This window comes from Erythrolamprus reginae, chromosome 2 (assembly GCF_031021105.1).
Source record: "Erythrolamprus reginae isolate rEryReg1 chromosome 2, rEryReg1.hap1, whole genome shotgun sequence".
NCBI lineage: Eukaryota > Metazoa > Chordata > Lepidosauria > Squamata > Dipsadidae > Erythrolamprus > Erythrolamprus reginae.
In genome coordinates, this window is record NC_091951.1 from 324,143,178 (window position 1) to 324,406,228 (window position 263,051).

At 40.7% G+C, this 263,051-nt stretch overlaps 5 protein-coding genes across 7 annotated transcripts; 4 read left to right on the forward strand and 1 right to left on the reverse strand.

The window, feature by feature from the left end:
• The first annotated feature begins 11,909 nt into the window (after positions 1-11,909).
• PLPP1 (phospholipid phosphatase 1) lies at positions 11,910-105,755 on the forward strand. 2 transcript variants are annotated; one of them, XM_070743347.1, is made up of 6 exons: positions 11,910-12,330; positions 56,486-56,637; positions 68,941-69,221; positions 91,045-91,102; positions 102,254-102,430; positions 103,079-105,755. In XM_070743347.1, the coding sequence occupies exons 1-6, from the start codon at positions 12,273-12,275 to the stop codon at positions 103,202-103,204; spliced, it is 852 nt and encodes a 283-aa protein (XP_070599448.1). In that variant the 5' UTR covers positions 11,910-12,272; the 3' UTR covers positions 103,205-105,755. The 2 variants fall into 2 exon arrangements, with proteins under 2 accessions (XP_070599448.1, XP_070599447.1); XM_070743346.1 differs by lacking the exon at positions 56,486-56,637 and adding an exon at positions 44,485-44,639 and having other exon boundaries at positions 12,024-12,330.
• On the reverse strand, positions 103,424-167,287 carry MTREX (Mtr4 exosome RNA helicase). Of its 2 annotated transcripts, none has more exons than XM_070743343.1 (27): positions 167,056-167,287; positions 162,827-162,964; positions 161,031-161,097; positions 158,243-158,305; positions 155,015-155,127; positions 153,922-154,096; positions 151,531-151,621; positions 151,318-151,442; positions 150,626-150,724; positions 148,834-148,936; positions 148,570-148,701; positions 147,107-147,186; positions 146,475-146,585; positions 144,351-144,452; positions 142,192-142,317; positions 132,102-132,252; positions 129,897-130,069; positions 128,579-128,647; positions 124,468-124,596; positions 122,559-122,669; positions 119,676-119,864; positions 114,462-114,625; positions 111,133-111,238; positions 110,230-110,286; positions 107,893-108,055; positions 104,254-104,358; positions 103,424-103,652 (listed from the first exon to the last, which is right to left on the reverse strand). In XM_070743343.1, exons 1-27 carry the CDS (start codon positions 167,151-167,153, stop codon positions 103,600-103,602), a joined length of 3,093 nt encoding a protein of 1,030 aa, XP_070599444.1. In that variant the 5' UTR covers positions 167,154-167,287; the 3' UTR covers positions 103,424-103,599. The 2 variants fall into 2 exon arrangements, with proteins under 2 accessions (XP_070599444.1, XP_070599445.1); XM_070743344.1 differs by having other exon boundaries at positions 167,080-167,189.
• A 782-nt stretch (positions 167,288-168,069) lies between these two features.
• DHX29 (DExH-box helicase 29) lies at positions 168,070-208,168 on the forward strand. Its single transcript, XM_070743342.1, has 27 exons — positions 168,070-168,349; positions 172,994-173,061; positions 174,245-174,358; positions 175,361-175,490; positions 177,586-177,725; positions 181,045-181,167; positions 182,077-182,203; positions 182,786-182,947; positions 185,127-185,292; positions 187,204-187,327; positions 189,578-190,183; positions 191,018-191,161; positions 191,247-191,423; positions 192,079-192,219; positions 193,105-193,249; positions 193,461-193,581; positions 195,067-195,151; positions 197,316-197,404; positions 198,251-198,379; positions 198,755-198,830; positions 199,892-200,116; positions 201,854-201,990; positions 203,596-203,689; positions 204,140-204,427; positions 206,104-206,235; positions 206,973-207,069; positions 207,687-208,168. The coding sequence occupies exons 1-27, from the start codon at positions 168,148-168,150 to the stop codon at positions 207,740-207,742; spliced, it is 4,098 nt and encodes a 1,365-aa protein (XP_070599443.1). The 5' UTR covers positions 168,070-168,147; the 3' UTR covers positions 207,743-208,168.
• Positions 208,169-216,382: 8,214 nt separating this feature from the next.
• On the forward strand, positions 216,383-221,384 carry CCNO (cyclin O). Its single transcript, XM_070736373.1, has 3 exons — positions 216,383-216,760; positions 219,270-219,455; positions 220,479-221,384. The coding sequence occupies exons 1-3, from the start codon at positions 216,422-216,424 to the stop codon at positions 220,956-220,958; spliced, it is 1,005 nt and encodes a 334-aa protein (XP_070592474.1). The 5' UTR covers positions 216,383-216,421; the 3' UTR covers positions 220,959-221,384.
• Positions 221,385-225,334: 3,950 nt separating this feature from the next.
• MCIDAS (multiciliate differentiation and DNA synthesis associated cell cycle protein) lies at positions 225,335-245,815 on the forward strand. Its single transcript, XM_070736374.1, has 7 exons — positions 225,335-225,596; positions 226,491-226,569; positions 227,113-227,198; positions 233,313-233,385; positions 236,198-236,394; positions 239,299-239,409; positions 243,231-245,815. Exons 1-7 carry the CDS (start codon positions 225,477-225,479, stop codon positions 243,651-243,653), a joined length of 1,089 nt encoding a protein of 362 aa, XP_070592475.1. The 5' UTR covers positions 225,335-225,476; the 3' UTR covers positions 243,654-245,815.
• The last annotated feature ends 17,236 nt before the right edge of the window (positions 245,816-263,051 follow it).

Below are 263,051 nucleotides of genomic sequence, written 5' to 3' on the forward strand. Positions count from 1 at the left end.
AGGGAAATAGAGTACTAAATGTGTCTGGCTTAAATTTTTTGGTTAGGGCCTATATTACAAGCATCCTGAAAAATCAGGCTAGGGCTTATTTTCCAGTTAGGTCTTATAATTGGGGAAAACAAGGTATCTGCCAACACCTGACTACTGCTCTCCAGATTAATTGAAACTCCTGCCTAGGATTTCTTAGTCAATAATATATATGTTTAAAAATGGTCTGCAATGTATCTTACATGAAGTAGCTGCTGTGAAGGTTGATATAGTTTTGTTTAGGTTTCATATAAGAGAAAAAGAGGATGATTAAGGTGGATGGAACTGAGTTACAATGACAATTCTGCAGAATTGGAAGACCTGAAGATCAGGTTAGAATAAACCCTCTACTTGCAACAGAATACCTTATTCCACCAAACTTGAAATTTTGGGCTTAGATAGCTTAGAGCAGTGATGGCGAACCTTTTTGGGTTCACATGCCAAAAGGGTGTGTATGGGTGTGCTAGCATGCGTGCACCTGCCCACAACCCTTTCCTCCCCCTGACGCATGCGTACCAGGGGTAGGCAGCAGGCAGGACAGGGTGGAACACAATTCCACCAGCGGAAATGAAGATGTATGCGCAGGTCCAGCTGATCGGCAGCTGTCACTTCTTGGATTACTGGTCTCGGCTCAGCTCTCCTTTTTTTCCCTGCTGCTGCTGTCTGCTCTCCTTGCTTTTTTCCTCTTTCCTCCTTCCTGGCGTCGGACGATCTTCCCTCTCTCCTGCCCAGCTCCCCTCCAGCCTCACGCAGCCACATCCTGCCTGAGGGGCAAGCAGGAAGTGTGGGTGGAAGTGGCGCTGCCATCATTTATGCTTTTGGCAGCACCCATTCGCCTAGCTACCCAGCCTGAGGAGGGGGAGCGACCCAGGAAAGAGAGTGCGGGAAACGCGAAGCAAATTGTCACCCCAACGAGCGACACTGGTAAGATTGTGAGTTGAGGACTTAACAGTTCACTTGAACGATGATGATCGTTCAAGCCACTCCCACTTGGTCACATGGCCGGCAAGACACTCCTACTCAGTCACATGACCATTAAGCTACACCCATAAAATAAGCCACACCCACAGTATGGCAGTAAAATTTTTGGCTGCCCATTACTGATGCGTATCCCTCCTATGCTGCCCCCACACCAGCGCCCAATTTCCTCCTCATCGTTGTGCATGCACACAGGCTTCATTGAAGCCTAGAATGTGAAAAAAACGGCCAAGTGGGCAAACCGGAAGATCAGAAAAACAGACTTCTAGTTTGCCTGTTGTGCTATGTTTTGCACTCCGGAGGATTCAGGGAAGCTTCCTGAAGCCCGAGAGTGCAAAAAACAGCAGATTGGGCAAACTGGAAGTACATTTTCCAAACTTCCGATTTGTCCGTTCAGTGGTTTTTTTGCACTTTGGGATTTCAGGGAAGCTTATAAGTGTCCAAAGGGTGGAAAAGGCCTTTCCCAAGGCTCAAAATCAGCTGGCCAGGGTGCACACATGCCCTGGAGCTGACATAGGGAAATGTCTTGCGTGCCCTCCCATGTGGTTCCATGTGCCACCTGTGGCACGCGTGCCATAGGTTTGCCATCAAGGGCTTAGAGCTATGTCATCTTCGATCTGACCTAAATGTAGTTTAATGAATACTTCAGCTTCAACCCCAACACGAGTACACAATAGATTTGAACTAAATGTAAATCGCTTGAAACTCGAATGCAGAAAATACGACTTCAGCAACAGTGTGGTCAATGCCTGGAATGCCCTACCTGACTCTGTGGTTTCTCCCCCAAGCCCCAAAAACCTGAACAGTAGACTGTCAACTGTCGACCTCGCCCCATTCCTAAGAAGTCTGTAAGGGGTGTGGATAACAGCACCATTGTGTCCACCATTCCTGTTTATACATATACGTGCTATCTTGCACATGTTTGACCAACAAACATTTTTTTAAAGAAAGTAGGTTTGAAGGAAAGTGAGCCATACAGAATTACTGAATGACTTAAATGACTAAAAGACTCAAAACTGAGTTTACTTTAGTTCTAGTCCCAGACCTTACCATTAGATCTAAATACAGAATTATATCTACTCAGTCTTTCTGAAAGTTATTCTTAATACTAAGTTTCTTTTAAGTAATATGTACTCTCCTGAAAACTTAAATCATTAAACTCTGATCCTATCATTTGATAACTATTTTACCCAATTCATCCTGAAGATTGGGAAATATTGAGAAAAAAATACCCAATGACTGGTTTTCTTGCTATACAGATTAATGACAACAAAGCACACAGCTTTCATGTGTAAGACATGCTGTGGTAATAACTCTACAGTTGATCTATGGGCAAATGACTGCAAATCTTGCCCAACAATTATTGTTTTTGGTTTTTTATCATGAGCTTGAACCACACATTGTAGAAGGAAAAATAAAAGAGATTGAATGATTATTCTATGTGAAAGAGACTCCTGTGGACATTTTAAAAGAATTCACTTTTCAATATAAACTCATTGATTGCATTCCTTCATCCATATCTTGTTCTGCCGGCGTGTTTCAACCGCTCGTAATTGCAAGGTAATTAGTCCAGGAAGACACACACCACACGATAAAAGGAAAACCCAAAAGTTTTTATAAACAGAAAAACAGAAACAGCTCCCTTTTTAAATGTCAAAGGGATTTTCTGGTGCACACAAGGCACAGGTTAAATGCAATCCAATTGTTCACCCAATAACTGGGAAATTGAGTCCAATTCTAAAGTCCAGAGAGTCCACACACAATCTTGAACAGCACAAAAACCATGATCTTGACGAAACAATGAATCAGTTAAACTGCCATGTGGCTAAAACATCACGCTGCACTTTTATCTGTAGCACTCATTATAGCAGCCCCACCCAACCACAGGTGGCCTCATTTTCTCTTGTAATAATCCTTCAGTTGTTGTCTCCTATGCATCATTCTACACATGTGTGGATGTGTCATTAATTCTTCTTCAGAATCCAGGGATGATACAGATGACTGATCTCCTCCTGGGCTGTCTGCCAAACTCCCCTCTTCCCTGTCACTCACACTTCCTTGGTCAGAGGAGGCTTTGTCAGCAGATTCCATTGGGAGCAAAACAGGCCTGCGGCATGTGGATGTTTCCCCCACATCCACCTGCACATTCCTTGGGGCAGGAGCTGGACCAGAGCTAACCACAACAATATCTGTACAGAAATGTAACTGTGAGAATGGTTTTTGTGGTTGTTCACAATTGTGCAACTTAACAGACACATAGCGGAAACATCTAATAAAATTCTACTTTCCTGTCACATATACCTGTAGTACCTTCTGTAGGGTTGTTTGAAGTAGACTTCTTCACTTCTAAAAGAGCAACTATTCTTTTTTTTAAATGTTATTTTAAGCAGCCATTGTTTGATGGATTTTCTTTTATTTTTATGCCTAGAATGCACTACCTGACTCTGTGGTTTCTTCCCCAAACCCCAAAAACTGTAACTTTAGACTGTCTACAGTTGATCTCATCCCTTTCCTAAGAGGTCTATAAAGGGCATGCATAAATACACCATTGTGCCTACCGTCCCTTGTCTTACTGTCCTATTGTCCGAATTTACTTATACCTACTTTGTTTTTGTTTATGTTCATCCCAATACCTATCTTGTACATGTTTTGACAAAATAAATAAAAATAATTTTTTTAATAATGTGGTCACTAAGAGTCATCACAGACTTGATGGCACTTTACCTACCTACATACCTGCCTCCTTTTATTATTTTTAATCAATAGTTAACCAAAATAAGAGGGGAAAGGGAGGGAGATTAAAAGCAGGGATATCATTATCACCTATTGTGTTCAAATCACACACCCAATATTAATGTATACGAATCAAATTCTAATATTCCTTTTGCAGGCACAAGACATTTACCAGTATGCTATGTTATGTTCATACAGATCCTCTTATCTCTTCTGATTATCTTGATTGCCTTGGGACAATTCATTTCCGTTTTGATGAATCAATTTGGTTCTAAAGTCATTGCATTTTCAGGAAACTGGTCTTCTCCAATCTTCCCTTCAGGCTTGGTTTCTGCGCATAATAGAGTTGTGCATTTCCTAACTCATACTTCTTATTAAGAGTTGCAGTTTCTATTTTAAGGCCTTCAATCAGTATTGACAAGACTCAAAATACATTCACCCTTAACCTCCGTATGAAATCTCTAAAGAAGAGAAAAGTGACAGCCTCTATGAGATCTCTTGAACTAGTCACAATCATTAGCGGTGATAGGAATATCACTGAAAATTCAAAATATTTTAAGTGTAAAACACATAATTTCAAAAATTAGTGGATCTGTCTACTGCAACATTATGTACATGTACGTTGAAGCTAATTAATCTCTGGAACCTATACCACATCTCAGACATCAGCACCCTTGAAAATGTCCAAAGATATTTCACCAGAACAGCCCTTCACTCCTCCACTCAAAACAGAACATCCTACGAAAATAGACTAACAATACTGGGCCTAGAAAGCCTAGAACTAGGGCGCCTAACACACGATTTGAGTATTGCCCGCAAGATCATATGCTGCAACGTCCTACCGGTCAATGACTACTTCAGCTTCAACCGCAACAACACAAGAGCACGCAACAGATTCAAACTTAATACGCACCGCTCCAAACTTGACAGTAAAAAATATGATTTCAACAATCGAGTTATCGAAGCGTGGAACTCATTACCGGACTCAATTGTGTCAACCCCTAACCCCCAACATTTCTCCCTTAGACTCTCCACGATTGACCTCTCCAGATTCCTAAGAGGCCAGTAAGGGGCGTACATAAGTGCACTGGTGTGCCTTTCGTCCCCTGTCCAATTGTCTTTCCTTTCTCTCACTTATCATATATATTTTCTTTCTTTCATATATCCTCTCCTCTAAGTTCACTTTTACCCTTATATATTACTACATGTCTATTTTTCTTCCTATGTATTTGTGTATTGGACAAATGAATAAATAAATAAAATAAATAAAATAGTAATTTTCTGTTTTGTAGCTTGATGATATTTTGTGTTGTCATCAATTTTGTGGATAGTTAAATTAATGATAATTTTGTGGACATTTCTTGTATTTTACACAGAGATTAATCTTGATTTTCAAGAAGAATGCAAATACAGTAACCCTTTCCAGAGCCTTTAGATATAATAAATGTAGAATACATCTTAGTAGTACGGTAAACACATCATGAAAATCCACAGCAAGTCCTGACATTTTTTCCCCCATACATCATTTATGGCAAAGTAGCAGGCAGAGCCCAGCTGTAATCCTTCAAGGAACCTGATTAAATACAGAAAAAAGTTTAGCTCTAAGTTAAATATACATTCGACTTGGCTGTATCCTTTACACAAGATTAAATCTACTGCATGGAAATGATGTCTACATCAAAATTTAATGTTAGGAACAGTAACCCCTGGCAACGTAAACGAGATGAAATGCAGGAAAAAAGGGGTCCCCTGGGATATGCATCACATTGTATTGCTTTCTGATGTCCATTTGCACTGCAGTAACTGCAGATGATTGCCAGGTTTTAAGAAATATAGTTTCATTAGGCTATATTTAAGATTCAAATCCTCTGTGATTCTCAGCCATAGAAAATGACTTTCTATGACAGAGACAGTCACTTTCTGTCAGCCCCACTACCACCAGAAGTTTGTTGTTACTGGGATAAAATGAAAGAATCTTCTCATAAGAGCCTCACACTGAGGTAGAGGAAATTCAGGATACAAATAAAGACATGAAAATCATTCTTAAAAACACATTGGCAATATAATACCCTTTAAATTTTGGTCTTTTTAAAGAACAAATGAAAGCGGATATATCTGTCCCAGGGTAATGTTGCAGGATCCAATCTAAGTCGGTCACCAAGACCAAAAATACTTCAAGAGCGCACAACACTGTGAAGCTCAGTTTTGGCTTGTGAAAAATTAATTGGAAAACTTGATTTAATGCTGCAAAAGGTCAGTTATTCCTGTTCCTGTAATCCATTCTCTCCCTCAGTTAATATTAGTTCAATTTTTTCCTGGGAAAAATGTGCTATAAACTCTAAAATAGTTTTAATTTTTAATTACAGTTTTAACAAATTCTACCACCATTGATCCCACCTAATATCTTGTTATCATCCCAAACCCTGTAAGTTAAATTTACTTATCTCCTTTTAAGCCAGTATAGTTTTTATCACCTAGTAAATGTAATCAGCAACTCAATTTATTTCTAAATATACTGTAATACAATCATTTAGAATGCTATCTTAAAATTGGACAGTATATTACATGATAAATAACCGCAATGTTTTATTGTTTTAACAGTTGCTTGATTCTATATCTATTGTGCTCGTAGCCTTAAGTATATAATAAAGCTTCTACTATTTGTAATTGTTTAATCACAGATTCTGACTGGACTAATTAAGAAAATCATTGAGACAGCAGTCCCCAACCTCTGGGCTGTGTCCCACTAGTGGGCTGTGAGGGGATTGTAACCAGGCCGTGGAAATAACTGGCGAGTACATCAGTGTGTGGATCCTCACTTGCACAAGCAGTGGAAAAGCACGCGAGTGCTCCATTTTGTTTGTTTATTTGTTTAGATTTCTAGACTGCCCTTTGTAATAACTCTCAAAAATAGATTGAATCAAAAGCAAGGTTTATTTCTCTGACAGGAACAAGGAAGCTTCACTCAGTCAATTAGCAATTGTGTATTGAGAGCACCATACCATGACAGTTCTCAGTATTTATACAAACTAGCCCCAGCAACAGGCAGCTTTTACACTGATACATTTTTAGCGCCAAAAGAGGCCAACCAATCAACATACAATAAACAAATCTGAACTTTTGACTTTTACCCTGTAACTGGGTAGGTAACTGGGCAGCATATCTAACACCCTTCTCCAGCGAACTCAGAGCAGCATACAAGATAAAATCAATTACAAAATACAAAATGTAAGAAACCCAAACATAAAATCTTAGGGGGGCGCTAAGGGGGGCACTAAGAGGCAGGGGTGGTGGCAGGAGGGCGCTAAGAGGCGCCATAGGGGCGGCAGGTGGTTTGCTGCTCCTATCCCTGTGTCACCGTCCATGTCCACCCAATCGCCCACTCGCCGCTTTTCCTGCCATTCTTTAGCCAGCGAGGGCTGGACGGGCCGCAAGATGGGCGTCTTACTGGATTTTAACAGCTCTGTATGTCTGTCGGCTGGTCTCTTTAGGGAAACCCCCCCCCCCTAAATCTAAAACTCCAAGCAATTAAAATCATTCAACCCAGTTCATCCAATTGGTATGAGTGGCAAGTGCGCCTGCATGGTAACCACTCATGCGGAACTATCTTCTCTCTCACCGCCGCTGGTACACAAAACCAGAAATGTTGGGAAACTCAAGAAGACAGTTATCAGAAATATATTTTCACCTTACAGGCTTGACACACTTGTACTCTATATCAGTATTTCCCAACCTTGGCCACTTGAAGATATCTGGACTTCAACTCCCAGAATTCCCCAGCCAGCATTTGCTGGCTGGGGAATTCTGGGAGTTGAAGTCCAAATAGCTTCAAGTGGCCAAGGTTGGGAAACACTGCTCTATATTGATTTAAAGCTTTTTCCAGATGAACCTATCAGCTTTTCTTTTTAGATTTTAGCAGATTAAGGGACCAAACTTTCCGAGATAACCCAAAAAAGAGATCTTGGGGTTTTGGTGGACAGCTCAGTGAAGATGTCAACCCAGTGTGCAGCAGCAGTAAAAAAAGCAAATTCCATGCTTGGCATTATTAGGAAGGGAATTGAAAATAGGTTGGCAAGTGATGTATTGCCTCAATGCAAATCGATGGTGAGATCACACTTGGAGTATTGTGTACAGGTCTGGTCATCGCACCTCAAGAAGGATATAATGGAACTGGAAAAGGTGCAAAAAATGGCAACAAGAATGATCAAGCAAATGGAGCACCTCCCTTATGAAACCAGGTTGCAACGCCTTGGTCTCTTTGGTTTTGAAAGATGGCATTTAAGAGGTGACTTGATCGAAGTGTATAAAATCATGCATGGGATAGAAAAGGTGGATAGAGAAAAATTATTTTCTCTATCACACAACACTAGGATGAGGGGGCATTTCCTAAAGCTCATAGGTAAGGAAGTGAGGACAAATAAAGGAAAATATTTCTTCACCCAGAGGGTCATTGGTTTATGGAATTCACTTCCAGAAGCGGTCGTGACAATTGTCAGCCTGGATAGCTTTAAGGCAGGATTAGACAAATTCACGGATGTTCAAGTGTCGCCTCTACGTTGGTTGAGACAGGCAGGATTCCCTTGAGTACCATTTGTTGGGGGCCAAGATCCCCATGTACAATTGGTGGGCCACTGTGTGACACAGAATGCTGGACTTGATGGGCTTCGGCCCGATTCTGCATGGCACTTCTCATGTTCTTAAGGTGACACTTGGTAAGCTTTTGATTTGTCATGGGTTCTTCAATTTGGGCTTTTCAATTTAATTTTCCTTTGTACCACAGATTAGTTGCTTACTTGCAATTAAAATCCCAAGTGCTTAGTCCCTTTGAAATGGGTAGATTAATAGGCCAATCCCGATGACGTATTTTTCATGTTTCACTGTTACTTCAAAATACTGTATATCTGATGCACTGAGCCGCCCCGAGTCTTGTGAGCCACCCCGAGTCTACGGAGAGGGGTGGCATACAAATCTAATAAATAAATAAATGAATAAATAAATAAATGTTTCTGGAGTGACTGACAAAATGGCTGATGGATCAAAATGAGTGGATGGATTTTTATACGGTTCTGGGGTTTAGTGATTGGGATTATTATTATTATTATTATTATTATTATTATTATTATTATTATTAATATTTGTACGCTGCCCTTCTCCGAAGACTCAATTCGGGATGCTGCAAGGGGTTGTGCAATTTATTTATTTATTTATTGGATTTGTATGCCGCCCCTCTCCGTAGACGCAATGTAGTGAGCCTTGTGTCTTTTACTATTTCAATGGTAATAGGTTAATCCTATTGGGTCCTAAAGTTTGTTTGTTTTATATACTTTAATCTACGAAACATTAAGCACCCCATTTATTTGTCAAGTACACATAGGTCAATGTTTCCCAACCTTGGCAACTTGAAGATATTTGGACTTCAACTCCCAGAATTCCCCAGCCAGTGAACTCTGGGAGTTGAAGTCCAAATATCTTCAAGTTGCCATGGTTGGGAAACACTGGCATAGGTAATATGGATATAAACACAGTTTATATAGATAAGATGGGTACTGATAGGAGGAAACAGGGACAGTAGGCACGCTGGTGCGCTTATGCACGCCCCTAACTGACCTCTTATATACTATATATGACCTTTATATAATTCAGGTTGCCGGTGTGCGTGCATGCACGTCCCCATGAGATTTTGCTTCTGCGCATGCACATGTGTGAGATTTTGTGAGGGGATGCGCATGTGTGTGAGATTTTGGTGGGTTTTTTGCTTCTGTACATGCACGGAAGCAAAAAATTTGCTGAATTCTCTCTTTTGCACGCATCCCCTCTCAAGATGCGCTGAAGCAAAACCTGGCTGTGATGCATGCACACGCACGCCGGCGATCCAAAGCTGCGCACAAAGCGCACCGGTAGCAGTAGTAAATAGCAACCCCTGCCTATATATATGAACTTTATATACTATACAATCAAATAAAAACTTATTACAAAAAAACACTCCGGCCTAGATTTCTTTAAGTAAGTTTGCAAGGGTGCCTAATATTTAACGAAAGCATCTGGGAATACTAATTGCTTTCCACTCCAGAAACTTGACAATTTTGAAGACTTGTGGGCTTCAACTTCTAGAATTCTTCAGCCAGCTACTCTCAAAGTTTGGGGACCAAGCTACTCTGAACTACAGAAAAACAATTGCTGCCAACCTGCCTTCCATTGAGGACCTGTATACAGTGATCCCTCTATTATCGCGAGGGTTCCGTTCCAAGACCCCTCGCGATAATCGATTTTTCGCGATGTAGGGTTGAGGAAGTAAAAACACCATCTGCGCATGTGCGCCCTTTTTTCTATGGCTGCGCATGCGTAGATGGTGGAGTTTGCGTTCCCCGCTGCCCACGCAAAGGGGAAACCCCGATTCGGCTCCTCGCTGCTGCTGCGCTACCGAGCAGATCAGCTGCTGGGCGGCCGAAGGAACCTTCCCTGGGTCTTCCCCCTCTTGCTGGCGGGCGGGCGAGCGGTGGGCATCAGCGAGGAGCCGGGGTTTCCCCTTTGCGTGGGCGGCCGGGAAGACCCAGGTTGGGGGTTCGGGGGGGTGCTGGGAAGCCCCCCAGGCCGGCTGCGACCTTTTAAAACAGCCGCGCCGCTTCCCAGCTGAGTCCTGAAGCCAAACCCGGAAGTGATTTTTTAAAAAAATTAATATTTTTTTAAAAATCGCGATATAGCGTTTCGCGAAGATCGAGATAGCGAAACTCGAGGGATCACTGTACTTCACGAGTCAAAAAGAGGGCGGGGAAAATATTTATTGACCCCTCGCATCCTGGACATAAACTGTTTCAACTCCTACCCTCAAAATGTCACTACAGAGCACTACACACCAAGACAACTAGACACGAGAGCAGTCTTTTTCCCGAATGCCATCGCTCTACTAAACAAATACAGTGTTACCTCTATTTAAGAACGCCTCTACTTAAGAACTTTTCTAGATAAGAACCAGGTGTTCAAGATTTTTCTGCCTCTTCTTAAGAACTATTTTCTACTTAAGAACCCGAGCCCGGAAAAAATTCCCAGGAAATTTGAGAACGGCACAAAGGCCCGGCCAGTTTCCTACCATTCCCCCTTTAATCCCGGCCATCTCGGGCTTTTCTGGGCTGCCAGAGGAGCCTTTTGGTGGCACTCCCCCTTTCCCCTGCCTGGGTTTCTCTCTGGTGCAGTGTATGGGAGGCAGCCTCGCACAGGGTGTATGGGAGGCGCATGCTCCTCCTTGCCGCCTCAGAGTCTCTCTTTTTTAAAGCCTTAAAGTTTTAGATTGTTTTGATTCCCCTCACCTTCTCCCTTCTCCTCCTCCCACCCAAATTCCGAGCTTTTATTTCTTTCCTAATGGGTTTGCACGCATTATTTGCTTTTACATTGATTCCTATGGGAAAAATTGCTTCTACTTACAAATTTTTCTACGTAAGAACCTGGTCACAGAACGAATTAAGTTCTTAAATAGAGGTACCACTGTAATTATTATTATTATATTTGTATGTCGCCCCTCTCCGTAGACTCAGAGATCCTCCACACTGTCAAACTATTTACTAAATCTGCACTACTATTACTACTAGTTTTTTCTCATCATTCCTATCACTTCCTCCCACTTAGGACTGACTGTAACTTGTTGCTTACATCCTAAGATTTTTATTAATATTGTTTCTTCATTGCTTATTTGACCCCTGTGACAATCACTAAGTGTTGTACCTCATGATTCTTAACAAATGTGTATTTTCTTTTATGTACACTGAGAGCATATGCACCAAAGATAAATTTCTTGTGTCCAATCACACCTGGCCAATAAAGGATCTCCGGAGAGGGGCAGCATACAAGTCTAATAAAAAATAATAATAATAATAATAATAATAATAATAATAATAATAATAATAATAATTCTATTCTAAAGTAAACCCCGGTGGCTCTTTATTTATTTATGTATTTATTTTGCAACCGCCCGCCGTAAGCGGGAGCGAAGAAATGAATGAAGGCGACCCGGCACGGCCGGAGGGGGGGCGTGGCCTGGATTCCACTCCGCGCTTGGAATTTCGTCGGGAAAAGCGATTGGCCTTCCGAGGCTCAGAAAAACAGGAAGTAGGCGGAGCCCATAGTTATGACGTACCTGAGGGAGGGGGCGTCTTACCTCAATTCGACAATGCGGCGACGAGAGGAGGCGAAGTTTATGGGCACGCGGCAGGCGCGCGCCAAAGGGGGCGGGGCCTGCTCCTTCTACCCCCACCTCCTTCGTCCTCCTTCGTTCCTAGTTTCGGGCCCTCCCCCTCCTTAAAGGGCGGCCCATCCTCCCGCAAAGCCGCATTAGCGGCGGCGCTTCGGGTGTCAGGCAGCGCCATTGGGCGGAGAAGCTGCGCGCTAAGGGTTGCCCCGGTTTTTTTTGTCCCCCCCCCCTCCGCTGCCCGCCTGGGCTGGCCCCGTGGCTGGAGGCGGTTGAGCTGGGGCTCCTATCCCGTTTCTTCCCCCATACCGAGTCTCTCGCTTGAGGGCGGCGACGCCACCAGCTCAGCCTGGAGATGTTTGACAAGACGCGGCTGCCTTACTTGGTGCTGGACGTGGTCTGTTTGGTCTTAGGTATGCCTCGGGGGTTCCGCAGCGTGAGGGGAATCCGGGGGGGGGGGGAGGGGAGGCGCCTGGGCACCTCAGAGAAGCGATGCGCCACCGCTGCGCACTTCTCGGGTTTGCCCACCCAACGCGCCCCTGTTGTGGCTGCGGGGAGCTTGAGGCAATTCCTCCGCTTCTGCTCCTACGCTTACCTCAGGGGATCCGTGAGGGAAATATGTTACGTGTTTGGGCGAAAACCATAAAATGGGGAGACCTTCTGAATAAATCTCTGGGGCGGGAGTTAATTGGATCATTCTTTGTCAAGTGGACCAGGTGTCCCCACTTGACCACCTTCAATTGCAATGAAACTTTGCACATATATTTCTCACGGTGTAAAACTGAGGCGTGCAAAATTTTAGACCTAAAATTTTGCACGCCTCAGTTTTATACCATATATACTATATGTGCAAAGTTTCATTGAAATTGAAGGTGCTTGAGTGGGGACACCTGGTCCTTATGGTATAAAACTGAGGTGTGCAAAATTTTAGGTCTAAGATTTTGCCCACCACAGTTTTATATCATAAGGTATAAGTTTTGTTGAAATTGAAGGTGGTCAAGTGGGGAAGATTCTGAAAATTGATCCACTTGACAAAGAATTACCCTTATTTATCACCCATGTTCTTCTATATGCCTCTACTTTCATATATGCAGCGAATGTGTACCTAGGCTAGTTTATTTCTCCTGCATGTTGACAGGCTAATCCTTTTGCCTTGCAGCTCTGGCTTCCCTGAAAAAAGGGTTTGGAATAGGGTTAATAAATGCAGCATTTTTTTTTTGTTTTCATTTTTTAGGTTTGTCTGCTCTTGCTGTTGCAGCTGCTTTCTTTGCGTTATCTGTTCATCTGCTTGCTTGCTACCTTGCTCACTGGCTAGCTTCGAATCAACGCCCTATCTCTCACCTAGATAAAACTTGGTCACTGGAATTCTGCTTAAAATCAGGGGTTTTATTCGAGATGGCTAATATAATGAATAGCTTGAATGAGTGATGTACAGAGAAAGTTGGGGTATTGTTATTTTTTATGTCTTTTTTATTATTGTTGTATTTATGACTGCTGTTAGCCGCTCTGAGTCCATTTTGGAATGAGCGGCATATAAATACAATCAATAAAATAAATAATACATAAACCACAATCACCTGGATGGGCTGCTAGATGGAAAAAAACCCTACAGCTGCATTTTGTGTTGGCTTCTTCAACGTGGGTGCCCTCCAGGTGTGTTGGGATCCACATCAAGCATCTGGTGAAGTCAATTGCATTTTGGGAATAGCAGACAGGGGAACATTGATGTACATTTTAGCAAACTGAGTTTAGAAAGAAAGCAGTTTATTTCCTCTCATCTGAACATACTTTTATGTAAAAAGATAAATAATTGACAAAGTTGTACACTGATATCCTACAATACAGCCTGTAATGGATTTTTTAATGGGTGACTTTATAGCTGCTCTTGGGGTTAGGATACGTACTGTACTAGTATTTATTTGCTGATAGCAGTTATTTTTCATTTTTGTAATATGAAGAATGATCAAAATGTAATTAAAATGTATATTTGGCAAAGGATAAGCTTAACTGTGTCTAGCCTTAAACTTTGCTACTGCTATTTCAAATCTATTAAATAGAAGATAATTGAATCATTTTGCTATAAAATAACTGAAAATTTACTTCTCTGAAAGGATGAGAAAACCTCATGCCATATAAGTATAATAAAGAATGAATGTTTCTATGAAATCTATTTCAAAATAAGATAAGGTAACGTCCTCACCCACTCTGTAATAGGTAATAATTCACTGGGTGATAATGGTTAATAATTATCTTTAATTAGATAATTAAAGAACAATTTTATCAGGAAACATTCTTCTTCAAAGTTAATTCTGTATAAACTAACTGAGGTTCAGAGGTTGTGTATCATCAGATTCATATATCTAAAATATATCTTTAGTCTGATGTATTTTAAAGATTTCAGCAAGATCTTGTATGTTGGGTGTATTAATACTATTGTTATGCTATAACAATATAATATATAAATTCAATAAATAAATATATTTAACCCAAGATGGAATATTTCAGATATAAACCACTGTTTGTGCAGTATACACTTTAATAAATTATATGATCTAACTTGATGAGATAACAGACATGGTTTCCTGTTGCAGTCAAAGCTACAAATATATTTTGAAATCTCAAACACTAAGCATTTTATTATTACCTAAGCAACAATGAAGCTAAAAGGAATGCATAAAGTTCTGATTTAATGATGTCCAAATAATTTCTAGTGATCAGCATCCCAGCACTGATCTTTTTCGGATGAGCATACTGAATAACATTACAGAATTAGTTATGTAATGGCTCAGGAACAAGGCCCCCTCCGCCCCGCCCCCAGCATTTTAAAAGTCTTTTCTGTCTTCCCATTTGAAAAATTTTGGAAAGAATAAAAACTTCCAGTGAAATATTTTTTACTTTGGGGTAATGGATGCAGGTAAAATAAGATGGTCTTAACTGTTCCTTACTTCTCCAATGTTTTGTTTAATTTGCAGTAAAATGTAATAGGATCAGAGGTGGGATTTAGCAGGTTTTGATCAATTCTGGAGAACTGGTAGCAAAAATTTTGAGTAGTTTGGAGAACCAGTAAATACCACCTCTAACTGCCCCTGCCCCTATCTATTCTTTGCCTCCCGAGTCCCAGCTATCAGTAGGAAATGGGGATTTTGCAGTAACCTTCCCCTGGAGTGGGGAGGGAGTGTAGATTTTGCAGTATCATTCCCCTGCTACACCCACCAAGCCACACAACACCCAGCAAGCCATGCCCACAGAACCGGTAGTAAAAAAAAATTGAATCCCACAACTGATACAAGATAACATTTATGTAATGTGTCAGAGCACTAGGACCAGCACACTAGAGAACAAGTTGTCCTGTACTGTCTGATTCTAGATATTAGAGCAACATGCATGGTCATTTGTACCAAAGGAGGAATAATTCATATATCATTTCCTTATGTGTATTGTTGCTTATCTAATAGAACTTCTGACTAAGGTTCATTGCTTCCGTTGTAGATATCTAACTAAATTATATCTTTACATTGTATGAATATGCCAAATCTGATAAGTGTGTGAATGAACCAAGTTAATTTTGATGGGGGCGAAGGATTCAAGCAAGGTTAAGTGGCAGGGGGTTCTTTCAGATATGTGATTTTGCAGGTTTTACCTCTGGTTTGGAATGGTTTTGTACTGGGACGCTGTGAAGTCTGGGATTTTCCAGGATTCTCATACCTGTTTGAAAGCAGACGGCAGCTTGCAGATTTGTGCACTGATTGTATCCATTCTTGGAGACACTTGGAGACACTTTGTATAGTCAGATACATCTTGGTTACCGTGTAGGTATAACATTGAAATGTGCGGTACATGAGGCTCCCTTGAGGATCAATCAGAATGTGCACTTGATCAAAAATTCAAATTCTTGAAGAGTGATGGACATACCTTACTAGAATAGAATAGGATATGATAGAATAGAATAGAAAAGAATAGAATAGAATTTTATTGGCCAAGTATTTATTAGATTTGTATGCCGCCCATCTCCGAGGACTCTCAGTGTATGCTCTCAGTGTACATAAAAGAAAAGATGTGTTCGTCAATAATCATAAGGCACAACACTTTATGATAGTCTGGAAACAAATAAACAATCCAATCATATTATACCCATGTATCAGGCCTGCTGTGGTAGCTGCAGTGGTTACCAGTAAGCTTCCAGATGCAGTTCAACAGTCTGATTATTATCTTTTAAAGTTTTAGAAGTTCTAGTTATCAGAGCTACCTATTTCCTGTAGGATCTGTCCATCCTGTTTGATACAGAGAAGGCTTGTTTCAGTGATGTCATCTAACTTAACGTAGGAGGCACTCCTCTTCTGGGAGTACACCTGCCCTTTAGAACAGCATCTCCTGGTTATGACAAGATTTAATAATCCTCCTCCTCCTCCAAGCTTTGGTTCAGTGAAAGATAAAGCCCTTTGAAGTTGAGGGATGGAGAGAGCATTCTTTTTATTTATTTCCTCTGGACAACTGTCTTTCCCAAAATGAGACATTTCTTTTTAATTGAGAAGCTACCAAGAGTCATTCTGGAGTTGGGCAACCTAAAACATTGATACATAGAACATTCTTTTATGTTCATAAAAGAGCAAAAATAAACAGAGCTATAAGAAAGACAAACATTGAATACATTTTAAAATTTCCCTCAAATTTTGATTAACCCCCTTACCCAGACCTACAGTTCATTTCACCATGGCTTCAAAATGTCTAGACATTTTCTGTCTCAGTATTGAAAGTTTCATAGCTTACGATATGGATTGCGGAAATAATAAATTGAGGGTTTAAAATGAGATGTTCAGGATTATTGTGCATTGAATATAATTTCTTTAGTTTTAATATCTTCAAAAACTATGTCATCCTCTTGACAGATTTTGCTGACTAAATAATTTGATCTGAGTTTTTGAGAAGAAAACATAAACGTTGATTAAACATGTAAAGCCTAATGCTAGGAAAGACCGAGGGCAAAAGAAGGTGGAGGACAGAGAATGAAGTGGTTGGATGGAGTCACTGGAGCAGTCAGCATAGAGTTTAAATGGACTCCCAGGGATAGTAGAGGACAGGAAGGCCTGGAGGAATGTTGTCCATGAGGTCGCAATGGGTCAGACATGGCTTCACAACTAACAACAACAAACATTTAGAGTCATAGTTCCTATATGTAGAACTACAGAACTTCAACTGCAGAAAGGGAATGTGAGATTAGATGGATGGATGAATGGATAGAATTAAATAAGAAAATTATAGCATTTATAATTAAAGTTATATCTCTTTTGAGCTTCTGGGTAAGCTTCAGAAATGATAAATTACATCTGTAGTGCAGTGTAAAGTGTCTCATTTACTAAGACTCTTAAATCAACAATCTTTTTCAGTCTCAGATGGAAAAAAGTCATGCTTGCTTTAATGAAAAGCTGATGCAAGATCTGAAGCAACTTCCAGATTTTTTGAAGCACATATACCCCCAAAGTATATCCCTTTTCATTGTTCCAAGTAATTTTCTTCCTAGTGGATAGAGCTGATAGAGCAATTCAAGTATTAGATTTTCATTTGGCTTTATTCGTATTTAATTCCAAAGCTGTGAGTAATTTAAATTCAATAGCTGTTCAGATTTTTGACCACTTCCTGTAACTTTAATACAAAAAATAATGCTAATCTAGAATTGAATCAGTATGGCTCTTGTTATAAAGTGATTAAAATAGTACACTTGGGACAAATAATAATTTGTATACAGTACTCAAATATATAAATAATGGTGATTCAGATTGTGAAAAGATTTAGGGAAAGGGAATTGGAAAGCAGCATATCAAAATGTGTCTTCTGTGTGGTTTCTGCTATTAGGTTCAGTGGGGTTTATTTCATACAAGATCAAATAAGTTACAAATGCAAAAATTAATTGAGATTGTCATGATTCATTTTCTTTCATGGCTATTGGAAAAATATGAGGTTACCATCTTGATGAACAGATACTTCAGGAAAGCCAATGTTTTTCAACTTCAGCAACATTAGATGGGTGGATTTCAATTCACAGAATTCTGCAAGTTGAATTCTCCATATATTAATGTTGCTGAGGTTGGGAAAAATTGGATTAGATGAAAATGCTGGGACTCTTTTTTATTTTTCAAGTCACTGCTTTGATCCTATGACTTCTCTTTGATGTAATGCAGAACTGAGAACTGACATTTCTCTGTGTTTGTAAATGAATAATACAGTATCCCATTCCTCATTGAGCAAATAGACAACATCATTTGTGTTAACTTATGAATCATTAGCTTCTGGGACCTTATCATATAAAATTACAAGGGTAAGGAACATGTCAAATTTTTAAAGGCTTCAAAGGTATAGCCTTGTGATCAGACAAGGATAACAAAAAGAAATATGGTAGATAGAGATCAGTTTAGTGGATGTCAGCTGCAACAGACAAAATCATCATATATTGTATGGTTCTTTCCATGTGAAAATTTATTTGTCATGTATATATGTGTAGAATATGCAAAGTACACATGGAAAAAATCCCAACCCTGCATGTATAAAATTATTTAAATACACATCTGTGAGATGCCATTTGTTGTTTTATGAGTGTGTTTGGATCTGATGTATATTCTGCTTTCCCCCCATTAGTCCATTACATTGAGGATTTATTGCATTATGATAAGATCAAGGAAAGTAATTATTTCTTTTTTCTCTTCCTTGGTCAGACAAACTCACTTAGATATTGTGTTTAATTCTTCACACCACAGTTTAAAAAAAGATGTTGATAACCTGGAGCAAGTCCAGAGAAGGACTACCAAAATGTTGAAAATACTAGAAACTAAACCTACAAGGAAAAGTTGAAAGACCTAGGAATATTTAGCTTGCAGAAGAGAAAGTTGAGAAAGGACGTACCGGTAATAGTTATTTCAGACTTATTCTCACTTGCTCTAGAAGATAAGACCAAAAATAAAGGGACTAAACAAAAGTAATACAAATTAGGCATTAGGAAGAATTATTTAAAGAAAGAGCTGTCAGTCAATTTCCCTTTCTCTGGATAGTCCTCTAGTAGTGTAATGAATCCTGCAATGTGCAGAGAGTTGGCCTTTTAGGACATTCTAATAATATGTATTTGATTTACTGCCTAGTGTTGCATAATATTTTGTAAAGTTCACAAAGCTGGCCATACACTGGCATTGAAGACAGTTGTCATTTGTCATTTGCCTTCCAGTGCTAAGAAAAGCTGCAGGTACTGAGGCTTAGAGTCTTTGGCTGAAAAAGAAAATCATAGTCATGTTGCCAGCATGTCTATGATTTTCGCTGTCTGCTTTCTCACTCTTGTAGTTAAGATTTCAGTGCCTTCCATTATTTTCCTAGGTTTTCTTCTTAGCTGAGTCATATCATCAAAACAAGAAAAAGGCTGTCAACATGCATTTAGGGAAGTGTTCCATTGAATTAAGACATGGGGTGAGGTATCATCAATATGCCGATGATACCCAGCTTTACATCTCCACCCCATGCCCAGTCAACGAAGCGGTGGAAGTGATGTGCCGGTGCCTGGTGCCTGGAGGCTGTTGGGACCTGGATGGGTGTCAACAGACTCAAGCTCAACCTGGATAAGACGGAGTGGCTGTGGGTTCTGCCTCCCAAGGACAACCCCATCTGTCCGTCCATCACCCTGGGGGGGGAATCATTGACCCCCTCAGAGAGGGTCCGCAACTTGGGCGTCCTCCTCGATCCACAGCTCACATTAGAAAACCATCTCTCAGCTGTGGCAAGGGGGGCGTTTGCCCAGGTTCGCCTGGTGCACCAGTTGCGGCCCTATTTGGACCGGGACTCATTGCTCACAGTCACTCATGCCCTCATCACCTCGAGGTTCGACTACTGTAATGCTCTCTACATGGGGCTACCTTTGAAAAGTGTTCGGAAACTTCAGATCGTGCAGAATGCAGCTGTGAGAGCAGTCATGGGCTTACCTAGGTATGCCCATGTTTCACCATCACTCCGCAGTCAGCATTGGCTGCCGATCAATTTCCGGTCACAATTCAAAGTGTTGGTTATGACCTTTAAAGCCCTTCATGGCATCGGACCAGAATACCTCCGAGACCGCCTCCTGCCGCACGAATCCCAGCGACCGATTAGGTCCCACAGAGTGGGCCTTCTCCGGCTCCCGTCAACTAAACAGTGTCGGTTGGCGGGCCCCAGGGGAAGAGCCTTCTCTGTGGCGGCACCGGCTCTCTGGAACCAACTCCCCCCGGAGATTAGAACTGCCCCTACTCTTCCTGCCTTCCGTAAACTCCTTAAAACCCACCGGTGCCGTCAGGCATGGGGGAATTGAGACATCTCCCCCTGGGCATGTTTAATTTGTGCATGGTATGCTTGTGTGTGTGTCTGTTAGTATATGGGGTTTTCTTTTAAATTTTAAATGTTTTAAATTTACTCGGATTATTTATGATTTGTTTTTCTCTGTTGTGAGCCGCCCCGAGTCCTCGGAGAGGGGCGGCATACAAATCTAAATAATAAATAAATAAAATAAATAAATAAATAAGAGAACTTTCTTATTAATTGATTAGTATACCTTGTTTATGACAGGCAACAAGGAAGTATCTTTACTTTGATCGTATTTATCGGCTCCTTTTACAATCTTATGCATATATTTTCCAAAAGGAATCACGAGACCTATCCCATTTATAATTAAACAAAAAGAGCTACATTGCAAATTATGGCTTCCTAGTTGGCATTGCATTACAGTGATCCCCCGGTTATTGCGTCCCCGACCATTGCGAACAGGGTAATTTGCGATTTTTCAACCCGGAAGTCAAAATACCATCTACGCATGCGTGCCCTTTTTTTCTATGGGCACGCATGCGTAGATGGCAACCGGGAGATCAGCTGCTGGGCGGCTTCCCTGGGTCTTCCCCCTCTTGCTGGCATCAGCGAGGAGTTTCCCCACCGCCCACGCAAACTCTTTGCTGCCGCTCGCCCGCCCTTCGCCTGCCCACGCCGTTCGCTCCCCCTCTTGCTGGCGGGAGGGCGAGAAGCCCTCCCCAGCACCCGCTCGCCCGCCCTTCGCCGCTCGCCCGCCCTTCGCCCTGGCCGCTTCTTCCCAGCGGAGAAATTCCAGCCCCCACCTGGTCCCGCCCGATCCTCCTCCCTGAGGCAGCTCGCCCTCCCATGGCCGCTTCCTCCACACTCCATCGCAAGCCCTCGCCACCGCAGCCAACGCGCGCTGCGATCTTCAAGCCCGGCTCCTTTCGGCCCAGCATCCCGGGCCAAGCAGCTGCCTTCCGTGACTGAGCCTGGCTGGCCCGGAAGATTGTAGCGCGCGTTGGCTGCAGCGGCGAGCGAAGCCAAGCCGGCAGCAATGTCGCCGCCGCTGCAGCCAACGCGCGCTACGATCTTCCGGGCCAGCCAGGCTCAGTGACGGAACGCAGCCGCTTGGCCGGGATGCTGGGCCGAGAGGAGCCGGGCTTGATCCGCTGAGCCTGGCTGGCCCGGAAGATCGTAGCGCGCGTTGGCTGCAGCGGCGGCGACATTGCTGCCGGCTTGGCTTCGCTCGCTGCTGCAGCCAACGCGCGCTACGATCTTCCGGGCCAGCCAGGCTCAGCGGATCAAGCCCGGCTCCTCTCGGCCCAGCATCCCGGGCCAAGCGGCTGCCTTCCGTGACTGAGCCTGGCTGGCCCGGAAGATCGTAGCACGCGTTGGCTGCAGCGGCGGCGACATTGCTGCCGACTTGGCTTCGCTCGCCGCTGCAGCCAACGCGTGCTACGATCTTCCGGGCCAGCCAGGCTCAGCGGATCAAGCCCGGCTCCTCTCGGCCCAGCATCCCGGGCCAAGCGGCTGCGTTCCGTCACTGAGCCTGGCTGGCCTGGAAGATCGTAGCGCGCGTTGGTTGCAGCGGCGGCGACATTGCTGCCGGCTTGGCTTCGCTCGCTCGCCGCTGAGGAGCCGAAGATTGGGGGGCGGCGCGGCTCTTTTAAAACATCGCCGCCGACATGGGGGGCTTGCTAGCACCCCCCCAAACCCGGGTTGGGGGTTCGGGGGGGTGCTAGCGAGCCCCCCATGTCGGCGGCGATGTTTTAAAAGAGCCGCGCCGCCCCCCAATCTTCGGCTCCTCGCTAGCGCTGCGGAAGTTTAAAACACCATCTGCACATGCGCAGATGGTGTTTTTACTTCCGCAGCGCTACTTCGCGAAAACCCGCTCGTTGCGGGGGGTCCTGGAACGGAACCCTCGCAACGAGCGGGGGATCACTGTATTTCTCACTGTTTCGCCGTGCACATCTGTAATACAGTGATCCCTCGATTTGCGCGTTCTCGATTAGCGCGAAACGCTGCAACGCGGTTTTTCAAAAAATATTAATTAAAAAATAAGTCCGCGTTTTTTTCCCTACACCACGGTTTTTCCCGCCCGATGACGTCATACTGATTGCTGATTGGCCAAAATCTCGACCAATCGTTGCAAACGCAAAAAAAGGCTTTGCAACTGTTGGAACTTGCCATTGCCATTGCCGCCAGCGCTGCCCTGTGGGTAGCGGCGAGGAGCCCGGAAAAATCACCATTGCATTGCCAGCAACTTGCGTCGCTCCACCTTCTGCGCATGTGCGGCCATGGAACAAAGGGCGCGCATGCGCAGATGGTGTTTTTACTTCCGCATCCAGTATAACGCGGAAATCGGTTAGCGCGGGAGGTCTTGGAACGTAACCCCCGCGCTAACCGAGGGATCACTGTATTCCTGCCAAGAATAATGATGGGCTCTTCCTTTGTTAGTGGAAATTCTTATCTACCTTACGTAAAGATTATTATAGCCATACTTTTCCTTTGTTGCAAAGAAATAATTAAAGCTTTGGACAAGAAGCAGGAAAGCCTGAGTTCTACTTCTACCTTAGGCAGAAAAGTCAATTATGTGACTTTGGGTCAGCCACTCCCTCCAAGTCCTAGGAAAATGATGCTGGCAAATAGCAATAGCACTTAGACTCTTTATTCTTACTCTTTCCAGGGCTTTCCAGCCCTCTCTAAGTGGTTTACAGAGTCAGCATGTTGTCCCCAACAATCTGAGTCTTCACTTTATCCATCTCAGAAGGATGCAAAGTTGAATCAACCTTGAGCCTGGTGGGATTTGAACTACCAAAGTCAGCAGAAGTAGCCTGCAGTATGCACTCTAACCTCTGTGCCACTAAGGCTCTTATGAGTTCTGAAACTGCGTAGTCTTGTCTGTGTAATTGCCAGGAATTAAGTCTAATTTGAAGGCATTGTCTCTTTGCTAAATTCCCAGATATAGTAGTCCTTGACTCATGCCCAAAATTGAGCCCAAAATTTTCATTGCTTAGCAAGGCATCTGTTAAGTGAATCACACCACATTTTATGACTTTTTTTTGACACGGCTTTTAAGTGAAACACTGCAGTTAAATGAATCACATTGACTTTGCTTGTCAGAAGCTCCCTAGGAAAGTTGGAAACAACAATCCCAGGACCTCAGGACTCAGCAACCATTGTGAATTGACCATTTGTCAAGTAACTAAACTGATTGAGCTAGGAAAACCTCTCTTTGAGCACAAAGCCTGTCTTCTTCAGAGACTTGTCATGCTCGGGACTTGCATTTATTTTTTGCAGCAAATTTCTTGTCTACACAAGTACAAAAGATTAAATTAACTAATTTAGTAACAGTGCTAAATGGTTAATATATAACGTATTTATTTATTTATTAAATTTGTATGCCGCCCCTCTCCGTAGACTCGGGGTAGCACACAGCAATAGTAAACACAATGTAAAATACAAATCTAATATTTAAAAAACTAAAAAAACCATAATTAAAAAATAGTATACAGACAGATCTTATCAAGCTGTGATTGCTAACTAAGCAGAAGAGTGTTTAATTATCTTTTACTATGGACAAACAGAAGAGAGAGAGCTGATTAAATAATATTTACATCAAGCAGGACAGAGAGTTGAGTAAATAAGTAGGATGCTCAGTCAATATTAATCAAGACAGGAATCCCACATTCTTTGGCAAAGATTGATAACAACCTACAACTATCCTTGAAGAGTATTTGAAAGCTACAGCTTATACACCCACAATTTTGGGATGTACATGTAACACCTTTGCTGTGTGAGCTGCATTGGATGCCAGTTTGCTTCTGGGTCCAATTCAAGATGTTACATTTAAAATCCTACATAGCATGGGGCCAGGTGTGGAACAGTCTTACCTGCATCATATCAGCTCATCCCTTATGGTCAAACAGGAAAGGTATGTTATGGATCTTGTGAGTTAAAGAATTTGACTGGGAGAGTCCAGGAAGAGAATCTTCTCTGTCATTGCCCTTGGCCTATGGAATATCCTTACCCAAAAATGAGGTGAGCCTGGCCTTTCAAAAGAGTGTGAAGGCCTAGCTATTCCAACTCAGGGGAGGCTTAAAGAAGGGTATGCAATCCTGGAGTTGGTTAGTACCTTGAAAGCTTTTCTGTTATCTTAATTTTATAGTTGTTTTATCTGTGTTTTTACTTTGCTCCCATTTTACTGAACTTTATACTTCGTTCTTATATGGCTTTTATGCTTTTATTTGTAATTTACCTAGAGTCATTTTGAGAGTGAAATAAACAGTATCTAAATTTGGTAAATAAAATAAATAATGGCAACTCACTTAATTTAGATTATCAAATTACTAGGTGCTAGTTATTCTCATTATGTATGGTTTCAGGATTTAGTTTTCTGAAGAGGATAAACAAATATACTCTTACAACCTGTTCTAAAAATAATAGCTAATCAGTAATAGCTTGGATCTACAGCATTTCAAAGCTCATTGCATATCTAGAGAGATCTAGATAATGTAATTTTCAATAACAGAATTGAACTTGCCAAATAAGAATTCATTCATTTGTTGTCCTGCTTATATCCTAGATTTTATCTCTGCTTCTAATGTTAAACTTCTATATTTTATCCAATTCTTTTTTATGATTCTTTCAGGGATGTTTTTCCTTTTAAACATAGATTAAAAAGTTGAACATCTTCATGACAATGCCAGATACATATTTTGTTTGAGATTTTTATAAGCCCACATACAGCATTGTGATTGTATGTAAATCCATTTACATTAATAGCTGTTGCTATGGAGTAAAAACGTTGGGGGTAGGATTCAACATTACAATGCCAGTTTTATAGCTTTGGAAAAGTTGTAAAACGTTATAGCACAATTATATTACTGCATTTTAAGATAACTATTAGTTAACAAAAGTTGTACCAAGAAAAGCTAAATCTTCTAATTTTTAATTGGTTAGCATGGTTAGTGTACAAACCACTTAATTTTTCTGCAGGAACAGAGTGGATGCCCCAAAACTCCATCTCAAAAGGAGATGCAAGCGCCCCATTAAAGTTTTGATACTTTCTTACACAGAAGGACAAGGTTGCAATTTCATTCATTGGTTTGTGCACATGCCATTTGTGCACACAGTTGCATGTGCTGTAGAATATTTGTAACATGTTTAACCCAATCTCTAAATTGCTCATTTAAATACTTAAGAGGTCATGTTTTTATTACGGTAACATCAAATTTTTGTTTATCTCTGGACCCTTGCCTGAATTTATGCCCATAGTTGTAAGCTAAATGTTATGTTACTTCTTAGCAGCCAGTACCTGTGAAATTTTTCTTAGAATTGTTTTCAGACCCATTCTTTGCCTCCTCTCTGTGGTCTGTGCCTTTCATAGTTTCTAGCAAGCTTCAGAGGTGATTTTTGTATGTGGTTTAGCTTCAGCCAACAAGCTTTCATTTATCTGATCTTAAATTATTGCCTTGCCGATTCTTTGTAAAAAGCTTCTATTTCATTGGTAATAATATTTATGAAGCAGAATAATAGGATAACAGAGTTGGAAGAAACCTTGGAGCTCTTCTAGTTCGACCTCCCCATGCTCAGGCAGGAAACCCTGGGCTATTTCAGACAAATAGTTTTCCATGTCTTTTTAAAAACTTCCAGTGTTGGAGCATTCATAACTTCTGGAGGCATGTTGTTCCACTGATTAATTGTTCTCGCTGTCAGGAAATTTCTCCTTAGTTCTAGGTTGCTTCTCTCCTTGATTAATTTCCATCCATTGGTTTTTGTCCTGCCTTCAAGTGCTTTGGAGAATAGGTTGGCTCTCTCTTCTTTGTGGCAACACCTTAGATGTTGGAAGACTGTTATTATGTCACTTCCCCTAGTCCTTTTCATTAAACTTAGACATACATACTAATTCCAGCAATTGTTACGTTTTAGCCTCCAGTTCCCTAATTATCTTTGTTGCTCTTCTCTGTACTCTTTCTAGAGTCTCAACATCTCTTTTACATTGTGACAATCAAAAGTGGATGCAGTATTCCAAGAGTGGCCTTACCAAGGCCTTATATGTATTGACAATTCACTTGATTTTGATTCTATCTCTCTGTTACTGCAACCTAGAACTATGTTGGCTTTTTGGCAGCTGCAGCACACTGTTGGCTCATATTTAAGTGATTGTCCACTAGGACTCAAGATCCTTCTCACAGTTGCCACTATTGAGTCAGGTACCACCTATTCTATTCCTGTGCATTTGGTTTTTGTGGTCTAAATGTAGAACCTTACTTTTTTACCATTGAATTTAATTTTGTTACATAGGGCCCAGTGTTCAAGTCTGACAAAAACCTTCTGTATCTTAAGCTTATCTTCTGGAATGTTGGCTATCCTTGCCAGCTTGGTATCATCTGTGGATTTAAAACAACTTAAAGCATAATTGTACCTGATATTCTTTTATGAGTCAGTATTAATGTACATAGCCTCCACTGACCATGCCTCCATGGGACCAATATTAAAATACCAAGCCTTCAACTGTGTGTTGCAAAATGTTTTTTAATTGTTTTTTTGTTTAACAATAAAAGGAGAGACCTTCTGTATGCTGATAATGAATTTCTGAATTACTATCAATTATGAAAATATATTTTGGATGGTTCTCAGTTTATAATATTTTTAATAGACAATCGAAGAATATCATTAAGATCAGTAATATGCCAGAGGTTCAAAATAACACTTGGAATTCCTCACATAAATAAATCAATTCCTAAAAGTCTTTTTTAAAATAATAAATATATTTTCTATCAATCTGAGACTAATTCAACAACACTCATTTTCATGTTAAATTAACTCCTGCGGTAATACTTTTGAGATTAGTTGACAACTTCTTTATACTTTAAATACATAAAATGATGGAACATTGACAATTTACAATATAATATGGATTTGTTCCATTATTGTTCTCTTCAATACCCATACATTTGTTAATGTGATTTTGGGAAGAATAATATGGTTTAAAGATGTGAATATGATTTTTAATTATAAATTATAATTATACAGTATTTCTTTAGCCAAAAAGAAATGAAAATCACTCCCTTCCCAAATTCCCAAAGAGATTTGAAAATACAATCAGCTCCATTTTTGACATTTGCTTTTGTTTGTTACTTGCCATCGGGTGTGTCTCTGTGTGTATAAGAATGAAACTACCCTCCATATTTTAAAAAGTATTTTCAGGATATATTGTTACTGCTTGTTATTGAAGATCTTGCTACCTTTGGATTTATCACTGTCTAAATACTTATTAAAATATATAATGTTTACTGCTTAAACCATGCACTAAAGTTTGGTTCATTCCACAATCTAATGCATAGTTTGAAACATTGAGCTGATAAATTCAGAGTTTTCAGTCTTGCAAGTATAGAAAATCAAGTCTGCCAAAGGAATGGATGATTCATGTAATATCCAAAGGGGCTGTTTGGTATTGGTTTCATTGGGTGCTTCACATACTGCAAAATGTTTAGGCAATGTATTCTTCCCTGGGAATTAAAGCAAGCAGTAATGCTCTTATAAAACTTGCATTTACTTGGCTGAGCTTACTTCCCACACAGAGTCATATGTGGAGGAATAACACTATCTATTTTCCACCATTAGTCAGTTGTTATGTACAAAGTTCAAAATAATTCATTCCTTTTTTTCTTTTACAAAGCAAGCTTAGTATAAATACATTTTTGAGTCAAAATTAAAACATCTCAAAATAGCAGAAATTGTAAAAAAAGGTTTCATTCATTCCTTCATTTATTGAATGTATAGGCCACCCTTTTCTTACCAGACTCAGGGTAGCTATACAATTTTCGCAATTGCATATTTATTTATTGATTGATTGATTGGATTTTTATGCTGCTCATCTCCGAGGACTCGAGGCGGGTCACAACATATAATATACAGTATATAAAATCTTGAATCCAATTAATTAATTAAGAATCTACCCCCCCCCCAAAAAAAATTAAAAGCAATTCTTCCATTCACACAACATTCTCTCAACGCATTTATTGGCCAGGGGGCAAAGATCTAATGGCTCCAGGCCTGGAGACATAAATGAGTCTTCAGACTCTTACGGAAGGCAAGGAGGGTGGGGGCAGTGTGAATCTCTGGGGGGAGCTTATTCTAGAGGGCCGGCCCCGCCACAGAGAAGGCTCTCCCCCTAGGCCCTGCCAAACAACCTGGAGAAGGCCAACACTGTGGGACCTGACCGGTTGCTGGGATTCATGCAGCAGAAGGCATTGCATTGGAATATACAATTTTTGTTGCACCTGATAAAATAAAGTTTACTTTTGGAACTTTTTCAAATGGGCCTGCCCTATTGAATATTTTTTTTAGCTTAGCATAGTGGTAGTAAACCTTTTTCAGTTCGGGTGCCAAAAGGGTCCACAAACACATGATAGAATGTGTGTGTGTGTCCAAACCCATAATGCAATGTCCTGTGCACGCTCACAACCCCCATTTGCTGCCTCCCCTGCACATGTGCACAGGTCTTACTGAAGCCTTCTGACTTCCAGTTGGCCCGTTGGCCCGTTGCTTTTTGTTTTCCGAAGGGATCAGGAAAGCCTCTTAAAGCCTGGGGATGGCAAAAAATGGCCCAATGGGCCAATTGTAAGTTTGGAAAAGAAAGGAAGTGGAGCTGCCCTACTGTTTACCTTCAGATATAGGTAAAGTTTAACCAGGCCTCACACATTTCAGCCCATTTCTTCTGCAGCCAGGAAGGCTTTCCTGAATGCCTCTGTAGGCAATAACAGAGCTCCAGATCAATCTGGTAGTCTGTTATTCAGGAAAGGCCTTTAGGGAAGGCCTCTGCAGCTGATAACAGAGCTACACAGGTCTTCAGGAAAGTCTTCCCAGCTGCAGAAGTAATGGGCCAAGATGTGAGAGGCCTGGTTCCAAATGTCCAAAGCTGAAGAAGTTCCCGAAGACCTCTGATAACAAAAAGGAAGCTGAGGGTGAGCACACAAGTGAACTTCCGGTTGGGCCGTTTTTACTGTAGGGAGAGCAAAAATGGCCGAAAAGGCAGAAAATCAGCTGGCAAGCACACACAGGTGTGCTGGAGCTGACATAGGGCAATGCCTCACGTGCCCTCAGATAGGTCTCTGCGTGCCACCTGTGGCACATTTACCATAGGTTTGCCACCACTGGCCTAGCATATTATGTTTGTAATGATATAGGGTCAATCCATATTTTAAAATCTGTTGAACTTCTCATCTGAGACTTTGTATGAATTCATTTGTTAAAGAAAGTCATTTTCCACCTGAGAAATTATACCTAGATTTTATCAGCATTGCTAGATCCAATCTGGGTCTGTTTTGTCTTCAGACCTTTTGGATTCGTGCTGGAGGCCATCTTCAGGGAACTACTCTTTTTGAAGATTATGTCTTCAATTATGTCAATTCACAACCATAATAAGTCCCAAACAGTGTTAATTAGTACGACAAAAGTCTGCCACAGTGTTTCGGAAGAAGGCTGATAAGCACCAACATTTATCTCTCTTGACACACTGCCACAGACCTAATTTGCAAGACCAAACAGAACACAGAGTCAGTTACACCGACCAGAATTGAACCAAATTGCTTCCTGCAACGAGCACATCTGTTTGCTCCACTTTTATGTCCTATGAGAGGGGTCTATCATCTCCAAGCCTTACGCCCAGGTAGCCCTTTTCTTCCTTAACTGTTCTTGCCTTCTGGCAGCTCTGTCCATGCGCATGTTGGAAACAGGCTCCCCCTGTTCCTCAGCCTCGCTGATGTCAGCCTCTGGAGGCTCTGGAGTCAGCACAGACCTTCCAGATGGCCTGGGCTGGATCTCTGCCTCTGACACCGAGCCTTCTCCAGACTCCAGGATTGGCCCATGTTCCTCCCCAGCCCCTTTTCCGCTGGCAAACCACAACAATATATTCACCTGATTGCTCTATTGTAAACTGTAATATAGAATGTCAGTTTGTAAAAACAATTTGATTTGTGGATTTACTCTTGTGATTTACTCCTAACCTTGGCAACTTTAAGACACATGGATTTCAACTCCCAGAATTCCTTAGCCAAGAGGAATTCTAGTAATTGAAATCCATGTGAAAAATCCTGCAGTAGATGAATAATTGAGAAGTGGCGCACTCTAAATTGCCTTTTGAACACACTCTGCTGCTTTGATAGACACCCCCCCCCTTTATTTTGAATTATTTTTATGCTGATATGGAATTCTATGGTTCTTTCTCTCCCACTGCAGCCTCTTTTATTGCTTATGATTTGTTTTTGGTTCATCACATAACACTTGAAAGCAGCAGCTGTGAAATGACCAAGCTACACAAACACAGATCAAGTTCCTGTTCAGTAAATGTACTTAGTGTTGGCATTGAGTAGGAAGGGTCAATCTCCATTTTAGCTAATAAAATAGTGTTAGCAATTAGATTTGGCCTATGGTGTTTGAGAATTGCTGCCAAGCTGGATAGATGAAGCTGAGCTAGATTCATCCGTAGTTGATACTTTCTAATGCAGGAAGTTTTATTTTAGCCATTGTAAGGATATCATTTGATACATTTTAAATGGAGCTGAATCAAGTTGGCATCTTATCGGCAAAGATATTCATTGGTGTTTGCAGATCTGTTTTCTTCTTTTATAGAATAGCTGGCAAATTGCCCTTTCTAGTATATAATTTCCTAGCAATATATTTGAGTGCTGATACAGGAATTATACAGCCACCTCGGACAGTTTGTTATTATTTAATTGTTAAGCCTTATGTTGCTTTGACTTCAAAGATAAAAGCTGCTCATTGTCTATATGACTGGTTTATATTATGTTTGACTCGGTAAATCATTTACACACTTGGGAAGTTCAGAGAATATTTGAGATCATAATTTTAAGAAAGGGGAAGTACGTTCCCCTCCTACAATATCCATAGGACTATGCAGTACTTTGGATTCAAAAGCTAATAAATTCATGTTGTAGCATGAATCTGACTCCTACCTACAACACCTTATACTGTACTAGTCATGCTATTTCCGTGGATTATGTATTGCCAGGAAAAAACACAACTGCTTTAACATATTGCTACATGTTCTGAAACAACTTTTAGAGATGTCTATGGAGATTCTTAGTCATCCATGTCATGATTTGTCCCCAAGGCGCTGTTTTCAAGAGGCACCTGGACTTTCTGGATTTTCTTTGAAGACGTTTTACTTCTCATCCAAGAAAGCTTCTTCAGCTCTGACTGGATATTTTAATTTTGTTACAATCCAAGAGATCTGATTTAAATGTCTGTTGTTCTCCGTACTGAAGGAGTGGGTCCAGCAGTCACATGGGTTGCTCCTGTCCAATCCGTTGGAACTGAGCCTAGTATTAAAAAAGACTGCTGGATCCGCCCCTTCCCCAGAATTCGCTCAGTTCGCATATCCTGCGGTTGTATTGTGATAGCTCGTTCAACATTCTAACACCTTCCCTTCGATCTTTTCCTTCAAAAAGTAGTAAGATTTATTGTCTTTATTGATTTACTTGCACTAATTGCGCCAGCCGTTTAAAAGAAAAAAAGAAAAAAAGCGGCTAGGCTTTTTTCCTTGGGAGAAGTTGCGGTTTCGTTTTCCCCCGGCGGTTTTGCCGGTTACGATTCCTGCGGCCGCTTGTGGATTCTTCTAATCCTTTGGCCTGGAGGTCCTGGTGCAAGTATTTACCAATTGAATTATTGATTATTATTGTATACAAAAATATTTAAGGGCTTAAGAAACACCTCCTGCGGAGTGAGACGCCTTCTAGTCTCCTGGACTTAGTCGATCGCTTCCCCTTTAAGAAATTTTACGCAGCGATCTTTTTCGGCGCGAGGGCCTTCGCGCCCTTTTTAAATCTAGGCCTCTCGTGTTGGCCCCCTGCCAGCCGTGTAGGCCTCAGTCCACCGCGTGGATCCCGGAGCGGGCCTTGGGGGTCCCAGGCTAAATTCTCCACCGGCTAAGCCTCCAACCAGAGTGCCTTGGTTTACTTAATTACAAAGTTTAGGGAGGCTGGCCCCGCTGGATTTGGGGGCACGAACTCTGGGTTTGCCCAGATTGTCCTCACGTCTCAGCAGCTTCGAGGCCTCGAAGCAGGATCCATTCCTCTTGGGAAGTCCTTGAAATCTTCTCCTTATAATTCAGTTATTGGCTCAGCCTTGTCTTCTGTTAATTGTCAGACTATGGCTACTTTTCCCAAGAGAGGCACTACCAAAGGTCCCAAAGAGGTTAGGCCTACTGGTAATTCTACTGAAGTTCCCCAGGCCTCTTCCTCCTCTTCCTCAGGCACCCATTCCTTAGCCAAGCCCTCCAGGGCTGAGAAGAGAAGGGACCCAGCCCTACAAAATATACATGATAAATCAGCCAAACTTTTAAGGTGCAGGCCCAAGTGCATATCAATCCAACCCCCCCGGAGGCCTCTAACCTGCCTCTTTCCGGGGTTCCTGTGCTATCCCTGGATGAGCCAAACCTAAATCCACCCCAACCTAACCTATGGGGTTTAGGTCCAGAGGAGCCAGATTTTACCGAGGATTCCTCCCAGCCAGAACCTGCTCAGGCCCTCAGGGATCCTCCGGCCTTTCCGGCTGATATTTCTTCCTTGCCACCGGAGTTTTCAGTCTATCTTGACTATTCTGACTAATACCATTGACGCTAAACTCTCATCTTTCAATGTGCCTTCTCTGTCTCATCCCTCTCCACGCTCCTCCCGTCCCGTGAGTTCTTCTCCTTCCTACAGAGCCCCACCCATGGAGGTCTCTGACTCCTCTCAGGAAGAGGATGAGGACGTGGATGCAGAAGAGGATGATGACCCATTTCAGCGTCTGTCGGAAGATGAGGAATCTCAGATTAAGATTCCAGCCCCAACTGCTATCTTTCCTTCGCAGCCTTTCAAATCTCTCCTGCTTAAAGCTAGAGTTCCACGGGGCTAGCCGGGCAAGAAAAACAGGCTACTTCTTCCTCAGATCCTCCGGAGGATAATCTTCCTTATTTCATGAAAGAACAGGAAGACAATGAGGTAATTCCTATGCCCAAGTTGTTAAGGATGCCTTGCTTAAACAGTGGGACCACCCAACTGCTGGCTTTACTCCCACTCCCAAGGTCAAGAAGCTCTACAAGCTCTCCTCCGTCTATGAGGAACTCCTAACATGTCACAAGCCAGATGAACCAGTGAAGACTCTCCACTCGACTGCCGCCATGCCTGGCGAAGCAGAGGAGGTCCTCCGGCCAGAGGACAAACGACTTGAGCAATGCTCAAAAGGAGTCTTCTTGCAGACTCATGGGCCTTTAAGAGTGCTGCAGCGGCATCCTTCTTTTCCAGAGCTATGCTCTTGTGGCTTCGTCAGCTCCAACCACACCTGCCTCCAGATGACTTACGGGGCCAACAGGATTTCAACAAAATCTTCGCAGCTGCCCAATATGTAGCAGATGCTACCCTCCAATCTTCCAGATTTGCAGCCAGGTCAGTAGCAGCCTCCACAACGGCCAGAAGACTTCTATGGCTCCGCCCTTAGCAGGCGGGAGTAAGACAGAAGTGGCAGTTAGCCATGGGTCCGCTGAAACGTGACCTCCTCTTCGGAGACCTTCTGGACCCTCTCCTTACAGAGACCACAGACAAGAAAAAGGTCTTGGGACCTACCACCAAGAAGGCCCCTAAACAGTAGCCCTTTCGGCGCACAGGGCGTCTACAGGATCAGGGCTTCGCATTTCAAGGAGTCCAGGTCAGTATTCCCCTCGGTTTCGATCCCAATCTAGAACCACCAGGGGCAGAGGTTCCCGTTATCAGAGAGGATCCTCCTCTACCAGGGCTTCCAAAAGAGCCAGATGGTAAGTTTTCCTCCTTTCCCATAGGCGGTCGCCTAGCCTGGTTCTCTTCCGCCTGGCACCGTTCTTGTAAGGACCCCTGGGTCATTGACTCTGTGGAAAGGAGCCTAAAGTTAGAGTTCATTTCACCTCCCTCTAACCGTTTTTATTTCTTGTCCTTCTCCCAGTTCCCCTCCATCTCGTATCCGAATGGAGGAGGCTATTTCTCATTTGTTGACTATTAGAGCTATTCAACCGGTCCCCTCTCTCCAGAGAGGTTTAGGCTTTCTCCCATCCTCTTCAGGGTCCCTAAGACCTCTGGAGGCTGGAGAGCCATCTTAAATTTTAAAAAAATGGAACCGGTTCATAAAATATAGGATTTTCAAAATGCATTCCTTATCTTCCATTTTTAGCAGCTCTACATCGGGGAGACTTTATGGTGTCTCTGGATCTCACGGAGGCCTCCCTCCATATCCCCATTGTCAAGGTCCATAGGAAATTTCTGCGCTTTGCCTTTCAAGGCAGGCATTTTCAGTGTAGGGCCATGCCATTTGGGCTCTACTCAGCTCCCAGAGTCTTCTCTAAACTCTTGGGATCCTTGGCGGCTCATATCCGAGCTTCTCCCATTCATATTTTATGTTATTTAGATGACATTTTAATTCATGGAAATTCCAGAACTGGGTGGCGGCAGACCTCTCTTTTACCATGTCGGTTCTACAGAATCATGGTTTCTCCATAATTCTTGAAGGGAGCCACCTTGATCCATCCACTTCCATTCTGCATCTGGGAACTATCATTAATCCTGAGTTATCCCAGGTTTTCCTCTCCACTGAGAGAAAACGCAGCTTTTTGGATCTCATTGCTCGCATCCTGCCCCAGCAATCTACCTCCTTTGCCACCCTATCTTCCCTTTGGGTAAAATGGTGTCATCTATTGGTATTGTCCCCTGGGCCTGTCTTCACGCCAGGGAACTACAGTGGCTTCTATTACCTCCCAGAGATCGGGCCACAGCTACTCGAATCGTCGCCATTCCACCGACGGTTCGCAGGTCCCTCAAGTGGTGGACTTCTCCAGCCCTAGACAAGGGATCTCCCTTCCAGTGTCCCGACCAGTTGTAGTCACCACAGATGCCAGCCTCTCGGGCTGGGGAGTCCACGCCCAGGGTCTTTTAGCTCAGGGCACATGGTCACTGGAGGAGGCTTCCAGGCCCGTCAATTGATTAGAATTAAGAGCCGTGTCTCTAGCTCTAAAACAATTCCAATCTCACACCTCCAACCAGCATGTGCTGATTTTCACCGACAATATAGCCACCAAAAGCCATATTTGCAGACGGGGAGGCACAAGAGCCTAGGCCTCAGGAGGGAGGCCCTGAAGTTAGGCCTTTGGGCAGAGAAGAATCTCCAGTCGCTTCTAGCCGACCACATCTCGGGGAGCCTCAACGTCCAAGCGGACTGGCTCTCGCGAGCGACCATAGATCCAGGCGAGTGGAATCTCCATCAGTCACTGTTCCACCAAATCTGCCTCAGGTTCGGCCATCCAGTGTTGGATCTATTGGCGACCAAAGCCAATGCCCAGCTCCCTCACTTCATCTCCAGGTTCCCGTCTCCGGGAGCAGAGGCAATCACTGCTCTCAGGAGTCCTTGGCCTCCAGGTCTATTGTATGCCTTCCCTCCAATTCCAATTCTGCCAGACGTGATCAACAAAATTCTCCTGGAGAAGGCCCGAGTAATTCTGATTGCCCCTCACTGGCCTCGCAGGCCCTGGTTCGCGGACCTCCAACAATGTCCGTCCAGGACCCCTGGCGACTCCCCGTTTCGGAGGATATGTTGCGACAGGGGGCCTCCTTCCATCCAGACCCAGAGTGGTTCCACCTCACCGCCTGGTTATTATCCGGAGGGACTTAGACCTGCGAGGGTATGACCCGGACACAGTGGAAATCATCCTGAAGTCTGGAAGAGGGTCTACCAACCGGATCTACGACCATACTTGGTCCAAATTCCATCAGTGGTGCTTGCAGGAGGGCTTATCTCCCCTGTGTCTTCCCATCCACAGGATAATCACCTTCCTCATGAAAGGCTCCCACCAAGGCCTCTCTACCAGCACCATCCGCCGACACCTGGCCGCCATCTCTTCCGTCTTGGCGGGGCCTCGCAGGCAGCCCCTCCGCTCCCTTCCAGAAATCCAAGAATTTCTAAGAGGAGTGGCCAACCTCAGGCCTTCTAAAATCCACAGATATCTCACCTGGGTCTTGCCACGGGTTCTCCACTCTCTTACTCAGGCACCTTACGAACCCCTGAACTCTGCGTCCCTCAGGTACCTATCCTTCAAGGTAGCATTCCTGGTGGCGATTACATCCGCCCGACGCATATCTGAGTTGACAGCCTTTTCTATCAGACAGGACCTCTGGCAGTTTCATCAGGACAAGGTGGTTCTGCGACTGGACCCCACCTTTCTACCAAAGGTCAGTTCCATGTCCCACAGATCTCAGGTTATCATATTACCTTCCTTCTGCCTCCAACGAGAGCATCCCCTGGCAACTAGATGGCACACTCTGGATCTCACTAGAGCGCTAAAGGTTTATATCCAACGCACAAGACCCATCCGGAGGTCTGAAGCACTCTTCATAGCCTACCATCCCAGATCCTTGGGATCCAGAGTGTCTTCTACAGTAATAGGTCGTTGGATCAGAGGGACCATCTCTAAGGCCTACGAGACAGCTTCCCTTTCCATTCCAAGGAATATTACAGCGCATCCCACCAGAAGTGCTGCCACATCTGCCGCTTGGGCGACTCAGGCTCCGTTGGAAGAAGTCTGCAAAGCAGCCACTTGGGCCTCGCCAAATTCCTTCATCAACGATTCGTACGCATCAGCGGACGCTGCCTTCGGCAGAAGAGTACTCCAATCCGTTATCTCTCACGATAGCAAGGTACTCCCACCCTAGGGACCTATCTCTTGGGTATGTCCCATGTGACTGCTGGACCCACTCCTTCAGTACGGAGAATAGGCGTTGATTGCTTACCTGAACGCCTCTTCTCGTACGGTGAGTGGGTACAGCAGTCACTTCCCTCCCTTTGTGTGGTCTTCTTTTCCTTCTATTCTATTTTCTTATAACACATGAGAGTTGAACATTAAAGAGCTTCACTACTGAGCCTAGTCTATGGATTCGCGAATTCTGGGGAAGGGGCGGATCCAGCAGTCTTTTTTAATACTAGGCTCAGTTCCAACGGATTGGACAGGAGCAACCCATGTGACTGCTGTACCCACTCACCGTACGAGAAGAGGCGTTCAGGTAAGCAATCAACGCCTATTTCCTTTTATCTTAAAGAATATGTTTAAATGCAGATGCCCTGATTTCAGTACCAGACATATTTCTTGGGACTGTTCCCTCGTCTTTCATTAATTATCTAAGTTGATGAAATTTCCATACTACTTTATGGAACTTTGAACAAAAGGATTTTGTTATATTTTTTCCTGCCTGTATCTTCATGGTATAATGTCATTTTTCTTGCATGACTTTGGCTTTGTTTACCATCAACATACTGTATTTCAGAAAGCAAAGCTCTTTCATTTCTAATTACAACAGAAAAGGAAACTCTATTACTAGTATTTGAAGGTTATACAGGAAAATATTATTTAATGCAGCCTAACTGAATGTGGTGTGCTGCAGATGTGTTCTTTGAGGATTATGGCATTTCGAATCCAACACATACTGAAGAGCCCAGGAAAGATGACTGATTGATTGGGGCTGTTTGGTGCTTACCTGGAAAACAGGAAAACCAGGGAATTATCAGGGAATTCATGAAAAAAACCAGAATAAATCAAGGAAAAAACCCAAACTATTAAAATGCTTAAAAGTCAGGGAAAATCCATGTTAAAATCAACGCCCCGAGTTTTTGGAGAGGGGTGACATACAAATCTAAATAATAATAATAATAATAATAACAATAATAATAATAATAATAAATAAATAAATAAATATAAAAAACAACGGATTGCGCTGCCTGGCAGAGTCAAGCAAAAATGAGCATAACTGTGGCAACAACTTGCTTCTTCAGCTACCGATATTTCTCTATGGCTTAGACGTTTGGTACGACATCATCTATGACTGTGCCTTAACTAGGTTGCAAGTTACAGGGAAATATTGGGGAATTTCAAAATGCTTTCCCCCTGGATACCCTGTGCTTAATTGACTATAATATTATACTCTGTTCTGATGGAAATTCATATAAACTATATGCAAATCCTTCTAAACGTCAGTGTTGTTAGTTGAATCCAAGAGTACTTCTCAAGGACCAACCTTTCCATTATCCAAATGTCTGATTCCACAATTGAAACAAAGCACAGGAGCAACTCACTGTTATACTCAGTAGGTATGCAAAGAGGCTAAGGCAATGGTTTTCATCCTTGGTGACTTTAAGATGTGTGGAATTCAACTGTCGGGGGTATTCTGGAACTCATCTTTAAAGTTACCAAGGTTGAAAAATAGTGGGCTAAGGGAAAGGACATGTCTGCAAGTAAATCCACAGTGTTGACTTGAGGGCCAATAGCCAATCAGCATTTATTTCCTAACCTAGTCAATAGATGAGCTCAGTGGTGTCTCACCCATTAGTATTTTTTTTACTGGCCAATGAAAAATGCTTTCTACTTTCTCCTTTATTTCACCTCCCCCTGCCCATCTCTGTAACCACAATAAAAAGTTACACTACCAACATTTTTTAATATACAGTAAGCAACTGTCAAGCTTTTTATGCTTGTTTGTGTTTGGGTCCTACCTTGTTGTGATGCTTTTTGTTGCCATACCGGCAAAATGGGAGATGAGGTGACTCTCCCAAGTGGCAGCCCAGGCTACACCATTATAACAGTAGAGTGAAACAGCAATTATTTGGCTGGGACCATCACTGCTTCAAATGGGAAATTCTTTTGAAGAACGGTTTTACATTACCACTTAGGAAAACTATGGACTGATGTCATGGTAAGGTTAGAACACAGCCACAGATCAAGCTTCCCCATCATTTGTGGGGAAGCTTGATCTGCAAGCTGATCTGCCTCCATATTTGCAAATGACTCCGTGTTTCCTTGAGAGTACTGTGCTTGGCTGGATGTTTTAAGCGATGTAGCCTTTTAGTCTTGGTAACACCTGTAGGTGTTATCTGAATGACAGCCACAATTATAATATGGATCATGCAGTGAATATCTGTGTTGGTTCGCTACACATGGAAGATATTATTGAGCAACATTTTAGGCTAACCAGCACATAGAGCTATTTTTGCAGTGTATGATATTCATTGCAGTGTTTAAAAATCTTACTCTTGACGTGAAATATTTTCCTAATATAAACAAGTGTATGAAAAAATGTGAACTGAAGTGACTTTTTTTGCCAAGGGAGGCACATTTTTCATCTCTCTGGATATGAACATGTTGGCACACATGTTCCTGTGGATTTCAGCATTTTAATCTGAGGATTTCCTCTGAGCGTCTCCTCCCTTGTACTTCCTTCCTTGAACTTCAGAATGTATCTACAAATTGAAGCAGTTTGCTCTTTGGTTAAATAGTTGAAGCTGTGATCACTAGGAGTTGTTGCCTAACCTACTAAATCATGTTTATCTCAGAATGAAACTTCATCTAATTGCCTTTCTGTTGAATATTATCCATGTGTCCCAAATAATTTCCTCCTCCTGTGCCTCAGTTGTGCATTGGCCTTTCCTACCTTCCCAAGAATTGTGCCATAATAATAATTTTGCCTTAAAAAAACATTATATGAGATAAGGAATATTGGAGGAAAACTGAAGAGAATTTAATGTAAGATTTCTAGATGGCTGGCAAAGTCATCTGGATCTCTGCAAAGTTATATCAACAAAATGTTGACTGCTTTGTTTTTAGAAAGTTGAACTGGAAACATCACCCAGTTAGGGAATGTTTCATTTCCCACTAATAAATAATGGCTCTGCAGCGGTGAAATGCTCCCGGTTCGCTTGTGCCTGTCAATCATTGGAGAACTGGTCGCGAAAGGAGTGTTACTCTCCTCCCACCCGCCAGGCACTGCCATTTGGGTTCTTTTACTCTCTGCTCATGCACAGAACGCTTTCTGCATGTGCAGAGGGTAAAAGAACCCAAATGGTGGCATCCGGCGGATGGGTGGAGAGACCTCCCATTCCCTTCACGACTGGTTCTCTGACAACCAACAGGGAGGAGCAAGCATTTCACCCCCATGACTCTGTAAAGTTTTGGTCAGACAACAGTTCTAATCCTTCTGGTTTAGTATCTTTGCAGAGAATAAATCTAGATTTATTTATTTAGATTTGTATGCCGCCCCTCTCCGCAGACGTTCTGCCTTAAGTTTGTTTAACAGAATGAGCCATCTAGTCCAGCATTTGTGACTGTGATGTTATCCAGCATTGGTTTGCAATCCCCATCAACTCTAGACATCATGGATTTTCCCCACCATTGTTATCTGATGCAGTAGTCCATAGATTTTCAAATGAGGTTTTTCTTCATCTGGCTGGTGATCTCTGTTGCAGATTTCAAGGGTTAAATTCTGAATCACAGACTTATTGAGTGATTATATAAATAAATAATGCCAACGTGACATACAATCATTTTTGGCCTACATTACTAAGAAATATGGTCTTACTAGAGTTTCCAAACCATCCCACATTTCTGTTATAACTTTATATAAATCTAAAGAGTAATACACTGCTCAAAAAAAATAAAGGGAACACTTATACAACACAATATAACTCCAAGTAAATCAAATTTCTGTGAAATCAAACTATCCACTTAGGAAGCAACACTGATTGACAATCAATTTCACATGCTGTTGTATACATTCAACTTTGTACAGATCAAAGTATTCAATGAGAATATTTCATTAATTCAGATCTATGATGTGTTATTTGAGTGTTCCTTTTATTATTTTTTTGAGTAGTACATTAAAAAAAAAGATGTCTAGAGTATTTTGACATTCAAAGAAAGTATTTTAATAAACAACAATTTAAACATGAATTCCCTTGACAAATCCTTTCCAAGTAATCTTGTAACTGTTGGATGGCTTTGCCAAATGATCTTCATTTCTGGAATCTCATGTGGCCTTTTTGAAAAAATATTAAAACTATTTCAAATTTGTCCTTCCTAGTCTCCCCCCCCCCCCCCCGCCCCAGTATGCATTACTAACATATCCAAATTATAATGATTTGTAGGACTACCGGTAAGTAATCTTCAGTTAGCTGGATATGAAGCTTCCATTTCTAACTGCTGTTTTCTTAAACAGCTCTTTATGTATAATAGAATGAATCTTTTTGTATACATTGAATATTTTAAAACCCGGCTCTTGCTAGAGTGGCACAAAGGAAATGTTGATGTTGGGAGACAGTGAGGAAAATGGTTTTGAAACATTTTATGACCTGGCAGTGGCAGCTGCAGCAAGAAATGAGTTCATTATTCAAGAACTTTGACTTAGCTGGTAGTTTAGGAATATAGCCATATTTAAATGTAGGGTGTCTCTAAACTGGATGGCTTGGTAAGGTTAATGTATGAGAGAATGAGCCAGATTCAGAATATATTTTTTCCCCTCAAGGAAAACTTTTACTAGATATTAAGGGATTGGATTTGTCTCCTCTCCTATCCTGCAAAGGATGGCTTTATCCCCAATTGGACCATTCTATGTTTGCATTGGAGTTTTAAAATCTAGTAAAGAAAACCAGTGTCCAGCCAGCCATTACAATGGTGGCTAGAGTGGTGGGTTTCTACCGGTGCGCTAGGGTGTGCCGTTCCAGTAGCGACCTGATTGTGCAATTTGAATGTGGCCGCTCCAATGCTGTCTTCACCGGTCTGATGCGCAGCACCATCTTTTAATTCTTGGCCTTTTTTTGCTTCCTGTGCATGTGTGAAATTTTGCCGAAATCACACACACGCAACCGTCTCCTTTTGAGATTTTGGTGCTCTTTTGCTTCCTGTGCATGCAGGAAGTGTGAGGGGGTGCGCATGCAAGTGCCTGAATTGTCAGGATTCATGCACAGCGCATCATAAGCTGGTAAGAGGAACCTGCCCTTTGGGTGGCTAGGATACCAGTTGAAGACAAGAAGGGGTTGGAAGCTGCTCTCAGCACTGGCATAGCCAAGTTGTTCCTTCTCTTTGATAAATCTGTGTTAGCTGTGTGAATAGCCCCATTAGATGCATGAAACACCTGGAAATTTTGGTGACAGGTAGGCTTTGTGTATCTCATTTGAATGATTTCAGCATGACTTCCAATATTTGCATAACCACCTCAAAGATTGAGTAAGTGAAGAAGTACCCGCATACCAGGTTGATTCAAATAGGATTAGATAAACTAATCACTGAAGTACTATAACATAAATATGTTATATAAAGATAATTATAGCAAATACTGACATCATGAAATAAATCTTAATAATTTAAGTGGTGTGTATAAACCAGAGGTGGACCTGGTGGTGACTTATATTTCCATGCTCTGTACTTCTCCATTCAAGGGGCATTTATAGGATTGCTGTAGAAATTGTTTTTCTTCGCCTGAGGTTGAGGGATAGTGGAAATCTAGGAGTCTTCAACTTTGCTGTGTAAGGAAAAGAAATAAACCTATTTATAAAAATCATAATTCCATATTATTTTAAAATGTTTCTCTAATGTTTGGATTAATTGATAGTGTGCGTAATACTGTCCATGTCCAGCAAACATTCCATACATCCTTCTTTCTGAAAGCTGAACAGATCAAGCTTTGAAAATCTTTCCATCATAGAAATAGATAAAATGTTCTCTATAATCATTCCCTTTTTCTTTCTTTTTTGTTTTTCTATCCAAATTTCAGACTTTTCTATTCTGATTGCTTCTATTTCACTTCATTGACAAAATAAACCTATCAACTAAATACAGTCATACCTCGTCTTACGAACCTAATTGGTTCCAGGGGGAGGTTCGTAAGATGAAACATTGTTTCCCATAGGAAACAATGTAAAGTCAATTAATCCGTGCAACCAAAAAAACCCCCCGCAAAAAAAACCGCTGCCGCCTGGCTGTCACCTTTTAAAACAGCCTGGGGGCTTCTCAGCGACCTCCCGAACGCCGAAGCCAAACCCGAACTTCCGGGTTCGGCATTCGGAGACTGCTGGGAAGCCACGCGGCTGTTTTAAAAGGTGATAGCCGGGCTGGGGGGCTTCCCAGCAACCTCCTGAACCCCAAACCCAGAAGTTCGGCAAAAGTTCAGGGTTTGGGAGGTTGCTGGGAAGCCCCCCAGCCCGGCTGCGACCTCTTAAAACAGCCGGGCGGCTTCCCAGCAGCTTCCCGAAGCCGAATGCCAAACCCGAACTTCCGTGTTCGGCGTTCGGAGACTGCTGGGAAGCCGCGCGGCTGTTTTAAAAGGTCGCAGCCGGGCTGGGGGGCTTCCCTACAGCCTCCCGAACCCTGAACCCGGAAGTTCGGCAAAAGTTTGGGGTTCGGGAGGCTGCTGGGAAATCCCCCAGCCCGGCTGCGACCTTTTAAAACAGCCGGGCGGCTTCCCAGCAGCTTCCCGAAGCCGAACGCCAAACCTGAACTTCCGCGTTCGGCATTCGGCGACTGCTGGGAAGCCGCCCGGCTGTTTTAAAAGGTCGCAGCTGGGCTGGGGGGCTTCCCTACAGCCTCCCGAACCCTGAACCCGGAAGTTCGGCAAAAGTTTGGGGTTCGGGAGGCTGCTGGGAAATCCCCCAGCCCGGCTGCGACCTTTTAAAACAGCCGGGCGGCTTCCCAGCAGCTTCCCGAAGCCGAACGCCAAACCTGAACTTCCGCGTTCAGCATTCGGCGACTGCTGGGAAGCCGCCCGGCTGTTTTAAAAGGTCGCAGCCGGGCTGGGGGGCTTCCCAGCAGCCTCCCGAACCAAACCCGGGGTTCAGAAAAATTTTGCCTCTTCTTACGAACTTTTTTTGAGTTACGAACTGGCGTTCGGGAGGCTGCTGGGAAGCCCCGCCGCCCGGCTGTCACCTTTTAAAACAGCCGGGGGGCTTCCCAGCAGCCTCCCGAACGCCGGTTCGTAACTCGAAAAAAGTTCGTAAGAAGAGGCAAAATTTTTCTGAACCCCGGGTTCGTATCACGAGGGGTTCGTATCTTGAGGTACCACTGTAATGTAATTTGTAAGTTTATGTCATTTACATAAGATTCCTTTATGTAAATGACATTTTTCAATGTTTAAGCATTATTAATTCAACCTGCACTAGTGATTAAAGGACAAATTTTCTTCAACCAAACAACTGCTAGATATGTTGAGGCTGGAACCCCTGAAGTTTTAAGCCTAGCTTTAGAGGAGGTCAGAGTATTGAACGATGGACAAATTAATAGGATGCTTTGTGGCGTGGGAGTCTATGACACTGCATGATGCTAAACTGGCTGGAAGAAAACTCTTAACTTTTGCATGTAGCTGGGTAGTTTCCAATGCACTTGATGAAAAATATATAACAACATATATCTACATTTAACTTTATGTATTTTCCCCCAACAGCTGGTTTACCTCTTGCTGTTCTAAACTTGGCAAAAGTAAAGCCGTATCAGAGGGGCTTTTTCTGTAATGATGACAGCATCAGCTACCCGTTCCATGACAGTACCATCACATCTACTGTCCTCTACACAGTGGGGTTCACTGTGCCCATTTGCTCTGTAAGTAGCAAAATACATAGGCAGCTGTTTGGGGAAAGTATTAAGTATGTGTAGAGAACTCACCATTTCATAAAAGCTTTGAACATAAAGATTTTGGAATACAGTGATACCTCGTCTTATGAACTTAATTGGTTCCAGGAGGAGGTTCGTAAGGTGAAAAGTTTGTAACCTGAAACAATGTTTCCCATAGGAAACAATGTAAAACCGATTAATGCATGCAAGCAAAAAAAATATCGCAAAAACGGCACTCTGCTGGGCGCTGCCGCCCGGCTGTCACCTTTTGAAACAATCAGGCACTTCTTGGCGTTCTCCTGAACGCCGAACCTGAAAAGTGCGGCAAAAGTTCGGGTTCAGGAGAACACCGAGAAGCGCCACCGCCTGTCTCTCACCTCCCAAAACAGCGGGGGGGGGGGGGGGCTTCTCAGCGTTCTCCCAAATGCCGAACCTGGAAGTTTGGCAAAAGTTTGGGTTCAGCGTTTGGGTTCAGGATAATGCCGAAAAGCGCCGCCGTCCGGCTGTCACCTTAGCAGAAGAGCCGTGGAGCTGTCGGCTAGTTGGGAGGCTCAAACGGAGGTGGGGAATCCCAATAGGGAATTCCAGGGGCGGAGCTTTGACGTAACGAAGACGTCCTTCCTGGAGTCCACGTTTCAGCCGGCCAGGAAGGACGTCTCTGTGATGTCAAAGCTCCGCCCCTGGAATTTCCTATTGGGATTCCCCACTTCTCTTTGAGCCTCCCGATTGGCCGACAGCTCCACGGCTCTTCTGTGAAGGTGACAGCCAGGCGGCGGCGCTTCTCAGCGTTCTCCCGAACCCGAATGCCGCACCCAAACTTTTGCCGAACTTCCGGGTTTGGCATTCAGGAGAACGCCGAGAAACCTCCCGGCTGTTTTGGAAGGTGACAGCCGGGCGGCGGCGCTTCTTGGTGGTCTCCCGAACCCGAACCCAAACTTTTGCCGAACTTCCAGGTTCGGCATTCGCAGTGGCGGGTTCATAAGGCAAAAAAAGTTTGTAAGAAGAGGTAAAAAGATTCCGAACCCCGGGTTCGTATCTTGAAAAGTTCATATGACGAGGGGTTCGTATCACGAGGTACAACTGTAGTTGACTAATTATCATAATAGCTGAAAATCATTAAACTCTGTAAAATGTACTGAGGCTCCTGCTTATTACTCCAAATCAGTTTGACTCTTTCCGATTCTTTTGAAATGACAAGGTGATAAATTTGGATTTCTGTTGGTTGGGAAATCTGTTGGTTGGAAAATAAATAGCTAAAGAATTGAAACCTAAATGAGCAGAAGGCAATGCAGGAGATGCAAAGAAAACGGAAAAAGAAATAATGACAATGAAAACTAGTTTGTAGAATTTGTTTTCCCATTGTAGTTTGTCACAATGGGAAAACATCTGAAATCAAATGGCAATCCTAGCCTCACTTGTCAGGGAATACCATATAAGTCGTGGAACAAGATCAATTGTGCTAATCAGCAGATTGCAACCGAGCTGCCGTTTCCTTATTCAATGACACAGTAGGGTAATGATGGTGAACCATTTTTGGTTCGTGTGCCAAAAGGGTGTGTGTGTGTGAGTGTGTTAGCATGTGTGCCCATGCCCATACCCCTCCCCCCTTCATGTGCACCCTCCCTGCGCTGCCCCCCCACTCATGCGCACAGGCCTTGCTGAAGCCTGGTACATGAAAAAAATACCCAAACAGGCAAACCAGAAGTTCAGGAAAATGCACTTCCAGTTTGCCATTGTGCTGTTTTTTGCACTCCGGAAGGTTCAGGGAAGCTTCCTGCAACTCCGGAATGCAAAAAACAGCACAGTGGGCAAAACGGAAGTGTGTTTTCCAAACTTCTGGTTTGCCTATTGTGCTGTTTTTTGCACTCTGGAGCTTCAGGAAGGTCCCCTGAACTCTCTGGAGTGAAAAAAAAAAACAGCACAAAGGCAAAACGGAACTGTGTTTTCCTGAACTTCTGGTTTGTCTGTTGGGCGATTTTTTTGCCTCTGGGGCTTCAGGAAAGTTTCCCTGAAGTGTCCGGAGGGAGCAATGGCCTTTCCCAAGGCCGAAAATCAGCTGGCAAGCACGCACATGCGTGTTAGAGCTGACAAAAGACAAAGTTTCGCATTCCCTCCGATATGGCTCTGCGTGCCACGTGTGTTCTGTCTTTTGATAACATCTAAGCACCCAGAAACAGAGAGTTTATGGATATTTGGTACCCATGATTTGTTTTTTACTCATGATAAAACAGTGAGTGATGCAGAATTTGTTTTAATTAGAGTGGTATTATGTATACATGAACTCTTTTTCCAGGTGTATTTTTAATACATAACCCAGCCAATTTTAAGCAAAAATAGATACTAGAGGGAATACCTGGGTGTTTTCTTTTACTATTTATTATCTTTATTAGGTTTGACAAAGTTTTGTTTAGAACTACAGTGAAGTTGTTGTCATTAAACAAATGGTTGTAAGTCAAGGGCAACCGATATGCAGAAATATTTTTCATAGGAGACCTCATAAGACTTCTCATAGATAAAATCTGAACTAGTATAGTTCCAAAATAGTTTTACAATATTATCTCAGCTAATCAGTATGAACTCATATATATTAGGATAAAATGATGTATTCTGATAGCTCATTAAGATCGCCTGCTAAGCCCACAGGAATATTCTTATTTCTTTTTATACTCTCCAAATTCATGTCATCTGTATTCTGTTCAGTTATTAAACTAATACTAATGACTAGTAAAAAAAGTAACATAAGACTATAATAAAAAGGAGATCTGCACAATGTATTTGAGATTGAGTAATTGAGTTGAAACAAGAACTTGAAGTTTCTTTGCAAATAACAACTTGAAGCTTGTTTCTGAATGGTATATGCTATTAGTTTATGCTATTGGTGGTTTGTCTAAATCCCAAAGCTCACACAATGTTTTAGGCTTCATAAAATGGCTCTATTTCTCAAACTTTCCCATCGTCAATCAGCATTTTTCAGGGCAGTGTTGGATCGCTTATTCTCTTCATATACTCTTGTTCAGCATTCTCTGATTTGTATTGCAAGTTTAGTTACCGCATACCACATATGAGCTGATGCTTTCAGATGTATTCATCTGACCATAATCTGCATGACATAATGTTGGCGTTTCTTTCCAACTGCTTAAGCAGGATTTCATATTGGATAGGGTCCTAGCTTCTTAAACAGAACATGGATAATTCAGGGATTATTGTGTTTCATTCTGATCATTTCATCCCTTCTCTTCCTGTTTGTCATTTTGCGTTTCAAGGCTACTAATTATAGGACCTCTTACGCCTTTCTTCTTTGACAAAAACCAACATTTAGACCCTTAATTCTGCCTAAAGATGCTGATTCATAAATCAGATAAATGTATGATTCTAAATTTTGATTAGATAAAACATAGTTAAGGAAAAATGTACATCTGGTAACTTAAAGTATAGTGTGATTTCTCTAGAATGGTTAATAGAATGTTTTTTGATTGAGCTGGTTCAAATTCTTGGGTTAATTTTGTGAAGATAAATTCCAGTAAGTTGCAGACTCATATGTTCATGTTTTTTATTGGGATCATCAGGCAAGTAAAAATTGCATGGAATTTTTAGTTAAGGATTGTTAATTTAATGGTCTAAATACTAAACTAGTAGTTTATTTATCATATTTTTTGGAGTATAAGACGCACCTTAATTTTGCCATACACCATTTCTGACAGATGGCAGTCCAGTCTCTTCTTGAAAGCTTCCAGTGATGAAGCTCCCACAACTTCTGAAAGCAAGCTGTTCCATTGGTTGATTGTTCTCACTGTCAAAAAATGTCTAGGTTGAATTTCTCCTTAATCAGTTTCCATTCATCATTCCTTGAGTGGCCTCCAGATACTTTGGAAAATAGGTTGACTCCCTGCTCTCCGTGACAGCCCTTCTGATATTGGCACACTGCTACCATGACTTCCCTGGTCCTTCTCTTCACTAGACTAGCCATGCTAATTTCCTATAACTGTTTTTCATATGTTTTAGCCTCCAGTCCCCTTAATATTTGTTGCTCTTCTCTGCACTCTTTTTAGAGTCTCAACATCTTCTTTATAGTGTGGTGACCAAAACTTAATACAGTAATCTATCTGTTAATGCAATTTAGGATTGCATTGGCTTTTTTGGCTGCTGCTGCACACTGCTGGCTCATATTTAATTGGTTGTCCACTAAGACTTCAAGATCCCTGTCACAGTTAAGCCTGATTTCTCCCATTCTGTATGTGTACTTTTGTTTTTTCTTGTCTAAGAGTAAGAGTTTACTTTTTTCTGCATTGAATTTCGGAGAAGGGCGGCATACAAATCTAATAATTATTAATTATTATTATTATTATTTATTTTGTTAGTTGGGGCCCAGTGTTCAGGTCTGTCAAGATCCATCTGGATCTTGAGCCTATCATCTAAGGCAGTGTTGGCGAAGCTTTTTGGCACCGAGTACCGAAATGGGAGCACACACATATATGTGGAGGGCACTAGAAATTGGAAGAGCAATTCCTTGGCACACATGTGCCTGCCAGGAAACTGAACGTCTGGTTTCAAGTGTGCACATGCAAGCCATTCATCTGGTTTGCTGGTATCTGGTCTGTATGCATGCGCGAAGATCAGCTGGTTGGTGAAAATATTGAAGAGTATTGGGCCTAAGTTGGAACCTTGTACCCCACTGCAATGTATTTTTTCGGAGTTTAAGATGCCCTTTACTTTTCAGGGAGGAAAAACTCTACCTACCAGGTATTAATCTGGCTAGTGTCCTTAGCCTGTTCAGCTTCATTTTATCCCCTGGTTAGGGCTGAAATAACTTTTTTCAGGGAGAGTAGGAATGAAAACAAGTCTGAAAAGTCTTAGGGCAGAAAAAACTGCTTCGGTGTGAGTAGGAATAAAAATAAATGCTGCAAGCCAGGGAGATCAGAGTATAAGATGCATCCAATTTTTCAGGCTCTTTTAGGGAGGAGAAAAGTGCATTTTATACACAGAAAAATATGGTATTTCGCACATGCAGAGATGGTATCGTTAAGGATTACTTGTTGAGAATGGTTTGTCAACCAGTTACAAATACATCTGATGGTGATGCTATCTCTCCCATTTTTTAATAGCTTACCAAGAAACATTGTCTATTTGCAAATTCAATTACTCTTATATAGAAATATTACTTTTGCCTAGTCATAATCACCCTAAAAAGATTTATGATATATTACTGTTAAAGGTACATTTATTTCAAAATGTTCAAAATGTGTTCAACCCCTCTTATTTCCAGATAGGAATACTTCAGTAATAAGCTACCGTACCATTCAAACAATAGTAGTCTTTTTATATGTAAGCATCCTACCTATGGGCAGATATGCTATAGCACAAGTATAGTTTGTACTGGTTCTTGGTAACAACATTATATAAAAGCTTATATTAATTGTAAATTTATATAAATATTTTAAACACAGCTTACTAGTATGCCTGAATGATGAAAAAATATTGATTTCAATTTATTGACACTTTTCCTGTTAATTCAAAAGTTGATACTTTTATTGGAATTCAACCCTGTGCCATATGGGAGTTTTGATATTTCCCGCAATTGTCATTGCCAGGACCTTGGAATAAAAAGCATTGCAAATCAATACAAGCATGGAATCTGTGATAGCAGATTTGTTTTTTCCATTCGAACTTTAAAAAAATCTTTAGAGTTTTGATTTTCAATGGAGGGATTTCAAAGGTACTTGAAAAATAATTTACATAATAACCCCCCCCCTCCAATTATCACTTATTATTTAAATTCTGCACATCAAAGTTCTTATCCATAAACAAGTCATAACTAAAGATTTTGGCAATAGTTACACAGTTACATAGGACAGGGGTCCCCAACTGCCGGTCCACAGACCAGTACCATGGGGCATGTTTCCTTTCCTGTCTTTCTTCCCTCGTCGAAAGTGGTCTATTTCCTCCTCGCGAAGCCCTCACTCTGCCTGCAACTCGTGCAGTTCTTTTTTTGCTAGGCTCCCCCACCCTATTCCCAGGGGCCTGGGTGGGAGCGAAGCCAGGGGTGTGCGTGTGACCATGAAGCCCCCACCACAAGCTCCGGTAATTTTCTTTTGGAAGGATTCCTTGCTGCAAGAAAATTGCCAAACCTGGCAGTGGTGGGCGCTCCAAGCAGGCAGCGATCGCAAAGGAAGGCGACTGTGTCCATGGAGGCACCTCCCCACCCTCTGGGATTCCTTGCTGCAATCCCAGCTGGAGCGGGCGGTGGCGGGCGGTGTCCTCTGAAATTGCCGGAAGAAAGCAAGCAAGCAAGCAAAAGTTTTCTCCCTCAGGTGGACCGCCTCGACCCGAGTCAAACGGCGGTCCTGAGTGAACGGGAGGGGAAAGAGACAGGAAACCGCCCCTCCTACCCTTCCTCCCTCTGTCACCTTGGCTCCCCTGCAAAATTAAAAAGGGGGGGGGAGGAAAGAGAGGCAATGGAACATAAGCTACACCCCCATGCCTAATCCTGTCCCCAACCACACCCCTTTCCGCCCCCACCGGGCCATAGAAAAATTGTCTTGCTGAAACTGGTCCCTGGTGGAAAAAAGTTGGGGACCACTGACATAGAAGACAATATACTGCCTTTAAACTAGCCTCTGTTCTAGTATTACTGATGATTACTGTAGGGGTATCTTTATCATAAACATAATCTTGTTGCAACATGATTAAATCTACATTTCCTGAGAACGCAGTTTCATATTGTCTGAGACCGCCTATTTCTAATCAACATGTTCTGTACAAGAGTTATTTAAGACTTTGAATTTTCTAACAGTTATCTCAGGGGTGTTCAGTATGATGCAGAGGAAAAGATAATCTGTCTCAACGCCAGGTTGTCTTGTCAAACTTTTTTATTCTGTTTTTTTCTTCTCAAATTATTAAGTATCCCTCCCTCCCTCCTTCCCATTTAGAGTCAATAAGTGAACAATCTAGAAGTTTCTCTTGTGTTCAATTAAATAGCATGAAGTCTATCTTTAGCATGTATTTTAGAAAGAACATTATGCAGAACTGAGGATAAAAATATGCAAAGGATAGGCACTACATTAATGAGCTCATTTGGCTGCTGAACTTTTGAACCTCATATGACACAAAAGGAATCATACTGCGTCTATTCACTGAAAGTTTGAACAGTTAAAAGCATCCATTTAATGTTGATGAATACAAAAAATCTAATTGTGTGTTAGCAGCCTGTCAAACCTGCTTTCTTGTTAGTTTCTTTATGCAAAGTAAACTCAATTTCATTAGATAATTTTTTTACTTTTGAAATGCAGAACTGTGTTCGTATGTAAATAAAAATAAATATTGTTATTAATAGTATTTAAGAGAAACGGAACTGAACTGAGCAATTCAATTATGTATCTTTTAAAATGTTCTTAAAAGTGTAGATTTTAGCCTCTGGATTCTATTGACTATAGCCATGATGGCAAACCTATGGCATGTGTGCCACAGATGGCAGAAGGAGCCATATCTGCCAGTACGCGAGCCATTGCTCTACCTCAGCTGCAGCGCGCATGTGTGCATCGGCCAGCTGATTTTTGGCTCACACAGAGGCTCCGGGAGGGCATTTCTGACCTCCTAAGGGCCTCTGGGGAAGTGTGGAAGGCGGTTTTCGCCCTCCCCAGCCTCCAGGGAAGCCCTTGGAGCCTGAGGAGGATGAAAAACAGGTCTACCAGGCCACCAGAAGTTGGGGAGCGAGTGGGTGTCGTGCATGCATGCTCAGGGGGTGGGACAGCATGGGGGGGGTCATACATGCATGTGCAGGGGGTGGGGCACGTGAGGGGGCATTGAATTATGAGTCATTATCATTGGACTATAGTTATTGGAGATATAGTATTAGAAATTATGAACTTGTCTCATTTTAATATTAACTGTAGCAAAACTTTCTCTATTGGTACAATTTAGACAGCAGCTTTAGAGGACTTGCTGTTATTTGGACTGGTACAGGAAAATAATTAATATTTCAGAACATGTAAAAATGCTACTTCTTTGCCCGGTAATAGGAGTGTTTGTGTACATGGTTTCATCTATTCACTTTGTCTTCCAAGAAATGCTCCATTAAACTCCCTGCCAGACAAGAATAGTATGTTTCTGTCCCTCTCTCTCTCTGTATCTCTCTGCTTCTCACCGCCCTCTCTCTGTCTCCCTCCCTCTCTCCTTTCTCTCTCCCTCTCTCGCTCTCATGCACACACCACACACACACACACACACACACACACACACAGAGGCAAGAGCAGAACACTTCCTTTACAGGATTACTCCCTCTGCATTCCCCCCACAATATAAAGTGAATTTAAGTCTTTTTGGAAGGTGTTTTTGTGCTACATCTGTGAGAAAGTAATTGTTGGATTAAAATGGATCTTGAACAGCAGTACTACTCTTGTATTCTGGAAGATTATGCATTTTTTGAGAAGAGAAGGCCTGTGTCAAGGTTCCAGGTAGCATCCAAGCTAAATCAGAGTCCAAGTCAAAGTGTACTCCTCAAAGTTCTAGTTTATTGCTGGAGCCATTCTGGCATCTACCACTGGGAAGCCTGAATCTGAATTTCCCACCCAGTTGAAAGTTCACATCCCGTGTCCCCCACCCCACAAACTTGTCATGTTGCCCACTCAGATTGTGCCAGCATGGCAAGTCCTCCTTCCTCTTCGGCCCAGGTGGATAGGCATAAGATGGCCTTGAACCACTTGAAAAAATGCTTTATGGACTCATCTGTTCCCTCATGAAAATCACTCCTCCCAAGTTCCCATAAACATCAGGCCTTCTATAGATAGTGTGGCAAGCCGTTAAGTTATCACCAACTTCTGCACCGGCTTGACAACCTGCTTAAAGGTGCTATGTTTGTAATTGTGGGTATTCCCAAGCATCTTTGAAGCCTGAATTTGATATGCTCTGAAAGCCATTCAGAATTTCCTCTTAATATTGCTAGGCTACAGTTCCTTCATTTTTTTTTTTTTAGTCTGTAATTGTACAAAGTTATCCTTTGGTTAAATGTGTTAATATACTTAACTTACTATTCTTTTCCTACCAAGCATCATAGGACATAAGTAATTCTGTGATAGAGTTCAATGTGGGTGGGTTGTGTACAGATGCTAAACAAATAACCTTCGCCTTTAAATGGAAAAAAATTAACCACTGAGACAGTTACACAGTTTAGTAATAAGTTTTTATTAAGGTCGCAAAAGGTTGCAAAAGTTTTTTGAATGTTACTGCTTTAGTTAGGAATAGTGTGGTGTGGTAACATTAAAGTTTCCCAAACAAGTTAGGACTTGATTGCTTGCTATATTATTACCTGTGTTTAGGGGTAAATGATCCTAAGATGGTAGCAAAAATCCAAAAGGATATAAAGTGGGTAGGAAAAGCTAATGTGGGGTTGGGGACCTAACAAAATCATAAAGATTCAGTATATACTGCTCAAAAAAAATAAAGGTTACACCCCCAAATAACACATGCTAGATCTGAATGAATGAAATCTTTTCATTGAATATTTCGTTTGCACAACTATTCCATTTGCACAACAGCATGTGAAATTGATTGTCAATCAGTGTTGCTTCCTAAGTGGACAGTTTGATTTCACAGAAGTTTGATTTACTTGGAGTTGTTTAAGTGTTCCCTTTATTTTTTGACCAGTTGTAAGATGGTGAATGAATTTAAGATACTGGGAAAACCACGAATTTAATAAGAATGCTTAACGCTATTTAACTATAGATCTCACTTGTTTATTTTTGTTCAGAGTGGTTGATGGAAAGAACTAAGGAAAGATGTGGAAACGGATGGGTTGCAAGTGAGAACTAATAGTAAATAGAAAATTTATCACAGATTACAATTATATTTCTTCCTTTTCATCATAATTTATATTTCTTAAGTTAATTCCACTGTATGTAACATGTGATCATGCTTTGCCTGTTGCTTTAATAGGAAAGTAAACACAATCTGAGGTTAGTTAGGGGAAAGATCAGAAGCAACGTGAGAAAATATTATTTTACTGAAAGAGTAGGTAGGTGCTTGGAACAAGCTTCCATCAGATGTGGTTGGAAAATCCACAATAACTGAATTTAAACATGCCTGGGATAAACACATATCCATCCTAAGATAAAATACAGGAAATAGTATAAGGGCAGACTAGACGGACCATAAGGTCTTTTTCTGCCGTCAATCTTCTATGTTTCTATGCTCCACCTTCCCAGTTTGTAGCAAACCAAAGTGTTTGCATTTTATTAAACAATGAGTGAAATTTGGGTAATATATAAATGCTTCTGGGGGGTAATGATATTTAAAATTCAACATTTAACATTAACAGTTTTATTGAATTAAAATATTTTATTGTATTGTGGGGACATAATGCTTCTATTTTTTTGAGTCGAAGGTTGTGTGTCTTTGGAATTCTGTGATAGTTGCACGGAAACAAGTCTAATCCAACTTAATTATGGAACTTTCCAGTTATATTTAAACCTAAACACTATTAGGACATGGTTTATTCTAGTATACGGAATTAGTTTTATAGATGATACTTTTTTAGATCTGGTGAGAAGAAACCTTTAAATGGTTGGTAGTAGATTGTGGTGGTGTGTATTCAGAGTGCAATAATTCAGGTTCGTGCTGTTTATTAGTACAGTATTTAGATTCTGTGGCATTTATAGACAAGCATACTTTCACTTAACTTTTATATATGTTTTTCTATATGAAATCAGGAATGTGAAGTTAAAAAATCTCCAAGGAATGAAATGAAAAACTACTTCCTTGTTGCTATAAAGAAACCATCATGGATATTAGCAAGAATTGAGTTTAACTAAAGGGAATTCACTTTTTTAAAGCAAGTAAAGCTTGGTTTTGAACTGGATTCCTTAACATTTTCCTGCTAGATTGAACATAGATAATATTTAGATACTACATTCTTGGTTCTAGAATTCACTTAATTTCTTCTACAGTGAAGACAAGGTGAAGTTTCTGCAGCACACTGCATTACATATTGTAATCTTGGATCAACCTTTTCTAATCTGCCCAAATGTGTTACATTACAGCCCCCGCCAACCTGTATTTTCTTGCCTGCTAAATTGAGAGCATATTATGTCTTTGGGTAAAACAGGACTGAGCCCTATTCCTGGCAGATGCCTTTATTTTTCTCTTGATGTGTCAGCTACTTCTTCAATAGCCACCAGATTCATTTAAGCCAGTGCCAATTAAATATGGTACATACACTCATTCAAGCTCAGATTTTCAAATTCTACTGTTTTTATAATTACATATTTCTGTCTTGTATGTTAATTACAATAAAATTAATGTTCATGTTAGATGAATATATGGAGAAAATGTTTAAGAAAGAAGCAAACCATAATATTCTATGCATTTTACAATATAATCAGTGACCAAGTTTTCCATGTTCTTCTGCTTGATTCTTCTTATGTCCTGCTTTGATATCTTTGGTGTATTTACTAATCGCATTTTCAAATTGCAAGTACCTGTCTCTGAAAAAAACTTTGACTTAGAGAAGATCCTAAATATCTTATTTATTAATAACTTATCAATAAGAAATGAATGGGTGGAGAATCTAAGAATGCAGCTTTTGCTATAATTTAATGTAGGTTTCAAATTACAGTAGTATTTGTATGGGGTGAAGAGGAAGTCAAATAAGTTCAATTTATTCCCTACACTAGATTTTATTGTACTATAAGCTTCAAGGTATACTTCATACAAGTACTATATGTATAGGAAATAATCCAACTTGTTGCATCCATGACTTTGCTCCCGATTCTGGATAGAAAGGCTTGGGGAAAAAGATTTCCAAAAGATCCTGTATAACACAATTATCTTATTCTTTTTGCTAGCTGCCTTGCCTTTTGCAATTCTGACTGCGAGGGGTGCTCCCTTCAAACGAGGACTGTTCTGTAATGATGAATCCATCCAGTACCCTTACAAGGATGACACCATTTCATATCAGTTGTTAGCGGGGATAATTATTCCTCTCGATATAATTGTTGTAAGTTTTATCCCTCATTTTCCTCCATTAGACTATGTCATATCTTGCATTTTTGGGGTAAATATGGTATCTAAGATGGTACTTTCTGGCAGGTAGATCGATATCACTGATTTAAGTCTTTCATTTGAACAAGAAGAAATTGTTTTGGATGGAGGGTGGGTGTTTTTTTTTAATGTTAACAGAATTTTTCTATATTTTTTAAAACCTCAAATGCAATGTTTCCTAAAGTTTTTATTAACTTGCTTGCATGCTGTATAAGTCTCATTTTATGGGAAGGAAGTAGAGGAGATAATACTAGATTTAAATTGTTCAGTTTGAAAAATATGTACAGGGAAGCAAACAGTAAAACTATAGCTGAAAATCATCAGTCCCATATATTGCATACTCTACCGCTGAAATTATAAAGGCATTCTCCAGATCAGTGTCCTTTTGTAAATGTCTTTATCCTCTTTGACATGTTTTGATCTGGATAATCATTTACTCTGGAATTTCCACAGAAAGAGAAAACCAAGTCTAATATCATGTTCCAGACTGTAGTAAAAGTAAATCTGGATAACTTCACACATGTTCTTCTTTTTTCTGTTTGAGACATGTTTTTCCAATCTGGCCAATTATCTTTTTAAAAAAATCTGGTTGGCAAATGGCTAGATGGAATTTTTCTCTACTAATAGTATCAGCATATCTGAGAAGAGTCTCCCCCTCCCCTTTTCTCCTCTCCTTTTCCCCCCTCCCCTCCCCGAATAAATATAGTGCACTTAAAATATTTAAACTCTGTAAATATTGTTTTCCTCTCCAATATTTCTAAAGTAAACATGATCTCCATCCTACACCCATCATGCAGTTGGAACTGGGAGAAGTATGAAGCATTTTGACTCATGATCACCTTGTCCATGATCTTGTGGATTTTTAAAAGCTAGTGTTCATTCCTGGTAAATTTCCTGTAAGGCAAAAATCCAAAGTCAAGTCCCACAGGAAATCCTTGAGGAATTATTTTATATACTTAATCTGTAAACAAGAGATTGCAATCCTTCCCAACTGTATCCTCCCTATTTCTTGATTCTCTTTGTGGACTATATTATCCACAAAGAAGAATAATGAGAGGAAGACTTTGTTTGGGTGTGAAGCTGAGAGGAAATTCAAACAAGGTCAGCATCTTTAGCACAAGCAGAAAGAAAGAGAGAATAAACATTTGGTCCCATCTACTCTGCTAAAGATCACTTCACTTTGTCTCTGAATTACCACCTACTGGAAAACCTCAGGCTATCTACCCATTCCTGTGTCATGTAGCTGTGACTTTTTGTGATCTTATGATCTATTCTTTAAGTTTCTTTTTAGCTCTCCCCCATCTTTTTCCTTTTAGTTATAAGGTCGGAAGCAAAAAAATGACTTTAAAGATTGGTGAGTCATGCTGGAAGATATTCTTCCTGAAAAATGCTTCAAATGAAAAGTTTCTGTGACAGTTATCTTGGTCTGCATATCACCTTGCTCAGGGCCTTGTGTTCAGGAATACTGCATAGTATTTATTCTTAATTTATCATTACAGCTTGGGTCATTCTTAAGTGGATCCAAATAAAAATACAATGACTGAATCTTTCAAAGTGCTTCTTTTTATTTTATTGGCTGACAGTCCTGGGGATAAGCTAAATATTCTTTTCTCTCTCCACCTACCCAACCTTCCTTTGTTATGAACAAACGTCCAGCAGACGTGGTTGGTAAATCCACAGTAACTGAATTTAAACATGCCTGGGATAAACATACATCCATCCTAAGATAAAATATAGGAAATAGTAAAAGGGCAGACTAGATGGACCATGAGGTCTTTTTCTGCCGTCAATATTCTATGTTTCTATGTAAAATATACCAATTACTTTTTTTTCCAAAAGAAAGAAAACTGCTTAAAATGCCCATTACAAGGTTGGTGCTTTTATGTCATTTGAACATTTGTGAAAAATTCATTGGTTCCAGCTGCCAAAAGCTGTAAGCTACATGGGATCTCCTATAGGAATCTAGATGATGAATGATTGTGGTATTTAATATTTTTATGTTTGCGTTTTATTTTAAATTAGTTTTTTAAGCAATTTGGAACAGCTGCTACTTAATCACTTGAGCTATAGGAGGCTGCCAACTTGTTTAATTTAATGGGAGTTTCTCCTTCTCCCTCTCTCTCCCTCTCTCCCCTCTATCCCTCCCATCGAGGAGTGGGCTACTGCCCAGATGGGGTGGGGGAGGCAGTGGGGTAGTGAAAATGGAGCTCCACCCCAGAGCACCCAATTTGCACTGAAAGATGTTGAAAGAAAATGCAGGGCGTCCTGCATAACCCACGTCCACAGTATGGTAGTAAAAAATTTGGTAGCCCTTCACTGCTCCCACCTCTCTGCTAGGGTTCCCATTATAGACAGAAATAAAATAATGATCTATAGAGAGAGAATGTTGTTGGAGTTCCATCTGTCACCATTCCTGTACAGTGGAACCCCGACATACGAGCAGCTCTACTTACGAGCTACTCGAGATACGAGCTGGGAGAGTAGAGAAATTTTTGTTCGACTCACGAGCTTCCATTCGGGATACGAGCCGAGAAGAGCCGGCCTGGCTTGCTTTGCTTCCGAGCTGATGCAGAGCCGAATAAAGCGTCACGCCCCTCTGACGCTTTCGGCGGCTTCCGAAGCGATGCTGGGCTCTTTTGCCGCCAAAAGCGTCAGGGGGGCGTGACGCTTTATTTCTCCGAAGCAAAGCAAGCCAGGCCGGCTCTTCTCAGTACAATATCCAGCTCTTGGTGAGTCCTTGGCTTCTGCTGGGGGTGCAGAAGCGGGCGGGGGGGGGGGGGGCGGCAAAAAAAAACGCCCGGACAAGCACTTGCTGCGAGGCGGGCGGGGGGGGGGCAAAAAAAACACCCGGACAAGCACTTGCTGCGAGAGGCGGGCGGGGGGGGGGGCGGCAAAAAAAAACGCCCGGACAAGCACTTGCTGCGAGGCGGGCGGGGGGGGGGGGCAAAAAAACCGCCCGGACAAGCACTTGCTGCGAGAGGCGGGCGGGGGGGGGGGGCGGCAAAAAAACCGGGGCACTTTCGCTGCGAGTGGCGGGAAAAAATAAGCAAGAAAAAATAAGCGGCTTTTCCGCTGCCTCCTAAAGCGGGGAAGTTCGCCAGGAGGCAGCAGAAAAGCCGCGCGTGTCTTTTAAAACATCGGAGCCAGCATGGGGAGGCTCTCAATCAACCCCCGAGTCCGGGTTTGGGGCTCGGAGGCTGATTAAAAGCCTCCCCGTGCCGGCTCTGATGTTTTAAAACACACGCGCGGCTTTTCCGCTGCCTCCTACAGCGGGGGCGTGTGTTTTAAAACATCGGAGCCGGCATGGGGAGGCTCTCAATCAACCCCCGAGTCCGGGTTTGGGGCTCGGAGGCTGATTAAAAGCCTCCCCGTGCCGGCTCTGATGTTTTAAAACACACGCGCGGCTTTTCCGCTGCCTCCTACAGCGGGGGCGTGTGTTTTAAAACATCAGAGCCGGCACGGGGAGGCTTTTAATCAGCCTCCGAGCCCCAAACCCGGACTCGGGGGTTGATTGAGAGCCTCCCCATGCCGGCTCCGATGTTTTAAAACACATGCCCCCGCTTTAGGAGGCAGCGGAAAAGCCGCGCGTGTGTTTTAAAACATCGGAGCCGGCACGGGGAGGCTTTTAATCAGCCTCCGAGCCCCGAACCCGGACTCGGGGGTTGATTGAGAGCCTCCCCATGCCGGCTCCGATGTTTTAAAACACATGCCCCCGCTGTAGGAGGCAGCGGAAAAGCCGCGCGTGTGTTTTAAAACATCAGAGCCGGCACGGGGAGGCTTTTAATCAGCCTCCGAGCCCCAAACCCGGACTCGGGGGTTGATTGAGAGCCTCCCCATGCCGGCTCCGATGTTTTAAAACACATGCCCCCGCTTTAGGAGGCAGCGGAAAAGCCGCGCGTGTGTTTTAAAACATCGGAGCCGGCACGGGGAGGCTTTTAATCAGCCTCCGAGCCCCGAACCCGGACTCGGGGGTTGATTGAGAGCCTCCCCATGCCGGCTCCGATGTTTTAAAACACATGCCCCCGCTGTAGGAGGCAGCGGAAAAGCCGCGCGTGTGTTTTAAAACATCAGAGCCGGCACGGGGAGGCTTTTAATCAGCCTCCGAGCCCCAAACCCGGACTCGGGGGTTGATTGAGAGCCTCCCCATGCCGGCTCCGATGTTTTAAAACACACGCCCCCGCTTTAGGAGGCAGCGGAAAAGCCGCGCGTGTGTTTTAAAACATCGGAGCCGGCACGGGGAGGCTTTTAATCAGCCTCCGAGCCCCGAACCCGGACTCGGGGGTTGATTGAGAGCCTCCCCATGCCGGCTCCGATGTTTTAAAACACATGCCCCCGCTTTAGGAGGCAGCGGAAAAGCCGCGCGTGTGTTTTAAAACATCGGAGCCGGCACGGGGAGGCTTTTAATCAGCCTCCGAGCCCCGAACCCGGACTCGGGGGTTGATTGAGAGCCTCCCCATGCCGGCTCCGATGTTTTAAAAGACACGCGCGGCTTTTCTGCTGCCTCCTGGCGAACTTCCCCGCTTCAGCCGACGTCTTTTCCCCTCAGCCCTCGGGCTTGCACGCATTAATCGCTTTTACATTGTTTCCTATGGGAAACAATGTTTCGACATACGAGCTGTTCGACGTGCGAGCATCCTTCCGGAACCAATTAAACTCGTAAGTCGGGGTTCCACTGTATTTGCTAAATGAATCAATTGGACCTCATAGTTATATTTGAATTTTATTTTTTAATACATTTTGGTAGATTAGGGGTGTCAAACTTAAGGCCCAGGGGCCAGATCTGGCTCATGAGGTGCTTAGATCTAGCCTTTGTGTGTTTTCACTGGCAGAATGCACGGGCCATCAAAGGCACTCCTAACATGAGTGACATTGAACTGGTCACACCCACCCTTGCCCCCAAGGTCAACTACGACCCTGATGTAGCCCTCAGTGAAATCGAGTTTGATACCCCTGAGATAGATGATTGTGGATCTCTAATATTATGTTGCACATTTATTACAGTTTAGCTTATTTCTAGTAAGTTTTTTCCTCCACTGAAAAAAATGATTGTACAATAGTTAAGACATCAAAGCAGCCCTTTTTCTTAATGACAGTGTGGATAAATGTCTTGCATGCCCATTTCGTTATCCCAGATGTGTACATATTGAAAGAGAGACAGCATTTATTACTGCATTTTTAAGAAGTGAGAAAAGTGGCTGTTGATGATTTAAAGCATGATGTGTGATGCACTCGCTACACCCATCCCCAGTTTAACGAAAGGGAAAAAAGTTGTGATATGTCACATGACGATAACATGACACCACGAGTTTGACACCCCTTAATTTAAAGAAACATGGTTTACATTTTTGCAGCAGAAATGCAGCTTAAGTGAATGGATTAATCTTTCCTTCTGATTTCTATTCTTTTCCTGTCTTGAATTTAACTAAAAATAGCTTGATCTCAGTAGTTCCTATAACACAATTCTTGCTGTTTTATTAGTGACTATTTTAAAAGTGGTTTCAAAGAGTCTTCTCACGGTTCATGACCACATTCACTAGAAAAGGCTTTTGATGGATTTTCATCTGATTTTCTGTATTCTTATTTTGTTGAATACCAAGTTTCTAAAAAACAACAACTAATCTTCTTGACTAGTAATGTTGCGCTCTCAAAGACTCATTCAAATTATATAAGCAGAGAAAAGATAGTTTTATGAAAAAGTTCAAGCATCCCTGATTACATTTTATGTTTCAGCAAATCCCTGAGTAAACAGAAACTGACACACAGTACAAATTCAAATGTGACATCCTTCCTCAAATTTAAATGCATACTTACTATTTATGTGCAATTGTTTAGAGATTCCAAATAAGAAAAAATGAATATGATAGATATGGAAAACTGGACACCCTTTCTGTCAGTACTTTACTGTGTCTCTTTTGGCAGAAATAATCGTTTCTAAATTATTCCGATTTTGCATTTTATTTTTTTTCTCCAATCTTCCCTAGTTTAAAAGTATTTTAACAGGTCCTTGCATGCATTCCTTGTTTGGGAGCTCGTATAGATTTTGAATATTATTCAAGATGGAGGAATATGAAGATTTTCCTAAACTTTGGTATTTTTTCCTCTCTTTTAAGTATTTTATGGATGATAGTAAGGTATGTTCCAAATCCTTGCCTTCTTGAAATATCCAACCTCTTTTCCTCCAGGAAAAATTGATTTTTGCCAAAGGAGGTGGTAAAAATCAAAGGAATGTCAGATTAGATCAGATTATTGTACATAAGCACTATTTTCTTATTTTGAATAGGTAATGACTGTTTATAAAAAATAGCCTGCATTCAGATTTATAGAAAGATCTCACATTTACCTTTGTTCGATATACACATTTTGTCAAATTCTGTTTACTTACAGATTCATTTAAATATATAATTTTATTAAGCATTCCTCAAATTTAATGTAGAATTGTATAATAGAAAAAAACCCCTTAAACTGTATTAAAATAATTCAAAACAGTGAAATGTACTATGTTAGTCCAAGACTGTTCAGAAATTGCTATAGCAATTGAATAAGAAAGTTAATAAATAAATGAAATAATACAGACATTTCGTTGTGTTTAGCTTTATATGTATGTTGGGTAGAAAATAAATCAGAATTAGGTAATTTAATTGTCATCTGCAGAGCCTCAAGAATAACCCCAAAAAAATGTTGTTTTATTTTTATTAAAAAACACCCAGACCTGTGTGGAATGTGAAGCATATAAATGGAGAAATCATTCTGACCTCCCACTCCCACTCCCAGTATGCATTTTTTAACACAGATGTCTTCAGTCTGGATTTTTTCCAGTCTTATTAACTAATCTATATATTTAGTACATACTGTATTCTACTTAATGAAAAATATAACTCAATGCCTGGAACTGGCTTTTTGACTGTTCCCCCTCTGAAAATCAGATGCATTTTATATTCTTTTGTGAACAATAAATTGCAGCATTTAAGTGAAAAGCCTTTAAATGTTGATTTCATGAAGATAGAAAAAGCAAGTTCAGGTATTTTCCAAGATGAAATGAAAGTAGGCAAACTGTATTTGGGCTGATAAAATGATAACAAGAAAAGTATTTATTAAGTATTTTGGAATTCAGATATGTATGTTCTCAGTAATCAGATTGAATAACTGGGCTGACAAACTCCTACTGCCATATGGAGTGAAATCAGTGATAAAATTCATTTCCCCCCCTACCGGTTCTGTGGATGTGCCTTGGTGGGGTCATGTGACTGAGTGGATGTGGCCAACTTGACTCATGGCAAGGTGGGGCAGCACCATCTGACCAAGTGATGTCCACCAAGCCATGCTCACAGAACCGACAAAAACGTTTGGCCAAGACTTCTAGCGTTCAACCTGGCTACTTCTCATGTTTGCTCTAAGAGTGTGAGCCCAAGAAGGAGGCAAGAAGCATCCATGTTGAATGCTGCAGGAGAGAGAAGCTGAACGTTTCTCCCTCCCTTCACAGGGGAGCTGCTCAAAAGGCAGTTCCTATGACTGCCTGTTCCTTTATGTCCCCTACCTCCCCCTGCATTGAAGTACCTTTAAGACTGCAACCAATAGTGGTCATTTTCAGCTGTCTTCCGTGCAGTTGTGCAAAGGTAGGTGAGTGAGGCCGAAGGTGAGCAGTCAGCAGCAGCTCCAGAGCAAGGCCAGAGCTGGGGGATGGCACATTCCCCAACTTGGCTGAGGCAGACAGCGAATGGGCAGTGGCTCCAGGACAAGGCCAGAGCAAGGCAATGGCACATTACCCGGCTGAGGCAGGTGACGAGCGGAAGCTTTGCGGAATGGTGCGTCCCTGGGCCCGAGCCCCCAACCCAAGGCAAAGGGTAAGCAAGTGCCATGCATTACTTACCTTTGGTGAGCTGAACTGAGTGGGTGAAGCAACTGGCGAGGTGATTAGCTGGGCAACATGGCGAAGGCAACATATATGGGATGGGGTGAGCGGCAAGTGGCTGGAGAGGGTGAGCGGCCAGAACGGTCAAGCTGTGACTAGGCGGGCATGAACGGGACCAACCAGGGGTGGTTTTTACCGGTTTGGCGAACCAATTCAAATTGCCCCTACCAGTTCGCCCAAACTGGTTGAACATCACCCCTGAGTGAAATGTCCATAAAATTATTTGGTATTATACCCAATTACCAAGTATGATCAACAAACCTAGGCTATCTCTGTTTATGACATCCCTCAGTTCAGATATGGTATGTCTTATTGAACAAATTATACATTGTTACCTGAGATGATGACATTTCTAGTTCTTGCGGGCTCATAACCTTATTTTCAGCATTATGTTCTCAGAAATCAAGTAGATTATAGGGAATCACTAAGGAATGGGTTATAAAGGAAGCTAAGTCTACTCACTCTTTAGGACCTTTAAAAGCAATATTTTTTAGTGAGACATAAAGATTGCAGCACAGATATAATAAGATTACTATTATTAATTCAGTGAATAGCCACATTGTTAAATTTTTGACAAGCTGTAACCCAGTGGTTCTCAACCTTTCTAATGCCATGACTCCTTAATACAGTTCTTCATGTTGTGACCCCCAACCATAAGTATAGCGTCAATTCTCCCAACAGAGCTTTAAGCTGATTGGCAGGAAGGTCAGCGGGCACACCCACTATATATGCCTGGTTAATTGGATTGTAAAAATATGTTCCAAGGCGCCATAATAGAAGCTTTAGTTTAGTTATTTATTTATTAGATTTATATGCCGCCCCTCTCCGAGGACTCCAAGTTCTTAACACCATGGGAAATTTGTCTTTTCTATTGTCCTTGGTGACCCCTGTGAAATGGTTGTTCAAGCCCCCAAAGGGGCCCCGACCCCCAGGTTGACAACCACTGCTGTAAACAGAACTCTTGATGGGACATAATAGAAATCATGTCTTGTGATGACATACAAAGGCACATTTACCCTTATGAGGATTTTCGTAGCTGAATATGCTGTCTTGTAGAAATAAATGATTTTGTTCCACTCTGGCATCAAGATAAATAATTTTGTTCCACTATCTCAACATGTAGGGAAAATAGAGAAACAATCATAATGTTTTTCCTTCCAATCAATATTTTTTCTATATTCCTATGTTCTGGACCTGGGCTGATCAGGCTGAGTGTTCCAATAATAAGAGCTTTACAGGCTGGTAATATTCAAAATAACATTTCTTTTATTCCTTCCACTTTGGATCTTGTCACTACAGCTCCGGCACGGAGAAATGGATTCAACTCTTACAGACTAAATTATGAAGTTATAAGTCTTTCTAATTAACAAGCTGTCTACTTCAAAACAACTTATCTCTGATCAGGTTCACACTGTTCAAAAGCACTTTTTTATGCAATAGAAACACTCACTTATTCGGAGAGATGACATAAATCACCATATTGGTTTTCTATCACTTTGAAGAAACTGTTCTTAATTTCTGTTGAATTCTGGAAGTAATGTAATTAATTAATTAATTTACACACTCTGAAATCGCATATTAAACACCCCCCCCCCCCCAATTTTGTCCTTTCTTTTCTACAACCTTCTGAATTTTGGATTTAACCAAGGGCTGTCTTCTAAGCTTCCAGTATCAGAAGAAACATGACTCTTCACACTTTCGTCGGATGGCTGTTTCACTTTCCTCGCTAGCTTCCCCCACATCTCTTAAATCAGGGTAATTGACAGCTTCTACGTCATCTCCGTCTTCTGAATCTGAGAATTCTAAAGGCTGACAGGGAACGCACACAACACTAATGAACAAAAGCATGACATTCTGACTCATTTAGCTTCTGGACTTCTATCAAACTTTCTAGAAACTGGAAAATAACTTCTAGGACTCCTGATACAAGATACTTCTTGGTGTCTCATCCGTAAAAGGGTTACTGTATATTGCTTTTGTAATTTCTGTGAAAGACTTTTGAGTAACAGGAAAAATGAGAGAACTTTAAGGGACACCATATCATAAGACACTTGACGATGACAAATAATCACCCATTACTACCACTGATACTGGTTTGTAGACATTTCTGAAGTTCAGTTGATATCTCCAGTCACCTTTATCACACATTCAAAGAGATATATAAAATTCACTCATATTTAAGAACCATGTAACTCATCTTGCTGTTTTCTTCTGTTTAAAAGTATGTACCAAAGAGATGAGCGAATCACATAAGAATTCAAAACTAATTCAAAATGTTTAGTCCTGTATACCAGTTGACATAGCTGCCAGCAATTAACTAAACAAGCTGCTTGGATTGAACCATTGAGTTAAATGCTGTTAACTGGATGGCTCTGAGGAGTTTCTGTGGTCACAAAATGATCGTCTGACAATAGTGCTAATTAAATCCCTGCCCTGAAACTGACAAGGTAATCAAACTTTGTGCAACAAGTGTGACATATATTAAACTATAAATAATATTTCAGGAGAACTTCATGGAACTTTACATAATAGACAAGATATTAAACTTGTCCATTCTGTAAAACTCCATGACGATGTATATATTATATTTGTGCGTGTATGTGTGTATAGAAATCTAATGAAACTTCTTGAGAAGATGTTCCCAAGATGGTTTACCACCTACTCTAACCCCGAGAATAATAAAGGAAATTGACTACTCTATGCTGGTTTTTCTTTTGTTAGCTATTGCTGATGTTGCTGCCTTCATATGTGAGCCTAAGACAGTTGTTCCCATTCTCTATAGAGCTTTTGAAAACTCCAGCTTTTGTGTAATTCATCAGATATTGATATTTCCAAGATTACCACTTACTAAGCCATTATAAGTCACTATACAGGAGGAATTTAAAGCTGTAGCATCATATACAAAGTCAGAATTATTAAATGATCCTTAAAGTAAACCACTTTCAAGAACAAAACTCCCTCAGGGCAACTTATGAGAAATACATGGATGATAAAAGTTTGGTAATAAAAGCATAATAGAATATTGATAAAACTGATACACATTCATAGTTAGAACTTGCAACATTATACAGTGATACCTCATCTTATAAACGCCTCATCATACAAACTTTTCGAGATACAAACCCGGGGTTTAAGATTTTTTTGCCTCTTCTTACAAACTACTTTCACCTTACAAACCCACCACCGCCGATGGGATGCCCCATCTCTGGACTTCCGTTGTCAGCAAAGCGCCCATTTTTGAACTGCTGGGATTCCCCTGAGGCTCCCCTCCATGGGAAACCCCACCTCCGGACTTCTGTGTTTTTGTGATGCTGCAGGGGAATCCCAGCAGGGGAATCCAGCAGCTCAAAAACAGGCGCTACGCTGGCAACGGAATCCCCCTGCTGGGATTCCCCTGCAGCATCGCAAAAATGCAGAAGTCCAGAGGTGGGGTTTCCCATGGAGGGGAGCCTCAGGGGAATCCCAGCAGTGCAAAAACGGGTGCTTCGGCTGGCAAAAGGGGTGAATTTTGGGCTTGCACGCATTAATCGTTTTTTCATTGATTCCTATGGGAAACATTGTTTCGTCTTACAAACTTTTCACCTTAAGAACCTCGTCCCGGAACCAATTAAGTTTGTAAGACAAGGTATCACTGTATTAGAATAAGATGGTTATAATTAACAATCCACTTATTATTATAACTTCAGTTATATAGATAAGGACAAATGCTTCCAGCCAAGTTGAATACCAACACTATAAAATGTTATTTTCCATAATTCTAAATTTCCACCTTTGGCGCCTTTGTTTTTGTTTTAGGAAACCATTATATTCAGAAGGAAGTGTGTCCGGTTTAAAAGATTCCATCTAGCTGAAACCTGGGAGGTTCCCATGTTTAAAAGTTGGCCTTTAACATTTCTGGCAAGAACATACTGGTCTAGCCCTTTCACTTGGTTCCTGAATTTCCAGAACAATCATGTTTTTGGCAAAGAAACCATTTCTTTTGAGTAAAAGGTTAAGAATGGGTGGAAATTTGATGAAAAGTTAAAAGTGTTACTTGCGTATGGTGCCATTGCTAGATTTTCCAGGAAGCAGTGTTTTGTGTGGTGGTAAGGATAGAGGGAAAGGTTTCTAATTCATGTTATCTGTTCATAAAAACCAAGAGAGGAACCAAAAAAGAGAGGAAAAATTATATTTCCTTTACTTTGTTTTTGATTACTCTTTGAACCAGTCACCTAAATGTTCTATTTTTATAGAACCTTTATAGGCTTAATTGTTACCTAGTTAAATGGAAGCCCGTGTTCAGACTTGAGTATGTAGCATGATCTTACTTGTGTTGCAATTTTTAAAACATTCTTTTCTTTTTTATTCCAGATAATCATAGGAGAGGCCCTTTCAGTATATCACAATTGTTTGCACTCTAATTCATTTGTGAGAAATAACTACGTTGCTGCTATTTACAAGGCTCTGGGGACATTCTTTTTTGGTGCAGCTGTTAGCCAATCTTTGACAGACATTGCCAAGTATTCAATAGGTAGATTGAGACCTCACTTTCTGGACATATGTAAACCAGATTGGCGTCGTATCAACTGCAGCGCTGGTTACATTGAAAACTTCAAATGCCTTGGAGACAAAGTAAAGGTTAACGAAGGAAGGTAAGTCTGTTAACATAAAACATGTTCTGTATGAAAATACTTCTTTTTTGATAAAAGTGGGAATTTAATGATTTTCTGAATAGGTTTCACGATGTCTCATCATTTTTTCTTACACTAGCACACAGAGAATATTGTGCATTTTGATCTCATTAGCAGCAACAACAAAAACCATTCCAGATTTTATTCCATTAACTAGTACTGTACAAAATTATTGATTGGTTGATTGGTTGATTGGACTTATATTCCACCCCTCTCCGTGGACTTGAGGCGGCTTACAACATTTTGATAAAAAATATACAATATATAAAACAATTAACAGAATAGTTAATTTAAAAATTATCTTAAAAACTAAATATTTAAAATCGAACAGTCACATGGATACTATCACATCCAACACATTCACTGGGCAAAGGCTGGGGTCTAGTGACCGCAAGCCTGAGGACATAGGTGCATTTTCAGATTCTTACAAAAGGCAAGGAGGGTGGGGGGAGTTGATTCCAGAGGGCCGGAGCCCCCATAGAGAAGGCTCTTCTCCTAGGACCCGCCAAACAACATTGTCTAGTTGACAGGACCTGGAGAAGGCTGACTCTATGGAACCTAACTGAACACTGGGATTCGTAAGGCAAAAGGCGGTCCCGTAGGTAATTCGCATATGTGAATTATTGCTGCCAGTACAATAAGATTCTAGTTATAAAGCAACTGATGCCATGAAAAAAGAAAAGTGATCTTTTTCTGCCGTCAATCTTCTATGTTTCTACATTTGCATTGGTAATTTGATAGGTATTATCACTTGGGTCTTTGATGCTTAGGCTTTATGCAGAGCTATATAGATGTGTAACTTAAGGATTAATGTGTTACTGCACATTTCACATTCTTGAAGTTGTTTTTCTGTACAAAATCATTCCTTTTATTTCCTGCTATTCAAGCTTGAAGGTTGTTGGTATGTAGCTGGAGTTGCACCACCCAGACATGGGAGGAAAGGGATTTGAATTTTTATGGGAATGCCAGGGCTTACAAAAATACAATGAAAAATGAAAGAAACCCACCCAAAAGATCCTTGCAGTTCTTGCAGTTAGGTTGGCAATGTGCCATGGCTTAGATTCTAGCCAGAATTCCATTAAAATCTCAAATTTGTGCTTTTTTTGAATATCACAACCCATTTCCAAAATCTGGTAGCAGGAGGGAGGGAGGGGGGAAGAAAGGAAGGAAATTTATTTATTTATTTATTTATTATTATTATTTATTATTTATTGGATTTGTATGCCGCCCCTCTCCGTAGACTCGGGGCGGCTAACAACAGTAATAAAAAACATCATGCAAATCCAATACTAAAAACAACTAAAATACCCTTATTATAAAACTAAACATCCATATAACAAACATACCATACATAAATTATAATGGCTTAGGGGGAAAGAATGTCTCAATTCCCCCATGCCTGACGACAGAGGTGGGTTTTAAGGAGCTTACGAAAGGCAAGGAGGATGGGGGCAATTCTAATCTCTGGGGGGAGTTGATTCCAGAGGGTCGGGGCCGCCACAGAGAAGGCTTTTCCCCTGAGCCCCGCCAAGCGACATTGTTTTGTTGACGGGACCCGGAGAAGGCCCACTCTGTGGGACCTAACCGGTCGCTGGGATTCGTGCAGCAGAAGGCGGTCTCGTAGATATTTATTTATTTATTTATTTATTTATTTATTTACTTACTTACTTACTTACTTACTTACTTACTTACTTACTTACTTACTTACTTACTTACTTACTTACTTACTTATTTGACTTCTAAGCCGCCCAATCCCAAAGGACTCAGGGCGGCTTACAACATAATAACAATACAAAAAGGTACAGCAATAAAAAAGAAGTTGAATATAAGCTTTAAAAACCTAACCCCAATAAAACCCATTTATATAAAAACCAATCAAATATTATGCATGCAAACCATTCATAAAATAAAATTTGGCCATGAAAGATGGATATTTCATGGCCCCCTGGCCTGCCGGCAAAGCCAGGTCTTTGTTCTTTCTCCCTTGTTTATTTTTACTTTTCAGAAAATGTAAACTCTTTCCACTGAGTTAAATCAAGATTTCTGTATGAACTAGGAAACATTAAATTATTCTAATTAAGAAATTTGCTTTTCTCTTCAGTACATTAAAAAGAAAATGATAGTTCATGTCCTTTATTCCAAAAAAGAAGTAAAATTCAGGAATCATTTTATTAAAAATGTGCTGTGAATCATTGGAGTTTCTCTTGGAGATGAAAAAAAAAATTAGATTTTCACTTTATTTAAATAAGTGATTTGGGAGGCAACAATACAGAAAAAACTGACAGCCTCTTTGGAGGGCTTCTCTTGCATGGTATACATTGACTAAAAGCCAAAAGCAACATCCATCTTTCCAAGAGGGAACTCCTCCCATGATGGATGTTTAAATCTGGGATATCCGCCCAGTTTCGGAGGCAAATTTCTAACCCCACTGAAATTAAAAAAAAAATAACGCTAAGGATATTTACAAAATTGGGGGCTGAGGGTATCTGGATCTTTTTCAGCATACAAGTGACTGTAAGTCTTCCAACTCTGGTTTTTTAACTGAAAAAATGCCCAACAGCCAGAACCTTTATTCAGAGGCTTCTCTTACTACAGGTCATGAGTGCATATAAGAAAGAGAACCAGTTTGCTGTAGTGGTTTAGTGCTGAACTTGAAACTGACTGAATAAGTAAAAAAACAGAAGATTCTTTGCCACTACCAAAAGTGCAATCCTTTTCTCCATCATAGGTTATTTTTTTTAAGAAAAAAAGAAATCCCCGAAGTTTTCTTGGCAAGATAGGTTTGCCATTGCCTCCTTCCCAAGGCTGAAAGAGAACGACTGGCCCCAAATCACCCAACTGCTCCTTCCATAAGGCAGGACTAGAATCCTACCTTAAGGAAGGATTTTCTGGCCTGATTTATCCTCTCGCTTTCCAGACTGAATCTACAAGATTAAACATAGAGCCTGACTTTTGACTTTAAATGAGCACTTTGAAAAAGTTGACCAGAAATTCTGTAAGTGATTTTTTAAATATAAATGTTTTAAATTTCTTTTCAAAATGCATCCCAGGGTGTTTCACAAAGTGATTAAAGCACCTACTTGAGTATTGTAGTGATGTGGCATTCTATGCACTGTGTGACTATGAACAGTGGCACCTGGCAATACAGGTTATGGGACTAAACTGCAATGATTATATTGTCTTCCGTGGATATTGCCTATCTGGACTTCAGCGAAGCCTTTGGTACGGTTCCACGTAAAGAGCTAATTGATAGGTTTGTGAAGATTGGACTTAATTTCTGGATAGTTCAGTGAATTTGCAGCTGGCTAAAGCGTAGACATCAGAGAGTTGTTAATGGCAAGTATTCTGAGCAGAGACTGGTTACAAGCGGTGTGCCACAAGGGTCTGTTCTGGGTCCTATTCAGTGACATAGGGGAAGATTTGGTAGGGAAGGTTTGCCTATTTGCTGATGACTCTAAAGTGTGCAATAGGGTTGATATTCCTGGAGGCGTCTGTGATATGGCAAATGATTTAGCTTTACTAGATAAATGGTCAAAGCAATGGAAACTGCAGTTTAATGTTTCCAAATGTAAAATGCACTTGGGGAAAAGGAATCCTCAATCTGAGTATTGTATTGGCAGTTCTGTGCTAACAAAAACTTCAGAAAAGAAGGATTTATAGGTAGTGATTTCCGACCGTCTCAAAATGGGTGAGCAGTGTGGTCGGGCGGTAGGAAAAGCAAGTAGGATGCTTGGCTGCATAGCTAGAGGTATAACAAGCAGGAAGAGGGAGATTGTGATCCCGCTATATAGACCGCTGGTGAGACCACATTTGGAATACAGTGATCCTTCGATTTTCGCGATCTCGATCTTCGCGAAACGCTATATCGCGATTTTTCAGAAAATATTAATTAAAAAATACTCCACGGTTTTTTTGCTATTTTTTCCCACCCGATGACGTCACTCTCTTCCTTCCTTTCTCATCTTTCTTTCTCTCTCTCTTTCTCTATCTTGCTTCTTCTCTCACACTCTCTTCCTCCCTCTCTCATCTCTTTCTTTCCTTCTCTCTCTTTCTCTATCTCTCCCCCTCTTGCTCTCGAGCGGCGAGCGAGCGGCCGGGCGAAGGGCGGGCGAGCGGTGAGCGAGCTGACATTCTTCATCAGCGGGGGCAGAATTGCACAAGCGTTTTGTTGAGGGAAATTGCCTCAATTTTAAACGCGAGGCTGCAAAAGAGGGAAGCCTCCGGCGCGCCGTTTCCTAAACCGCGCACGCACGGAGGCGCCGGAACACCCGGGTGGCTCCGAAGCCGAGGCGCCCGGGAAGCCTCCCATCAACCCAGAGGGCCCAAGAAACCCGGCCCGCTTAGGCCGCTCAGCGGAGAGGCCAGCGCAGCCTAGGCGCTGCAGGGAGCCGCCTCCACCTCCGCTACTACTACTACTCCCGCCGCCGTCCCCTCCCAGCCAGGCAACACGAAGCAGCAATGCGGCTCCCCAGGCTCGGTCCCTCTGGCACTCGCCGGGGGACGCCTGAGGGGGCTCCCTGAGGAAAGCGTGAAGAGAGAGAGAGAGAGGTGGGCGCGCTTTCAGCTGCCACCCCCTTAAAATCTCTTCTGCACGGAACGACCCTCCTCTGAGAGGAGGAGGCGCAACTCTTTCCCTGCCAGCGACACCCCCGTTTCCCCGAGGCGGCTCCCCTCTTCTTTCTCCCACCCCCTTCGAGCCAAACAGCCGAGACGCCCCCTTCTTCTAGTTTAAAGAGAAAGCAGAAGACATTATTAAAGCCCAATTTTGGATCAATTCTTCGCTGCCCCTTCCCATTCTTCCTTCCCCTGCTCTAGGGAACCGCACGCCCCTCATTCAAGGAGCAGCAGACAACCAGACAGACGCCTGTCTCCCTCCCCTTTCGGGTGCCTGTCTGCCTCCCTTTTCGGGTGCCTGTCTGCCTCCCTTTTCGGGTGCGGAGCCCCTCAAGTTGCCTCACGGGGAGGCGGCGGGAGAAGGAGAACTCCGGCTAAGCCAGGCTGTCTCTCTCTCTCTCTCTCCCCCGTTTCGGTCTTCCCGGCATCAGTGCCTTCGCCTTCCTCCCCCGACAGCGCCGTGCGCAAGCTCGGGTTATCCGACAGCCGGGAGCGTCCCTCTTGCTACCCACCTCTGAAATAAAAGTGAGCGAGCGGCCGGGCGAACGGCGGGTGGGTGGGTGCCTACGGGGAACGTGGTGGATCGGGCGGGCGGGCGGTAGCAGCGAGGGCGCCGGAGGCGCTGGGGGAGCGGGGGCAGCCAAAAATGGTGTTTTTACTTCCGCGCCACTACATCGCGAAAAATCGATTATCGCGAGGGGTCTTGGAACGTAACCCTCGCGATACTCGAGGGATCACTGTACTGTGTTCAGTTCTGGAGACCTCACCTACAAAAAGATATTGACAAAATTGAACGGATCCAAAGATAGGCTACAAAAATGGTGGAAGGTCTTAAGGTCAGGAAAGACTTAATGAACTCAATCTATATAGTCTGGAGGACAGAAGGAAAAGGGAAATATGGAAGGAAAATATGATGGAAACATTTAAATATGTTAAAGGGTTAAATAAGGTTCAGGAGGGAAATGTTTTTAATAGGAAAGTGAACACAAGAACAAGGGGGCACAATCTGAGGTTACTTGTGGGAAAGATCATAAGCAACATGAGAAAATATTATTTTACTAAAATATTTTTCTACTATAATTAAAGATTACGGTATTGTCTAAACTATAATAAAGTTTTCATGAGGGAAAAGGAGCCTCCCTCAACAATAAGGGTGGACAGCTTGGAAATGTTGAGGACTGTAAACCAAGGCATCTAGAGGTTGCCAGAAGTAAGGAATTCTCAGTTAATTTCAGGGAGGAGAAACTGAAATACTTGCCCATGGGGCTTAGTAAAATTAAAGTTTGATATACACCTCTACTTACTAATTTAATTCGTTCTGTGACCAGGTTCTTAAGTAGAAAAGTTTGTAAGAAGAAGCATTTTTTCCCATAGGAATCAATGTAAAAGCAAATACAATAATGCATACGATTGGGAAAACCACAGGGAGGGTGGAGGCCCTGTTTCCTCCCAGGAGATTCCTGGAAAGGCGTCACGGAGGCTTCTCCCCACCTTTTCCGGCACTATCTCCTCCCAGGAGATTCCTAGAGAGGCCCCACGGAGGCTTCTGCCTGCCTTTTCTGGTTACAGTTTTGGAGGCTCGGGTTTGTAAGTGGAAAATGGTTCTTGAGAAGAGGCAAAAAAACCACCCGGTTCTTATCTAGAAAAGTTTGTAAGTAGAGCCATTTGTAGTTAGCAGTACCACTGTATTGTACTTCAGTTATTACCTGATTTTGAACCTTCTGTACTACTTGAAATATCTATTTTCTGTATTCTTGTTTGTCTCTCTCCTATGAACTAATAAACTGGCTTGCATTCAGAAGGATTTCTGCCATACAGCTGAATTAAATCTAGGGACTGCTGCACCTTGGAAGTTTCATTACAAGTGGTGTCTTCTGGATGAGTATGTGTGTGGAAGTGCCTAGCAAAATTAACTTCATTGAAAATAAAACAGGGCACAAAATGGGAGCCCCTGGTTTGTCTGGTGAAAAGGTGTTCGGGCTGCTGCCTCTTTTATTAGCACATATGATAAGGTGATCATGCTTGATATCATGGGAAGAGGTGGCTTGGCATTCTCCAGCTGTCTAAGATTACAAATGATATAACCTGGCATTGGTTATGCTAGTTGAGGTTATAGGGGCTAATAGAAGCTACAGACCAATTTAAGATCAAAGATACGATTTCCATACAGAAAAGTAAAAGCACTGTAGAACACAGAAATATTATTTACTTTTTCCCTGCTGTCGTCAGTAACTTTATAAGTTCAGTAAGTTGCCAAGGTTAATGCCTCCCTGTTTTTAAAATTGTTTTTTTATATATCTATAAGTAAATGTGAGGGTCAGTTTGGTCTGGGAGGTTTTTGTTTGTGTCTTTAAAGTATATACTAATATGGGCTGCCTTACTACAATGAGCTTAAAATTCTGTTTTAATGAAAGAGAAGTTCTGAGAACCATATATAAATAAGCATTCTAATTTTAAATGGCCTTTGTTCAGTTTAAGAAAGGACACATGGTATTTTAAGTGAAAAGAACAAAAACAGTAACAAGGAACAAAATGTAAGTTATTTTGAAGTTATATTCTTTACAGTAAAGTTTTCTGGGTGTGCATGCATTCAGATCCTTAGATAGTAAGCGTAAAAGTATGTTATTAAAAAAAAAACAAATTAACATTTGAATTGCTGCACCTAAAATTGTTGAAGTTATTTTCTTAGAATGAAGGGGGAAAGTCCTCCTCATCTTCAGTGCTTTGGTAATCAGAATTGGGAGTTTTGGAAATTATAATCCAAGATTTCTAGATTAGACCAATGCTTCTTAAAGTATGCTCCTAAGACCATGAGAACACCCCCTCCCCAAAACCCTCACAAGCACCCACAAAATCAAAATGATTTCCTTGCTGAAAAAATACAATATTAAATATAATATTAAAATCCAATCAAACAATCGTGGCAACCAACGAATGTAACAAGTTTAATTTGTAATATGGTAAATATAGATAAATATAAACCAAACAAATAAACAGCTCTTTTGAAGTTCTCCATAATTTTTTTAAGTGGGAGAGTCTTGAAGAAAAAAGTTTAAAAAACACTTGTCTAGAGAATTGTGGAATCTCCCAGAAAAGATTGAGAAGGTATCTGGCATGAGAAAAAAAATTACTTGCCTGATGTTGAAGGAACATGTTCAAATTAAAGCATCAGATTCTTAATCAACTAAGAACTTTTTAAAGGCTGAAATTACCATCAAAATGTGCTTCTGGTATGGGTAATCCTTGACTTATAACTGCAGTTGAGCCCCAAATTTCTGTTGCTAAGCTCATTTGTTAAGTGAATTTTGCCCTATTTTACAGCCTGCCTTCCCTCAGTTCCTAAGTAAATCACTGCAGTTGTTAAGATAGTAGCATGGTTCCTTAGTGAATTTAGCTTCTCCATTGAGTTTGTTTATTAGAAGGCCGTTAAAGGTGATCACATGACCCTGGGACACCACAACTGTTATAAATATGAGCCTGTTTCCAAGCATCTGAATTTTAATCACATGGCCCTGGGGATGTTGCAACAGTCGTAAGTGTGAAAAGGGTCATAAGTCACTTTTTTCAGTGCCATTGTAACTTTGGTCACTAACTAGGGTACCCCATTAATTTGCCTTCTATTGAAAATATTCTTATCTTGTGGTAACTTGTGATCCGGTATGTACAGTTTGATTTGTCATGTTTGAAATGACTGGCTGACCAACTGCACTCAATGTGTAGTCCTTAATGGAACTGCATCTACATGGAGGGAAGTATGTAGTGGGGTATGCTCCTTATACCCAGTGCTCTTCAATAGCCGCCCCGAGTCTTCGGAGAGGGGCGGCATACAAATCGAATAAATAATAATAATAATAAATAATAATATCTTCTTTAAAGATTTAGACAAAGGGATAGAAAGGGGGAAATTTGCAGATGACACCAAGCTGGCAGGACTAGCCAATAGTCCAGAAGAAAGGCTGTATCTAACAAAATAAAATTCAATAGTGAGAAAAGTAAAGTTCTATATTGACCTGGGCAAAGGGCGGCCCGCCCTCTGTCTGTGACCGGCCTGCCCACTATCTGTGATCGGTCCGCGGAGGTCAGGGTCCGCTCCAGTGCGAGGATGAAAGAGCTCACCGTGTCTGCCAGGACTCCTCCGGTTCCTGCTTTCTACCGAGCACAGAAACCACGCAAACACTGTAGCGCTTTGACTGTGGTGCACCGTGTTGCCGTAAAGCAAACAATTAGGGGTCTGTAGAGTGGGTCTGGATGTTAAAGTCAAGCCAGGGTCTGAGTCTTTACAGTATTGGGTAGAACTGAGTTAATTATATTAGTCCGGCCCTCTAAAACCATCCCAATTTCTCATCCGGCCCCATGGCAAAATTAATTGCCCACCCCTGCAATAGATGGTTCTTGGCTCAATAGTAGTAACTGCATGATCAGGTACAGTGAAAAACAAATCTGGATAGCAGATTGTGGCTTGAAGGTGTTCCCTTGATTTTACCTGATGATAGAGTCAGAAATTCTAAAAAACAATGAATGTGGATAAGACAGAGAAGGACAATTAAGTTATTTAACTTAATACTTAAATACTGATTTTTGCCCTTGTCCAAGAAAATAATATATTAATAATGCTTGTTATAGTTTGTTTATTATCAAATTATCCTAGAGAGTTGTTGACAAGTGTTTCATAACTTGGGCAGAGGTTGGTTTTCCACGAAGCAAGGCAATTTTACATCCAAAATTCAATTTCCTGGTGCTGCGTGGGAAAGCTAGAGTTATTTGAGAATTTGAGAATTAAGAATTCCAAACTTCTTACAAAGGCTGAGCAATTCCGTTGCTTTGGCAGAGCAACAGTGGTCTTCTTGCTGTCTACAGCAAGATTCAAGTTTATTCATGAACTACAGTAATTGTGATACGGATACTGCAAGCAGAAAACAGCTGCTCTTTTGTGAAGGAAAGGGTGCAGCTTTCTACTTGATATCATACTTATCTTTTGCACCTTGGAATTGTTGTTTTGTCAGCAGAAATGCAAGTACTGCCCTGTTGTGCCTTGTTATTACAGTGGGATAAATGCTTTTGTGTGGTGGCTCCAAGCGAAGTGTTAGCGAAAGATGTTTAGGCAGAAAAGTATTATACAATAATGCAAATGTTCCTGGAGTTAAGCTGCACCCAAGAGGACTTCCCTAATCTTTAGGAATCTATATTGGGCAAAATATAGCATCATCTGAAACTGGATTGATGTTGCATAGGATTTAATATATCAGTAACAGTATCCTCTAAATAGAGATTAATTTGCAGCATTCCCTGTATTCTGTTGGGCATCTATAGGGAATGGGAACTACAGAGTTTGCATTAGACTGAAGAAAAGCTCAGAAATTGGCTTTCACAATCTCCATTCAGTATTACATCTTGTGTCAGTGTGGTGCTTTATTTATAGGATGGGAGCATTCTAGGGAGCATCACAGTAGAGTATTTTAGGGAATTTTAACACAATCACTGAACTAACCCTGATGGAAATATGCAAGAATTGTTAGTATCAAAGGATACTAAAACATATTTTACACCCTGAGAAATGAGATAATGTTCAGAAGTGTTCAGGCTCCTACAAATATCCTGATTCATTGAAATATAAGAAGGAGTAGTGGTACAGCACAATCAAACTTGCAAGGTTATGCTATTATAGTCAGTTTCAATAAAAGTAGATTTAGTTTTCATGTGCAGCTTTAAAAGATGTGTGTATGAAAAAAAGGTAGATAACTTCATTTTTTTCTATAGTGGATCACTTGTGTCTTGAGTTTTATATTAGCTATCCAAACTAGCAATGTCTTTCAATGGACACAAGACTTTTTGCCACATTCAAGATACATAAATTTATTATATGCTATTGTCTCTCTTTCAATTCAAATACAGTGGTACCTCAAGATACGAACCCCTCGTCTTACGAACAACTCGAGATACGAACCTGGGGTTCAGAAAAAATTTGCCTCTTCTTACGAACTTTTTTCGTGTTACGAACGCCAAACCCGAACTTCCGGGTTCGGCGTTCGGGAGGCTGCTGGGAAGCCCCCCGGCTGTTTTAAAAGGTTACAGCCGGGCTGGGGGGCTTCCCAGCAGCCTCCCGAAGCCGAACGCCAAACCCGAACTTCCGGGTTCGGCGTTCGGAGGCTGCTGGGAAGCCCTGCCGCCCGGCTGTCACCTTTTAAAACAGCCGCGCGGCTTCCCAGCAGCCTCCGAATGCCGAACGCGGAAGTTCGGGTTATGGCGTTCGGCTTCAGGAGGCTGCTGGGAAGCCGCCCGGCTGTTTTAAAAGGTGACAGCCGGGCTGGGGGGCTTCCCAGCAGCCTCCTGAACCCCGAACTTTTGCCGAACTTCCGGGTTCAGGGTTCGGGAGGCTGCTGGGAAGCCCCCCAGCCCAGCTGTCACCTTTTAAAACAGCTGCGCGGCTTCTCAGCAGCCTCCGAACGCCGAACGCGGAAGTTCGGGTTTGGCGTTCGGCTTCGGGAGGCTGCTGGGAAGCCGCCCGGCTGTTTTAAAAGGTCACAGCCGGGCTGGGGGGCTTCCCAGCAGCCTCCCGAACCCCAAACATTTGCCGAACCTCCAGGTTCGGGGTTCAGGAGGCTTCTGGGAAGCCCCCCAGCCCGGCTGTCACCTTTTAAAACAGCTGCGCGGCTTCCCAGCAGCCTCCGAACGCCGAACGCGGAAGTTCGGGTTTGGCGTTCGGCTTAAGGAGGCTGCTGGGAAGCCGCCCGGCTGTTTTAAAAGGTGACAGCCGGGCGGGGGGGCTTCCCAGCAGCCTCCCGAACCCCGAACTTTTGCTGAACTTCCGGGTTCGGGGTTCGGGAGGCTGCTGGGAAGCCCCCCAGCCCGGCTGTCACCTTTTAAAACAGCTGCGCGGCTTCTCAGCAGCCTCCGAACGCCAAATGCGGAAGTTCGGGTTTGGCGTTCAGCTTCGGGAGGCTGCTGGGAAGCCGCCCGGCTGTTTTAAAAGGTCACAGCCGGGCTGGGGGGCTTCCCAGCAGCCTCCGAACACCGAACGCGGAAGTTCGGGTTTGGCGTTTGGCTTCGGGAGGCTGCTGGGAAGCCGCCCGGCTGTTTTAAAAGGTGACAGCTGGGCTGGGGGGCTTCCCAGCAGCCTCCCGAACCCCAAACATTTGCCGAACCTCCAGGTTCGGGGTTCGGGAGGCTTCTGGGAAGCCCCCCAGCCCGGCTGTCACCTTTTAAAACAGCCGCGCGGCTTCCCAGCAGCCTCCGAACGCCGAACGCGGAAGTTCGGGTTTGGCGTTCGGCTTCGTGAGGCTGCTGGGAAGCCGCCCGGCTGCTTTTAAAGGTCACAGCCGGGCTGGGGGGCTTCCCAACAGCCTCACGAACCCCAAATGTTTGCCGAACTTCCGGGTTCGGGGTTCGGGAGGCTGCTGGGAAGCCCCCCAGCCCGGCTGTCACCTTTTAAAACAGCCGCGCGGCTTCCCAGCAGCCTCCGAACGCCGAATGCGGAAGTTCGGGTTTGGCGTTCGGTGTTCGGGAGGTTGCTGATAAGCTCCCAGGCTGTTTTAAAAGGTGACAGCCGGGCGGCAGCGTTTTTTTGCGGGGGGGGGGGTGTTGGTTGCACGGATTAATTGACTTTACATTGTTTCCTATGGGAAACAATGTTTCGTCTTACGAACCTTTCGTCTTACGAACCTCCCCCTGGAACCAATTAGGTTCGTAAGACGAGGTATGATTGTATCACTTTTGAAAGCCAACTATGTCCATCAATTACCATTTTCATACTGATTATGGTACTTAAAAGATTCCTTCAAATCAAGAAAGAAGAAGAATATCAATTCGCTCTCAGAATATTCATTTTGTGAGAATGTTTCTTTATTTTTTAAATTTTTTTCCTCCTGTGTTGGCTTTAGCAGTAGTCAGAGGGATGTTTTTTAGCAGAAATTATTGTTCTTTTGGCTCACAATTTCAGAATTTGTACTGCCAAGCTTGCCACATCACAGAAAATGCTATGTGATTTGATTTATTTGACACTTTTTTTCCATAGAGCAGTGCAAAAATCATTTGGGACATGCTATTGTCCCAGCTCTTGCACTCACCTTTTGCCATTTCAGTCCACTTTATAGCTTAACACCTCTTATTAAATATTTTTTTCTTGTTTGCTTGTGGTGCTATAAAACAGAAGTTGAAACCCAATCTGCTGAAATAGTTTTATCATTGAAAGGGATATTAAAGGTAGGGGAATAGGAAACAGTCCTTTAAGTTAGCTCACTTTTCATGTTACAAAGCTATAAAGATTTATATCTAACAAATCTTGGAAGGAGAAGTGTAAATTCAGAGAAATGTAACATGGGGAGAAGACAAAAGGAAAGAAATATTTTTCTTAGATGAATGCATGGACTTTGAGTAAGGGGGAAAAAAACACTTCATATGAAAGGAGGACTAGGACAATGGGGTTTAAGTGTAAAGTTGGCAAAAGAAGAGATCCTAGGATCTATTCATAGACAAGACAGCAACGTGAGAGAGGAAAGGAGAAAAGGTTTTAAAAATTAGCTGCTTCTCTTTAATTCCATGCACAGTATTAACTCCAAAGCTGTAATTTTCATAGTTAGAAATCAGTGTATGCATGATAAAATGTAAGCGATTCATTGTCCTTCCATCCAGCTCAGTCTTTTTGCATTGTCTGATTGCCTGCTGTACCCTGTTCCACCGATGCAGGTCCTAGCTCTGTGACCGAGTTTCAGCACTGGAGCATATGTCTTAATGCAGGGTGTACCCAGTAAAACTGGGAGTCAACATCTCTGCATGGCAGGAGAAGTTTCAGTTCCTCCTAAACAAAATTGAGTTTACAAGCAAAATGATTTACAACCAGTTGCAGCATGACCATGATTTGTAACAGTTTTTGTTGGTTTCTGTCTGTCGTAACTATTGTAAAATGTTTGCTGTCTTGGTGCCTTGATTTACAATCACAAAGACTTAGAACTGAAATTCCATGCTCCTCTGTGGTGGTAAGGTGAGGATCATCTGTACCGTTTTAGTCTTTTAAACAAAAGCAAAAGCCTTACAGAATCTTAATGGTTAAAAAAAAATTATTGCTGTAAAGCAGAAGTCTTCAAACTTGTGGACTTTAAGACTTGTGGACTTCAATTCCCAGAATTCTCCAACCACACAGCTGTGTTGGCTGGAGAATTCTGGAAATTGAAGTCCACAAGTCTTAAAGTCCACAGGTTTGAAGACTCCCGTTGTAAAGATACCATTATACTATTCATGATATTAAAGGAACATAGAACATACAGTGGGGAAAAGAAGTACAGTATTTAGTCAGACACCAATTGTGCAAGTTCTCCCACTTAAGAAGATGAGAGAGGCCTGTAATTGACATCATAGGTAGACCTCAACCATGAGAGACAACATGAGGAAATACATCCAGAAAATTTCATTACTGGCTTAAGCAGGGGGACACGTCTGGCACCAGTCCCTGGTGATGGTGTGTGTTACTGATGGTAGCCTTTTTTACGTTAGTCCCAGCTCTCTGCAGGTCATTCACTAGGTTCCCCCGTGTGGTTCTGAGATTTTTGCTCACTGTTCTTGTGATCATTTTGACCCCACGGGATGAGATATTGCGTGTAGTACCAGATCAAGGGAGATTATCAGTGGTCTTGTATGTCTTCCATTTTCTAATTATTGCTCCCAGAGTTGATTTCTTCATTGAAATCAACTCTGGGAGCTGCTTGCCTATTGCAGATTCAGTTTTCCCAGCCTGATGCAGGGCTACAATTTTGTTTCTGGTGTCCTTCAACAGCTCTTTGGTCTTCACCATAGTGGAGTTTGGAGTGTGACGGTTAGAGGTTCTGGACAGGTGTCTTTTATACTGATAACAAATTCAAACAGGTGCCATTACTACAGGTTAATGGTTAATGGTTATACAGTACAATCTTGTCTTAAAAGCCTCCACAACTTGCGAAAGCAAGCCATTCCACTGGTTGTTTTCACTGATTAAAACCTGAGGAAAACACACCCTTCAGATATAATGGATTCCCAGTTTTGTTAGTATTGGCACACTACATATAATTTGTGGACAACTGTAACAGTTTATTTCATATTCGTTTTGGATGACATCATTTGTTTTAATTATTTAACTAAAGGCAGAATAAATAGTTTCTAGAATAACGTCTATTTGTACAAACATGCATTTACAACTACATAGAATGAATATGTAAAAATATATGTATATATGTATATATGTTTGTGCATGTGTGTGTATGTATATATGTGTGTGTGTGCAACATATTTTTTGCTGATAATGAAAAGAAAAAACAAAAAACAAAACAGACATACACACACATTACACACATTATACACACACACACAGTAGTCTCCCTTTTCATTATCAGCAAAAATGTTACACACACACACAAACACACTGTATATGTGTGTGTGTGTGTATATATATATATATATGTCACATGTTTTTTTTTGCTGAATTTGAAAATTAAGGGGGACTAGGATAGCACTATTTCGGCCTTGTTCTGGCCTCATCAGCTAGCCATACCCTTACTGGGATTTGATAATATATGATAGATAGATGATAGATATAGATATATAAATACAGTGGTACCTCTACTTACGAACTTAATTCGTTCTATGACCAGGTTCTTAAATTAGAAAGGTTTGTAAGAAGAAGCAATTTTTCCCATAGGAATCAATGTAAAAGCAAATAATGTGTGTAATTGGGGAAACCACAGGGAAGGTGGTGGCTCTGTTTCCTCCCAGGAGATTCCTAAAGAGGCCACGGATGCTTCTCCCCACCTTTTCCGGCCCTGTTTCCTTCCAGGAGATTCCTAGAGAGGCTCCACGGAGGCTTCTCCCTGCCTTCCGGTTACAGTTTCGGAGGTTCGGGTTTGTAAGTGGAAAATGGTTCTTGAGAAGAGGCAAAAAAATCTTGGACACCCAGTTCTTATCTAGAAAAGTTTGTAAGTAGAGGTGTTTGTAGGTAGAGATACCACTCTATATAGATATACAACTGTTTGCTGCCAGAATCATGTTGAAATGGGCAACTACACAAACATAAATAAATAAATAAATCTTATGTAGAGGATATTTTTTGAAGATTAGTCATGTCTTTCAGCGTAACCATATCCTTATTTGTATTCAGGTTTTTAATTTTCTTTAAACTGCAAGCTAAGCCTTTCTTTGAATATGTCAATATTGATATTAAAATGACATTTAAATCCACCTTTCTGAAAACATTTTAAAACCCACCTTATTTGACTTATTTCTCCAGATGTCAAATGTGTAATTAAAGGGACCAAGTCCTTATTTTAACTACTGTTAGTATCAAACGCCTTCTTTTAATATTGCATGGCATAGTAGCTTAAAAATACAGTATTTTAATTTACCTAAAAGGACAGCCTAATAAAACAAAGACATTTCAAAACCGAAGCAGTAACGTTTTGCCTCCAAACCTCTTCTGGTCTGCAAAACTCCACCATCCATTTTATTTTGTTTATTTTAGATTCTTTTAATTAAGAAAAAAATAGGAATCTTGTGTATTGTAATGTATCAGCTTCAAGCATAATTTTAATTTTCATGGATGCTTCTTTAAGTGCTTGCTAGGATGTCAATTTCCAATGCATTTGCAATCTAAAAGTTGGGAACTGTGTGTTAATGATTTCCTACAATGAAGCCCTATAGTGTTGAATCTTTATATGTATAAGAAGGTGAGAAATAAAGCCAGCTTAAACTTTTTTCTGGGATTCAACCATTTCTCCATTTTGGCCACAGCACTGACATGAAGGTGGAGTTTGATAGATGACATCAAGTGTTTTTGCCTTTGTAAAGACGAATGGTTCTGTATTTGTGCTTGTACATCTTAGTTACATAGATAAACTACATTAATCTATGAAGTGTACTACCTGGTAGGTGAAACTTGTAGTTCTTGAGATCAATGACCAGCTTTAATTATTAAATTCCAAAGGAGATGAATGTATAGCTGTGGATGATAGGCACTCGTTCCATACACCCTTAAGAAGTACAGTCAGTACTAGAACCATGCATATATAGAATACACGGAATTTAGAATTAAATGTGTTGAACAACCTGATAAGCTAAAGTAAAAGTATCTATTTATAGATTATTTAATACCAGCCACCATCTTTAGTTTGCAGATGGTCAGTGGTTGAGCTTGTAGTCATGATTGAAAGCAATTTTCTTGTTCATACATGGTTATAATTGACCGTGCAAGATACTATGGAAACTTTTGGTCTATATGAACTTGGATTTCAAAACTGGCTAGGAGCCCTTTAGTATATGAGGGACCCAAATACTTTTTGAATTTGTGAAATGGCTTCTGTCATTTTACGGACCTGATTTACAATGTATTGTGCGCATGGGGATTTTGGAGAGTTATATATTGATATACTACAGGTGGAGTATGCATAGATTGGGTAGGATACAGTTTCATTGCCTATAATCAAAGCAGATTCTGTCTTTCTCATCAAACAAACTGTGTCAAGGGCTTTCTTACTGAGGTAATACTCTTTGTATTGTGGAAACCATTTCAAATCCCAGAGCACAGATTCAGTTTCACTTGTCTAAAACCTTGAAATTAGATATTCAGAAGTTTTAAAATTAGCTGTCTTTTCAGGGATGAATAGAAAGCAGGTCCTCATATTCTCAACTACATGATCAAGAGCCAAAGACTCCATAGCAGGGATTGATTAATTGATTTGACTTCTGTGCATTTGGTGTAAGTGAGATGGCACTTGGCAATCAGACATAAAAATGGAGTATACAGTACTCATCCATCGCATGACCTTTAACAGAAGCATGTGTCCAAAAACATCTCCAGAGATAGCTGTGTCAGTGCTTTAGCTGGATACGTGTGTGTTGGTTTTGACAATGAAGACAAATGAGTACCGGTATATAGCTGCTCATACTTTGCAGACGTTTCAGATTAATAAAGGACTGCCCTGCAACTTAAAAAGGCTTGGTGCAATGATTTCTGCAGAAGCAATGGTTTGTTTCAGCCTACCTGAAAGAGTTGGAAATGGCACAAATGGAATCCAGTTTTTAAAATCCCGTTTGATGCTTATAGCAGGAAAAATGTAGCTGGTTATTCAGGCTGCCCGACCCTTGAAGAGGCTTCTAAAAGAAAAAAGAGTTGCCCTCTTTCCTTCCTTCTACCACGGAGTGTGCAGATCAAAATCTGAAAGGGCTTGGAGAGAGCATTAACATCTTTTGGCTCCTAAATCTTTTGCCATCTTGCCTCCCTTTAGACTAGTCTTAATGTATGCCTCTTCCCATTGTACATATGCATGCTTATACTTTTCAGAGGTCTGATATTGTTCTATGTGCAATCTTTGTTTTATTGATCACATGTACTATTCTAATTTTCTGAGATGAGGGATTTGGGCTTTTCATGAGTTATACCCAATAATCATCACAATTATGACAAATCAGGGCTTGAACTTTCTTGCCTTACATATAATGAGTCTCTCATATATTACGTTTCACTTTTTAAGTTGTATTACTGAAATAAATGAAATTTTGCACGATATTCTAATTTTTAGAGTTTCAGGTGTATTCTCTTGTGACTTAAACACCCCAGCTCAGGTCCCTCGTCCTTTTTAAGAGGCTTCATTCTATTCAGGGTGGCTCCTTGAGTTAACTTTTAGTGAGGTGAAATATGATTTTGTAATATGAGCTAAAATGGTTAACATAATTTGGTTGCATTCATGGTCACAATACAAACTGATTTCTAATGCTAAACATGCCATTTTCAGTATCCAAATTATTATACTGATGGCTTTGTGAAAGATACCTTCTTCAGATAATAATGAATTTTGGGCAAATCCATAGAAGAATTGTTCAAAGCATGTTTAAGAAAACATTACAAATCTAATTTCTCAGTACAGTATGTTGATAAAGGTAGTCCTCGACTTACAACCACAATTGAGCCCAAAATTTATGTTGCTAGGTGAGAAATTTGTTAAGTGAGATTTGCTGCATTTTATGAGTGTCTTTGCCACATTTGTTAAGTGAATCATTGCAGTTGTTAAATTAGTAACCTGGTTGTTAAGTGAATCTGGTTTCCCCATTGACTTTGCTTGTCAGAAGGTTGCATAAAATCACATAACCCAGGAACACGGCAAGTGTCATAAATGTGAGTCAGTTGTAAAGCATCCACATGGAAATCACAGGACCACAGGATGCTGCAAAGAAACGGTCATAATTCACTTTTTTCAATATTGTTGTAACTTCACAGTTCACTAAGTGAACTGTTGTAAATCAAGGACCACCTGCAGTGTTTTTCCATGAGACGTATGGTATGTATGTTTTGTGATGGAAAACCCCCCATCTCTTTCTAGATTGTTTCTCTTTTGATGAACCTAGAAAGAGCTCTGGTGCCAGATATCTTTAGTAGCTCCTTCATATTTTTAAATAACTTATTCTGGAAAGAAGTGTTAACATTAGTCTTAAGGGCCAGGGTGAGAAGTCCAAATAAAATGTATACTCTAGGTTTATATTATCTGACTTGTTGAAATAAACCTTTCTAAGAGAAAAGTATGCAAGGGGGCTTGTTATGTAACGATAACTTCCCGAAAGCTCTTGAGACCTGATGTATGATCTGCTATTGGGATGATTTAAATAATTTAACAACATGGCGAGAGAGGAAGATGAAATATAACTACATAAGAGATGGACACTTTCTCATTGTGGTTTGCTTATTTACCATTTAGGGCTGGAGGGACAAAGACTGAAGGACGTTTGTCTTCAGAAACGCTGCTAGAGTTTGGAAAATAAATGGCTGGCAGGAGGGACAAAATGTCCTGCTCTGAGGCTGCCTTTGGAAGAAAGAGTTGTAGATGAACATTTAGCAGTATCTCTATTGTGTCTCTACTTAAAATATTAAAATTATGGGCAGGCAGTGACTGAGAGAAGAAAAACAAAGGCAGCTGGGGAACTGATAAGCTATAAAGGACAGGTATTTCCAGCTGGAATTAGAGTACCATTAATAACTTTCTCTGAAGTTCTCTAGGAGAGACATGATCTTGACGGTAATCTGCGTCTGGAAACATGAAAGTATAGCTAATACAGTGATCCCCTGCTCGTTGCGAGGGTTCCGTTCCAGGAGCCCCCGCAACGAGCGGGTTTTCGCGAAGTAGCGATGCGGAAGTAAAAACACCTTCTGCGCATGTGCAGATTGTGTTTTTATTCCCACAGCGCTAGCGAGGAGCCGAAGATTGGGGGCGGCACGGCTGTTTGCCGCCGGCATGGAGGGCTTCCTAGCAGCCCCCCAAACCGGGGTTGGAGGTCCGGGGGGCGCTGGCTCTCGCCGCTTTCGAGCTGAATCCGGGAGCGAATTCGCTCCTGGATTCAGCTCGAAAGCGGCGAGAACGAATGGCAAGGAACGCCTTTTCTACGCCGTTCATTCTCGCCGATTTTGAGCTGAATCCAGGGGCGAATTCGCTCCTGGATGCGGCTCGAAAGCGGCGAGAACGAATGGCAAGGAACGTCTTTTCTACGCCTTTCATTCTCGCCGATTTTGAGCTGAATCCAGGGGCGAATTCGCTCCTGGATGCGGCTCGAAAGCGGCGAGAACGAATGGCAAGGAACGCCTTTTCTACGCCGTTCATTCTCGCCGATTTTGAGCTGAATCCAGGGGCGAATTCGCTCCTGGATGCGGCTCGAAAGCGGCGAGAACGAATGGCAAGGAACGCCTTTTCTACGCCTTTCATTCTCGCCGATTTTGAGCTGAATCCAGGGGCGAATTCGCTCCTGGATGCGGCTCGAAAGCGGCGAGAACGAATGGCAAGGAACGCCTTTTCTACGCCTTTCATTCTCGCCGATTTTGAGCTGAATCCAGGGGCGAATTCGCTCCTGGATGCGGCTCGAAAGCGGCGAGAACGAATGGCAAGGAACGCCTTTTCTACGCCTTTCATTCTCGCCGATTTTGAGCTGAATCCAGGGGCGAATTCGCTCCTGGATGCGGCTCGAAAGCGGCGAGAACGAATGGCAAGGAACGCCTTTTCTACGCCTTTCATTCTCGCCGATTTTGAGCTGAATCCAGGAGTGAATTCGCTCCTGGATTCGGCTCGAAAGCGGCGAGAATGAACGGCGTGGGCGGGCGAAGGGCGGGCGGCAGCGAGGAGTTTGCGTGGGCGGTGGGGAAACTCCTCGCTGACGCCAGCAAGAGGGGGAAGACTCAGGGAAGCCGCCCAGCAGCTGATCTCCCGGTTGCCATCTACGCATGCGTGCCCACGGGCACGCATGCGTAGATGGTATTTTGACTTCCGGGTTGAAAAATAGCGAAGTACCCTGTTCGCAATGGTTGGGGACGCAATAAACGGGGGATCACTGTATACTATGGTGCATTCTGATGTTGAAAGGTCAGGCTATATTGGCTGTGTCTTTTGGCAACGCTGCATCCAAGAATAGAAGACTAATTGTAATAGTCTGAAATCCTTGGCATGAATGTGCTTAGACACAGTGTTTGCTCTTCTCTCACTCTCATCCTTTCCATCCATATATGGAGATGATATGGTCTAGTCCTGCGAGGTTATGATCACCCCTTGCATCAAGGCTAGGAATTAAAACTTGTGAGGACCCAAAAAGTCAACTGAGCACCCCAAGCTATAAAATCCAAAACTGAGCAATCCTACATCTCCGAAGCTGTTCACATTTTATGTTTTAATCATGCTGCATCGCTTATGTTGTGGAGTAATACTCTCATAATCTTTTGAGCAGACAAGCTGAATTTCAAAGCAGAGCAGAATCAAATGGATAAATGCTAAAAGCATTGATCAATATATAGATGAACTTTTTAATTTATTAATTCAAGTGAACTCTGGCTAAAAACTCATTATGAATACAAATTACAAATTGTATATAAACTGTAAAAGCACTGTTATTGCTCTTCTTGTTTCTGTTTGGATCTGTTTATATCTTTGACTTTTCTTCCATGGATTCGGTGTAGCATTTTTTCTTCATAATTTTCCAGTAAGGAAAGTATGAGAAATAGTAACTTGTCCAAGATTATTCCATGTATTTTACCAAATTTTGCATCTCAAATGTGAAAAAAAAAAATTATGTTTGTTCTTCATTTCTCCCCTCCCCCTTTTAAAGGAACAGAGTTTTGTATGCTGAAAAAAACAAAAAACAAATACACAATCACTTATTTGGATTTATTATTCTTATTTTTCAGACTGTCATTTTACTCTGGACATTCATCGTTCTCCATGTATTGCATGCTGTTTCTAGCAGTAAGTATACATATTTTTAGCAGCTGGTTATGATGTTTAAAAAGTTTGAGGTGGAAATATTTGCTGCCTCAGCAGAATTTCTTTTGGGCTGTTTATGCAAGGTACGCATTAAATAAAAGTGATATGGGGGTGGAATAGGAGTGTTTGGAATGCTGGTCAATACCTACCAGCAGACTTCCATTGAATGAACAGGCTGTTTTCAGGACAGATGAACAAGTAATCAGATTGGGGGGTAAATGTAGTTAGCATTCTGCCTTTTGTATATTTGGTCTTAAATAGACCTGGTAAATTAATTTGACCATTATGCTGGTAAGGTATCAATAGCAAAGGGAACATAGCCAAACTCAACAAAACTAAGGACTCATTAAAGTTGAATCTTGCCTAAGAAAAAAGTGCAAAGCACAGCAACTGGCAATACTTAAAACGATGCTGAGATGCACATCTTCACCCTAGAGCAGGGGTAGGGAACGTTGGCTCTTCTGTGACTTGTGGACTTCAACTCCCAGAATTCCTGAGCTAGCATGATTGGCTCAGGAATTCTGGGAGTTGAAGTCCACAAGTCATATAAGAGCCAACGTTCCCTACCCCTGCCCTAGAGGAAGTTGACCTTCTGATGGCAGTACAAGAGCCTAGTTGCAGTATTTTTGATGTGGAAGACATCCCTCTTTCTTTACCATTACAACACAGTTAAACCAATTCTAAAAGACAATTTGTGAAACCCCAATTGCCATTTGTCTGAATCCCAATTACTGTATTTATTTATTTATTTATTAGATTTGTATGCCGCCCCTCTCCGTATACTCGGGACGGCTCACAACAATAACAAGAACAATGTAAAAACAAATCTAATAATTTAAAAAACACTAAAAACCCCATTATTAAAAGCAAACACACACACAAACATTCCATGTATAAACTGTATAGGCCCGAGGGAGATGTGTCAGTTCCCCCATGCCTGACGGCAGAGATGGGTCTTAAGAACTTTACGAAAGGCAAGGAGGGTGGGGGCAGTTCTAATCTCCGGGGGGAGCTGGTTCCAGAGGGTCGGGGCCGACACACAGAAGGCTCTTCTCCTGGGTCCCGCCAAACGACATTGTTTAGTCGACGGGACCCGGAGAAGGCCAACTCTGTGGGACCTAACCGGTCGCTGGGATTCGTGCGGCAGAAGGCGGTCCCGGAGGTATTCTGGGTAGCATGTGTGAATGCTCAATTTTTTAAAAAAATCTTTTACATTGCATAGAAAGAATGTAATGTTTATATAGTATATCATTCAATTGAAAGTTTTAAAAACAAAGGTTAAAAACTAATATAAATCAATATAAAGTAAAAAAGAAAAAGAAATTGGAGAGAGCTAAAAGTACAAGAAAGGAAAAGGGGAAAAAAAAGATGTTTCAAATCTTCTTTACAGCAGTTACAGGCAGGGGTGGGCTACTGCCTGGAGGGGGGGGGAGAAAGCAGTAGGGTAGTGAAAATGGAGCTCCACCCCAGAGCACCCAATCTGCACTGAAAGATGTTGAAAGAAAATGCATAAGCCACACCCACAGTGTGGTAGTAAAACTTTGGTAGCCCTTCACTGGTTACAGGTATAATGGTAAATTTATCTTTTTCTACAGTTATACCGTGACTTCCTTCTTTCTCTGATCTATCATGTCTAATTATCAAAACAATAAATCATAAGTTCATTTTTTTTCTATTTTATGCAAAAAGTGCATCAGTTATTATCTTACATCAAAGAAGTCAGTTTTGGTTATCTCAGCTAATTCTAGCATCTTCATCAAACCTTTCCTTCATTATAGAGATTGCTGATATATTTATTCTCTTGAGTTTATGTTTTTCAGTATCCATATACAAACCTAAAATTGTCCATCAATTTTAGTAATTTCACTAATATATGGTATCTACCTCTCATGCCATCCCAAACAAATTATCTCTTGAACCTCCACCAGGAAAAAAAAGATGCCTGTATTTCTATGTCTTGCAACTTAAAAGTGAAATCAACTTCAGAAAGATTAATGACATCCCATGATTTTTATCTAATAGAGTAAACAGACAGAGGGTTTAAAATATGAAGCTGCCTCTTTTTTAATGTGTTACATGCACTTCCATATGAATGTGAAAAAGGGGTAGAGCTTCAGTTACATAGAGCTGTCATGGCTGCTACTTGACTATTTTTAATCACTTGCTTGAACACTTCTAGGTAGAAGTGGAGAACTATAATAGTTTTTTGTAGTGCTGAGCTGCTTTTTAAATCACATTCAGAGTAGCCCTAAACAAATTTTAGAGCAGTAATTGAAGCAAGACTACAGTATTCTTATTTTCAGTAAATAAGAATGTTCCTTTGGCCACTACAATGAACGGGCAAGAACACAATAAAATCTAATCATAAATCTTGAAAGTCAGCAATACAAAAGTAGATAAAAAAATAAACATTAAAAAATAGTCAATGAATCATTTTAAGCTGATGCTGAAAATAATTCGTTTAGTACTAGGCACTCATCCATGAGAAGAGCATTCTTGCCTCTTTTTATTATTCACAAATTTCTCATTTGCTTCAGTGGGTCAGAGTAACTGGCAAACCTAATTTGTATTTGTCTTGACATTGTTTTTTTCTTCAGTTTAGAGAAATTGCCCATTTGTTTTGAGGGATTCCTTCAATTTATAAAAGAAGGAGGGAGTGGTGCTCACATTTTTATTCCCTCAAACTAACATTTCCTAACCCGGCCTCTTGTTTTGATTAAACTGCCACTAGTCCTGACCATATGAAGGCATATAGCCAAACAAAGTTGCCTTGTTGGGCATGGTTGACATGTCACAAAGTATTCACTGCCTTGACTTATTTATATAATAAAGATGGGATTTAAGAAATCTGAAGAAATAAATTGAAAGTGAATTTTGGTTACAAGACGTCTAACCAATTTCTTTTTAATAAAAGCTGCACAGTTTGCCTTAGCTTCATGTTCTTAATTTACAATAAGAATATTGGACAGAAAGGATTCTTGACAATACATTATAAAGCACTAATGACATGTTGAACTTCATGGGGAAATGCTCTCCCCCTCCTTTCCTTGGGCATAGCATGAATTAGAACGGATGTTGAGAATGTCTGAGGAATTTCTCTGTAGGAACACTCTTAATTCTTCAATGAGTTGGTGGTATTCTTGAATGTTGCAACGAAGAGTTGGTTCGGTTGTGAAGCTCTTTCCTATTAAAGTGTCTTGCCTCTTGCAACATACAGAAGTGGGCTCCATTAAATAGTGCAGGATTTTCTCCACTGTCAGTCGGAGACATCTGCTAACCTGTTTCAAATGTTCTTTCCAAGCTGCTTCATCCTGGGGCTTGCACGCTTGGCTCCAGCTGTGAGTCTGTGCTGCTCGTGACTCTCCAGTTCCTCACATGTGGCATTACTCACAACTTGGATTAATCATCAGCAGACGCTTCAGACTCACAGCCTCTGGAGGACCAAAGGAATCTCACATATGTTAGTGTGACTGACTGCGCACACAAACAAAAATCCCCAAGCCAACCCCCAAAACTACAGTTGTGCAATCCAGCCACATTGACAACTAGATTGCAGTTCTGAATAAACTGTTGGCACTTCATATTCTCCTTATTCCGTCACAATGTTCATTTCAAATTCTGCCCTTTAAAACCCTCCAGAATGTAATAGGGTCCACATGCTTTTTGAACAAGGTTTTGTTTGGACTGGGCAGATCTTCAAACCTGCTGGTTACCTACCGTATTTTTCAGAGTATAAATTGCACCTTAGTTTTTTGAGATGAAAATAGGGAAAAGAATCTGCTTACCAGGTGTTCATCTGGCTGGCATCCTTAGTCTGGTCAGCTTCAGCACATTATTTTATTCCTTGGTTAGGGCTTTAGAAAAACTTTATTCGGAGAGAGTAACAATGAAAGAGCTTGCAAGCTAGTAAGAGCTGGGAACATCATTAGCACCTGGAAATAAACATTCAGAGCAAATAGAGCAATGGAAAAAACCCTGCAAAGACTTAGGGCTTGGAAAACATTCTTTGCAGAAAGTAACAATGAAAGAGCTTGCAAGCCGGTAAGAGCTGGGAACATTGTTAGCACCTGGTTAGGGCTGGAAAGAAACATTCGGAGCAAGTAAAGCAAAGAAAAACAAAACAAAACAGAAAACAACAAAGACAGGGTTTGGAAAACTTTTTTTTGCAGAGGGTATGGGTATGTTGTCATCTTGATAGGCTTCAGTGGTAACTAAGTGAATATTTTGCTAGGTAACTCTGTTATAAAATAGTTTGTGGGGCTTTTCCACAATGCTTTAAAAGTCCCTCTTATCATATCTTCCTTTTTATGAATAGCATATGCTGTTAACTTCTTTTCTCTTGAACTCTTAGAGATGACCTACTGTTATGCTGTCAGCTAAACTGACAATACTGTACAATACTCCCCCATTGTTAAAGGGCTGTTTGACCTGCAAAGCACAATGGAAAAACTCCTCATTTCTGGGCAAAATGTTGTTTGATGACAATTTTTCCTACTATTAATAATTAAAAATACCAATGTAAAGCCACTTCAAAGGAACTTTGGGTACATTTATTACAGATTAAAGGAAACATTGAGTCCTGATTAGTATTTTCTTTTTAAGGGCTGAGTGGATGGTACATTACTATTAGGTTTAACTCAGACTCACAGAATGCATCTTTGGTTTTCATCCACACTAGGGGAACCTCAACTGCTAACTGATCATTTGTTTCCATCCTTTTGCTTAGGGCCAGCAAGCTTAGAAATGCCTTGGCACTGTCTTCATGGCGGGCATCTTTCAAACTCCCACCTGGATTGATTGATTGACCGATGATTAACTAATATTAAGATCTGATTTTATACCATTAATTATTAATTTTATGAATTTTCTCTACTTCTATTTTTATATGTATTTATTGTGACACATTTTATTAGTGTTTTTAACTACTATTAATTTGATTCTTTTTTAATATTATTGGAGGGTCTTTTAATTAATGGATGATTGGAGTAGACATAATCTTGTGCATGGAGTGAATGATTGGTATGAGTGTGATGGTTGGGGTGGGTGGGAGTACGGTATGAATGAGAAAATTGGAAATAGTATGAATGATGGATTTGGCCCACCTGACGCCGGAGAGGCGGGAGGAGCGGGGGCACTAATCTCTGGGGTGAAAGAGGGTCAGAATATCCCGGTGTTGCTGGGGAGAGGCAGATATGGCGGGGGCCACAGAGTTATCCGTTCCAGGGGAACGAGGGATCGTTGCTTAATAACGATCCTTTGTTCTGGCTCTGTGAGCTCAACCTTGGGTACTGGTGATGAGTGTAATTCTGGCCCTGGGCTCAGGTTGCTGCTGCTTAATGCCAGGTCGGTGGTAAATAAAGCTCTCCTCATCCGGGATTTAATCCTGGATGAGGAGGCCGACCTGGCATGTATTACTGAAACCTGGCTGGGCCCAGAGGGGAGTTCCTCTCTCTGAAATTTGCCCAGCTGGATTTCAGATATGGCATCAACCTCGACCCCAGGGAAGGGGGGGGAGGAGTGGCTATTATAGCCAGGGAGAGCCTTTGCCTACGTAGACTCATAGAGATTTGCTCCAGAGATTGTGGATTGCGAGTCTCTCTTGATGAAGTTGGACTTAGGGGTTCAGGTGGGCTTGTTTCTCACGTACCTACCTCCCAGCTGCGTGTCAAAAGCCCTGCCTGTGCTGCTCGAGGAGGTAGCCGGGTTGGCGGTGGAGTTCCCCAGACTTATTGTCTTGGGGGACTTCAACCTGCCGTCACTCGGCGAAGCCTCTGGACTGGCACAGGAGTTCATGGCCACCATGACAGCCATGGACCTGACTCAAGTAATACAGGGTCCGACGCACGAGGGAGGGCACGCACCTGACATGGTATTCCTCTCTGAGCAATTGAGCAATGGTCTGAGACTAAGGGGCTTAGAAGTATTGCCTTTGTTATGGTCAGACCATTTTCTACTATGGCTTGACTTCCTGGCTCCAATCCTTCCCCGCAGGGAGGCGGAACCAATTAAGATGTTCCGCCCCAGACGCCTGATGGACCCAGAGGGCTTTCAGACGGCGCTTGGGGTTATTCCAGATGCACTCGTCCACAGTTCGGCGGAATCTCTTGCGGAAGCCTGGAACAAGGCTGCAGCGGAGGCTCTTGATCGGATTGCGCCTTTGCGACCTCTCCGTGGCGCTAGACCCCGTAGAGCTCCATGGTTCAACGAGGAGCTCCGGGAGTTGAAACACCAGAAGAGACGTCTAGAGAAGTGATGGAGGAAGAGTAAGTCTGAATCTGATTGAACACTTGTAAGAGCTTTTATTAAGACTTACAAAGTGGCGCTCAAGGCGGCAAGATGTGCGTAACATGCCGCCTTGATTGCATCAGCGGAATCCCGCCCGGCCGCTCTGTTTAGGGTGACCCGCTCCCTTCTTAATCATAGGGGAGTTGGGGAGCCCTTACAGAGTAGTGCCGAGGATTTTAACACGTTTTTCGCTGATAAAATCACTCAGATCCGGGCGGACCTCGACTCCAATTGGAAAACAGTCGGCTGACGAGTCAGTTGAGGTGACTGGGGCCCGTACTTGTTCATCTGTCTGGGAAGAGTTTGATCTGGTGACACCTGATGAAGTGGACAAGGCCATTGGAGCTGTGAGTTCCGCCACCTGTTTACTGGATCCGTGTCCCTCCTGGCTGTTTTCGGCCAGCAGGGAGGTGACACGGAGCTGGGTCCAGGAGATTATCAACGCTTCCTTGGGGAGGGGATCCTTCCCATCATCCTATAAAGAGGCGCTCGTGCGCCCCCTCCTCAAGAAGCCTTCCCTGGACCCAGCTGTACTTAATAACTACCGGCCAGTCTCCAACCTTCCCTTTACGGGGAAGGTTGTCGAGAAGGTGGTGGCACTCCAGCTCCAGCGATCCTTGGAAGAAGCCGATTATCTAGGTCCCCAGCAGTCGGGTTTCAGGCCCGGTTACAGCACGGAAACTGCTTTGCTCGCGTTGATGGATGATCTCTGGCGGGCCCAGGACAGGGGTTTATCCTCTGTCCTGGTGCTTCTTGACCTCTCAGCGGCTTTCGATACCATCGACCGGCTGGAGGGGTTGGGGGTGGGAGGCACTGTTCTCCAGTGGTTCTCCTCCTACCTCTCCGGTCGGTCGCAGTCGGTGTTAGTGGGGGGTCAGAGGTCGACTCCGAGGTCTCTCCCTTGTGGGGTGCCTCAGGGGTCGGTCCTCTCCCCCCTGCTATTTAATATCTACATGAAACCGCTGGGTGAGATCATCCAAGGGCATGGGGTGAAGTATCATCAGTACACTGATGATACCCAGCTCTACATTTCCACCCCATGTCCAGTCAACGAAGCAGTGGAAGTGATGTGCCGGTGTCTGGAGGCTGTTGGGGCCTGGATGGGTGTCAACAGACTCAAACTCAATCCGGATAAGACGGAGTGGCTGTGGGTTTTGCCTCCCAAGGACAATTCCATCTGTCCTTCCATTACCCTGGGGAGGAAATTATTGACCCCCTCGGAGAGGGTCCGCAACTTGGGCGTCCTCCTCGATCCACAGCTCACATTAGAGAACCATCTATCAGCTGTGGCGAGGAGGGCGTTTGCCCAGGTTCGCCTGGTGCACCAGTTGCGACCCTATCTGGACCGGGACTCACTGCTCACAGACACTCATGCCCTTATCACCTCGAGGTTCGACTACTGTAATGCTCTCTACATGGGGCTACCTTTGAAAAGTGTTCGGAAACTTCAGATCGTGCAGAATGCAGCTGCGAGAGCAGTCATGGGCCTACCTAGGTATGCCCATGTTTCACCAACACTCCGCAGTCTGCATTGCTTGCCGATCAACTTCCGGTCACAATTCAAAGTGTTGGTTATGACCTTTAAAGCCCTTCATGGCACTGGACCAGAATATCTCCGAGACCGCCTGCTGCCGCACAATCCCAGCGACCGATTAGGTCCCACAGAGTGGGCCTTCTCTGGGTCCCGTCAACTAAACAATGTCGGTTGGCGGGCCCCAGGGGAAGAGCCTTCTCTGTGGCGGCCCCGGCCCTCTGGAACCAACTCCCCCCAGAGATTAGAACTGCCCCTACTCTCCTTGCCTTTCGTAAGCTCCTTAAGACCCACCTGTGTCGTCAGGCATGGGGGAACTGAGACATCTCCCCCGGGCATATACAATTTATGAATGGTATGTGTGTATGTATGTGTGTTTAGAAAATGGGGTTTTTAAAATGTTTTTAGTAGAAATTTAGATTTGTTGTAAATTGTTTTTTCACTTTGTTGTGAGCCGCCCCGAGTCTGCGGAGAGGGGCGGCATACAAATCTAAATAAACAAACAAACAATAAACAAACCACTTAACCCCTTATACTCCCTGCAATTGGCAGCAATCCAAAAGCTTGCACAATATTCATGAAAAATCAATTGGAAACATCCCAATTATATAACTCTTGGTTCCCGTGTATTATTGATAGAATTATACAGAGCTGGGGTGGCGCAGCAGGCAGAGTGCTGTACTGCAGGCCAATGAAGCTGACTGTAGATCTGCAGGTCAGCAGTTCAGATCTCATCACCGGCTCAAGTGGGTAAAATGAGGACTCGGATTGTGGGGGCAATATGCTGGCTCTGTTAACAAGTGCTATTGCTAACATGTTGTAAGTTGCCCTGAGTCTAAGGAGAAGGGCGGCATAACAATCAAATAAATAAATAAATAATTATATGCCACTCCAATTTAAAGATTCTAAAGTATTAAATTATTAGCTACCCAAAACTTGCAATAATCTCAACCTTGAGATGCCTAATGGCATCCAAGTAACAGCTTTTTGAAAGATGGTGGAACTTGGTGTTTAGATGAATATAAGATTGTAATTACTTGTGCGGATAAAGGAAAGAAGATTACAGAATCTTTTTGGTTTAATATACGATATCTTGTGTAAATGTTAAAGAAAGACTTCTCGAAGCTTTGGATGAATTGGTAAATCTGTCATAAATTTATTTCATTTCCTCATTAATCACATTATTTTAACATCTGAAGAAGAGAGGCAGCAGCAAATGTTGTTTCTTCTTTATTTCTGCCGGGAGCCTGGCAAAACACTGAGCAACTTGGTGCCCCTAATATATGGAAATAAAAATCCATGAATAAACATTAAAGCCACCTTTCCTGTTTTGCCATCTCAGTTGTTCAGAGTCCTGCTTTATGAAACCATTCCTACTTCAGGGAGGTTCAAACACCACATTTTAATCATTCATTCATTTTTGACATATTGGCAAGTCGGATAAAATCCTACCAGCTACCACCTAGCTCACAGGCACTCAACCCGTTTTGTGTTCAAACCACAAGCTTCTAAACTACTGTCTTAAGGTTCCACCTTTTCTCCCACTCATAACCACATATACCACCTTCCCTCCTACAAGCGTGATGTCGCTCTGCCAACTACAGCAATTGCTTGTGTGTGGAAAGCATATTAGCCAAATAAAGCATTTTTCAATGTCTTCAGTGGAATTCCTAAACTGGAAAAAAGGATGAATGCCAGGACACTATTGCCAGCCTGCTTTTTTTAGACCACCAGAATAATTCTTGACTCTAGTTCCCATTGGAAATAAAATGGTTTACCTTAGTGTAACGGTCACAGACACAGAAAAGGTCTAGAGAAAATTGTTTGGCTTGGAGCACTACTGTGCAATTTTACTATGTTGAACTTCATTCCTGCCTTCGTGTCAAAACTCCCACATTCATCTTTGAAGAATATGCCTGCAGCATGTCTTAAACTTCAATCATACAAACATTTAAGAAAATCAGACCAAGTACAGCTTGAATCCAGGAAAAACTTACCTGGTTATTTAAAAATTGCTCCATATAGCATTAAACATCAATCTTTTTATAGCGGAATGACACAAATGAGTACCAAAAGGGTAATGTAATCACTACTTTCAGAAATCTAAGTCTGCATATGTGCATTCAAATAGATCTAGTGTTTCTAGCAGGCAGGTAGCTTTTTATGTTTATCTTTGGAAGCACATGAACTGCATGCGACTTGCAGTTCAGTTCATAACTTTACATGATTTGCTTCTGTCAGTATTTTTCATGCCCAGGACACTAAATAATTAATTGTTGAATAGTTATAGTATATGAGGATAAATTACTTGCCAACACCTTAGTGCTCCTCCCTTATGAATATTAAGGAACTAGGATCAGTTCTAGCCAAATATTCCTTGGGAAGAAGGAGCAGTTTTGTGACTATTCTGAAGACAAGTGGAAGCTCCTTCAGAAGATGCTACGTCTCAGTGATGGTGAACCTTTTCCCCCTCGGGTGCTGAAAGAGCATGTGCACATGTGTGAGTGCCCACACCCATAATTCAATGCCTGGGGATGGTGAAAACAGCTTCCACGCCCCCTGCAGCCCGGAAACGGCCTGTTTCCCAACTTCCAATGGGCCCAGTAGGCTCATGTTTCGTCCTCCCGAGTTTCCAAAGTCTTCCCTGAAACGGGGAGGATAAAAACATCCTCCCCCCCCCAAGAGGCTTTCAGAATGCCAAAAATGCCCTCCCAGAGCCCCTGGGCAAGCCAAAAATCACTTGGCCGGCACCCACATGCATGTTGGAGCTGAGCTAGGGTAACGGCTCGCATGCTAGCAGATATGGCTCCATGTGCCACCTGTCGCACCCGTGCCATAGGTTTGCCATCACTGCTATGTCTGGTTTTGGTTATATTACTGCTACTGTTTTGTGATTAATATTGTCATACTCTATTTACACACCTCAGAATATTTGTAAGGAAATGTTTTTTTCACAGTGACCGTCAAAGAAATAATTGTGGCATGGACTGGCTCCTTATTCAGAAAAGACAACCATAACAACATTTGTAACTTATTGAACACCATACCACCTTGAATTTAAAAATGGGCAACACTATACATACATATACAGGCCGCTAGAAAGGGTGTCTGTAAAAATGTTACGTACAATACTGAATATGGAGAAACAGCACTCAAGTTGTCTTTATGCTTATATTCGCAAGGTGATCTACCCGCCTTTTGGAATGCTGATACTATATCCATTACTATCCATTATATGATTGTATTTTCTTTAAAAAAATCAAACACTTTTGACAGATCTTCCATACTCTTGCTGAAAGTGCCTTTCTTGGTTTTAGCTTTATCTGCAGGCCAGAATGAGACATGACTGGGCAAGACTTTTGCGTCCTACAGTGCAGTTTGGACTTATCGCTTCATCCATTTACGTGGGCCTCTCCCGTGTCTCTGATTACAAACACCACTGGAGCGACGTATTGACTGGACTCATCCAGGGAGCAGTAGTAGCAACCCTTATCGTAAGTCTGTAACCATTTTTTCCCCTACCACCTGATCAATTCCATTTTCAAACAAGTTAATTTGACTTAAGCCTTTCTAGGGGTTTTTCCCCTTGAAATAAATCACAAACAGGCTTTCATTTATTTAAACCACCAGTTGTGTGTGGCATAGGTTCACTGCAATGGGGAAAAGATGACATAAAATTTTGCATTTGCCAATACTATACTGCTCAAAAAAATAAAGGGAACACTCAAATAACACATCCTAGATCTGAATGAATGAAATATTCTCATTGAATACTTTGTTCTGTTGAATGTGCGCAACAGCATGTGAAATTGTCAATCAGTGTTGCTTCCTAAGTGGACAGTTTGATTTCACAGAAGTTTGATTTACTTGGAGTTATATTGTGTTGTTTAAGTGTTCCCTTTGGGGTTTTTTTTGAGCAGTGTCTATTCACCAGTATTGTGGCAGCCTTTTGCCACATTTCAGTATCCCATTATCGCACATATTGGTCTTTCCCCGCACCTGCTCTGTAGATCAACTGTTGAGTGTCAGCCACCACTTCTAGAGAGAATCTTCCAGTTAGAGTGTGCACAGAAGGACAGTAACAATAATATAAGTTCTGTCCTATCTGCTGATGTGTAATACCAACTATTGTGTCCCTACAGGTTGTGTATGTCTCAGATTTCTTCAAGGAGAGAGGCCGTACATTTAAACAGGAGGAAGATTCACATACAACTCTACATGAGACGCCTACCAACGGAAATCACTATGGCAGTAATCACCAGCCATGATATGTGCAACAGCTATGATCCTGTGGAATCTCCTGCTATTTAAAAGGAAAATTTCACAAATAGTCCTTTTTTATGTATAAAAAACAAATAAATGCCTTTTGAAGGGACTGCTGCTGCTATACCTCATAAGTGCTCACTTTACATGTATATAGTTAACAACAATGTATCTAAAAACCTCAAATTTCTATTGGTTCAAGCTTATGCTTTATAAACACAATATCCTGACTTTTTTTTTAATTAAAATAATGTATATAATACTTATTACAAACAACAATGGAATACATTCAAAATAAGAATCTGTCTTGCTTGGAAAGAGGAAGCACTGGTCATTTTAGTGGCTCTTTCTTGTAGTAACTGCTGCAGAATGAAGCCTGTTCAGACACCACACATTCTTCCTATAGGTAAAGACTTGCAGCAAACACAATGTCTCTCTTGATTTTTGTAATTGCTGTTGAGAATTAAAAAAAGAAAAGAATGTATCCAACATTAATGACATAGTTATAGTCAGATGCTACCTGCTCATGCTAATACGATGGAACTAAAATCCAGTGCTGAATTTTCAAGATATTGTACAGCTATTTTGACTATGGGGAAACATTAGCAGACTCCTAGATAACTCCCCTTTTCTACACAAATCAAACTCTGCAACAAGCAGATTATAATGAGCTGGGGTGGCACAGCAGGTAGAGTGCTCTACTGCAGGCCACTGAAGCTGGCTGTAGGTCTATAGGACAGCGGGTCAAATCTTATCACCGGCTCAAGGTTGACTCAGCTTTCTATCCTTCCCAGGTGGGTAAAATGAGGACCCGGACTGTGGGGGCAATATGCCGGCTCTGTTAACAAGTGCTATTGCTAACATGTTGTGAGCTGCCCTGAGTCTAAGGAGAAGGGAGGCATAAAAATCAAATAATAATAAACAAACAAATAAATAAAGGCATGTTCAGTTCAAATTGAATACTTGGGCTTGGGGGCCAAGCAATTTTAAACAGGTTGTAAATATATTCTATATTTTAAGACGCATGTATTTATGTAATATTGTACATACAAACCTTCTGCAAATTTGTTTTCCAGTTCTGTATTTCCAATGGCCTTTGCTGCTTGGCACATCTGTCTAAGCAATTCTTCTAACCTCCTCATACATCGAATGATGCTACCTGAATGAGGAAATGTACATAGACAGAAAACGATAGATTCATGTTAAAAGTCATTTTCTACAAAGAAATGAGCCCTTTCTATGAAGCAGGACTGTTGCCTCTAATATGGAGTTTTTGGGTGGAGCTGTATATAAAATCAAGCTCATTCATTCAATTTTCTTCTGCTGAAGCAAAAAGAACACAATTTTTTAAAAAATGGCTCTGATATCCAGAGATTATTTCTTTTATGTAGGACAGGCTCTGGTTACCCATTCCTGAAATTTATGTTTAACAAGGGGTCTACTTTGTGGTCTTTGAGGCATTCCAAGATATCCCCCACCCTCTCTGCTTCGGGAACAGCATACGAGAGACTTCGTGTATTATATCTTGGCCTTAGCATATGCCATAAATTTATTGTAAAAGCAGGTTATTTAAAACAAAGAACCCAGAATATAGCTATCCTCCTTCCTGTATATTTTCAGATTTTGCATTGACACCTATGAAACACTCTTGTTTCAAACATTCTGGGAAGCAGGAATGAAAAGAGCTGGAACTGGAAAAGTAGCCTAGGGAGTATAGATTAAGGCAGGGAACAGATTTTTTTTGCTATTGATGACAGTTTGAAGAAATGAGGCCCACATAACGAACAATTTCATCTATTTGAAAGATTAAATTTGATTGCCTTATTGCAAATCTAGCAACTCTTTTAAAAAGTCATCTGGAGCCTGTTATCAAAAGGAAATAAACCTGAGCCACAAGAGCTTGACCTGCTGTTTAAGCAAACTTATTCTGAGAAAGAATAATTTTTATATCAAAGGATATAAAAATAAGGGGTATAAAGAAGATATTGACATCAAGGGAACCGTCCTTGTCATATAGAAAAAGTGTTACATCAAATCAGGCAACAAATAAATTCCATTTGCCAAGAATCTGCCGCTTGTATTTTCCCACTTTCTCTACAAATTGACAATATGTCACTAAAACTTTACTTCAATGTACTTTGCTGTGACAGAGAAAAGTGCCTTTCAGTATTACTGTTCACTTTTGGAAGCATTTCTGTTTGCTTATCTGATGTATGGAAATAAATATTTGCAATTTACATGGAGTTAACAAAAAACAAGTTATGCTGGTATTGTCAGTGCCTTGTCTATGTTTTATATAATTTTCTACCTTAACAGTGGATATTGCTATTGTGGGCACCTTAACCGAATTTATTCATCCCATTCTGCCTAGTATTGAACCACAACACTACTAGCTCATTGTGCAACTCTGGTCTCTCATTTTAAAAATTGTCAATTTGCTTACTGGAAAACCTTTTATCGCATGGGGAATGAAAGAGGAAATTTTTATATCACATTTATAAATGCAACTGTTGCCTGGCTGTTTCACTGCAATCAATAAAATACATACCTAACAAAGGTAACTTCAGGCCTCCTTTATTTTACGTTCCTGGGACCCCTGATCCTTGTATCTCAATAAATGGCATAGTAGAAGACGGACATAATGAAAGATTTACTTATATCTAATCTCATTTTCCCCTGATTTATAAAGGGTGTAGATGCTAACAATCTCATTATAAGAAATTATTTTTTTCCTTGGAATAATGATTTAAACAGCTCACAAAATCTTTTGAATCTGCAAAAATTTAGGGACCCTTTAGTATTTTAAGGAAATACAGTGGCACCTCTACTTAAGAACTTAAGAACCTGGTCATGGAACGAATTAAGTAGAAAAGTTTGAAAGTAGAATCAATGTAAAAGCAAATAATGCATGCAAACCCATTAGGAAAGAAATAAAGCTTGGAATTTGGGTGGGAGCAGGAGGACACTGCAGAGGAAAGAAGGTGAGGTGAGGGGAATCAAAAAAATCCAAAACTTTAAGGCTTTTAAAAAAAAGAGGGACTCTGAGGCAGCGAGGAGGAGCAGGTGCTTCCCATACACCCAATGTGAGGCTGCCTCCCATATACTGCCAGAGAGAAATCCAGGCGGGCGAGAGGGGGGAACCTGACTCCTTTGACTGAAAGGCGGCTGCTACTGCTGCTACCTGCTTACTCTTCCTTCCCATGCTGAAGGGCTCCCCTCTTCTCACGGTTGCTCGCTTTGTAGCCGGCGCCTTTCCTTCACTGTGGTGACTCCTCGGTTTGGCTGAAGCCGAGTTGATCCGGCTGAAGTGAAGCACGCCCTTTTGCCTTTCCTCGCCCAGACACTCCGGGAGGCAACCTCACACCAGGTGTATGGGTGGCAGCATGAGGGCGTCACCACAGTGAAGTGTTTTATTCCCTCTCCAAGTGCCCAGAGAAAGGAAAACGCTCCATTCGCTCTGGACTGCCAAAGCCTCCTTAAGCGCCACCAAAAGGCTCCTCTGGCAGCCCAGAAAAGCCCGAGATAGCTGGGATTAAAGGGAAAATGACAGGAAACTGGACGGGCCTTCGTACCGCTCTCAAATTTCCTGTTTCTTATCTAGAAAAGTTCTTAAGTAGAGGCGTACTGTACTCTAATTCTCAAAAATTAAGTTTTTATAACTTTTGTTTGTTAGTAAAGTAAAGATTCACTATATAAAAAACCCGTCAACTTGGGAAAAGGGGCTTCAAACAAGTACATGTACAAGAAAGGAAGAAATCCTTTGGTACATTTATATTTACACCAAGTTTCAACCCACAGTCAGAGAATTTCTTTCTAAGTCACATTTACCAAATACATAGAACTTGTCCGCCCGTTGTTTATCACGTTGCAACCTTTGAATTTTGCAGTGATTTTGGCAAAGAAACCCTTTGACATTTACTCTGGCTTTCAAAGTAACTGTTGTCACAGCAAACAATATGTTCAATATTTGCTAATGTCGGGGAAGGGGTTGGGGAAAAGTAAAGAATATCTAGTTTTTATACAACCAACAAGGTTTGAAAAGCTAAATGGTCAATACTGCAGTTTGTTTATACATTCAATTTACATTCTGCTTTTCTAGGGAGTATTTAATTTAACAATTTAAAAAAATGTTTCAAACCAAATATTACTACTGTCTATTTATCCTGCAGTACATCCACTTACGTCCAGTATAAATACTTCTAAAGTTGAATGAAGGATGCAGTACATGCGGTATTACATATTTCTCACAACTCTGATTTAGAACCCTTGAGCAGAAATTTCAATGGAAGCCCTGAAAGATTTTTAATTCCAATCATTCTATTGGATTCCTCTATTATTGGCAATTTCCCCTCTATTCCTACCAGAAACTACTGTTTGCTGGGTGTATTCAGATACAAATGTCATAACATAGTTGTTTTTTTTTAAAGAAAATGCCTATGAAAAATTGTAATGGGATTGGGAAAAGAAAAACTAATTAGGTATTTTTCAATGTTTGTGAAAACCAACAGGAACTGGGGAAAAAGGCAGAATAATGTATCAATTACTAGGACACAATGCTGTGTTATCTTATCCTTTGTTGGGCATTCTTTCTTTCTTATGAATTTACCAATGTGAAAAAGACACAGTATAAGCACGATTATACAACCTAAGATATTTGATTCTTTAACTCCAGTAACAAAATAAACATACACACCTTCAAAGACATCTGTCATTTTACATATATGAGCAAACGTAGCTCCATTGGCCCACGTGTATACCACATCCATCAGGTTTGGTCTGAACAAACTGAGATAGTTTTCCTCATCAACGTTCAATTTAGCTTCTGCTGAAACTTTGGCAATCCTTTTCGCACATTCCTGAAAAAGGGAAAAACCATTTTATTTAAACCAACAAATCAAACACAAAATAATTGTCCTTAAGCACACATCAGTTTCATTGAAGAAGAGGTAAAATTTATCTCTTACCCATTTTTGGTATGTTCTAAATGAAATAATTATTTGAATATACAGAGATACCTTGTCTTACAAACTTAATTGGTTCTGGGACGAGGTTCTTAAGGTGAAAAGTTTGTAAGACGAAACAGAAGGAAAAGGGACATGATCGAAACATTTAAATATGTTAAAAGGTTAAATAGGGTTCAGGATGGAAGTGTTTTTAATAGGAAAGTGAACACAAGAACAAGGGGACACAATCTGAAGTTAGTTGGGGGAAAGATCAAAGGCAACATGAGAAAATATTATTTTACTGAAAGAGTAGTAGATCCTTGGAACAAACTTCCAGCAGACGTGGTTGGTAAATCCACAGTAACCAAATTTAAACATGCCTGGGATAAACATATATCCATTGTAAGATAAAATACAGGAAATAGTATAAGGGCAGACTAGATGGACCATGAGGTCTTTTTCTGCCGTCAGTCTTCTATGTTTCTATGTTTCCCATAGGAATCAATGGAAAAGCGATTAATGTGTGCAAGCCCAAAATTCACCCCTTTTGCGCTGTTTTTGCGCTGCTGGGATTCCCCTGAAGCTCCCCTCCATGGGAAACCCCACCTCTGGACTTCTCTGTGTTTTTGCGATGCTGCAGGGGAATCGCAGCATCACAAAAACGAGTGCTTCGCTGGCAACGAAAGTCCGGAGGTGGGGTTTCCCAGCGAAGGGAGCATCAGTGAAATCGCAGCATCACAAAAACACCAAAGTCCTCAAAACCCCACCTCCGGACCTCTGTGTTTTTGCACTGCTGGGATTCCTTTGAGGCTCCCCTCGCTGGGAAACCCCACCTCCGGACTTCCATTGCCAGCGAAGTGCCCGTTTTTGCATTGCTTGGATTCCCCTGCAGCATCACAAAAACACGGAAGTCCGGAGGTGGGGTTTCCCAGCAGCGGCGGTGGGTTTGTAAGGTGAAAATAGTTTGTAAGATGAGGCAAAAAAATCTTAAACTCTGGGTTTGTATCTCAAAAAGTTTGTATGATGAGGCGTTTGTAAGATGAGGTATCACTGTAATTACTTTGTCTAAAAATGGCTTCTGCTTCACAGTAGAAAATCTGTACGTTAGCACATGCTAAAGAAAAGCTCACATTAATAGGATAAAATTGGGATTTCCAAATGATGCCCCTTGAATCATCAATCAGACTGTACATTCTTGTTCCTGCCTTTTTCCTTCATATTTTTAAAGCAAAATAGAAAAGAATAGAATAGAAATATAGAATAGAATTTTATTGGCCAAGTGTGATTGGACACACAAGGCATTTGTCTTGGTGCATATGCTCTCAACATACATAAAATAAAATATACATTTGTCAAGAATCATGTGGTACAACACTTAATGATTGTCATAGGGGTCAAATAAGCAATGAAGAAACAATCAATATTAATAAAAATTTTAGGATACAAGCAACAAGTTACAGTCATACAGTCCTAAGTGGGAGGAAAAGGATGATAGGAATGATGAGAAAAAAACTAGTAGAAATAGAAGTGTGGATTTAGTAAAAAGTTTGAAGTGTTGAGAGAATTATTTGTTTAGTAGAGTGATGGCGTTCAGGAAAAAACTGTTCTTGTATATACTTGTCTTGGTGTGCAGTGCTCTGTAGCGACGATTTGAGGGTAGGAGTTTGCCGATTTCTAGCATTATCTTAAACTTAAAAAATATTTCTGCATCTCAGACACTCTTAAGAAAATAAAAATGAATTCAAGGAACACATTGAGAGACATAACATAGGGCAGTGATGGTGAACCTATGGCACATGTGCTATCTGTGGCATGCTGAGCCATATCTGCTGGCTATTGCGCTAGCTGAGCTCCAGCACATACTTTAAGACAGAGATTGGACTTTAAAAGTTATTATTATTGAAGCCATAAAGTAGACAAATTAGTATACTGTATAGGCTTCTAAAGTAACAGATTTTTCTCATTAGAAAAATAAACTTGCCAATTTACATTTAAGCTTTCAACCTGAATTATATAGTACATTTTATTCTAAACAAAAACTCCGTGTTAGATCAATTTATGCAGAGAATGAACTGAAAAACATTTACCTGCATTTGTCGGAGGGGACCTGCTAACAGATCTGTTAGATTGGGCATTTCACTAGACTGAAAAAAAGGGAACACATCAGCAACTTCTATATATTCTACTTATTGAAATTTCAGGTAACCACCATACAAAATCTTAGTGGAATCAAAAACACTTCACATACTGTGATCATCACTCTTAATATCTTTATAAAGCTTCTTTGCCAATACTGAACATAGAATATTGTATGAGCCTCCTGGATTTTTCACCCAGTAAAGTATTATTTCCAGTGTTTTACTACACCTCATTTTGGAACAAATGAAAAGTTAACATTACTATTACAGCTGGGTTACAAATTTCATCTCTAACATATGCTCTTTAATCAAAATTAATTTCGTTCTCTTGACTTTTCTTGCAGAATTCTTTCAACCTATATTAAGTGGTCACTTCCTCTCTTCCAATGGAGAAAGAATGGTCAAGAGTTTTTTAGAGAGTTGAAGAGACTCTCGCCAGCCCTCACCCCCAAGTCATTTCCTTTTCTTCCCCTCCCATCACTGTATTTACTTAAGAAATCTCTATAGGAATTTACTCCATGCATCTGATGAAGTGAGCCATGAAGGTGCCTGTGTTCATTTCTTTGGCATTATAGTGTATGCAAGTTCAATTGCAGACTCTGGGTGGCTCATTAGAAAAACCCATCATCATAAAAATACCATGAAACCAAAATAATAAAAATACACAATAAATGGCCCATAATCATAATAAAAAACAGTCATCATGACATCACTCTCTTATGAGTTATCTACAGCAGTGTTTCCCAACCTTGGCAACTTGGAGATATTTGGAGTTCAACTCCCAGAATCCCCCAGCCAGCAAATGCAATGTAACACATTGGCATGGATACCTCTATGGAAAAAATAACTTACATTTTCTTGAAATACAAAGCAGCTTAATAAAGCAGTAGCTTGTTCTGCATCTAAGTCATTGAAAAGTCCATTGAACATCATTTCTGTCAGCAACAGTTCGTCTGCACTAGAAGAGATTCAATTAATGGCAGCGTTAGTAATTTATATGTTTAAAATCAATATTTAAAAAGTCACTATGCCTTCCTCCCAACACAGATAGAGAAAAAAGTCATTTTAGAGTTTAGATGTCAGAGAAAGAAATTTCTCCAGGAGAAAAAGGTTAATGAGACAATGTTTTTTAAACAAAGAAGTGAACTTGTTTTGTTGGTGATTTAGTTAAAATAGCCATATGTGTTTTGACTAAACAAACTAAACAATCTTGGCTTAGGTAAGGGAGATAAAGGAGATAAGAGCTACTTCTAGTGTACTAAGAGCTGAGTAAGCTTTGGGGAAACTGCTGACTCCAAACACTTACTACTTCTGAAGCATTACCTATTGACCCAGCTATAGCTTCACCTAGTGCAGTGATGGCTAATCTTTTCCCCCTTGGGTGCCAAAAAAGCATGTTTGCGCACGACAGCATGTGCATGCATGCCATTGTCCTGATGCAGTGCTGCCCCGCAGGTCCTCTCCACGCATGTGGGCGACCACCATGCTACACCTGCCCCTCACGCATGCACAGGCAACCCCACACCCCAGCCTGTTTTGGTGCTAGCAGGCCTCCCTGAAGCCTCCTGGGACCAGAAACAGGAAGAGGGGGCGCTGCAGCCTCCCACACCCCGTATATAGTCCCACGATACTTCAGGGTGGCCTGCTAGCACCAAAATTTGGGGGGGGGGGAGGTGAAGCCTGATCTACCCAATTTCCCCAGCACACACTAGTTTCTCCTGGATTCCTCCCTCTAGTGCCTTCTCCGGTCCATTCCAATATCTTTCCCCAGTGCGCTCTAGTTTCTCCTGGATTTCTCTCTCTAGTGCAGTGGTTCTCAACCTTTCTAATGCCGCAACCCCTTAATACAGTTCCTCTTGTTGTGGTGACCCCCAACCATAAGTCTAGCGCTAATTTTCCCAACAGAGCTTTAAGCTGATTGGCAGGAAGGTCAGAGGGACACCCCCAATGTAAACGCCTGATTGGTTGGATTGTAAAAATACGTTCCAAGGCGCCAGAATAGAAGCTTTAGTTCCTAACACCGTGGGAAATTTGTCTTTTCTCAGGGTCTTAGGCGACCCCTGTGAAATGGTCATTCGACCCCCAAAGGGGTCCTGACCCCTAGCTCTAGTGCCTTCTCCGATTCATTCCAATTTTTTTCCTCAGTGCGCGCTAGTTTCTCCTGGATTCCTTTCTCTTGCGCCTTCTCCGATCTATCCCAATTTCTTTCCTCAGCGCATGCTAGTTTCTCTTGGATTCCTCCCTCCTGTGCCTTCTCCGATTAATCCCAATTTCTTTCCTCAGCGCATGCTAGTTTCTCTGGATTCCTCCCTCCTGTGCCTTCTCCCATTCATTCCATTTCCCCCCCCTCAGTGCATGCTAGTTTCTCCTGGATTCCTCCCTCCTGTGCCTTCTCTGATTAATACCAATTTCTTTCCTCAGCTCATGCTAATTTCTCATGAATTCCTCCCTCCTGTGCCTTCTCCGATCTATCCCAATTTCTTTCCTCAGCTCATGCTAATTTCTCATGGATTCCTCCCTCCTGTGCCTTCTCCAATCTATCCCAATTTTTTTCCTCAGTGCGTGCTAGTTTCTCTGGATTCCTCCCTCTTGTGCCTTCTCCGATCTATCCCAATTTCTTTCCTCAGTGCGCGCTAGTTTCTCTGGATTCCTCCCTCTCGTGCCTTCTCCGATCTATCCCAATTTCTTTCCTCAGTGCGCGCTAGTTTCTCTGGATTCCTCCCTCTCGTGCCTTCTCCGATCTATCCCAATTTCTTTCCTCAGTGCGCGCTAGCTTCTCTGGATTCCTCCCTCTCGTGCCTTCTCCGATCTATCCCAATTTCTTTCCTCAGTGCGCGCTAGTTTCTCTGGATTCCTCCCTCTCGTGCCTTCTCCGATCTATCCCAATTTCTTTCCTCAGCGCAGCACGGGAAATGTCCTGCCCCACACATGCCCTGCTGAGACTCAAAGACCAGCTGTCCGATAGGAGGCGGTGCATGCGCAGTGGAGCTGGGGTGGGCAACGGCTGGCATGCCTGCAGAGGGCTGTTACCCTCTGGTACAAGTGGAAACTAGTGCTAGTGGAAACAGGTGTGGCAATTTCCAGTAATTCAACAACAGTTATAGTAAACTGTCCAGAGTCACTTGGCTACAGAAATTTAATAAATTTATACTTCCTCCACATAATAATTGAAATATTGCTCATCCTTGCCTTGTTTTACCCCAATCTTATATTAAATAGTATGCAGTAATGCCCAGAATATCCCACAACTCAAAATATGAATCCCAGCGACCAGTTAGGTCCCACAGAGTTGGCCTTCTCCAGGTCCCATTGACTAAACAATGTAGTTTGGCGGGACCCAGGGGAAGAGCCTTCTCTGTGGCGACCCCGACCCTCTGGAACCAGCTCCCCCCAGGGATCAGAATTGCCCCCAACCTTCTTGCCTTTCGTAAGCTCCTTAAAACTCACCTCTGTCATCAGGCATGGGGGAATTGAGATATTCCTTTTCCCCAGGCCTATACAATTTATGCATGGTATATGTTTGTGTGTATGTTTGGTTTTTTAATAAGGGTTTTTAGTTATTTTAAATATTAGATTTGTCATATGCTGTTTTATTGTTATTGTTAGTCGCCCCGAGTCTACGGAGAGGGGTGGTATACAAATCAAATCAAATAAAAAAATAAATATTTTATATTAGGGAATTATTTGCATTTACAATATTTGCTGCATAAATTAAGATGGGAATTTAACAGTTGAACCTCCATGAATTATTTAGGATAGGGTTAAAAATTAAGTTTAGAATGAGCTTAGGAATTCTGATGCACAGAAGAATATGCATCAGAAGAATCTATGACTGTTTTTGCATATGCAGAAGAATCTATGACTGTCTTTGTGCAAAAGCTCTGGTCTTTCATATCAAAAACCATTTTTGAAAATTGTTTCAAATGCAGCATGTTAATTGGCAGAGGACAGAGGATATATAGTCTGTTTGAGCAATACAATTTAATGTCCTATTGGGCTCACAAAACTCACTGTGCAGTCCTTTTGAACTCCACTATTATTTAACAAACAAATATATCTGTATGAATAAGAGGTTCTTGTAAACAGTAGAGTAACATAGAAAACAGGCACAAAGGCAAAAAAGAGAAATAATTTCAGAACAACGCAACTGTCCATTTGTTGATTCTCTTACATCATCTTACCTGCTGATTTCGCAAGCAACTCGTCCTTTCATCTCTATGACATCTGAAGAGGTTGCGAAGCCCAATCTTCTAAGAACACGTTTACGACATTTGAGCTCATCCATTTGCAAAACAGTCCTTGCTTTTTTCAATTCCCGTTTAGCTGCTTTTATGTCTACAGCAATCTAAGTTCACATGGACATTTTAACAGAAATAAGAAACGAAGACAATTTTATAATGCCATTTTGATCTCCACAATCATCATAGGCCACATTAATACCTGTAAACCCAGGGTTTTATATATAAGAAGGCAGAAGTCAAATATTTCATTGAATTACATGGCCAAAATGGATTTGAATGAACATAGCTAATTGATAATATTGCTTCGAAGATTTATAGTCAGAAAATAAACCGATCTGTTAGAGACAGTCAAGAAATATCATACCAAAATGGCTCAAGACACACACTTTTTTTTTTTAAATCTCTTTATTAATTTTTCTTATGTCATTCCCATCACATATTATTTTGAATTACAGATTATACATATTCTCAGTTAACATTCTGACAGTAAGTTTTGACCGGTTTCCTTTCATTATATACATTGTATTTTATATTTTTAAATTCTAAAATCTATTACGTTCATTAATTATACACGGTAACTGTAGGTCGTTTCAATTGTACTGTTGTTTCATATTATGTTGCTTTTATGTTCTCTTTTGAACCCATTCGTGCCATTTTTGCCATGTTCTTTTTGATTCTATTAATTTATTTCCCTTAATTGAGTTCGTGAATTCGTCCATCTCTACACATGCATATATCTTATCTATAATTAAATCTTCCGTTGGTATCTGATCACTTTTCCAGAGTTGTGCTATCGCAATTCTCGTGGCGGTGTTAATATGTGTTGTGAGGAGCATTGTTTGTTTTGAATAATGTTTTCTCCAAACTCCTAAAAGCATAGCTTCCGGTGTGAGTTCTATTTCCTCTTTCGTAATCTCTGTGAGCCAAGTATGAATTATTGTCCAAATTTTTTGTATCAAGGGGCAGGACCACCACATATGGAAAAACGTACCTCTTTCCTTTTTACACTTCCAACACGAGTCTGATAATGTTGGGTGGATCTTTGCTAATCTCGCCGGTGGGAGGTACCATCTGTAGAATAATTTGTAATAGTTTTCCTTATATGCTGCCGAAAGGGTTATTTTGGATATTGTGGTCCATGTTCTTTCCCAGTCGGCAATATGGATGGCGTGTTGCAGATTTTTTTCCCACGCTATCATTGGTGTTTTGGTCGTATCTTTTATTCTTTCCTGTTCTAAAAGTATTTGGTATATTCTGCTTATTTGTTTGTTTTCATTTCCTATCAGAATCTTATCTAATGGGTTCATAGATTTTTGAATACCGGGTGTTTGATTGTCTTTTTTAAATCTGGATTCTATTTGGGCGTATGTCCACCAATCCATTTTATGATTTAATCTTTCCAGTTCTTGTCTAGATTTGAGTTCCCCGTTTGGGTGTAATATGTCTCTGTACTGGATGGTTTTGGCTATGTCGATCAAATTTGGGTAGATGATGGCTTCCATAGTAGAAAGCCATCTTGGAATTTTGTCGTAGTGTTTTTAATTTCGTACCAGGTTTTTAGTAGTGATTTACGGATCAAGTGCCTGTCAAATATAGTTTGTTTTTGCAATTTATCTTTCCATAAATGTGCATGCCAGCCTGTTTGTAAGTCATGACCTTCTAATACAAGTATTCTCTTATTTTTTAAGTTAATCCACTCTTTTATCCAAATTAGGCTTGCCGCTTTGTAGTATAATTTTAGATCCGGGAGCCCCAGGCCTCCTCTAATTCTATTATCTTGGAGATACACATATTTTATTCTTGGCCTTTTGTTTTGCCAGATGAATTTGGAGATGATTTTATTGATTTCTTTGAAAAAATTTGGTTCCAAGTTAATCGGAGCTGTCTGAAAAAGATATAAAAATTTGGGAAGAATATCCATTTTTATTACAGATATTCTGCCTAACATTGATATTTGTAGGTCTTTCCATTTCTCTAAATTTTTTTTGGTATCTTGCAATAATTTGTCATAATTGTCTTTTTTAAGTGTAATTGTTTTGTTTGTTAATATTAATCCTAAGTACTTCATTTTTTTTGTAGTTTGGAGTTTAGTAGTTTCTTCTAATTTCCTAATTTGTCGTATACTCATGTTTTTTGTCATTAACATTGTTTTCTGTTTATTTATTTTTAGACCTGCAAATTCCCCAAAATTTTCAATTTCTTTGATTAGCTCTGGGCCAGAGCTGGTTGGTTCTTCTAAAAAGAACACCATGTCGTCCGCATATGCCTGTAATTTATATTCTTCTTTTTTAATTTTAATTCCTTGTATATTTTTATTATTTCTTATTTTATTTAGTAGTAGTTCCTGTGTCAGTATAAATAATAAGGGTGACATTGGGCAGCCTTGGCGGACTCCTTTTTCTATCAAAATTGGTTTTGTAGTGTCTCCATTTATTATTGCTCTGGCCTTTTGGGTGGTATATATATTTTTGATAATGTTTTCAAATCTGTTACCTAATTTTAATTCTCTAATTAACTCATTTAAGTATTGCCAATTAACATTATCAAATACCTTCTGGGCATCCAGGAAGACAAGAGCTATTTGTTTTCCTGGATGGGCTTCACCATATTCTAAGACGTCTAAAACTGTCCTGGTGCAGTTGAAAATTTGTCTGGAGGGTAGAAAACCATTTTGGTCTGTGTTGATGATTTTATTTAATATTTCTTTTATTCTGTCTGCTAAGATTACCATAAAGATCTTATAATCCGCGTTGAGCAGAGAAATTGGTCTGTAGTTTTTTATTTTCTGTTTGTCTAACCCCTCCTTTGGTATCATCGTTATGTATGATTCTCTCCAGGATTCTGGAATTTTTGCTTGTTCCAATATTTCATTGTATGTCTCCAGTAATATGGGTTCAAATAGATCTTTATTTCCTTTATAGAATTCCCCCGGGAGTCCATCCGGCCCTGGGGTTTTATTGTTTTTTTGTTTTTTTAATGCTAATTGGATTTCTTGTAAAGTAATTTTTTCATTTAAAATTTGTTTATCGAGTTCTTCAATTTGTATGGTATTATTTTCTTGTATGTATTTAGTAATTTTTACCATTTCGATTGGTTCTTCTTTATATAGGTTGTTGTAATAATTTTGTATTATTTCCTTTTTCTGTTGTTCCATGTGTTGTATTGTCCTGTCTTTATCCTCTAATTGATAAATTAATTTTTCACTTCTCATTTTTTTGATTTTCTGTGCAAGCCATCTACCTGGTTTGTTAGCTGTTTCAAAGTATTTTTGTTTCGTTTGTTTTAAATTTCTAATAAATTCTTGCTGTTCTAATATATTTATTTTGGATTTAGCTTCCCTTAGTGATATTTGTGTCTGTTTGTTAGTTGGGTTTTGTTGAAGAGTTTTTTCCAGGTTGGCTATTTTATTTACGTAGTGATTATATTCTGCCTTCTCTTCTTTTTGTTTTTTAGCTGTATATGATATAGTAACTCCCCTAGTATATGCTTTCAGTGTGTCCCATAGTATTTGAGTTGAGGTGGGTTGTTTCTTATTTTCCTCTAGAAATAATTTTATTTCTTTGTTTAGCATTTCTGTATATTTTTCATCTCGAAGTAGGTTTGTATTTAATGACCATCTTCTAAATTCTTTCTTTTCCCCCTGCCAAGTGATTGTTATTGGGTTATGGTCAGCCCACGTATTTGGTTCTATGTCAACAGATTTTATTTTTTTGTGCATATTCTTACTTAGCCATACCATATCTATCCTAGAGAACGAGTTGTGTGGGGCAGATATCAAAAGCACCATTTCATTTTAACGCCGTCAGTTATGTAAAGTTATGCAAAGTCCTAACTAAGAGGCCAGATGTTTGCAATATTTTTCCTTCCCTCAGAAAAATTGGCTGTGGATGATCACAACTATAGAGAGCATCTAAGCAGATTACAAGATACAGGAGTATGATAATTTAAAGGTACAGTGGTACCTCGTGATACGAACCCCTCGCCATACGAACAATCCGAGATACGAACCTGGGGTTCGGAAAATTTTTGCTTCTTCTTCCGAACTTTTTCCGTCTTACGAACCTGCCGCCCGAACGCCGAACCCAGAAGTTCGGCAAAAGTTCGGGTGGCCACCGAGAAGCCCCGCCGCCTGGCTGTCGCTTTTTGAAACAGCCGGGGGGGGGCCCCTTCTCGGCGTCCTCCCGAACCCGAACGCCAAACCCGAACTTTTGCCGATCTTCCAGGTTAGGTGTTCGGGAGGCCGCCGAGAAGCCCCGCCGCCTGGCTGTCGCCTTTTGAAACAGCCGGGGGGCTTCTCGGCGTTCTTCCGAACGCTGAACACGGAAGTTCGGCAAAAGTTTGGGGTCGGCGTTCGGGTTCAGGAGGACGCTGAGAAGCCCCGCCGCCCAGCTGTTAGCTTTTCAAAAGAGCCGCGGAGCTGTCGGGCCGGTCGGGAGGCTGGAAAGGAGGTGGGGAGTCTCAATAGGGAATTCCATGGGAGGAGCTTTAACGTCACAAAGATGTCCTTCCTGGCTGGCCACATTTCGGCCAGCCAGGAAGGACGTCTTTGTGACGTCAAAGCTCTGCCCATTGCGTTTTTTTTCCTTGCACGCATTAATTCATTTTACATTGTTTCCTCCGGGAACCAATTAGGTTTGTAAGACGAGGTACTACTATATTAGGAAAGAAAGTTAGCTTTTCCAATAAAAATCTCAAATCTACCAAATTTGTAAAAAACTACTGAAATTTTAATTATGAACATATTTTTCGGTAGGAATTACCCTCATGAACTTTTTTCGGGTGGGAGGAATCTATCACCTATCAGGTCAGAATATTTCCCTAGCTGTCCATTTTTATTGTTTTGTGCTTTCATGTCACTGACTCCTTGCCTTTTCCTTGGTAAGGGTTTTGGGAAAGTTTGCTACTGCCTGCTTCCTAGGGCAGAGAGAAAGTGACTGGCCCAAGACTAAAACCATGGTCTCCTGGTTTCTGGACTGGTGTCTTAACAAAACTGGCTCCTTGTGTGGCTCAGAATTCACTTAGTCTTCTAGGAGTTTATTACTGATTTGAAGATATCAGAAATGGAAGCTGTACCTTCTACGTTAAAGAAGGCAAACTTTATTCAATGACCTACAATCCCCCCACAAATGAATCTGCCTAAAGTTTGTTCCTTACCTGTGTTTTTCTTTCACAAAGTTTGTATACAGTTTCCAAATTAGAATCATTGTGAAGTGGATGGGAATACATCCTATGTTCAAATGCTTCGATTTTTTGGATTACTTTCTTCAGACCTGGATCTTTAATGCCCATGTCATCAATAGGATCCAACAAAGGAACTCCATCAGGAAACCGCCTCTGCACTTCCTTTAAGAAATTAAAAAAAAACCTGTTAAAACATTTCTTCACTGCAGTATTAGTAATGTTGATACTTTAAATATTTGAGAACAGATAATATACTGGCAAAGAGATTAAAGTGGAAAATAAATCTTCAGACCAAATATTTATTTGTTTTTTAAACTACAGTAATACCTCATGATACGAATTTAATTGGTGCAAGGAGGAGGTTCGTAAGACGAAAGGTTCGTAAGACGAAACATTGTTTCCCATAGGAAACAATGTAAAGTCAATTAATCCGTGCAACCAAAAAACCCCCCCGCAAAAAAACGGCTTTCGGCGACTGCTGGGAAGCCGCGCGGCTGTTTTAAAAGGTGACAGCCGGTCTGGGGGGCGTTTGGGGCGGGTGCTGAGAAGCCCCCCAGGCCGGCTGCGACCTTTTAAAACAGCCGCGCGGCTTCCCAGCTGTCTCCCGAAGCCGAACACCAAAGCCGAACTTCCGCGTTTGGATTCAGGAGACAGCTGGGAAGCTACGCGGCTGTTTTAAAAGGTCGCAGCCGGCCTGGGGGGCTTCCCAGCACCCCCCCCGACCTTTTAAAACAGCCGCGCGGCTTCCCAGCTGTCTCCCGAAGCCGAACGCCAAAGCCGAACTTCCGCGTTCGGCTTCGGGAGACAGCTGGGAAGCCGCGCGGCTGTTTTAAAAGGTCGCAGCCGGGCTGGGGGGCTTCCCAGCAGCCTCCCGAACCGAACCCGGGGTTCAGAAAAATTTTGCCTCTTCTTACGAACTTTTTTCGAGTTACGAACCGGCGTTCGGGAGGCTGCTGGGAAGCCCCCCGGCTGTTTTAAAAGGTGACAGCCGGGCGGCGGGGCTTCCCAGCAGCATCCGAACACCGGTTCGTAACTCGAAAAAAGTTCGTAAGAAGAGGCAAAATTTTTCTGAACCCCGGGTTCGGTTCGGGAGGCTGCTGGGAAGCCCCCCAGCCCGGCTGCGACCTTTTAAAACAGCCGCGCGGCTTTCCAGCAGCCTCTGAACGCCGAACGCGGAAGTTCGGCTTTGGCGTTCGGCTTCTGGAGGCTGCTGGAAAGCCGCCCGGCTGTTTTAAAAGGTCGCAGCCGGGCTGGGGGGCTTCCCAGCACCTCCCCGAACCCCGAAGTTCGGCAAAAGTTCAGGGTTCGGGGGGGTGCTGGGAAGCCCCCCAGCCCGGCTGTCACCTTTTAAAACAGCCGGGGAGCTTCCCAGCAGCCTCCCGAACGCCGGTTCGTAACTCGAAAAAAGTTCGTAAGAAGAGGCAAAAATGTTCTGAACCCCGGGTTCGTATCACGAGTTGTTCGTAAGACGAGGGGTTTGTATCTTGAGGTACCACTGTACTTCAATCATGAGGCTCCTGTTGGGAATTTTACAAGAAGAAAATTTCCATTACAATTCAAAGATAAAACAAATGTATAAAGTATCTAAACTTGTTTTTAATGTGGAAAAGATTTATTTGGTACTACCCTTTGCAATCAAAAAGGCTCTCCAGTAAACTCTATTTTAATGAGACTGAAAGCCAAAAGGGTGACAACAAACCTGATCTTTGCTAGTAAATTATTCCACCAAAAGGAGGCAATTATGGACACCCATCTTATTATAGCTTCAACTTCTCTATTCTCCTGGTAGTGGGATATTCCTAATGAAGTTTTCCCAGATTGCTTCTCTAGGAAGGAAGGATTCTAATTGATGGAGGTGGCCGTGCAGATATTTTGACACTAAACAGGTTAAAAATCACACTTTAAATTGAACTTGGGAATTATTGCTGTCAATGTGCTCAGAGCTGTATATGGTGTGGATGGCATTTAGTACTAAGGATATGAACCTCTGTGCTTTGTACTATCTGCAACTTTTGAGTGTTCTTTAAAGGCAGGCCCACACAGAGCACATCACAGTAATCCAATAAGGCAGTGAGAACAGCATTTGTTATTTGGATAAGCTCTTTTGCATGCATTTACTAAATTGTCTTCTAATTCTGGGGGTTTTTTTTTTGATTCTTCCGAATTCTTCTGTCCCATCAATACACACACACACACACACACACACACACATACACACACATATATATGTCACATGTTTAAGCTGAATTTGTGTGTATATATATATATATGATGGTCTTGGCATATTCGGGTTTCTTCCCCTGTAGGATTTGGAAATTTCTGGCGACGTTTCGACAAGGTCCCACTCGTCATCTTCAGGCTGGTGTTTCTGTCCTTGTGCTAGGGCGAACACAGCGAGACCTGAGCTGCCTTCCTTCTATAAATACTGGTGGCTGGGTGTGGTTTGATGGCTCAGCAATTGCCTGCTGTGTAGAAACTCCCTGGTGAGTCAGTGGGGTAACACCTGGGGTCGTTGATGTAACTGAGGTATTGTTACCCCACTGACTCACCAGGAAGTTTCTACACAGCAGGCAATTGCTGAGCCATCAAACCACACCCAGCCACCAGTATTTATAGAAGGAAGGCAGCTCAGGTCTCGCTGTGTTTGCCCTAGAACAAGGACAGAAACACCAGCCTGAAGATGACGAGTGGGACCTTGTCGAAACGTCGCCAGAAATTTCCAAATCCTACACGGGAAGAAACCCGAATATGCCAAGACCATCATACCTGTACCCGTGAAAATCTACGAAAACACACACACACACACACACACACACATTCATATTTATACAAATAATACATGCACACACACTTTACCTGTATTGATTTCAATACACTCTGTCTGTTATCAAGGGGCCTCAGGTCTTTGGGTATATAGAGTCGAACACTGCTGATGGATGACAGAAGATGTACCAGGACAGGAACAACCTACTCAAACAGACAAGTGATCAGTACTTGATTAATCTTCAAAATTATTAAAGAGATTCCATTTTATGCAACATATTCTGAGGACAGTACTATATTTTCATTTTGTTACCTGTAATGCATTGGAGAATATGATTATTTTTGTAATAAACCAGTTGAAATTTTGCTTGATTTAAATTTGCTTTATTTTGCTATATATAAATTGAACTCTCTCTTGAAAACGCTTAACTCAATGAGATAAAAAAACATTCACAAATTGGAATCATCTCAAAATTTCTAATAAGTTTAAAAAAAAAAATTCTGTCATCCTTCAAAACTAAATAATGAAAATTCAGGAGCAAGGGACCTATGCATTTTGTCTGTGTGTGTATGTTTATATGCATGCAAACACTTTATGCATATCTACCCACACACAAATTGAATTGCATTAATGCCTGGTTTATTTGAATTCGATACAGATCTATACTGTATATTTTAGTTGTTTAACTAAATCTAAATTTAGTTCTAAATCTAAATTAACTAATTTAAATTGTTACTATTGCCACATGAGGGATGTCAAAATTGAGGCCTGTGGGCCAGATGTGTCACACATTGGCCACACCCATCCTGGTTTAGTGAAAGGGGGGAAAGTCGTGATACATCATGTGACAACCATGCGATGCCGCGAGTTTGACACCCCTGATTTAGACAGTTTACAAATGTTACAAATTTATAAATGAGCAGATTACCAAACACTTTTATAGCTGTTTTACTAGCTCTAGAATCAGAAGCAGCATACCTTAAATGTCAGCTGCAGGATTTTAAAACTGTTGTTAAACTGTTATTACATTTCAATTTTATATGGAATGAAGTGAAAGGAAAAAGCATTTAATATTTAATAGCGACATTAAAAAAAAAGAACATGCTTCTTTGCCAAGACAGCAATTTAGCAGACTTTCATATTGTCTGAAAATAAGATAAACAGAAGGTTGAATGGCAAATCTGAGATTTAATAATGAAATCCAACATAAATTTGAATAAGCTTGCAATGAAGGAAGTAACTTTAGTGGAAGCTACAGCCAAGTAATTCTACACCAGTTCTTAGTCTATGCCTGTCTTTCTTTCCAAGAGAGTTTAAAGCCAGGAAAACAACTGTAGGAATAGACTAATATCCAACTACTTAACATGTATTAAATATTCATTGCTTGGTCCTGATAATAATATAGTTATAAATAGGCATATTTATATTATGCTATCCACTAATAGGAAAACTGTTGTACGTTGGAAAATCAACAGCTGCTCAAATCTATCAGATCCCAGATTTGTCTTTAATACAAGGTTTAAAATTTAGTGTGCACATGTATGAAAATAGTTTTCATCTACTGTACACAATGTAAAAATGCCTCGCATATTGTTTTAATTTTGGAATTAAATCCTAATTTTCTACCATTCACTCACTTATACCGCCAGGCATGGGGGAGTTGAGACACCTTTCCCCCAGGCTTTTTTATACTTTTATGTTTGGTATGAATGTGCTGTTTGGTTTTTTAAAATAATGATAGGGGTTTATATGTTTTTTAATATTAGATTTGTTCCACTACTATTGTTTTTATTACTGTTGTGAGCCGCCCCGAATCTTCGGAGAGGGGCGGCATACAAATCTAAATAATAATAATAATAATAATAATAATAATAATAATAATAATAATAATTCCTTTAGAAGAAGCTATCATTATCTATATTAAAGGCAAAAGAAAAAATCATTTACTGAGAAAAACAAATATAAACAAACTCTATTTTCAGTAAGAAGAAGACCCATCACCTGCATCTCCCCTTTTTCGTCAGGTTTTGCGGGCTTTGCGGCTTCGGTTGCAGAATTTTTCAGGCTCTCTTTACTACAGTGTAGGAGAACCTCAGCAACATAAAGGGGATCCAGTTCACCGGAATTCAGCTACAGGATTAGTAAAAAGATCAGAAAAAGCATGGAGTTATTCTTCAATACTAAGCAAATACAAAATTATTAGGCTTCCTGGAACATAGTGGTTCTTTAGGAGGGTAAAAAGTAACATATCCTACATCAGGGGTGTCAAACTTGTAGCGTCATGTTGCCGTCACAATGTTGTTTCCTTTGCGGAGCTGAGGTGGGCGTGGCCTGCGCATGATGCATTCCAGCCCACAGACTGCCAGTTTGACACCCCTGCCCTACATGAACAATATAAATAAAAAAACCCTATGTTTATATTTTTATTTCCCTTTAAAATGGAACCGTTTGTGCACAATTACAAACGTTTATCAAAAAATGTCATCAGGTTTCAGCAATGGGCTGGAGCTTGATTTTTAAGATATATATTTGGCTTTGCACTCTAAAATTCTAAGAGTAATAATTCTTGGCTTCTTAAAAATCTTTTCTTTAATTCATAGTTGTTCACAGACTATACTTGTGATTTTTCTCCTTCCATTCTTCTTCTTGTAAAAGGGAGGATTCTATGTGGGAAGCAAACTAAGACTTACTCTTATGTTACATCCAGAATTCAATGAAAGATGTGCTATTTCCAATTAATAATAATGTTACTATTAAATTTGCAATTGGAACAATTGCCATATAGTTTATTACATTTCTAAGAATCAGCAAGAGTCAGCAGCAAAATGTACCCTTAATTTAAAGAACGTGCGCCCTAGAACACATTCCTAGCCTAGGAATTGCTTCCATATAAGAACTGAACTATGCATACATATTTTTCCTCTTTGTTATTCCAAGTTTCCACATTTCTATAACTGAATTTTGTCCTAAAATAACTTGTTGCTACTGTTAGCTGCAAGTCAGAAACAATTTTTTGTATCTCTAAGCATCGAATACCTGATTAGTCGAGATGGGAAACAGACTGCTCACCTAGATAGAATTGTGGACTGGTGCAGGAGAGATCTTATGTTCTTATGTCTTCATAAATAATTAGGGAATTTGTCATAAAATAGTATTTTTCTTATTGACATCTACTATACCATTAACATACAATTATTGCCAGTTGGATAACAGAGCACTAAAGATACTAAGAGTCTTAAATAAACAAAGTGCTTTTGAGATAAATTCTTCAATTTATAGGGAACTACCAGTACTAATTCTTTGTGATAGTATATATTTTGATAATAGCCAAATTAGATGATAAGACTGAAATGTATCTCCAAATAGCAAGTTTTATGACAATTATACTATGACTGAAAGATTTGAATAAGAGGGCAGAGTACTTAAAAAAAAGACTCCTGGAAGACATTGTACAAATTTCATATTTTATTATAGATTTCTATGAAATGTCCAGATATAACCAGAAACATATGCGTTATTTTACTGTTATATTACCAGATAATCAAAGTATTTATTCATAAAAATAGCTATGAATGAGACCATCCTATTTCATTCAAGATACATATAGCAGCTGTTTTAATTTTGATTTAAAAACCTGTGTTTACTCATGTCATCTTGAACTACATTCAAAATGCAATCCATATGTGCAAAAGCAGCTACATGCCAACTATTTTTAATTGCTGTTTATCCCAAACTTGGAGCAGGCTAACATGTGCATCAAATACTCTATGGAAATAGGAAGACCGTTGCTGTCTGTTGCATTCTCAATGGGTAGCAAAGTGCAGTAGGTCATTTAAAATAACCCTCAAAGGAGTCTATGATTTTCTATTATGGGCTATTATAGGCTAAAAGCAAACAATGCAATGCAAAACAGCTACTTTTATTTTATTGCAGCATAGAAACATGGATTTCTCACTAGACCTTGTACCTTTCTTAATTCTTTCCCAAACACTCTTAATTTCAATCTTCCCAAAAAGAGGGGGGGAGGGTTTGTAGTATTTTTAATGGTTTTTGCATAGTCAGAGATACTCTTCATAAGTACCATCCAAGACAGCTAATATGAATAGAACTGTAACCTGATATAATTAGCTAACTGAACTGTAACTGTTAGAATTTTGCATTAGGATTATAAATATTCCATTAATAAAATAAGATGCAGTTAGGGTCATGTTCTACATTCGGATAGTTCCTTGCATAGGACAGCCAATTCAGGCAGCCTGTCTCCAGTCCAATGCACGTCTTCCATTCAGATACAGTACATGTATGTTTAATTTGTGCATGGACCTGGGACATGCGTATTATGGTGATTGAGACAGGAGAGAAAAACAACTTTGGTGGCGGGAAAGAAAAGGCATGGGGAAACAAGATGTTGGGGTGAGAGGGAAGGTATAAGCAAGTTAGAAGATGAGGTGCTTGAATTCAAGTGAGACGGGAAAAGGCAAGAAAATAGATGAAGCACAGTTGGGAATGGTCCATCTGGGTTATGCTATGCTTGAATGCAAGTACTGTACATCAAGAAAGGAAAGGAAGGCAGAGAAACAATCATTGAATGGCCTGGTGCAGGGGTAGGCAAAGTTGGTTCTTCTGTGACATGTGGACTTCAACTCCCAGAATTCCTGAGCTAGCATGATTGGCTCAGGAATTCTGGGAGTTGAAGTCCACAAGTCATAGAAGAGCCAACTTTGCGTATCCCTAGCCTGGTGCAATGGATATGTGGAGAAGAGGAAAGGGGTGAAGTCCTTTTTGCCCTACCTATCCCTCACAATTTGTCTGGAATTTGTTTCAGTTCAAACCTCAGGATCACTGAGATACTATTACTTTCTGTTGAGTCATATGGTGACCTTCTCAGAACAGGTTCACCTACCCTCAGAATCATACCATGTTTGTTCCCTTGTGTGCATGCTTCTAGAGCAGGGCTGTCAAACCCCTGGCCTAGGGGCCTGTTCTGGTATAAGCTCAACTTTTCCCAGTGAGATAACTCAGCACAATAAGGTATCACAGATCATTTTATTACAGGCATTCTCATAATAACTCAGTTATGATGCGATTCTTCTGCAGTATAATCTTTCCCATTGAGCAGGTAAAAAGAGGTTGAATTGACCCAGGCTCTAGGTGTAGCATCTACATGCTGGCTGGCTTAGTGAGTGAAGACAAAAGACCTGCTGGAATGTTCTCTCCAATTACCCCTCATCCCAAGTCAGAGCCAATAGGAATACACAAATGTGGTCACATGTAAAACTACATTACCCAGAGTGCAATTTCACTACATTTCCCCTAATGCAATATCTTAAAGAAACATGGCTAAATACAGTCTAACTATCTCTGTCTCTGGGGACAGCACAGGGCCGGATATGTCACACGATGGCCCTGTTTAGCAGAGGGGGAAAATGTTGCAATAGGTCATGTGACACTGCCGTGACACCTTGAGTTTGACACCCCTGCTCTAGAGGCATGTAAATGAGGGACTGCTTTATCTTCACTTTCACATTCCAAACTGTGTTTCTGAATAAATCTGCTAATACAGTAATATGATTTCCCTCAGGTAATTGGTTGAATTGGTAGACAATTTTTACTTCAATTATTACCTGATAATCAGAAATACCAAGAACCAGGATCATTTGAGGAAATATATATATAGCTGCAATGCACATTGGAGTTTGTTCTAATCAATTCAGTGGTACCTGCTTTCTGGTGAACATGCAGGATTGGGCTGTGAACTCAATATGGGTCTTGCAAGAAATTAGCCTTTTACATAGAAACATAAAAGATTGATGGCAGAAAAAGACCTCATGCTCCATCTAGTCTGCCCTTATATTATTTCCTGTATTTTATCTTAGGATGGATATATTTTTATCCCAGGCATGTTTACATTCAGTTACTGTCGATTTACTAACCAAAGGTTTGTTCCAAGCATCTACTATTCTTTCAGTAAAATAATATTTTCTCATGTTTCTGTAAACTTCTTCATAAAAATGAACATCTCCTTATGAACTAATGTCTGGTTTTACATTTTTTCTTATTTTGTGATCAGGGATATATTTATTCAAGATTGAGGAAAATCATTTAAACTTACCTTCACATTGGATTTCTTGGAAAAATTAACCACCACTCCCCAACCAAAGTCATCATCTTCATTTTTCACCTGAGAACATTCAGATATTAAGCTTGTATATTATTTTGTATAAGGGAATGCTTTTTATAAAATAGTTAGCCAAAATAATGCTCACAAAAAAGGGAATTGGAAAAGATATCAGGCACTTTTGTGTTGTGAAAGTAAAATATTAAATAAAAAATACAATGAAAACAGCAAGAATGATAACAAATTTTTGAAACACAATTGGAAGACTAAATTTAAGAGCTATTTCTTCATGCATGTCTAATAGGATGAAGGGGACAGGAGTGAAAACAGAGTACAGTGGTACCTCATGATACGAACCCCTCGCCATACGAACAACCCGAGATACGAACCTGGGGTTCGAAATTTTTTTGCCTCTTCTTATGAACTTTTTCCATCTTACGAACCGGCTGCCACCGCCGAGAAGCCCCACCGCCCGGCTGTCGCTTTTTGAAACAGCCGGGGGGCTTCTCAGCGTCCTCCTGAACCCGAACGCCAAACCCCAACTTCCGTGTTTGGCGTTCGGGAGGCCGCCGAGAAGCCCCCCGGCTGTTTCAAAAGGTGACAGCCGGGCGGTGGGGCTTCTCGGCGGCCACCCGAACTCTTTTGCCGAACTTCCGGGTTCGGCATTGGGAGAACGCTGAGAAGCGCCCGGCTGTTTCAAAAGGTGACAGCTGGGCGGCGGCGTTTTATTTTCCGTTGCACGCATTAATTCATTTTACATTGTTTCCTATGGGAAAGAATGTTTCGTCTTATGAACTTTTCGCCTTACAAACCTCCCCTGGGAACCAATTAGGTTCGTAAGACGAGGTATTACTGTACTTCTATCTAATCCCATCCCAGTGAACTGCAGTGCATTACACTGGATGAGCTGTCTGCCTTTCCATTGGGTCTTGAAGGAAAAAGAAGAACTTCTGAATACTTTTTTGCTAAATGCTCCTATAAGCTGATCTCTAAATTAGTGTTTCTTAACCTTAGCATCTCTAAACTGTGCAGACTTCAACTCTCAGAATTCTGACAATTCTATGCTGGCTGGGGAATTCTGGGAATTGAAGTTCACACAACATAAAGCTGTCAAAGTTGAGAAACGCTACCCTAAAGGATTAGACTGCATGTTAGAAGTATATAGGATGTTTGGTTAATTAAGGGTTAAGGTTACAAACATAGCAGCTAAATATATGAAATCACTATGTTGAAGAACAACAGTATTTAAAACTTGATTCTGTTTTTGGAAAGTACATTTTAAAAATGCAGAAGTTTACTATTAGTAACTTACTTTTACCAGTCTTCCAGGTTGTAAAAAGGGCAAACAGTACTTTGGCTTATGAATATATTCCTCTATTTCTTTACCCAGTTTAGCAAGTTGCTGTCTAATTTTATAATAGATGATCACATTTTCTTCATTTGGAATTTCAATTTCATTATATTGTTGTTCCAAATTGTTAACTTCTGCAAATACACATTATAAAACAAAAATATGTTATGTTAAGGACCCAATACAGTATTGTAACAAATTATGACTCCTCTTCTTTTCAGAAAAAGCACACTATCTGCTCATAGAAAAATATCTGCAGGGTTTAGAGACTTTGTTCTCTCTCCCATGTCCTTTTCAATGTGCCCCAGGAATCTCATAGGGGCAATATGTTTTATGCTGACTTAACTGCCAAGCAAAAGCAGAACAGGTTGTATGTTTATGAGAATGTGTAGAGTGGCTATCCACAAACAATAGTTTCTGTTACAGTATATTTCATTCTCATTTCTGAAGACCAGTTTGCACATTGTATTATTAAAAACTTCATGATATTAACATTTATGTGTTTTAACAGGTTTCTGGGAACATTGGTATATTTGTCCAAATTCTTCAGGAGAATTAATGGTATAGAGTAGAGTAGAGTAGAGTAGAGTAGAGTAGAGTAGAGTAGAGTAGAGTAGAACAGAACAGAATTCTTTATCGGCCAAGACAATAATTTGTCTTTGATGCATATACTCTCAGTGTACATAAAAGAAAATATACATTTGTCAAAAATCATGAGGTACATCACTTAATGATTGCCATAGGGTTCAATTAAACCAATCAGGAAACAATCAATATTAATATAAATTGTAAGGGTACAAGCAACAAGTTACAGCCATACAGTCATAAGTGAGAGGAGACTAATCATAATAGTAATGCAGCTTTAGTGAATAGTTTGACAGTGGTGGAGGAATTATTTGTTTAGCAGAGTGATGGTGTTTGGGGGAAAAACTGTTCTTCTGTCTAATTGTCTTGTTGTGCAGTACTCTATAGCGACATTTTGAGGGTAGGAGTTGAAACAATTTATGTCCAGGATGCAAGGGGTCCATAAATATTTTCACGACTCTCTTTTTGACTCGTGCAGTATAGAGGTCCTCAATGGAAGGCAGGTTGGCAGCAATTGTTTTTTCTACAGTTCTGATTATCCTCTGAAGTCTGTGTCTCTCTCTTGTGGGTTAGAGGTGCAGATGACAGACTTCTTTTGTCAAATTTCAACTTGTTAGTATGCTTAAAAGGCCTCCAATATTTACAGAATGTTGTGCTTTTTATTAATTCTCATATTTTTAAAACAGCAAAATCCAATGAATTTTAACTTGAAGCTCTGCACAAAGGATCTCAATTAGGAGATTCCAAGCTTATAACAGGGGAACATGTCACTCTTATATATTGCTGAAATTCTGCTGTGCTAGAGCTCTTTCCCAAAAGTTTCATGCCCATATATCAGAGTAGGTTATGTAATGGTCAGACTCTATCATTATCTTAGCTGAAACTATAAAGCAATCAGAGCTAATGTCTGTCCTATTTCAGCCGCAGCAATTTTCTCCAGATACAATAATAGCCCCTCTGATCATATTATCTTAGTGGACAAAGATACAACCACTTGTGGAACTAATTCTGCAGACACCCAGGAGGTTTTTTAAATAAATTCATTAAAATGTATAAGATGCAACATAATTTTAAAAGTGCACATATAAAAAAACAGAATAAAACAAAGCAAACAAAAACACAAAAGCAAAAATTGCTAGCAAAATTATGCATATTTGACCTTCTGACCTGGAGACCTGTATAATTCAGAAGAGGCCTCACTTTGTTCCAGTAGTACTTTATTCCATTATATGGGCCTTGCCAAAGACAGAGTTGAATGGGTTATTAAACAAATCCATGGAGAGGCCCATAAATGGTGCCCTAAATATGTGGGATAGACTGTAGGGTTGCTCCCAACCTCAAAAACTTACATGGAAAAGCTCCTTTGAAACAGTGGGCCATCTGTGCTTTAGCATTTATGTTTTATTCAAAGAAAGGAAATAAGAAACTACCAAGTATTCTCCAGCTCTGTGGCAACAGCCATTGTGCTAAATTGCGGTTTGGTAATGGGATAACAATTGCAGCAGAGAACACTGTGGAAGTAAACACTTTAGCATAACTACACCTCAACTTTCAAACTATTAAATATTGTGCAAAACTTACTTTCAACTATTCCTGGAATAGCTCTGTAATGCTGGAATTGGTAAAAAGATTTTTCTAACATGTATTCTGGATTAATTTCTTCTACACGCAGCAAATTTAGTACCATGTTGTAGGTCAAATGGAAAGCACTGTTTAAAGGATCAGCAGATCCCTAGAAAGAAAAACAAGATTAGCAAAATTAGATAGCACAAGGAATTAAGACTCATGGAAGATTTTATCTGAAGAAAGAAGTTATCTCATAAAACGTATCAGGAAAGACTTAATGAACTCAATCTGTATAGTCTGGAAGACAGAAGGAAAAGGGGGGACATGATCGAAACATTTAAATATGTTAAAGGGTTAAATAAGGTTCAGGAGGGAAGTGTTTTTAATAGGAAAGTGAACACAAGGACAAGGGGACACAATCTGAAGTTAGTTGGGGGAAAGATCAAAGGCAACATGAGAAAATATTATTTCACTGAAAGAGTAGTAGATCCTTGGAGCAAACTTCCAGCAGATGTGGTAGATAAATCCACAGTAACTGAATTTAAACATGCCTGGGATAAACATATATCCATCCTAAGATAAAATACAGAAAATAGTATAAGGGCAGACTAGATGGACCATGAGGTCTTTTTCTGCCGTCAGACTTCTATGTTTCTATCTCCCTATTTTAAATAATGCCTGAATGAATACAACCTGCGCCTAGTAAGAACTCTGACAAACGTTTTTGGATGTCATACAATTTCAAAGTAGGTCTAACAGACAAACCTGCATACATAGGGAATTCTCTCAACATGGAAGATGCAAATTCCATATATTCCCCTCCCCCTCCCAACAATAGTATGGCATACATGTTGATTAAAAAAACATAAATTATTTTTGCTATTATTTAGCCATCTTACTATATTCCTTAGTGTATTTGTCCTGGCAGGCAAGATCATTATTTTTTCTCTAGAATCTTTAGACAATAGTAGAAAGTAATTTCCTTAGTGACTTTGTCTCACATTGGTCTAACACATGGCAACTTTAAATATCAACCAGTAAATCAACCACCCTCCACATCGGCAAAAAGAATCCGAACCTCATATATAAACTGAATAAACAAAATCTCACAGCCAACCCCCACTCAGTAAAAGACCTTGGAATACTAATATCAAATGATCTAAGTACCAAAGCCCACTGCAACAATATCACCAAAAAGGCTTCTAGAGTTGTTAACCTGATTCTACGCAGCTTCTGCTCTGGCAATATCACACCACTCACCAGAGCCTACAAAACTTTTGCCAGACCCATCCTTGAATACAGTTCATCTGTCTGGAACCCATACCACATCTCGGACATCAACACCCTTGAAAATTTCCAAAGATACTTCACCAGAAGAGCCCTTCACTCCTCCACTCGAAACAGAATACCCTACGAAAGCAGACTATCAATCCTAGGTCTAGAAAGCTTAGAACTACGTCACCTAAAACACGATCTAAGTATTGCCCACAAGATCATATGCTGCAATGTTCTACCTGTCAATGACTACTTCAGCTTCAACCGCAACAACACAAGAGCACACAACAGATTCAAACTTAATATTAACCGCTCCAAACTTGACTGTAAAAAATATGACTTCAGCAACCGAGTTGTCGAAGCGTGGAACTCATTACCTGACTCAGTAGTGTCAACTCCTAACCCCCAACATTTTTCCCTTAGACTATGCACGATTGACCTCTCCAGGTTCCTTAGAGGTCAGTAAGGGGCGTACATAAGTGCACCAGTGTGCCTTCTGTCTCCTGTCTAATTGTCTCTCCTTATCTCATTTATCTTTTCTTCCTTTCAAATATGTTCACCTATACTTTTAAATCTTTTATTCTATTCTTTTCTTTATTTATATTATTACGTATCTATTTTCTTCAATGTGTATTATGTATTGGACAAAATAAATAAATAAATAAATAAAATATTAATGGTTCAGAAGGGAGAAGCGTGATGATTTGGAACCACTTTCTCTTTTGAAACTTCTACCTACATTGCTATTGGTAGACTGTCGTACTTGCAGGCTCTCCAGCCAATCTATACAGCCTAATTCATAAGCAATCACTGCTTTAGAGATACAAGAGAGGAAAGTGCCATCTTTCCTAGCCTCTACAAAGCCTCTTAGAAGGAGCTGCCTCAAAAATGTTACACACCATTAACCACCATTATCTAGAGCAGTGTTTCCCAACCTTGGCAACTTGAAGATATCTGGACTTCAACTCCCAGAATTCCCCAGCCAGCAAATGCTGGCTGGGGAATTCTGGAAGTTGAAGTCCAGATATCTTCAAGTTGCCAAGGTTGGGAAACACTGATCTAGAGGTTAGGAGTGGTGAGGATTCTCAAAGTCATATTTTCTCCAATGGCTCTATTTTTTCCAAGCAGTTATATGCAGAGAAGAATTATAGGGGAAAACAGCTCTTACGGTTCCTACAAAATTATTTACACGCAACCATTTTAGCTTTCTGACCAAGAAGGCCCATAAAATTCAAGCCACCAACCACTTCCTAACATTTTTACATTTTGCTTCAAGCCTATCAGAGGCCTTAAGGGTTTTGTCAGGAAATGTTACACACCAGCTTTCTTAGACTGAAAACCATGAACTGAAATGAAATCCCAATGACAGATGCAATGACATTCTTTTAAATAGGATTTGCATGGTCAATGCTTTAGCAATCAAGACAACAGAACCCATCTTCTAAGCTGTGTGATCTTATGGTCCAAACAACTCCTCCAGCAATTTCCCACATATCTATTGTCAGTCCATCCAGATGTAAACAAATTGTCTAACATCACAGGTTTTAAACCAGACTCAATGCATTTCTTGGGCCGTGAAAGAGCACCTCTGTCTTATGCAGATTCCAATGGCAGAAATTAAAGGCAGATGTTAAGCTCCGATACTAGAGAACCATCCAGGAAGAAAGGTTCATGTGAATCATTCATTAGCTTTATTGTCAACAGGGTATCAAATGTATACACAGAATCTTGAAAACTGAATAAGCCAAAATCCTAGCACTCATTTATTAAGGAATTCATTGACAGGGTATCTGAAAGGCATCTGGAATCCTTTTTTGCCAGAATCCGAAACGTCAAGGGCTAGTTATCATTTCCCAGATAGGATTGACCCTGAAAACATATCTGCTTATTGTTAAATGTGTTTTGAAATATTGCCATTTCTTTTCCAGTCCTAGAATCGTTTCCAGAGATTATCTTTATAGCAGCTATGTTAGATGAAGTCCTGGTCAGAACTGAAGTAAAAAAAAAGGCTTCTTGTCAGGATTAAGTTACCAGTGTAAATAGCAACAGACACAAGCAGCAGCCCATCTATCATTTTTCTGTCACATACTATGCTGGCCTAAAGCAGAAGTTGTAAACTATGGCACCCTTTATGACTTCTAGACTTCCACTCCCAGAATTCCTGAGCCAATCATGCTAGCTCAGGAATTCTGGGAGTTGATGTCCACACGTCATAGAAGAGCCAACTTTGCCTACCCCTGGCTTAACCCATTCATCTTTCAAGATCCACTAGTATGGTGACATCTTTATCTACTTTCCTAGCACTGGAATCTCACCATATATAAAAAAGTGCTCTATGTAGATAGATCTGCTCTTGACAGGAAGCAAAAATTGTGAGAATTGATCAGTGTCAAAAAACAAATACAGTAATACCTCGTCTTACGAACCTAATTGGTTCCCGGGGGAGGTTCGTAAGACGAAAAATTCGTAAGACGAAACATTGTAAGATCAATTAATCCGTGCAACGAAACCCCACCCACCCCGCAAAAAAACCGCCGGCGCCCGGCTGTCACCTTTTGAAACAGCCAGGGGGCTTCTCAGCGTCCTCCTGAACCCGAACGCCAAACCCGAACTTCCGGGTTCGGCATTCGGGAGGCCGCCGAAAAGCCCCCTGGCTGTTTTAAAAGGTGACAGCCAGGCAGTGGGGCTTCTCAGCGGCCTCCCGAACCCGAACTTTTGCCGAAGTTCGGGTTTGGCGTTCGGGTTCAGGAGGACGCTGAGAAGCCCCCCGGCTGCTTCAAAAAGCGACAGCTGGGGGTCGGGGCTTCTCGGCGGCGGGTTCGTAAGAAGGAAAACGTTCGTAAGAAGAGGCAAAAAATTTCTGAACCCCGGGTTCGTATCTCGGGTTGTTCGTAAGACGAGGGGTTCGTATCATGAAGTACCACTGTATAGCATGGACCTGATCAACTGGCTCATAAAACAGAGTTCTGTGGACCTCGGGTCACTCAAGCATCTACAATGAGAACATCCACAAGTCAAATGACTTAGAATGGTCATCAACATCAATAATGTCATACAAAAAGCACAACAAAGAATGTTTTTTCTGCCCCAACTCAGGAAGCTCAATCTGCCCAAGGAGCTGCTGATACAGTTCTACAGAGGAATCATTGAGTCTATAATCTGCACCTCTTATCACTATCTGCTTTGGTTCTGCAACCCAACAAAACGGACACAGACTTCAGAGGATAATCAGAACTGCAGAAAAAACAATTGCTGCCAACCTGCCTTTCATTGAGGACCTCTATACTGCAGAAGTCAAAAAGAGGGCTGTGAAAATATTTACTGACCCGTCGCATCCTGGACATAAACTGTTTCAAAACAGAGGACTGCACACCAAGACAACTAGACACAAGAACAGTTTCCCCCCGAATACCATCACTCTGCTAAACAAATAATTCCCTCAACACTGTCAATAGTAGTCTGCACCACTATTATTACTAGTTTTTTCTCATTATTCCTCTCACCCATTTCTTCCCACTGATAACTGTATGACTGTAACTTGTTGCTTGTATTCTTAAGATTTTTATTAATATTGTTTCCTCCTTGCTTTTTTGACCCCTATGACAATCAAATGCATATTTTCTTTTATGTACACTGAAAACTTATGCACCAAGACAAATTCCTTGTGTGTCCACTCACATTGGCCAATAAAGAATTCTATTCTATTCAAACATGAGGAGTTTGAGGCCCTCTGCATTTTTTTCAATGGCAGATGCTCAAGAAACTGGATGAGTGAATTCTCAGTGCTTTCCTGAAATACCAGAGATTTCTAGAAATCTACCAAATGGCTCACCTCAGACGCCCTATATTAGCAGGGCACAGACTGTTCTCTATCTGTGCAAAGGGTCAGTTGGCAAGAGTCTGCTTACCATTTTAACGCTCATGTTAACAAGTCATATAAAACCCTAATTTTATCTAACTTGACCAGTCAACGAAGCAGTGGAAGTGATGTGCTGGTGTCTGGAGGCTGTTGGGGCCTGGATGGGTGTCAACAGACTCAAACTCAACCCTGATAAGACGGATTGGCTGTGGGTTTTGCCTCCCAAGGACAATTCCATCTGTCCGTCCATCACCCTGGGGGGGGGGGGAATTATTGACCCCCTCGGAGAGGGTCCGCAACTTGGGCATCGTCCTCGATCCACAGCTCACATTAGAGATACATCTTTCAGCTGTGGCGAGGGGGGCGTTTGCCCAGGTTCGCCTGGTGCACCAGTTGCGGCCCTATTTGGACCGGGACTCATTGCTCACAGTCACTCATGCCCTCATCACCTCGAGGCTCGACTACTGTAATGCTCTCTACATGGGGCTACCTTTGAAAACTGTTCGGAAACTTCAGATCGTGCAGAATGCAGCTGCGAGAGCAATCATGGGCTTTCCCAAAAATGCCCATGTAACACCAACACTCCGCAGTCTGCATTGGTTGCCGATCAGTTTCCGGTCACAATTCAAAGTGTTGGTCATCACCTATAAAGCCCTTCATGGCACCGGACCAGGGTATCTATGAGACCGCCTTCTGCCGCACGAATCCCAGCGACCGGTTAGGTCCCACAGAGTGGGCCTTCTCCAGATCCTGTCAACAAAACAACATCGTTTGGCGGGGTCCAGGGGAAGAGCCTTCTCTGTGGCGGCCCCGGCCCTCTGGAACCAATTCCCCCCGGAGATTAGAATTGCCCCCACCCTTCTTGCCTTTCGTAAGCTCCTTAAAACTCACCTCTGCCGTCAGGCATGGGGGAACTGATATATTCTTTTCCCCTAGGCCTTTACAATTTATGCACGGTATGTTTGTTTGTATGTATGTTTTGTTTTGTTTTACAATAAGGGTTTTTTAGTTGTTTTAGTATTGGATTTACATGCTGTTTTTTATTACTGTTGTTAGCCGCCCCGAGTCTACGGAGAGGGGCAGCATACAAATCCAATCAATCTATCTATCAATCAATCGATAGATAGATAGATAAACAAACAAACAAACGTAACACTGAATCTTTAAAGGCAACGCTACAAAAATCTCTACAATGCCACTATAGACAAAGGAAGGAATAAGATCACAGGTATAAGAACATGCTGCTTTTCCTTCTTGAAACTGGAATTCTCCATATTTTGCAAGAAGCTTTCTTATATAACATAAAATTAGCTGTCTGGAATTATTATTATTATTATTTTACAAAATGGTTTAAAGAAAACCATTGGAACACTAAATACTGTACCACTGCTGAATGCCAAGAAATCCTCTCCTGCCAGATATTTCATGCCAGATTTTGGCTGGCAGGTCACATCCTTTGACAAACTGAGGTCTGTTAAGTTTTTCAAAACTTGCCCACACATGCAATGTTTGGAAACATATGCAGATGAATTAATGTAAAACCAGGCAAACCTGCAATTAGGTCTGGGAGTTCGGCTGATATTTATAGATGGAGCCTCTACAGTAGCAGAGATTCCAGCTTATTTGAAGACTTGTGCCTCCATCTTGCAATAAATGGGTCACAGGATGACTTTCAGTGACAAGGAGGATAAATGTAAAATATGGCTTCTTCTTCAGGAACAAAATAAACAGTAAAACAAAGTAAAACAAAATGTGAATGCATCACAAAACTTCCTCAGCATTCTTCATCAAAGTCAACAACTGTCTGTCTTAATATCTGTTGCAGCAGCACTGAGGAGAACATTACAACCCATTATTTGAAGGGATCACACAGCTATGTTTAATTCTCAATTTCAGGATCCTAACCCAGATCATTAATTGATCTAGTATAGTGTTTTTCAACCAGTGTGCCGCGGCACACTAGTGTGCCATGAGACATGGTCAGGTGTGCCATGGGGAAATTAAACATGAGTCCCGGCCTGTGTGCGGGATACGGCCCGCAGAGGCCATTTATCCAGCCCACCGCCAGCTGCCTCCATCCGAACGTAAACATTCCCCTCACAATTCCTCCAGTTCTCTGCGACAGGAAGAGTGGAGGCACAGGTAACGCTCACTGACCAATCACCTTCTAGGATTCATTCCGACCCCTAGCGATGAACCAATAGCAGGCCGCCTCTCATCTACACCCAGGAAGGTCCCCGCTCGGGCTGCCGTGCACTTTTCATTGTGTGGCCGCAACGAGTAGTTGAAGCTGCTACTCCTCCCCGTGGTCCCGATTTCTAATCCTGGTCAGGACCGGAGGCAAATGTTGCCACCACTAGTGTTAAGAGTGTCATTTTAGTTGGTGGTGTGCCCCAGGATTTTGAAAATTTAAAAAATGTGCCAGGGCTCAAAAAAGGTTGAAAATCACTGATCTAGTACATTTAGGATCCTAGCATACCCTCCCAAGACATTCCCAATTAGAACGATACTTTTATGAACTACAGCATGTTTTTACAAAAATGATTTAAAAAATTTGCAAAGAATTGGGTACAGGAATGCAATGAAAAGTCAGCTGGTACTTCTAAAATTTTTTCTCTGGATTCCAGTTTATTAAAAGAATAATGAAAACAGTACTCCTTGTGACAAATTCTGGAACTCCAGTTTATGTGTCTATATTAGGAAATTAGCCTTGAAAATTAGTTTTGAGCTAACCTTCCTTGAAACAAACCCTATTAGGAGAAAAATAATGATTTAGATGCTAGTATTAAAATACCGTATCTAAGCTATAACCTTTTAATTTTTACACTATAGTACAGGACAAAGTATTGGCAGAATACCATGCTCTTCAGCTATCATAGCCAAGAATATATTTTATGTTAATACCAGAATGAATTACTGTCACTGAATGTTTCTGTACACACTATCACTGTACTTTAAAGGACAGTATGCCATTCATTCAGATGAGATGAAAAACATATTATAAAGTCTACTCAGTAGTTTAAACATAATAATTATTTTAGGCTTACAACAACAGCATACTTCTTTGTATTGCCAAACAACAAATTACCTATCTATTTTCAGTCCTTGTACCTAGTAAAATAATTATTGGATTTATCTTTTTTCTTCTGCCAGTATGAATGTATCCTCCTCTAAACATGATAAGCTTCCCAGTTTCACCATGGTATGTATCCTATGTCTGTTGCAATCAAAGGGACAATGGACATCAAGAGAAAGGGTAAGCTTATAGAATAGAAAGAAGACAGCTGTTTTAATTCTGAACTGCCTGTTCTGCATATGATGAATGCATATTTATGAAACAAATGCTCTGGTTTGTTTATACTATTCCATATCCTCAATCCAAACCCCTCACAATGATCCACAAAACATGCTGTATTATTTCATACTATTTTAAATAAAAGGAATAATTAAAAAATCACCTTAACTATGCGTTCAATTTACTGGAATATATTCTATAAACATGCACACACAACTCAGCATTTTCAGATCATGCAATATGACATGCCAATCAGTAATTGCTAACAAATACCTGATTGTCTGAAACCTAGAGTTTAAAATAAAACTGTAATAACTTACATACTGATTACAAGTTATGAAGTATACTTGAACTGGGCCAAAAAAGAAACAAAATATAATCTAGAACATCTTTGATAGAAATTTTACAATCAGTACTAGTGTTAATGAGCATACTACACTATACTACTATATAAAGCCCTTCATGGCATCGGACCAGAATATCTCCGGGATCGCCTTCTGCCGCACGAATCCCAGCAACCATTTAGGTCCCACAGAGTTGGCCTTCTCCGGGTCCCGTCGACTAAACAATGTCGTTTGGCAGGACCCAGGGGAAGAGCCTTCTCTGTGGCGGCCCCGGCCCTATGGAACCAACTCCCCCCAGATATCAGAGTTGCCCCCATCCTCCTTGCCTTTCGTAAGCTCTTAAAAACCCACCTCTGTCGTCAGGCATGGGGGAATTGAAATATTCCCTTCCCCTAGGCTTATAAAATTTATGTATGGTATGACTGTATGTATGACTGATCTCTTAATTGGGGTTTTTAGATTTTTTAATATTAGATTTGTTTATGTTGTCTTTTTACTGTTGTTTGCCGCCCCGAGTCTGCGGAGAGGGGCGGCATACAAATCTAATAAATAATAATAATAATAATAATAATAATAATAATAATAATAATAATAATACACAGTAAAATTCTAGGGATGCCAAATCAGAGCAAATCTTAACCCGTCACAAATGTAACCCATGTTGTTCTGAATACCTTTTTACCCAGAATAGGCCTCAGCTGTATCCATAATAAGATAAATTACTCCGTTACAAAAGGTACGGAAAAAAACCAAAACAAAACAAAACTCCTATCTCTGAATTACTTTAGAACATCTATTTCCAGGAGAAAACAGAGCAGTCCAGAAATGCATTAGTCTATCCGGGACCGCCTTCTGCCGCACAAATCCCAGCGATCAGTTAGGTCCCACAGAGTTGGCCTTCTCCAGGTCCCGTCGACTAAACAATGTCGTCTGGTGGGACCCAGGGGAAGAGCCTTCTCTGTGGCAGCCCCGACCCTCTGGAACCAACTCCCCCCAGAGATTAGAATTGCTCCCACCCTCCTTGCCTTTCGTAAACTCCTCAAAACCCACCTCTGCCGTCAGGCATGGGGGAATTGAGACATCTCCCCCAGGCCTATATAGTTTATGGATGGTATGTTTGTGTGTATGTTTTGCTTTTTAAATAATGATTTTTTTAGAGATTTTAAATATTAGATTTGTTGTACATTATTTTTATCATTGCTGTAAGCTGCCCCGAGTCTACGGAGAGGGGCGGCATACAAATCTAATAAATAACAACAACAACAACAATAATAATTTAACTACTTGTTTCTTTTACATTTTCAAAAATTTTCCAATCAGACACTAAAATACCTTTAGAAGCTGTTTTCCGATTGTTGGACTCATCTTTTCATCCACCATTAAAATGACTATTCCTCGATCATCCATGCCTCGGCGGCCAGCCCGGCCAGACATCTGAATGTATTCACCTGAGGAAATCTGAAAATGCAAAGAAATTAATACAAAATATCAATGCACCCTCTATCACTATCAATATATTATATCTAACAATACAGTAAAATAATTCACATCTTAACTCTTCGCTGTTTATTTTTTCTCTCAAGCTCTTCTAATTAGAGCTGGACAGATGAGTCCATCTGCTGGTGAACAAAAAGATACTTTCCAGTAAATCTAGCTTTTGGAAGCACAGCAACACTGGACTACAGGTTATTCTCAAGTGAGTGAAAGCAAGTTTTACAATATTCAATAGACCAAAATGAATATAGCTACAGAGTAGATGGCTGCATCCAGATGACTGCCCCATAATGCCTATTTAACAGCATTAATCTTAACAGGTCACCTGTTAACCACCTGGTCAACAGAACATGTTTCCTTATGAAAGTATTGCGATGATATATAAAGATTGTCTCTGGATGTTCCCATGTTTTCTGGAAGAAAGTATTGACTCTTCTCCCTTTATTGCATATTTGGGATAGATTCTTAGAGCCTCTGCACCAGCGGTGGGTTGCTCCTGGTTAGGACTGGTTCTTAGAACCGGTAGTGTTGGTGGCAAGAGGCTCTGCCCACCACCTGGAGCATCACCCAGGACGCTTCTGCACATATACAGAAGTGTCGTGCACGTGAACTGGAAGCAAACTAATTCAGAACCCACTACTGCTCTGCAGAGTTAGTTTCTAACAAGGCTATCTTCTATAATGGACTGGACTCATCGGAAAGCATTACTTTGTGCATGAAACAGGAATCTCATCTAATTATCATCAACTACAGTGGAAAATGTACTCATCTCCTCTAAGAGTGCCAGAAGCTACTCAATTCTAGAAATTCTACTTGCTGGGATTAAGGCAATCTAGGTAAGAATATTAAATCTAGGTAAGAATATTACCTAGAATATTGAACAGTACGGGAAGTGTTTCTTAAAGATTGTGAATACCAAGCTGATACTTATATAAGGAAGCAGTAAATAATCTGGGATGAAAATACCATAATCCTAAGTACATGAGTCTACTCATCTACGCAGCATATTTTAAATAAATCCTTTCGCCAGCCTGCCTTCAGGAAATCCAAGAGGTGAGAAATTCCTGACACTGGAATCACACATATAGGGTTTTACGCTATACTGTAGTTCAAAGTTGTTTTTATCAATCAGTAAGAGCTTGATGGTAACCAGTTGCCTTGGGGTGATCGAATAATTAATAATTTAACAAAGTTGAAAGGGACCTTGGAGGTCTTCTAATCCAACCCCCTGCTTAGGCAGGAAACCCTACACTACTTCAGACAGATGGTTATCTACTTTCTTCTTAAAAACTTTCAACGTTGGAGCATTTACAACCTCTGGAGGCAAATTGTTCCACTGATAAATTATTGTGTCAATTAGTTCTAAGTTGCTTCTCTCCTTGATTAGTTTCCACCCATTGCTTCTTGTTCTACCCTCAGGTGCTTTGGAGAATAGCTTGACTCCCTCTGCTTTATGGCAACCGCTGAGATATCGCAAGTTCACAACACTGATCAAATGGACTTGTGCATTTAAAAAAGTGAAAGTTAAACCAGGCCAACAGAATGCAAATATAGGGAGATACACGTTACTGTCTGTTAATGAAGGAATACAATTCAACACCAAGTTATCCTGTCCTCAGCTTGCACCTTCAGAATGCATTGGATTGCAATTTCTGTCAATCCTACCCTGTATATTCTTTGTATACTAGCTGGTTGATGTCTAGTTCAAACACATTTCAAGATTCTTACATTAACAGCTAACAATGAAATGATACACTTCACTCTGGTATCTTATAAGGTCTTCCTGCCCTTTTAGTATGGATGCATGATTGCATGTTTACCAGATGTTTACCAAAATTGAAAATATTCCACATTTGGGTTGGATAAATTTCAACAACCCTTGTGCAAAGAAAAAAGATCTATCCCACATCAATATATATACGGTCTCTATCCAGACAGGACACATCCATTCGAAAAACAGTTCACATGATCATGTTTCCCCACTTCCAAATGCTTACCCATCGGAAATCTTTCCCATCAAACTTCCGGGCACTTGTAAACAGCACTGTCCTTGCTGGCATGTTTATTCCCATAGCAAACGTTTCTGTAGCAAATAACGCCTAAGTGAAGGTAGCAAAGTGTTAAAGACATTATCACATTACTAAAGTATACAGATTCAAGTATATCAGTGATGGCGAACCTATGGCACAGGCGCCACAGGTGGCATGCGGAGCCATATCTGCTGGCACGCAAACCGTTGCCCTAGCTCAGCTCCAATATGGATGTGTGTGCCAGCTAGTTGATTTTTGGCTCGCACAGAGGTTCTGGGGGGCTGTTTTAGGTTTCTGGAGAGCCTCTGGGGGGGATGAGGAAGGGCATTTTTTACCCTCCCTTAGCTCCAGGGAAGCCTTTGGAGCCTGGGGAGGGTGAAACAAGAGCCTACTGGGCCCACCAGACATTGGATCGCCCCGAGTCACCGGAGAGGGGCGGCATACAAGTCTAATAATAATAATTAATAATAATAATAACAACAATAACAACAACAATAATAATAATTATTATTATAATAGATAGCAGGCCATTTCCGGCCTCCAGAAGGCCTCCATGGGGTGGGGGAAGCTGTTTTCGTCCTCCCCAAGCATTGAATTATGGGTGTGGGCACTTATGCATGCGAGATAACGTATGTGCATGTTCTTTTGGCACCCAAGGGGAAAAAAGGTTTGCCATCATTGAACTATATAGTTTAAAATCACAAGTAAGAAAAAAGTAGACAACAAATTTTCAATGTCCAATTCCCACAGTATAGCTGTGAGCTAAAAGATATTATTTATCAGCAAGTTTTCTCTATATTAAAAACACAGCTACAGTGATCCCCCGATCATTGCGAAGGTTCCGTTCCAGGACCCCTCGCAATGACCGGTTTTTCGCGAAGTAGCGCTGAGGAAGTAAAAACACCATCTGCGTATGCGCAGATGGTGTTTTTACTTCCGCCGCAGCAGCGAGGAGCCGAAGATTGGGGTTTCCCCGCCGCCCGCCGTTCGCTCGCGCCGCTTCCCAGCTGGGAAGCGGCGCTGGGGTCTTACCGGCCGCCCACTCCTCGCTGCTGCCGCGCCCGCCGCTTGTCCGCCGCCTGCCTGCCCGCGCGCCCGCCCTTCGCCCGCCCACGCCGTTCGCTTGCGCTGCTTCCCAGCTGGGAAGCGGCGCAAGCGAACGGCGTGGGCGGGCGTGCGGGCAGGCAGGCAGGCGGCGGCCGGTAAGACCCCCAGTGCCGCTTCCCAGCTGGGAAGCGGCGCGAGCGAACGGCGCGGGCGGGCGAAGGGCACGTGCGCGGGCAGGCAGGCGGCGGCGGCAAGACCCCCAGCGCTGCTTCCCAGCTGGAAAGCGGCGCGAGCAAACGGCGTGGGCGGGCGAAGGGCGGGCGCGCGGGCAGGCAGGCGGCGGCGGCCGGTAAGACCCCCAGCGCCACTTCCCAGCTGGGAAGCAGCGCGAGCGAACGGTGTGGGCGCTGATCTGCCCGGCGCCATCTACGCATGCGTGCCCATAGAAAACAGGGCACGCATGCGCAGATGGTGTTTTTACTTCCGGGTTTAAAAATCGCCATATAGCCATTTCGCAATGATCGGGGTCGCAATACCCGGGGGATCACTGTATATACATTTGGTGTTCAGCATTCCTTCATTAATGACTTTCTTGATTAGAAGGTAATTAGTAAGTAAATTGCTATGTGAAATACTTTCAACAGTATTTAAGCTGGACAAAGCTGTCATATAATAAGTTACCAGAACACTATATGCTTTAGGAATGCTGTGTTTCCCGAAAATAGGACCTTGTCTTACATTTTTTTGAACCCTGAAATAATTATAACCGATTTGGGTTATTATCAGGGAAATTTTGGGGAAACAGTGGAAGTTTATCAAAAGATCCAAAATTACAGGTTCTTCACTATTTTATACTTAGCCACTATTCACTATTTTGAACAGCTTTAAGTTTCTATTTGAAAAACAGACTCACTAAATTCAGGTGTAATGTAGAGACTATATGACTATATCATAAAACCTAGCATAACACAATAAAAATAATATTTTTCTGTCTGAATTTAGATGGTAAAATTGGTATTACAGTATAAGGTTGAAAGTACATACTTTTATCAGCCCTTCAGAGAAAAGAATTTCAATGGTTTCCTTCAAAATAGGAAGTAAGCCCCCATGATGGATTCCAATACCACGTTTTAAAAGTGGAAGCACATGTTCAACCTATATGTCCCAAAATAAGAGATGAATCTTATTTCATATTTTATTCATTAACACTAGGATTAAAACAGATGTGGAAAATTACTTTGCGGTGGCAATATCATATATTTTCTAATACTGTACTAATATACTAATCTCAAAAGAAACAAGAAGGATCTAATGTTTGATTTCCCCAACTGATTCTTCTGTTAAAGCTATCAAATATACAAAAGCCAAATCTTAAAAGACAGAAGTGTTCAAAAGATAAACCTAATATTGTAACAAGTCCAAGTGACATATGGAAGTTCCATAAAAAATCCGACATGTTACAAGAAAATAAACAGAATAGCATACAAATGTGTCCTTACATCTAGAGAAGGCTCTTTGATCAGGTTGAAATCAGGAAGAAGATTGGAAGAGAAAGCATTTTTATTAATTAGGGTTGTGCAAAGCACTCAAACAAATGGGGATAAAAAAACCTTTTAAACAGGCATTGGTCCTATGTTGCTACATGCAAACCAATTCATGTATCCTTAAGTACTCACTTGTGGGAGCTTCTTGTCTTCATCAGACAAACAATCGATTGCATTGTTAAACACTTCCTCAACCATCCTTTTTTCTTCACCTGAAAGATAAAAGGATATGAATAAAATTTTTTCCTTACCTGCCAAAACCAAAGCCTACCAAGGAATTTGTTAAAAAGATACACTGAAAATTAATAGAGATATTGGAGATATATTGAATAAGCTGGTAACAAATTTCTTCTTACCATAATGGGACGATCAGATTTTTTATGGGATTTTTAAAATAGAGTATCTCATTATAACAAATTACAGAATTGTTTTAAAAAGTCAAAATAAATTAAATATACAGTGATCCCCCGGGTATTGCGACCCCGATCATTGCGAAATGGCTATATGGCGATTTTGCAACCCGGAAGTAAAAACACCATCTGCGCATGCGCGCCCTTTTTTTCTATGGGCACGCATGCGTAGATGGCGCCGGGCAGATCAGCTGCTGGGCGGCTTCCCTAGGTCTTCCCCCTCTTGCTGGCGGGAGGGCGAGCGGCGGGCATCAGCGAGGAGTTTCCCCACCGCCCACGCAAACTCCTCGCTGCCGCCCGCCCGCCCTTCGCCCCCCCACGCCGTTCATTCTCGCCGCTTCCCAGCTGAGTCCTGAAGCGAATTCGCTTCAGGACTCAGCTGGGAAGCGGCGCGAGCGAGCGCGAGCGAACGGCTTGTCCGCCGCCCGCCCGCCCTTCGCCTGCCCACGCCGTTCATTCTCGCCACTTCCCAGCTGAGTCCTGAAGCGAATTCGCTTCAGGACTCAGCTGGGAAGCGGCGCGAGCGAGCGGCGTGGGCGGGCGAGCGGCAGCGAGGAGTTTGCGTGGGCGGTGGGGAAACCCCAGTGCCGCTTCCCAGCTGAGTCCCCTTCCCAGGAACCCCAATCTTCGGCTCCTCGCTAGCGCTGCGGAAGTAAAAACACCATCTGCGCATGCGCAGATGGTGTTTTTACTTCCGCAGCGCTACTTCGCGAAAACCCGATCATTGCTAGGGGTCCTGGAACGGAACCCTCGCAATGATCGGGGGATCACTGTAATAGCTTAAGTAAATTTACATTAGGTAAAACTGAATTTATTAATTACATTTAAGAAAGAACTCACTGGCCAATTGAACCTATTTTGACCTTTTCCCTCTTAAATAAAAATATTCTCTAAATACTTGATTTTAAAACTTAAAATTACAATTGTGATATAAAACAACCACATTCTAAATAAAATGTATGGCCAGTATCATAAGAAATACGACACTAAGAGGGACCAAGGCAAATTTCAAAAGCAGTTTTCAGTTCATCATTTGTCAAAAGAGAAGGGAGGAAAGAAAGTTATTGGCTGGTCCCAGCTTTTTGACTAGAGAACACATATCTATTTATATTCTAGTCACTAAAAATCAATAATAATGAAAATCGATGAAGAATAAACAAATATATAGAAGTGAGTAGAACACACCTGTGTTGAAATCCAACTTTGTCATCTGAAGTGCATAGGCTTCACACTCTTTCTTACTGAAACTGAATATAATTACTGGTTGGAAGTTTCTTTCCATGATCATCTTTACAATCTTAAATACATTTGAGGGACCTATGAAGATAGCAATGCCAACAAATATTTTAGATTTTGAATATGAAAAAGGTGGCAGTTTCTTCACTTTAACTTCAAAAACAGCACCTGCCTAATCTTGCAAGATATTTATCTGACAAAACTTATACCAACCTTTGGTTCCTCCTTTCCTCCCTTTCTGGTCTCCTTTGGCTAAATCACCTGCATCACGAAGTACCTGCATGGCCGTATTAAAATTATCTTCTCTAAAATCACCCTGGAACGCAAAAGCAATTTTGAATTATAGGTTGGCTTCACTTAGTGACTGCCCTGTCCAGCAACCATTCAAACTTAAAAATTGTGCTAAAATATAACTCCAGTGCCTGCATTTATGACCTGTTCTTGAAGGGACAGTTGAAGGGTATTTCATTCACATGATCACCATTACAATAAGTGTTCACTGTTCTGCCCCTGGCCTGTTTTTTTCCCCCTCCCCTTGCAGAGTGGAGATTGGAGGAGGGACTGCCAGCCCTCCCACACTGTTCTTTATGTACAGTATATTGTCCATTGTGCATTTTTTTACTGTCCTGTAATCCCTTTTCCTCTAATGAATAGAGTAGAATAGAATAAAATAGAATAGAAGTCTTTATTGGCCAAGCCTAATTTGACATACAAGGAATTTTTCTTTGGCATGTAAATACATACATTAATTCCCTTCTCCTTAATTATCTCAGTGCTAAGCTGAGTACATATTCTGAAAGGTGAGTAGAATTGACAACAGAACAGTAAGCAGGAAATTAGTGTGTAGACTTTTAATGTACTTTCTTCTTCTCTAGCACTTGGCCCTGATAGTTACCAATGAATTAGAGTGATCTTATAAGAGTACGAGTTTGTTCCAGTGGTTACAACACCATGCCAGAAACCAGAACATTATGAGTACTAGTCCCTCCCCCCGGCCACCTTAGGGATTAAAGCTGTCAAGGTTACTTTGGACTAGTCACCTTCCCTCAGTCAGATCTATCTCAAAGGGTTGCAGTTGAGGAGAAAATAGACAGAGTATTATGCATGTGTCGTATGCGCCTTCTGCCGCATACCTGCCACACGAATCCCAGCGACCAGTTAGGTCCCACAGAGTTGGCCTTCTCTGGGTCCCGTCGACTAAAAAATGTTGTTTGGCGGGGCCCAGGGGAAAAGCCTTCTCTGTGGCGGCCCCGACCCTCTGGAACCAACTCCCCCCAGAGATCAGAATTGCCCCCACCCTCCTCGCCTTTCATAAGCTCCTTTAAACCCACCTCTGTCGTCAGGCATGGGGGAATTGAGATAATCCTTTCCCCCCAGGCCTATACAATTTATGCATGGTATGTTTGTGTGTATGTTTGGTTTTTAATAAGGGTTTTTAGTTATTTTTAATATTAGATTTGTCATATGCTGTTTTATTATTGTTGTTAGCCGCCCCGAGTCTACGGAGAGGGGCAGCATACAAATCTAATAAATAAATAAATAAAAACCTCCCAGCGACAGTAAGAATCGGCAGGAATGGCCTTCTCTGGGTCCCATCAGCCAAACAATGTCGGCTGGCGGGTCCCCGGGGGAGAGACTTCTCAGTGGCGGCCCTGACCCTATGGGACCAACTGCCTCTGGAGATTCCTATTCTCCCCACCTTGCCAGCCTTCCGCAAAGCTGTAAAGACCTGGGACCGTGGAATGAGGAATGTTAGCTTGAATATGTATGTTTTAATTGGGGTTATTAATGAATGTTTTCATTGTTATAGACTCTATTTTTACTGTTTTAGAAATTATTTTTATTTGCTGGAAGTCGGCCAGAGTCCTTAGGGAGTTGGGTAGCATATAAATATGCTTAATGAATAAATAAATGTTTGTCATATTGAATTATTTATAAAAATAAGAATGAGATAAAAGTTAATATAAACAAACAATACAAAATTCAAAGAAACAAAGTTCCTTACATTTTCATCAACTACAAGGTGAAGTCCATCTCCCCCTGCTGGAAAAATATAATGTTGCAAAGGAGTCGGTCTGTAATCAGTGTAGATCACATGGCAAGGCTGGCAAAGAGAAAATGAGTTATTTAAAATTATTCTGTATGCTTTTAATATACAATACAGCATGTATTTGCAATTCCTAATTTCTACATTTATCCAAATGAAATTACCTAAGGCTGGCAGCAGGACTCTGCAGTCTACAATTAATCATAAATCATTAATCATTAATCATAAATCACCAATTCTCAGGTTTGGAAAATGTGTATTCTTTTGTGTCTTGTACAATTCTATTTTTACTTTTTAATTTTTTTCTAATTGCCAATCTTATCGCTTAGTAAAGAATTCACTAGAAAAATCAGAAATCAAAAATATAAATCCAATAATACATATTAGAAGAAGTTAAAACTAGGCTGAAATAATCTACTGAATTTAATTCAAGTTATTTTTACATAAACAAATATAGGACCTCCCTGTATGTAGACTTAGTTAGCTCAGTTCTCATTTGCCCCATGTGCTGAACTAATCAGCTTGTTTTGTATCAATCTTGTAGCTGATGTCCTCAACAAGATTTTGGGTTTTGGCTTAAGCTAATTCTGAGCCTACCAAGTGGGTTAATAGCACTGTTGCAAATAAAGGTGAAGAAAAAGACATTGTACCTGTTTGTGAAGATGACATATCCATTCAGCAAACTGGCGCGCATTTGGAATAGTGGCAGAAAGAAACACATAGTGAACATTATCAGGAAGCAAAATAATGGTTTCTTCCCACACCACACCACGTTCTAGAAAACAAAAATTCATGGGACAGCATCATGTTCATTTTACTTCTACGGACAAAAACTCATACATAAATGTGTAAATTTATAGTACCTGAATTTCTCATGTAATGGATCTCATCAAATATAACCCAAGCAACTTCACGCATAACTTCAGAACCTCTGTAAAGCATACTTCTCAAAATCTAAAGAGAAGAGTAAATGAAAATGATCTTTTAAACATTGCAAGCAATGAGCTAAGCACATTTGGTTAGTACTACTTACTAACAGGAAAGAAATTGTTGAGGAAGTTGTAGGAAACATGAGAGAGAGAGTAGCCATGCAATCCTAGAATTTACCACTGCAGGTAAGGAGACTGTCAGATTAGTGTTCAATATATCAAGAGAGCTGACTTCCAGAATTTAAGAGAAAAAAGAAGGATTTTGTGGATAAAAATTCTGAAAGAAAAATTCTCAAAAGATAATTAATCCTAAATACAAAGAAAAAAATGGGAAGAAGCTGATGAGATCAGTATGGCTGTATAAATAACTCTTTGATAAATTGAGAAATGAACTGAAGTTTTTAAACATAGAGGAGCATACCACAAATAAAGTTTTAGGAAATAGCCTGAATCTGTAAGGATAAGGTCAAGAGCTGAGATTTGCAAAATTAACAGAATCAATTATTTAGGCATAGGCAGAACAAGAAGAAAAGTCAAGGAAATTGTTTATTTGAGGATTGAAGAAGATACCAAATTAGTGATGGACAGGCAGGGAGAAATAAGGCTGAACTGACTGAGTCCTATTTTACATGTATTTTTTCAAAAGAGAAAGCCCAATTTCATAGAAGCTACATCATGTAGGGTAAAAGAGAGATGGTCAAAAAGGAAAGTGGTAAAAACACATTTGTTTCTGCTTTGAAGGAGTTAGTCACTGGGGCTGGATGAATTATATCCCAGGGGCCAGAGGAACTGATAATCTAGAGCAAATCTAATAGTCATAATAGAATGCATCAGATAATAATAATATCCAGTTCCACATCCAAGTCATATATATTTATTATTAAATAAATTTCACCAAACTCACACATGATGACTCAGGGGGCTTATGAAGTTAATATGGTAAACAACACAGGACTTAAACTGAAACATATGGTATGAAATTCAATGTTTTGTACAAGCATATACAGTGGTACCTCATCTTACGAACGCCTCTTCTAACGAACTTTTCAAGATACGAACCCAGTGTTTAAGATTTTTTTGCCTCTTCTTCCGAACTATTTTCACCTTACGAACCCAAGCCACTGCTGCTGGGATGAAGGGGTTTCTTTCCCCCCCCTTTTTGAAGAAAGAAAAGGGAGGGGCAGCTTGGAGGGGGAAAAGACTCCATTTAAATAACTAGGAGAACAGCGTGTTTGCAAGCACTGAAAGAGTGTCTTTTGAAGAAAGAAAAGGGAGGGGCGGCTTGGAGGGGGAAAAGACTCCATTTAAATAACTAGGAGAACAGCGTGTTTGCAAGCACTGAAAGAGTGTCTTTTTAAGAAAGAAAAGGGAGGGGCGGCTTGGAGGGGGAAAAGACTCCATTTAAATAACTAGGAGAACAGCGTGTTTGCAAGCATTGAAAGAGTGTCTTTTTAAGAAAGAAAAGGGAGGGGCGGCTTGGAGGGGGAAAAGACTCCATTTAAATAACTAGGAGAACAGCGTGTTTGCAAGCACTGAAAGAGTGTCTTTTTAAGAAAGAAAAGGGAGGGGCGGCTTGGAGGGGGAAAAGACTCCATTTAAATAACTAGGAGAACAGCGTGTTTGCAAGCACTGAAAGAGTGTCTTTTTAAGAAAGAAAAGGGAGGGGCGGCTTGGAGGGGGAAAAGACTCCATTTAAATAACTAGGAGAACAGCGTGTTTGCAAGCACTGAAAGAGTGTCTTTTTAAGAAAGAAAAGGGAGGGGCGGCTTGGAGGGGGAAAAGACTCCATTTAAATAACTAGGAGAACAGCGTGTTTGCAAGCATTGAAAGAGTGTCTTTTTAAGAAAGAAAAGGGAGGGGCGGCTTGGAGGGGGAAAAGACTCCATTTAAATAACTAGGAGAACAGCATGTTTGCAAGCATTGAAAGAGTGTCTTTTTAAGAAAGAAAAGGGAGGGGCGGCTTGGAGGGGGAAAAGACTCCATTTAAATAACTAGGAGAACAGCGTGTTTGCAAGCATTGAAAGAGTGTCTTTTTAAGAAAGAAAAGGGAGGGGTGTCCCCCTTGCCTTTCTTTCTTCCCACTCACCCTTTAGCCTAGCCTTGCTTCTTCCACCCGCCCCCTTTAGCTGGGATTTTCCTGAAGGATTTGCACCCATTATTTGCTTTTACATTGATTCCTATGGGAAACATTGTTTCATCTTACGAACCTTTCACCTTACAAACCTCCTCCTGGAACCAATTAAGTTCGTATCATGAGGTACCACTGTACATAGTATAACAGAGAAGCCAAAAACCAGCACCGAAAAGTTGAACAATCTGACCTACCTCTGTGGTCATTACAAGGCAAGATGCTGTAGGATTGATGGTGACATCTCCAGTCATCAAGCCAACATCTTGAAATTCTTCATACATCTCACGATATTTTTGGTTACTAAGAGCTTTAATAGGACTGGTAAATATCACACGCTGTTTTTCTCTTAAAGCCAAAGCAATGGCATACCTGTATTAAATAAGCAATATCCATTATAAATTCATATGCTTTGAAATATGAAATAATTGACAATCTCCAAAAATGTAAATTTCGTTTATTATGAAATCCAATCTTTTCTCATATGTGGCAATATGAGAGGAAATAATAAATTGTATGAGGTCTGCTCTTATTACAAAACAAATATAAGAGTAACTAGTGTGTATAACATTCAAGCTCAGATTTGAAAAAGGTGTTCCGACTTTTACTACCGGACAGCACGTCAGAATATTGTCAAATAAAGTAAAAATTCTGATGTTGAGTTCAAACCATTTCTATTTTTGAAACATCTTATAAAGTTTTAATATTAATTTAATTTAATTTATTAGACTTATAAGCCACCCAACTCCTTGCAGAGAGGATTAATTTACACACTCTATGTCACTCAAAAACTAAATTTGGATCTCTCCAGATCCCATCCAGTACTTTCCTAAATACAATATTCCAATGTTAGGAATCTTGAATATTTTATTTCTTCAAGCAATACAATGTAATATTATAATAGTACTAAATGCTGGAAAAGAGCTATGCATTCCATAAATCTGACAGAAATCTAATACTAAAACAAATTTCGAGGACAAAAATTGTTTTGAAAAAAATGAAGCCAGCTATGCAAATCTGTACAGCAAACTAATTTTTTTTTAAATTACACATTTATCAATAATTTCTTCATGATCCCATATCACTAATCACTTTATCTTCACTCAATATTGTCATAGCTATTGATTTAATAAGTTTAGAAGTGCAGAACTAGCCTTATATTAAATATGTACATAAAAATATAAAAACAAAACAGAAATATAATAAATGCAGAAAGTTAATTTATTTTACCTTTAGTTTACTCGTGGGGAGAATTTAGTGTTTATTTTTAAATCTATCAGACATACTTACTCTGCACAAACAGTTTTTCCTGCTGAGGTATGAGCAGATACTAAAACAGACTGATTATTATCCACACACAAAATAGCTTCTCTTTGAAAAGCATCAAGAATGAATGGATATTCCTAAAAAGAAAAAAAATTATATAAATTCCAGAACTTATTGTAAGTCAGCACAATTATTTTCCATTTATTTGACTGTATTGGGTTTAAAGAAAACAATTATATGGATATTCTGGAAATCAATATCCTCAGCAATCACAAGGCAAAATACATTAATGTGATGGAGAAAGTAATGGTCTAAGAACAACTAATACATAGGTATCTTTGATAATCAGTTATGTTTGATAAATTGCCCCTCTTTTGGGGATCAAACTGCAAAAAAAGTATCTTTAAAAGAATATTTGCAAGAATTTTAATTTATAAAAGGTTTCTAATAATGTTTACTGGAAGAATTCTCTTGAGGTTCAGCTTTCCTAAGAACGATGTATTAATAGTCACTTCATTAATATATTAATTCAATTAACTAGTACAGTGATCCCCCGCTCGTTGCGAGGGTTCCGTTCCAGGAGCCCCCGCAACGAGCGGGTTTTCGCGAAGTAGCGATGCGGAAGTAAAAACACCGTCTGCGCATGTGCAGACGGTGTTTTTACTCCCACAGCGCTAGCGAGGAGCCGAAGATTGGGGGCGGCGCGGCTGTTTGCCGCCGGCATGGAGGGCTTCCTAGCAGCCCCCCAAACCCGGGTTGGGGGTCCGGGGGGCGCTGTCTCTCGCCGCCTTCGAGCCGAGTCCGTGAGCGAACTCGCTCACGGACTCGGCTCGAAAGCGGCGAGAGAGAGCGTTGACAGGCCCGTTCCTGGCGCTCTCTCTCGCCGCCTTCGAGCCGAGTCCGGGAGCGAACTCGCTCACGGACTCGGCTCGAAAGCGGCGAGAGAGAGCGTTGACAGGCCCGTTCCTGGCGCTGTCTCTCGCCGCCTTCGAGCCGAGTCCGTGAGCGAACTCGCTCACGGACTCGGCTCGAAAGCGCCGAGAGAGAGCGTTGACAGGCCCGTTCCTGGCGCTCTCTCTCGCCGCCTTCGAGCCGAGTCCGTGAGCGAACTCGCTCACGGACTCGGCTCGAAAGCGCCGAGAGAGAGCGTTGACAGGCCCGTTCCTGGCGCTCTCTCTCGCCGCCTTCGAGCCGAGTCCGTGAGCGAACTCGCTCACGGACTCGGCTCGAAAGCGCCGAGAGAGAGCGTTGACAGGCCCGTTCCTGACGCTCTCTCTCGCCGCCTTCGAGCCGAGTCCGGGAGCGAACTCGCTCACGGACTCGGCTCGAAAGCGCCGAGAGAGAGCGTTGACAGGCCCGTTCCTGGCGCTGTCTCTCGCCGCCTTCGAGCCGAGTCCGGGAGCGAACTCGCTCACGGACTCGGCTCAAAAGCGGCGAGAGAGAGCGTGGACAGGCCCGTTCCTGGCGCTGTCTCTCGCCGCCTTCGAGCCGAGTCTGGGAGCGAACTCGCTCACGGACTCGGCTCGAAAGCGCCGAGAGAGAGCGTGGACATCGCCCGTATCTAGAAGAAGTTGCCACCCGAGCGCTCTTGCCCGGCGGGAGGCGAAGCATATGGGTGGGGGGGCTGTCAGGACACCCTCCCACCCCAGCACTTTGCATCCCGCCGGCAAAGAGCAATAAGGCAGCAGCTTCTGCCGGACACGGGCAATGGGCGGGACAGAGAAGCGGGAAGAATCAGGAGGTTCCTTTGGCGGCTGGAGGCTGCCTGGCACCCGCTGCAGCCAAAACAACAAAGCCAGGCAGCTCCCAGCTGCCAAAGGAGCCTCCTGATTCTCCCCGCTTCTCTGTCCCGCCCATTGCCCATGTCCGGCAGAAGCTGCCTCCCGTGCCGATGTTCCCCGCCAAGCCCAGTTCGGCTTCCCTGGCTGCTTGGCCGGAGGGGGGGGGGGGGCTCGGCCAAAAGGGGCTGGAGACGCAGCGATTTGCCTCCCGCCCCTCGCCCCTGTGCCACCGGCACGTCATCTTCCCTCCCAGACAAAAAGGCCGGCCTTTGGGGATGAAGGGGTGTGTTCAGCTCTGCGTCTCCAGCTCCTTTCGGCCGAGCCCTCCCCCCCCCCCCCCGGCCAAGCAGCCAGGGAATCCGAGCCAGGCTTGGCAGGGAACATCGGCACGGGAGGCAGGAGACGGATCGGGCGACCGGAGCAGCAGCCAGGGAAGCCGAGCCGCGTATGGCGGTGACGGCGGCCGTCTCCTGCCTCCCGCGCCGATGTTCCCCGCCACGCCCGGCTCGGCTTTCCTGGCTGCTTGGCCGGGAGCTGGATGCTGGTGGTGGCGGAGGAAGGCGAATGCGGCTTGGAAGCTGGGAGGGGGGCAGAATATGGGAGGAGAGAGGCTTGCAATAGAGGGTGGAGGAAGCGGCCATGGGAGGGCGAGCTGCCTCAGGGAGGAGGATCGGGCGGGACCAGGTGGGGGCTGGAATTTCTCCGCCAGGGCGAAGGGCGGGCGAGCGGGTGCTGGGGAGGGCTTCTCGCCCTCCCGACAGCAAGAGGGGGGAGCGAACGGCGTGGGCAGGCGAAGGGCGGGCGAGCGGCAGCGAGGAGTTTGCGTGGGCGGTGGGGAAACTCCTCGCTGACGCCAGCAAGAGGGGGAAGACCCAGGGAAGCCGCTGCCATCTACGCATGCGTGCCCGGCACGCATGCGTAGATGGTATTTTTGACTTCCGGGTTGAAAAATAGCGAAGTACCCTGTTCGCAATGGTTGGGGACGCAATAAACGGGGGATCACTGTACATCATTTAATACTATCATTTAATAATGATGTATTAAAAGAGTCACTGAAGCAGTAGGTGTGAACTTAAATGGACTCCAGAGGATAGTACAGAACAGGAAGTTCTGGAGGAAAATTGTCCATGGGGTCACAATGGCTCGGATACGACTTCACAACTAACAACAACATACATTCAATACAAGTGCAGAATTGAATAATCAATCCAATTAATATTTCAGAACCAACTGAAACTGTGTGACCCACATTTAACTACCTTCCAGTTAAATAATCAGAGAAATTCCAATGCTGCTTTATTCAAATCAGTTTCAACTATTAAAATGATGGATATTTGCATTTCGTTAACTTTCAGAGAAAATGAAGCAAATAAAAAAAGTTTATGCCTAGGCAAATAATTGGCATTTTACTTTCCTTCATTCTTCCCTATTAGCTATGAAATTTAAGGAATAAGACATGTAAATTACAAACCTTTGCAGCTTTCCCAGTTCTTGCCTTCAGGGCTACGAAGTCCGTATCTGAAGGAAGAGCAACCTGGTAAAGAAAATATTTTCCGGTCATTTATATTATTTTCCAGTAATAATGTTCCTAATGTTCAAAGCAGGGTACATAATGCTTCCTCCTTCCATTTCTAACCCAACAAAATAGGGGACATAAGCAGGATGAGGGAGAATGACTGGCCCAAAATCACCCAGTGAGCTTTTATAAATGACAGTACACACAAACCTGGGTTTTCCCAGCACATCTCCAATATCTTAACCACTGTATCACCTGTCTTTGTATCAGAAACAAAATAATTTGAAATGATTCAAATCCACTTCTTTCTTTATAAGCCTCAACAATTATAGCCATTACTTCTGAACAGACATTTAGCGATTGTTCAAAGTTACAATCATCTAGAAAAAGGGGATCTATGACCTTGATTTGAAATTCTAATGTTGGGGCTCCCTTAGCAACATGACATTTGAAATGTCCCAGTCACATGGTCATGTTTTACATCTCCTGAAAACTGGCAGTTGCTTCTCATTTTCAGCAAAACCTCATCCACAGGGAACCACTAATTTGCTTAAAGACAGCGATGTTCATTAACAACCATGGACTGATTTAATTAATACAAAAAACACTATAAAATTGAGATGGTTACGTGACTGAGCCATTTTATGACAGTAGCACAAATCCCAGCGACCAGTTAGGTCCCACAGAGTTGGCCTTTTCCGGGTCCCGTCGACTAAACAATGTCATCTGGCGGGATCCAGGGGAAGAGCCTTCTCTGTGGCAGCCCCGACCCTTTGGCACCAGCTCTCCCCGGAAATTAGAATTGCCCCCACCCTCCTTGCCTTTCGTAAACTCCTTAAAATCCACCTCTGCTGTCAGGCATGGGGGAATTGAGACGTCTCCTCCCGGCCTATGCAGTTTATGCATGGTATGTTTGTGTGTATGTTTTGCTTTAATAATAAGGGTTTTTTTAATGACTTTTAATTATTAGATTTGTTGCACATTGTTTTATTATTGTTGTGAGCCGCCCCGAGTCTGTGGAGAAGGGCGGCATACAAATCTAATTAATAATAATAATAATAATAATAATAATAATAATAATAATAACAACAACAACAACAACATCATATGACCGTAATAGATAGCTTCTATTATGGCCACATGTTGAGGACTATTTGTAGTTTGGTTCCAACTAAAATTATGAATCCCCTCAACTTGTTGATTTTGCATTACCACTTCAAGAACATTTGAAAACAGTAACATTATTAATCAATCTGATTATATGGTTTGCAATAAACTATTTTTCCAGAGCTGATAACCATCACTGTCCCTTATGAAAGAGTAATCTAAAATGACTTTCTCTCAACCTTCAGAATGCTAGTGACCAGATGACTGGTAATTTGGTCAATAAAGAGGTATATTGTCCATAAACCTTTATTTTGAAAGATTAGCTCCTAGAACATACAACTTTATGCTACAAAGTGACATAGGGGAAGGTCTGGTAGGGAAGGTTTGCCTATTTGCCGATGACTCTAAAGTGTGCAATAGGGTTGATATTCCTGGAGGGGTCTGTAATATGGTAGATGATTTAGCTTTACTAGATAAATGGTCAAAGCAATGGAAACTGCAGTTTAATGTTTCCAAATGTAAAATAATGCACTTGGGGAAAAGGAATCCTCAATCTGAGTATTGCATTGGCAGTTCTGTGTTAGCAAAAACTTCAGAAGAGAAGGATTTAGGGGTAGTGATTTCTGACAGTCTCAAAATGGGTGAGCAGTGTGGTCAGGCGGTAGGAAAGGCAAGTAGGATGCTTGGCTGCATAGCTAGAGGTATAACAAGCAGGAAGAGGGAGATTGTGATCCCCTTATACAGAGCGCTGGTGAGACCACATTTGGAGTACTGCGTTCAGTTCTGGAGACCTCACCTACAAAAAGATATTGACAAAATTGAACGGGTCCAAAGACGGGCTACAAGAATGGTGGAAGGTCTTAAGTATAAAACGTATCAGGCAAGACTAAATGAACTCAATCTGTATAGTCTGGAAGGCAGAAGGAAAAGGGGGGACATGATCGAAACATTTAAATATGTTAAAGGGTTAAATAGGGTTCAGGAGGGAAGTGTTTTTAATAGGAAAGTGAACACAAGAACAAGGGGACACAATCTGAAGTTAGTTGGGGGAAAGATCAAAGGCAACATGAGAAAATATTATTTTACTGAAAGAGGAGTAGATCCTTGGAACAAACTTCCAGCAGACGTGGTTGGTAAATCCACAGTAACCGAATTTAAACATGCCTGAGATAAACATATATCCATTGTAAGATAAAATACAGGAACTAGTATTAGGGCAGACTAGATGGACCATGAGGTCTTTTTCTGCCGTCAGTCTTCTATGTTTCTATGTCTGTTTTTAATAAGAGAGATTGTTAAGCAAACAGTTAAACTAATGAATATCACAATACCAATCTCATTCCCATTTATCTCATATCTATATAACGTGTTTGGGTTCTCCTGCATTTTAGTTTTAGAAATTGAAATCAGAGTATAAATATAGGTTTAAGGAGATTGGATTGGGCACATGATTTCTTTTTAACTTCTATTTCCACTGAAGATGAACATTTAGCTCATATATACCAGTTCATAAATGTCTTTTTCCCATTATTTATTCTCATGCAGAAAAGCAAACTAAAGCTAAACAGTATTCTCAACTCATAATAGTAGCACTATATAAAAACAGCATTCATCACCACAGCAATCTCACACTCACCTCGTGTGTACAGCCTTCAATAGTTTCAACAGCTTGTACCTTTACTTTTGGCATCACATCTGCCAAGCTGAAATGAAAACCACATTAATGTTATCAGTCAGTCAGTAATGAAATGTGTACATTGTACTTTACTTTTAAAGATTAATGATGCTAATAATGATCATCATGTTTCTGTCTACATTCTGGACAGAAAGGACCACTGGCTTAAAAGAGGGGTCAAAGAGGTCATCTATGATAAAACTGAACAGCTCTATTTCAACGGAAGGAGGATATGGCACCACCTATCTCCTGTCTAAAACACAATCCTTTCAGTAGTTCCAAGAAGATTTCACACACTGAGGGTACCCCCAACTGGCTTCAACAACTTTCAGAGAGCTAACAACGAACCTTTCGTAAGCTGCTTAAAACCCACCTCTGCTGCCAGGCATGGGGGAACTGAGATACACTTTCTCCCTAGGCCTTTAAAATTTTATGCATGGTATGTCTGTATGTATGATTGGTTTTTATATAATGGGTTTTTAACTGTTTTCAGTATTGGATTATTGTTATATACTGTTTTATTACTGTTGTTAGCCGCCCCGAGTCTGCAGAGAGGGGCGGCATACAAATCCAATAAATAAATAAATAAATAAACCTTCAGAATGTTAATTACCAAATGACTATAAAAATATAAATCCTTTAATTCACTACCACTCAATCAGAACTGTTGAAGCTTCTTGGATGAGAAATGAAATGTTTTCAAGGGGGAAAAAAACCCAAGAAAGTCTAGTTGCCTTTTATAAATGATGAGCCAGGGTGGCACAGCAGGTAGAGTACAGTACTGCAGGCCACTGAAGCTGACTGTAGATCTGAAGGTCAGCAGTTCAAACCTCATCACCGGCTCAAGGTTGACTCAGCCTTCCATCCTTCCGAGGTGGGTAAAATGAGGACCCGGATTGCGGGGGCAAAAGGCTGGCTCTGTTAAAAAGTGCTATTGCTAACATGTTGTAAGCTGCCCTGAGTCTAAGGAGAAGGGTGGCATAAAAATAAATAAATAAATAAATAAATCATCTTGCTTGTTTGCATTTACTTCTTGTAGTGCACCAGGAAACCCAATTCTGGGTGCCGCAAGAAGCAGCCCAGAAAGTCGTAGCCCAGCATGGCCTAGCAACATGGTACCGGCTTCACACAAAGGGGTCTGCATTTGCTGATACTGCACAAAGGGGGGTTACTTTTGCCAGCTTCTGCAAAGTGTTTCTTGGCAAGTAGAGTCAGGCCAGATATGCTCCATCAGCAATGGGAGAAAGAAGACAGGAAGGTCAGATGGAGCAAAAGTGTGCATGAGACCAAAAAAAGAGAGACATAGATGGGGAGAAATAGGTAACTGGAGGGAGTCGACATTCTTATGTGATCATAAGTGCAGGCAAGCTGGCAAGTGTCCAAATTTTGATCATGACAATGGGGGTGCTGCAATGACCAAACAGTTGCTGAACTGAATGGTCAAGAGGTAAAAACCTATCTGTATTTTTAATTTTCCCAACATGTTTCATATACATTTTAAAGAAATTTTTGCATCACGTTTTGAAGACACCTCAAGTTTTATTCTACTCACTGGGAGAAATGAAAAATACAGAACTGTTTAACAAATCGTTTCTAATGCAACCAGTGTTAGATGATAAAATAGTCTAATAGCTTTTAATATAGTACTTTCTACAGTATTTTTTGTGCAGTTGCCCATAAATCATTCCGATCTCCTCTACTCTTTAAAAAAATAATCATAAGTATCTCCAAGCCTAATATGTACAACTTATTCTTACTTAAGATCATCCGTAGAGATGTCGTCAAGCTTTGGTCTCTTCCCCAAAGATGCAATATCTGCATTATTAAATTCTGCATCACGCTTTTTCTTGGCTTGGACTTTCGCAGGCGCCACAGATTTGCCATCTCGTTGTTTTCTAAATGGAAACATAAAAAAACAGAGACCAGGAATCAGCTCTGATAAATCACATTAAAAAAGCCCGACATATTTTTAAAAAGCCCAAAATATTAACAAACTCTGCTCAAATATCCAATATTGCACTGATCAAATAAAAATTCCCCAAAGCATTGTTCCCCTTACTGGGGTGGATTCCTTCCAGTTTGGACCAGATCGCCCAAAGAGTTAGCGACCCCCTAGTGATGTAATTTTGGAGTCACAGATCCATTTCAGTCTGAGCCAGTTTGTGTTCGCCACCATATTTTTTTCTGAATTTTCAGTCGATTTTCCTGTGTTTGGCTGGCTTGTCCTTGTTCTGTGCTTTGAAAAAAGCCCTCCCGCCGACCCCCGGATTAAAATTGACCTTTATTTCTTCCCTCAAAGCACAGCTGATCAGCTCCTCAGCTGTGTTTCTGGCTGAATTCACCTTCTGAGCATGTGCGGAAGTGAAATTGCACAAGGGGATGTGCACACGTAAAATGTTGCAATGCGAACTGGTGGCGGAGGTAAGTGGAAGCCACCCCTGCCCTCATATATTACCTCTTAACGGTATCCAAACTGGAGAAAAGAACATCATCTTTCTGAATAGCACGAGAAAGAGAGGAATCAACTTCCCAAATGTGTAATGTTCATCGGAATATCCCACTTGTGGCATTCAGCAAGGATGAACAGATATTCAAGAAAGGAAGAACCATATTCTATTAATTTGTCTGAGGACCCCCGAAATGAGGAGCCGGATATACCACACACCAAAGGATGTTTCCTGGAGGTCAGATGGGGAACACACTATCCTCTATACCCGTTTCGTTTATAGCATTATGTCTATTATCCTTATAATTTTTAAAATTAATTTTCACGTTTTCCACATAACATTCTCCAGCAGATCCACATATATACATTCATATTAATATTTATATTAATTATACATTAGACATTGTTTTTCCCTATTGTCTCTTCATCTATTTCCATCTCACATTGTCTCTTAATCTTTCTTTTCTTTATCCATTCATACCATTTAGTCCAGATATTATGATACTCAGAATCTGTCTGTCTATTTAACTCCATCGTTAATCTATCCATCGCAGCGGAGTCATATATCTTTTTTAGAATTTCCTTTTCCTGGGGTATCTGAGACACTTTCCATCATTGTGCATATGTGATCCTTACAATTTATGTTAATATTGTTTACTGCTTGCTTATTTGTACCCTATGACAATCTTTAAGTGTTGTACTTCATAATTCTTGACAGATGTATCTTTTATTTATTTTTATTTATTAATCAGATTTTTATGCTGCCCTTCTGGAACTCAGGGCAGCTCACAGTAAACAAATACAAAACATGAAGAAATCTAATATTAAAATACTCTAAAATTCTCAATACTAAAAACATATAGAAATCTAACTTAAGTTATATTCTAAAACTCCTATATATTTTAAAAACCAATCAGCCACATTCATCCTATCATTCTTCACTCATAGGTCGGGGTAGATGTTTAAAATTTTGGTGGCCCCAGGCCTGTCAACAGAATTGTGTTTTCAAGACCTTACAGAAGACTGGGAGGGTGAGGGCAGAACGACTCTCCGGGTGAGTTAATTCCAGAGGGCCGGGGCCACCACAGAGAAGGCTCTTCCCCATAGGCCTCACGAGACGGCATTGCCTGGCTCACAGTACCTTGAGAAGGCCAACTCTGTGGGACCTAGTCGGCCGCTGGAATACATAAGGCAGAAGAAGGTCCTATAGGTAATTTGGTCCCATGGCATGTAGGGCTTCACAGGTCATAACCAACACTTTTGTATTTGGAGACCAATCGGCAGCCAATGCAGTTCGCGGAGTGCTTGAGAAACATTTATGTACACTGAGAGCATATGCACCAAAAAGAAATTTCTTGTGTGTCCAATCCAGGGTGTCCAGAGGGAAGGCATTTTGAAATTCCCTGATATTTCCCTAACATTTCCTATAACTTGCAATCTTGCAAGGCGTGGTCATAGATGATGAATACCAAACAGCTAAGCTGTGGAGAAATATCGGTAGCTGAGGAAGCAAGTTGTTGTCACAGCTATGCTCATTTTTGTTTGATTCTGCCAGACAGCGCGATCCACTTTTTTTTACATGACTTTTAAACATTTTAATATAATGTTTTCTCTCTCTGATTTATTCTGTTTTTTTCATGAATTCCCTTATAATTTCCTGATATTTCCCAAACTGCCAATTTCCCTGATAATTCCGATTTTCCTGTTTTCCAGGTTTGCTGGACACCCTGCCAACTGGCCACTAGGATACATAAGGCAGTAGATGGTCCTGTAGGTAATCTGGTCCCACGCCATGTAGGCAGGACTGGGCAGCAGGCAGGACGGGGTGGAACACAATTCCACCAGCGGAAATCAAGCTGCATACGCAGCTCCAGCTGACCAGTGGAAATCACTTCCTGGATTATGGGCCTTGGCTTGGCTCTCCTCCCCCCCCCCGCTTCTGCACACTCCTTGCTTTTTTCCTCTTTCCTCCTTCCTGGCCTCGATCAAGCTTCTCTCTCTCCTGCCTGGCTCCCCTCGAGCCTCATGTGGGGCCAGGAAGGAGAAAAGAGGAAAAAAGTGAGGTGCGTGCAGCAGCAGGCAAAAAAAGGAGAGCCGTGCTGAGCCAAAGTGGTCTGGGCTACGGTCTTTTTCACATCGGGAAACCCTCCACCCGCAGCTGAGATGAAAAGGCATTGTGCGGCAATAATAACCTTGTGACTCTTCCTCAGCTTTCCGATATTTTTAAATTCCCCCCTCCAGTCCTCCCCCTCCTCGGAAAGCGGCAGGGAGACCAGCACCAGCAGGAGTTGAAGGGGGCCCTTTTCCTCCCCCCTCTTTTTTCAACAGTTTATTGGCACCTGTTCGCCTAGCAACCCAGCCTGAGGTGGTGGTGGGGGCGACCCAGGAAGTAGAGCATGGGAAACGCAAAGCAAATTTGTCACCCCAGCGAGTGACACTGGTGAAGTTATAAGTCGAGGACTTAACAGTTTACTTGAACTATGATGATCGTTCAAGCCACTCCCACGTACATTGAGATTTTAGATGTAATTGAATTTGTATGCCACCCCTCTCCAAGCAAGTCACACCCACAAAATAAGCCACACCTACAGTGTGGCAGTAAAAGGTTTGACTGCCCATTACTACATGTAAGGGCTTTGGAGGTCATAACCAACACTTTGAATTGCGTTGGGAGACCAATCGGCAGCCAATGCAGCTTGCGACTGCATGAGAAACTTTTATGCACACAAAGAGCATATGTACCAAAGACAAATTCCTTGTGTGTCCAATCACACTTGGCCAATAAAGAATTTATTCTATTCTATGTCACAGCTTCAATCCTGAATCTGAAGAAGGTTCAAAACTGGCAGCTCTCTTTATTTTATTCCCCACAAGAACCATGTACACTGAGAGCATATGCACCAAAGGCAAATTCCTTGTGTGGCCAATCACACTTGGCCAATAAAGAATTCTATTCTATTCTATATCATAGCTTCAATCCCGAATTGGGAGAAGGTCCAAAACTGGCAGCTCCCTTTATTTTTATTCCCCACAAAAATCCACGGGTAATACAAGGTACAACGAGGGAAAGTGATTGGCACCAAAGGTCATTTGGCTATTCCTGTTACTGAACCTTCCAACTCCCCAAGCCAGGGGTAGGCAAAGTCGGCTCTTCTATGACATGTGGACTTCAACTCCCAGAATTCCTGAACTAGCATGATTGGCTCGGGAATTCTGGGAGTTGAAGTCCAGCAATAGAAGAGCCAACTTTGCGTACCCCTGCCCCAAGCCAACCACCGAAAAGCTGCACGCAACACGTTGGCTCTCTGCATCTCGCGTATCCCGGTCCCACATGGATTTAAAATAAATTTAAAAAGTAAACCGGATATGAAATGAAGACCTGTAGGAAGTTTCTCCACCCCCCCACTTTTCGTTCTTAGTACTGAAGGAAAAAAGCCCCAGAGATTCTCCTTTGCCTGCCGCATAATAAAGACCTAAAACCGTCCCCGCTAGGAAGAGGATCCGGGCCCCAGCCTCTTCAAACCCTCTCTTGTTCCTCACCCCGACTTGTTTGAAGCGACTGACTTCGTTTCCTTCAAGGTGGAGGCGGAATCGTCTTCGAACACGCTGAATAGCTCGTCGCCAAAAGCGTCCGCCATCTTTCCCAGCAAAGCGCGCAGCGGCGGCTCCGCCTCCACAACAACGCGCCACGGCGGGCGGGGGGGGGGGAGGAACGACGATAGAGGAAAGGAAGGGCTAGAACGGCTAAAGCTAAACTTCCTATCGATGTTGACGCCCGCCGGTGGTTCCTAGAGATAATAAGTACAGAAAGGCAGGCCCCATTTTTTTGTTTTATTTTAATATGGCTTTTATCATAAGTTTTCCCCGCAAAATTAAAACTTAAGTAAACAGATAGGACAGGAACGATTTCTCCCCCCGTGAGATTTTTATTTATTTTTATTTCATTTTTTATTTGTTTTGTCAAGTACGTATTGGTGGCATACAAAGATATAGCAATATTTATATACATGATACTAGTAAAAGAGAAACATTAGGAGAGGGGACGGAACAACTATAACAATTGTGGACTTCAACTCCCAGAGTTCCTCGGCCAACTTTGTTTTAGCTTAGCTGACTGAGGCATTCTGGGAATTGAAGTCCACAAGTCTTAAAGACTAAACTTTAAGACTTTGTGGACTTCAACTCCCAGAGTTCCTTAGCCAGCTTTGCTTTGCTGGCTGACCTCAGCTTAGCTGGCTGAGGCATTCTGGGAATTGAAGTCCACAAGTCTTAAAGACTAAACTTTAAGACTTTGTAGACTTCAACTCCCAGAGTTCCTCAGCCAGCTAAGCTGAGGTCAGCCAGCAAAGCAAAGCTGGCTGAGGAACTTTCCTCAGCTTTGCTGGGTGAGGCATTCTGGGAGTTGAAGTCCACAAGTCTTAAAGCTGTCAAAGTTGGAGACCTCCGTTCTAGAGCAATTCGCTTTGAAGAGCCGGAAGCGTAAGAGAAAGCGAGCCGCTTTCGGGCGGAAGCGGCTGCTTGTCCCCTTACCCTCATCCAATCAGAAGGGCGATGACGACAGCGGCCGGCGCTCGTTCCCGGATGTAAGCAGAAACCAGCGTGAGCGCTTTTGTCGGGAGCCCGTTTTCGGTCATGGGGGGCAAGAACAAGAAGCACAAGGGCGGCAGCGGGGCGGCAGGAGCGGGCGCCGTCCATCCCGCTGCGGTGGCAGCAGCCCGGGCTAAAGTGGTGGGCGCCGCCGCCGCCGAATCGGGAGCCGCCGGAGAAGCTGCTTGCAAAAGACCCCTGGTGCCCCGGCCGAGCCCTGCCGGGAAGGACCTGCGCGTTAAGCAAGGTAACCCTCCCGGGATAAAAGGGGGAGAGAGAGGCCCGGGGGAGAATCGGCGCCCGTCATCTTTCCTGGCAGAAGTTCAGCGGGACTCGATCCCTGGTTGGCTCCTGGGAGTGGTGGAAGGCAAGAGGGGCAGGACTGAGATCCGCTTCCCTAGAGAAGAGCTGCAATTTTTTTCCCTACCACACTGTGGGCGTGGCTTATTTTGTGCCGGCCACGTGATCAGGTGGGAGTGGCTTGGCAATCGGGACCAGGGGTGGTTTAAAGATCATGTGACTGGCTTGAAAATGGCCAACTTGACACCACTCAGTCAAGGGCTTGGGTGCCTGGTCTCTGCTCGCCTCAAAGAGATACAATTTATTTATTTATTTAATTTATTTTTTTAATGCTGCCCTTCTCCTTAGACTCTGGGCGGCTTACAACCTGTTAGCAATATCACTTTTTAACAGAGCCAGCATATTGCCCCCACAATCCGGGTCCTCATTTTACCCACCTCGGAAGGATGGAAGACTGAGTCAACCTTGAGCCAGTGATGAGATTTGAACCGCAGATCTACTGTCAGCTTCAATACCCTGCAGTACAGCACTCTACCTGCTGCGCCACTCTGGCTCATGTTATTCATTCATTCATACTTCATTCGACTTCTATGCCGCCCAATCCCGAAGGTCTCAGGGTTGCTTACAACAGTGATAAAAATACAATAAAATTGATACAAAGATAAAAGAAGTCAAACATTTCTAAACTAAAACATTGTAAAATGAAACCCCATAAAGATTAAAAACAGTCACCGTCATACACATGCACACCATTCATAAAACTGGCCATCTAGAATGTAAAATTTATGGCCCCCAAGCATGCTGGCACAGCCAGGTCTTCGTGGCCTTATGAAAGGCCAGCAGTATAGGGGCGGTGTGGACATTGGTTGGAAGCTGGTTCCAAAGAGCCGAGGCATCCACAGAGAAGGCCCTCCCCCCCATGGTCATGCCAAACGGCATTGCTTAGTCGATGAGACCCGGAGAAGGCCAACTCTGTGAGCTCTTATTGGTCAGGGAGGTATGCGGCAATTTCCCTATCTGTTTACTATTACTGTAGATCCAAAATATACTATTTAATTCTATGTATATGTCCCATATGTGTACATACATATTACACACAGGTACACAAAAATATACATTACTATATAAACTGTATGCGTATGCACACACACATGCACAGCTCTTCTAAAATTATACACATTCAACCTCATTTACTACGATAGGAAAAACATACCCAGAACCCAGAAGGGAAAAAAGAAAAAAAATCAATTTTTTCCTACCGGTTCTGCGTACCTGACCGTAGCCGTAGGAGCCCATCACTGCGCTTCCCTCAACCAAGGAGTTTTGCAGGCAGAGTTGGTGGGACGTTTTTAGGCTAATCCATCGGATGGGCTTTTTAGTTGGTCCCGGTGAACTGCAATCTCGGAACTGGAAAAAATGATAGTTATTAAGTTGGGCTTCCTGTGCTTGACACTCCAGTGTTGAAAGAGGAGCTAGTGGTGGATTTCTTCCCATTGCATTCCAGATTCATTAAGGGGAAAGTGCGGGACATTCGAAGAAAGTCTTTTTCTGTTTTAAATTTTTCCATAAGAACATAAGAAAAGCCATGCTGAATCAGGACAAAGCCCATCGAGTCCAGCATTCTGTGTCACAAAGGGGTCCACCAATTATACATGGGGATCTTGAGCAGCAAGGGAAGGGAAGACCATCCCTTTCCCTTGACCCCCAGCAAATGGTACCCAAGGGAATCCTGCCTGCCTCAACCAACATAGAGGCGGCACATGGACATCCATTTCAATAACCACTGATACACTTGACATCCATGAATCTGTCTAATTCTGCCTTGAAACTATCAAGGCTGACTGACATCTGTCACAATCTCTTCTGGAAGTGAATTCCATAAACCAACGACCCTCTGGATGAAAAAATATTTCCCTTTATTCGTCCTCACTTTCTTACCTATGAGCTTTAGGGAGTGCCCCCTCGTCCTAGTATATTGTGTAATAGAGAAAAGAATTCTTCTCTATCCACCTTTTCTATCCCATGCATGATTTTATACACTTCGATCAAGTCACTCCTTAAACACCGTCTTTCAAGACTGAAGAGACCAAGGCGTTGCAACCTGGTTTCATAAGGGAGGTGCTTCATTTCCTTGATCATACTAATTGCCCTTTTTTGCACCTTTTCCAGTCGCATTTTTTTTCAGCTTTAATTTTTTTTTATTTTTGTCCGCTGTAAAATAAAAACAATACATAATTACAAACACAGAAACAATGCTTATAATCAAACATATATATTTTCTTTTTCTGTTAATCATTCAATGGAGGCTCTTGTCTCTTTCCTCAAGAAAAAATTCTATAAAACATATACAACATTGTCAGTTAATAAACCTCTAAATGGGTACATTTTCCCATATTTGAGCCCCATCTTATTTTAAGCTTTCTATCCTAAGGGCAGAAAATGTGGGGCCTTTGTGTTGTAGGCATGAATAAAGTACTTGAGCCTCTTTCACAACTAGATTCTTGCCGATTTCTTGCATGCACCATATAATACGAAGGTTATCTGGAAACTAAGGTTACAAGGTATGTAGCTCTCACGGGGAATGTTTGTGGAGGAAATTGGTATTAATATCATGTGGCGGAATGCCAGCGGAAGAGAGTGAGCAGTGCCAGTGGTCAGTAGATCATCGACTGTTGCTTCTAAAGATTTTTATTAATATTGATTATTTCTTTATTGCTTATTTGACCCCTATGACAATCATTAAGTGTTGTACCTTATGATTCTTGACAAATGTGTATATTTTTTTAATGTACCAAAGACAAATTCCTTGTGTGGCCAATCACACTTGGCCACTAAAGAATTCTATTCTATAAAGACAGGCGTGGTGAAGGTTAGAGATGAGTGTCCTCATTCCGTTTCCTTCCAAGCACAAAGTGCTCGGTGTAATGCGCTACCTGAATGCTAAGGGCATGAACGCTGCTGTGATGGCTGCCAAGGTTTGTGCATGATGGGTGCCCAAGATTTTTTCTCGCCGATTGCTGAGTTTTGAATTCTTTTGGCTGAAGGAGAATGGGTATGGCACCACTGCATTATTTGACGTTTGCTCTTTGGAGTCTAAGCCCAAGTGTCACCTCCTAATACTATACAGTTGAGAAAAGACTTGCCTTCAATCTCAAAATGGTCAAGAAATTCTCGGGAGACACTGACTCTGTCGATGTTGTGCACTTCATTAAGCATCTTGGACACCCATGCAGCAATGTTTATGCCCTTAGTATTCAGGTAGCGTATTACAGCGAGCACTTCTCACTTGGAGGGAAGCGGAATAAGGATGCTCCTCTCTAACCTTCATCACAATGCCTGCCAATAATCTACTGACCACTGGCACTGCTTGTTCTCTTCTGCTGGCTTCCCACTACACGATAGTAATACCAACTTCGCCCACGAACATTCCCCGCAAGGGGTACATGTTTTCAGGATAACCCTCGTAGAATAGAATAGAATTTTATTGGCCAAGTGTGATTGGACACACAAGAAATTTGTTTTGGTGCATATGCTCTCAGTGTACATAAAAGAAAATATAAGTTTGTCAAGAATCGTAAGATACAATGTGGTTTTCTTGCAACTATAGAGAAATACTGTAGTTTGGCCTTTTTTTCCCCCATTTACAAATCTACTCCTGGTATCCCCTCAAGCTCTCTCACCAGGCCTGACCCTCTGAACTTGTTAAGCATATGTTTTTCCCCTGATTATTAATATCATACTAAACCATGGTCTGGTTGCTAACAGAAACCTAGCAGAAAAAGTCAAATTATAAAACTAAAGACTCTCTCTGGATGTTTGATTATGAACTACAAAAGAGTGCTTGAATTCTGGATATTTTGTGATCTCAGATGAATATGAAACTCAAAATGCGTTAGTGAGAACTTACAAACTTTTCAAAAGATTTGCTTTATCCACAAATTAACCCAGCCACAGTAATCCAGAATTGGTTGCAAATAAAAACAAGCAGCTCCAGCTTTTCATTTACAATAAAAGCAACAAAACACACATTTCTTGAATTTGCTGTTTGAAATCTAGAGTGTTTTCTTTCTCCCTGTGTAGAATAATTTTCTTAGATAAACTGTTAACATAGCAAATATGTAACACTGTTGGAGATGATGGAATTATATGCATTATATACTGCAGAATGTGAGAACACTGAGAGAGATAGACTATAATTTAGTGAAAGTGGATGTAGGATGGTGGGAAATTAAAGAAATAACAGGAACTTTATTCATTTAAAACATTTATATAGCCACCCATATTATGTCAAGTTCTGGGCATCTGTAATTATTTAGATACACAGCTTGCAAAAGTAATGTTTTATGAGCATTAACTTGGATATTTTAAAAAGAAAATTGGCAAAGTAATGCTATTAATTAGTACTAGCTATAATGACAAAATTCCAATATCTAAAGCACTATGGGTCTCTTACTATGGCTCTTAGCACTTTTGGGTCTTGCTTTTATGTCATATACTGTATATTTTTTATTTGCCTCTCGGACACTAGAATGCTGTACTAGATAGGTTGTTACGTTGACTTTGTCAAATAATTGTTTGCTTAACTATACAGGTCCAAAAACATATAGCTTTGGTTCTGCGGTTGATTCCAGTGCAAGTACAGATGAATCTATTCTTAAGGTGAGATGGCCTATTAAATGGAAAAATAAATCTTTGGGAAAGGAATAGAAATGTGTGTGTGTGTGTATATATATATATGTTTTTTGCTGAAATTTTTAAAATTAAGGGAGACTAGGATGGCACCATTTCGGCCTTGTTCTGGCCTCATCAGCTAGCCACACCCTTCCTGGGATTCGATCCGGCAGCTTCTGCCTTGTAAGGCAGAGAATTAACAGCTGAGACACCAGACCTGATCCCTTTAGCTGTGTACGAGGGAGGGGCTATATGTTTTTTATGTCGGATCACCCTGGTATATTGAAGGAATGTCACAGCTCCTTTTTGCCTCTAGGCCCAACCCAGGGCCATTTCAAGGCAATTCATTTATTCATAGCCGACAACTATATTCTGTATGTATCACATGTTTTTTGCTGATATATATATATATATATATATATATATATATATATATATATATATACACACATACATACACATACATACATACATACACACACACATACACACATACATGGGAAGAAACACACACACACATATATATAATTTAAATTAATATTAAATTTACTTAATAAACAAATTTATCAAATTGTAAATATATACTGCTCAAAAAGATAAAGGGAACACTTAAACAACACAATATAACTCCAAGTAAATCAAACTTCTGTGAAATCAAACTGTCCACCTAGGAAGCAACACTGATTGACAACCAATTTCACATGCTGTTGTACACATTCAACTTTGTACAGAACAAAGTATTCAATGAGAATATTTCACTCATTCAGATCTTTGAGTGTTCCCTTTATTTTTTTCAGCAGTGTATATATATGCATTCACACACACACATATACTTAAAGTGTAAATCACTGGCTCCCAACCGTTTTTTGGCCATGCCCCACCTAAGCATCTCTAAAATCCTGATGCCTCCCTGCCAAACATATAATTCTTACTATTTAAAAAGTTAACTCCTCACGTGGAAGAAGCCTAAAAGGCCATTAACTTGGTTTAAACAAGGTTCCAATTGTCCCCATTAAAAATCAAATTGTCCCCCCATGAGGCGTGGGCTCCACGTTGGGAACCACTGGTCTAGACACAAAATTCAAGCATGTATTATTGGCTGAATCTTTAACTGTGAATGTGCTTTGTTCAGCAATTTTCAACGATTGTAACTGAGTTTGTTTCATTTCAGGTCATCATTAATAGTAATTTGGAAAAAAGAATTATTGCCATAATCAATGAGCATAAGAAACAAACTGGTGAAAAAGGAATGATTTCTAGAAGACTGACTGCTAAAAAATTGCAGGTAAAATTTGAGACTCTTTCTGTTTAGTAATATTTAGCATATCTTTTAAGTGAGGTTAATTATATATATCCTCCAGAGAATAGAAATGTTTCTATAATATTAATAAAATTAATGCTTCCTATTTGACTTATTAAACTGATATAATGAAGGCAAAGGTGATTCATTTCTGTTTTCTTTCAGTATCCATGGGATACTGTAATATATTTCAGATTCTTGCAACATTATAATCTATGTTCCTATTTTTCCATGTATTGTTTCTTCTTTATTGCTTTCACTTATTTGTGATTAAAGAACACTCCCGGGGAAAGAACAACTGTGTGAAAGAAAACTGATTCCTTTGATCAACAATGGTTCCTCACCTTTATACAGTAGAGTATCTGACATAAACGGGCGGGCTGATAGTCGGATAGCTGAAAATGTCAGATAGTCCAGACTCTATTGTACAGTATGTGGCTCGCACACCCGCTTCCCACCTTGGCTCTCTCTCGCTCGCTCGCCCATTTCCCTCCTCCCAGCTTGCTTCCCTGTCGCGGCTGCCATGTTTGGGGGGCATGGCTGGGGAGCTTGGAAATGCCTACAGTCACATTCCTAAGCGGCCGCGACGTCGGATAATCCGGAATGTCGGATTATCGAAGGACGGATAACCGAGACTCCACTGTAGTAGTTTTTTCTCCTTGAAACATATTTCTGGGGTTACATCAATTTATCTCCAGAGTAACCTCCCAGTGTGGAAGTTGGGTTGAGAGACATTACCCATGACCAAGTGTTGATTCTTCTCTTCAAGATTTCAGCTACAATGCCTCATTTAGATCTTCTTTTTTTTTTTAGAAATCTAGAATCATGTTTTCCCAAATGTAGGATTAACTCAGATTTTACTATTCATTATAACAAAGAGAGCTGTTTTCTAGTGGAATGAAGCATGTATTATATAGGTTTTTATGTGTAGAGAAAAATAGTTGTAGATTTTCTATGTGATATTCTATAATTCATTATTGTTTATAGGATGTATACATGGCTTTGCAAGGTTTTTCTTTCAAGACTGAAGATATTGAAGAAGCTATGAATAATACTATCTTGTATGGTGGCGACCTGCATTCTGCGCTTGACTGGCTGTGTTTAAATCTGTCTGATGGTAATGATAAAGGCAGATTTATGAATTTTGAGAAATCCAATGTAGACAAAGTCTCTCAGTCTCCCTTCAAATAAAATTTGAGCGCTGTAGGAGGGAAAGAGGGAAGAAATACTCTTCTATGCTAGGTTATTTGTATTTATTAATTGACATTGACCGTTTCAGTTTTTTACCTATTGGAAGTTCTAGAAGTTGAAAATTAAGGTTCATTGTAGAACCATATCAAGGCAGGTGACTATCCAAATTTGGTGGATTTGGAAAAGCTTTTTGGTTGGGAGTCAACTCATTCAGTTTCAGGAATTCAAGTGAGGCTGGAAAGTTGAAAAAACATGTTTCAAAAGAAGGAAATATCAAGCTACTTCCAAGTTTTAGAAATGTTCCTTTGGTCAAGTAAATGATTTGCATATTAGAAAAAAAACCAACAAGAGTTTTAAATTAGTTAATTTACTTTTTTTTCTTTAGTAACTGAAAAATTATAGGACTAGTTGTAGAATTTTTTTGTAGCAATGAGATGAACCAGCAAGGGACAGTCCAAAGGAAAAAGCAAATCCTATAGGTATATCAGAAGCAAAGATATAATATTTCTTGACTATTTAAAAAAAAAATAACTATATGTGCGTATTTTAGATAATAGATTAATGGTTGCTGTTACCAATAGCTATATAATACTAATATAATAAAGGTGGGCATGAACAGGTTCATCACCTAGATTGAAAGTCAGAAAGATAAAGTATGCCCATGTGAAGTGAAAGGTGAGCCTGTCCTTGTGTGAGAAAGAAATGTTCTTGCCTTATGTATGAGAATCATAATGCCCTTTTTGTTGGTGTAATAATCTCATACATAAATATTTTTACATAAAAGCATTTCTATTACATATTTTTGAAGTTATTCTAAAGTGAAAAACTGTATAACATTTTTCTTAATTATGGCTAAGAAAACTTAAAAGCGTTAAACTAAAAACCCATTTAATTATGGCTTAATGTATCATTAAAAAGGAGAAACATAGAAAAAAATTATATCAATTTTGCATTTGTAGTTGTAGAAAACAAGACTTTGGAAAAATTGATAAGCTCTTGCTTTTTCCAACGTAAGTACAGTGATACCTCGTCTTACGAACTTAATTGGTTCCGGGACGAGGTTTGTAAGGTGAAAAGTTTGTAAGACGAAACAATGTTTCCCATAGGAATCAATGGAAAAGCGATTAATGTGTGCAAGCCCAAAACTCACCCCTTTTGCCAGCCAAAGCACCCGTTTTTGCGCTGCTGGGATTTCCCTGAGGCTCCCCTCCATGGGAAACCCCACCTCCGGACTTCCGTGTTTTTGTGATGCTGGGATTTCGCTGAGGCTCCCCTCGCTGGGAAACCCAACCTCCGGACTTCCGTTGCCACCAAGTGCCCGTTTTTGCACTGCTGGGATTCTCCTGCAGCATTGCAAAAACACGGAAGTCTGGAGGTTGTGTTTCCCATGGAGGGGAGCCTCAGCGAAATCCCAGCAGCGCAAAAATGGGCACTTCACTGGCAACAGAAGTCCGAAGGCAAGACATCCCAATGGCGGCGGCTTGGGGTTGTAAGGTGAAAATAGTTTGGAAGAAGAAGCAAAAAAATCTTAAACCCCGGGTTTGTACCTCGAAAAGTTTGTATGACGAGGGGTTTGTAAGACGAGGTATCACTGTATAGGTGCTTGCAATGAGAACAAATTATGGAATTCAGCATTGCGTTATAAACCTTTTATTACCAGAATGAAGATTTTACCTCATTTTCTTACTGCAACTCCCCACAAATATTCTTGTGTTATCTAGAAGGTTGGGATTTTCTCTGAAGTAGCTTTTGAGAATGGTGGGTGTGAGGGGAGGGGAGAATACTAAGGAAAGAGGATATTTGCTTGCCTCCTATTTTTATTATTTTGACAGAAATAAGCCCCCAGATTCCATCTTTAGTTTTGAAATTATAGTAAGAATAGAATTAATTATAGAACAAAAGCAAGATTTTAAAGATATAAATGTAGAATTACAGATAATTATCAACTATGTATATAACTAGTAAAAATTTATATAAAATGTAAAATTCAACATTTGAAAATCTGTTTTTGCTTTTTAAAGATGCATTGCCTGAAGGTTTCAGTCAGCAATTTGGTGAAGAACAGCAGAAAACTAGGCCCAAATTTCGTTCTCCTTTGCCAAAATCTGAAACTCCTCAGGTGTTAAACAATAAAAAGGAAGAAGATGATGGTGAGAAAAAGGTACTTTGCTGGATATAGAGACTCCATAGTATAACTTTATGAAAAAATTTGCTTTAAACATAAAATATATTTATTTATTAAATTCATACTAGAAGAATGAGAAGTGACTCTGCGTAGCATAAAATTTATTATTTAATGAGAAAATGTATATGGCCACCCAACTCATTCATGGTGACTCCGGACAACTTACAACGTAAAATGAATTTTTATTTATTTATTTATTTATTTGTTTGTTTGTGTGTATATATATATATATATATATGTAGATTGTTCTGAGTTCGGGTTTTGCCCTGTGTAATGTTTTGCATGTCTATGCGACGTTTCGGCGAAATCACATTCACCATCTTCAGGCTGAGGTTCCAATCTTTGTGTTGTTGTACAACAACACAAAGATTGGAACCTCAGCCTGAAGATGGTGAATGTGATTTCGCCGAAACGTCGCATAGACATGCAAAACATTACACAGGGCAAAACCCGAACTCAGAACAATCTACATACATATACCCGTGAAAATTTACGAAAACAAATATATATATATATATATATATATATATATATATATATATATATATTTGTTTTCGTAGATTTTCATGGGTACAGGTATGACGGTCTTGGTATATTCGGGTTTCTTCCCGTGTAGGATTTAGAAATTTCTGACGTTTCGACGAGGTCCCACTCGTCATCGAGGTCCCACTCGTCAAGAGGACGAGTGGGACCTCGTTGAAACGTTGCCACAAATTTCTAAATCCTACACGGGAAGAAACCCGAATATACCAAGACCGTCATACCTGTACCCGTGAAAATCTACGAATATATATATATATATAGCCTACACCCCAAAATACAATTTACTATGGAAACAGAAGTCAATGATCAATTTACTATGGAAACAGAAGTCAATGATCAACTTCCCTTTCTAGATGTACTAATCTATAAAAAACCCAATGGCACCCTAGGACACACCATCTACCAAAAGAAAACCCATACCAACCGTTACCTAAATGCACACTCCCACCACCACCCCGCACAAATCACCTCAATAGCCAAAACTCTCATCACCAGAACCAAACGCCTAGCTGACCAGGAGCACTTAAAAACTGAATTGAACAAACTCAAAGATGTATTAATTTCTAATGGATTCGAAAGGAAAACAATCACAAACCTAATTAAAAAAAGAGACACCTCCCAAAAATCAAGATCAAGAACAGGACAATGGTACCACCCTTCTCCCTTACATCAAAGGCACCACAGACAAAATTAGTAAAATCCTGCACAAACATAATATTAAAACTTCATTTGTCACTAACCAAAAAATATCAAACATCCTAAGGAACCCAAAAGATAAAATCCGACTAGAACACCAAGGAATCTATGAAATCCCTTGCAAAACATGTGCAGCCACATACATTGGACAAACCAATCGAAGAGTGAGCCAACGCATTGCAGAACATGAGAATGCAGTTAAAAAAGAAGAAAAGACTTCCTCCCTTGTCCAGCACATTAAAAAAACAGGGCACGAAATTGACTTTGAAAAAACTAAATTACTTTCCAAAACAGAAAATTTATACAGAAGAATTACCAGAGAAGCTATAGAGATTGAGAAACGCCCCCTATGCATAAATAAAAGGGATGATACGTCCCGCCTACCAGAGATTTGGAAACCAGCCTTAAACAAAAAAACATATCAGAATAATCGCCATATCAATCTTCCAAGTAAGTGTGATTCCACCAACCAATCAAATCACTAAAACATAGTCACACAATCTATTTGCTACATTCAAACCAAATCTCCACCCCCAACACTATATACTGTATTTTTCGCTCTATAAGACGCACCTGCTGATAAGACGCACCTAGATTTTAGAGGAGGAAAATAGAAAAAAAATATTTTGAGCCAAAAAGTGGGCTAAAATATTTATTACAATAACAGAATAACTTAACAGCTGGGAAGCGGGTTCGGGGGGGTGCTGGGAAGCCCCCCAGGCCAGCTGCGATCTTTTAAAACAGCCGCGCCGCTTCCCAGCTGACTCCTGAAGCCAAAAGCCAAAAGCCAAAGGCGAACTTCCGCGCTTCAGTAGTCAGCTGAGAAGCGGCGCGGCTGTTTTAAAAGATCGCAGCCGGCCTGGAGGGCTTTCCAGCACCCCCCCCGAACCCCCAACCCGGGTTCGGGGGGGTGCTGGGAAGCCCCCCAGGCCGGCTGCGATCTTTTAAAACAGCCGCGCCGCTTCTCAGCTGACTCCTGAAGCGCGGAAGTTCGCCTTTGGCTTTTGGCTTCAGGAGTCAGCTGGGAAGCTGCGCGGCTGTTTTAAAAGATTGCAGCCGGCCTGTTGGGCTTTCCAGCACCCCCCCGAACCCCCAACTCGGAACCGCGTTCAGACGATTCCCCCCCCCCCCCTGTCCCTGCGCCCCCTCTGCTCCAGCGCCTCCCCCCCCCCCCGCCTGCATCTTCGCTCCATAAGACGGGGCTGATTTTTCATCCTACTTTGGGAGGAAAAAAACTGTGTCTTATGGAGCGAAAAATACGGTATAAGGAAGAAATGGCAGTTACAAACATTTCATATTTACAGCAACACGAAGCTTAAAACTTCAGCCTGATGATGGTGAATGTGATTTCACCGAAACGTCGCATAGACACTCAAAATATTACACGGGGCAAAACCCGAACTCAGAACAATCTACACACACACACACACACACACACACACACACACACACACATATACACATACATATATACATATATATATGTAATGAATTTATCATTACATAGAGAAATGTAATAAATATTTTTTTACTTCTCTGAATTGATCTAATCAATAAGTTTTTCCTTTTTGTATCATGAAGACTTCTATTTTGAGCAGAGTGATTGTAGCTCCTTTTTATGTTAAGTGTTTTGTTTGTGATGTTTGTATTTTGAAAAATAATAAAAATATTTAAAAAACAAAACAAAAAACAAGATAAAACTCCTGTACAAAAGAACCAATAAACCCTTATCCCGCTGGCAGTAGCAATCAGACCAAACACTGTATGGGCTCCATATCATTCTGAGTCCCCAGGCCGTTGGCAGAACCATGTGTTCAGGGCCTTGTGAAAGACTCTCAAAGTGGGATGCAATCTTATGTTTGCAGGTTTGTGGGAGCTACCACGAAGAAGAGTCCTTGTTCTTCATTCGACTAGACAGGCCTCCTTAAGAGAAGAGACCTAATACAACCTAATTGGGTTGTATTAATTAGTTCTAAATAATGGTGGATTTTCAGTAATTTGGTCGACTGCTTTTAAGATGTATTAATAACAACGTGTTCCTTTATAATATCCAAAGGTAACCACAGAAAAACAAAAAAGTATAAGTATGAAGGAACGAATCTTGCTATATGCAGAGCAGCAGAGGATTGAGGAAGAAAACGATTCTCAGAAAAATTCAGAAGAAGAAAAATTTGACCCAGTAAGTTCATGAGCAGATCTTTGCCTTTTTAACATACTGTTGTGATGTATAATTAATCTGAAGTTAGTTGGGGGAAAGACTTAATGAACTCAATCTGTATAGTCTGGAGGACAGAAGGAAAAGGGGGGACATGATCGAAACATTTAAATATGTTAAAGGGTTAAATAAGGTCCAGGAGGGACGTGTTTTTAATAGGAAAGTGAACACAAGAACAAGGAGACACAATCTGAAGTTAGTTGGGGGAAAGATCAAAAGCAACGTGAGAAAATATTATTTCACTGAAAGAGTAGTAGATCCTTGGAACAAACTTCCAGCAGACGTGGTTGGTAAATCCACAGTAACTGAATTTAAACATGCCTGGGATAAACATATATGCATTGTAAGATAAAATACAGGAAATAGTATAAGGGCAGACTAGATGGACCATGAGGTCTTTTTCTGCCGTCAGTCTTCTATGCTTCTATGTTTCTAAGAAGGCTGAAAATCACCTGGCCAGCGCATGCATGCAAGCTGGAGCTGACATAGGGCAACATCTTGCATGCCCTCAGATACGGTTCGGCATCGCTATCACTATTATAGAAACATAGAAACATAGAGGACTGACGGCAGAAAAAGACCTCATGATCCATCTAGTCTGCCATTATACTATTTCCTGTATTTTATCTTAGGATGGATATATGTTTATCCCAGGCATGTTTCAATTCTGTTACTGTGGATTTACCAACCACGTCTGCTGGAAATTTGTTCCAAGGATCTACTACTCTTTCAGTGAAATAATATTATCAATAAAATAATATTATATAGGTTATTCATATCTTTAAACATATAATGTGTGTGTTTTTTTAAAAAACAACAACAACAACAAATTGCTACCATATTCATATGGAATAACTAGTTTTTCTGAAACAGAATGAAAGATATTTACATTTGGCTGAGAAGCTTCTGGAAATGAAAGAACTAGCAAAATCCTCTAAGGAAGAAAAAAACAAGCAGGGGCAGAAGATGGCACAAGAAAAAATAAGGCGTCTTCAACAAGGTAGAATTGCTCAACAATCATTTGTTTGCTCAGTCTTGCAAAAAGTATACCTCTTGTTTTTTTGTAACAGTTATGTAAAATACTAACACATTTACTTTCTCTTCTAAAATTGGGAAATTATAATACTAAAAATGGTACATAACGTGTAAGTTATAGAAATTCATTTGCCCAGCCAAGATTTTTTTTTAAAAAAAATTCTTGCCTGGTATAATTGTATCAGCCTGATAAACTTATTGTGAGCTTTAGAGCTTTAACTGGCTCTAGTGCAGAGCTAAGTATTACAGATTGATTATATGGGAATTAAATATGAATGGTGTGCTCTATACATTTTCTGAATTTGGAGTAGCATACATATTCTTCCTTTAAAATATTCTGTGAGGTTAATATTAGCATTTGTATTTTAATATTGTCATATGAGTATTGATTCAGCTGCAGAAGACACTAGTGTTACAGATAAAATAGGAGTAATATTTTTTACAAAATTAAGTGTTCAGGTCGAGTTAAAAAAAACCTTTTCTTTTTCTCCCTCTTAAGCAAGGGTATTTGACAATTTGAATAAAACCTGTTTATATTTTTTTACAGAAATGGCCACATTGGAAGATCACCCTTTGTTCAACCCCGATATAAAAGTTATAGACCAACCAAGTGAAAAGAAAAAGAATCCTGTGCTTCTTGAAACAGATGAAGCCTTGAGTATGAAGATACTTGAGAAATCACAAAATCCTCCTCCAGAAGAACAAAAAGGTATGATTACATATTTTTTTTAAAACTTCATTGATATTTTTGGCCAATTTTCAGACAGTCTACCATAGAATATGAAGAGACCATCCCCAAATGGCGTGATATTGATTTCATCAATAGCCTTTTGTAAGAGGCATCTAAGGCATTTGCAAAATGATTTGTAAGATTTGATTCTGTGGGATTCAAGGGTTGCTCTTGTAAGTTGTGAATCTAGGATTGATTTCTTTGGAGCAGAATATTGCTTCATTTTTTAAAAAATCATCTAAAATATATCAAAATAAACCTTGCATCCTCTTAGCTACTTGAAAGCTGGATAATAAATCATTCCATCTTTTGAGAGATGTGACTGTATTGATTTATAATAAATAAAAGCATATCACTTAGAACGGATATCAAATTCAATTTCATTGAGGGCCACATCAGGGTTGTGTTTGACCTCGGGGGAGGGGAACGGGGAGGAATGGCCAGTTTGTCAATCATATTGAGCCGGGGTGGTGCAGCAGGTAGAGTGTTGTACAGCAGGCCATTGAAGCTGACTGTAGATCTGCAGGTCAGCAGTTCAAATCTCATCACCGGCTCAAGGTTGACTCAGCCTTCCATCCCTCCGAGGTGGGTAAAATGAGGACCCAAATTGTGGAGGCAATATTCTGTCTCTGTTCAAAAGTGCTATTGCTAACATGTTGTAAGGCACCCTGAGTCTAAGGAGAAGGGCGGCATAAAAAATCGAATAAATAAATAAATAAAATATTGGGGGCACCTATAGTGGCCTGAGAACAGTGGTACCTTTACCTACAAATGCCTGTACTTACGAACTTTTCTAGATAAGAACTGGGTGTTCAAGATTTTTTTGCCTCTTCTCAAGAACCATTTTCCACTTACAAACCCGAGCCTCCGAAAATAACCGGAAAAGACAGGGAGAAACCTCCATGGAGCCTCTCTAGGAATCTCCTGGGAGCAAACAGGGCTTCCATCTTCCCTGTGGTTTCCCCAATTGCACGCATTATTTGCTTTTACATTGATTCCTATGGGAAAAATTGCTTCTTCTTACAAACTTTTCTACTTAAGAACCTGGTCACGGAACGAATTAAGTTTGTATGTAGAGGTACCACTGTACTCTGCCATCAAAAATGGGCTCCCGAGCAGTCCCGGTCCCCCCACCCCGCTCCATTTTTGCTGGCAGAGGGCTGCAGGAAGCTATTACAGCTGCAGAAGCACTACAGGCCAGTCCTTTGCTATTTCTAGGATGGCTGTGCAGGCCAGATCTAAGTACCCCAGGGGCCGGATCTGGCTTGTAGGCCTTGAGTTTGACACCCCTGACTTAGAATCATCCCATCATACTAATTATGAATCATAACAACTTTTCTCGTTCTTTCTTCTCTGATGGGAATAATTTCTAGCCACCAGGAGTCAACACAGTCTTCCCTATAAGTCTAAATAGACTTTCAGGCCAATACTTGAACAAATCAATCATACAAAAAAAAAAAAGTGGGACTTTAGAGGTTTCTTCATAGAAAACACCTGGAAAGGAGCAAATTAAATCCAGCTCACTAAAAAATCCTGCCAAAACCTTCTAAAAATTGAAGCTTAAAACCGAGCAGCCATAATGGCTTTTTTCTCATTCCTTTGGAAATAGGAAATCAGTTTTAAAGGAAGCATGCTTATAGATAAATATATTCATTAACATATAAGATGAAAGATGAACAGGCTTGTATATTATTAAGCATTTGTTACATAAGCAGGCTTTTTTCATAGCATTTTTTAAAATGCCATCCCAATTTTATTTGAATTATGGACACTCCTTGCAGAATATAGCATGATAAATGAAGGCATTATTTAATGCAAGTATAATTAGAGGCAATACTTCTATAATTCAAATATGGGCACCCTAAATAAAGTGTTGGCCCTCAAAATCTGAACTAACACATGTTCTTGATCTCTTAATATTGTGTGTGTGTGTGTATGCAAATTACAAATGAACCTTTGTGCCCTGTATAAACTAGTAATGAAGCACTAGACTCTAGGTTCAATACTGGAATTACTTTAGCTCAGCACATGAATTTATTATGCTACAATTGAAAATTGTTTATATTGAAATGGGAGATTTAAAATTAATTCATCCAACTCTGGTAATGGTCTCTGTCCTCTGTGTACAAAAACTTTTGTTTTCTTCTGCTGATATTAGTGAAAAAGAAAGATCCCCAGGATGTAAGAAATTTTGATTATACAGCTCGAAGCTGGACTGGAAAATCTCCCAAACAGTTCTTGATTGACTGGGTCAGAAAACATTATTCCAAGTCCCCAAATCCTTCTTTTGAAAAAGTTCCATCAGGAAGATATTGGAAATGTAGGTATGTATACCCATGAAACAAATTTTCATTTGATTATGCTTTATAGTTTCATTCCTTTTACATTTTTGAAAAGCAATTTTAATGGATGAGTACACACAGCTTGAAACATAGATTGAATAATTTACCCTGAGGCATGATTGAGCTATTCGGATCTAATTCATTCATATTGTACTATAATTTCTTAAGTTTTATAGGCAAAAGTAAAACTTCATGCCTGTCACTATTATGTAGCCAACCTGAGTCCCAAGTTCTCACATTTGCAAAAGCTGAATTAGTGGTATATTTATTTATTTGATTCATATCCTAATTGATTTAGTGCAAATTAAGGTAACATACATAATGTTTCTGCCTTCTGTTTTCCCCACAATCGTGTGAGGAGAATTGGACTGGGAGAAAGTAACTAGCCAAAACCATTTAAAATGGTAGTTAGACAGCAATATCTAAACTTATATAATAAATAATTACCTTTTCTGTCTTTTGATTGCCTTTGTTAATATGTGCAAAAGTATTATTTCAGATTACAGTGGTAGCTCTACTTAAGAACTTAATTCGTTCCATGACCAGGTTCTTAAGTAGAAAAGTTTGTAAGTAGAAGCAATTTTTCCCGTAGGAATCAATGTAAAACCAAATAATGCATGCGAAACCATTAGGAAAGAAATAAAAGCTCGGAATTTGGGTGGGAGGAGGAGGAGGAAGAAGAGGAGGAAGACAATCACTGCCAAAGGAAGAAGGTGAGGTGACGGGAATCAAAAAAATCCAAAACCTTAAGGCTTAAACGGAAAAAAAAGAGGGACTCTGATGCGGTGAGGTGGAGCACGTGCCTCCCATACACCCGGCACGAGGCTGCCTCCCATACACTGTGCCAGAGAGAGAAACCCAGGAGGAATGGCAGGAAACTGGCCGGGCCTTCGTGCAGCTCTCAAATTTCCTGGGAAATTTTTCTGGGCTCTAGTTCTTAAGTAGAAAATGGTTCTTAAGAAGAGGCAAAAAAATCTTGAACACCCGGTTCTTATCTAGAAAAGTTCTTAAGTAGAGGCGTTCTTAGGTAGAGGTACCACTGTATATCAAATTAGGAATGTGTTTATACAGCTGATATTGATAATCATTTACTTATAAATATTATTTATATATGCAGTTTATTGATTGCCTGACTCATGACAACTCTGGGCGGCTGATGTTATTTGAATAAGAAATATGGCTTGTTTCAGTGATATAAGCCATACAGCTTATACATTAAAATTAGCCGTATGAAATGTATTATTGTCATTTCATGAACCAATCTGTGGCTTATATTTTGCCACATCTTATATTTTGCTGAAGTGACTGAAGCTCATGATGTTTGGAATTTTGAAAACACATTGTGAGTGTTTTAGATGCCATATCCAAAGGTTGGTTATTACCTTTAAAGCCCTAAATGGCTCAGGGCCAGACTATTTACAGGACCACCTCCAACCTCATACCTCATTACGGCCAGTGAGGGCCCACAGAGTTGGTCTTCTCCAGGTCCTGTCCGCCAATCAATGCTGGTTGGTGGGACCTCAGAGAAAAGCCTTCTCTGTGGTGGCTCCGACCCTATGGAATTAACTGCCCCCAGAGATTCGTACTCCTGCCTATTGGTCTTCTGGAAAGCCGTTAAGACCTGGCTTTTCTGTCAGGCCTGGAATTAGATTGTCTGCTGTGTGTGTATGGTTCTTTTTACAATATTATTTTATTATTATTATATTACTGATTTTATTATGCAATTTTGATATTACTGTATTTATCCCACTTGTTAACCTCTCTGAGTCTGCTTTGTAATGAGTGGCATATAAATACAATACAATAAATAAATAAATAAATATGCTTCGCCATTCAAAATAGTTGTCATTTAATATATTATTTTTATTAAGCTTGAATTAACTATTTTTAAAGGGTAAGAGTTATCAAGTCAGCTGACGATACATTGGTGGTGTGTCCCACAATCGTTACAGAAGATAGTATGCAGGCTCAACATCTGGCTGCCACATTAGCTTTGTATCGATTGACAAAAGGGCAGGTGAGATTTTGTAATTCCTAATAAAAATGTTTTTAATTATTTGATGAAAAGGAATGGTGACATATACAGTATGCACGATCAATATTTTGGTGATTAATGTAGGAAAGGGTGACTCTTAGAACTTTGCAGTCTGATGGATCTGACTGCTTTCTAACCTTATGGAATTGTTTATTTTATTCTATTTTTAATCAGGTAGTATCTGATGCAGTTTTGACTTAAACATTTTCAAAATAATAAGTAGCATTCAGATACAGAAAAACTCAGGTAAGTCCCCTGCTATTCAATATCTACATGAAACCGCTGGGTGAGATCATCCAAGGGCATGGGGTGAGGTATCATCAATATGCCGATGATACCCAGTTATACATCTCCACCCCATGTCCAGTCAACGAAGCAGTGGAAGTGATGTGCCGGTGCCTGGAGGCTGTTGGGGCCTGGATGGGTGTCAACAAATTCAAACTCAACCCAGACAAGACGGAGTGGCTGTGGGTCTTTCCTCCCAAGGACAATTCCATCTGTCCGTCCATTACCCTGGGGGGAGAATCATTGACCCCCTCAGAGAGGGTTCGCAACTTGGACGTCCTCCTCGATCCACAGCTCACATTAGAGAAACATCTTTCAGCTGTGGCGATGGGGGCATTTGCCCAGGTTCGCCTGGTGCACCACTTGCGACCCTATTTGGACTGGGAGTCACTGCTCACAGTCACTCGTGCCCTCATCACCTCGAGGCTCGACTACTGTAACGCTCTCTATATGGGGCTACCTTTGAAATGTGTTCGAAAACTTCAGATCGTGCAGAATGCAGCTGCGAGAGCAGTCATGGGCTTTCCCAAATATGCCCATGTTACACCAACACTCCGCAGTCTGCATTGGTTGCCGATCAGTTTCCGGTCACAATTCAAAGTGTTGGTTATGACCTATAAAGCCCTTCATGGCACCGGACCAGATTACCTCAGGGACCGCCTTCTGCTGCACGAATCCCAGCGACCAGTTAGGTCCCACAGAGTGGGTCTTCTCCGGGTCCCATCAACTAAACAATGCCGCTTGGCGGGACCCAGGAGAAGAGCCTTCTCTGTGGCGGCCCCAGCCCTCTGGAACCAACTCCCCCCAGAGGTTAGAATTGCCCCCACCCTCCTTGCCTTTCGTAAGCTACTTAAAACCCACCTCTGCCGCCAGGCATGGGGGAACTGAGATACTCTTTCCCCCTAGGCCTTTACAATTTTATGAATATATGTCTGTATGTATATTTGGTATTTATATTAATGGTTTTTAAATCATTTTTATTATTGGATTACTATTGTACGCTGTCTTATTATTGCTGTTAGCCGTCCCGAGTCTCCAGAGAGGGGCGGCATACAAATCCAATGAATAAATAAATAAATAAATAAATAAATAAATAAATAAATAAATAAATAAATAAACTGAAATTGTTGGAAAGTTTGGCCTTGTGACATTTAGCATTTTTCTTTGTAAGTCAGATACCTATGCCATACCTTCAAGAAGCCATTCTGTAGCAAAACGTCTTAGCCACGTCCCCTAGGGAAAAAAATTGAATAGCCCATGTGCTCTCTTTTCAAAATCAGTAATGTAAAATCACCATTCAAATATATTCAAATATATTCAAAAATATATTCATATATATATATATATATATATATATATATATATATATATATATATATATATATAATGTTATTATGCTATCATTATGCAGTTGAATTGTTATACTGCTGCACAAACTTTGTTACCTCTTGGAAGTTTATATCTGTAAAACACACACACGCATGCATGCACATACTGTATCTGCATCTTAGATCTATAAAACACACACACATGCAAACGTACTAAAAATAATTTCTGGAAGATCATTAGAGTATAAATCTGGGTATAATAGACATTTAGAAGTAACAAATCTGTACCACGTTACTAACCTGTTAAAGTTTCACTATGCACATGATTCAAAAGTACATTGAAGAGTTTTCAGAAGTCTCTGTTAAAAAATAACAAAATATTGGGGAGCCTTTTGGGAATGCAAGAGGAAGTTATATTAATTTTAGGAACCACCTAAAATAGGATATTAAAAATAGTTTCTCTTTCTTTTGAGCCAAATAAGATTACAACATAAGTCTTTATTCATATTTATCTGAAATCAGTTTTATTTAATATAATGACATTTCTTGGTAAATAAACATCGTGCATAATTCATTCCAAAGCATATTTAAAGTATGCCTTTTTGTGTCTCCTCTTCAGTCGGTGCATCAGTTACTTCCTCCTACCTACAGAGATGTTTGGATAGAATGGGAGGATGCTGAAAAGAAAAAAGCAGCAGAAAACAAGACAGAATCCAACAAGCCTCGTGATCAGTTCATTGCCAGACTGCTGAACAAGCTGAAGCAGCAGCAGCCACCACCACAGCAATTTGAAGGCAAGCCCAAACTTTCAGAAGATGCAGAAGACTCTTGGGAGAATTTAATTTCTGAAGAGGACTTTAATGGGCTTTCTCTTGAGACTTCGTTTACAGATGACTTAGAACCCATGAGAGCTCTCTTTAAAAAACAACAGAGTTCTTCCAGATACCAAAGACTTCTAAAGGAGAGAGAACAACTACCAGTGTTTAAATATAAACATACCCTCATAGAAACTTTAAAAAAGCATCGAGTGGTGGTTGTGGCTGGGGAAACAGGTAGTGGTAAAAGCACCCAAGTTCCACATTTCTTGTTAGAAGATTTGCTACATAATGAACGAAGTTTGAATAAATGCAATATTGTTTGCACCCAACCACGGAGGATCTCAGCAGTGAGCTTGGCAACTAGAGTTTGTGAAGAACTGGGCTGTGAAAATGGACCTGGTGGAAGAGTAAGATGTTCTTAACAGTTATGTTCCAAAGACTGCTTTTTAGAGAATGTAATAGGACAGGTCCTAAAAGATCAGTTTATAATGGAATACATTTCCATTTATGTCTTAGGGGAATTTCACGTAAGAATGTTGAGATCATAAGGAAAAAAATGGTAGATTACCATTCAGGAGTAATTTTAATTCCTTTATAGAATTGGTTGTGAATCGGTAATTGCAACAGCGGCATTATTATCTGGCGAACTGAAGAATAGAATAGAGTTGCATTTGAAGCTTATCCAGGAACAGACTGAGTTTACAATTTAAGTTGGTACTTAATTTTTGCAGTCAGTTTATAAGAGAAATTCCTCTTTCGAGGAAGCATGCTCCATCTTTCCATATTAGTTTCCCTGAAATATTTGTTATATTTTTAATAAATATTAAATCAAAGAGTTGATCTTGTATAGAAACTATTACATATCCTTAAAAAACACAGATAGAAAAGACTATCTGGTATCTCTTTCTGCTGGGATGGACTAAAAATTGGGCCCTGCTATAAAACTACTTACTCTTGCTATGGTAGGGGTCCCCAAACTTGGCAACTTTAAGACTTGTGGACTTCAGTCTCCAGAATTTTACAGCCAGATATACTTGCTGGAGTTAAATTCTGGGAGTTAAAGTCCACAAGTCTTAAAGTTGCCTGGTTTGAAGACTTTTGTGCTATAGGATCAATTTCTTTTTTCAAACAGAAACAATATTTGTGAATTAATATAGAAATAAAGTAGCCTGTTCTAATAATAATGGAAAGTTCCAATCTCAATAAGTTTATTTTAGATAAACCTTTTATTTTCTCCTAAGAATTCCTTGTGTGGCTATCAAATCCGTATGGAATCGCGAACAGGAGAGGCCACTAGACTGCTTTACTGTACAACTGGAGTTCTTCTTCGGAAATTGCAAGATGATGTTCTTCTTTCTAACGTGTCTCATGTTATTGTAGATGAGGTTAGCAGCACATTTTTTACTTATCTGAAAAAAGCAGCATAATTATTCCTCCATATTAACCACCTTTATATCCCTTTTCATAAAGGTTCACGAAAGAAATGTTCAATCAGATTTCTTGCTAATTATCTTGAGGGAAATCTTGCACAAGCGTTCAGATCTCCATCTTATTTTGATGAGTGCCACAGTTGATAGTGAAAAATTCTCCAGCTATTTCACCCACTGTCCCATACTAAGGATTTCAGGAAGGAGTTACCCTGTAGAGGTAAATGCATAATTGTATTCCTATAACAACTCTTGATTCATGTCCTAACTTTTCCTTTGAAAATACCATACACTGTTCATTTCTGAATCTGTGCTCTGAATGTATTTAAAAACTCACAATGAGCTGGCACAAATTATTTCTAATGTGGATATGATTTCATATCCATTGATTGATTATATGCCATCAAGTCAGCTCTTAGCGAACATACAGATTTTCTCCATGATGATCTGTCTCTAACCTGATCTTTTGTGTCTTATAGACATGGTGGAATGACATACCATGGTGACATGGAAAACATGTCCACCCACGTTGTGTTTGTCTTCTCCTCCTTTACCTCACCCATCCATATTTCTCAGCATCAGAGTGTCTCTGCTGAGCCAAGTCTTCCTTAATATGTCCAGAAGATAATAATAATTATTACTTTTAAATAATCTGGCTTTTCATTTGTCATACAAGGTGATGTGTTACTCATGCTTAAAGGCAGACCAAGACTGCTAAAAGTTATGCAACTTTTCCAGCTGAATTTTGTGATACTTAGCTGAGGCAAATGTTTGATGTACCTTTCTGATCTAATAATGGGAAATTGTTCTGAATGTAATTTCAAAATAAATACAGTATCTCTAAAATGGAACTATTTCACTTTACAAAACTCCAGGTTTTTCATGTTGAAGATGTAATAGAAGAAACTGGCTTTGTTCTGGAGAAAGATTCTGAATATTGTCAGAAATTTTTGGAAGAAGAAGAAGAGATAACTGTAAATGTGACTAGCAAAGGAGGAGGAATAACAAAGTATCAGGTGACATTTTCTGTGCAAAAAATAAGTTGGCTTACAAAACTATTTATCAGTTGTGCTCAAGATAGCTGTCTCCTCCCCTCCTGATTTGGGATCCTCCATTATTTTACATAATGGCCCACTTTATTTAAAGGGTTGTCAGCCCTCAGTACAGCACAGGATGGGCAAATTGTGCAGCTTTAGAAATTATCCTTCAAGGATTGCTGGAACCAGCATGGTGATATTGTGATATCACAAAAAGAAGCAGCCATGAAATCTTGGCTCTGGTTTTTTCTTTGTTATTTGGGGGGACGAGGAAGAGATTTACTACATTTATTTAAAAAAACAAGAAAAATTGTGAAAATGAAAGTTGCTGCCAAGCTTTTGTATATAATCTTGGGAGGTCTGGCAAAAATAGAATTGGGGGCATGGACTGTTCCTTGGTGTTGCTCATTTTTGGTGTAGCGTTTCAGAGTGACAGATGAAAGGGTAGCAAATTTATTTCTAGTTCTGTTGCATAAATTTGTATTCAGTCTTCTGTTAGTTGATGTTGCAGTTAGGCTGCTTTGCACATACAGTATAGTCCTTTGTTATTTTATTTATTATGTGCAGCAATGGATGAAACTACACTGCTCAAAAAAAAATAAAGGGAACACTTAAACAATACAATATAACTCCAAGTAAATCAAACTTCTGTGAACTCAAACTGTCCACAACACTGATTGACAATCAATTTCACATGCTGTTGTGCACATTCAACTTTGTACAGAAGTATTCAATGAGAATATTTCATTCATTCAGATCTAGGATGTCTTATTTGAATGTTCCCTTTATTTTTTTGAGCAGTATATTTTGTTACATTATTTTGTTTTAGAATTATTGTTCCAAATTTCTTTCTGTTATGTTTAGGAAAGTGTTCTGGTTCAGGTTGCAACTGGTATTGAGCTTGGACCATATTTCCAAAAATACAGCAGTCGAACTCGGGAAGCCATATATTGTATGAATCCCTACAAGATCAACTTTGACCTCATACTGGAGTTACTTGCATTTTTAGGTAAGGTTTTGAAAAACGGCATAAAATACAAATTTGTAATGGCTTTCTTATTCCTGGTCTTTCCTTTTTCCCTAAGGAAAATGCCTAACTGTGTCTCTCTTTCTCTGAGTGTCTGTCTGTCCATCCTATCTATTATATCATATCATATATCTATGAGATGTTTCTTGATAATAAAAATGAATTTTTTATTTGCTTCCGTTTCTCCTTACAGACAAAAGTCCCCAATTCAAAAATATGGAAGGGGCTGTCTTGATTTTTCTGCCAGGCCTTGCACATATCCAGCAGTTGTATGATCTGATTTCCACTGACAGAAGATTTGATTTAAGACAGAGGTAAGCAAATCATGGAAAAGTAGTGGTAGATTCTGATTAAAATGTACATTGTTGCATAGTTTGAATCATGAGAAAGATAAATAGGATTGTTAACTGAAAATAACAAATTTTAGCTATTTAATGTGCAATTTTCTTACATGCAAATACTCATCTAAACATCAAAATAGTTTTTACCATAGTGGACATTTTTGGTTTTGCATATAAAATAAATTATATAAAATGGAATTGTCTACTTGTAAACATTTTCAATATCCTGAAATGGACTCAAGTAATGGATATATCAGCTCATATTTCTCATAAGGCAACTAGAAAGAATAAATATTAAAATATCTGTTAAAGGACAGGTTTTCATTGGCAATATTAAACATTTCAATATAATATACCGTGTTTTTCGGAGTATAAAACACACTGGAGTATAAGGCACTTCATTTTCATTTTAGCACATGGGTTTGCCGGCAACTTCAATCAATCAGCTGAGTTGTCGAGAAGCAGATAATCAGTGGTTTGTACTAATGAGGCTCTGCTGCTGTTTACTGCAAGTAGGTGAATTGCGGGTAGGCAGAGACCGAAGTGTGCGGGTGGCTGGGTGGGGCTACATTCAGTGTATAAGACACACTCAAGTTTTCACCCCCTTTTAGGAGATAAAAAGGTCTGTTTTATACTCCCAAAAATATGGCAATAGTTTTGCAATTTGTAGTACAGTGATCCCTCGATTTTCGCGATCTCGTTCTTCGCGAAACGCTATATCGCGATTTTTCCCACCCAATGACGTCACTCTCTTCCTTCCTTTCTTATCTTTCTTTCTCTTTCTCTATCTTGCTTCTTCCTCTCTCACACTCTCTTCCTCCCTTTCTCATCTCTTTCTTTCCTTCTCTCTCTTTATCTCTCCCCCTCTTGCTGGCGGGCGGCGGGCGGGCGGCGGGCAGGCGGGGGCATCAGCGAGGAAGACCCAGGGAAGGTTCCTTCGGCCGCCCAGCAGCTGATCTGCTCGGCAGCGCAGCGAGGAGCCGAATCGGGGTTTCCCCTTTGCGTGGGCGGCGGGGAAACCCTGATCTTTGTCTGCTCGCTGCTGCTGCGGCCGCCCAGCAGCTGATCTGCTGGGCAGCACAGCGAGGAGCCGAATCGGGGTTTCCCCGCCACCCACGCAAAGGGGAAACCCCGATTCGGCTCCTCGCTGCGCTGCCGAGCAGATCAGCTGCTGGGCGGCCGAAGGAACCTTCCCTGGGTCTTCCCCGCCGCCCATGCAAACTCCACCATCTGCGCATGCGCGGCCATGAAAAAAAGGGCGCGCATGCGCAGATGGTGTTTTTACTTCCGCAACCCTACATCGCGAAAAATCGATTATCGCGAGGGGTCTTGGAACGGAACCCTCGCGATAATCGAGGGATCACTGTATATAGTAATATTCGTACAATGTATCAAGACATAATGGTTGGTCAAGTTTTTGTCTTACGGGTCAATTTTTTTTGCATTACAATTTTTTAGGCACCAGTTAGTAGCATTGCATTCTGTTCTGTCCACTCAAGAACAAGCATCTGCATTTACATTGCCTCCTTTTGGTGTTAGAAAGGTAAGCTTATGGTATTAATATACATGAACTGATACATTGCCCTGTGTCTCAAGATCTCTGATGTTCTCCATAGAGGGTAGAGCTATCATCTAGGCATGAATTGTTCTCGTCCATTCATCCAATGGAACTGAGTCTTTTTTTACTGATTATTTCTGTGAGCCAGGGATCCCAGTTTCACTCAGTCCTCAGACAAGGACAGACAGATTGCCTCCTGATCCTGTAGGCAGCCCTATTTAAGCCTGTGGGACCATTTTTGGCTTCCGTAATGCTACTGGAGTTAATCTCTCCACTTTTCAGATGTTGAAAATTTGCGGGTACTTGTCTGGTAAATGGGAGCCCGGTGCTTTCTATCTGAGGCAGCAAGCACGACTGCAGGAGTTTCATTCACTCCCCCACATGTTCAGTGTGCTACAGCTAGCTCTTTAAACCTGGAGCCAGGGGATTCCCATTCCTAACAGTTGCAATCCTAGATTTTTCAAGGAATGTCACTCAGTGTTTTTTAATCGGCTAAGGATACAGGCAAAGGTCCGTTGCATTGTAATGAGCGCTGAAGTAATATTTAGTCTCCTGGCCTCACGTCTGAACACGAGGCGCCATTTTGAAAGAGGGCAAGTTCACAGTAACCATTTTGATGAGGTCGTAGCCGCCATTTTGCTTTGTCTTATTTTTGGGGAAACACGGTACATAGTATAACAAATAGGGCAAAAACCAGCACAGGAAAGTTTAACATATTGCTGCCCTTCAGAATGATATTAGTCTTCTATTTGTATAGTCATTAACATCAACCAGAAGGGATATTTATCTCACAATGACCAGGTGAGATAAAAGGAGTTTGTTTCATCAATATCGGGGGGACCACAAGTTTCCCATTCCTGTTAAGATAACTCAACACTGTATTGACATAAAATTTGTTATGAAGATACTACTTATAGTAGTTAACAGTAATTGAATGTAATCATCAGGAACATTTTTGCTTGTTTGAGTGGAGTAAGTTGTAGTGCAGTTTATTTTTACTATTAAAATATGTTCACCGCTCTTCAATTCCAGATTATAACTAAGGCAGCTGCTTAAAGCAATTAATATTTAAATTATTTTAGATATGCAGGGAAGCAAATAATTAAAATGCATTAAATTGAAACAACGAACAATGATGTCAGCAGCCTGAATTGAAATTAGCTTAAGTAGCAGCATGTTAAAAACTAACACATTAATTTAAATGCCCAAGGCAGTAAAATGTCTTTATTGGTATTGAATTGAAATGAGAAACAAACGTTTCTGAAAAGCCAATGAAGATCATAATAAATTGGGGAAGTATCTTAATAACTTGCAATTGAATTACCTTTGCTGCAGTATTTTGTTTTTTATATATTTTTTTTTATTTCTAAAGTTAAAATGCAAACTCCCAAAGAAAAAAGTAGTAACAAAAAAACCCAACCATACCCCCTAATTGTATGCTTATTATATTTCAACAATAATAGCTACCCCTCTTGCAAAACAGGTCCACAAATTATGAACTTCTTCAACTCTATCAAACCAATTTGACTTACCATGTATCTACTGTAAAAAAGAATAGTTAACAAGTAAACCCAATAGCAAAGCTAAAATTTAAAGCCCTTCATTAACAATCTGGTTATTGTATTTAATTCACAGGAAATCCACAAACAGTTTCTAATCTTCCATAAAACCTCAGCAGTCATTATTTCTGATTCATCCAGGATCAAATATTCTCAATTCTTAATAATAAAACTCTTCCTTAAAATTATAGCTGCTACCTTTCCAAACATTTGCATTTCATTCCCCAAAGACCTATATCTCTGTTGTGTGGTATTTTATGTTAAGTGAAATACTGAGATTACTTCAAGGAGAGTCACTGTACCTATTCCATGAGTGGTTGTTGTGGGGACAATAGGAGGAGGAAGGTGTATTAGGTATTTTCACCACCTTCAGTTATTTGTAAAAAGAATGGGACATATAAATGTATACATAAATAATGTCCAAATATGATGAAATTGTTCCTCTCCTACATAAAGAGTGGAAAAACTTAGAATCAAAGGCGTTGCATTCAGAGCAAAGACTATATTTATCCCAAATTAATTTTTTCTTGCTAAAAGTTAAAAACTTTTAAACATGTGTATGTTTAAAAGCATTTGTGTTTCTTTTACAGATTGTTTTGGCCACCAACATAGCTGAAACAGGTATTACTATACCTGATGTTGTTTTTGTAATAGACACTGGCAGAACAAAGGAAAACAGGTGAAAGCACTTACTTTTCACTAAAAAGGATCAGATTTATTTATTTATTTGTTTGTTTATTTATTTATTTATTTATTGGATTTCTATGCTGCCCCTCTCTGAGGACTCGAGTCGGCTCACAGCATATAAAATATACAATACACAATATCAATTAAAAAATACTGATTTTTTTTGCAATAGTGATTTTGATGTATTAGAAGATTTTTGTTTTTTATGTGGTAACTGGATATAATGTAGTACTGTACTTATTCTAGGATAGGACCTTGTCGCACAAAACAGTATTTTTTTTAGATCAACTGTTTTTTGAGAAATAGATAAGTGGTATACAGTATTCATCAAAAACTTTTCTTTCTTAAGTGCAAAACTCTTTGTCTGGACCTTTTTTGTTTTTTTCTTTCTTGTTGTTAGGTAGTTATAAAAACTTGATCTGGCACACTTCAGATGGAATGGGTGGGAGAAATTGGGAATGGCATTTAAGTTTATGCAAAGAGTTATTGGAACCGATAACTGCAATCCTCCTGAACCGGTTCCTTTTTGTGTTTGGCTATAGATCATATCAGAATAAATAAGCATAGCTTTCAGGGGTTGAGACTACTTAGCTATGTTTTCAGAAGTGCTCATTTACAGACAAGAAAATATAAAGTGGTGTTCTATATAAATATAAATGTATATTTTATTTTATGTACGCTGAGAGCATATGCACCAAGACAAATTCCTTGTGTGTCCAATCACACTTGGCCAATAAAAATTCTATTCTATTCTATTTGGGGAGCTATTACGTTTAGTATAAATAATGTTGTATGTGCTGGACATTTCCCCACTTTTTTGCCTTAATATTTTTTCCAGGTACCATGAAAGTAGTCAGATGAGCTCATTGGAGGAGACTTTTGTCAGTAAAGCTAGTGCATTACAACGTCAGGGACGAGCAGGGCGTGTCAGAGATGGATTCTGCTTTCGATTATATACCCGAGATAGGTAAAATAATTTTAACCATCAAAGTATTCTATGTTCAAAGCAGAACCATTTGCTAAATGTTACCATTTCTAGCATGTTACTTTATTTACCTACTAAATTGTCTCACTACAAACATGCAAAGCTTATTAATTAACATTAACTTCATTGGAAGAGGAATAATCTTTTGGGAGAAACTACAGAACTAAGCTAGCCTGTTTTGAGCTGAAGAATCATTTATTTTCCACATCCATCATCAAAGAAATGGTTGACAACTTAATGCAAATGAGTAGTTCCCACTTTAGTTATATATATTTATATGTAATGAGTTCCATAATAAATATTGGAATGTAGTAGCTTAAATCACTTCTTTTGCTCTTTGCCTGATGGCTTTTGCAGATTTGAAAGTTTCCTAGAGTATTCTGTTCCAGAAATATTGCGCGTTCCCTTGGAAGAACTGTGTCTTCACATCATGGTATGATAGCTCAGCTTTAAATATTCATTATTTTGATTTGTTTACCTTTCTAAACAAGAAAAATTCTAATCTCTTGGCAATACTATAGTAAAGTTTAGTCATACCTTAAATGCCCACACGACGTATGGAAATAAGGTAGAGATGAAGGAATAGACCAAAGGTGTCAAGCTCAAGGTCCGGGGCCAGATCCAGCCCATGGGGTGTACCTGGCCCATGGGGCCACCTTGGAAATAGTTAAGGACTGGCCTGCGGAGCCTCTGCCACACGCAGTCCTCCCAAGCTCCATTTTCACTGTCAGAGGCTGTCTTAGCCGAAGACAGAGTTTGGGAGCCCAATTTTGCTGGCAGAGCACTCAGGGCACCACAGATGCCAATACGAGTGATGTCATGCTGGCCACGCCCACCCCCAAAGTCAAACACAACTCTGATGCAGCCCTCAGTGAAGTTGAGTTTGACACCCCTGGACTAGACAATTATGTAATATCATTTTTACCATTCCCATTTGAGAGGGGAAAAGATATTTTAAATGGTGTGTGTTTTTGTAAATGAACAATAAATCAGTATTTACTAAATAAGTATTATGGCTTTAGCACAATGCACGTATACATCACATGCAAGCATGAAATCCTGGCCTAAATCTAAAGAAGCTAGATATGGATGCTGATTTTAGTAACAGATATATATGGGAAATGACTACAAATATTGCAAATTAGCTTTGCTTTATCTTAACAAAACTGTTCACATAGTTCAAGATAGGACAAGGAGAGGCTGTGGTTGCTATAATTCAATCATATGAGTCCAGGATGTAGAGCTGACTGAAGGAAGATAACTAATAGATTCCTATATCAAAATGCCTGGAACCTATAAGCTAACTAAGTTACTTTGAAACCCGAGATATAAAATTCCATCAAACTGTATGGTACATATGTTATGTTATGGTAGTAAACATGAAAACAAATAATTTAGAAGTAGTTAGAATGCTGCTTAAATATGGGAATGAATGAGAGTTATGCATCTTTTCAGGCTCATTCTATTTTATTTCTTTGTCTGCTTTATCTATAGAAATGTAATCTTGGTTCTCCTGAAGAATTCCTCTCCAAGGCTTTAGATCCACCTCAGCCTCAAATTGTTGCCAAAGCCATGTATCTTCTGAGGAAAATTGGGGCTTGTGAATTAAGTGAGCCTAAGCTCACTCCGCTAGGCCAACATCTTGCAGCCTTGCCAGTCAATGTAAAGATTGGTAAAATGCTTATATTTGGTGCTATTTTTGGCTGCTTGGATCCAGTGGTAAGTTGATGACTAACAATGGGCCGCCTATCACTTGCCAATGCAGACTCAGTGCTCATGAAATAAATGTTAATCCGAGAACCTATTCTGTACAGACTGGTAGGTTACCTAATGTTTACGGTATGTACAAATACCATTTCAGCTGATTCAGTACAAAACTAGTGCTCGTCATTTCTTCTGGAATTTTTGAAATCCAGTGTCCTTTGAAGAACAAAATGTTGGCCTGTTTCCAAATAAGTCATAAATGTCTGATCACATTATGATGCTTCTTACATTATTTTCATATAGAAATTTCCATCTTTGCTTCAAAATTTTCAGTTCTAACAGTCCTCACTAAACGTTTGGCAAATTTGCAGTTTTGTCCTCTTAAAGTGCTTGTAACATCTAAAATAAAACGTCAAAATAGCATGAAATACACTGCTCAAAAAAATAAAGGGAACATTTAAACAACACAATATAACTCCACGTAAACCAAACTTCTGTGAAATCAAACTGTCCACTTAGGAAGTAATACTGATTGACAATCCATTTCACATGCAGTTGTGCACATTCAACTTTGTACAGAACAAAGTATTCAATGAGAATATTTCATTCATTCAGATCTAGGATGGGTTATTTGGGGGTTCCCTTTATTTATTTTTTTGAGCAGTATATAATATGTGACTCCTAAAATCTCACAAGATTGTATAGGAATTACAAATCTCTAAAGAAGCCACCACCACCATAAACATCAGAAAATGTTGCTAACCCTTTCCTAGAGTCCAGCATCTTGCAGGTGGTTCTTGTATAACCACCCTAATTGGAACCAGAAACTTTGCCATTGATTGAAGTGGTCACTAAGTGACAAATCATGATTATGCTTTCTGACTGGAAAAAGATAAAACTATTCAATTTCACAACTTGGGCTTTTCTTTGCCTCCTAACCCCCAGCCTTTTGAATGGTCAAGGGCCTGCAGTGCTTACTACCTTATACACATTGGAAGCAGGCACTTGAGCAGTTACTGAGAGCACAGGTTACTCTCTTGAAATTTCTTTCACTCCAATCTCTGCTTTGCAAGAAGTGAGTAGAAAAAAACAGCCAGTTATTTCTGTAGCCAGTCTCCCAGCCTGATATTTTTTGCTGCTGGCAATATCACATTGCTTTTGATGTGCAGAAGTGTAAACAGCATACTCTCTCTTTAAATGTCTTTCTCTTCAACCTCTCTGCTCTGTGAGGTGAGGCAGGACAATTGGGCAGGACAAAGGACAGGTTGCCTAAAGAAATTGATTGCTTTTTTGTCCTCTTCCTCTATGAGAGATTGGAGAGAAAGGGGTTTCAGGAGAAAAGGCTGCTCTTCAACATATCAAGAGCAAGGAAACAATCTCTTTGCATAGCATGTTTGCAGTTCCCAGTCCTGGGTTGCTTGTGCGATTACATTGCTTTCGTTGTATAAAGATACACAACTTTTGCTTTTTGTTGTGTCTCTAATTCCTCTGCTTTGCAAAGTGAGAAAAGAAAAAGAACCAGGTCAGGCACAGGAAATTACATGCTGATTGTAATGACAATCACATGATTTAGGTATACTGCAAAAATCATAAATTAGACGTAACATTATTTTTTTTCAACTCCATTGGTTGGTAAGTAAGAATTAACTCAATATGCATTCAATCCTGTGATAGTGACCTTATTCATTATTCTAAAAATTAAAAATGAGGAGTAAAAATATAAATGTTGCTGTATATTGTTATATTTTGTAGGCTACTCTTGCAGCTGTAATGACCGAAAAGTCTCCATTTACTACCCCAATTGGAAGAAAAGATGAAGCAGATCTGGCAAAATCTTTTTTGGCATTGGCCAATTCAGACCATTTGACAATTTACAAAGCGTATCTGGGGTAATTGAAATGACTTTTCTTAGGATATGTTTATTTATGTCTTTACTGTCTGCCACTATAATTTAATCCATTGCTGTTCTGTTCTTCCATTGAATTCTTCCTCTACAATTACACTACATTTCAACCTGGGAAAGAATGTTGTTATGGTTAACTGCTTTGTCTACTCACTCTACTTGTCCTTTAATATCATGTCCTTTGAGATGAGTTTGAATCATGGTGAGTGAAGGGCACATATGTGAAGTTTACTTCAGCAATCCCCAACCTTTATGGTTTGACAGTCCGCAGGTTGGCGCGCATGTTTGCCCAGAACTGTTGCAATTTGAGCTTTGCATACACACACATGCTCCGGCCCTCATGTGGCCCAATTCCAAATAGATCATGTCTCAGTAGTGGGCCATGGCCGGGGAGTTTGTGACCCCTGGTTTCCTTAATAAAAAGAAAACAGAAATGGCTTCTTTCAAGATGTTTGGTCTGGTCTTACTAATTTATAGTGCTGAGATTTCCTACTGCTCTTTTGTCCAGGTATAACTAAATCAAACCCTATTCATTTATTTAAAATAGCAAGTTTGGCTTAAGATTACACTCTGATGGGACAATGAATCTGTATAATCTTAAAAAAATACAGAACAGCATATAAATAAAGGATTGGAAAGACAAGAATTCTTATTTTTGTTCTTCTTGCATTTTATAATCAGCTTTAAAGAGATGCCAACATTAGAATACATGCTGCTGTAGTTGAAAAATAAACACATTAAAGCAAATTTCAAAATATATATTTTGAGAGACTTAGTTTAAAATGAATTTTCAGCCCTGGTTTAGTCCCTTGAGTTACTTTTAGCATGATGTATGAACTCACAAATTGTTACTTGCATAAGCTAAGTAACAATAACATATTTGGCAAATCATGATTTAGACACCTATCTTAACAGTTTAATAATTTGAATGTTCTGTAGGCGTTTATAGTTACTGATTTACCTCCTTGTAGCAAAAATAAACACTCAGCTTCAGCAGTCTGATTAGCACATGAAAATAAAATTCTGTGGTTCTCCCTCTAGCAATTTGCCTCCCTGCAGCTTTAGTTTCACTTTCATTTTAGCATGTGGGTTTGCCAGCAACTTCAATCAATCAGCTGAGTGTCAGAAGGCAGATAATCAGTGGCTTGTGCTAATCAAGCTCACAGCTGTTTGCTGTAAGGAGGTAAATTGCTGACAAGCAGAGATCAAAGAATGGGGGTGGCTGAGTGGAGCTACATGTGATGTATAAGAGGCACCCAAGTTTTCATCCTCTTTTGGGGGGGTAAAAAAGTGTGTCTTATACTCTGAAAAATACTGTATTTGTTTTTTAAAACCTTATGTTTGAGGGTTTAGATGACAGACCATTATTTATCAACTCTGATATATTTTACAGTATTAATATGTATTACATTATTATTGGCAAAAATGTTATTGCAGTGATTTGTGCTATAAGAATAAGCATCAAATAACTATTATAACTATTATTTTAACCCAATTTATATGTATAGAATTTATATTTATTTGTCCATACATCCTTAATAGTGGTGACTTATATTACAATAAAAGGAAGATTTTCTTTTCTTTTATCTAGCTGGAAGAAAGCCCGCTCTGAAGGAGGTTATCGTGCTGAAATGACTTACTGTAGGATAAATTTTCTGAACAGAACTTCACTTCTAACACTTGAGGTACTACATTGCTTTTAATATTTTTTTTCCTAATCTACAAAAATCTCCATTCAATAATGAAGAATATTAATAACAGAATAACAGAATTGAAAGGGACCTTGAAGATCTTCGAATTTAATCCTCTGGTCAAGCAGGAAACTACCACTTCAATGATTGTCTTAAAAACCTGCAGGATTGGAGCACCCACAACTTTTTGAGACAGGTTGTTCCACTGAGTAATTGTGCTAACTCTCAAGAAATCTTTTATGTGGTTTGTATTTTTAGCTTGTTTATAACATTTCAAAATTAAATATCAGTTCTGTTACCTATAATGCATGATAGATGGCATCTGCACTAATGATTTTTATGGGCAGTATTAGAGGCAACAAGCAGGTTATAGATGTATATGTAGTTACAATGTGCTAAAGTGCAAGTGTAATAATAAAACACAATCCTATAAATCTATTTTAGGATGTAAAACAGGAACTTATCAGAGTGGTTCATACAGCAGGATTTGCTGCACCCTCATCTCGTCACGAAGGAATACACTCCTTATCACCACAAGAGCTGGTTCTCCTTAAAGCTGTGCTAACTGCAGGGCTGTATGACAATGTAGGGAAGATAATGTACACTAAGTCTGTGGATGTTACAGAGAAATTAGCCTGCATAGCAGAGACAGCTCAGGGTAAAGCACAGGTGCATCCTTCCTCTGTAAACAGGAATCTGCAGACCTATGGATGGCTGCTATATCAAGAGAAGGTAAGGTTTTGTTTGCTTGTGGTATGAAAATGCAGTATTACGTTAAGGTAGAATTTATCCACATGGTCTATTAAGGGAATTGAAAGATAGAGGACTTCTATGTATGTGTTTTGGGAAACACTTATTTAAGATGGATCCTGATAAGATTTAGATGCTGCACTAAGAAGATTCTTTTATCTAGGAATTAGAGAGACTTGGATTGGACCTCAGAGACCACCAAGGTCATAATTTTAAATCTTGCAGACCCTAATTTATAGTTTTAAATCTCACTAATATGAATTTTAAAAAAAATATAAATGCATTTGTAAAATAATGATTCAGCCGTGCTCGAGAGACGAGTTTGCAGGGGGTCAATCGAGCAGGCACTTTCTCTCGGGCCTCCTACCTGGAGACCTCACAGGAGAGATGTAGGTTCAAAAGGCGGCTGAACCTTCCCCAGGCAGTTATTTGGCTGAGTACGACGAGTTCGTGGTCTTACCTTCCTGTTCTAGCTTTTATGACTCACACCGCCATACTGAGATAACATAATTGAGATATTCCTTTCCTCCTAGGCCTATACAATTTATGCATGGTATGTTTGTGTGTATGTTTGGTTTTAATAAGGGTTTTTTAATTATTTTAAATATTAGATTTGTCATATGCTGTTTTATTATTGTTGTTAGCCACCCCGAGTCTAGGGAGAGGGGCGGAATACAAATCTAATAAATAAATAAATAAATACTCAAGGTGAGGTTTGTGTTTGGCTTTAAGAGTGGGGGCTGGCATGTAGGCGGGGTGATGTTGGGCAGCAGAGCCTTCTTTTCACGCGCGCAAGCTGGATGTAATTGCTCTCAGCCATATCCAGCCCATGGGCCAAGATTTCTCCACAGACCACCAAAAATTTCTTGTGGACCATCTGTGGACCATAGACCACAGGTTGGTGACCTGTGTGCTAGACCATTATTATCAATGGAGGGTCATCATCATTGAAGCTAGCAAAGCTTTTCTCAGCTTGTGCAGTTGATTGGCGGACTCGAACCATTCTGTATAAAAGTAGCCTGATCAAATATAGATTAGATTAGATTAGATTTATTGGATTTATATGCCGCCCCTCTCCGAAAACTCGGGGCGGCTCACAGCAAGACAAAAACAATACATAATGACAATCCAATACCCACCAATCCAATGACAATTTTAAGCTAAAATTCATAAAAAACAACCCCAGAGTATTAAAACAAATAAACAAAACACGCATACAATCAATCTAATACCAAAACAACATGGGCAAGGGGGAGATGTTTCAGTTCCCCCATGCCTGACGGCAGAGGTGGGTTTTAAGAAATATAAGTGCAGTGCTCATTATAAGACTGAATTATTGTGAAGTGCTTTATGTGCAGATGCATTTTTGTATGTTATTTGTATGTAAAAAGTTTGTTTTGTTGTTGTTTAACTTGTTATATAGTCCCATAATTTCATTAGTACCAATGCTACTTATTTAAAGCTTACAAAAATAAGTGTGTCCTCTAAAAAGTACTTTTTTCTTGTACACAAAACATTTTTGATAAGAACCTGGAATATAATGCTTTTATAATCATATTTTCAAATGGGTATAAATGAATTCCCTCGGTAGAAAAATTGCTGCATGAAAAACAGCAATTTGATAAAACAAATTAATTATATTTACCTTTTCTATTCAGATTAGATATGCCAGGGTGTTCTTGAAAGAAACAACCTTAATTTCCCCCTTTCCAATATTACTTTTTGGTGGAGACATAGAAGTGTTGCATCGTGAACGCCTTTTATCAGTTGATGGCTGGATCCATTTTCAGGTATATCTTTATGTTATGTGTGAGTTAGGAAGCATTTTCTAAGACCACGGAACTGTGTTTTCATTTAGTGTGCAAAATCCATAGACAGATAAATTCTGATAAGCAGATTACAAAGAAAATGGACTTGTCATATTTATTGATAATAAGTGCTCTAAAACGTATTAGACTTTTGCTCAGATTGTGTAAAGAAAAAAAGAGCACAAATGTTTTTATCACTGACTTGAGTATTTATTCAGTTTGAGATATTGTGGTTTCTTGAGTTATAACTTATTTTTTATTTTTTTTAAAATATTTTTATTAATTGTCATAACTTAAAGGAACTATAATTGTAAGTATCTCCTGCTAAAATATTACTAAATAGTTCATATTCACTAGGATTGGATGTAACAGGAAACACATTAACAAGGAATAACTGTGCATTGATTATAAAATAGAGTTCTAACGCTGGAATTCTTGACTCCTTCCTAATATTGGAAACCCTAATGTCAAACAGCATCATTATGTCTCTCCAGGTCAATGTGTCTTAATTTGTCTTATTTATTTATTTATTATTACTTGGATTTGTATGCCGCCCCTCTCCGAAGACTCGGGGCGGTTTTTCAGTGCTTAGAAACTGTAAACCAAAATTCAGTGGTAAAATCAGTGGCAGCAAGTGGCAGCTATGTCATAGTCATTAAAACTGTTTTAATCTTAATAATTATTAATAAATAAGCAATTCAACATTACTATTTTCACAGGCCCCTGTAAAAATTGCAGTAATTTTCAAGCAATTGAGAGCACTCATCGAGTCTGTTTTAAAGCAAAAACTTGAAAACCCTAAAATGTCCCTTGAAGGTAATTTTATTGTTTCTATGTTGCCCTGAAAAATTTGAATAAATGTATATGTAAGATATGTGGGAAAACTGTTTGCATTCTTGTTGAAAAGTATTCATATGGCAGATGCTTAGTTTTCTTACCTTGTAGGATATCTACCAGATGCAGTACAGTAATTACTTTTCATTGGCAAGATCTTCAGTGAATTGCATCATTGTATTTAATGGGCAAGGCTAGCAAAATATTTCTAATTCTACACAATTTTTTGGGGGGTGGGGGTTGAAGTTAAAGTTTTTCAGTGCTTAGAAACTGTAAACCAAAATTCAGTGGTAAAATCAGTGGCAGCAAGTGGCAGCTATTTCCATATAATGAGTGTTCACTGATTATGAAACTACAAGAAAGAGAAAAATAAACTCTATGGTTCATACCTTTAATCAAATTATGTGAAACAGCTTAACTATGCCAGCAGTAGAGATGCTAACTTTTGTCTTATTTATAATTTCTGGCCTTATAATGCTATGTGCCTCTTTTGACAGGTACAGTGCATCTGGCCCTTTGACAATATAGGCCATGATAATTTTGAGTGGTGAGAAGAATTAAGTTTATTATTTCTTACTTAACACTGTTCTTTTTTCTAGATGACAGAATTTTGAATATCATCAAAGAATTGATAAAAACAGAAAACACTATCTGATAATTCAAAGTCACAGAAATTGGAAAAGAAAAATATGACTGAATAATGTGTTTGTTTAAAGGAAATGCAATCAGCATTAGGACACTGCTTGAACTTTCCACATACATTCTGTCATTCTGCAAGACATAAGAATGCCTTGTAAAACTAATAATAAAAACCCTTGAATAGTAGGTATTCAATTTTAAAAATGGCAACAATGGTGATGATTTAAGTATAAAAATGGAATTGTTATTTTTTTGACATCTAAATTATGCTTTCAAGTTGTAAGATTTGAATCCACAGCATAGATTTCTGTTCTCGTAAAGAAAGTGCAATTGAAGAATCAGAATCTTTATTTGCCAAAATGCATGAATAGATTAGATAATTATTATGCAAAATTTTAACTGTCATTTTAAATAAATTGTTTATTTTCATTCATTACCCAAATGATTACAGTGAACCCTCGAGTTTCGCGTCCTCAAGTATCGCGAAAGGGCTATTTTGCGAGTTTTCAACCCGGAAGTAAACTCCACCATCTGCGCATGCGTGCCCTTCCACGCATGCGTAGATGGTGGAGTTTCCCCGCCGGGCAGAGGCTTCCCTGGGTCTTCCCCCTCTTTCTCTATGTTGCTTCTTCCTCTCTCACACTCTCTTCCTCCCTCTCTCATCTCTTTCTTTCCTTCTCTCTCTTTCTCTATCTCTCCCCCTCTTGCTCTCGAGCGGCCCGCCTAGCAGCTGATCTGCTCGGCAGCGCAGCAGCAGCGAGGAGCCGAAGATCTTCGGCTCCTCGCTGGTGCTGCGCTGCCGAGCAGATCAGCTGCTAGGCGGACGAAGGAACCTTCCCTGGGTCTTCCCTGCCCGGATCTTCGGCTCCTCGCTGCAGCCGCGCGCCCCTCGCCTTCGCCTCACCTGGCGGGCGAAGGAGGGCGCAGCTCCGGCCGCTCGCCTCGGAGCCGGTCTGCCTCACTGCCTCCAGTCCGCGGCAATTCCCCTCAGCACGCTGCCGGATCCAGCGGGGGAGGGGGGGGAAGCGAAGGCGCGGCGATGGGCAAGGGCTGCCAGTGAGCCTTCTCCGTCCCTTTCCTGCTGCACCGGTCTGGGGCCAAGTGGGCGGGGGGGGCGGTCTGGACCTCGCCTGTCTCCGCCGCCCGCATCGCCCCTCCGGCGGGCCGGCCTCCCCCGCCCGCCTCTGCTGCAGCCGCCACCGCCTCCCCGACTGGCACAAAAGGGCCCCGCCCGCCCTGCCCCGAAGCTTACCTTGCGGGGAGAGAAGTAGGACTTTCCTAACTCCCTCCCCCCGCAGCCAAAACTAAAAGCCTGTCTCTTTTTTTTCTTGCGGCGAGCCCAAGCCGTTTCTCTCTCGACCGCAGCCGAGCTTCCCTCGGCCCCCTTTGGCCCCGTCGCCTCCTCCCCGCCTGCCTTTCCTCGCCAAGCGCACGAAAAAAAAGAGAGAAGGCTTCTACCAGAAGCCGGGTGATGGCGGAGGAGCTCCGAAAGCTGGCTAGCGGCTTTTCCCCCGCAAGAGATCCTTCATGCCCCTGCCCGCCGTCCCCGGCTTCTGGTAGAAGCCTTCTCTCTTTTTTTTCGTGCGCTTGGCGAGGAAAGGCAGGCGGGGAGGAGGCGACGGGGCCAAAGGGGGCCGAGGGAAGCTCGGCTGCGGTCGAGAGAGGAACGGCTTGGGCTCGCCGCAAGAAAAAAAAGAGACAGGCTTTGAGTTTTGGCTGCGGGGGGAGGGAGTTAGGAAAGTCCTACTTCTCTCCCCGCAGCTAAAAACTCAAAGCCTGTCTCCTGCCGCCCGGTTTAGCCAGGACACGAGCGGCGAAGTGACACCCCCCACCCCAGCACTTTGAATCCCGCCGCAAGGTAAACTTTGGGGCGGGGGCGGGCGGGGCCCTTTTGTGCCAGTCGGGGAGGCGGCGGTGGCTGCAGCAGAGGCGGGCGGGGGAGGCCGGCCCGTCGGAGGGGCGATGCGGGCGGCGGAGACAGGCGAGGTCCTGGCCGCCCCCCGCCCGCTTGACCCCGGGGGGCTGAAGGGAGCCGGGCGGGGGAGGGCGGGGGCTACTCGGTTTCTTCCTCAACCGGGGGTAGCCGGAGCGCCGGCCAGGCGGGGGCGGGCGAGGCGTGGCGGGGGCTGCGGGGCGCGCCGGGCTCCAAGTTGCCGCGCTGCCTTTGTAAACCTGCCCGAACGAGGGAGGCGAGGGAGCCCCTTTGTTGGCCGGCGGCCTGGCCGGCCCTTGGCGCGCGGTGCCCGCGGGGACTGCTGCGGCGGGGACTGCCCACTGCCTTCGCCCAGACCAGAGAGGCGTCGCTCGGCTGGGCTGGCGGATCCGTGGAGGCGTCGCCGAGGCCGGGCTGAGCGGCGCTGTGTTGGGAGCCCGTGCCGTGGGAGCGGGCAGCTCGGCCTCGCTGCGGCGGCGGCGGCGGCTTTGCGGGTCCTCGCTGGCGGCCTTTTCCCTCCTCCCGCCGGGCGGAGGAGGCTGCGGGGCTTTCTAAAGGGAGGAAGAACTTGCTATCGAGCCTGCTAATGAAATCCAACCGGCGGAGGGTCTGAAATTCCACCCGAGGGGAAATGGGGGAAAAAAGCCCAGCCGGGAGCGTGGTGCCAGGCATTGTTCTCCGGACCCCGCCCGCAGCCTGGAAAGGGAAAGGGCCGCCGTGGGTTGGATTTCATTAGCAGGCTTGGGAAGCGGAGCTGGCAACGGCGGGTGAAGGGCGGGCGGCGGTGGAAGTAAAAACACCATCTGCGCACGCGCGGATGGTGTTTTTACTTCCGCACCGCTACTTCGCGAAAAATCGATCATCGCTTGGGGTCCTGGAACGGAACCCTCGCGATGATCGAGGGTTCACTGTACTTGCAAAAGACATAGTACAGGTTGGTAGTGCCAAAAGATATGTGCTTTGGTATTTCTAAACATTTGATGTAAAAATATTTGCTTGAATGCCAGACTGTTTTTAGAATGCATGGTCCTATAGATGGAGACTCTCTGTCTGAATTCAGTATTATAAAACTGTAGAATAAATATTAAATCCTTTTTAAAAAAACAACATACCACCTCAAATATTTAGAAACTTTTTTCTTCACATAAAGAAACTATACGGAAGAAGAAAAAATATGCAGACTACCTTTTGTATGCCTTTTTATAAGTGTAAACATAGAAATTCCAACTTGATTCATATCAAAGCACATGTTTACTTTCCTCTATCATATGTAATGCTACTCTCTTTTCACTATAAAATTTGAAATACCTCTAGTATCAGGCAAAAAGTTTAAAATTAAAACAGGCAAATAAGTATCTTACACTCATTTGAGTTTCTCCAAATTATTGTCCAAAACAAAGAATCTAAGAGTTTCCAAACATATCACACTATGGTCCACCAACCATAATCGGTGTATCAAATTTCATGTATTAAAAATACTGTGTGTCAAATGATGAAAGACTCAAGCTAGTTATGTGTAAAGTCATGTACTTAAAACAAGTACAATTTTAATATTAAAAATAAAAATCATTCCTGTTTAGATATGATCCTTAATAAATTGTGATGTCAGATTGGGATATTGCTTTTTTCTTAGTATTTAAGATAAATTAGGGCAAAATGTTTTAGTGCAAATGTACAAACTCTTAAGAAAAAGGCTATAGAAAAAGATTAATATAATAAAAATGTGACATGCTTTCTTTTTATCAGCTAAAACTTTTGCCTCACTTACATAGATAAACTCTTGTTAATCGTAATCCTGAATTTTATGCAATTGAACCAGTTTTTAAAATGTCAAACAGAAATACTAACATACTTTTTATAAGCAACTTGCAGATTTCAGTATTTCTTAGCAACTGATCTTTCCTGATTATAAATACAGTTTGGTTAATATGCCTGAAAAGGATGAAAATCTTACAAAGATTTCATACTTGTATTGCTGTCAATTTTAAAGAAAGGAACTAATTATCAAATCTTAAAAAGCTGCAAGGTAAATCTTGTTATTATTTTTTAAAAAGAATGTACACTAGCACAGCAGATCCTGGCACTGCCTGTCCCTTCATTCCAATTTCATTTTCCTTGTTGTTATGAAAAACTTGTTCTAGATCTGTAGGAAGAACAGAAAATACTGACTTAGCATATGCTTGGAGGAGAAGGAAAATGGAATTTTTGGGGAAATATGTCAAAAGAGTATATGATAGGTGACAACCTAATCTGGAAAAATAATAGACTAGGTATGCAGAAGTTAATTCAGAATTATAAGCAAGATAATTGTAATCAAGATAAATAGGACAAATATAAAAATGGATAGGTGGGCAGATAACTAGAACGGAATACCAGCAAACAGCCCAAATTTGCAAGGACCAAATCAGGAAAGCTAAACCTCAGAATGAACTAAGACTTGCAACAAGTGCCAAAAATAACATGTAGGAACAAGAAGAAAGTCAAGGAAATGATCAGTACAGTAATAGGAGAAGGTGACAAGAAGGTTATGGGCTGCAAGGAAAAAGTCGAACAGCTTAATTCCTTCTTGGTATCTGTCTTCATGCAGAAGGAAAAAATAGTCCAACTACTAAAAGAAGGACTCTGAATCAGCAGAAATGCAGATCAAAATAGGCAATAAATTAGTAAACAAAACACCTACCGTATTCACTCTAGATGGGTTCAAATCATCAGGAGCATATGGTTTACATCCCAGGGTTAAGAAGGAGCTTGTAGATGTTATCTTGGAACCACTGAACAGAATCTGAGCTTAGAGGAACTGCCAGAGTGTGGAAAAGACCTGATGTTCCAATCTTCAACAAGGGGGAAAAGGTGGGTCCAGGAAACTACAGACCAATCATCTTAACATTGATTTCTGGGGAAAATCCTGGAAAAGATAATCAGGCAGTAAATTTGAGAATACTTAGAAATAAGTAAGACAATTACTAGAAGCCAACATAGGTTTGTTAAAAACATCATACTAGACAAACTTTATTGCCTTATGGAGGTGAGCAATGTGGTCCTAAAGAGGGCTGCTCAGTCACTCAGACACCAAATTCACCTGTTGCTTTGGTCAGCAAAAAAACAACCATTTACATCTAAGTCTTCTGCAGTCAATTGATCTCTTCAATTCATCTTGCATTCTGCGTGCTTTTGTTTTAACTACTCCTGAGACGTTAATCTTCTGTCTGTGCCCACTATTTTTCCTCTATAAAATGTTTCTTGTACTGAGACCCATAAGGCAAGTGGTACAATCTGGCTTTATATCTATTCAATTTTCTTAATACGGCACTACAGTACTTAATATAGTAGTTTTTAAAATCCACAATCTCACAATATACCAAGCTGGGCATCAGAGAAGCTGGGGTTGTTCCTGGCACTTTGCTATACAGTTTGTCCAAAGCCCTGTTTACTACTTTGTTTGAGAGGGCAACAGGAGCTTTGGTCAGATCACACCCATGTGGCCTTTCCTAATGTGGATTCTGTTACTCTCCTTGATTTATGAAATGGGGAATAAAATGGATAAACTGACATCTAGAGTGCTGCTGGAAGGCGATGAGGAATTAATCAGATCAAACACATTGGAGCATCTACTAAAGTTTAGCTCATAGTGGTAAGGGTGATAAAATGTCAGATGCTGATATCTACTGATAGCCATCCAACTGCCCAGAGTTTTGTTTACATTTCTACGATTATGATTTAAATAGCCATGTCACCACACCTGTTAGATTCATGGGGGTTTAATACAACATAAAAGCACAGTAAAACATCCGCAGGAAAATAATGTGCAAGACAGTGCATAAATCAAGGAGTAGTATAGTTAAGTCCTTGACCCCAACTGTTCAAAATTATAGCAAATCCATTGCAGTGCACACACATACTCTGCAGTCACATAATCGAAATTTGGGTGTTTGGCTCCTCCTTATCTCTGCCCTTGCACCCTAACTTGTAGGACAGCAAGCAACCCCAGAATCTCTGCAGGTGCTTGCCACGCCTTGGGAGTTTGTGCAAGCACTAATGAGTATTTGCCAAAATGTCTGCTCTCCCCAGCTTCATGTGATTCCCCAGCCCAGGAAGCAAATCAGCAAGCATTCCTTCATTCCCCAGCAAGCACCAGCAAACATTTGCACAGCTCCTTTTCTCCCAGTTCCCCATATCAACTTTTCACCTTTTGAATCTAGGAGCATCCTGCTGCCTTTGTGATCCCTGTTTCAGACTCAGTTTCTTCAGGAAACATTTCCTATACATAACTAAAGCTGAGCTATATTCAGAAAGGTTTCTATATCCAAAAATGTATCAACTCCAACATGCTATAAATGATAACATACAATACCCACCCCTAATGCATCTAGTTCCATAGTTGTTTTCCCCAAACTGTCCAGAAGTATATAATCTTAACGTTTGAGCATAGGCACTATAATTAAAAATCATATTTTCTGGTTTTAGTCTCACAAAAGTGGGGTACCACAAGCACCTTCCCCAAAATAATTTAATCTGCAGTACAGACAGGGAAAGCTTATATAAACTTGATTTTTGCTGCAAAAGCAATGCCTTAAATACACCCTTGGCAAAAACTGAAATGTGTCAGGAGAGTAATTGTCCTGTGTCAAAAATATGAAAAAGGAATCCAAAATAATTAAATGTCTTATGTATTTCCTTAATTCTTACTATATAGAACAATTTTTGAGTGCTTTTCCTTAAGAAAACTGTAGTATAAGAAAAGAATACATGAAAGAAACATAATATACTAAGAAATAAATCATCTATCCATAGTTGCTTTGTGTGAATCGGTAGCCTTTATAAATGTGGTTGATAAATAAATGATATCATTCCACAAAGGTGAGGAATGAGATTCAGGATTTATGAAAGGTATTTCTTCATGCATCTATAAAGCAAATTGTGAAACTGAAGGTGACAGCCCACAATTTATATGGCTTTAAAGAAAAATTAAAGGTAGAAGGGACTTTGAAAATTATGTAAATCAGAAATCCAGGAACTGGTGGAGGATAAGGCTAAAATTATATGTTAACTCTAGAATGCTTCTTTCTCAGGGTCAGCTGCTAGAGAGGATACTGTTGTGCTGATGTCTTCCCCAAAGGCCTGGGGTGGGTGGGTTGGTAACTGTGGAGAGGATGGCTCAGTGATGGATTGCTACCGGTATACCCCAAAGCTCCGTTCCGGTAGCGGCTGCCAGATTATGCAATTTGAGTGCAACCGCTTTGGTGCTGCCTTTGCCGGTCCGGTGTGTGGCACCACCCATTTCTGAATTTTGGAGCCTTCTTTGCTTCCTGTGCATGCGCAGAAGCAAAATTTGAGGGGATGCATATGCAATTTCAGCAATTTTTTGCTTCTTCACATGTGCGGAAGCAAAACAAATAGCTGAAATCATGCATGAGTGAGCATCCCCTTGTGATATTTTGGTGTTTTTGCTTCCCGTGCATGTGCGGAAGAAAATTTGCAAGAAGGGACATATGCATGGGCACATGCAGGTGACTATCTGAATGGGCAGTTGCGTGCGCAGCGCACTGTATGCAGTTAAGTGGAACCTGACGCTGGGATGGCTATAGTAGTTGGGCTCAGTGTTGAATGAAGTAGCGTGTTCGTAACATGAGCATTTGTGATTTCAAAACATACTTTGTTTCAGGAAGTTGCCTACACTGTATGTGTTGTAACATGAATTGTTTTACAAAAAAGAATAGTTTTGCGACCGCCATTTATAGCTTTAAGTTCCTTGTACTTAAAAAAAATACTTTAGCAGCTATTCTGATTTTTGTTCTTTTAGGCAGTCTTAAGCTATTTTAGAAATCTAACAATTTCGTATTTCAAGAAATAACTCTTTTCAAGATGCAGACTTCTAATAAATCCTTTCTCCCTAACCTGATGGGTTTTTGGCTTATTTCTATTTTGCAGAACCAGAGAATCCAGGTAAGGGAAACCAAAGATAAGCCCTCAAACAGAATTATCCTAGCTTCACTATTGTACTTCATGGTTTGTCATAGCAATGTGTAAATCCAAACTTTGCTTAAAAAATAATTTGGCCATTTTGTATTCCATATAATTGTTCAAGAAAGCAGGGCGTGTGCACTCAACATGAAAGCTTCATAGTAATTCACACAAGACGTATGCGTATGTATATGTGGGGTCAATCTGGATTTAATAATCACTCTAACTAGGCAATTCAACACCATTAGGCCCGACTTAGGCTCGGCAGTTAGATTGGCGAAAAGAGGAAGATGGCGCCTTTCTTCACCGCTTCTTGGCTCTCCCGTTCGCGCCGGAAGGGCACATTCTGCCTGCCCGCTTCCAGAAAACAAGGGCTTTTGAAACAAGCCCGGGCAAGGGAATCTAAAGCAAAAAGAGGGCCTTAAAGGGAGGAAAAAAATCCCCTCAAACTTTTCATGGGGCAGAAGCGCTCGTCTCTAGGTCCTTCGACCCTCTCGACGGCAGATAAAATGGCAGGTGCCCCCTCAGAAGGAGAAGAGTCGCCTTCCCGGGGCATGAGGTCGGGAGCCGACACCCGCGCGCCCAGGCCGAACGACCTGGGCTGCCACCGCTCGGAACCCCCAGGGCGCCTTGCGAGAGCGGTTCTTTAGCCGGGAAAAGACAGCGAGGCGAACAGGGAGAAATGCCTTCCCTGAGGGCGGGCGTAGGGGCGGGGCGCCGCCGCCGAACATATAGCCGACCCCGTGAGTCTCGCCTCGGCGCTGCCCGAGAAGGCAGCCAGGAGTGCGGCGGAGTCGCAGGATGGTCATCACCCGGGTTAGCCAGGAGTGCGTCGCGGCTGCGGCTGCGGCTGTGGACGGCCGGCCAAATCCTCCCCTCAAAAGGCGGCGGAACGAGGACGTGACCCCCGAGGATCGGCCTGAGCCTCCGGCGGGAGGCGCCGCTGTGGCCGGCCGCCAGCTCCGAGCGCCGGTCAAGAAAAGTAAGCCGCCTCCGGTGGGTCGGCTCCGCAGCCGCGGCGAACTCATGCGCCCTCTGGAACGCCAGATCTTCCGCGACTACGGGCAGAGCTGGTACCGCTTCCGAAAGGAGCTGGAGGGCCAGTTCCACCCGCTTGACCCGCTGGCGCAGCAGCCACAAGTAAGCAGAGAAGGGCGATCCGAGGAAGAGAAATCAAGTCGCTGTCCAGCCTGGTCCGCCCTTCGGCCCAGAAGGCGATCGCGGTTCTTTTTTCCCATGTGCCCACCATAAGCCCACATGGGCAGTTTCCCACCCCCGGCCCAAAATCTTCCTCCTGTGTGCTCTATCCTGAAAGGACTTTTCCAACCTTAAGTTTATTCTATGGTGGAGGATTCAAAGTCACCTATTGAAATTCTGTCAAAAGACTCGGGCACACAAATTTATTTATTATTTTATTTATTCGATTTTTTAAAATACCGCCCTTAGACTCAGGGCGGCTTACAACATGTTAGCAATAGCACTTTTTCACAGAAACAGCGTATTGCCCCCACAATCCGGGTCCTCATTTTTACCCACCTCGGAAAGATAGAAGGCTGAGTCAACCTTGAGCTGGTGATGAGATTTGAACTGCTGACCTGCAGACCTAGCAGTCACATGTATACCATACCTTACACAAGGCAGTTCTGGGAGGAAAAATGCTAGGTTGTTCCACCCCCCCCTCCCCATGCCCTACCTGCTTCTCCTTTTTTCTCCACAGAATGTAATTTTGTTTAGGGGGAAACCTTGATGTGCGTCACCAGCACCTAAATAGAAATCAAAACACAAGACTGGTTTTGATGTGTTTAATAGTTCTTAAAAGAACTGCTTCCAGGACATTTTGAAAATTTGGATGAGAGGCTGAGTGGCAAGAGCTAATCAACATGTTGGTGCAGAATCTGAGCTTGAAGGGATCTTTATGTTAGATGTGATATGAGGAGGAATGCCAGAGGTGCATTGTATTTTGGCTCAAATATACAGTTCAAAAAAATGAAGGGAACACTCAAATGACACATCTTAGATCTGAATGAACGAACTATTCTCATTGAATACTTTATTCTGTACAAAGTTGAATGTGCGCAACAGCGTGTGAAATTGATTGTCAATCAGTGTTGCTTCCTAAGTGGACAGTGATTTCACAGAAGTTTCATTTACTTGGAGTTATATTGTGTTGTTTATTTTTTGGAGCAGTGTACTGTATATCCTTTATTAATTGCTTCCACTGTTACACCCACACACTCTGCTATGTCTTTTCTATTCCTGAAATTTTGACTATGGTTTGCGTTTGCATTATAGTTTGAACATTGGACATGCTGCAGTTATGCGCTAATAATACTATTTTATAAGGGGAACATTGCTTTGACATAAAAATACATATCAGATGTTAATAAAACTAGATACCTGTTGCATTTTATTTCTAAATTCTCAGACATGTCTTGGTGATTCATCCTAATGAAGATAGTGGAAGATCTTACTGAACAGTAGGGAATGACTGACATTGTGGTTTGATGCCCTCAGAGCACTTTAAATATTTTTTCTCCATGTCAAATGCCATTCTTTGTTGGGTTTTCTTTATACCTCTCATACAAGGCTTTTTTTTAGTAAGGACAGAAGAAGGAACACTTTTTTTCACTAAAAAAATAAAATTGCTTCAGTAAGGTAGTAAATATGTGTTTGTTTTGTTGTATGTATATATCTTGGTTGTCTATGGAGATTTTCAGTCAACCAAGTCATGGTTGTCCCAAAGGTGCTTTCCTGGGTTGTGGGATTTTTGGGGTGGGGGGCGACGACATGTTTCACTTTTCATTCAGGAAGATTCTTCAGCTCTGACTGCAAAAAATATAAATCCTTCCACTCTCCACCATCCAGCAGAGCTGAAGAAGCTTCTTGGATGAGAAGTGAAACATTTTCAAAGTAAACCCAAAACGTTCATATGCCTGTTGACAAAAACACATGTGGAACATATTTTAGTTATTTTGCAAGGGAGGAGAGTTGAGCTGACCAGTCATGTAAAATGTATGTGGATGACAGACAAATGGAGCTAAAGCCCAACAGATTGCAAACTTTTGAAAAACATAACTGATAAATGCAGTATCAAATATGATTGCAATTAGTATTTTTTAGTAAATTAGTAGCAATTACTGTTTTCAGGAACATGACTCCATTGCTGTTTTTTTCTTCTCATATTTGTTCTTTTGTTCATAGATTCCTATCTGTTTATGCTTATAATACTGATATATAGAATCCTATATTTATTATTCCAATGTGACCAGATTGATATATCTGCTACATGGCCTTGTAATAGTACAATAACATAAATTTTTTACTTTTTTAAAAAGCAAAAAGGAAACAAAATCTAACCTGCAACCGGCTAGCTGTTTGGATAATATATGGTGCAGTAGTTCCTTTGTATGTTTGCCACTTTGTAAACATACAAATAACTGTTTGCAGGATACAAATGCATTCATTATTTCAATTATTCACTTATTCACACTCAAAGCACTTTAAATCATGAAATCAGAAGTAAGCAGTAAAGTCCTTTGTCTTTGAAATACTTCCATACTAATGTTTTAATCCGTTGTGTTTTATGCTGCATGTAGATTTCAGTGATACCACTTTTGCATCCTAATATCTTCTTTGCTTGACTCCCCAGATAACTACAGATGCCCGTTGCAAACTGATCAGCTGGCTCATTCCAGTGCATAAACATTTTGGGTTTTCTTTCGAATCCTTATGCCTGACAGTAAGCACCCTAGACCGTTTTCTCACAACGACCCCAGTGGCTGCTGACTGCTTTCAACTCCTTGGGGTCACTTCACTTTTCATCTCTTGCAAACAGGTACTAGGGTCTAGAAAATTTCTTCTTCTCCTTCTCTTTCCTCTTCTTCCTGCAATTGGTACCTGCTGCTGTTAAGAAAGAGCACGTGATAAAACTTTAAGTTATAATAGGATAAATGTCTGATGTGTGTGATTGGAAGTTCAAAAATGCTACTGAAGTCTCAATAAAGCTGATCACTAGATTTCCCTTTGTTCATCTAATATTGAAATTATGTTCACAAAAAGCAATTTTATGTTGGACTGTATCACAAATTGTTCTTTTTGCTCTTGAATCATCAGTTGCTTTGTTCAATTTCCTAAATTCATTTAAAAAACAACAGTCAAACAAGTGTTGTTCTACTGGCCTTAGCCTGTTAAAGAACACAATACCTCCATCCGCCTTGTTGCAGGATAGCAGAGGATAAACATACTGGCTTTAGAGCTTGACATAAATTGTGAACATTTATTACAGAAGTTTTCTGTCTTTCTTTTGGCCTGGAAACCACAGTTCATCCTTCATAAACCTCTCCAAAGTCAGGATCTCTTTTCTAAAAAAAATCTGTCAGATTTTTTCCCTAAAGAAATAAGATTGAGCATAGAGAGCATTTAGAATCGGGGAAATAATCAATTAGATTCTTTCAGAAAGCTTCTGATGGATCACAGGAGATGGATAAGATACCAAGAGCTTTCTTACCATATTAATATCTTAGTATCCAGACTACAATGTTTATAATTTCCTAATCAAATCTCCCTCTCTGTAGTGGTGATGTGTGCTGCAGCTTCAGAAATCAATACCTTAAAAATGACTATTGCAGCCACGATTAAGCCATAATTGTGTCTTGTAATCTTGCAGTTTATGAATTTAATTTTGAAAAAAAACTGATAATAATGACATTAAGAATGACAAGAAATCAATAACACAGAGAGCTTTATCACTGGGGAAAAAAAATTAAGTGGTGTATTGCAAAAGTACTGGGAGTATCCCAAGATATTATCTTCAGACTAAGGTCCTATGTATTGCTTTCTATGCTTATGTGCTTTACAGGTAGAAGTGCACCCGCCAAAGGTGAAACAGCTCTTGGCCCTTTGCTGTGATACTTTCTCTCGCCAGCAGCTCTGCAACCTGGAGTGCATTATTCTCAACAAGCTTCACTTCAATCTGTCAGCCCCTACCATCAATTTTTTTCTTGAACACTTCACCCATATGCGAATGGAAGCATGTGAAGCTGATGTTTGGGAAGCCAACAATGCCAAAGCTCTGGCAAAAGGTGTAGCTGAACTTAGCTTGGCCGACTATGCCTTTAACAAATACTTGCCTTCCTTGTTGGCTGTCTGTTGCTTGGGGCTGGCTGATCAGATGTTGCAGCACCAGAAACCACTGGACTTGCACTTAAGCGACTATCCAGAGGGCGTTTTACAAGACTGCTTGGACAAGTTACATTTACTGGTCTCTTTAAATGAGGACTCTTTGCCTTTGGTACTACCTCCTGAAATTTCAGATCAGTGTCTGCACTTAGAAAAATAAGTTAAACAAACAAAAACTATTTAAAATTTGTGACCATGCATTGGGAAGTTTATGTTTTCTGTTTTGTTCCAGTTCCTAAATAGAAGGATCACTGATAGTTGCAATACCTCTGAAATAACAGTATTCACTTTGTATATTTACTCAATAATCTCTTAATACTGTATTTATATTTATTAATAGAAGCTGTGGAATTGATTTAGAATAAAGTCAAAGAGCAGCTTCTTTAATATTTTACAGATAATTTCAGATTCTATTTTGCACACTAGACTTATATTGCACTGACATCATTTTAACTAATAGCCTAGAGTTGTAAAACAATGTATATTATGTCTGGTACTTTATTTATTAAAGTGATAGTTCAGTTTGAAGCATAGGAAGGAGAACCAAATTAAAAAAATGTTTATGTAATAAAGCTTTTATCATTCATTGTGATTTGTTATATTGTTTTCTGTCTCCTCTTATAAAAAAGAAGAATTTATCCAAGAAGCACTTAGAAAAGAAGCCGTTTCGTTTATTTTATTTATTTAGGGGATTTATATTGCTGCCTATTTCCACATGGCGACTCAAGGCAGCTTAGAGAATATAAAACCTCATATAAAAATATTAAAAGTAATAAAATAAAAGTCATATAATAAATTGATGTAATAAAATCACCATGGTGACACCTCACATGAACTATTTAATGGGCTCCATCCTGCTTGGGTTCCCCAGGCCCGCTGACAAAACCAGATCTTCAGTGCCTTCTGGAAGAATGCTGGATTGGCGGCCATTCTAATGTTCCAGAGGAGGTCACCACAGAGGGGTCACCACAGAGGAGGCCCTTCTGGGTTCCACCAGGTGTATGTCCCGGGGGGATGGGACCTGCAACATTCCCTGTCTCTCCACTCTGATGGGTTGGGTAGATATGACTGGCCAGAGACAGTCCCTCAGATAACCTGATCCCAAGCCATGAAGGGTTTTAAAGGTGACAACCAGTACCTTGAATTGCACCCGGAAGCAAATCAACCAATGCAGTTCCCGCAGGAGAGGTTATACATGTGCACGCCAGGGTCTGCACAAAACCACTCAGGCCGCTGTATTCATAATATAGTCCACAGTCCCACATATACAAGTCTTAAGTGGATTCTCCTTTAATCAGTAATATTTGAAACTGCAGCTTCAGGATTTTATAACTTACGAAAGAGCATGATGGCTCAGTGGTTAAGACAGTCGGCTTGGCTGGAAAATTGATAACTCAGGTTAGAAACCCAAGCTCTGTGCAACAGGATGAGCTCCTGTTACTTGCTCCAGCTCCTGCCCACCTAGCAGTTCAAAAGCATACAAAGGCGAGTTGATAAACAGGTACCACTTCAGTGGGAATTAATAGCTATATCCATGCATGTTGGCAAATACAGTGATTATAGAAACATAGAAACAGGAACATGGAAGATTGATGGCAGAAAAAGACCTCAAGGCCCATCTAGTCTGCCCTTATACTATTTCCTGTATTTTATCTTAGGATGGGTATATGTTTATCCCAGGCATGTTTAAATTCAGTTACTGTGACCATGTCTGCTGGAAGTTTGTTCCAAGCATCTACTACTCTTTCAGTAAAATAATATTTTCTCACGTTGCTTCTGATCTTTCCCCCAACTAACTTCAGATTGTGCCCCCTTGTTCTTGTGTTCACTTTCCTATTAAAAACACTATGTCATCCACTTGACCATGGAAAGTGTCTTTGGACAACACTGGTTCCCTTGGGTAGGAAACTGAGATGAGCACCATCCTACAGAGTTGGACATTTTAGTTTTAATTGTTAGATTTATATTCTACATTGTTTTTTTCTATTGTTGTGAGCCGCCCCGAGTCTACGGAGAGGGGCGGCATACAAATTTAATAAACAAACAAACATGACTAGATGGGGGAAACCTTTACCTTTATACCTTATGGAAAGAAATCCATCTTTTAGAAATTGCTGCAAAACATCAGAAAGTGGGTGGGTGTGTATTCATCTGTCACTCCCTCATTTTGTGATACCCTTTCTGCTATACACGGACAAGCCCCAACAACTTCTTAGCTCTATTTTTCATATAAAATGCATTTCTCCTCTTTAAGGATGTTGATGTTTAAAGTAACATTGCATTTTGTTTTGCCCCTATTAAGACCCAACTCTATGGTGCAGGGCTGATTCCCAATCCTGCCGCTACTGTTGCAGCTTCTCTTCTCCTGTGTGCGCACGTCCCAGTGTGTGCACATCCCAGTATGTGTTTGCAGGAAGTAAAATCTTATATAATAATAATAACAGAGTTGGAAGGGATCTTGGAGGTCTTCTAGTCCAACACCCTATGCCACTTCAGACAGATGGTTATCCAACATTTGCTTAAAAGCTTCCAGTGTTGGAGCATTCACAACTTCTGGAGGCAAGCTGTTCCACTGTTCAACCGTTCTGTCAGGAAATTTCTCCTTTTCAAATTTAGAATAGAATAGAACAGAATAGAATAGAATTTTTTTATTGGCCAAGTGTGATTGGACACACAAAGAATTTGTCTTGGTGCATATGCTCTCAGCGTACATAAAAGAAAAAGATACATTTGTCAAGAATCATGTGGTACAACACTTAATGATTGTCATAGGGGTCAAATAAGCAATGAAGAAACAATCAATATTAATACAAATCTTAGGATACAAGCAACAAGTTACAGTCATACAGTCCTAAGTAGGAGGAAAAGGATGATAGGAATGATGAGAAAAACTAGTAGAAATAGAAGTGCAGATTTAGTAAAAAGTCTGACAGTGTTGAGGGAAGATATGAAGAAGAAATAAAAATCTGTCACTAAACTCCTTGAAATATAATGGTTTTCCACAGTACCATCACAGGATCCTTACTCTATATCACAGTGATGATGAAGCTATGGCTCGCCTGCCACAAGTGGCACACAGAGCCATATCAATGGGCATGTGAGCTCCACTGATGTTCAAGTTGGGAAACAGGAATTTTCTGGCCTCTGGAGGGCCTCAGGGTGGGGGACGTGGAAAGCCATTTTCGCCCTCCCCAGGCTCCTAGAAAGACTCTGAAACCTAGGGAGAGCAAAAAACAGGTGTGCCATTGGATGTGTGTGTCACACGTGCATGCATTGAGGGACACATGGAATTGTGACATGACCCCTCCACTTCCCCCCTTTTTGGCACAATAAAGGTTTGCCATCACTGCCCTATCACAATTCCTGGAGTGAGGCATGGCCAAGATTAGGCAAGAGGGGCTACACACAATCCAAACAAACAAACAAACAAACAAACAAACAAACAAACAGATAAGTAAGTAAGAAAGAAAGAAAGAAAGAAAGAAAGAAAAAAGTGTGAGTGAGTGAGTAAATAGATAGATAGATAGATAGATAGATAGATAGATAGATAGATAGATAGATAGATAGATAGATAGTGTGTTATGGAGGCTTTTACCTTCTTTCAGCAAACTAGGTCATGGTTGTCCCAAAGGTGCTTTTTCAAGAGACAAAGAGGCAACTGGTTTTCCTTTGAAGACCTTTCGCTTCTCACCCAAGAAGCTTCTTCAGTAGCCTGTTGAAAAAGCACCTTTGGGACAACCAGGCTCTGGATGAGTGAGAATCTCCTTAGACATTCTGACAGAAAAGTTTCCTCCTTCTAAGTTACTTTTAAAATCGCATCATCTGAATGTTTAACATGGGCATCTAATTAAGATGCTTGGAATCACTTTCCATGGGAATAGGACGGGGCTGTTGTCCAGAGAGCCAAAATAAAATAAAATAAGTAAAATAAAATAAAATAAATAAAATGAAATAATATAAAATAATTACGACTATGGGTAATTGATAGACTGGATTTTATCATGGATTTTATCTGTTATTTATCATTTTGTCCTACAACTTTTGGTTGAATATTTACTACCGGTAAGTGTTTTTATTTGTTTTGGTCTATGACTGTAATAATAAATTTGATTTGAAATAAAATAAAATGAAAATAAAATAAAAATGAAATGAAATAAAATAAAATAAAAATAAAATAAAATAAAAGTAATAACAACAACAACAACAACAACAACAACAACAACAACATAAAAATTGCTCTCTGCCTATGTTCAGAGACAGGGACCAATCGAGAAGTCTAGGTTTGGATCGTCCTTTGTCCTCGATGGGGCTGAGGTAAATTAAGACAAAGGGCTCCAAGCCGCGCTGGTCGGTTGGCCGGGGCGCCAAGAGGCAGAGAAAGGGCGCAATTTCGTCGGTCTACTCCGAGCCGAAGCAGCAGCGGTGCCGCCGATGCAGCCTTAATCTCCGGGCGGAGCGGGGAAAGAGGAGGGACGGCTGGTCGAGGCTGGGCTCCCTTGTTGCCAGGCTGGTGTGTGCCAAGGTAAAGGCGCCACCTCTGGCGCTCAAACCGCAGCCGGCCCACCTCCCCCCACCCGGGCTCTCTCTTCCCAAGAGGGAGAAAACTGGGCTGCCCGACAGCGGCCAGACCGCTCCAGCCAACCGATCGGGCGGCGCGTTTCTGGGGCGGCGAGTCGCGATGCAAAAACGCGACGGCGGAGCCGGCGGCGTCAGGCAAGCCTGTGGCAGCCTCTGTCCCAACAGGGTGCAGGATTTGGCCGGCAGGTTGAGCAAAAAGACGGGCAAAGTAGAGAGAAAGGTGCGTTGCTGGAGGCAGACCTCGCGGACAGCCAGAAACGTTGCTCGCTCCCTCTAGGACGGGAGACAGCGTCGCCCAGCGGTTAAACCAGAGGACATGGTTTGGACCACACAAACCGAGGATTTCTTTCGTTCTATCCCTAGAAGATGGGGACTGATAAGGAAGAAAGGCATGTGCAGAGTTGCTTGCCTTCTAAAGCCGTCGTATATTGGGGGAGAATGTTAAAGGGAGAAATTCAAGCTCCAGTACCTTCTGTTATTTTACATACATCTACCTCTACCTCTGCCTCTCTATCTCTATCTCTACATGTCTATGTCTATGTCACTCATTCATATATATACATATGTTACATAATTTGCTGATAACTGAAAAGTGTGTGTGTATTCTATATATATACTGTAATGTCTATAATATATATTCTATATAATTTATACTATATTATAATATATACTATAATATATGCTATATACAGTATTATATACTATATATATAATACATACATACATATATATATTTATATATATAATACACATGCTGTATATCATACACATATATATATGTCTACCAGTATATCATTTATATATGTGTGTGTGTGTGTATACACACACACACACACACATATATTTGAATGAGTAAAGTAACAGAAAACACATACACACATATACAAACACACTGTATCATACATATACCTATATGATATAAGCTATATGATATTGTGTGTGTGTGTGTGTGCTTTAAAAAGGTAAAAATGCACTTGCACATTACAAACTCAATCAAATGTCAAGCTTTGCTGCGCTGAGACCAGTCAGCCCAGCCTGAGAAGTAAGAGACGCTGGGTTCCCTGTGGCTGCCTGAAAATTTTTAATGTTTTTGTTTGCAACTCTTTGCCCGAAGGTGCCACGGAAGATCCTGCATCCCAGAAGCTGCCCCATAATTATTCATAACGACCCATCCCCGGACTCAATAGAGGCTGGTAAGTTCAGTTTTGCAATCTTTCTTTTACAGGCACTGTTCTCTCTCTCTCCCCCCCCCCTCCCTCTCCCCCTCCCTCCCTTTCCCCCCCCCTCCCTCCCTCCCCTCCCCCCTCCCTCCCCCCCCTCCCTCCCTCTCTCACTCCCTTTCTCTCCCCCTCCCTCCCTCTCCCCCTCCTCCCTCTCCCTCCCTCTCCCCCTTCCCTCCCTCTCTCCCTCCCTCCCTCCCTCCCCCTCTCTCTGTCACAAACACACACACTCATATCAACGATCCTTCTAGACACCTTTCTATTAACACACTCATCACAGTTGCAGTTTTCGCCACCTGTATCTTTTTTTTAAAAAGCCCAGCTTTTGAGGCTGATTATTGGAATAAATAATCCAGGCGCTTCTTTAGTTTAATCATCTGCTATAATAGCAAAACAAACAAACAACCACGATTCGCCGAATGTCAGCCTAGCTTTCCTTGCACGCTGCCTCTTGTCCACGTCTGTCAGCCTTTAAAGTTTAGTTTCCAACGATTGCTCTGTGGTTTCCCCTTTTAGCCTTTGCTACCATCGATTGGCAAGATTTAGCGGACTGCACCTCAGCCTTTCAGCAGGAAGCTTCTACAGACGTCGCTCTTCATCAGGTAAAGCGAGAGTCCTTCGCCCACCGATTTTAGATGATAGGTAGATAGGTAGATAGGTAGATAGGTAGATAGGTAGATAGGTAGATAGGTAGATAGGTAGATAGGTAGATAGGTAGATAGGTAGATAGGTAGATAGGTAGATAGGTAGATAGGTAGATAGGTAGATAGAATTCTTTATTGGCTAAATGTGATTGGACACACCAGGAATTTGTCTTGGTGCACATGCTCTCAGTCTACATAAAAGAAAAAGATACATTTGTCAAGAATCATGTGGTACAACACTTAATGATTGTTTTATAATGGCTATTTTAGGTTATATTAGGGTGAGGATATTTCCCTCGTTGGGATTTGCATTGGGATAGCCCAGAAGTGGGGTCCCACAGTGCCTTGCAGAATGCCAAACACTCAGGCGCTTGGGATTCATTCCCACTAGGGAAAGCGACCTCCCATTAACCTGCACGGATTTATTTAGAAATCTGGACCTCATCTTCCTTATGAATCCGCTAGGTGACAGCAGATAGCCGACTTTGGCCCCTTTCCAAAACAAAGCGGTATTGGTGATAGGGGGGGGGGTCTCTTTCATCCAGATTTAACAAATTAACAGAATTGGAAGGGACCTTGTGTCAGAAATAAGTTCATTTTTGAAGGTAATATCACAATGCAAGTAAATGGTTTGTAACCATGGGAGAGGCTGATGTAAGCCATAATCAGCATGTAATCATGGGTTTGCTAATTGTGCTGCAACCTGATTGGCTGTATCTTATATAGTATTATTTATTATTATTATTATTATTATTATTATTATTATTATTATTAATTAGATTTGTATGCCGCCCCTCTCCGTAGACTTGGGGCGGCTCACAACAATAAGAAGGAACACCCTTGCCTGGGTGTGGTTTGATACAAAGTGGGTTGAAGTTTAGTGGTTAGTGCTTAGTGGTTGCAGTGGTGGATATTATAAGAGTTATATAAAAGTATTGTATGATAGTTTATTTAGAGAAGCCGCTTGATAAAAGAGAAGTAAAATATATTTTTACAAGAAAGCCTGCTGCTGTGTTTCATTGAAGACTTCAATTAGATATTGTGGTTAACTGTGGCTACTTGTTGGGTTAACTTCTCTGTGTGTGCAAAACTCTCTCTGCCCAACAGGTTATGGGCCACACCTTGCAGGTCTTGTAGTCCAACCCCTTGCCCAACCCTCTACTTAGGATCAAACTCACAGCCTCCTGATTGTGAGGCAAGAGCTCCACCACTAGGCCACAGATCCATGGTCATGGTTGTCCCAAAGATGCTTTTTGAAGAGGCAACTGAGACTTTCTGCTTTTTCTTTGAAGACTTTTCGCTTCTCATCAAAAAAACTTCTCATCCAAGAAGCGGAGCTGAGGAAGCTTCTTGGATGATAAGCAAAAACAACAACCAGAAAGGCTGGTTGCCTTTTGACTTACCCCAAAAGTCTGGAGTTGAGATTACGTCAAAGGAGACCTTAGATTTTTTTTTTTAAAAAAAAATCTTATTCTTGCTGCTGAAGCACAAAACAGCCTTTATTTCCAACTATTGAAAATGGAAAGTAGTACAAATTCAGAAGGATTTAGGATGCCACATAAGTCATATCTCACACATATTTTATTTATTTATTTATTTATTTATTATTTAGATTTGTACGCCGCCCCTCTCCGCAGACTCGGGGCGGCTCACAACAAGTGAAAAAACAATCTACAACAAATCTAAATTACTGTTTAAAAATATTTAAAAGACCCCATATTCTAAACACACATACATACAAACATACCATTCATAAATTGTATCTGCCCAGGGGAGATGTCTCAGTTCCCCCATGCCTGACGACAGAGGTGGGTCTTAAGGAGTTTACGAAAGGCAAGGAGAGTAGGGGCAGTTCTAATCTCCGGGGGGAGTTGATTCCAGAGGGCTGGGGCCGCCACAGAGAAGGCTCTTCCAACCGACATTGTTTAGTTGACGGGACCCGGAGAAGGCCCACTCTGTGGGACCTAATCGGTCGCTGGGATTCGTGCGGCAGCAGGCGGTCTCGGAGATATTCTGGTCCAGTGCCATGAAGGGCTTTAAAGGTCATAACCAACACTTTGAATTGTGAATTACATATGTCAGATAGTAATTTCTAAAAAATTAGAAATGGAGATGCTTCAGTGCACATGCAAAGAATTTTTTTCTTTGTTGTCATGATGAAGGGATACTATAGAAAGCTTCCATTGCTTGTTGGTGTTTTCTCCGAAAAGATGTATTGAAAGGATCAGCCCAAGGATCAGCATACACACTTTGGAGTGAGGGTGGGGGATGATTTTAGAAAATGGAGTGGAAGATAAACTACTATCATTTTACTTCATAGATTCATAACAGATTTATAACATACCTTTAACCTTAGACTGTCTACAGTCAACCTCACCCCATTCCTAAGAGGGCATGAATAAGTGCACCATTGTGCCAACCATCCCTGTCTTACTGTCCTATTGTCCAAATTTATCTGTACTTGTTTTGCTTATGTTTATGTTCATACCAATACCTGCTATCTTTTACATGTTTTGACACCAATGAATGAATGAATCAATCAATCAATCATAATGTAGTCTGCTTGATTTTGGTTTGCATGTCGTGTGAACACAGCCAACATGGTTTAAAAACTAGAATTCATGGCTTTAGAATCATGGGTCCCCAAACTTTGCAACTTCAAGACTTATAGACTTCAACTTCCAGAATTGAAATCCACAAGTCTTAAAGTTGCAAAGTTCGAAGACCTCTGCTTTAAATATTACACTGTGGCTTTAACACTTGGGGTACAAACTAGATAATCATGGATAATTCAATAAATCATAGGTTACTGTGTGTACTGTGTGTGAGAGGCATTTCATTTGGACTGCAATTCTATACACGATTCCTGAAAGTGAGATCCACTGTACAGTACTAAGTTTCCTTTTAAATAGCTGCATTCTAAAACATGTTATTGAACTTTAGAAATGTTCTGCCATAATATGTTATGAAGTTAATGGAAGGGAATCCTCAGGATTTACTCTATGGGAAAAGAATTGTATGGATTGGATTGCAGTCTTAGACGAGAATAAATTTAATTCTTAGGTCAATGATGATACCCAATAAGAAATTGGTACTTTGAATCTTCACCACAACCAGAATTAATCAAATTAGAAAATAAAATGGCAAGGAGGATCCTTAGCGCGGATGTTAAGTTGCAAGTTTGCTTTCTTTCCATTTCATTTATTTTATAAGTTGCAATTTTATAAAGTGGCAGATTAATCTGATGCAGTACGTACCAAGGACAGTGTTCATGTGACCCAATGGGCACAATCTAGTCAGCCAACCAAGGCCACTGGAAAGGGAAACTTGCACAGATTCGCTTGCTTTCAGCATCAGAGAAATGCCCTGGTTGGAAGAATGTGATTGGCTCGTGCAATATAGCCAATTAGAATCCCGATATGGCACATAGGGAGAAGCATCGCCCGTGATGGTAGCACCTAATACATAAAATCCACAGGGGTGAGGGATCAAACTTTCCCCCGAAAGAAAACCAGTGTGTCATAGAGAATACCTCAATAAGTAATCCTTTGCCCTTGAAGCCCATGACAATCCAACATCATTCTTTTCCTTTGGTAGTATTTTAGTGTGAGCTTGTTCCCTTCGCTGTCTGGGGTGGCCAGTGGATTTGTAGTTGCGCATTAAGATGTTTATTATGCGTGGGAAGAAAACATCAGAAGCGATGGGTTGTTCCCGGTTTGGCCCTATTCTGCGAACCAGTAGCAGCGAGGAGGGAGGGCGCCCACGCGCCCAGGAGGCTTCTGCGCATGTGCAGAATTGTTTGTTTATCTGTCTGTCTGTCTGTCTGTCTGTCTGTCTGTCTGTCTGTCTGTCTGTCTGTCTGTATCTATCTATCTATCTATCTATCTATCTATCTATCTATCTATCTATCTATCTTTCTAATTGTTTTTAATATTGTAGTACTAATTGGATTATATTACTGTTCTTTTTTATATATGCTGTGAGCCGCCACTATCTATCTACCTATCTACCTATCTACCTATCTACCTATCTACCTATCTACCTATCTACCTATCTACCTATCTACCTATCTACCTATCTACCTATCTACCTATCTACCTATCTACCTATCTACCTATCTACCTATCTACCTATCTACCTATCTACCTATCTACCTATCTACCTATCCATTTATTTTGACTTCTATGCTGCCCAATCCCAAAAGACTCAGGGCAGTTCACAACCATGTAAAATTACAATGACAATAATAAAAAGAAGTCAAAGAAGAAACGAGCGATTACTAAAATCCTAATTAAAATGTAAAAAACGATTCAACAACATGTACTAATCTTTCATACCACATTCATATATATGGACAAGCTAGTGGATTGATCTAGGGCCCCCAGGTCTGCCAGCATAGCCAGGTCTTTGTGGCCTTATGAAAGGCCAGCAGGGTGGGGGCTGTATGGACCTCAGGGGGAGTTGATTCCATAAAGTCGGGGCGGCAACAGAGAAGGCCCTCCCAGGTGGTCCTGTCAACCTGCATTGTTTAGCTGATGGGACCTGGTGGAGGCCAACTGTGTGCTTTAATTGGTCTCTGGGAGGTATGTGGCAGGAGACGGGAGAGACAGGAGAGTTCTCAGGCATTAACACCCTTGAAAATGTCCAGAGATACTTCACCAGAAGAGCCCTTCATTCCCCCTCCCGTAACAGAATATCGTATGAAACTAGACTTACAATCCTGGGTTTAGAAAGCTTAGAACTAAGACGCCTTAAACATGATCTAAGTATTGCCCACAAGATTATATGCTGCAATGTCCTGCCTGTCAACGACTACTTCAGCTTCAACCACAACAACACAAGAGCACATAACAGATTCAAGCTCAATATTAACCGCTCAAAACTTGACTGTAAAAAATACGACTTTAGTAATAGAGTTGTTGAAGCGTGGAACTCATTACCGGACTCCGTAGTATCATCCCCTAACCCCCAACATTTTACCCTAAGACTGTCCACGGTTGACCTCTCCAGATTCCTAAGAGGTCAGTAAGGGGCGTGCATAAGTGCACTAGAGTGCCTTCCGACCCCTGTCCTATTGTCTCTCCTATATCCCATATATCTTCTCTTCTATCCCTATATGGCATCGGACCAGGATATCTGCGAGACCACCTTCTGCCACACGAATCCCAGCGACCAGTTAGGTCCCATAGAATTGGCCTTCTCCGGGTCCCGTCGACTAAACAATGTTGTTTGGCGGGACCCAGGGGAAGAGCCTTCTCTGTGGTGGCTCCGACCCTCTGGAACCAGCTCCCCCCAGAGATAAGGATTGCCCCCACCCTCCTTGCCTTTCGTAAACTTCTTAAAACCCACCTCTGCTGTCAGGCATGGGGGAATTGAGACATCTCCCCTTTGCCCATGTAGTTTTTGTGTATGATTCAATTGTGTGTTGTTTTTTATATATTGGGGTTTCTTTTTTTGGACTTTTAATCTAAAACTGTAACCTAGATTTTTAAATATTAGATTTGTTACTATGTATTGTTCTTCACCACTGTTGTGAGCCGCCCTGAGTCTGCGGAGAGAGGTGGCATATAAATCCAATAAATCTAATCTAATCTAATCTAATCTAATCTAATCTAATCTAATCTAATCTAATCTAATCTAATCTAATCTAATCTAATCTAATCTAATCTAATCTAATCTAATCTAATCTAATCTAATCTAATCTAATCTAATCCAATCCAATCCAATCCAATCCAATCCAATCCAATCCAATCCAATCCAATCCAATCCAATCCAATCTATATCTTTCTTCTATTCTCTCATTGATTATTTTATCCTATACTCTCTCTTCTATTCTTTCTCTAATTCTATTTCCTCGAAGGTGTCCTCTATTACCTTCATTGTGTATTATTGTGTATTGGACATAATGAAAAAATAAAAAAAAATAAAACTTCCGTGAGCATGAATCAGAAGCAATGGGTTTTAGAACCCACTACTGGTCAGAAAGCGTTTTGAGAGAGAAGTTTCCCTAATAGGAAAATTTTCTTTTATATTTTTCAGATCCCTTATACTTGTTTCTTTTATACTTTTCAGAGCCCTTCCTTGCAACCCGAGGATGACTTTGACTTCCAGGAGTTTCGAGATGCCGTGGATAACTTCTTATCTGGCAAGTATGCAGAGGGTTTAATTAACATTTCATGTAGGCAATGAAATCTTTCTATGAATTTCGCAATATTATTATAGTGTTGTGTGATATGTAGGAATTGTATTCGTATTGAAAGTAACTTTTACATACAAAGTGATATATGTCTTTGAAACTTGATAGATTGTACATATTTAAATATCAGGTATGGATGGTATTTGTCATTAGGTAAAACTTTATGGAAATGTTTAACCAGAAAAGTTGCACTATGTCCAATGTTTTTAATTATTTCTTAAATTAAAAAAACTATTTTTAAAAAAGAAAAGAAATCTTTCTATGAACTTCTTTGATGGGCTGCCTACCACTTGGTTAAATAATTTATTTCAGTTATTGACTGTGCATTGTATATGCCATGTATGTTTATTTGGGTGTCAATCCACCTTGCATTCTATTTGGCCTTGCTTATTTATTATTTTTATTTGCCATATTTATATGGCCGCCCAGTCTACAAAATAGAATTCTGGATGGCAACAATAAAAAAAACCCATAAAACCATATTGAAAAGAACACCCCACAATTATGCATGCATACTTTACAATAGGCTCTACTGGGCACAGTGGAACTTGCTCACATGACCCATGACCCTACATGGTATCAGACCAGAATACCTACGGGACCGCCTTCTGATGCACGAGTCGCAGCGGCTGATTAGGTCCCACAAAGTTGGCCTTCTCCGGGTCCTGTCATCTAAACAATGTCGTCTGGTGGGACACAGGGGAAGAGCCTTCTCTGTGGCAGCCCCGGCCCTCTGGAATCAGCTCCCCTCGGAGATTCAAATTGCCCCCACCCTCCCCGTCTTCCACAAGATGTTAAAGACTCACTTATGTCGCCAGGCATGGAGGGACTGATTTCCCCCCCTCTGCTTACTATAGCAATTGAGAATGGTATGATTGTGTAGTATTGGTTGTTTTTTTTTAATATTAAGGGTTTTTAATTCTAGCTTTTACTAATATTAGATTTGTACCACTGTTTATTGTATTTTATTATTGTTGTGAGCCACCCCAGGTCCTCGGAGAGGGGCGGCATACAAATCTAATATATTACTATTATTATTATTATTATTATTATTATTATTATTATTATTATAATAATAATATCATGGCCAAAATTCCTAAATTTAGGGAAACTTGCTTTAAATTAAGCTTTCTTAATCTGATGCCCTCTAATGGCAAAACCCTGAAATGTTTAGGATAATCTTTCCCCGTATAATCTAATTCGCTGACTGGGGAATTCTGGGTGTTGAAGTCCAGATATCTTCAAGTTGCCAAGGTTGGGAAACACTGATCTAATTGTCCTTTTGACTTTTGACTCCACTGTGGATGAAAATCAAGTTCTACTGGCAGGGGTTGGAGGAGGGTAAAAAGGTGGCTGCAGCCATGTGATCAAAGCCCTGACATTTTTAGGTGAGTTTCATGTGCAACACATATAAAAGGGGAAGCGTTGTGGGTGGTTGGACAAATACCGGTAGTTGTGGCTGCCAGTCTTTTGCTTGTTTGTTTGTTACCCTTTCTGCAGACACTCATGTCTACAGGTCAGTAGTAGGTTCTTATCAGAATGGTAAAGGATGCCACACTGGTACCAAAATTGAGCTGCGTGCACAGCTTTGGGTATCTTGCATATGCGTGCATACATCTCACTGTGTTTTTGCTTCTGCGCATGCGTAGGAAGCAAAATCTCATTAGGGGACGTCCGTGCGCATGCAACTTTGGTGATTTTTTTTCCGTGTATGTGTTTCTGCACATGCACAGAAGCAAAAGAAATCACCGAAATCTCACTCGCACATGTGCAGAAGCAAAACCACTCTGGGATGTGCACAAACACACATGCAAGATACCTGAACCTGAGAGCACAGTGCACCGGTAGCGGCAGTAAAAGCAATCCACCCTGCTACAGGTTATACTCAACTTACAACCATTTGTTTAGTGACAGTTCAAAGTTACAACGGCACTGAAAAAAGGGATTTATGACAGTTCATACTTTATTTATTTATTTATTTATTTAATTTATTTATTTATTGGATTTGTATGCCGCCCCTCTCCGTAGACTCGGGGCGGCTAACAACAATAATAAAAACAGCATGTAAATCCAATACTAAAACAACTAAAAACCCCTTATTTTAAAACCAATCATTTACCAATACTTACCACCATTGCAGAATCCCCTTGGTCATGTGATCAAAATTCAGATGCTTGGCAACAGGCGCGTATTTATTTATGACGGTTGCAGTGTCCAAGGCTCATGTGATCATCTTTTGTGACCTTCTGACAGGCAAAGTCAATGGAGAAACCGGACTCGGAGAAGAACCGTGTTACTAATTTAATAACTGCAATGATTCGCTTAACAACTGTGGCAAGAACAGTCATAAAATGGGGCAAAACCTACTTAACAATGGTTTTGCTTACCAATGGAAATCTTAGACTCAATTTTGGTCACAAGTTGAGAACTATCTGCCTTGGTAAGAGTTCTTTTTGAGCGAAGGAATTGAAACTGGAAAAAAAATCTGATAAAAAGCCAAATGGCAAAATAACTGCTTAATCGTGCTATAGCAGAATACACTTTAGCTTAATTTCAATGCTCATCTGCAAGACAACAGTTCAAACCTCTGGAAAGAACTGTCTGCAACCTGATGCTGCTTTTTGAGTTTCACCGACATTATTTCTGAGCTAGTTGCTCTGTGTGTAATTTAGCCTTAATTGCTCCCCAGCTACATTGTGCACACGCCAACAAGATAAATGGAGTCAACCAACTATATAGTTTTATTCCTATTCTTCTCCAGATCCTTCCCCACTGATGGCTCCTCTATTGGATTTTCAATTCCCTGTGGATAATGGAAGCCCCCCCAGTCCCTGCCTCCAGAAACCTGTTCAAATCGATCCGAACCTAGAGAGCGTCTCATCCACTGAGCAGTACTGGAAAGAATTGGCAGATCAAAATCAGAAGGCACTGGGGGATGCACTTGTGGAAAACAATCAGGTATGAAGAGTGAATGGCTATGGAAAGTAAGCTAGGCATTTACTTAACAGCAAGGTACAGAGGGGTGGACAAAAAAACAGAAACGCCTTGAAAAACCATCAAAATATCTTTTAATATGGTGTTGGTCCACCTTTTGCGGCAAATACAGCCTCAGTTCTCTGAGGTGTTGATTCATACAAATTGTGAATTGTTTCCAAAGGAATTTTAGCCCATTCTTCAGTTAAAGCACCCTCCAGTTCTTTTAGAGACGATGGTGGTGGAAATCGACTTCTTATTTGAATCTCTAAAATCGACCACAAATGCTCAATAATGTTGAGGTCTGGTGATTGTGGTGGCCAGATGAGATGCTGAACTTCATTAGAATGTTCCTTGTGCCATTCTTTAACACTTCTTGCTCTATGGATTGGTGTATTATCATCTTGAAAGATGGCATCCCCCTCTGGAAACAGTTGTTGAACCATAGGATGCATTGGGTCCTAAATAGTGATGGCTGTTAATTCTTCCATGAAGGGAAATCATTGGCCCGGCGGATTTCCAAGAAATAGCACCCCAAATCATCACTGAACCCCCACCATGTTTGAGTGTTGGGAGAAGGCAGTCTGGATGAAATGATTCTTTTGGCTGTCTCCAGACGTAAACATGGCCGGAGGTTGGAAAAAGGGTAAACGATTCCTCAGAGAAAATCACATTTTGCCACTGCACGAGGGACCATTTCTGGTGGTTTCTACACCACTCTAAACGCTTTGAAACATTGGTCTTTGAGAGCAGAGATTTTCTAATTGCAGCTCTTCCATGGAATCCAGATTTGTGAAGCTCCCTTCGAACAGTTTTTGTGCAAACTGGGTGCTGTATGTGTCTATTGAGCTCTGCAGTGATTTTAGGAGCTGCGGTCTTGCAATCCACTCTAACAATTTGCTTTAGAGTCCGACGGTCTCTCTCAGACAACTTCGACTTTCGACCAGACCTGTGCTTGGCTGAGGACGTTTTCCCTTCTCTTTTAAAAGCAGTAATTTCTTTTGAGACATTACCTGTTGAAACGTCAAACATTCGGGTACTTTCTGTTACACTAGTGCCTGCCATTCGAACACCAACAATTTGGACCCTTTGAAAGTCTGAGAGGTCTGCCATTTTTAGAAGGTTATAACTAATTTCCTTAAATTTCTGTAAAAAAAAGGTACTTTAAAAAAACATATCAAAGAACAGAATTTTTAAAAAACAAAAAAAGCCATTAAAATTTGTTGATTGATTTGAACATGTTCAAAAATTATGATGCCAAAAAGTCAAGTGTTTCCATTGTTTTCTCCACCCCCTGTATTTGAACAGTAATGCATTGAGCACTGCAGCAAGATGAATAATATAGAGCCATAAACACCCAGACGAAAAATAAATCCCGCTAACACTGAGATGGAAGCAAAGCATTTTCTCTATCTCGTTACTGCTGTCTAGTGGTGTGCAGATTTTGGTACCCCAAATATGGAAGCTATACTGTAATTAATAGGAAAAGAGCCACTCTGATGTAGTGGTTAAGGATCAGCTGAGAGACAGTGTCTCACCTTAGGCATAGCCAGCTGGGTGAGCTTCCTTGGGCCAGTCATTCTCTTTCAGTCCTTTAGAACAGTGATTTTCAACCTTTTTTGAGCCGCGGCACATTTTTTACATTTACGAAAGCCTGGGGCACATTGGGGGGGGGGGGCTAAAAAAAGTTTGGACAAAAAATTTATCTCTCTCTCTCTTCCTCCCCTTCGCTCTATTTCTTTCTCCCTCCTTCTTTCTCTCCCTTCCTTCATCTTTCTTTTTCTCTCTCCATCCCTCTTCCTTTCTCTTCCTTCCTTCCTCTTTTTTGCTCTCTTTCTCTCTCCCTCCCTCTATGTCTTTCTCTCTCTCTTCTTCTCCCCCTCTCTTTCTCTCTCTCTCTTGCTTTCTTTCTCTCTCTTGCTCTCTCTCTTTCTTTCTCTTGTTCTCTTTCTCTCTCTTGCTTTCTTTCCCTCTCTCTTGTTCTCTTTCTCTCTCTCTCTTTCTCTCTCTTGCTTTCTTTCTCTCTGAGCTTCACGGCACACCTGACCATGTCTCGCGGCACACTAGTGTGCCGCGGCACACTGGTTGAAAAACACTGCTTTAGGAGGAGGGAAGGGCAAATCATTTTGAAAACCTAAAACAATTACTAAGACAATAAAATGCATTGGTTTTAGCTGCCTATGATTTGTATGTTGTGGGCTAATCTTTTTTTTTAATTATTCTTTTATTTATTCTTTCTTTCATTCTTTCTTTCTTTTTTTCTTTCTTTTTATCAAACAATTATAGGATGGCAAATTGTATAAATAAAATATTAGAAAAGTAATGATAAAAAAGTAATGATAGAAGACAATAGAACAATAGGACAGGGATGGTAGGCACAAAGGTGCGCTTATGCACAGCCCTTACAGATCTCTTAGAAAGGGGGAGAGGTCAGTTGTAGATAATCTAAGATTAAAGGTTTTGGGGTTAGGAGTAGAAACCAGAGTCAGGTAATGCATTGTAGGCATTGATTACTCCATTGCTGAAGTTGTATTTTTTGCAGCCAAGTTTGGAGGGGTTGACATTTAGTTTAAACCTATTACGTGCAAGTAAATAAATAAACAAACAAACAAACAAACAAACAAATAAATAAATTTCAGTTACCGTATTTCTTTGATTTGTATGTTTTGGGCTAATCTTTTAATGTGCAGTTTAAAAATGGAGGTTAAAAACTTGAATTTAACTGCCATTCAATAAAATTAAGCAACGAACCACTTTAGTAGGATAAAGTTTTTGGGGAGAGGTGAGAGAGGGGAAGGGATAGATCACAAAGTTTGGTTGTTGTCAACATTTCTTTGACAAGATATTCCATGTTCTGGATTCCTACCTGACCATATTCATTCCCAACAGCTACAAGAGACATTGACCCAAAAGCAGGAAGAAATTGCTTCTCTGAAGGAGAGGAATATCCAGCTGAAAGAATTAGCCAGCCAAGCTAAACAACTAGCTTCTGTGTTAGATGTAAGTGCTGAAGTCTCTCGCAGTACTCATTTCTGTGCCACTTAACCAGTCATACTGCCATAAAGAAAAGTTATTTTTATGGTCAAAATAGTTTCACATAACTCATTAAAAAAACCTGGATTAAACCCCAGTATATTTTTCAAGAATACAATCAGAAATTAATTATGAACTATTATACTAAAGTTAATTTATGTCTGCTTTGTCTTTCTGATCAATTGAACTTTATTTTTGTTTAATCTCTTTTAATCAAGAAAAAAGTAGAAACAAAGCAACTTTGGAGACTGTTATCTGCCAGGAAAAAGGACATATTCTTTCTCTGTCACAGACTCTGCCTTCTGGACTAATCTCTCTTCAGAAGTTAGGATGACCTTGATCCTAGTGGCTTTTCATAAGGCCTTGAAGACCTAGTTATCTGTTCAGGTCTGGGCCTTCAAGTGTTTAAACGGTTCAATTTCCGGACTCCTATAATTATAGGATAGGATAGGATAGGATAAGATAGGATAGGATAGGATAGAATAGAATGGAATTCTTTATTGGCCAAGTATGATTGGTCATACAAGGAATTTGTCTGGTGCATATGCTCTCAGTGTACATAAAAGAAATATACACTTGTCAAGAATCATGAGTACAACACTTAATGATTTTCATAGGGGTCAAATAAGCAGTCAGGAAACAATATTAATATAAATCATAAGAATACAGCAACAAGTTACAGTCATACAGTCATAAGTGGGAGGAAATGGGTGATCGGAATGATGAGAAAAAACTAATAGTAATAGTAGTTCAGACTTAGTAAATAGTTTGAAAGTGGTGAGGAAATTGTTTAGCAGAGTGATGGCATTCAGGAAAAAAACTGTTCTTGTGTCTAGGTGTCTTGGTGTGCAGTGCTCTATAGTGTCTTTTTGAGGGTAGGAATTGAAACAATTTATGTCCAGGATGTGCAGGGTTGTAAATATTTTCACAGCCCTCTTTTTGACTTGTGCAGTATTCAGGTCCTCAATGGAAGGCAGGTTGGCAGTAATTGTTTATTTTTGTAGTTCTGATTATCCTCTGAAGTCTGTGTCTGTCTTGTTGGGTTGCAGAACCAAACCAGACAGTTTATAGAGGTGTAGATGACAGACTCAATGATTCCTCTGTAGAACTGAATCAGCAGATCCTCGGGCAATTTAAGCTTCCCAGTTGGCACAGAAAGAACATTCTTTGTTGTACTTTTTTGATGATTTTTTGATGCTAGGTGACCATTTTAGGTCTTGAGATAACAGAACCTAGAAATTTGAATGTCTCTACCACAAGGGAGTCACCTAGGAGCCGACCTCTGACCCCCCCACTAACACCGACTATGACCAACTGTCCCTCACTCCCAGCCCCTCCAGTCAGAGCAGAATGATACCTTGGTTGATGATATCGAAAGTTGCTGAGAGGTCAAGAAGCACCAGGATAGAGGAATGTTCCCTATCCCAGGCCTGCGACATACAACAGTGCGACCAAAGCAGTTGCAGTACTGTATCCAGGTCTGAAACCAGACTGCAGAGGGCCCAGATAATCAGCTTCATCCAAGGACACCATCTTCTCAACAGCCTTCTTTATAAAGGGAAGGTTGGAGACAGGACAATAGTTGTTTAGAACAGCTGGATCCAGGGAAGGCTTCTTGAGGAGGGGGCGCACAATTGCCTTCTTGCTAGGAGCCGGAAAGGACCCCTCCCTCAGAGAAGTATTGACAATTTCCTGGACCCAGCCCCATGTAGGAATGTATTTCCCCAGGAAGGAAAATGGGGAAAATAATCTGCTTACCAGATATTCATCTGGCTAGTATCCTTAGTCTGGTCATTATTTTATCCCCTGGTTAGGGCTTTTAAAAAAACCTTATTCAAAGAGAGTAACAATGAAAGAGCTAGCAAGCCAGTAAGAACTGGGAAAATCATTAGCACCTGGTTAGGGCTGGAAAGAAACATTTGAAGCAAGTTAGAGCAATGAAAAAAACCCTGCAAAGACTTAAGGCTTGGAAAATATTCTTTGCAAAGAGTAACAACAAAAGAGCTTGCAAGCGGGTAAGAGCTGGGAACATTGTTAGCACCTGGTTAGGGCTGGAAAGAAACATTCAGAACAAGTAGAGCAATAAAAAACCTACAAAGACAGGGTTTGGAAAACATTCTTGACAGAGAGTAACAATGAAAGAGCTTGCAAGCCATAAGAGCTGGGAACATTGTTAGCACCTGGTTAGGGCTGGAAAGAAAACATCTGGAGCACGTTAGAACAATGAAAAAAACCCTGCAAAAACTTAGGGCTTGGAAAACATTCTTGATAGAGAGTAACAATGAAAGAACCTGCAAGTTAAGAGCTGGGACCTAGTTAGGACTGGGGGGGAAAAGCTTCGAAAAAAGCTACATTCAGAGTATAAGATATTCCTGAATTTTCAGCCTCTTTTAGGGAGGAGACCTCACCTACGAAAAGATATTGACAAAATTGAACGGGTCCAAAGACGGGCTACAAGAATGGTGGAAGGTCTTAAGCATAAAACGTATCAGGAAAGACTTAATGAACTCAATCTGTATAGTCTGGAGGACAGAAGGAAAAGGGGGGACATGATCGAAACATTTAAATATGTCAAAGGGTTAAATAAGGTCCAGAAGGGAAGTGTTTTTAATAGGAAAGTGAACACAAGAACAAGGGGACACAATCTGAAGTTAGTTGGGGGAAAGATCAAAAGCAACATGAGAAAATATTATTTTACTGAAAGAGTAGTAGATCCTTGGAACAAACTTCCAGCAGACGTGGTAGATAAATCCACAGTAACTGAATATTAAACATGCCTGGGATAAACATATATCCATCCTAAGATAAAATACAGAAAATAGTATAAGGGCAGACTAGGTGGACCATGAGGTCTTTTTCTGCCGTCAGTCTTCTATGTTTCTTTTTTAAAAAAAAATTGTTATTATATTACAAATTTACAGATGTGAAGAAGGAAGAGTGAATACATCATAATGTCGACATGTAATATTAAATAAGCAATTATTTTCTTTGTCTCATATAATTGTTTTATGAAAATAAATTCTATCATTTCGACAAGGTAGACATAATCTATCATAACCTAAAAATAAATTTTAAACCTTCTGTCTAGATACTTTTACCTTCTGTCTCTTCCTTCACCCAAGCCCCCCCTTGAACTGCTTCTGACAGTTCTATCTTTCTTTAATTAGCGTTGTGCGGCGTATGGTGGCCGCGGTCTTTTCGATATTTTCCCTGATCTACCTTTTATCTAAGGTCCGTTTGGATTGAAGAAGGTGTCCAATCTGATAACGGTTTTCCAAATGTTGTATTTGATCAGAATCAATCTTTATCCTGTAAATTAGTCTATTTTAATTTAAGTTTTATCTCTTTTCTTTTTGTTACCAAATCGTAATTTCCCCCCCAGATTTCATAGTATCTTGAATCCTCTTTGTTTTTAAGTTTTTGGGTGAGTCTGTCCATTTCTGCACAATCGTATATTTTCTTAATAATTTCTCTTTCAGATGGTGTAGCCTCTTTTTTCCAGTTCTGTGCAATTGTGAGTCTCATGGCAGTAATTATGTGGAGGATCAGATAAAAGTGTAAAAGATCAAAAATGTAAAAAAGACTTTTATCAGTCTTCTATGTTTCTATGTTTCTATGTAAAAAGGTGTGTCTTATACTCTGAAAAATATGTTATGTACCAAATGAATTGTGTTCCGCTTGTTTTTAAGCGCATGATTGGTTTTAGCAATGTAGTCTGTTGGGGGATAAAATAGCAAGCACGATATGCAGCTAATGTCTTCCAACATTTGTTCCTTTAATTGTGGCAGAAATTGATGCTCCCTCAGAGCAAAGACAGCGCTGACCTTTCCCTCAGCTGTGGCCCTGGCAAGAGAAGCCTTGAACAGATATCCGTTCCTGAGCATGAGGAGGACATGGAAGTGAATGAAATCTTAAGGGAAATATCGGAGAAATGCAATGCAGCCTTGCAGTCCATTGATGACGACAGAGGCCCCAAGCGCCCTCGTGGAGAGAATGAAGCTGTCCACATGTATGGAGCTTTCCACGGGCTGGAGATGTGCAGCACTCATAGTTCCCTGGACTTAAGTGGCAGTGAATTTGAGGAAGGGGTGTCCTTCAAGACGTCCATCAAAGAGCACTGTAACATTAGGACACTGGCCTTCCCACAAGGCAATGCTTTTACTGTTAGGACAGCCACTGGGGGCTACAAGTTTAGGTGGGTCCCCAGCTGATCGAAGAGGGAAGCAATCAGCTAACTACACTTGCCAAAATCCTATTCATGCTCACTTATAAAGTGGTGTGGTGTGTTATAGATGGCTAACCGAAGTAAAGGAAAGTTCCTAGTATTTAAGCTAAAGAAAAGGATTTAGGGGTAGTGATTTCTGACAGTCTCAAAATGGGTGAACAGTGCAGTCAGGCGGTAGGGAAAGCAAGTAGGATGCTTGGCTGCATAGCTAGAGGTATAACAAGCAGGAAGAGGGAGATTATGATCCTGCTATATAGAATGCTGGTGAGACCACATTTGGAATACTGTGTTCAGTTCTGGAGACCTCACCTACAAAAAGATATTGACAAAATTGAACGGGTCCAAAGACGGGCTACAAGAATGGTGGAAGGTCTTAAGCATAAAACGTATCAGGAAAGACTTAAAGAACTCAATCTGTATAGTCTGGAGGACAGAAGGAAAAGGGGGGACATGATCGAAACATTTAAATATATTAAAGGGTTAAATAAGGTCCAGGAGGGAAGTGTTTTTAATAGGAAAGTGAACTCAAGAACAAGGGGACACAATCTGAAGTTAGTTGGGGGAAAGATCAAAAGCAACATGAGAAAATATTATTTTACTGAAACTTCCAGCAGACGTGGTAGATAAATCCACAGGAACTGAATTTAAACATGCCTGGGATAAACATATATAAGATAAAATACAGAAAATAGTATAAGGGCAGACTAGATGGACCATGAGGTCTTTTTCTGCCGTCAGACTTCTATGTTTCTATGGGAAAAAAATAACCCAAATCCTGCTAGAGTTGTCCATGCAGGAAGATCAAAAAAGTGGCCTTGGCTGAAACACTACTTTATTTTTATGCACTAAAAAGGGGTGGCATGTCAATTGTACGGAGACATACTATCCCCTCTCCCACTGCAAGGATATTTATGGTGGTATTCTATCACCTACCGGGTCTCAATACTTGAATTACGTAAACGATCCAAGGTCAAAACCAATTAGATATACTTCAGCAATGGCTAAATTTTTATTGCTGACTGGCACTGCCAGTCAAAGTTGGCTTTAGTAGCATAGTTTTGTTTGATGGTGTTGGATTGCTCCTACGTAGCTTCTGCTCCAGTAATCTCACACTACTAACCAGAACATACAAAACTTTTACCAGACCAATACTTGAATACAGCTCATCTGTCTGGAACCCATACTGCATTTCGGACATAAACATACTAGAAAATGTCCAGAGATACTTTACTAAAAGAGTCCTCCACTCGCCACAGAATACCCTACGCAACTAGACTTACAATCCTAGGTTTAGAAAACTTAGAACTACATTGCTTTAAACACGACCTGAGCACAGCCCATAAAATCATCTGCTACAACATCCTTCCTGTCAACTGTTACTTCAGCTTCAACTGCAACAGCACACAAGCATACAACAGATACAAACCTAAAGTAAAATGCTCTAAACTCGATTGCAGGAAATACGACTTTAATAACTGAGTAATTGATGCATGCCCTACCAGACTCCGTAGTATCATCACCTAACCCCCAAAACTTTACTTTTAGACTATCCATTGTTGACCTCTCCCGATTCCTAAGAGGTCAGTAAGGAGCGTACATAAGTGCACTAGAGTGCTTTTCATCCCTTGTCCTAATGTTTCTCTCTTACTAGTATCATGTACATAATTATTGTCAATTTTGGTAAACCACCAATACGTACTTGACAAAACAAACAGACAAACAAACAAATAAATAAATAAACACTTGAGAAGAGTAATTTCTTTTAAAGCTGCATCTCATGTCTTCTATCTAGAGTAGCTCTTCTCTTCCCATTGCTTTTTGCTGTTTTTTCTTTCTCTTTACCTTACAGATGCGTGGGGATTTATTCCTCCTATTGCTTCATCAGATTGTGTCCCTAAAAGCATCAAACAATTCCAGTGCAAGATATTCTTTTTCTAGGAAGGCCTCCTGATTTTGCACAAGTCTCTCGCAGAATAGATAGGTATATTTAGGTTTATTGACTGAAATACTTTTAAGGCTAATTTGTAGAGTGAGCTGCCAAATCTATGTTGTATCTTTGCCGAGTTTCGAGTGAAGCATCCGTCCACTATTTGATGATTAAGTAGCTTCACAAATCCAATCAATAAATCCCTTTGTTGTGACAAGAAATGCAGTAGTTGCTTGCTGATTTTGATGGTCTTCTCTGCACACATGTGCATGTGCACAAAAAAGCATAAATGTAAGAAGTAGCTGGGCAAAGTTGAACGGTCCATCTCAAGATTTGAATGCCTTCCTTGATGGTGATTGGCATCAAGGTAGATTTACAAAACAAGCAACACCTCCTTACATAATTTCAGGTAGTGTATGATAATCCATTCCATAGCACATTTTTCAATCCCACACTATAGAAATATTTGCTGTACACAACTCTTGTTTTCTTCAAAGGCTACTTGAATGGACCCAACATTTTCTCCTGATAGGGAGAATATCTTTTTTCAAGTAATCATCTCTCTGTTTATCCAGGTTACAATGTTCATAGGTTTGACTCGGGAGAGAGAGATTTTCATGAAAATTACCTATGAAGGTAAATTAATGAAATTTTCAACTGGATAATGAGAAAAGTGTGACATTATGTATAGGGGGAAAAACCAGAAATCTTGGCAGTTGTTGAAGTTGTTGTTGTTGTTGACTCTGCCAGAAGTTCTAGGTAGGTTTATTGATTCAAACAGTCTAGATTAACCATCATCATCATCCCACTATTGCCTTAAATCTTTAAAGGAAGATTTCCAGTTACACAAAAATATAGCTCAAGATTAGAACTTTTCCAGGCTAAGATTCTGCTTTTAAATTGAATTTTCCTAACTTAGTTCTTAAATTGAATTCCTAAAAGTTACAAAACAATGTTGCACCTATACACAAAATATATTTTATTAAGTAAAAGTGTGCAGATATGTTTTTGGAACATAATGATCCTTGGCCTGTTTCATAAATTGGACTAAACTCTGGGTTTTTAGGATAAGGTTGACATAATATGGCATAATTGAATGGATGTACTACATCAAAGCTCAAAAAATCACATTATATCTCACCACATGGAATAAATCAGGCCATAAATGTGTTTAATTGATATGTGGTAAAAGGAAGAGGGCAGTAAAAAATTATTAAAGAATGATGTGGTGACCCATGGCATGGCATAAAGGCAAAACATCCAGAGAACCAGAATGAATCCCTTTATTGGCTCTAACTTTTCTCCCAATGTTCCATTTACTCTCTGGCCTGGAGAAAAACTCTCCCAAAAAGCTGCAGCAGCTTCTGGCTACAGATACTCCAGTGCAAATGCTGTAAACAGAATGACTGCAAATCAATCACTCTAGCAGGGCAAGATAATGAGTTCCAAAAGTGAAGAATTCATGGCAATAATTCCAACAAGACAAAATAAGCACACAGAAACATGATAATAGTTCAAAAAGTCAAGAGGAATGCCAGGTATGCAGGCCACAATTTTTAACACTAGATGAATTCAGCATTTGTTCCCGACAAACACCCCTCCCAATCGCCTCTCCTTTAAACTGCATCCCCAGGTGTGCCTTGTGAAGGGAATTGGGGCCCTTTCCTTCCTCGTAAACCACACAAACCATGTTGCTCTCTTCTGTGTTCTTTCCTGCGCACCCTAGGATGAGGAGAGTATGAGCCTTAGTCTTCATCTGAATCCCCTTTCCCTTGTTCTACCTTTCCCTTGCTCTGCCCAATCTGACTTTATTCTTCCCCAGTTTCATCTTCTGTTTCAGATTCAAACTCCGACGGGAGCATGACAAATGGAATAATTTCTTGTTTTGCTCTTGAGCTAGTAATATATTACTTATACATATGAAGGCTGAAAGCCAGCATTAAAAAAATAAAGATCTTAAAACAGAAACGTCATTGGGCATTATCCTGTTTCTTTTATACCCCCCGTAAAATATTTATGCTTGATAATAGATTAATGCAAACTTGTTCGCCTATGGAAAGGACAAGTTTATTGGTTTATTTATTCGACTTCTCTTGATAATTCATATTAATTTGTAATGTTATCAACAATATTAATTCAATATTAATATTAATTCATATTCATTTGTAATGTTATCAACACATAATCTTTCGGCACTCAAGGAAAAAAAGGTTTATCATCATTGTGATAGATAATCCTTGTTTATAGTGACTGCTTCATAGAGTGACCATTTACAGTTATGACGGCAATGAAAAAGTAACTTTGCTACTAATCCTGCCATCTATGACCTTAACAGGTCTATAAAGAAAAGGAAAGCTGAAATAATATAATCAGCTATGGTTTCACTTAGTGACAGCTGTACTTAATGACTGAATTGATGGTTCCAATGTGATTGCTAAGTGAGGACTACCTGTAATAATGATCATCTCCAGGGTTCTAACAAAATTATAATTAAATTAGTATTATAATTAATCTTTAAATGTAGGGGAAAGTTTGACTTTGCTGTTATCCTGATAACCACAGCCAGAAAATAAAATTTCATTACATTTGTCTGTAGTTTTGTATCCTTGGTCATACAGATAGGAGAGTCTGGGAGTTTTAATTCAGAAGGCAATCAGATTAGGGAAACATTTAGAAATACTTAAACCTGACTTACAGCTAGGCAATTAAAGTTTAAAAATTGTTTAGGTGTATGCAGGGGTGGGCTATTGCCTGGACGAGGGGGATGGGATGGGACGCAGTAGGGTAGCGAAAATGGAGCACCATCCCAGAACACCCAATTTGCACTGAAAGATGTTGAAAGAAAATGCATAAGCCTCACCCACAGTCTGGTAGTAAAAAATTTGGTAGCCCTTCACTGGATGTATGTAAATAATCAGCACAATCAAAATATATGTTTTAATGTTGTAAGCCACTCAGGGCTGCCTTGCAGTTAGATGGGTAGTGAACAAATTTAAACAAACAAACAAATAAGCAATAACTGTTCCTGTAGTCTATTATGATTCTCATCTAGGAAATTGTCGAGTTAGTGGCAGGAGACAGAGAGAGGCCAACCTAGTTTATTAAAGATTAACAGTATTAACAATAATCCTTCACTTTGAAAGGAGTATTCCTTTTAAAAAAAATGTTCTTGTTTTGATAGAGTTACTCACGTGTGGTCAAGTGAAGTATACATTTATATGTTGTTATAAGAACTTATCCGTTGTAAGAATCCAGCAATTTTTCACATTTAAAAGAAACCAGAAATATTGGCTAGAGAAGCACTTACTTTTGAAATTTCAGAAGCTGATCAAGAAATCTCTTATACCCCACCCCCCAGGGTAAAATCCAGCAGTTTCCGACAGTTTCTGGAGAACCGGTAGCAGAAATTTTGAGTAGTTCAGAGAACTGGTAGCGAAAAATTTATGTAGTTTGGAGAACCATCAAATACCACATAGAGTAGGGTGGGAATGGAGATTTCATAATATCCTTCCTCCAAGAGGAGGGAGGGAATGGCGATTTTGCAGTACCCTTCCCCCTGTCATGCCCACCAAGTCATGACCACAGAACCGGTAGTAAAAAAAAAATGGATTTCCCCACTGCCCCACCCCCGTTTAAACATCTTGATGCTTAAAATATCCTTTGTGAAAAGTCAAACTTCCTTCCCCTGTGCTTTCTTAGAGTGCCTTGCGGTTGTACAATGTTGTGTTCTTATCTGGCTATTCAAGGAAATAGCAATAGACTTATATACTGGTTCTTAGTGCTTTACGGCACTAAGTTGGTGAGACTCAATCTGCCAAATTGCTGGCAGCCGGCAGACTGCAGAAGTAGCCTGCAGTACTGCATTCTATCCACTGCGCCACCACAGCTCATAATGCATTGTTAGTTACGGTTAGTAAACTTTCTGCTATATTTATTTATTTAGTTATTTGTTTGTTTGTTTGTCTGTCAAAAAATTATAGGATGGTAATTTGTATAAATAAAACATTAGATAAGTAATGCTATGGTTTAAAACTGTTCACGTTCCTGTTTGTTTGTTTGTTTATTTACTTGCTTACTTACTTACTTACTTACTTACTTACTTACTTACTTATTTATTTATTTATTTATTTATTGGATTTGTATGCCGCCCCTCTCCGTAGACTCGGGGCGGCTAACAACAGTACAGTGTTCCCTCGATTTTCGCGGGTTCGAACTTCGCGGAAAGTCTATACCACGGTTTTTCAAAAATATTAATTAAAAAATACTTTGCGGGTTTTTTTCCCTATACCACGGTTTTCCCCACCCGATGACATCATATGTCATCGCCAAACTTTAATAAATATTTTTTAAAATAAACTTTAATAAATAAACATGGTGAGTAATAATCTGAATGGTTGCTAAGGGAATGGAAAATTGCAATTTAGGAGTTTAAAGTGTTAAGGGAAGGCTTGTGATACTGTTCATAGCCAAAAATAGTGTATTTACTTCCGCATCTCTACTTCGCAGAAATTCGACTTTCGCGGGCGGTCTCAGAACGCATCCCCCGCGAAAAGCGAGGGAACACTAATAAAAACAGCATGTAACAATCCAATATTAAAACAACTAAAAAACCCTTATTGTAAAACCAAACATACATACAAACAAACATACCATGCATAAATTGTAAAGGCCTAGGGGAAAGAATATCTCAGTTCCCCCATGCCTGATGGCAGAGGTGGGTTTTAAGGAGCTTACGAAAGGCGAGGAGGGTGGGGGCAATTCTAATCTCTGGGGGGAGTTGGTTCCAGAGGGCCGGGGCCACCACAAAAAAGGCTCTTCCCCTGGGTCCCGTCAAACAACATTGTTTAGTTGACAGGACCCGGAGAAGGCCCACTCTGTGGGACCTAACTGGTCGCTGGGATTCGTGCAGCAGAAGGCGGTCCCTGAGATAATCTGGTCCGGTGCCATGAAGGGCTTTATAGGTCATAACCAACACTTTGAATTGTGACCGGAAACTGATTGGCAACCAATGCAGACTGCGGAGTGTTGGTGTACCATGGGCATATTTGGGGAAGCCCATGACTGCTCTCGCAGCTGCATTCTGCACGATCTGAAGTTTCCGAACACTTTTCAATAATAATGCATTAGTTACGGTTAGTAAACTTTCTGCTATATTTATTTTTTTATTTATTTGTTTGTTTGTTTGTTTGTCAAACAATTATAGGATGGTAATTTGTATAAATAAAACATTAGATAAGTAATGCTATGGTTTGAAACTGTCCACATTCCTGTTTAAATTACCAAACTCATTTCTCCAAAACTAATTTGGTGATACATAAAAAAGTTTGTGTTCACATAAACTCATTAAATATGAAAACATATGATTTGATACTGGTGAGCAGCTCTTGAGAATTGTTCACAAAATCTCACAATGAAAGGCATTTGAAGTCAGCTCAACTGAGAGGTTCTCACCTCATTTTGGAATTAGAAGACCTATTATTTTAAAAGGGGATGCTTTGTTACTGTATCAGAAATCTGTGAAACATTAAAATGAATCGCAATGATAAATATAAATCAAATGTCCAATTGGTGGTAATTATATGGAATGCAGACAAAAAACAACAGTAAAGGGGATTTCCAAGTATATGTTCTGTTCCTTTGTTTGATTTCCCCACTGATTGCACACAAAGTATGAGATATTTCAAAATAATAATGCCTGTCCTTGGCACTGAGAGATTTAACTTTAGGTTACACACAGTAATATAGTTTCTTAATTTGTATCACTACCTATAATAGAGAAATAAAATATGAACATGTATAGAGCTATAGAAATGCACACAATAACATACCTCGTGTGAAGACTTTTAAAAATGGAAAATCATGGTGAAACAGATTTAATACTAGAAAGGATGAGAATTGAGCTGAATCTACAGTAACTGTGTCATCTAACCCAGTGTTTCCCAACCTTGACAACTTGAAGATATCTGGACTTCAATTCCCAGAATTCCCCAGCCAGCTTTTGCTGGCTGGGGAATTCTGGGAGTTGAAGTCCAAATATCTTCAAGTTGCCAAGGTTGGGAAACACTGATCTAACCCCAGACATTAGCAAACATCGTGGACAGGCACAAAATGCTACTTTTCAACATTTTTATGTTTTATTGGACTACAATTCTACACTTATTGGCTTAAGACAGTGATGGCGAACCTTTTTTTCCCTTGGGTGCTGGAAAAGGATGTGTGCGCGCTATCGCGCATGCCTGAATGTCCACACCCAAAATTCAATGCCTGGGGAGGGTGAAAACAGCTTCCCCTGCCCCTCGGAGACCCTCTGGAGGCTGGAAATGACATGTTTCCCAATTTCTGGTTGGCCCAGAAGGCTCGTGTTTCACCCTCCCCAGACTCCAAAGGCTTCCCTGGAGCCCAGGGAGGGTAAAAATGCCCTCCCCACCCCCCCAGAGGCTCTCTGGAAGCCAAAAAATGCCCTCCTAGAGCCTCTGAGCAAGCCAAAAATCAGCTGGCTGGCACAGATGCACGTTGGAGCTGAGCTAGGGCAAAGGCTTGCAGGCCAGCAGATATGGCTCTGTGTGCCACCTGTGGCACCTGTGCCATAGGTTTGCCATCACTGGCTTAGGATCTACTTATAAATTGATATGAACATTTGCTCATGAAATTCAAGCTGTCCAGAGTCATGTGAAAGCTTGGCATATAAATTTAATCCATCCATCCAATCAATCAGTCACTTCGTATGGATATGTTTTCCATATTTTTCATTTTATTTTCTAGATGTGAAATACTTTAAATCTCTTACTACACTCCAAATAACAGTTTCATGGGGGTATTCAAAAAAACAGCTGTTTTACTCAAAGTTCCCTCTAAGCTGAGCAGTGAGCAATCGCTCACTTAAAAATCATCATCAACTCAGAGTTTTCCAAACCTGCCCAGAAGCCGAGAGGGAAAGAGTGAGAGGGAAGGAGAGAGAGAGGAAGAGAGGAAGAGAGGAAGAGAGAGAAACAGATTGAAAAAAGAGAGGAAGGAAAAGAGAAAGAAAAAGAATGGGAGTAAGGAAGAGAGAAAGAAAATCAAAATCTAGTTTGAAACTAGTTCAACTATTTAAGTGGCATTTTGATATTGATAGATTTGCCCTATTATGAGCTCACTGTTATAGACACACAGTACAGTATTTTATTTTGAAATTCTCTGAGGCAAAACAGGGTGGGTTTTTTATTTATTTGTTTGTTTGTTTGTTTATTTATTTATTTATTCATTCATTTATTTATTTATTTATTTATTTATTTATTTATTTATTTATTTATTTATTTATTTATTTATTATTTCTGTGCCGCCCAGTCCCGAAGGGACTGCCGCTCAGACACTATACTTTTCCGCCCCCCCCCCAAAAAAAAATTAGAGGGAACACTGGTTTTACTATTAAATTCCTGTTCTATCTTACTGTATTTTTAAAAACGCATTTCCCTTTTACATCCAGAAAGAAAAATCAATTTTTAAAAATGAAACAAATTCAGTTTTAATCTAGTGCCAGCATACACACCAATGTTTGCGGTTTAAATTTCAGGGGTTTGATTAAATGCGCAACCACTAAAAACCTTTTGCACTTATGTGGTAGCTAACAAACTACTGTAGCTGAGTGTCAAGTACAGCAAACAAATTCATCTTGGCTGAATCTTCTCTTTAGGGCTATAACCCAAGTTATTTTTAATTCTGTATTTAAACAGCTGTGTGTTGTTCAACAACTTGAAAAAAAAAGTCTATGTATTTTTGTAGAAACACTGTATATTATTAGCCACATCTACAATTAGGCAGAATAATTTATGTAACCATTGAAATGATTAGAACATTTTAAGTCTGTTGAATGATCAATGCGTCACGCACTGTACTACCTTTTATCAGTGGTGGGATTCAAATACTTTAACAACTGGTTTGTCCAGGTTCAGGTTGACTGTAGTGGGAGGCGTGGCCTATCCCCATCCGCCATTTATGACGCACTTGCGAGACGACCCTCCCAAGATAGCCAACCTGACTCTGGGCGAACTGGTTGTTAAAATATAATCCACCCACCCCCAATCATGAATCCTGGAAGCTGTGCTGTGATGAAGAAATAGGAAACAGAGCAGCTAGCCTGAGGGAAGGAGGAAGAGCAGGGAGAAGAAAGAGGGAAAGCAAACTTCTCCTTCCCTCGCAGCAAAGTGTAGGACCCAGAATCCATTTTGATTGTATGTGTGTGTGTTTGTGTGATATTTAACAAATGGTTCACCTGAACTGCTGTGAACCGGCTGAATCCCACCACAGCCTTTTTATTATACACACACACACAGAGAGAGAGAGGTAGGTAGGTAGGTAGGTAGGTAGATGATAGATAGATGGATGGATGGATTGATAGATGGATAGATGGATAGATGGATGGATAGATAGATACTGTAGACAGATAGACACACAGAAAGACAGGCAGACAGATAAATGGATAGATAGATACTGTAGACAGACAGACAGACAGACAGACAGACAGACAGACAGACAGACAAAAAGATACTGTAGATAGATAGATGATTGTATGATTGTTGTACAAATGGGTGTGATTGATTTTTAATAGAATTAGGGATTTTAGATAGCTATATAATTTTAATTTAATTGGATTAATTGTATTGTAATTTATGGTTTTTTAATATGTTGTAAGCCTCCCTGAGTCTTCGGAGAAAGAAACCCAATGAATGAATGAATGAATGAATGAATGAATGAATGAATGAATGAATAAATAAATAAATAAATAGAACTAGCTATGATAGAGAGAGTGCCAGTTTGGTGTAGTGATTAAGACATCAGGTTAGAAATCGGAAGACTGTGAGTTCTAGTAGTTAAACTATCAAGGTGACCGTGGGCCACGCCAGCCACACTGACTTAGCCCTAGGAATGAGGCAATGGCAAATCACTTCCGAAATCTTCCCAAGGAAACTGCAGAGATTTGTCCAGGCACTAATTGGTAATCAAAACTGACTTGGAAAAGACAAAAAAATGGAATAAGAACATATTAAATATGTTACGAATAGAACAAGAAGTTTAAAATATTTTTACAATTCAAAATGTGCCCATCAATTCATAAAATACTTTAGACATTGAGATTATTTCTGAGAACAGCTTCCTGAGGTACTTTCCATTGAACATAATGGGACTTAATTTTGAATAGCTATCAAATATCCTAGTTAATATGTTTATCATTAGATTGCAAATTCAAATAACAATAGCAAAACTGTTTAGAAAAAAAAAGAATACGACCAGCCCCAAGAAAGAGTATTAAAATTCTATTTATTCCCTCTGAAGAGATCTCAGCTAGGCTTAATACGCCTATTGAAATCAGAATTATCTCTAGCATGGGTGTCATACATGATTGTGTCATGGGCCAGATTGTGACGAATCACGATGTTTTTTACCTTTGTGGAACTGGAGTGGGCGTGGCCTGCATGTGATTTATCCAGCCCACAGGTCACGAGTATGACAAGCTTGAAGGCTAGATAACGTATTAGTTACCACTTAAATACAGAAGTTTTTCAGTGGTTGCACATTTAATCAAAACCCTGAAATTTAAACTGCACGAATCCCAGCGACCAGTTAGGTCCCACAGAGTGGGACTTCTCCGGGTCCCGTCAACTAAAATGTCATTTGGCGGGGCCCAGGGGAAGAGCCTTCTCTGTGGCGGCCCCAGCCCTCTGGAACCAACTTCCCCCAGAGATTAGAATTGCCCCCCCCTCCTCGTCTTTCGTAAGCTCCTTAAAACCCAACTCTGCAGTCAGGCATGGGGGAACTGAGATATTCTTTCCCTCTAGGCCTTTACAATTTATGCATGGTATGTTTGTTTGTATGTATGTTTGGTTTTACAATAAGGGCTTTTTTAGTTGTTTTAGTATTGGATTTACATGCTGTTTTTTTATTACTGTTGTTAGTGGCCCCGAGTCTACGGAGAGGGGTGGCATGCAAATCAAATAAATAAATAAAATAAAATAAATAAATAAAAGTCCCTTCCAACTCTGTTGTTGTTGTTGTTGTTGTTGTTGTTGTTATTATTATTATTATTATTATTATTATTATTATTATTATTATTACATTTGCAAACTTCCATCTCCTTTTATTTAAAGAGGCTTTGCCCAATCTATCATCCTTAATGGCTCCTAAAGTTTTCATACAGCGTCATTAAAGACCATACCAGACAAGGCTACCCATATCCGTAACTATCTGGAAGGCAACAAGTTGGGATGGAATTCTGACATGTGCTCAGAAGAGTTAAAAGAACTTCTTCACCTTCTCTATTCTTGTCAATTAGGTTTACTTTGGCTGAATACCACAATTGCAGAATAAGATATGTTAGATGTTGTATTTTAAAAGAACGTTAGCTCGCCTGTTGATATGAAGAATTACTTATTAGCAAATACTTAATGAAAAACAAATATTCAGCTACTGGTCCTGATTTCAAGAACCCACCTGCTATGTGATATATTTATAGCTTAAAAGTAGTGTTACGTGTGTTATATGAAAACTTTCAAAATTATTTTTACTCAGTTTTGGCAGAAGAAACCAAAGTACTTCAGAACTCAAAAACTAAGACTTTATATTGGACATTTAAGACATCTGTGGAGCAGTGGGCAGAAACTTACCTATACGTGTGCACATGAGACCTATGCAAGATTTGACTTCTGTGCATGTACAGCAAGCCATGTCTCACGAGATTTCAGCTATTTTAGCAAAAAACAGCAAAAATTGTTGAAATCTCATGACGGCAAGTGAGATTTCTGCTGTTTCTGTGAGTATTTTTGCTTCTGCGCATGCGCAGAAGGAAAAAAACTGTTGATTTTCACTGGAAATCTGTTGGTTGTGCTATTCCCTGGCCATTTCCGCTACCTGGATGGTGTCCCCCCCACGTGGGGGGGGTGGAGCCCATGACTGCATTTGTGCATTATTACTATATAAATCAAAGCATAGAACTGTGGATGAATATTTTAAGATAGATAACCATATACCCCAACTTGGATTTCTGTGGGATAATCAAGTTGTAGTCTTCAATATCATTTCAAAGTTCTTCTAAAACTATCAATTCAGATTTCTGAAAAAAGCAATATATTTTACAAGCTTCTGTTGGGAAGTGAGGAGGGGAGAGGTTATACTAGATAAATGGTCAAAGCAATGGAAACTGCAGTTTAATGTTTCCAAATGTAAAATAATGCACTTGGGGAAAAGGAATCCTCAATCTGAGTATTGTATTGGCAGTTCTGTGTTAGCAAATACTTCAAAAGAAAAGGATTTAGGGGTAATGATTTCTGACAGTCTCAAAATGGGTGAACAGTGCAGTCAGGCGGTAGGGAAAGCAAGTAGGATGCTTGGCTGCATAGCTAGAGGTATAACAAGCAGGAAGAGGGAGATTATGATCCCGCTATATAGAATGCTGGTGAGACCACATTTGGAATACTGTGTTCAGTTCTGGAGACCTCACCTACAAAAAGATATTGACAAAATTGAACGGGTCCAAAGACGGGCTACAAGAATGGTGGAAGGTCTTAAGCATAAAACGTATCAGGAAAGACTTAATGAACTCAATCTGTATAGTCTGGAGGACAGAAGGAAAAGGGGGGACATGATCGAAACATTTAAATATATTAAAGGGTTAAATAAGGTTCAGGAGGGAAGTGTTTTTAATAGGAAAGTGAACACAAGAACAAGGGGACACAATCTGAAGTTAGTTGGGGGAAAGATCAAAAGCAACATGAGAAAATATTATTTTACTGAAAGAGTAGTAGATCCTTGGAACAAACTTCCAGCAGACGTGGTAGATAAATCCACAGTAACTGAATTTAAACATGCCTGGGATAAACATATATCCATCCTAAGATAAAATACAGAAAATAGTATAAGGGCAGACTAGATGGACCATGAGGTCTTTTTCTGCCGTCAGACTTCTATGTTTCTATGTCTATGTTATATTCCAGAATAACGAGAAGTTTAAAAAAAAGGTTAGGGAATATACTGTATATCACTCATCACTTGAGGGGGGGGGGTTACCCTTTCTCCATGTGCCCTCTCTAAATAGTATCCTTGGGGCTCTCAGGAATTACCTATTTTTGATAGACCTGAAAAGACATTTCTCCCACTCCTTTCTATTTTCTGCTCAGTGCACTCAAAACTTTAATTGCTGGCACAACTAATCTGACATGTCACTAAAAACCTGGAGGAGGAAATCAGCTCTTTTGCCCTTCTGACCTATTATACATCATATGTGTTTTGTTCTTTGTCTTGCCAGTGGACTAGTAAGTAAATGTTTATATACTATTATGTCAAACTGTATTCTGGAGGATTGTGTAAGAGCTGGAACATTAATTATAAATGAATAATTGATTTATTTCCTATTCAAAAAAGAAAGAATGAAAGAAGCAAATACAGCACCTTACATAATTATAACATTTCTTTTACATTCTTCTATATAAAAAGACAGATCCATGCATATCACAATTAATGCCAACTCCATCAGGAACATTAGACCAAGAAATCAATTCCACTGGAAGTTTAAAACTACTTTTGACAATGGCTATAATAACAGAAGAATCTTGCAAGTCTATCTGTGCTGTACCTTTTCCCTTTTCTTTATTCTTTATTCTTTATTAATCAGACTTGTATGCCGCCCCTCTCCATAGACTCGGGGCGGCTAACAGCAATAATAATACAATGTAAACAAATCTAATATTTAAGTTAATTTAAAAAAACCCAATTTAAGAAACCAATCATACATACTGACATACCATGCATAAATTTTATAAGCCTAGGGGGAAGGGAAAGTCTCAATTCCCCCATGCCTGATGACAGAGGTGGGTTTTAAGGAGCTTACGAAAGGCAAGGAGAGTGGGGGCAACTCTGATATCTGGGGGGAGTTGGTTCCAAAGTGTCGGAGCCGCCACAGAGAAGGCTCATCCCCTGGGTCCCGCCAAACGACATTGTTTAGTTGACAGGACCCGGAGAAGGCCCACTGTGTGAGACCTAACTGGTCGCTGGGATTCGTGCAGCAGCACGCGGTCCCGGAGATTAGATTTAGTTTAGATTTATTGGATTTATATGCCGCCCCTCTCCGCAGACTCGGAGATATTCTGGTCCGGTGCCATGAAGGGCTTTATAGGTCATAACCAACACTTTGAATTGTGACCGGAAACTGATCAGCAACCAATGCAGACTGCGGAGTGTTGGTGTAATATGGGCGTATTTAGGGAAGCCCATGATTGCTCTCGCAGCTGCATTCTGCACGATCTGAAGTTTCCGAACACTTTTCAAAGGTAGCCCCATGTAGAGAGTGTTACAGTAGTCGAGCCTCGAGGTGATGAGGGCTTCATAGTTTAGTGAATTAAGGAGGTATCCATATGAGCCTCTGGCATATACTTTACCTCTTATTGTACTCTTCAAGTACAGTGATCCCACGGTCATTGAACCAAGTCTTGATGCTTTGGCAGTTTGGGCAGGTGCCAAGTCCTGCTGGAAAATGAAGTAAGCATCTCCATAAAGGTCGTTTGTGGAAGGAAGCATGAAGTGCTCCAAAATCTCCTGGTAGATGGCTGTGTTGACCCTGGACTTAACAAAGCACAGTGGACCAACACCAGCAGGTGACATGGTTCCCCAAATCATCACAGATGGTGGACACTTTTGCATCTCTGAGAAGGGCAGCATACAAGTCTAATAAATAATAATAATAATCTCATTTGGAAACCAAGGACCCAGAGTATGGAGGAAGAATGGAGAGGCACACGCTGCAAGATGCTTGAAGTCCAGTGTAAAGTTTATGACATTTGTTTGTTTGTATTTATTTATTTATTTATTTATTTACTTATGTGGTCTGCACTGGCTGCCGATCAGTTTCCGGTCACAATTCAAAGTGTTGGTAATGACCTTTAAAGCCCTACATGGCATTGGACCAGAATACCTCCGGAACCGCCTTCTACCGCACGAATCCCAGCGGCCGATAAGGTCCCACAGAGTTGGCCTTCTCCGGGTCCTGTCGACCAAACAATGTCGTTTGGCGGGCCTCAGGGGAAGAGCCTTCTCTGTGGCGGCCCCGGCCCTCTGGAACCAACTCCCCCCGGAGATTAGAACGGCCCCCACCCTCCTTGTCTTTCGTAAGTTACTTAAGACCCACCTGTATCGCCAGGCATGGGGGAACTAAGACATCTCCCCCAGGCTGTTTATATTTCATGTTTGGTATGTATGTGCTGTATAGTTTTTAATTGTTGGGGTTTTTTATATATTTTTAATTATTAGATTTGTCACATTGTTACACTGTTTCTTATTACTGTTGTGAGCCGCCCTTAGTCTTTGGAGAGGGGCAGCATACAAATCTAATAAATAATAATAGTAATAATAATAATAATAATAATAATAATAATAATACTTACTTACTTACTTACTTACTTACTTACTTACTTACTTACTTACTTACTTACTTACTTATTTATTTGATTTCTATGCCAACCTTTCTTGAAATGACTCAGGGCGGCATTAAATATAACAATATGTAAGAAATCTAATAACTATAAAATTATAAAAATTTACTTTAAACCACATTTTAAAAGATTCCATATACATTCACACACATTAATCCAGTCCAATCCAATCATATCTAGTAACAGCTGGAGACAGTCTCATCACTCACGGCCCCCATGCCCGCCGGCAGAAGTAGGTTTTTAAAGCTTTATGAAAGACCAGGAGGGCTGGGGCGGTACATATCTCCAGAGAGAGTTCATTCCAGAGGGCTAGGGCCACCACAAAGAAGGCTCTTCCCCTAGGCCCCACCAGTTGACATTGTCTGGTCAACAGGACCTGGAGAATGCCGACTCTGTGGGACCTAATTGACAGCTGGGATATGTGAGGCAGAAGACGATCCCGGTCCTAAGCCATGTAGGGCTTTGTAGGTCATAACCAGCATAGCGGATGACATTAAGAAAGCATTGTTAACTGACCAATGGTACCAGTCTAATCAAACTAGTCTCAGTCATAGAGACAGGTTGGTTTGGAAGGGGTGTAAATTTTATACCCCCAAAGCTATCTGACTCAAACTGTTATGTCATTGTCACAATATCCAGAGATGGGCCATTTCGACTTTCTTAAAACATTACATCTGGTGAATCGTCAATTCTGGTGGCCTTGGGTTAAAAAGGATGTTGAAGACTATATCTGTAGTTGCACAAGTTGTTTTGCAATGAAGAAGCAGCCAGGTAAACCACCTGGTTGTTTACAGTCTGTTGCATCTCCAGGAAAACCTTGGAAAGACATAGACTTCATTGTAGACCTACCTGATAGCTGAAGGGTAACATGGCGATGTGCACAGTTATCATCTTGTTTTCAAAACAAGCCCATTTTGAAGCTTGTCCAGGATTACCATGTGTATGAAAATTAGCCAGGATGTTCACAGACCATGTATACTGCCTTCATGGGCTGCCCAAGGGAATAGTGTCAGACAAGGGAGTACAATTTACCACCAAGATTTGGTGGCAATTCCTGACCATGATTGGATCCTTACAGGGGTTGAGCTCTGCCTTTCACACCACCACGAATGGCACGGTTGAGAGAGCAAAAGTATAGTATATCCAGCGGTATGTGAAACACCAGCAATATGATTGGGTCGACCTGTTGATGTTCACAGAAATAGCATATAATAATGTGGTACATAGTAGCACTGGATATACTTCATTCCACATCGCTACAGGAATTGAGTTTGTAGTGATCTCTGAAGGCTCACAACCGACGTTTGAAAATGTTGGAGTGAAAAGGTGGATAATAAAGATGGGAAAAGTATGGGCCACTGTCAGGGAGGCTTTAGAAATGGCTAGACAGAGAAATAGGTTCCAAACAGATAAAAGGAGGCAGCATCAAACTCCCTTTTTCATAACTGGTCTACCTTTCCACAAAGTATCCCAATTTATAAGTACTGTGTAAAAAATTGGCACCAAAGTATATTCAGTCTTTTCTAATAGTGAAAATGATAAATCCTATTACTGTGCAGCTGAGGTTCCCACTGTTATTGGGTAAAACACACCCAGATTTTCACTGTAGTTTGATATGTCCTATCCATATGTCATCATTCCGAGGCCCTCCACTCAATCGATCCAGGCCTATAGATGTAGGTGGAGACCCAAGTACAAAGTTGATAATTCCCAACTGCACTGAGGCCATCTTCAGTATCTTATCCTTTGGAAGGGATACCCACTTGCAGAGGCATTGTGCATTCCATACCAGCACATAATGGATAATAACCTCATTTCCAAGTTTCACGATTAACTTGCTAGTTAATGAATTAACTTGCTAGTTAATGGCTTATACTAAGTGACATCAGTGAAGGGATGGAGTTGAGGGGTGGGGCACACAGTATCTTTAAATAGGTGGTAGGAGCACTTGGTGCTAGATGCTGACAATATACTTGATCAATGCTGAATGATTGTTGTTAGTGCCGGAGGCTTATAATTATAGTTTTCCTCTGCATTATGCTGTGGTTGAACTTTCCTTTCTAGATGCTATCCGGAACTTGATAGTTACATTTGGATAAGTCATGATTAAAGGGCAACTATTTCTAATTTAATAACCATTTTTGCTGACCAGATTGTTCCTGATTGTTTCTTTAAATAGCTATGTGAATAAACTTGAGGGCAATGACAAAACTAAATTTCCCCAAATGTTGTTTGAGAACATGAAGTAAATATTGAAAATAAGACATAGTAGCTAATAGTTTGAACAGGTGTCTTGTACAAGTGGATCTTAAGGACCATGGCATTTCTGTGCCACAAGAAACACATGTGCTTCTGAATACTGTTTCCTTCAGTTGTCACTTAATAATATATTATATACTATAAAATGTCAAGAGATGCAAACATCCAATCTTTGGAGCAGAAATAGCTGCAGAGGGACGTTTAAAAAAAGTCAGGATGCCAGCTTCAACTACACAATTCAACTTTACCGTGTTATAGGGGTGAGCTAATTTGACAAATAGTGCAAAAGCTGGTAATCAGGTGACAGAAAGGTCCTTGACAAACTCTCTGAATTTGATTCTCATCTGGCTTATTGTTAGTTCAATGAGTCTTTTTTGCGTAGGAGACAAAATTGAACTTCAGCTTTTTTTCCTTTTGCAATATGAGGTTTAGATAGTAGTGCACTCTTTCTATTGTCATGGACCTCTTAATGGGTTAAGAGGTCCATGACAATAGCTTTCACTATCATTGTCACCATTCACATATATCTGAGTTAAGTCCATTTGACTATTTTTAATGGGATGTTTGGCAACTGGGTATCCTTTTCATGATCTGTTTATTTTCAAGAGTCAATCCTACAACAATTCTGTCACTTAAGAATTTGCTGTTCTAATAATTGTTTGGACACCGATTTATTTACCTTGCTTCTTTAAAAGATTTAAGATTACTTTGCACTAAGTTATTTCCCCATTTTATTTTCTGC

What these genes read in the sequence shown, in the direction of transcription:
- DHX29 (XM_070743342.1), top strand. Translation starts at nt 168,148, where the DNA reads ATGGGGGGCAAGAACAAGAAGCACAAGGGCGGCAGCGGGGCGGCAGGA. An exon ending in TGACTGCTAAAAAATTGCAG is followed by an intron (nt 174,359 to 175,360) that starts GTAAAATTTGAG and finishes TATTGTTTATAG; the next exon opens with GATGTATACATGGCTTTGCA. An exon ending in AAAATGGACCTGGTGGAAGA is followed by an intron (nt 190,184 to 191,017) that starts GTAAGATGTTCT and finishes TTTTCTCCTAAG; the next exon opens with AATTCCTTGTGTGGCTATCA.
- PLPP1 (XM_070743346.1), top strand. Translation starts at nt 12,273, where the DNA reads ATGTTTGACAAGACGCGGCTGCCTTACTTGGTGCTGGACGTGGTCTGT. An exon ending in TCACTGTGCCCATTTGCTCT is followed by an intron (nt 44,640 to 68,940) that starts GTAAGTAGCAAA and finishes TTTTTATTCCAG; the next exon opens with ATAATCATAGGAGAGGCCCT. An exon ending in CAGTAGTAGCAACCCTTATC is followed by an intron (nt 102,431 to 103,078) that starts GTAAGTCTGTAA and finishes GTGTCCCTACAG; the next exon opens with GTTGTGTATGTCTCAGATTT.
- MTREX (XM_070743343.1), bottom strand. Translation starts at nt 167,153, where the DNA reads ATGGCGGACGCTTTTGGCGACGAGCTATTCAGCGTGTTCGAAGACGAT. An exon ending in ATGGGAAAGATTTCCGATGG is followed by an intron (nt 142,318 to 144,350) that starts GTAAGCATTTGG and finishes TTGCATTTTCAG; the next exon opens with ATTTCCTCAGGTGAATACAT. An exon ending in GGAAAACAAATTTGCAGAAG is followed by an intron (nt 103,653 to 104,253) that starts GTTTGTATGTAC and finishes AATTCTCAACAG; the next exon opens with CAATTACAAAAATCAAGAGA.
- CCNO (XM_070736373.1), top strand. Translation starts at nt 216,422, where the DNA reads ATGGTCATCACCCGGGTTAGCCAGGAGTGCGTCGCGGCTGCGGCTGCG. An exon ending in CGCTGGCGCAGCAGCCACAA is followed by an intron (nt 216,761 to 219,269) that starts GTAAGCAGAGAA and finishes TTGACTCCCCAG; the next exon opens with ATAACTACAGATGCCCGTTG. An exon ending in TTTTCATCTCTTGCAAACAG is followed by an intron (nt 219,456 to 220,478) that starts GTACTAGGGTCT and finishes TGTGCTTTACAG; the next exon opens with GTAGAAGTGCACCCGCCAAA.
- MCIDAS (XM_070736374.1), top strand. Translation starts at nt 225,477, where the DNA reads ATGCAAAAACGCGACGGCGGAGCCGGCGGCGTCAGGCAAGCCTGTGGC. An exon ending in CAGACGTCGCTCTTCATCAG is followed by an intron (nt 227,199 to 233,312) that starts GTAAAGCGAGAG and finishes TATACTTTTCAG; the next exon opens with AGCCCTTCCTTGCAACCCGA. An exon ending in CGTGGATAACTTCTTATCTG is followed by an intron (nt 233,386 to 236,197) that starts GCAAGTATGCAG and finishes ATTCTTCTCCAG; the next exon opens with ATCCTTCCCCACTGATGGCT.